This window comes from Drosophila mojavensis, unplaced genomic scaffold (genome assembly GCF_018153725.1).
Source record: "Drosophila mojavensis isolate 15081-1352.22 unplaced genomic scaffold, ASM1815372v1 contig_231, whole genome shotgun sequence".
Classification (NCBI taxonomy): domain Eukaryota; kingdom Metazoa; phylum Arthropoda; class Insecta; order Diptera; family Drosophilidae; genus Drosophila; species Drosophila mojavensis.
The window spans coordinates 8122248-8362347 of record NW_025318772.1 but is presented as its reverse complement, the minus strand read 5'-3'; the positions used below and the strand labels follow the sequence as shown (position 1 = coordinate 8362347).

Sequence of the window (240100 nt, the reverse complement as noted above, 5' to 3'; positions counted from 1 at the left end):
TGTTTTGTTTTGTCTCGATTTCTTTCATTTTTCAGGCTTCATTATAATAATTATTTCATAGCTCAGATTAGTGTAATTCAACACCAGTCTGACTGGAATTATTTTTAGTTTTTTCCAGTGATATTTATAATTTTTGTCAAATCAGTGTGGAGTTTCAATGGGCTGGAGTTGGGAGTGGGGTATGTTTAATTAAGCGGGCCGCCACGGAAATAGCACTTTAAGTGGGCAGTTTCTTCGACGCACTGGGGTGAGGATAGAGTCCGTTAAAATAGCTGGCAATTGGGACGTGACTGGGCTACCAAAATAATCCCTGGGCTGGGTTCTGGCGTGGTCTGGCCTGGCCATCCGCTTTGCGTGTGATTTAAAAATAATTAAACACGTACGGCGAATAACTGTAATTTTCATTCAGGCAACACGCGACGAGGGGCGGGGCAGAATCGAGGGGATGAGGATGGGAGTGGGGAGTGGGGATGGAAATTTAAAATTAACATTTTTATTTATTTGAAAAATAACGCTTGGCATCGGCTCATTGGGCATTGGGCATTGGGCACTGGGCAGTTGTTGCGTGCGCATTGAGCATTGAACATGTCCTGGCGAGTGTTCTGCCGCATGTCCTGGCTGTGGTGTTGGCTGTTGGCCGGATTGACGCTTTGCCACGCCGGCAGCGGCTCAAACATTCTGATGATTACCATGGGCGGCACGAAATCGCACAAAATACCCTTCTGGGCATTGGGACGAGCCCTTGTCAAGCGGTGAGTCTCTTCTTACGCTGCCATTGCCATTGGGGCAGTGCGTGGAGTCCGTGTTCCGTTCGATTCGGATCTGTTCTGTTGTGCTGAGTTGTGTAGCATAGTGTAGTATTGCTAATCCCTGCAGTGGCCATCGGATTACGTTTGTGAATGGCTTTCAAGCGGATTTCCATGTGGATGGACTGGAGGAGGTGACGCCGCAGCGACTCGTTCAATACATAGCCAACTATACGGACTGGGATTTGGTGGGCGCACGCTATTCGGGCCACGCCCCACTCTCAATGGCCGATGCGATGCGTTATCCAATTGAGGTAACTGCCGTGGCGCCACATCAAAGTGGAGTTACAGCAAAGACACGGATACACACATGCACACAGAGGCACACACATGCACACAGAGGCTAACACATGCACACCGCCATAGTAAACGGATAAGCAAGTGGGCGGGTATGATAGACTAGCAGGTACCATCACTTTGAAGTTGTACACTGAGTTTTTCCTTCCCTATTCTTCGATATAATTTCTCTTGATAGATTTAGAAGAAGACCTATTGCATCTAAGTTATTTTGCTGTTTCGAGAGAGGGTGTCTCAAAAAAGATTTTATATTTGTTTGTATATGCTATAGTAGCATGTGCAGACCAAATTTTGCGACTATCGCCCTTATAGTCTTTGAGTTATTCTTATGAAAAAAAGTTTCAAGAGTTTGAGTTTGATCGGGTTTTAAAAAGAAAAAAGTATTTCTATCCCTGAGCTACGCAAGAAATTAAATCTGGGTACAGCTATCCATAAGATCAACTTACAGAGCTATGCTTTAACTTGTCGAATATTTCGATAAATAGACAGATAGAAGGATGACCAGAAAGATGATACTGAATTGTTTAAGTACACATTCGTTCTGGGATAAATCAGAGACAGTTCTAAGCAGATTTTCGATATGCCTAGCCTCTACCGGCCCTGCACTCGCACCCACTCACTCTACCCACTTGAGCACCTGGGCACAGAGGGTATGATAAGCTTGTGGCTGACGTTTATTACTCAATGCTTGGCAGGCGTGCAACAGTTTGCTCAACGATCCTGCCACACAGCGTCTGCTGGGGAATGGAACGTGGCCTGGGCACGCCCAATACCAGTTGGCGATTGTGGACGGGGCATATCCGGAGTGCGCGCTGGGCATTGTGCATCGTTTAAATGTAACGGCATTCATCTACATCAATACGGTGGCCTTCTACACCGGAAGCGTCTCGTTGGCCGGCAATCCGGTTGCGTATGCTGTCACGCCTCACGTCTTTGGCACTTGGACACTGCCCATGGACTTCTTGCAGCGTGTGGCAAATTGTTTAACTCATGTTATTGCCGATTTGCTGCACTGGGTGAGTATCCAGTTCGGTTCGGTTCAGTCTATTCATGTTTACAGACAGCCGATTGGCCTACAACTCCCTCTCCCTGTCCCTCGCCCTATCTCTGTCCCTGACTGTCATGCATCTCTTTCTATCTTTCATTCTTTTGCTTGTCTTTTCGACTATGCCCCAGTGGCATGCACGCCGTCTAGCAAACGCATTAATCCTTGCCTTGATTTAAGACCAATTTTGTATGCTGCCTGCGTACACAGCTAAAAATTCAGTTATTCTTTCAAATTTCATTCCACATAACAGTTTCAATATAATATACCAGTATTACCTAATATTATTTATAGGCACATTTCAATTGTAATTATTGATTTCAAAACAGCCTTCACAATTTTACCGCTACTTATTCTCTCTTACTCTCTTCCATTTCAATAATTTATCAATTGAGCTTTGAAAGCACTCTCAGCACACTCAGCTTAATGGAACCAGGTTCAGATCCAGATATATATAAAATTTTATATACATTTAACAAAAATTATTTTTGTATCAATATTTTTTGGCTCCAAATTTTAAACTTAAATTTTTTTTTATATATCATTAAATAATAATAATTGCAAATTATTTATAAAAATTCAATTTTTCATTTGATTTTTTTATGTAAAATATTTTTTATTTATTTTTATTTAAAAATATAAATTAATTTGTAAATTTTTTTTCTTAAACATTTTTCACGATATGAAATAAATTTTATTTTGGTTTCTCTCTGTGTAGTTGGCACGTCAAGTGGCAACGAGCGTTGCTCGGAATCACCTGACCATGATTGGCTCCTGATTTATCATGCATCAGCCTGATTAAATGATGCTTAGTGGCCAGAGACTGTCTAGCTCTGCCTCTCTTTTCCGCTCTCTCCCGTTCTCTACCATCCCTTCTCCCTCTCCCCCTTTCCATCACTCTGAGTGTGTGGCTTGGACTAAGCCATTGCTGCCTTTCAGCTCTGCATGCAACGTGTGCATCGCCTGCTGCGCCATCATCTCGGCGAGGATGTGCCGCATCCCTATGTGCTGGGCCGTGACGTTTCGTTCATTTTGCAGAATTCACACCCGAGCGTGCGCTACCCGAGCGCCCACTTGCCCAATGTGGCGGAGGTGGCCTGCCTGCACTGCCGCCGCGCCGCTGTCAATCTTAGCCAGCTGGACGTTGAGCTGTCCGGGTTTATGGAGGCGGCGCCCGACGGCGTTATTTACCTCTCGATGGGCTCCTCGGTTCGTTCGGCACGGCTGCCGGCGAAGCTGTGCGAGCTGTTTGTCGCGGTCTTTGCGCGCCTGCCGCAGCAGCACGTGCTGTGGACGTGGGCGGGCAATGCCAGCGAGCAGCTGCCCCAGCTGCCGGCCAACGTGCTCGTCCGCCCCTGGCTGCCCCAGCAGGACATCCTGGGCCATCGGCGACTCCGTCTGTTCATCACACACGGCGGCCTGCTCAGCCAGCACGAGGCCGTCTTTCACGGCGTGCCGCTGCTTGTGCTGCCCGTTTTCTGCGACCACGACGCGAATGCCGCTCAGGCCCAGCGCCACGGCTACGCCAGGCAGCTGCAGCTGGCCCACCTGGACGAGGAGGCGCTCTACTGTGCCATCTACGATGTTCTGCATAATGATGGCTATCGGCGCGCCGTCAGGTATTACAGCTGCCATGTGAATCCCATCCAAGCGCATTTCCTTGTTCAAACAGCCTCCACTTACATTTTAGACAGCGGCGCGCTTTGATCCACGACCAGCTGGCCACGCCCGTGCGGCAGGCCGTCTACTGGACGGAGTATGTGATGCGGCACAAGGGCGCCAAGCATCTACAGCATCCGGGCAGGCATATGAGGTATTTGCCAACGGCTTCTCTTGTTGAATCTCTGACTAAATTAGGAATTGAGCATCAATTTCCTGTAGACTAAATATCATAGAGGGAATGTTTTATCTGGCAGTTTATAGCATAGAGTATATACTTCTATTGCAATTCATTTCCTACTTAATTGTGTAGGACTTGAGCTCTATTTCTGTGCAGATAGATATGGTTATAGATAGATAGACATTTTGGAAATATAAATAGGCTCAGCATTGAAATAGAATGGATAGATAATTATTGAAAACATGTGTAGATGTCATATAAGTATTATGTTTATGAGGTCTGACAAATGGTATACAGTATTAAACCTAAAATCTGAAAATGAGATAGATATTGTTCACTTTATCTACTATTGATAGAGTTTAGCTTAGTCAGAAAAAACAATATGTATATTTATCAGAATATGAATTTATCACTATACCCAAATATGTTTATATTTATGGAATGTATTTGGGCCATTCAGTAGTCAGCTTAACTAAAGATAGAACTTTCACATATACTTCGTATATATATAATAGAATATAGAATAAATATATATTTTGATATTCTATACATATATAGTGTAGATAGTTCATACAGCTTATATTAAATATATAGCTAACAATTTTTTGGTACACAAATTTAAATTAATAATTCCTATATATTTTGCAGTTTTTGTAGCTACCATTCCCTGGATGTGCTATGTCTGCTGGTCGTGATGCTGCTGCTGGTGGTGCAAGCATTGCGAAGGCTGCACAAGTATTTAGCTGGCAGCATTGAAGCTGAGAAGAGAAACAATGGAAAAAACAGCTTAAAAATTTAATGAGATCGACAATTTGGGCAGCGCGTAATTCCATTTCGATGTCGATGTCCTGCTGGGAAAGTTGCAGCTGAACTTGGAGCAGCAGGAGGAGTAGAAGTTGGCGCAGTAGTTGTGCCTGCAATTGTAGCTATCATCGCTGCATCGTTGTCATGTGCTTTTTATGACTTGTCAAAATTTTGCAGAATTGTCATTGTGCAATGAAATATAAATGTCAAGAGATTTTCGAAATTGTGTTTTGCTGTTTCCGCCAAAGCGAGTTGCCGTTGTGCATTGAGTCTTATGCAGCGGAAGCGGAAACGATAATGTTCCACAAAATAACAACAACATGCATGAGCATACATACATACACATAACTACATACACTCACACACACACTCACACATGCAGCCAGTGAGAGGAGTTTCCACTGAGTCGTTGACAGAGTCTTGCGGCCAGGCTGCACCCCGCGGCGAGTCGCCACAAACTGAAAGCGAGGCGAATGCCTGCATGACTGGCAGCTCACATGCTCATACACTTGGCGAAAACAAGCCACAGTTGTCTATTTCAATATAGCATCAGCAATCAGAGGGACTGAGCATGCATAATTTGTGAGTAGTTTCTGATGAAAACTGTCTTAATAGAACAGCATTTGAGGTAAAGTCGACAGGAATGCAAATTGTTCTAAGAAGAACCATTGTAAAGCTGCTCAGGGTCAAATGGCACGGCACGGCATGGCGAAAAGCAAAGCACCTATCTAAAATCTGTATAATGATCGACAAATATATTAATTTATTATAACCTCTATATATAATTTTGAATTTAATAATTGTCTTTGATTGATTGCAATTGAGCTATTAAATAAATACATAGTTAACGAACAAATAAAATATTAAATATTAATTTTTAAGCATAGATAATTTTATAAACTATATTACCAAATATGTTTCATATATTTAATATATTTTGCATTCGTTGGAATTAACAAATATGACTTAAATATAAAAGGATATTCCAAAAAAAAGCTTTAATAAATAAAAAATTGTATAAAAATAATAATAAATACATACATATATTTAATAAGTCAATAAAAATAAACATAAATACAATAAAATAAATTATGCAAAAATAGAAGAATCTAACTCCATAGGAAAGGAAACTCTTCTACAGTTTAATCTAATATTTCATATATACGCCTTCTCTCAGTGTATTGGGCGTGTGCAGGCAGGCATAAAGTATTGCCATTGCCACTGCCATTGCTGTTGTTGTTGTTGTTGTTGTAGTCTCGGTGATTATTTCGAATCAATTGCAAAAGCGTAAGAGATTTGCCGATCGATTTGCCATGGAAAGCTTTTTGCGTGTGGCTGGCAACAAAGCCAAAGCTCGCATAGCACAAAAGCTTTCGAAACCGGTTAGCGGCTCAAAAGCTAACGGCGCATGAGGTAAGCAGCGCGATCGGCGCAAAGCTGGCGCACAGAAATGAGCGTGAAGACATTGTGAACGGTTCACAGCGGACGACAGCATAATAAAAGAGAGAGAAAGCAAGTGCAGAGTTTGAGTGAAAGACAGAGAGGAAAAGAGCGAGAGAGAGCGACCGCGCGAAGCATGTGTGTGTGTGCGTGAAAGAGAGCAACAAGTTTGCAAGTGGAAATTTTAACAATAAAATGCTGTGAAACACAATAAACTCGCCTCAAACTCAAGGCAAAAGCAAAGCGAAAAAAAATCATAAAAAAGCAAATAAAATAAATTAAATAAATAAATAATTAAAAACAAAAAAGAAAATAATTAAATATGCAGCAAGCCAAGCTCAAAGAAATACAACAAAACTATTTCAACAACATTTCACATTAAAAAACGAAAAAAAAAAAAAACAAGTTAAATCAAAACAGTGAAAGAAATAGAGACAGAGAGCGCTTAGCCGTGGCGTGCTAGAGCGAGACAGTGCAAGACTTTCGCACAGATACAAAGCAGAAAAAAAAGAAAAACAAGAAAATAAATTGCAAAAACAAAAGAGATTCAAATCAACAAGTTGTTTCTCACAGTTCTAATTGACATTACACAAATAACAGATAAAACAAAGCTGAAAATATGGAGTATGAGAAAATGCTATACCAGACGAATGCGAGCGAGGTGAGTGCCTTAAAAACTATCTACACAAATAGTATCTGAGAGATGGTCTATAGAGGCAGATGTCAGGCAGACTAAAGAGAGTTGAAGCTACAGATGTATTGAAATCCAGCTGCAGCTGAGAAATTATCTATCTATCTAATATATAGTACCCATAGAGAGCTACAGATGCTTAAGTATCTATCAATTAGGCTTCATAGATAGTTACAGATACAAAAGTATCTAAGGGATAGGCTACATAAAGAGCTGCACCTACAATTACAAATGTGTCTATTAGTTACAGATACAAAAGTATCTATAAAATAGTCTATTTAAATCTTCAGCTATATACACAAAAGTATCTATTAGATGGTATTTCTGAAGGGCCTAGCTACATATGCAAAAGTATCTATTAAATGGCGTCCAAGTGCTCTCGCTACAGATTCTAAAGTATTCATAAAATAGTCCATTTAGAGCTGTAACTACATGTATAATAGCATCTATTAGAAGATCTCTCTAAAGAGTCTAGCCCTATATGCAAAAGTATCTAGTAAATGGTCTACAAGTGCTCTCGCTACAGATACAAAAGTATCGATACGCTGCTGGAGCGTGTGTTCTAGTGCGAGTGGGCGAGCTGCTCGACTGATAACCTATGCACTTGCGCTTATCAACACTGAAAATAGACAAGTGTGTGTCTGAGTATGTATGTGTGTGTGTGTATGTATTTGTGCTTATTTGTGTGTTAAAATAATTTGCGCAATTGCCCCAAAGCATATAGGCTGATAATATTTTTGGCAGTTGCTATTAGCGTTAGGCCTTTGCCTGTTGCCCCCCACATTCATACACACACACACACACACACACACACACACACACACACATAGATCGAAATTTCAGCCATCATCTGACTTTTAATTAGCAAAAGTAGCAAACAAACACACACACACACGCACTCATTTGTGTACTAAAATGTGTAGCTGTGTTTGTGGCTCTGACAGAAGGCACAAATGAGTGTCACTAGGTGAGAGTCTGCACTGCATTGCATTGTCTAGTTGTTGTTGTTGCTGCTGCTGCTACACTTGCCAGTTACATTTTCCATTTGTCTTATGGCATTTCGTTTTAATTACAACAACAGTAGCAACAGCAGCAACAGCAGCAGCAGCAGTAGCAACAGCAGCTAGCAGGAGGCATCAAACGCTGGCAGCAACTTTCAAAAGATGCTTTCATTTTGCAAGAAGTGATTCTAAATGATTGTCAACTATGGCATGGCAGTAGCAGCAGCAGCAGCAGCAACAACAACAACAACAGCAACACCAACTAGCTGCAACAATGTCAAGCTGGCATTTCACTCGGAAAGTGCATTCCAATGCAACAGCAGCAGCAGAAGCAGCAGCAGCAGCAGCATTTGACAGACATACGCACATCAAGAGACGCAGCAGTTAGTTTTGTTGGACCTACTTAAGCTCTATATAAGCTATATATATATAAATGTTTGTATATAGGAAAAAAAAAACTTGTATTTACCATTTTTGATTGATTTGATGGAAATGTGTCTGCTGCTTGGCCAACTTGTTGTTGCTGCTGCTGCTGCTGGTCTCTCGCGCGTTTTAGTGACACAGAAGCTGCGCGACACTCGGCGTCCACATGCCTCATTATATTTATGGACATAATAAAATAAATACTGCAACAATTAAAAATGCAAGCGCTTTCGCAGTGCAGGCAGATAAAAAAAAAAAAAAAAAAAGCAAGAAAAGAAATGGAAAAGCAAGAAAAGCTGACATGACATAAATATTTGCCGCGCACTTGTAAAACTTTTCACAACTGCAGCATCGAATCGAGGCACATTTGCCACAGCTCCTTGACGACCAGCTCTACTTCTCGTTGGCTGCTAAGAGCTGTCCCTTTTGGCCATTTCTGTTGCGGTTGCGGTTGCGGTCTTTACTTCTTCTAATAATACCTGAAAATCAATCAAACTCATTACACAACGTAATCAGCTTTTGGCTTGGCATTTGGCATATTTTGGGGTGTGGCTGCCAGCGACAGCACTATTGCAATTGTTAACCACCATGCGAAATTGTTGTCTCTACACTGAGCGAAAAATGTGTGTGCAACTGTTGCCCTACCATGCATACAAAGCTCTAATAGCACGCTGTTGGGTGTGTGTTGTTTATTTAAATGTATTTGTTTACTTTTTACTTTTCTTTTATGTCAGTTTCGTTAATTATTATTTTATTCTCTATATATTTTAATGGAAGCTAATATATTTTTTATTTCCATTCTAAAATTTTTTGAAACATTTGAAGTTTTCCAAAGTACAGTCTGAGTAAAAGAAATTATTTTTTTTTTTTTAAATTTTATATAATTCTATTTTTTAATATAGTTATATTGAGAGTCTAATAAATAAACGTACGTTTTATTAATTTTTTTGAAATTTTTTATTTTTATTAAGGAACATTCTCATTTCTTCAATTGTTGCTAATAAAATTTTGCAGTAAAAAATATTTTTAATGTTTAATTTATCTATTGTTTGTAGACTCACTTATTTTTCGTTTGAATTTGATATATTAAAAAAAAAAAAAATATATATATATATATATATACATATATATATATATATATATATTTTTTTTTTTTTGTTCCCTAGTTCAGATTCGGTATATATAGAATTCCATTAATGTGTAATAAAAACAAAGAAATACAATCCTTTGTATGTTTTATTTTTTTTATTTTTATCTTACCTATTTGCTTTTTCGATCAGCTTTAAGTAGTTGATATTTTCTGCGAGTGCATTGATTGTGGCTGCCGCTCGATTTGCGATGCAAGCATTCTCAAATCGCGTAAATGTCGCCTGGCTCTTATGCAAATTAAAATGAGTTGCCTGAGTCAACTGAATTGGCTGAGCTGGCGCAGTGTCTTTCCACAGAATAATTGTGAGTGCGTGCATTGCATAATGAGCAGCTGAAGCAGAAGACATCGGCCATCAGCCCATCAGCCCATCAGCCATCAACAGGCCAAGACATCGGGCCAAGAGTCTGACAGAGTTCAGTGCCTAGACATTGGACTGGGCACTTTAGTTTATGGGTGTGTGTGTGAGTGTGGGTGTGTGGTTACAATGCTCTCTGGTTAGGCGTGTTGTGCTATGTGAGCTGTCCAAACAGCTCGGGGAATGTTTAAGGCCTGCTTCAAGTCAGAATTGAATTGTGCCTCATTTTACTTCATTTTCCTAATGTGCCTGATAGTTGAGTCGAGATGCGAGTTACGTTGCTGCCTAACTCTATGGCTGTGGCACATCATTTATGGCTAATTTATGAGCAAATTTAGTTGCATGATTTAACTAAACTATAAGCTTATTTGAGGTACAGAACTTAAGTCAGAGACAAAGTGAATAAGGCTTTCAGTAAAGTTCTGTTGGATGAGTTTTTATTTAATTTAATTTTTATTTTTATTTTATTTTTCAAGAATATTATATTATTCGAATTTTTAGTTATCGATTCTTGATCTGGATTCTTGAAAACTTCAACTTCATTATTCAAATATTCATTATAGAAAATATACTGAATAGTGGAGAAAACATCTCTGTGAAAGACTTAGAAATTAAGATAGATATGCTTACCTATACATTTCAGCTTGAATATTCACAATTGATGATGGCTGGATTGTGATAACATCTAGCCCAAAAACTTTTATCAAAGCCAGAGTCAGAGTCGTGGTCAGACACATAGAGTTCGTGTCATAGTCTGATATTCATAGAGATAGTCTCTCATATGATTCAAAATGTTCTTTAGAGTGTAAAGACCTTTCATAAATATGCCAAATAACAGCTAATCAGAGAATCTATTGAAACACTCTGCTTTCAAACGCCATTCCGTTTCACATTCCTTATCAGCCGCTGGCTCTCCGTCTGGTTGCCTTGTAAGCTGAGGCAGTTGCGGCTAGACAATTCCAGTTAGTAGAAGCTCAAATTTCCGAGCTGGCATTCTAATTGGAAAACTGTAACTGAAAATGAGTAGAAAAAGCGTGCAACCTTTAGCAATAACCCGGAACAATTGACATATTCGCCGGATTGCTACAGTTCTGCATGAATTTGCATTGGGCATTTGCATAAACAGACAGCAAGAGAAGAGACAGACTGCGCTCTGCGCTACATATATATACCAGATATGCATATGTATATATCTATAGAAGTTGGCTTAGATCTGTTTTAGTGCGGTGTCAGAAATATTTCACCTTGCAATTTATTGTGGCATGAAATGTCGACAATTAAATGCAATGCAAACGAACATAAAGACAAAACTGCGCCGTCACGAACTGCGATCTATTCGCAACTGAAAAAAGAAAAAACAATCTTATAACAAATAAAAAATAAAAAAAAAAAAAAAAGAAAAATAATTAACGAGCGATGTAAAAATAAGCAGAAATAAGTCTTGTCGCTGTGACAGCTTAGCCCACGCACACCGGCATCAACGAGAACGTTGTGTATCTGTATCTGTAGTTGTATCTATAGTTGTATCTGTAGCTGTAGCTGTATCTGCAGCTGTGTATCTGAGCGTGTATCCATGTGGATTTGTGCACTTATGCTCTAGCCCCTTGTTGGCTTCCACTCCAGCCATAGCCATAATGCGATTAGAATAGATTACACAGACAATTGTCGCGACTCTGTCAGTCAGTCAGCCAGCCAGCCAGCCAGTCAGCCAGTCAGCCAGAATGTCAGCCAGTTGGTGAGTTGGTCGATTTGAACACCTGAGCACCGTGTGCTGCCATGCATTTGCATAGTTTGTTTTATTTAGTTCAAGCCATACAAAATATAAATTAATTTAAATAACACTTGGCCATAATTCAACATCAACTTGGTCATGGCAGCTAAGTAGCTCTCAAGGCTGTTGCTGCTGCTGCTGCTGCAATTGCAACTGGCTACCCTTCACTTTGCTTTGCCGGGGTGGCACTTGTGGGGGGGTAACCTTTTGTCTCACACACTCACACACACTCGGGCAGTCGCCCCAAGGCTGGCAAAATGGTTTCTTTGTGCTCGGCCTGGGCGCGCCCTGTGTAAAGCCGCGCTTAATTTATTTATGTAGATCGTGCGCTTGCCTTAGGCGTTGTTCATTTCATTTGTTATTAACTTATGCAATAATAAATAATCATAAAAACAGCAAGTGATCGACTAGCAGATATCCTCAGTTGACTTTTGAAGAAATCCTTTATATATTTCATAAATAATGTATTTTGTCATCAATTAGAATCTTATGGCTAGATCAGGGAGTAAATTTTTGAAAATTTAGGAAGAATAGAGGAAAATACAAGAATATGCCTATAAAATCAGATGTCTTATTTTCACAGAGTATGGATTATGGTTAATCAACCTATTATGTATATCGATATATATCGATTTTGAAGAATTTAAAATTTGATATTAATATGAATACGTATGATTTTGTTCTGTTTATAATCTAAGACAAATATATTTTAATTTTTAGTTTTTAACTGTAGAATATAGTTAGATCTTTGAAATATGAAATGCTACTCGTGTATTGTTAAGGAAATAGATAAATGTTGTTTGATGTTTGAAAATAAATCTTCTACTTTTGCAAGGGCAAATGCTTAGGATGACAAAACTTTACAAAATGCTTATCGATTAAATTGAATTGAAAATGGTTAGGTAGATTTGCGAACTTGATATATTTAAATAATATCCATGTATCTGAAAAAGTCTTCGATTTATATCGATATACGCAGCAAATGGAGCTATATCGATATCAATCAACTAGATTAAATCGATTTGAACTGCTCGTCTACTAATAAATATTAATACGAATTATAAAATATCTAATAATATAATAGAATATTAATGTAGCAAACTGAAGTTAGCAGATATAGGCCACTTGTAATTTCTGCAGGGTATTTGAAGCTAAAAAGTAGCTAACGATATATATACACACACACACAAACGTAATAGCACAAGCTGCCTATAAAAGTTGGCTCAGTTGTCTATTCGCAGCTCTTGGCTTTTGGCGGGTTCTTTGGGCCAAAACGTTATCTGATCGTCGCTTTATTAAAGCTTTTGTCGTTCTGCCAAACTTGATTTGATTATTAGACTAGCACACGCACACACACACACTCACACTTACACACACACACGCACATACTTGTGCACCTTTGCCACATTCTTGTCTCGGAATTGTTCTAATGAATTTTAGCTATTTGATTGTATTTTGTTTTTGTTTTTGCTTTTGCTTTTTGCTTTACGTCAAAGAGATTCAGACAAATTGCTCAAACTTGTTTCTCAGCATATTTTGCTATTATTATTGCTCAATATTGTGATTGTTGCTAATTTCGTGGCCATCTATAACTATACATACATACATATAAATTTAGTAAAATATTCTGAAGGTGGCCGAAAATGTAATCTACGAAATTTGAAATTTTATGCTGTGGCAGCTCGTGCGATGCTCTGAATTTCTGGCCTACGCTCACTTCTTCATGATTTACATTTTCATATTGTTTTCTATTGCTCACACATATCTATGTGTATATATGTGTGTGTGTATCTTAACATGAGTCAGTTATGATTTCATTTTGTTTTTGTCAGATTTTTGCTGGTCTGCTTTAAGATTTTAATCAGCTGAACTGAAGCATTTAACTGCAGAAGATTTAAAGCAAACACTTTGAGATAAATATTTCAGCGTCAGCCCGTAAAAGTCTTATAAAAATATGTTTGGCTTTTGATATAAGCCAAGCGTATTCATGTGCCTTCATAAGTGGACTTATCTTTAAGTGATTGTTTTGAATTATTGTCGTAGCCGTCTTTATTCTCTTCCTCAGTGTCCATAGCTTATAAAGTCATATGCATTCAAGATATAATAAAGTAACTTTGAAGTGCCTTAAACCGTTTTCTGTTTGTCATAATTTTCAGCTTATGAAGAGCTTGGCTTTCAACAACATTTTTAGCTAATAGGAGTGGTAAATTTATTGAGATGTTCTAAGAATTTTTACCTCAACAATAGGACAATAGGCATGACTAAACTGAACAGACTGACGTATACCCTAATAACTGTGTAGAGCTATTCTATGCTCTATAGGTATAATCAAACATGCTTACATACGCACGTGCGTCGCTTACTACGCACTTTATAAATAATAAATCAACAGCTATCCAACATGGCAAATAAGTTCTTTAATAACTTCGCTTCTAGTTGAACAATGTTAATGATATTTTTAGCGCTTGAATGTGATTTCGAAATATGCGCAGATTTAATAATTAAATGCGTAATTATTCAAAGTTAAAAACGTTCGCCAAAATGTTCGTAAGAAGGAAATGCATCGGAAATCAATATATTCATTGAATTAATAGCTTCTTAATTCTCTAGCTATAACATAAACCAAGTTTGCCTTATGAAAACTAGAGCAGATGTCGATATGTCGATATGTGAAAAATGCTAATCATGTGTAGTCCAGTATAGCTGTTATATTGTTTAACTTAAAGACAATGAGAGAGAGATATGAACGCTTTGATAGTAAGCAAATGGAATGAGATATTGATACAACATTATTAACATATTTTTAAAGTTCATGAGAATAAATATTTCACATTTATGATTGCTGGATGGCTGGATAGACAGGCGGATAGTTAGATGGACAGGATGAATTCGTTTCGATTGTAGCTGTTGATCTGCCTCAAGCACCCTTTATATGACCGTCATGACTTCTCCTTCTTTAAGCCACATAAAAACTTCATATATATAAACCATACTTACATACTATACAATATCAAAGTCATCATCAACAAATATTTATTCATAATCCATGCCATAAATACCTTTCAATTCTTTAAGAGAGCTTTATCTATATCCCTTCAACAAAGACTATAATTGACTACATTAAATGGATTTTCACTTAAACAGGAAATCCCCTTGAAATCTCAACTTATCCCATTAAATATGCACAAGCCTTGCTTTTTTCAGTTTTAAAATCGATTGAACTATCGCATCAGAGTTTAATTACAACTGACAATTGGTCTACAGATGTTATTTTTCTATATTTTTGTACTTTTTGTGTGTTTATCTTGATGTGGCTCCTTTGTGGATGGCTATAAAAATAGACCTGTCATTTAAATGGATCTATTAAAAAATTTGTGGTCTTTCTAAAAATACTCGCACTGGGCGTTAACTGAAACAACTACCTGATTGTCATTTTGTCAGTTCGATTCGCATTCGCAGCTCAATTGCTGTTGTGGTTAAAGTGTTTGTGCTTTGTGCTGTTTCTATTTTGATACTGGATACACGCTCAGAAAAATGAAACAGGGCATATAGGTGTGATGTTTCCAGAGAGAGTAGAGTTAGCTGCTCATATATGTAGTTGTATCTACAGATGCTGTCCCGTAAAATCGATAGATTACCTAAATAAAGTTTTGTTTCTATAGGGTCATCTTTAACTAATAGTTTAGGGTGACCATATTTGACTGTATTGATGAACATTTATTCCAGTATAAATTATTATCAAATCTCCATTCTTTCCTGTATCTTCATTTAAGTTGATTTCTTTGCTATGGTCGGGTATTAGGCCGTCGGGCATAGCTAGCTGAAAATTGCTTAATTGTTTTGTTGTTTTGTTTAGTTTTGGCCCATTGTTGTGCCAACTTTGACACCCAAGCCGCTGGCTGTTTAGAATTTGTCGGCGCTTTGTGTATTGCTCTCTCGCTCACTCTCGCTGACTCTCTACTGCTCTATGGCTCTCACTATCTCTGTCTCTCGACCGTAGAGCAGGAACAAGAACAAGCATATCATGTTATTTTTCAAATTACCAATTTGTGACGTTTATTGTGGGTGATATACGATATAATACACACACACACACACACATGCACCTCTCTATATGCCAGCATGTGTGTGTGTGAGTGGCTTTATTTAAATCTGAGCCGATGGCTTTATTGACAGCCCTGTCTCATGTCAGAGCTGCCAATGAAATATGGTTCCGAGCAATTGGCTAAATGCGGCACAAAAAAGCCTTTTGTTCGCCGCAGACATTGTAATAAAATTTCGTATTTGTAGGCTATTGGAAACTCCGTCAGAGTTCTGTTCCGAGCTTGTTCACATTGTTGTTACGGTTGCTGCTGCCATTGCACAGATAGATTTAATTAAAAAATTGTACAAAGTCTGTTAGCGCAATACGTTGCCAGCAGGAAATGTGAAACGGAATAACCCAAATGATCTAATTGCTGCTGCTATCCAAGACAATCTCACACCGTCCTTCTCTCTCCCTCTCTCTCTCTGTCACTCTCTGGAGGATGTGGGCATTGTTTCGCCTGCTAATGGATAATGGACGAAGCTTGAATAAATCGATACATTTATTTCAAATGAAATTCATACTCTCTACAAAATGCAAATAAAATGAGTATATTTAGCTAATCAATTTGAAGGAGGTAATAGATGGCGGCAGTTTTCGACAATTGAATTCAGTTCAGAAAGTTTTTCGGATAAGTTAAGTGGGTGAGAATTTGCCTGTTCAATTTCTCATAGAAGCTATTTTAGTGCATTTTTTATGAAATGCATATATTGTAAATCTCTTACTACAAAAATGATTGAAAGTATATACATGACTATGATGGTGCTTAGTTTCGTATTGATCTTTATTCTTCGTAGCCTGGGTTTATATACCCAGACTCATGCACATTTTCAACCCTTAAATCTAGTCTATCGCTGAGTCTGTAAGGCGCAGCACTCGTCTCTTACATATTCTTGTTGCTAGGATTGCAAGGGTCGCAATCCTGTGAGCTAGTGAGCCAGACTTTACACCTACTATATAACTGATATATACAATATTATTTATTTTATTTGATTTTATTCATATCAGTCTCATACCACATAAAAATACAACATATAAAATAATTTTTTGATTTTGAGAGCTGAAGTTGAAGTGAAGAAAAGCTGGAGTTGGTATATATGAAACGCTCATATATTCATACATACAATTGATTATCATATATTTATAGTTTAAGAACCCGATTAAGCTCTCAATCCACTACTGGAGCTCAGCTAAGATGTGTGATATTAGCTGGCAGCAGCTGAGGTCAGAAGTAAAGCAGAGCTTACATTTTATTCTAGTATATTGAATATATATATTGTATTTATACCTCTTTTGAGTTTTGGTAAACTCGTCTCACCATAAGCAATTTTTCAATAAATTCTTGAGCCATTTATCAGAACAGTAAATTTATTGCTTTTAATTGATTGAAGTTGATTTCGCAGCCGCACTGCCACATTTCTCTAATAACCAATTAAGGACTTTTGAAATATGTCTAATTTTATATAATTTATGACATCAGTTCAATGGAAAAGAAAAAAAAGTATTGCTGAGGGCCATAAAGCAGGAGACGAAAAAAAAGTTGGCAGCAGGCTATGCGATGCGGCTGAGTGTTTATGGTCTATAAATAGCTGCGATTGGCTGATATACAATGCCCCACAGGCCCGCCCCGCCCCCGTTCCGCCCTGTCGAAATGCAGTGTGTTTAGCACTGTTAACAGATTTAATGGGTTTTTTATTGAGTCACTTGCGGCTGACGGGTGATGGCTGGAGGCCGCGAGCAGCTGGGAGCCTGTTGAATCACTTCGTGGCTCGTAGTCCAGTTTGAGCAGCCGTGAAATGCCGGGTGAAGCACCCTTCTTAGGCCTAAGCTAAAGGTCGTCGGGGCAGGGGCGCGGAAAACTACCCAGCAGCCAAGTACACAGTGTTTGGGCCAAGTTTTTAGCGCTAACAATTAACAGCTAGTAGTGAAAAGCCAACACTAAAAATCACTCATACGCCCGGTGCGCCAGCAATTAAAACATAAAAATTGTATTAACATCGTGACTGGCTGGCAGGAGGAGAGAAATAAATAAATAACAAAAACGGCGACGTCAATATCGTATTGGCATTGCATGGCTAGAACTAGTCACGCCCCCTCCGCATGCCCCCGCCGCCCCCTGCCAGTTGCCTAACAAACCCAAGCACAAGCACAAACACAAACACCCTCAGCGTGTCGATCTCTTTGGCTCTGAGTTGAAACTGCAAATCGGAAAATCCAGAATGAGTTGTTAAATTAATAATAAGCGCACAACACACACACACACTCACACTCGCACACATACACTCATGTAGGTATTCGCCCCTGTTCCACCCGCCTGGCGCACGGGCCACTGCTGTGAGCTTAATGAAAAACCAGTTTACCAACATTCAGCATTCACTCAGAGGCAAAAATCGTAGATGTTAAAAAAAAGAATGAAAAATAAGAAATAAAATTAAAAAAAAAAAAAAAAAAACTAAATAAAGCGCCGCAGTAAACGCAGCTGCAAAGCAAACGAACAATTTATATTTATTGCAGCACAGCAATTAAAACAGGTAGAGATCGAGATTATATATATATGGAGTATGTGAAGTATGTGTAACTAGCTGGAATGCTCTAGAGAATGCCTGGAGATACAGCAATGTGTATGCCTGAGAGGCAACCTGTACTCCAGTTTACTTGTTACTGGCATCAGAAGCAGGAATTGAATTGATAATGGTAGAGTAGCTGAAGTTAGCTTTGATCTAGATGCATTGGAATAGACTTATTATAGAGTCTACGCCTAGATACTCAGAAAATAACACCCTGTATTCATTATTTGAAGCTTTGGTTTAGCTATAGCAGATGTAAATTGACTTTGATCTAGATACAGCAATGAATTAGAGACAGTGGGTGCATAGGCACCCTGTATACTTTACTTGTCGCTTAAGTAGTTTCTTGAGTATCGTAGGTGTATGGAACTAGTTCAATGGCTATAGATGACGTATGGGAATACGCTTTTCTATGTAAGAGGTACCCTCTGGCTAGTATTAGACACCCTGTATTCAACATATGCCTAGCTTGAAATTAATTACAGTTGACAGTAGTTACAAGTGAGACTATTTGCCATAGAGCATAGGTCACCCTGTATATCATAGTTAAGCGTTACGGCACTAACTTGTTCAAGTGCTTAGTCTGAAGTAATTTCGCTTGAAATCTGTTAGCAATCGCCCACGAATAAACATCCTATATTCTAGCTCTCAATTGCTTATGAGTAAGCAAACGCCTCATACATCTAAATGCTGTAAGAGGAAAATAATGCCTAAGGTATGCGCTCAAATGATTTTATGTGAATGTGACTATATGAATAAGCTCAGCATATAAAGTTTGACCACATAAGTCTAAGGATTTTTTATAATAAGGATCAATTATAATAGAATTTGCAATGTTGGTTAAAAGTCACCCTGTACATTCCAACAAACAGATTTTAGTGAAGTAAAACTAAATTTAAAACATTACTTTATAACATTTTTTTTCTCCTGATCCTTATCAGCGGGTTATTCATGCCATGCCAAAAAGTATTTTCCCTTACGAACGAAAGTAATTAAAATGTAAACTCTAAGAAGGGAATGAACATTGCTCGATCTGAAAATCTACAAAAGCAATTTACAATGCCTGCCGAGACGAGACGAGAGGAGACGATGCGAGGGGGCGCACAACTGAGAAATAGTTTGATTTGGATCTCGCGTCATTGTTTGCTGCTCATACAAGTGAGGAGAAAAATAAAAAAAGCACATGATTCTCATTGTTGTTATTAGTTTAGGTTCAAATGCCCTTCACACCCCTCCGCACCTCTTGGTTCTTAGTCGGCAGTCAGCCAGCCCTCTTCAGGCTGAGAGCAGTTGTTGGCTCATTTGGGCTTTGGGTTTTTTTAAAATAATATTTTGCATTTGTGACGTCACAGCTGGCGTTGAGCTGGAGTCACAGTCCATGGGGTCGCTGACGGCTTTGAATTGATAAATGTGAAAATCGATGCGATTTTGAGCTTAGTACAGATCTTGCTGTTGTCGGAAGAGCGCCGCGAAACGCTTTGGAAACTTGAGGTTAACACAAACAAAGAAAACAAATCGAAAATAAAACAAACTTAGCCGCATTTTTAGGCCAGGTAGGTGTTTGTTGATCCAGCCAGTCAGTTTATAAATTAGAAAGGCAACAAAAAAAAAAAAAAAAAAAAAAAAAACACACACACGAAAAAATTAAAAGCAACTTTAGAGCGCGGCTGTAAATGTGCTAATTAGACAGTGGCTCAATTTGAGCAATATATCATTTTTGATGAAGGCCCAATTAGCGGGCCATTTGGAGTCTGGAGTTTGCCGCCCTAAAACTAATCAAGCTCGTGCTCGCCTGTTCTTTGCCTTTCGCAGATGCCGCACAGCTGTAGCACCCAGTTCAAGTTAGCCGCAGAACAGTTCCCGACGGACTCCTATGCGGCCTACGCCTACGCGGACAACTTTGACCTGTCGCTGCTGCCGGAGGACTCGGGCATACCCACCACAGTTTACCAGTACAACGCGCCGCAGATCAAAATCGAAAGCGCCTGGGAGATACAGGAGCAGCCAGTGAGTGCTTCGTATGCTCCAGCCAACCCCTGCTCCAGTGCCAGCTCCAGCGCCAGCTCAGGCCACCAGCTGATACCACCACCCGCCTATCCGCACAGTGCTTACCCCTCGCCGCAGTCGAGCCCGCAGCAGTCGGAGTTCGCCTCGTTCAAGTACGACTGTCTGAGCAGCCCGTGCCCTTCGCTGGATGCGAGCAGCATCAAGCAGGAGTTGCACATTTTGCCACCCTCGCCCCCCGAGTCCAACTGCGAGACGCCCTCGCCACGCAGCGACACCAGCAGCAGCAGCAGCAGCATCAAGGCTGAGCCACTGGATGCCGAGTTGGAGAGCTACATAGATTTGAATACGCTGCAGCAGCAGCTGCTGGACATCAAGCCCAACCATCAGGCACTGCGCGAGTGCCTCGAGGACACGACATTCCAGCGCAAGCACAATCTGAAGCCCCTGGCGCTGGAGTCCTTCATTGGCGGGCTAGCTGAGGTGCGGGGTGACTTTGAGCCGGTCATTTCTCTGGCGCTGGAGCATGCCAAGCGCGAGGCGGACGCCATTTGTGCAAAACTGCAGATATCGCAGGGTATGTAAAAAGAGTGTGAGAGAGAGAGAGAGAGAGAGAAAGAGAGAGAGGGGGAGAATGGTACAGAGAGATTGTGATTAATCTTGTTTTGTTTGCTTTGGCCTCGCAGATCCGAATGCCTGGACGGCTGCCCAGGTACACGCATGGCTACGATCCACCTTGGCACAGTTCAAGCTGCCGCCGGTTGACAACTTGGAGCTGCAGTTCAGCGAAGACGGTGCTGCTCTGGCATTACTCAGCGAGGAGGAATTCCAGCGACGATTGCCCGAGGTAAGCAGCACGCCCCACTCTCAATTCACTGTCACTGCGACTTACCCAACGACCAAGTATTACAAAATCGAGGGTAGCTAATAAGCATAATACAAGAAGAGCAGACAATGCAAATGCCAAAAGCAAAAGAAAGACAGAGAGATAGAGAGAGAGGCAAATGCCAGAAAGCAAAACGAAGCCAAACAAAATACCAATCAATGCGATTGAATTGAATTTCGCGTACGAACTTGGCTTTTGGGCTGAGAAAACATAGAGTGTGTAAGAGCGAGAGAGAGAGAGAGAGAGAGTAGGAGAGAAACACTTGATATGAAAGACACAAAAACAAAACAAGTTTCGTAACTTGGCGTTGACGTCATGGCCCAGGCTCGACCAAATCGGAAAGCAAACCTGTTGCCAACAATTAGGCAAAAGGCAAAAAATCAAAAACAACAAAAAAAAACTAAATAAATAATAATAATGTGGCTTGCGGCATCCAAAAACTACTCCAAATGCGCTGCCCTAGCCAGCAGAGTTGAGCCCCGCCGTCGAGTGCTCATCAGCTCAGCCATTGCCAAAAATATCTCAATGATTACATTTGCCATATCAAATGATTGCGACGCATCAAAGTTTGTTTTGAGTGCAGTCAAATGAAAACAAAAGACTGAAGCAACGAACGCGACGCACACCGTGTGTGTGTGTGTGAGAGAGAGAGAGAGTGGAAGAGTGGGAGTGAAAAGAGACACATGCAGAGAGAAGGAGAGAGGTGTAGAGCGTTCGAAATTAGTAACCGTGGTCATGGCTGTAAAGGTGAAAGAATGTGTGAAGGTTGTTTGGTGAAACTGCAAAAGCACTCGCTTGATTACGAGCCACCGTCTCGGACTCTGTCCCAGTGCACAGTGGGCCGAATTCAACTAAATGTGGGGTATCGAATTTTCTGTGGAGAAAAGAAAGAAGAAGAAAGAGAGAGGCAGCTTAAGAGAGGGGTTTTCTTTTGTTTGAATGCGCAGAGCGAGGCGTTGTATGATGTGGATTGTATAAAAACCATCTGCTCGGGTTAAAAGAGAATTCAATAAATGGATGTAGCCATTTAAAAAGAAACATTTAGATAGGCCAAGCTGAGGTATTGATAAGACTAAAGATAAAAAGCCTATAGAGACAAAGCTTAAGATCACAATGATCAATGATCAATGAATAATGTATTTTTTTAGAACTTTAATCTTGTGAACTCTATATTTAAAGCTATAAATTTGTAAAATTAAGTTTGCAAAAAATTTAATTATTTGTTATGCGACAGTAAAACGTAGTAAGACTCCTGCAGAGCTGGAAAGTTATTCTATATATTTATACATAAATATATTTATATACTATATCTATATGTGATTGCCCAAATAACTCATGCAACAGTACTGAACTATCTCTAGATTTTTTCTTGTATATTATATTCTTATATTATTCAACAGTAGGTATTATTTAACAATCTTATCAATATGCATGTTAGAGTAATTGATCAAGTTATTTTCAGGATAACAAGAAATTTAGTGAATTTACTATAGGTCTATAGTAGTTTAAACTTTTCCACTTCCAAAATCTGTGCTTGCTAATCCTTATTTGCTCCACTGTGCTCTGTGTCAGCGATAGGTACAGGCACAGCTCAGATGACAGTGGAGACGACGCGACGTCGCGACGGCGACGGCGACGGCAACGGCAACGGCAACGGCAACGGCAACGGCAATAGCAATTGAATTGAGCCAACGACCAGCAACGACATTGTAAGGTGAAAGTAAGTCGAAGCGGTTGCTGTTGTTGTTAGGCCACTTGCTGTGTAGTTGTTGTTGCTATCGTTGCTGTTGCTGCAACTGCAGACAGCGCACAATTTATGCGAGCAGTTAGCAGTTAGAATTTGAATTGATATGCGCCGTCTAGATTGGCCAGCTTTGGTGGGGGAGATATAAAGAGAGCGAGAGAGGGAGAGATTGAGATTTATGTGAGATGTACGCTGGGCCCCATCGATATTCATCCAAGTGGTACGCTTTCTTTCTTTCTTTCTTTCGGCCTTCTAGAGTGGCAGCACGCTGCACGCACAGCTGGAGATATGGAAGATGGCCTATGCAGATCAGTTGGGCAATGAGATGGAGGCCACAGCGCCAGCCGCCAACGATATGCTATGGGGCTATCAGGCGCCCAATGTGGAGCAGGACGAAAGCGAAGGTGAGTTGCCGTAGAAAGTCTGCAGCGATATAAATCTAGCTGAGTCGATCTTCTCCATTGACAGATGATGAGGACATGGAGTCCGCTGTGCCGCTAGCTACAGCCACAGCCCCAGGCACACCCAATTCAGCGCCGGCCAAGCGCTCGGGCGGCGCACGCAACGGCGGCAGTTCGCACATTCACCTGTGGCAGTTCCTCAAGGAGCTGCTCGCGGCGCCGCAAGTGAACGGCACGGCCATACGCTGGATCGACCGCAGCAAGGGCATCTTCAAGATCGAGGACTCGGTGCGCGTGGCCAAGCTGTGGGGCAGGCGCAAGAATCGGCCGGCCATGAACTACGACAAGCTCTCGCGCTCCATACGCCAGTACTACAAGAAGGGCATCATGAAGAAGACGGAGCGTTCGCAGCGCCTGGTCTATCAGTTCTGCCAGCCGTATCATCAGTGAGCCAGTGCGCCAGTGAGCCAGTGGAACCAGTTCCACTTAACTAGTTCTAAGTGTATTTATTTCGGTAGTCGTAGGTCCGTAGCCCCACCAACCCGCACAAACTTTGCCCCGCCACTATGCTCGACTAGGCAACAGAGTCTAGCGAGTGTTAGTGCCTGTACATATATATATCTATCTATATCTCACTCTATATGTATATCTATATCGATATATATATATGCATATATATATACGTCTCTGTAGCACCGTTTAGGCACGAAGGTAAGTTCGTGCAGTTAAGTTGGACTCCTCGTGAGTTCGTCTCTAGTTGTTTAGGCTCAAGCCAAAGGCAGCTGGCGAAGGTAAGTTCGCCCTGTCGCGGCTTTAAGTTAATCAATCTCAATCAATCAATCGATCAATTTTTAATATTGCATGTGGGCGTGGCAGCTAACTGCATGTGTTTGACTTACCGGCGACATCTTTATTCAAATGTTGACTCTGCCTGTGCCTGCGCCCGTCACGATTTCCCCCCGCCTCGAGCTCTGTTTAGAGTTTGTTTTGTTGGCATGTGCCAGTCCGCTTCGGATGCTGCGCACACATAAGACCAGCACAAGCTTGGGCCGAGGCCCAGGGGGCGTGACACCTGGGGGCGGCGAGCACTGGGCGGAGCAGCAGCTGAAGGTGTTGCGGTAATTTTAGGAACCATATATCTATGATATATCAAAAGTAAGTTCTATGAACAACAAAACAAACGAACAATTTGTAACGAATATGAATATGTAATGAATTAGTGAATAAGGGTTATGAATATGAATATAATTTATAAATATAATATATATGAAATATGAGTAAGATTATGAATATTGAATATGAATATCGAATATAGATAAGAATATAAGTGTGAATATGGATATTCATATGTGCATCAATATGTATTCATGTGAAATATGTGTTTTCATATGAATATGAATATGAATATGAATATGAATATGAATATGAATATGAATATGAATATGAATATGAATATGAATATGAATATGAATATGAATATGGATATAAATATGAATATGAATATGAATATGAATATGAATATGAATATGAATATGAATATGAATATGAATATGAATATGAATATGAATATGAATATGAATATGAATATGAATATGAATATGAATATGAATATGAATATGAATATGAATATGAATATGAATATGAATATGAATATGAATATGAATATGAATATGAATATGAATATGAATATGAATATGAATATGAATATGATATGAATATGAATATGAATATGAATATGAATATGAATATGAATATGAAGACAAATACTAATATGAATAGATATACAAACTAAAAAATTAATTAATGATGACCAATAACAAAAACAAATGAATAAGAAATATATGAATAGTGAATAAGATAATTTTTGTTTGCTAAGTTTTAAGATTAATTTTCCAATTTATGTAGGTTTAAAATTCTTGAAAATTTTTTCTCTTCTCCAAACGAAAAGTTAAAAAATTTTCGACCACATTTGCCCAAATTTTTGGACTATTTTCCCTCAATTAATCTTAATTTATTTTTGGTTTATGTGGTGTTGGTTCAATTACTGTTAGTGTGTGCGTGTGCGACAGTGTGTGTGTACGAATGTGCATGGATGTTGGGCAGTTAATTTTATTATTTATTTTCGGTTAATACTTAAACAAAAGTCAATTGTTATGCGTTTTAATTATTTATGTTTCGTATTGCGCAATTTGCTATTGCAATTTGCATAGCTTGCGGCTCGGCTTATTTGTTTTGTTCAATACTTTTTTGTGTGTTTGTAATGTTTGTTGCATTAATATAAACACATTCAATTTATTCACATAGTTTAAATGCAAATTTGCATAGATATAGATAAATATACTTAGCTATAGACACAATTATAATGATATTGTTTTTTTCGCACACGATTTGCGTACATTGTTTCATTGATTAAGATTTTAATTTTTATTATTTTAAGCATACGCAAAACTTATTTATTTATTTATTTAACAAACATATTGTCATGCTCAAATACTATATTTACCGAGAAATAAAAAATAAAAAAATAAAAAAATAAAAAAATAAAAACAGAATAATTTATTGAATTGAAGCAGGACCCAAACCTACAGCTCCTTTAGATATTATCTTGTATCATTTTCAAATTTTTAAATTTTAAATCTATTTATTTTTCCTGGAAATCCTCTCAGGCTTGCATATCAAATTGAAGCTAGAGCAACCCCGATTCTATTTTTTTCCTGTTGTTTGTCCAGGGTATAATAAGGATTTGCACTGTTAATGAATACAAAAATCCTTTAAAGCGCTTGTATAGCACCTTTTTAAATTCAAATGCCTTTTGAAATGGAACATATATGACTGCAATACGAGGGCAGCTTGAGAAGTTTCTAAATGTGTGTAGTAAAGCCATAGTTGGAATTATAACAATTCTAGTTTCAGAAAGTGTACTATATATATAGAGCTAGAGTTATATAGAGTTTTGCTTGAGTTTCTACTATAAATAGGTTTTTCCTTAAAACACTTATATGTAGTACTTGAAACTAAATAGTTATTAAATATAAATATAGTAGAGTTGAAGCTAAAGTCTCTAATATTCTATTCCGTTCCCAGTTTCCTCCCTGGCTTCAACAACTCAGCTCGACAACTCTGCTGGCCACCCTCGCTTACAGTTCATGTGCTGTAAAAGCTTTTTAGATTGCCTTGTCAGTCAGTGCGGGGCATTGCACTCGTGTGTGACCGTTAGCAGAGACGATTTTCATGCAGGCAGCGCATTTTCAATCAACTATTTTCAATGCTATTTGCGCTAACAACGCTTCGATACACAGGGTGGGCGTGGTCGTGGGCCAGCAGCTCAGTGACATGTGTGTGTGCGTGTGTGTGCATAAGGAAGCAGAAAGAATAAATAGAAAACACGATGCGAGCGTCCAATGTGCCAATCCATATGCATTCGGATTGATAGTTTGATCCGAAATGATATCTCCTGCTCATTACAAATTATGCGGCTTAGGCCAGCAAATATTTTGCTCTAGGTATTTGTATATGAATTTGCCTGGCCTTGGCTAAGATTATTTTAATTCGCTCCAATGAGTTTATCGTCTTTGTTGTCCTCGTGCTGAGGCTGAGGCTGTGGCTGTGGCTGTCTCTGCTGCGGATGCGAATGCGGATGCGGATGCCCGGCAGTGTATCGCTGCCGGGAGGGCTGCTTCATTTAAATACTAAATCGCATTAAATGCCATCAAGTGGAAAATTCCCAAAAGCAATAAATTTATTGCTTGCTGCACAAACGTCCACGATCACGCCCAGGACCGAGAGTCCTGCCCACAACCATGTGCCGCCTGTCTGCTCTCACTTTTCCTTTCCTTTGCTTTGCCTTCGGTACGTTCCGGCCTTATATAGTGCTTATACAATATTTGCATTATAGCTTACAGACGCTCTGAGGAGTTGACTGAATGACGGTCTGACGGTGCGACGGGCTGTCGGTCCTGCTGGCAGCCAGGACGTTCTGTTTATCCTTAGACGGGCAGGCTTTGTCTTTGAGCTGTGTTCCTTGTCCTTGTCATACGCTCGTTTGGTTTTTATCTATCTGCTCGCTCGTTTTTTTTATTTTCTTTTCTTTTATTTGGCGGAGGGGGGCACAAACTACAAAGACAAATATTTAATTGAATTAGTGCAGCTAGCGTTAAGCAGACAATGCAAGGCCACACCCACCGTCCACCGCCCACCGCCTATCGTCTGTCGAAAATTTGAATATAGTGTTATGCGAGTCATCAACAGGTTCGTTAAGACGCGACCCCATCGACCCCATCCACGCGCAACCCTTAAGCTTCAAATTCTCATGTTAATTTGTCAATCATCCACCGTCCGATCCAAATATACCCTACGAAAGAGTTATATAATTCTCTTATGATCTATGTATATAGATTGTTGACTCTGTGCTGGGGCATGGAATGACTGTTTGTCTCTGTGCTTAGTCATCTATCGGTGAAAAACATTTGCTGAGTCTTAATTGGGCCGGGTTGCGCTCATTTCGTTGTTTTTCGAACCTTGGCAGTCGCGTTATCAGCTCAGTAATCGCCTGTCTATATAGCTATTCTATATGTGTTTGTATGTGGGTAGAAATGTACAGAAAGTGTGCAGCAATAATTCATTCATGACCAGTTCGAAATGTTGATTAAGTTTATTTCCAGCTGAATTGCAATTAAATGTGTTTTATATTAAATCCCTTCTCTGTAAATCTCAGAAATTAACTATTGGATTGCAGATTATAGTACTTATAGTATAAAGTTATTATTAGATCATAGTATTCAAAGGAATACAATATCAGAGTATAGTATATCACAGAATAGTGCAGCATAGTATCTATTTTATTATAGCTCTTTATAATATCGTAAATTATTATAATATTAATCCATATTGTAGATGGTACAGTATCGTAGACATTATAGTGGAGCATAGCATGTATGGGTACACAATAGAACAGTTTAGCGTAGTATAGAATAATATCACGTTCTTTTATGGTATGTTATATCGTAGAACAGGAAAGTTGAGCATAGAATAATATATCAAAGTATAGCTCATGATAAAATAGTACAGTAGAGGGCAGTTTAATATAGTACAGAATTATAGAATATTCATTTTGGGATATCATTTAGCAGTATGTTTGGTAGAGCATATTATAGTATAGTACAGTATAACATAGTACAGAATATTTTTCTTTGGTGTATTTATATATTATATTTTTTCATAGTGTATTATAGTCGAGTATATTACAGTAGAGTTTAGTACAGTAGAGGACAGTATAGTATAAATAATAATAATAATAAAATAAAATAATAATAATAATAAAAATATATCATGTTTTGGTATGCTATATTATGGCATATTATAGCATATCAGATCAAAGTATAACACATTTTATAGCATCGCTTAACATAGTATGCTTTCATCTCTAAGAGCATTAAATTGTCGATTTGCCTTTTCAGTCCTTCGGTAGCTGCTAAATTCTGATAATTACGCTCGGCTTGTCAATGGCTCACACAATCGTCCTTTTTTTTGTTGTTGTTGGTATATTTTTGGCCTGCCCTTGCTAAGCCTTGGTTACGCCTTCGGCTCGTGTCGCTGGCCTTTTGTTAGCCAATTTGGTTGACTTAAAAATAGCCTCGCATTTTGCGCGCATTGATGAACTTTTTACCTTCCGCCGCTGTTGCTGGTGCTGCCTTTTAATTAGCATAATTGGTGATACGGGTAAAAGCTATTTTCCATCTTCTCAAATTGATGTAGATGAATGCGCTCTTACATGCCTCGTACAGTCGGCTGGCTTTGGGCTCTGTTTTCATATTCGCCTGCTAATTAAATGCGGCGCCTAATCAATTAAGATTCTCCAGCATTCTCAAGCATTCGCATGGCTCGACTTAAATTTTACATTAGGCTAATTCAAGCTACAAATTGCCGGCCAGCTGCGCGGCATACCAAAAATGTGGTAAGTGAAAATTCAATTTAAATTGATGTCGACCGAGCCTGACCAGCAGCAGGAGCAGGAGCAGGAGCAGGAGCAGGAGCGGGAGCGGGAGCAGGAGCAGTAGAAGTCGGTCTAGCACCACCATCAGCAGACCAGGTAAGACGGGAGTATCCAAGTATATGCCATTTAACTTAAGTACCTTGGCCACAGGCTCCATGCCCCAGCTCCTCTGCGGCGGAGGGGTTCGCCATCGTTTTGTGGCCACGTAAAATAGGTAACAAGTGGCCGAGCTAGCATTTGGGTCTACCTGGCCCACACGTTCACGCTCCAGTCCATGACTGCGAAATCAGCGCCGCAGCCGCTAAAGCAGCAACAATTTTAAAAATTCATAAAATTGTTGTTGGCCTCGGCAGGAGTCGGACTGTGGCCAGGACTTGGCTTGACTCCTGGCCAGGATATGTTGGCTATGCTTGGCTACTTCATTTTTCAAGGGTGTTTCAATTTTGTTACCTGCCTGCCTCACCTGATCTGCTCAACTGCCTGTCTGCCTATTTGTCCAGCTCTCTGTCCGTCCCTCTGTCTGCCCGCCTGTCCGGCTGCCTGTTTTCTGGTAATGAAATTACAATTTCTGCCGGCCAAGTCATGAAAAATAAATGAGGCTTAAGCGCATTGCACAGCCACTGCCTGCAATCTCAAACCCACCCAACTCACACACACACATACACACACACACACATGTCATTCAACAAGTTCGTCTGGCCGCCCACTTCAAAAGTCTACGCACAATCATAAATATCATCCAAGAAAAGAGCAACCCAACCGCAAGGACTGCGTCCTAAGCCGCAACTGAAAACCGAAACCGAAACCCAAAGTGAAACCTTTTTCATTTTCCATACACTAGCAAGGAGTATATTGGCTATGCTGTGTGTTTTGTAAGATATTTTGCAATATATGATATAAATACAATATAAATTTATATTAAAAATAGATATTTAAAGTTTTTCAGACTTCACTTGTCTTAGTACAAAATTTCCCCTTAATGCTGTAGTTGGTCTGAAAGCTGGGCTTATATTGTTATCAGAAAATGGGTGGATTGTATAAAAATGAAAACCAAAAAAATCATGTTAAACTAATGAAGCCTTACAGTTTATATTAACTATTCCAATACTCTACTAGTTTATTTTCATTGCTAGCATTTTTCCAATATTGTAGCAGAGCATTGCCTATTAGGTATTTATATATATGTATTGGTATTTTATTTTTTTCATTAAATATATTTGCATACATTTATGGAGTATTTCATAGGAAATAAATGTATGGCATATTACATTTTCAGTTATATCATTAGCATATATTTCATTTATCTTTTTCTTGTAGAGTATTTAGCCCACGTCTTGTCCGTTCATCAACTTCTTTCTTCTTCTTCTTAACCTTTGGCTGCTTTTCAATTAACTTAAAATATATACACAAGATTTGGGAGCGGCGCAAAGGGCGCAGCGCCCTTTTTATTATATTTCTTCTTTCATTTTTTTCCGTTTCTTTCTTTAGAACGATTTGCGTTCAGCTCAATTTTTATACACCGAGCATTTGCTGTTTCACTTGTTTTTGTTGTTGTTGCTGTTGCCGGCATTTGAGCGCAGGCAGCATTTAGTTAAGTGCATTTGATTTTGGCACAGAAAGTAGACCCTCGACACAGGTTAACAGCGCGCAATGCGCATCGATTCAATTGCAATTTATTGGATAAAATATCAAAGCCCCTAACGAGCATATAAGGGGTATATAGTGACCATGTGTGCGTGTGTGTGTGTGTGCGAAATGACAGAGACAATAACCGCATTATGTGGCTTAATCCTAGGAGAGTTGATGTCACACACACACACACACACACACACACACACTGGCACACACTCGCTTCAATTGGTCATTGGCCTGAAATTTGATTAGGATTTGCCACGAAAAAGCTCCCATCGATTTTGTGGTATGGCAGCAGTGGGCGTGGCAGCGTATCGCATTGTTGGGCGTTTTTAATTAGTTGTGTCGCATTGCTTAGGCAGTGCGCATTTAATTTAATCACGTGCCGTAAGCGTCAAATATTTGAGCAGCATTGAAAATTGCGTATACGCCATGTAGCCCAAGTCCAACTCAACAGAGCTGCCAAACCGTACGGAATTCGCTCGGGGCCGGCTGGCTGGATGGCTCTGTGTGCCTTTGGCGTCTGCTGGCAAATGTGTTGACGCATTTTACAATACACAATGGGCCCCGACACACACACACACACACATGCACGCACACACACACACACGCGTTAAGTTGGAGCTGTAATTATGAATTTCATAATCATTTTGTTAATATGCGCAGCACGCGAGGCATTGCCTGGCGTCTGGCATAAATTGCAGCAGCCGAGAGTGTGGGGGGCGTGCCGGGGCGAGGCGGAAGTGGGAGTGGCTGCCGTACAGTCAACAGTCAGCGGAGCCGAGGCTGTTGTATCCTCGCATCTCCTGCTCATTTCGTGTGTGCTTATCCTGCGGGGAATTAAAAATAATTTGGGTCGTTTTGCTATGCGCTCCAGCAGCCAGGTGTTGGCCTCTGTCTCCCCCTCCCTCTCCCCTCCCACTCACTCTGTATGTGTGTGTGCGAAGATTACGGCTTAATTTTTGTAATTATATTAACATGATTAAATTAGTTTTGATTTTGCAACCTCTGCCACATAACGCGTCCTGGCCCTGGCAGTGGCACCTGGAAAGGGCAGCAGCCGGAACACGATTTAGCAGCTGCTTGGCTAAGCTGGCTGTCTCAGTTATTAGGGATAATTTACTTATCGGAATCATAGATTGTGGAAGACACCTGGCAGTTCTCAAGAGATGTTTTTCCTTATCAAAGTCATTCTCATAGTCATCCTCATTTCCTTTCGGTTTCTCTTTATATCTCTTTCTCTTTCTATGTGGGATATGTATGTCTATCTATCTCTATCATCAACCATATTCTTATATTTTAATTTCATGCTAATATTAATTCTCATTTTCATTTTTACTCTTACTCTCATTCTCTTTATCGATATTATTTTCAATCTCATTCCCATTCTTATATAAATTCTTATTATCGATATTATTTTCATTCTCATTCGCATTCGCACTTTTATTCTCTTACCATTCCTTATTCTCATTCTCACTCTCATTCTCATTCTCACTCTCATTCTCATTCTCATTCTCATCTTGATTATCTCTTATTATATTTCTCATTTTATTGCCGTTTTCTTCTCATTCTCTTTCTGGTCCCGTTCTTTTCTCCTTTTCTTTCCCTCTTCATATCTATCTCTCTATCTTTATCAAAGTATTTCTCTTTCTCGTTCTAGTTCTCGCTTTAAGTTCATTTTCTTAAATTCAGTTTTATGAAAATATCAAATTATCATTTTTAATTTGAACGTTAACGATAGGTGTATGGGCGAATGTGTGTGTGTGTGTCCGTATGTGGCAGAAGGTGTGCTTTGGCATTAATTAAAAAAATATCTACACACACATGTGAAACTCATTAAGTGCGTGCAATTTGCAAAATAATTTTTTTTTTATGATTATTTTTATTGACTTGTTCGGCGCGCGTAGCTCTGCTCCAATTTGAGATTTGCGCTCGCTCCATTAATGGGGCATGCAACATCAGCAACAACAGCCAGGGGCTGGCAACTGGATACCAGTTGCATTAATAATAAATCTGAAATTATGCAATTAAATTGCTGCATCCTGCGGGCCAGCTCAAACTGAATTAAAGAAGTTGCAACTACAGCCAAGTGTTTGGGCCACAGTTGCAAAAAAGTTGTTATCTATTTCGTGGCAAGTGGTAAGTGGCAAGCGGCAAGTGGCATGTGTATTAATTCGAACGCAGAACGCAAAGATGCGTGTGAGCACAGCTGCAGCATAAACAACTTGAAGTGCGTCAGTCGAGTGTGCTCGACTGAGAGATGCCCTGTAGATGCTGTATTTGCTTAATGCGAATGTAGACTTCATTTAACTTATCGATACTTATCGATTTTATCTATATAGAAATGTCGATTATCACAGTTTCTTTGTTACATCATCTTGCAAAGTTTCATAAATAATGATACAGAATTACATTTATCGATATTTATCGATTTTCTCTACAATGCCCTGCAAATCAATATAGCATAATTTCCCATTTTATTTCTCTCTTCAAAATCGAATACATGAATTCTTTTATATATTTTATTTGTTCTAACTGCAGGATGCATAGATTTATGAAATATCCATTTCAGCTGTATGTCTGTGGTTACATGAATTCAAATACTCGCCTAGCTTAGCTCCGCTTTCTGCACCTTTATAAGTTTGCACCTATCTGCGCGATAGCTTATGCCCCATGGATACTCTATTTACTAATACCTTTTGATTAGGTGCTTGGCATATAGACACAATGAGCTACGCCAGAGAGGAAGCACTTTTGCAGTTGGAGCTGCTTGGCAAAAGTTTGCTGGGTAAAAGTGGCTACAGCCGGGATACATGTGTCTTTGTGTGCGGGGGTGCTGGAGCAAATAATGGGGGGCAATGGGGAGAGCTAGAGGTTGGAGCCAAGCAACCAATTGTCGCAGTTATTTTTGTAATGCGTTGCGTGCGCCTGGGATCTGCAACTGCTTACGAGATATTTCTCAAATAACATGAAAATACGCAAAAATCGCAGCTGAGGGAGATAGTTGAGCTGTGGGAGGGGGCGAAGGGGGCGAGGGCACGCACGCTGGCGAGTTGAGAGTTGCACGAACTTTGCCCAAAGGACGACGACACGCTGGCTTCGCAACGAATCGAGCAGGACTTTGCGTAGTTTTAAGCATTGTCAATGCTGCGACTGCGAGTGCTGCTGCTGCTGCTGCTGTTGCTGCTGCTGCGAGTGCAGTTCCTTATAACATAAGCAACTCATAAATAACGCGACTGAGGCCAATGCAACTGAGCTGCAGACCAAAAAGGGGCGCCAGGCCACGTACTTACACTTTTCTACTTACTATCTGCGGGTGTGCGTGTGTGTGCGTGTGTGTGTGTGCTTGTGCTTGTGCTTGTGGCACTTCAACTCTAATATAAAGTTTGCGCTCGGAAATGTGCTGTGAGCACTTTTTGGTATTACGCAAAGTTTCACGAGCGCACCAGCCAAATGGGCGGGTGGCTGTGGGGGCGTGGCAGATGCCTTAAATGAAATACGAGAGCGAGGAAAAAGAATAGAAAAGGGAAAATAACTATAGAAAGGGGAGTAAAAATTAAATTGCTCGCAATTTGCACAGTTCAATGCGCTTTAGCGGTGCCAAGAGAGAGAGAGAGAGAGAAAGCGGAAGAGGGGGAGGGAGAGGATGAGAAAGAACGAGACAGAGAGGGATAGAGGTAGGGTGGGGTGGTGGAAAAGCTGCAAGCATTTTCGCACAGATTTTCATAACTTAGATTTACAGATTTTCAGATGTTCGCGCGCTCTGAACAATGCGACCAAAGTTCTGCTGACATATGTGTGTGAGTGTCTCTGTGTGTGTGTGTGTGTGGGCGTGACAGTGTGTGTACCTGTGTGCAGTGTTGTAAACTAATGCAATGACAAACGCAATCACAATAAGAAATTTTACAGTTAGTTAAGTTTGCCTTGTTGCGGGCAGGGGCGGAGCAAAGATTTTTACTCTGCTGTCGTTGCTCTCGTTGTTGTTGTTGTTGTTGTTGTTGTTCTTGGAATCTCGTTTCGCAATTTAGTTGACAGCAGAGAGAGGGGAAGAGGGACAGAGAGAGAGAGAGGGAGAGAGACACACACCTGTCTACCCACCTGGCCACATGTGCTCGTTTCACAAAATATGCATAAATAAAAATGGCGAAGGAAAAGCTGTTGAAATATTTAGAAAAATATTTAAGAATTATGAGCGACAACCAACCCGTCTCCACCCTCAGCCCTCAATCAAATGATAATAAATTGCGCAAGTTAATAAAAAGCAAAAAAGCTCAATAAAAATCGAGAAATCGAGAGAGACAGGAGTGAAGCAAAAAAGGGTGCTGATTGGCAGCGTCAGGGGAACGTTCGATTCCTGCTGCTCGAACCCTCATCATAGTTCATTAAATGCGTAAACGCATAAAAAATGCCCACAGCAGTCCACCCACTCGCACCCACTCCCCCTCTCTCTCTCTCTCCCTGTTTTGGCGAAGGTAGTGTGGCTGGCTCTGGCTACGGCAGCACATAAAAGCATTTATTTTGTCTTTTACTTTGTACTTTGCCTTGTGCCTAATGCATAAAAGCCAAACATAAATAAATTTTGTTTTATGCGCCAATAATGATGAAGTTATTATGATGACTTTATTAGGGCCAGCAGAAGTAGCAGCTCCTGCTCCGCCTTCTGCAAAACTTGAGCCCCAAAAAACCCAAAAACCAAAGCCAAAAAGAAGAATAAAAAAAAAAAAAAAAAAAAAAAAACGTGGCAAATCAGGAAGAACATTTCTGGTCATTTGCATGTCGAATTTTTAATACTCTTGAGGAGCAGTTGAAAGAGCGATAATTTCATAGGAGTATTTACTGACAAGGATTCGTTTTATAACACTTCGATGTTGTCAAATAAAAAATAACAGGTTTTCTAAAGTCGTGTGGCAAACGATTTTAAAGTCTACAGTAATGTATACCACCTTGGCCGATAATATGGAATAATGTCTATATACAATATAGAGCACAAAAGAAAAATAATTAAATAAAATAAATTATACAACAAATTAAAATAAAATAAAATAAATAATAAATAAATACGAAAATATTTAAATAAAAAATAAACTTAATAATAACTACAAAAAAAAAAAAAAAAAAAAAAAAAAAAAAAAAAAAACAGTCGATTTATAAATCATAAAAAACGACCGAATTAAAATTAAAGTATGTGTATATAATTGTAAAAAATAAATAAATAAATAGTTAGACCTCTTTAAGCAAAACTCTGTAGGCAATTTATTTATGCACAGAGACGAGTATAATATAGATTTATATTTCTATAAATAATATTTGTAATTTAAAATTTTATGTGAATAGTTAAGTTTCATAGACATTTGAATTGCTACATTGTATGCTATAGAGAGAGAGCGTTGAAGATATGCAAATACCAAGAGCATGCTTGTCTCTTTTGCTCTCTTCTTCTATATTGCAAGAATATCACTGTGAATTCGAGAGTCGAAGGTTAGTTTACATCGGAATCAGAAGATCGGAAGGAATCCGTAGATTGATGCTCTTAATCAATTATCGTCCATGTACGTACATACATCTGTATTATTATTGAGCTACGCTTAGGAATACTTTACTCTAAATTCCACTAGGACTTTGAAATATCTGTTTACTCTAAGCCCGTTAGGCAATATTATTTATGATCTATGTATTTTTATAGTGTCCCCTTCCTGTGACATTAGGTAGACTCACTTGAAGCTTTACGCTCGCCTCTTATAATTCGCTTTTGCCTCAAATACCCACTCGAGGCTTATATGATCGATTTCAAGTACTTCTCTTTTTGGTATTGCGTTACCAATGCCATGACAAAATTATAAAACACTCAAATTGAGGTTCAAATAAAACAAAAATTGAGAATATTGAGCCGAGAGCACATCATAAAAATGCTGCTGCCCTTGCAGAGCATTAAAAAAGTTTAGCGAGCATATTTATACGCACCTAAATAAGCACATATATATATACTTACTGTATGTATTTATGCATCAATATACATATACATCTATATTATGTGCTTAACCGCAGTCACTCAGCGCTTGGCTTTGCCTCACTCAATCTCTCTCCCTCACTCTCTCCCTCTCCCTCTCTCTCGCTCTGGTCCACTCGAGCGCAGGACGCACTTAAGCGACGTCTGAAACTTTTTTATTAAACTGCGCTAATAGAACCGAGTGCGGAAAGGTCTCGAAGTTGGGTCAATTTCCAAAATGGCCGCCTGGTTGCGCTTAATAAAATTTATGATTTCGACGCTCGGCTTTGACAGTTCAAATTAAAAAATGGGGCGGGGCTTCCTGCAGGTGACCAGGGAGGAGAAAAGAAAAGAAAAGTTGAAGGTGGAAAATGGCAAGTGGAATGTGGAGAGTGGAAAGTGGATGATGCCCAACTTAAATACAAACTTCACAGCGCAAATTGATAACATTTTTGCCAGTGCCTGTGCTTAGGGAGAAGTGGAGCTCGGGACTCCGAACTCGGCCCGCTTTATCCTTGGCTTCGCAACTGTCGCATAATGCAAAAAATGACATGGCATCGGGCGCACAATATGAAAGATTATGTTATGCAGGGCTGGGCGTCAAGAAACAGCGCAAACAGCGCGGAACCAGCTGCCCCCGTCTCCTGCAGCTGCCCCCACCCCCTGCAGCTGCTGCTCAGCTAGAAACGGATGCGCTGCCATCAAATCATTTTGCAGGCGGAAAAAGCGCTTGACAGCCATGCCCAGTTCCAAGACGGAGCATGTGGAAGCGGGCTGCGGCCGGTGCTGGGCCCGGCTCGGCTGCCCGCCATTGGCAGCATTTATGGCGCTATGTAAAGAAAGATTGCAGAATGCAAAAGCAAAAACCAAATAATGCACAACAAACAAAAGCAACCAAAGACACACTACGCTACAACAACAGAGATGCGGGCTAAAAGCAAGAATAAGTAATAGAAAAAAAAAAAAAAAAAAAAAATAGAAAAAACTACATCTTGAATCAATGTCGAATTCTCATTACCCTGAGCTGACAGAAACTGTATCGCAATGTACCGTATGGATTGACCCTGAAGTTGATCAATCATTGTCTGTCAATCATTCGCTGTGTAAGTCATCAAGGGAAGTACTAAATCTATTTCAATATTCTTTATGATTTTCCTTGCCAACTTTGATCATTGATTGATTCCTCTATGGGTAACTCATCAATCAGATAATCAATCATATGCTGAAATCGTACAAACCTTTTTAATTTTAGACGGAATAGATTATATGTTCTCAAATGTGTAGCTTGACTACATCATATATTGATTGATCAGTCAAAGGGAAAATCAATCTATTAATCAGTTTCTGCGCTTATGGAAAAAAATGAAGAATTATATTATTATTATCTCTTAGTTTATATATTATATTATATTTACATGTGCTACCTGCTTTTTTTTACTGTTCAATCACTTAGTCAATCAGTCTATCCCAGAGTAAGGCTGATATATGCAATGTTAAATCTAGAAGGAATCTTGACGATTGTCAGAGTAATCTGATTGATATATAGTCAATGAGTCAGTTAATCAGTGAGTCCATTAATTTGTATATCAATCAGTTCAATCAATCATTTATCTATCAGTCAATCAAGTCTGTCAGTCCACTAGTGAAGTGATCAATCAGAGCTCAATCAATTCATTGTCTTACATATGCCAAGACAATCTGCTGATACTCTCAGTGGATCTACCGTGCGCAGTTAGAGTATGAAAACATAATCAGGGTGGATAGTTGGAGAAGTTGCAAGTGGATGCTAGTTATGGCAGTTGACCAGCGCATCCGCCGGTTCAGCCGCCACGTTTCGTTGCCCAGAGTTATTTTCATCATCATTTTTGCTTTTTTGTTTAATATTTTTCTTTACATATACATATATATAGGTTTATTTTATTTTTTATTATTTTTCGTCCTTGCACGCTCTTCTGTTTGACTTTCATAAAGTTTTAACGACTTTTGCCTCTGCTGTCATAGCTCAAAATGTCTAACATGTTCAGCAGCCGCAGCAAAAAAACACTGAGGCAAAAAAATCTCAAACAAAATCAAATAAAAATAATATAGAAAATAAGAGTAAGAGCAGGAGCAACAGGAAGAGGAAGAGGAGCATGAAAGAGCAAAAACTTGTACAACTTTCGACTCGTGCTCGCTCGTAAGTAATTTTGCAGTCTTCACTGGACATCAACTTGGATCGCCTTTCGCCAGTCAGCGACGCACTTGAGTTCGCTTCATTTCAGCATCAATTTCTGCAGCCCCCGCCTCCTGCCTCTCGCCTGTTGCCCGTCCCCTCTCCAGCTCAGCCAGTTCGGCACACATTGATGCTCTATTGAAAGCCTGGATAAGTTGCACTCTCATCCAAGATCCAGCGCTAAACGCTTCTTAAATGCTTTGCCTGCAACACGGACAACGTTGACAAGCAATTACACGGGCTACACGAATGCAGATTGTAGAGAATGCATGACTCTCTGATACCCTGTCATGGGGGCTGTAGCTACAGCAGTCATAAATTTTGGAATAGAGATCAATGACAAATCAATATAGCAGCAGTACCTAATAGTACCTAGGCTAGGCGAAAATATATATATATGAATTGACATATACAAAGGGTTTAAGTAAAGTTAGTATATCATTACAATTTTGAGTCCTCAAGCCAGTCTAATCAAGTTCATAAGGTATATCTTGCAAAGTTAAAATGCAAATATATATTTGATTAATCGATAGACGCAATTGAATAGGGTAGGTAATTGTAGTTGTAGTTTGGTAAAGTCAGAAGTAGTAAGATTAAGGATAATAGTAGTAGGAGTAGTGTTAGATTTGGTAATGGCTGCAATAGTAATAGAAATGTTAGTACTAGCTGATAATAATAGGAAGTATAAATAATAATGGTAGTGGGAGTAAGAGTAATATGTATTAGTAGAAATGGTAATAGCATTTAGTAGTAGAACAATTTGTGTTACTCGAAGTATTGTAAAATTGATAGAATAGGTAGTAGTAGAAGTAGTTGTATAAAGAGTATTAGAAGAAATTGTAAAAATTGTAAAAAAATTTATTAGAAGTACTTGTAAATGATTTATTATTTAGTAATAGGGTTAGTTTTATTTGTCATGTAGGCAAAAGGAGTAGAAATAGTTGAGCTAGCATTAGTAAAAGTAGTAGTAGTAATGATCTTTTGAGATTCACCTAAACAACCTTTCATGCCTCTCGCTCTAAGTCTATCACGAATATCACATCACAGGAAAGCGAGAGAAATCAATAAGCTCTTTGAACTTGTTTGACAACAGTTATAATTATTCCTCGGCACGTGTTAACTGTTTATCGCCATGAAGTGGCAATTTGTAGGTCGCATAAGTGTGAAGAACACAAGTTGATGGCAAATAAATTGGAGATAAATTGGAGACAAATTTCTTGGCAAACACTGGGAGCCTGTGCCAGATCAAGTATACGCAATGATAGCCCAGAACCAGCATGGGTTAAATTGAAACCAAAATATGTGACAATTTCAACAAGATTTCAAAATTAAATTTGACATAATTTATAGCGTTTAACCACCACACACACACACACCCACACAGATTCTCACACTCACCAACGGACGTGTCGGGCGAGCTGTATAAATATACAAACAGTAAGAGCTACGGATATGCCAGTGCGGTCTCACACATTCATCATCTATTTATATAGCCATATGACAAAGCCCCCTTTCTCCCCTGCCCCACTTCCGTCGCCCTTGTTGCATATTGGTTGACCCCAACCAGAGCTGTGACTGCGTGTGTGAGTGTGTGTGTATGTCCCTGGCTTTGGCTGATTTCCGGCTGGAACCGCTGGTAGCCTACTAACCTCAATATGATCTGGGCATGGCAGCTGGAGGCGGCGACGGCGCAGCTGGCCGGAGGCGTGGCAGGATGCGTTGTCCTGTCGGCCAAGTATTTTGCAATTAGTCAATGCTCGTGGCACAGTTTTGCCGCCTGGCTGCCCTTGGCCACAAATTAAATCATATAAATGGACAATTATTTAATGGCCGGGCAGGAGTAGGGGGGTCGGCAGGCAGCCAGGCAGGCAGCCAGGCAGGCAGCCAGGCAGGCAGGCAGCAGGGCAGCCCGGCAATAAATCAATTGGGAGCCAAATGGCAAATGGCAAATGGAAACTGGAAAATGGAAAATGAGCTGCGCGCTGCGTATCGACTTGAAAGTTGTGTGTAAATAAATGTAAATTAAAATGCATAATTTATGGGCAGACGCAATTTATTTATAAACCGACACATTAAAACGCAAAGATAATGTAAAGAGTGCATGTGTGTGTGTGTGTGTGGGTGTGGGTGTGGGTGTGAGTGGTGGGCGTTGGGCGTGGCAGTCAAGTCAATTGCTCATTTGGTTTTGGCAGCACGCAGCTGCCTGGCCGCATAACAACAATGCGACTGCTCCCAGCTGACCAATGAATGCTTAATGTGTGCCACAGAGTGAAGGAGTGGAGAGGAGAGGAGAGAGAGAGTCGTACTGCTATGGGCATTAGCTGCTGCTAATTGTATGTGTGTGTGTGTGTGTGTGTGCTGTGCTGTGCGTGTGTGGCAGCTGCTTATCAGCGCTGTGTGTGCGCCGCGTCAGGACTTAACTGAAAGTTCGCTTATCGGCCACATTTGAGCCCCTGGCGCGGTCAGCATTCGTAATTATATAATATGAGTACACACACACACACACACACATACACTCATATACACTCACAGATTGACGTTTTGTGGCAACTCGTAATTCAATCGAACAAAAGCTGCAAAATTGTGGCAATGCATAAATAAATAAAAATACATTTTTAAAGCGCCAGGTGTAACGATTGCAATGGAAAACTGTGACTGAGCGCGGTCAAGGGAGGGTCACGTCAGGGGTGGGTGGGTCCAGGGGTCAGGGGTCAGGGGTCCATAGCCAAGTGAGTGTAACTTGAGCTTAGCAGCTCATGAATATTGTGCTCATGCAAACGGGTAACGAGCTGTCAGAGATTAAGTTGCAAGCGTTACTTTTTATTATATTTACCGCGGTGCGAGGCGGTGCGAGGCGCTGGGCAGTGGGCAGTGGGCGGCGGGGGCGTGGTTGCCTTGTCGCTAGCTGCCCAGATAAGGGCGCAAAATATAACATTTTGCATATGCTTACAGCAGGGCACATCAGCGGGGGCTGGGGCCAAGGCAAAATCGTTTTGACCAGCGTGCAAGGCAAACAAACAAAAAGCAAAAAACAAAACAAAAGTAACATAAACACAAAGAAATGGTGGAAAAGGGGGCAGGGAGAGGGACACAAAACGAAAAGGGAACAGTCGAAAGGCAGATGAGAGCTGCGCAGCAAGCCGAAACGAACACTCTGATAGTGGTGCGAAGGGGGTGCTGGCAGGGGCTATGAGCAGGGGGCAAGGGACAGGGGGCAGGGGGCAGGTCAGTGTGCAGCCCCCGAGGACCCAGTTGCAAGCGAATTTATGCGCTTTGTTAAACAGCAACAGCAGCCAAAAAGGAAAATACACAGAAAAAAATATGGCAACAGCACAAGAAAACAACTAACAGGCAGCACGGGTCGAGTTGACACGACTAGGCGGTGCTCTGTAAGAGAGAGCGAAGCAAAAAGTTGACATACTTTGGCGTGAAACTGTTAGCTGATGTACTCAGTAGAGCTATTCTTGAACACTGATTAATTTCTATATTTTTGTGAGTCTATTTATATATGTGCTAAGCAAAATATTCGATAAATACCCTACAAAAGCCCTACCTTTACCTAGGTGAACTCTGAAACATATCGGAAGTTCCCATATTCCAATCGGCAACATATAGCAATGGTAAGTCCCAACTAGGTTTCGATTATCAAAGGTATAAAATTATAGACAATTATCGATTTTAATAATATGGTACTAATAACCTAATACAAGTCTATCAATATTCTCAAATAACTCACTTGTTCTACAGGAATTACAATTTTAACCATTTCGATGAAACGATATTTATCGATTTTACAAAAATATAATATAAATTATATTGCCAAAACTAAATCAAAGGTTAGACCATAGTCTTGACTATGTCTTTTTTAGCTAATTTAACTTTCCTGTTTCACACGCTAATTCAGAGATTTCTCAAATCGATATATATCGACATTTGTCAAAGCAGGAATATTAGCAATGTCATAGATTCAAATTAGCTCAATGCATACTTACTCGTTATTACCCTTTGCTATCTTCTAATCCATTAAACCCATTACCTCACGTACAGGGTATGGAAAAGAGAAACGAAAAGCATAAGCAATGCGCGGCAGCAGCAACAGCAGCAGCAGCTGAAGAAGGCGCTCGATGTGGGCATGCCTGGGCGTGCATAAATAACGCAAACGGGCGGTCTAGCCCCCGTTCCGTCCCCACCCCCTCTGCCCCTCTGCTATGCAATACAAATGAAAATCGTGTTTGCGCCGGGTGTAAAGTGGCATGTGTAGTGGTGCAGCGGTGCAGTGGTGCAGCGGTGCTCTGCAACATTTACGTTTCTTGCCGGTGATTTACAACAAAACAAATATGCAAGGCAACGTCGAAGGGCATGGCAGGAGATGTGGAATGGGGAGGGGGAGAGGGGAGTGGGGAGGGAAAAGCGGGGCAGACAAGAGGGATAGCCCGGACAGCTTACCTTGCCAGCCACGCGACGCAGAGCCCTACCCGCCCCCTCCTGTGGAGCTGCACATGGCACTTCACTTTGGACTGACTGATTTACAAGGCAGCTGGCTGAGATTGGATGGCGCTCTGTAAATAAAATAGGAGACGGCAAATGCAATTTTCGTATTTCGCATTTTTGAAAAATAATTAAACTTAAAGAAGCCTGCAGCAGCAGCAGCGGCAGCAGCAGGAGCAGCTGCAGGGGTGGCAGCAGGAGCAGCAGGAGCAGTCGATGAGGGAGCTGCGGGGCTGCAGTGCGTCTAAGTGCCCTTTGTGGACAAAGTTGCCAGCTGCATTGGTGCAGTTAATTGCAAAGTTTGCTCTTAGCGGCAGGTGTCAAGGCTGCAACAGCAACAACAACAACAACAGCAACAACAACGACAACAACAGCAACAGCTGCTGTGGGGCCAATTCGGCTATGCATATTGGCCCAACGGAAGCGCCGACCATCGTGTTGCATATTTTCGATAAGATTTCGCCTTTTGTTCTCTCTCTCTCTCTCTCTCTCCTTCTCTCTCCCTCCCTGCCATACCCTATATGCATTTGGCAACAGCTGGGGGCTAGGCCACAGCTGAGCGGAAGTAAATTGGGTCGAGTTTTGCCTGGCTTGTTTATTAAACAATATGCGCTGCCGCTGGCTATTGGTTTACAGGGTATATTCCAGACCAACATTGCCTGGCTACTGTATTTACATGTGTTTTTTAATATTTTTTATATAAATACTCCGTGTGTTGGGGCTGTGCACATTTATCAACGGAAATCATAAATAAAATTCGCCGCATATTTTACGAGCTGCCAGTGAAGGCGGCTCAATGGGGTATATTGCATGTGCAGTACTTTGGTGACAGGATCTAAAATTTGTAGTTTATCAGGCTATATCGCAAGTTGGGTATAGAATGAACAATTACATCATAGACACGATTCCAAAACTCAGACAGTCTGTACACAATATGGGAATGTTTGAGTACAACATAGTCGTTGTTTCTCTCTCTTTCTCTCTCTCTCTACACTAATTGCAAGAATATATTAAAAAGACGATTGCTTATAGAGTAAATTTTAAATTTATTTCATTCTCTTTTCATTTGATATGGGTTTGCCATAATCTGTCACTCTTTAACAGTGCAGCCTAGTCTCTCTCTCTCTGTCTACCCCTCTCGCATTCACTCTTTTCCATCAATTCCCAAAGGGAATGCATAGATATCCAAAAGAGAATAAGTTGTGTTACTATACGTAGTTTTTATACTTAGGCATGGGTATTCTATAGTTTGGTATATTTTGTCAATCCTGCCTTCAGCCAACAAGTACATATTTAACATATATAAATTTACAAAAAATTTAGTTTGTATTAATATATTTTCTCATATAGTATATATTGCTTCGTCCTGGGTATTTGATGGTCTGTCATACTCGGACACCTGGTTACTCGAGCTGCCGTTGCAGTCAAAAGGGAAACATACAAATAAGCCGCACGCCCATCTCTCGTATCTATATGTATATTTCTTTTAATCTTTTTAATTTACAATCACGCTCATTGCGAATTTTAATTGTTGCATAAACGAAGCGAACAGCAAAGGACAACAGGGACATCGAGGCAGAGGCCAAAGACAACAATGCAACAACAGCTGCAGCTGCACCGTGGAACAACGAATGCTTCCTTTCATTATCAGTGGAAATCAAAGCGAGGAATCATCCGTTTCTCCTGGCTATTTAAGTTTGACCAAGTATTGCGGAATAGGCTAACGAATTTGTTAATATTCCTATATAAGGACTATATATAATGAGAAAATCATTTCCCTCTTATAATACATCTACCCTAATTAACAATCAATTCATAAAACGAAAGGCTAAATTTAGCAGAGAGCCTAAAAGGCTAAATCAGTTAACTGTTTTAGTCCACTTTGCACTTTCAATGAATTATCTGCCTAATGAAAGTCTTTCTGAGTTTTCTAGCCTTAGACCTATTTAACAACTTTGAATTGTCTCGACAAAATCTCTCGGCCCAAGAGCTGAGACTTAGACTAAGCCTAGCTCACCTGCTTTCATTTGCAGTTTGAACAGATTTTGCTGACGAGTGACATTGACTGCTGTCTATGTGTGTGCGCGTGTGCGTGTGCGTGTCCTTGTATGTGTGCGTGTGCCAGCAGGAAGCCAAAGTAATGAAGTTTTGGTTGCGTTTAGTAGGGATATTTCAATATGTTGCCCAGTTGCCTAGGCAGCATTCAATATGCACTTTGATCGATGAACTGCATACGTGAGCAGCAGCAGCAGCATCAGCAGAGGGAGCTAGCGAGTCAGAGGGGGAGTGGGACGCCACTTGGCTATTGTGCGTCAAATCAAAGCAGTTCATTGTTGGCGTCATCTTTTGGAGAGCTTACGATTCAGGCGACGGCAATATCCTGAATAAATGCAAGCCTGACAGCTGGCCATTACTCATGCGCTCAGCAGCGGGGGGCTGCCGAGTGCAGGAGGCGGAGATGTGCTCCACTTGCCACGCCCCCTTTTCGGTTAGCTTGCCGTCAAATTTATGTTTTCCTGCCATAAGTGGCACCGCGTGGCGACGCATCGCTTCGTCCGCTCCCAGACGCGGGACAGGCTGTGGCCAATGTGCTTGACAAATTGCTTATTGTTATGGCACTCGACTGATATATCACAGCAGCGAGCTGCCAGCCAGCATGGCCCAAGGGCAGAGCTAGCCTCACTTTCCCTCTCACTCTAACTCTTGCTATCGCTCTCTAGCTCTCGCTCGCTGCCCAGCTCTTGAGCTGCGTAGCCTCTTGCCCTGGCGCATTAGGGGCGGTGCAAGGCTTAATAAGTCGCCTCATTATTTCTGATAATATTTTTATTTATTTATTTTTTCGCATTGCCTTCCGTCGGCTTTACGTGCGGGCACTTCACAAAAAACGGAAACGTCGCCCAAATGCGGCCTCGTTAATTGTTTTGATTAATGAACGAGCGACCTGACCTCACGTGCCTGCCGCGGCTTGGAGTGGTGCTGCCTGGCTGGGGGCATGGGGCATGGCGCAGGGTCTTGCCGCTTGGCGTGGCACGCTCTGACATCGTTTCAATTTGCAGTTGCATGCACTTGCACTCGCCCCCTCCCCACCCCCTTCGAGCACCCTCTAGTTGGGGTTTGCTGTTTATTCGATTTTGTCGTGTGCTGCATTTTCTTAATTTGCAGTTTTCGGCCAGGCCACGCCCCTGCTGCGCCACCAAGTACTTTGTAGCACTCTCGAGGAGAGGGCAGAGGGAGTAGCTACGGCTGGCTGTCAAGCTGTCAAGCTGCATGTCTGAGGCAGAATAGAGAGTTGCTTCTACATGCATTTGTATAGTCGTGCATACCCGGTCTGTAAATGAGTGATATATTCAGGTTATAAGCTATAGATTGAATAACTGTCTTTCTCTCTTTCACTCCATGCTGCTTTTGCCATCTTGTAGTACATCTGCGAGTCGCTTACACCCGCTTGGAATTTTCTTAACAATTTTATAAGCTTCTCGGATTTTCTTTATTTATTTTTTAATTAATTTAATGCGCCAGAGGGCCAACAAGAGGCGAAGCAGCTTGCTCGCTTGCGTGCCGAGCAACACTCACGCACACACACACACACACACACACACACTACGAGACTACGCACACACACATGTATACACAGACGACTTTGTAATTAGAAAATTGTTGCACTTTGTTTATATTTATTTGGCATAAGACTGCAATTTTTTGAAAGCCGCTAAATTGAGCCATTTTGCGGGCAAACCTTCTGGCTCGCCTCTGGCAAATTAAAGCCAAGCGCGCTTAACGACGGGTGAATCCTGCATAAAAAACACAAATCATCCAGAGAAGGAGGAGCAACCAAGTCCGGCAGCGAAGCCAAACGATCTTAATGCCACTTCAGCTGGCAGCTGCCTGACAGCGCTCAGATACGGCCACGACAGCCGAGTCAGGACACGGTGAGGAGGCCCTTGCATGCATGTCCTGGCCAAGGCACAGGAGCCGCATGACCTGTGTGGGCGAGGGGATTAAGCCAGCTCCAGCTCCAGCTCCAGCTCCAGCTTCAATGCCAGTGCCAGCGCTGCTGGATGTGCACTAATTGTGGCCAACATGTTAAAATGAAATGGATTTTCATTCAACAATTGGCTTACACACACACACATATACACACACAATCCTAGCACACACCGATTGAGCTGGAAACAAAAGCCCCGTTGTAGCTGGCACAAGGCGCAAATGAGCAACAGAAAAGGGGAAGAGAGAGAGTGAGAGAGAGGGAGAACGCTGACTCAACTTATGATGGATTATGGTTTCGTTATCGTGTTGCTGCTGCTGCTGCTGCTGCTGCTAACTGAGGGCATTGTTAGCCCTCGCTGGACGCACTTCTGAGTTGGCCATAATGCGAGCAATGCGCATAATAATGCGATTGCCAGCTGACAATGCATGCACCGCATGAAGTCGACTGCCTGTTCTCCGGGATCACGACCAGAACGGGGCGCCATTGCCGGTAGCACAAAGCAGCTGCCGCAATCAAAACACACGCATTAACTCATTGAAAATGTGTAAAGTCAGTCGCTCCAGCAGTGGGCCCAACTCGAACTCGAGTTCCAGCTCCAACTCCAGCCCGAGCTCGAGCTGCCAGCAGCCGGAAGGCAAACACATGCTAAGGTGGGCTGGGCTGGCTGTGTGCTGGACTTTTATTTTCGCTCGCATTTATACCCTGTACGCATTTCAAGAATGTATTAGAGAATGAGGCTAATGCAGACGGCATTCATACATAAATTGGAAATATGCATTCAGGGTGCGAGGTCTCCCTCTATTATCATGGAGCAGTTGTTGATCAGTGGGCATTCATTCAAAATTTAACAAAAGAAAAAATCAAATCAAAAGAAATACTTTATCGAATCATTTATTTAAAAAAAATCGATATTTATCGATCTTTTATGTACTTCAATGTCTTGGAAACATAAAAGTTGACAAATTGAATGTCGATTTCTATAAGCAATAGGCTTATAAATAGTTAATACAAAATCGATTTCATATCCTGACCCCTTGCAGTATATCTTAAGATTTTGAAGGATTGCAGAAATCATCCTCTTTGTTAAAGAATAAAATTTTAATAAAGCTGTTCAATAATCAACGCGTGTTTCCCAGCTTACAGTAATTCATGTTTCAACTTGTTATGTTTTTTTCGGAGAGTATAACTTGTTACAGGGTATACGCTTTGCGGCTGCTCTCAACTAAAGCACTCTTAAAATGCTTAAATATTTTTGGATGTGGCTGTAAGTGTGCGTGTGTGTGTGTCTGTGTAAGTGGGTGTCTATGGGAGTGGCACAAGCTGTGGTTATGCTGCGGCTGCCAGCACTTGGCGGCAATGATAACAAGCAACAAGTGAAGTAAGCAACTGCCGGGCAGAGCACAAGCACAATAACAAATGCGGAAAAGAGGTAGTCCAAAAGTGGGCGGGGCCTGGCTGGCCGGGGCTGGGTCTGGTTTCGGGCGAAAGGGCGAGCTGTATCAATTCAAGAGCTGGCCACAAGGATCGGGCGGCATAAGCGTTGTGGGAAATGTTGACATGAGCTACATGAGACAAAATCAAACTGAAGAAGAAGAATTATGTAGATTACATAATTGTACAAGGGAAACTACTGTAAGGCACACACTCACACACACACACAGCTGTAAAACACTAGAGAGTTTAGCGAAAAATGCGCAACAATGTGCAATGAAATCGAACAATTGGCAACTGAAGTGCAGAGTGGGCGATTTTCGCCGTGTGGCATGTGGCATGTAGCATGTAGCATGTGGCATGTGGCATGTGGCATGTAGCATTCGAAAATGACAACTTCGTTGACGCTGGCAACAGCCAACTCGGGGTCAGCAGACAGAGCGATATAAAAAATCAAACAGGACAAACATATAGAGTAAAGGAGAAGATGAAAAAGCGAAAACAACGAAGGCAAAAACAACAGTCATGAAGGACCAGCACTCGAGGACATGAGCCTGGCAGCGGGAGCTGCTCCTGCTTCTGCTCCTGCTGCTGCTTCAATTGCGGACATGCCACAGCTCAGAAGGATGCTTACATGTAAAATCACTGAAAAATTCTGTTGCTAGCAAATGCAGCACCCGCCGGGGCCATTGGCAATGAGTGTGGGCGTGGAAGTGGGTGTGGGCGTGGTAGTGGCATTGGCGCTGGAGAACGGGAGTTTAGGCAGCGCCGAGTGTGAGGTGCAAAATCTAACCAACGAATGAATGAACAGGGAAAACACAATTTACCAGAAACAACAATACACACAAACAAATGCAAAATAAAAGTAATACGAAATAGAAAAGGAAACAGGATGCAAGGCACAATCAATGGAAATTGACTGACTGAAAGATATGCTGTAAGTGTGGGACGATTTGCTGAGCAGAAGTTGAAGGTTTATCTATTGGGTATGTGAAGCAAAAGTCATCTCAAAGGCCAAAATAAGCCATAAAGAAGTCTTACAACTTCAATTTCAAAATCGATAAATATCGATAAATTATAATTCGAAATTTATGTCGACATCTTACTAGCCGAATTTCAACGCCTTCTGAGATAGACACCGATGTTCGACAAGTCTCGAGTAATAACTTCTCTTACTGATCGATGTAGCCGATCTATATTCTATATGTCCTACTTTTAAAAATTGACATTTATCGATCAATTTCAAATACATAGGATACATTACTATCAGATTTCAGTTTCGCTGTGAAAGATGGAGAGGCTTGAGCTGTATCTCATGATCGAGTCCTTATCGCTAATGCATTTCTATGTATGTGCTTATACCCTATGGGTATATACCCTACAGGGTATTTAAATATGGCGAGGGGGCATGCAACAAGAAACAAGCCAAAGCGCAGAACAGAAAACGATGGCAACACTTTTTATTGAGCAGACATTAAGAAAAAACAACAAAGTCAACAACAACAACATCAGCAGGAACTACTACAATAACAACAACAATTTCAATAGTTTGCAGCATAATAGCAACAACATGGACGGCGGCAGCGCGCTAGGATCCAGCGACAACAAAAGAAAACCAACAAATCCATGCAAATCGGATTTTCTGATTTGGCTGCTGTTTGTTATTGTTGATGTTGTTGTTGCAACGAACTTTTTCATAGGGTTCCTTTTTTTTGGTGCACTTCCATTTAGTTTCAGCTGGCCAGATCCTTGCCACACTCTCTGCCCCTGCAGCCATTTCCCTGTGCTGCTATTTGCTTTGGCATTCAGCTTTGCCAACAATTGCAGCCAAGCGGCGGCCTCTCCAAGGCATCGCTCGTTAGCGCCGCTGGCTGTTGGCTGTTGCCTGTTGGCTGTTGGCTGGCATCCTGCTGCTGCTGATGCTCCTGCTGCTGCTGCTGCTCCTGCTGCTGCTGTTGCTGCATTGACTGCTGCCCGGTCATTCTCAGGGGTCGCATTAGCTGCACATCAATACTAGTAGATGTCTGTGTATGCGTGTGTGTGTGTGTGTGAGTGCAGGTTGTTAGGCGTATTTATAAATGTTATTACGTATACGTAACGTTGTTCCAATTTTAAAGGCAAACAATAGATGAAACGAGACCACATGCCACTTGCCTAAGCCAGGGCAACAACAAATGCAGCATTATAAATAATTGGCAACGTCATTTGCTGCTCGTGTTGCAGTTAGGAATGAAATGAAATGGCAATGTACAATGCTGAGATACCCTTTTTTTCTAAGAATTGTTAATTGAGAAAAGAATTAAATTGAAAGCCCAAAAGTTACGATATTCATCGATCTTACAGAAATGACAATAACAACAGTCAAAGATGTGAGAGATCTACCATATATGTATATCTTTCAACCTGTGCTCTTTATTCTATATACTCTATATTACTCTACCAACTATGCTGCCCATTTCTATTAAAACTTTCTACAAAACATGTGCAATAGCTTGAGAGCATTTGAATTAAATGTGCTCAACTTTAAAATACCCTGCCCAGAGTACTGAAAGTTGAAATGCATAGCTCAAAAACATGGAGAGTATATAGAAGTAGGCGTGGCAATTGTAGTATGCACTAGCGCAGTCTGGCAGTCTGGGCGTGGCTATTAAACTTTTCACACTTCTGCCTCGGGAGATGTTTGAGGTTCGGAGGCTTGAACAGTTGCGTGCGAGGCAACTGTCGGAGCACAAACACCCCGACTGATGCCCCCGGGAGTAGGGTATGCTTTTGATGTCCCAGCGCCATTCACTTTGTGCCTTGGTTAATCAGCTTAATTAGTTGTCTTAATTAACATTCGGGCATGCAACGGCTGTGCTTTAAAGACAAAGGCGAGTGCAGTAAATGCACTAATGAAATATGTATGTATATGAAGCGGAAAAGCCCCCATAGTTGAGCCGCATATTGATGGATGATGGGGCCGGCCGAAGCCCTATCAGTTCGCCAGCAGCTGACAGCAGCCGTTGACGACTTTTGCAGGCGACTGTCGCTGCAGTCGGGCATGCATTATGAATTAAAGTAGCTGCTTAGCGCCGGCAGGCGACAAGGGACACTGACGACAGAGGACAGAGGACAGAGGACAAAGGACATTCGCGACATATGAGTATAAATGGCCGACGCTGTGGCAGCACATTAAATGGCTTTCGTCCTCTCGTCCTGGGACGCAGCTTGAGTGGCACTTGTTACGCGCATTTGCTTGTTGCACCAGCACGAACAGTGGGGCGGGGTGGGTGCATGGGCGTGGCGAGCGGAAGTGCCAGTCACTCGTGACGTTCAGCGCCCACCCGCTGAGCGACTGTTTCTGTTTTGCCGTTGCTCTCTTGTGAAACGGATTAAGATGACGCGCATACTGAAGAGAAGCAGAGCAGACGCAGCTACTCCCAGCTCTAGCAGTGGCAAGCCATGCAGCTTATTTGTGCTTGAGAGCGATTGTTGGCTTAATTCGCAAAGGCGAAAATCTTAACTGAGGAAATTGTCGAGCAACAGCTTTGGATATTCGGATCTGGCCATTTAAAGCAATTTTGTGGAAGATTTGAGGTTCTATTAAGAGAGTGTTATCTGCGCCGATAATTTGATTTTGAATATTAAATTAATGAGAACTCTGAAGGTCTAGTGGTGTATATCATTTTTCTCAATTGCAACGAAAATATATGCCTGGATTCCATTCGATTGCACTCGAGCTCAAGCTCAATAAACTTTAAAGCTCTCAAGTTCTGTGGAGTAAAATAATGCCTGATATGCCGCGCTTAGTGCTATCACTTCTATATAATTCAGAATTAATCTGAATCCTACAATCATAGAAAGAATTTCTGACGGGTTTCGAAGCTACAAACAAATTTTCTGTTAGTTGATCTAAAGATTTGAAACGAGAAGTTCTCGCTTGCAATGCCCACAATGACTACAGACTCAAGTCTGGACCATATATATAATATATAAGTTTTTCATTTTGTAAAAGAATATTTTTATAGAGAGAACTGATATTTGTTAACTTCAGCAACATTCAGACATTACTAAGAAAAACTTTTGGATCGTGTCATGATCCAAAATCATTATCTTCCATTGCCTACAAACAAATATTTTTATGAATTTCTGTTGAGATAAAATATTCCAAAAGCCAGCAGGATACTAATCTGTAAATACTTTATCAAATAAAAATAAAATCGAAAAGAAACAAATTGGATTACCTCGCTCCAGCTGTAAGTGGATTTTGCTACATTGATTTGACTCTTACCTGAATTTTCTGAATAAAAAATATCTCAATAATTTTAAGTCCAAGCAGTTGAAGTTTAGCTGCTTATCACTCATATCCTTCTACTCTTACCCACACACAAATCCACTGATTTGCTATAGAAAACTATTTTCAAATCTATTGAAAATAGATTTGATGAAAAAGAGAAAAACTCTGTATATCCAGCATACATAATTTAGCTGCTTTTCGCAGGACTCCTGGCTTATCCCTGGGATTTGCAATCTTTTTAGATTTGCATCTGGGCTGGGCTGGCGCGCCTAAAAGCATGCAAATGTTTCGAGCTTCCGATAAACGCATTACGCGCGTCTTGGCCAAACACTTAACAAGTTGGCAGCTGGCCGGAGAGAGAGAGGGAGAGGGGGAGATCGAGAGAGAGCGCAGGCTTCCTCAAAAGCCGCTTAAAGCTGAAGTTAATTTATACAGAAATTGCGCCGGGGCCACAGAAATATGAGTCGCAAATACAAGGCGAGGCGATTCGAGTGGTGCGGCGGCACTCGAGTGGCACAAATGCTGTGCCCATTCGTTGAGCGCAAAGGCGAGGGGAAGTTGTGGCCGCGGTCTTAATTACAGGCATGCTTGTGCTTTGTCTTCGCCTGCAGTTCAACTGCAGCTGCCTGCATATGTGACCCACTTCCGGCCGCACAAAAGGGTCTCAAATTGCAAGGAAGACGGCGACGGCAACGGCAACGGCAACGGCGACCGAGTCGCTTGCCATGTCACATAAATAGGCTTCAGTTGGTGAGGTGTGAATGCGGCTGATGTGGCTCGCCGGGAGGCGGAGCTGCTGAAGATGTCATGACATTTGTTGCTGCCGCAGCGCCGAGAAGCGCGCGTCTGGCTTCATTATGCAGCCAGCCTCTGGCCCGGCCTGGCCCGGCCCGGACCAGCTAAGTTGGCCTTATTTCGCACTCGCTTTTAAATCTTGGCTTATTTTTAGCATAATAAATTTCATATGCAAATATTTATGTAGTGGTCGCTGTGTGTATGTGTGACACGCACACAGCTGTCGAGTGTTGTTCGTGTTGCCATAATGCATTATGACATATACACACAAGCAGCACTGGATGGAGCCTGGATGTGTGTGTGTGTGTGTGTGTTTGGCTGCGCATGGGGACAACAAGTAGCTCATAACGTAAAAACAGCACAGCTGCTGCTCCTGCTGCTGTTGCTGCCGTTGTTGGCGAAAAACAATGCCCGGAAATGAGCTGAGCACACGCACGCACACACCTGCGCACATCTCAACACACACACACACACACACGATGTTGGCATGTTTTTGCATTCCATGCTCGCCTCACACTCACACTCGCATTCACATACATTCTCGGTCGCATTCGCTTTCAATATACGCGCTGCGGCACGTAGGCATATTTGGGTTCAGGTGCAACTTGTTGTCCGCTTTGTGTTGCCTACTTTTTGGCGCAGGTTATTTTATGCCATTTGCACCTTGCAAAACGGGGCAAAGCGGAACAGCGAACGTGGCGAAACGAGGCGAAACCGATGGTAACCCGTCCGGGCTTTCGACTCAAATTAGCCCGGCAATAATATTATGCCAACAGAATTTGCTGAGGCCATTTTGTTGGTTTTTATGCCGTGTGGGTTTTATTTTTATGTTTGCAACTTGTTCGAGCAACTTTTCAATTTCAACCAGCAGCTGTATTTAGTGAGTGAATGAGTGTGCGTGTGTATGTGTGTGTGTGTGTGTGTGTTTGTTATGCATATATTACACCTGCCTGGCTGTCTAGCCTGGCCTGGCCATTGTCAACAGCTTGTACAAGCACCGTCGGCCCACCTGCCACGCCCCGCCTCGCCTTGCCCTAGTGCTGTCCATACAGTTATGTGCTCCTATTTAAATAAACGTTATATTCGCCTGTCAAATTTTCCATTTAAAGTTTTGCCACGCCCACCGTCCATCGCCCCATCACATGCTCGCTGTTCCCCATCATGCAAAACTTTTCCATTTCCCATTTCCATGAAAGACTCGTCCTTTTTCTCGTGCACGTTTGCTGTCTCACACACACACACGCACACACACATCGCATAGAATAGAGGTGAGCGAGCTACTAAAGAGTTTGTGTAAATAAAGAAAAGTAAGTTTTCATCTCAGCTCCTCAACACGAATGCCATAGAAATCGCAGCGAGATGTATGAATCAGTGAAGCTCTCAGCTCAAAAAAATAAAAGAGGGAGAGATGAAAAAAAAAAACTGTAATTTTTAAGATGAGCCACTTCATAGGTAGTTCGGCTTGAGTTGAGATGCTGCCAGTGAGTGCCACTATGAAAATAACTGTAAGAATAAACCCAGTTTATTTACATTAACTGCAAGCCTTTCGATCGAATCCGTCTGAACGAGAAAATTGGAGCCGTTGTTAAGGGAGCTCAGGAACGTATTACATTATATTATTTATAGAATAATGCGGTGCCCTATCAGATCATAAAGGCATCAACTGTACTAGGAAACTTGCTAACTTTTAGATCTTACGAGGAACCAATGAATAGAGGCATAAAGGAATTACAAATTTCACAGCATTCACTATAATATATTATATATTATACAATATATAGGCATATATACTCACTTTTGTCTTTTTAGAAAATACTTATGATTAACGTCATTGACTACATTGAAATATCTCTTTTGTATACATTTATATGTTAATATAGACTTTATTTATATGTAGTTGTTGTTTGAAAAATGTTTACAAAATAATCAAATATACATATTACATATACATAGGAGTACGTATCTAGTCACATATACATTGAATGCAGAAAATGTTTTCAATTTGTTCTTGTTGTTGTTTTTGTTGTTTGTTGTTGGTGTGGATTATAATTAGATCTGTGGATCTGAGAATCTGTTGATCGGGAAAGTATCTTTCGAATTTTACACATTAAGTTTTTTGGTTTTGGTTTTTGTTTCTGTTTTAGCATTAACTAAAAATACAATTTTATAACTAAATGTATATATTATATATTAAATTACACATATAAACGCACATATACATAGAACATCATTATAGCATATATATATATATACTATATATATATATATGTGTGTGTATATACTCATTGTGGGCACTAAGCAAAAATGGAGTTTTGGGTGGGAATCGGGGCGGGATAAGGGAGAATTTCATATTCGAACAGAAACTGCAAATATATATACATATATGCATATATATATACATACATATATATGTGGTTGTGTGATGCTTTATTTTAATATAATTATAAATACGTTTGCCTTGCCCTTTTTGCTGCATTTTGGCCATGAGTTTGAATTAAACATACACTTTTCTTTTATATTTTCCATTTTAATTTAGTTTTTTTTATTATATTATATTTTCTGATTTTTGTGTTTTTGTTGGCTTCGTCCAGGCGAATGACTTTTTTAATCAAATGTTTTAAAAGCTGTGTTTTGAGTAAATTGTTTATTTATTTTCTTATTTGTAAATCAATTTGCGTGTTTACACTTAATTTTTTTTCATTTTTTTCCATTTTGGTTTTTGTTTGTTTTTTATTTTAATATTTATTTTAAGCAACAGCTGCTTTAAATTTATCATAATTTATGTTCTGTATGTCCTTTGACTATATTTAATATTTTGCCTAGCTTTGAGAAATTTGCTAAAAATTAAAATACAGGGTGCCTGTGACATAAATAAAGAACCTAAACGGGTGCCTATGCAACATGTTTTATTCGCCTTACGTTGCATACATATGTATATATGTATATGTATGTATATACGTATATCTAGATAATTGTATTTATCTTTGGTGCATTTTTATGTACAAAACGAAAAAGTAATTCTGGAAGAGTTGAAAGTAAATCAAACTGGCACGCACCCTGTTTGCATGACAACTTGATGACGTCACAAATTTGCTAATATTTAAATATAAATATATATATTTATTTAATGTATATGCGAATGTATTCGATTTGGATTTGCCTTTGGCCTTGGCCTTGGCGGCTTCAGCTCCAAATTTCCTTTACTAATTTATTTACACTTATGTCATACAAAGCTATTTATGTATCTATGGCTGTGTGCATGTGACTGTCTGTGTGTGTGTGTGTATTTATGTAATTTACATGTAGAAATCAAAGAGCTTAAGTTACTATGTCGCTTGGTATATTTTTTGTTTTGCTTTGCTTTGTCTTCTTCTATTTTTAGGCTACTTACTACTACAGACATCCAAAATGGCAAAAAGCTAGAAAAAACTGCGATACGCATTTAGCATTGTGGGTATTCCAACCAAATGTATTTGGATATATATTTATGCGCAAATAAATACACAAAGTTGTTGTCGATTACGAATAATTGGCTATGCACTGGCATGTTAATTTCATTAACACATACAAGATACTATTTAAGTTTAGTCTAGACGCTAGATAGATGTACTCTATTTGCTAGTTACGCACACACTCAAGCAAAGTTATATGTATGGCTGTGCGTGTGTGTGTCTCTTTGTGTGTATCTTTCAATATTTATAATTCATCAAGTTTGCAATGCTTTTTCAACTTCTTTTGGTGCAGTTTGTCAGTTTTTCCCTACGCCTAAAAGTATGCAATAAAATCTATTTACACTGGAATTTAGAGTGCTGTAATGTAAAGATATATATGCATGAGTATGTGTGTGTGTGTGTCTATATATGTATGTATGTGTGAGAGTATGAACAGTTGCTTATGCTATGACATTGATTGTATCGTATATATATATAATGTATATATATATATATATTTATATGGTTCCATTTTGTTTCTTTGGTTTTTCATTTTGTTTAATGCTTTGAAATGTTCTGAGAAATTGCAAAAATTGAGAGTTTGGAGTTTTGAGAAAAATGTTTTTTTTTTACGTTTTTTTTTTCTGCTTTGACTTAGGCTAAGTTACAACTAGAGCAGCTGTCTTTAATCTGTTTCTGTTTACTTTTTTACTGTTTTCTTACTTATTTTCTGGGGGCACGCCCACTGCCCACTGCCCACTTCCATGCATACCAAACAAATGAAGAGAACCCGTTCCATTTTAGTAATGCTATTGGCGGTGAAATTCGTTACTTAAATCCAAAGTGTGCAAACCAATTGCTCAGCTCAGATCTAGGCGAGAATCAGCTTCAGCATTAGCGTAACGCCGCTCAGTGTGACCAGACTCAGTTGCTGCCGATTCACCGCACCGCTGCCATAGAAGGTCACGCTCAGATCTCGCATCTCGTTATCTGAAAAATCGGGGGGAAATGTGAAAATGTTTAATTGCTGCGCCAAACCAAAATAGAGCGTAAAGCAAAGATATAGAGATAAATATATGCGAAAGCAAATTCAATCATTAGTTCATATATGCAGTTATCTCTATTGCATTTCATGTGCATGTGTGTGTGTGTGGGTGTGGCTGTGCATGTGTGTGTATTAGTTTTTCAATATTGTGCGCTGAAAAAAAATGGCAGGACTCATGCAGGTTGCAACGTTTCAAATGTTGCCGATGGGTTTTCAAAAAATAGCACACACACACATTCACACACACACCCACTGAAATACACACATATATGTAAATATAAATTCTTGTTATCCATTTAAAACGTTTTTAGCTTTTTTCTATGTTTTTTATCAGATTTTATAGACATTTTTTTTGTGCTGTGAAAGCAATGCAAATTGAACAGAAAAGGAAATAAATTTGTAGCCACAAAGTGCTTGGTAAACTGCAAATTCGCACACACACACACACACACATAGAGAGAGGGAGAAAGACACACACATGTATATATATATATTTGCTTTTTATTGAGATTTTTATTTATTTATTTAGATTTTTTTTAGAGAAGCTGTGAGCTTATCGCAAATATTGAGTTTCTTCATGGAGCGCATGCATATGAAAACCAAAAAACTATGGACCATGCAAATATAAATAGGCAAATAAAGGCGAGAAAGAGAGAGAGAGAGAGAAAAAGAGAAAGAGAGAGGAAAGCCAGAGTGACAGAGATAGAGAGAGATAGAGAGAGAGACTGACCTGACTGACCGTGATTTAAGAATGTGGACAAATCGACAAGAACATCTGTAATTGATATGTGTGTGTAGTTGGATCAGTCATAGGAAAAGTAGTTAGCGATAGTTGCGATAGTACACGATAGTCGTAAGTAGGTGCAATTAACCAAACCAAAAATGAAGAAGATAAATGCGATGGCTAAGCTGACTTTCAAATCAAATATTTGACCGCAGGATAAATCATTAACGTGCTCTCGCTGCACTGCGCAATTCGGCCAACTGAGACATTCAGGCTGACTGGCAGCTGAGCTGAGCTGGACAGCTGTCCGGCTGTCCAACTGTCCAACTGTCTGGCTGACTGGGCTGCTGCTCATTTTGTGTAAGCCGCCAATTAAAATGGCAAACGTGCGACATCTGTCAATAATGACAAATGAACATTTTGCCATTAAAGCCTCGAGGAACGTGCTGTGCACTGCTGAGCTCTGCCGCCTGGCGACATCGTTGCCAATTGCAATTGGCTGCTCAGCCGGCCAGAAGTAAAAGAAACCAAGCGCTAAAGCCGCGCGGGGGCGGCGGCGCGGCCGGACCACAGTTGGCTGGCTCTGAACCTGGCCAGGTTAAATGCATGCGCTCAATAGCCAAGGCAACGTTGCCCAATAGCCCAACAGCCCAAGAGACCAACAGCCTGTACTGATCCGGCCAACAGCTGGCTTTTAATGAAACTCCAAGCCGGTTCAGCTCCAATTGGCAGCAGCAACAACAACAACCAGCACTGTGGGACATTTCTAAGCTGCACGCGAGCAAAAAAGAAGGAAGCAAATCTTTTGTGTTCAGCTCAAGAAAAAAAAGGCAGAAAATAGTAACTATATTTATATGTGCAATAATAACAATAATTTAGAGTAGAGCTTTTGACTTGAATTTAATTTGATATTTGCCAAGACCAAGCCCTCAGTCAATTCTTAATTTTAATTTAATTTTCCGTTTTTAGATGAGCTCAAATATCTTGCTCTAATATACTTTAAGCTGATATGTAAAGATATATATAAAGATTACGCTTCAGTAATAGATATTACTTGGGTTCGTCTGAGTCTAGGCTTTTTAGAAGACTTGCAGCATTTTCTTCGAACTTAGCGTGTTTATTTTCAAGCAAGTCATGAATTGATGGGAAAGTGTTGTTTTAGTTGCCTTTAAAATAAATTGATTTTTTGTATTAAATCAAATAAATCGCCTAGTTTTAGTTTTGCAATGCTTCAGCTATCGCTTCGTTTACTTATCGCGACATAAAGAAAAATGCCAACTGGAAGAGTTAAATAATAATTATATAATAATAATAATAATTGCCTAGCTTATTTTTGTTTGCTCTTTTCGCCTTAAACTTAAAAAAACTTAAATAAAACTCAAAATTAGTTTTGCTCTCATAAAATATTTGCCAATGTCAATTTCGCCAATTTGACCCACAGTGCACTGTCGCTGTGCATGTGTATGTGTGTGTGTGTGTGCTTATTGCAAAACTGTTACACGACAGCTGTCAATGAGAGATAGTGTGCGATGAGCGTTCAAAACTTATTCATATTTGATGTGGCTCGCTTTTCTATGAGCCCCCGGCTGAGTTGGAGAACGACTGGTTCGACATTATCTAAAACATACAAATCTCATTGAATGTGTAGCTGTCAGAGACTACGGCGCCGGCCATGCAGCCGGGCAGGCAGCCTCTTTGCAGTCAGCCACCAGGCAGCCAGCAGGCAGGCAGGCAGGCAGGCAGGCAGGCAGCTGGCAGTCCTTAGCACCGGCAGCCACTGACATCCTTGACGTGTTCTCATTTGCTGCGGCGCACATGTTCAAGTCATTTGCTGACACTTTTAATAGACGAACAACAACACGGACGGACAGCCGGACAGTCGGATATGTAAGTGAATGTGTATGTGTGTGTGTGTGTGTTGCATGCTGTTGCAGCATAGTGCTTGCTAACAGAACAGCTAATCTATTGAGGCATCTGGGCTGCTGCCTCCTCCTTCTCCTCCTCCTGCTGCTGCTCCTGCTGCCTCAAAACATGACACGTTCAATTTAGAAATGCTGTTGCAACAGAACTATAAATTCAGCCTACTTGCCACCGGCAACCCCTGCCAGCCAGCGCCCTTAAAAGCCTCAATTTAGAGAGTTCGCGAAAAAAAAAAGAAAAGCTGGGCAAAAGCCCGTCAAACGCATCAAATTAGCATATAAATTTGCGTGCTCCACGCATAAACTACGGCCAAATTGTCAATTGTGGCGCCAGTCAAATGCCAACGAATTTTCTAATGAAAACAGGTGCGTGTGTGTGTGTTGGTGTGTCGGTGTGTGTGTGTGCATCCAGTGGGGCTAATGCTGGAGCTGTCGCTCCGTCACTGGATGTCATTGGCATCGACTGTCATTGCGTCTTTTATTGCCTGCGGTTTGGTGGCACAGACCATAACGTCACTTGTGATTTGGTGTGTTGCACGTTGCACGTTGCACGATGCACGTTGTGCGTTGCGCGTTGCATGATGCAGGTTTCGCGTTGCGCTAAACAAGCAACATGCCCACGTTGCATTTGCCACAGCGGCCGCATTTCAGCACCTGCCCCAGAAATGCTACGGCCGGGGGGGTCCTGAAATAGGTTTTTGTGCTCGAGCGGGCGAGCGCGCTATTCACGTAATAGCATTGTGGTCGAGCGACAAATACATAGACAGGCAGACACATTCACACACTCACACATACACACACACACACACCTACAGACAGTTTACAGTTGTGTGCTGATAGGTGCATCAGCTAAATCCGATTTTTAAGCGCTACATTTTGGAGCACAAATATTTTGTTTTTTCTGTGCGCTGCTGCGCGATTTGTTTCTCTTTTTTTGAGTGGATCGAGTGGCCTATGGCAGAGAGAGGCGAGGCGAGCGACAGAGGTGCTACGCATTTGCATTCCCAACAATAAAAACAACAACAACAGCAACAACAAGTAGCTGGCAACACGCACTGCCTGAATACAGAAGGTGCTCAGCTGGCCCAAGGCAATGCACATCAGTCAGTCACGGTGGATATCCGCCTACACTGAGAGAAACGAGGGTTGTGTGTGGCAAAGCTGATGGATAAATTTATTTTTGTTGGGTATTTTTTAATAATTTTAATCAAACTCAGCATAAAGAAGAGGTTTTGGGTTTAGTTGATGAACAGCTAATGATATATAAAGGAGATAGTAGTTCGGGCATAAGTGTCTCTTAACTGTTTACATTGGGTAAAAGTTGAGTGTATAGCATGAATTAATTAAATATTATTTTCTATATATTAAATTGAAAAATGTTTTATGCAATAATACAAATAATAAATACTTGAAAAAATAAAACAAGAAAGAAAATTCTTTAAAAAATATATTTATATATGAGATATACGATATAACTGATAATGTAATGAAATTAAATTAAATTATTTGTATTAATTTTATTTTGCTTAACATAAATAAATATAATAATAAATTAGTAATCGAAATTCTTATTGCCTATCATGTGTATATAAAGAAGAAGTGCAGGGTATTTGCTAGTGGAGTACTCTCAATTAGTCGGCTTTCATTCGCTTGTTATTTATTTTTGTTTAACATAAATATTAATATTATCATATTATATAATATGTTTAGCTAAAAAAATATATATATATGTATATGAAAGCTATATATATTTTTTGATCATTTTCTTTAGTATCTCTCGCAGTGTATTTCGGTTAGATTTTTGGCTGGATTTTGAGCAATAAATACAGAGCACTCATACACAGGAGCAGTGACAGAGCCAGAGCTAGGACAGAGAGAGATAGCGTATTCCAATTGGGTTTGAAAAGTTGTTGAAATTTCTGTGGTGCGGCGGTGCTGTGGTTCAGGATTTGGCGCGTTTCTGGCTGCGCTGCTAAATTGCGGATTTGCAGTGAATTGTTGGCCGTTTTATTCTATTTTTTTACTTGTAGCCGAATCGTAGTTAACTTGGCTAGCAAATAGCTCAAGGCAATGACCGGCTGACCAGAGTTAAAGTTGAGCTTAAAGCAGCCACAGCTGCTTATGCGTGTGTGTGTGTGTGTGCGTGTGTGTGTTGTACTTATTATAATGCAGTCTGATCTCCTTTGTGTTATGCGAGCAGCACTTGCGGCAAACTTCAGCAACAGCTTCTCGGCCCCCTCGAGCCAGCAGCACTTTACATAAACATAACATTCACGTCGAGAATTCGCATTACACATCTAGCCAGCGCATATATATGCATTGTATATAGCAATGTATACATAGTACATGTTTTTATATAGTTGTGTGTGTGTGGCAAACTTTTGCAACTTACATGCAACAGCCAAAGAAAAAGGAATGAAAGTTGTTGTTGTTGTTGTTGTTGCTGCTGTTGCTGCAGTTTGTTTGGGGCCTTTGCTAAAGCATTCCCCGCGGCAACACAAAAGCAGCCAAAGCGGGACAGAGAGAGAGAGAGAGAGAGAGAGAGAGAGAGTGAGAGAGGGAGAGAGGTGTGTGACAGAGATAGCCAGACATTGGACAAGTAAATTGAAAATTTGAGCTGCGCTGAGCAGACGACGTCGCGTCCTGCTGCCAGTGTAAGGGTCCACTTTGTCATCCTTTTGAATGCGTCGCCTGCTATAGCTACCACTACTTCTTCTTCTTATTATTTGCTGATGTTGTTGTTGTTGCTTTGGGTATTGCCATTGCCATTGCTATTGCCATCGCTGACTGGTCCTCAGTTGGCAGTTTCAGCAAGTTTTTTACGCAACTTTCAACGAGTCTTTCATTTTTGGATATTTCTTCTAGCATTCGCTAGCTGCTTGCCACACACACACACACACACACACACACAGAGCAACAACAACAACAACAGCACAAATACACACACATACCAACACTCTCTACTTTATGTGTAATTTTATTTAACTTCGCTTTTTCTTTTACTGCTTCAACTTTTCTTCTTTTTTTTTTTTTTTTTGCTTTATGTCGAGTATTTTTTCGCGTGCACAAAATGCATTATTTTTTATGTCTCCATGTGCTGTGCAGAGTGTTGACCCCACAGCCCAACACTCTGACCCCAACACACACACACGCGCGCACACACACATATATATATGGAGCTATAGCTAAGCCACACTAAGCGTGAGTATCTAACGTTAACTACTTGCCTCTATACCTTCTCTATCTCTGGGTATGAGTGTGTATGAGTGTGTGTGTGTGTGTGTGTCTATGATGTAAATAGTTGCATACCTCAGTTGACTCAATTGTTGTCTCTTTTATACGCAGCAAAATGACAACATCAACAGCAACAACAACAACAACAACAGCGTACAGTTATTGCCATGAAAATAGTTCAGTTCTCTGCGCGTACATTAAAAAAGTGTCATAAAAATTAAATGCCCTTAAAGGGCGTGCCAACGGTGTCTGCGGCAAATCGAAGTGAATATGCCCTCTGGGAGTTTGTATTATTGCACGCATACACACATATAAGCACACACACACATGTATACTCTATACAGATGTATAAATTTCTGCTGCCGTCTACAATTATTTCTACAGTCAACGCGCTTGAAGAGGACATTAAGAAATGCTTGGGCATCCATATAGTAGACTATAACTATGCGCGATACACCATAACTGTGTGATATGTATATATGTGTATAGCCAGCTATCTGAACTATAAAATCAACTACCGTTATTTCCATTAAGTGTGCTTGGCTATTATGGAGAATGTCCAAGGGATTCGAGCAGACTAATAAGAAATATGAGTTGAAGTGACTTAGACTAGCTGACTAAGAGTTAGGGCTGATCAGCACCCTTAGCTCATATCCTGAATTCGAGTATGTATAAACCTCATTTGTGCTAAATATTTTATTGTGTTTAAATTTTGATGAAAATTGAGAAGTTAGCTAATCAAAATATTATGAATGGATTTTAAATTGTGTACATATTTTGTATGGATTGTAATCTGTGTGTAGCACTCGCATTTGTCTAACGTTAACTAATGAACGGTTATTATTTTATTATTATATTATTCATTTTACATATAATTTCATTTTATTTCTTTTATACCTATGTCAGATATGTTAAATTCAATAAATTCTATTTATGAATCTAGTACTGTGCGGTTATTCGAACTAATCAACACTGATATTATACACACGTATGCAGTGCACACACACACACATAAACACGCGCTTCGCTTGTTGCTCTCTTTTCGCATCAGCTGATCTTGGGCTGCACTTAGCGGCTTTACTATGGCCAATTGATCGTTGCGTTTATATGGCTGAACATATATGGACATGGCTAAACTCAGATGAGCCACAGCATAAAACATTAAAATGGAACTTTTTATGGTCGAATTGCTGTCATTTAAGGCTGACAAAATTGTTATTCAAAAATTGCAGTGCAATTTGAGAGTAATCCATTGAAAACTGGACCGGGACAATTGTAATGGCAATGTAAATAATTTGTATATTTTCTTATAGATAAATAATCTTAAATTAAGTGTGAATGATATATAGCCTTATATCTATCATATTATAGACGTTAACTGAACCTATACATCATTTTAATATCATTATAGAGTGGATACTTCTTGAAGATCATATGATAATTGATATAGCAATATGAACTTTTTAAACTTCTGTAATCGTTCAGCTTCAACTTGACTCATTTTTATCTACTCAACCCATTGCATCAAAAAAAAAAAAAAAAAAAAAAAAAAAAAAAAAGACACATTCCACAAAATACTCGACCTTTTGACTTCATTTCTTTTCATTGCTGCCCAGCTAATTTGCTTTGGCCAAAATGTTGAGCTGTAATGCACCGCAATTCTATTTGGGATTGCGAAAAATGTAATTCGTAATTGCTACATGGCCAAGAGGTAGTCACACACACACACATACGCAGCCGGACACACCTGTTCGGACTCGGCTGGCTCACTCTCGCTTAGATACTATGTAAATAAGTGTGTTTGACTTCACTCGAGCGCATATGTGAGCTGCTTGCTGTTGTTGTTTTTGTGGGCCACGACACTCAATTGGCGTTTTCTTTTAGTGGCATGGCCAGCCGAAGTGGCAGGAGCTGGGGGCAGCCCTAGCAGGGGCAGCGGCAGCAGCAGCAACAGCTGAAGCGCCAGCAATTGCTGCTGTTGTCCAAGCTTCGTCGACTTGCAGAGCACGTCGTCCAGGTAAATGAACTGCTAATATCTGTTGGAGTGTGTGTGTGAGTATGTGTGTGCGTGTATGTGTGTGTGAGTGTGTTGGCTGTGCGCGCGTGCAAGTCCTTGCTACAGTTTGGCTCGAGTGTGCTTGTTGTGCTTAGGTGTTGTCGCTGTTGCTGCTGCTGCTGCTGCTGCTGCTGCTGCTGCTGTTGTTGTTGCTGTCCGCATTGGCTGCCATTGTTGTTGACATTGTGGTATAACCGTGCTGGCTGGCTGCTCTTGTTACTCTTGTTGCCGTAGTTATGACACTCTAGGCTCATTAGTTGGCGCTTGCCACGATTGCCAGCATTGCTCTAGCCCTTGCTGCTGCTGCTGTTGCTGCTGCTGGCATTGCTGTTGCATGACCTGCCGCTAATTGCGTAAATTGTTTATGTTTCGAAAATATAATGAAGTCATTTCCATCAGCACAATGCACGCCAATGACTTGCCACAAAACGCTGCAAACGTTGCAATGCAGCAGTTGCAAGAACTATGCGCCTTACAATGCCGCTTAATGAAGTCGTTTGCCAACCTGTGTGTCTGTCTCTCTCTGTGTGAGTGTGTGTGTGTGTGTGTGTGTGTGTGCACTTGTCAAAGCTGAAAGACGCTTTGCACAAGTGACATCGATACTGCAGCTGTGTGTGCGTGTGTGTGTGAGTGTGTGGCATGCACGTTTTACTTGATTTAATTTCGCCGTATCGCTTTGTGCACAGTCTATAGCCATCTCTGTTACGCTAACTACCTCTCCCTCTCTCGCTCTCTCTTTCGCTTTCGCTTGCTCTGTGTATGTGTGTGTGCGTGTTTATTGCGCATTTCTCTTGGCCTGTCTGCATATTTATTCGTTTGTTTGTCGAGTCGTCGGCATTCAATGCCGTTCGCTGCGTTCGCATTTGCATGCATTTCGCAGTCAAAAGATCTTGAGGGAGATGGAAGGAGCGTGAGTGAAAGAGACCGAGTGAGAGAGAGATGGGGCGAGAGCTGCGGCTTGCGGGTAGCTGTGGCAAATATGCGTCATTTGCATGGGTTAAAACGGTTAGCCAAGCGCGCGCGCTACATTTTGTGCGGCTGCCACACACAGCCAGCGCCCGTTGCCTGACTACCTGGCGGAGTACCTGGTCGACTACCTGGCTGGTTGGCTGCCGTGGCACCTTGCCACTGCGGCATTCACTCAGTATGCAATGCAACAATAGTTTTGCATATAAATGGTTTTCGTTTGCGCATTTAAATGCGATCCACCTGCAGCCCAAACGCAAAACCCAATCGACGCCCCGCATCTTTGTTTATTTATAACCGCAGCGACAACTCTTAAGGGATGTGCAGCTGTGTGGGTGTGCGTGTGTGCGTGTGTGGGTGTATGTGTGTGGGTGTACATGCAATTAGTGCTCTGTAGTGTGTGTGCTTATTTGATTTTTCACGCTCATTATGCTAAGCTCAAGCTAGCAGCAATTAGTCGTGCTGCATCGAAGTGGAGACTCCACGGCGTATACGCAATTTCACTTATATTCACTTCATTCTGGGAAATATTTATTTTCGGTTTGATGCGGCGCAATGCATTAAACTGCAACGATTTGCACTATTTGCATTGCGGCATGTGGCATGTGGCATGTAAAGCGATTTTCATGATGCGGCATGGCGATTTTGCAGGATTATCAGCGCAAGTAGCGCTTAATACCAAATTATTATGCATGCGGACAGCAACAAAACAACAACAAAAACATAAGCACAAAGAAACGAACACAAACAACTGAAGCTTGAAAATTTAATAAAATAAAGTGTTGCATAAGCGCCAGACGCATGCAAGAACATGTCTCTCTCCCTCTCTCTATGTGGGTGTGTGTGGCATAAGCTGTACCACACACACAAAGAGTGAAAGAGAGAGAGAGAGAGAGAGAGATCTGGGAGCATGTCATACGCCTGGCTTAAAATATGATATGCTATTTATACACATTTATGCTATATTTATGTTTGGATAGAGATAGATAGAGCCAGTCTGGGAGTGTGAAAGAGAGCGAGGTTTATGAACCAAGAACTTACCATTTGATGATGTGGAGAAGAAGAAGCTGTTGGTCAAGTCACTCCAGCCGTAGCGATTCCTGTGAATGGATATGCAACAAGAATTTGTGGCACATATTAATGCTTTTGTTGCAAGAATTAACATTGTGCAACATATATCGAAATGCATAGGTTGCACATACAGATATTATATAATCAGAGTGAGAGAGAAAGAGAGAGAGAGAGTGTGTGTGTGTGTGTAACCTTATTAACTGACTGACTGACTGAATGATTGTCTGATTGTTGCATAGCTTCAGCGGAGCTGTACAGAGGGCAGGCACTGTAAAGTCTCGCAAAAGCCTCTTAGCTTATTGAAATATGAGTCTTGAATACATATGAGCTGTGTACAATCATTGAATTATCCTTGCAAAGTGTATTGCTCTCAGCTTTCCTGTATTTGAAGTGCTTTTGTTTGCAGCAGTAACTAAATTTGTTTTCTATTAAGCTCGGCCTAAGCTCAAGTAAATAATGTATGCTTGAAGACAGGGTATCTATGGTAGGTCAATTGAGAATGGAACTATCGGTACTCAGCTGCAGTCCAATCGATACTCATCTAGAATGTGATGATGGGAAAGCAAAGAGAATTCAATCCAAGCCCAGCAGAGCTGACAAAAGAGAACCAAAGCCTCTTAAATATGAATAGTATAAAGTTATTCCAATTATGATATGCATAAACAGAGTAATCTTCTGTTCGCTTTTGTAATACGAAAAAGAGTTCTTTCTTTCTTTATTAGGCAGCACCAAAGCTTTTATTTGGAGTAGTTTAAGAGTTCTCTATACACTCATTTATATCTATATACCCATACATATCCATATCTATGTACTCATCTAAATATTTATCTATATACTCACTGTCTCTATATCTCTATATATTTAAATGAAAATCTTCGTATTGCGTAATAATCATTTCAAGGGCATTCTCTGCCTATTTTGCTTTTCGATTTCGGTCCAAGTCTTAGCGCATAGCTGAGCTTGGCTTTTACTTACCGGGACTGCACTGTGGCCTCGTACTGCTGATCGGGATCCAGGCCGCGCACCATGTAGCTCATGCCCTGGGAGTAGTGGTGCGACAGGGGGAAGGCGGGCAGCACCACATCGCGCCAATCGTTGTGGCCCCAGCGCATCAGATTGCCATAGCCGCCGTAGTTGGCCAAGTTGTTGGCGATGCGATGGTTGTGGCTGCTGCTGCCGTAAGACGAGGACGAAGACATCGACGACGAGGAGGAGGACGAGGACAATGACGATGAGGATTGCGAGTCAATGGCATTGTCAACGACCTCATGTCCTTGTGGCAGCTTGCGGAAGGACAACTTGTACTCCTCGATGGGTGTGTGGGAGTCGACTGTCCACGAGATGTTGTATCTAAGCAGAGAGAGAGAGAGGGAGAGAGAGAGAGGGATAGAGAGAGAGAGAGTTAGTTGGTTGCGTGCAACAGTTGGCGCCAGATTTATTTTTAAGACTCGACTCAATCAATATGTAATTGTTAAATTTGATATAAAGCCATGTTGCTGCAGTCAGCACGCAACAGCAGCAACTGTTGTTGCTGCGTCAACAGCAACATAATCAATGCTGACAATGGCTGGGGTTAAGATATCGCACATAAAGCAATTGTTGTTGTTGTCCCTGCTGCTGCTGCTGCTACCACTGCTCCTGCTGCTCCTGCTCTTGCTGCTCCTGCTGCTGCTGCTTTGCTACTCTCTGCTTTTGTTATTGGCCCTTTGTTTGTCCTTCGTCGTGCGCACAATGCGTTTCGTTCATTCAACCGAAAGGCTAACAGCCGGCCATGCCCAGCTGCAGTTTTGGCCATTGGCCTCAGTCTTAAAGACTCGCTTTAAGCAACAGCAGCCTCGCACCAACAATTGCCAACAGCTTTGGCAGTATTTATGACGGTAATCGAGAGAGAGAGAGAGAGAGAGAGCGGGAGAGAGAATGAGTTGAAACTATTCAAGCTGCGTTCGAGTAAACAACTAATTACAAGCAAAGCGCTTGTGTGTCCTTGTTGTCCTTCGACCCCCAATCCTACGCCCACTCTCACTGCCACTCCCACTGCCATTTCCACTCAGAGTTCGCCTTCGCATTACAAAGGCGCTAGTTCATTGCTTTGCGATAAACTCGGCACACAATTTGAATGCTAATCAGCTGAGAGAGCGAGAGAGAGGAGGAGCACGCGCCCGCACTCTGAGGAGTCGCGGGGTCCAAAGGCCATAAACAAGCCAACTTATACAAATGCCAAAGGATCTGTGTGCCATTGCTGCTTGTGTTTGGCATTTATTTCGGTTTCAATGTGCGTAATTTCATTCATTCCATTCCATTCCGTTCCACTTTTTTTTTTACTCTACATTTCTCCTGTTGTTTTTGTTTTGCATGCTTATTGAGCCATATGAACTAATAACCTGAAGTCCTGCGCACAATAAAAACATAAAACGCCAATCAGGGCCAACTTTTCGCATATAGCATCAAAGTAAGGCTGGCAATAAAAATGATTATGAACAATTGAAGACTCAACGACTGGCGCCAGCCTGTGGCCTACATTCCCCCCACCCCCCGTATGCTGCTACTATATCTCTGGCTCCATGGGCCACCAATTTGGCAGCCTTAATTGCCGGCAGCAGTTTCCGGGCCGGGCCGGTTCGAGCCGGGCAGAGCAGCAAATGAAATCAGCGTTGCGTTGACAAAACCCGAATCTCGTTCAGCATCAACCAGAAAAAAAAATAAAATACAGTTCCGTTAGCACACACACAAACCCACAGAGAGAGAGAGAGAGAGGGAGAGTGTGGGAGAGAGGGAGACACATTGCCCATTGCCCATTGCCCATTGCCCTCGCTCGTGTTTGTCTAGAGAAACTTTGTTATGCGTGGCGTATACGCAACGTGCTAACAGTAGTAGCTCGTTAACTGGCATAAATAATACTGTATTTTCATTATGAATTCATTATTAATTAATATGTCTCATCTTAATTAAATTAAAATCAATTTTACGTAAATAAATAAGCGACAAAGTGCAATAAGTGAAAATATTTAATAAATTTCGAATTATTGATTTTTTTTTTAAAATTAAAATAAAAAGCATAAGTAAATAAATTAATTTGTTTTTTTTTTAATATAAAATATTAATATTTTTTAATTGAAATATATTTCTGGGTGCCTATACATAAAAAAATATATATAGATAAAAGCACAATGTATTTCAGGTCGTTATTCACTTTACACTATTTAAATTGGGATGAATTTACATGAATTACACTATTATGCGCTACATTACATTATGAAATGTTAATTTGATAAAAGTTTATGAGTTTAAAACTTTAAACAGCTTAAGAGTAAACAAGAATTTAGGAAAGGTTGCAGAGTTTTCGCTTTAATACACACTGAAATTTCATATACATGTATATATTTTTTGTTATTTTGATATAGTTTTTAAATATATGTGAAAATGAACATGAATTCGTAATCTTTTGTTCGTTTTAGGAAAATGCCTGAGCTCATGTATCAAGCAGCACCAGCAGCAGCATTTGTTGAGCAAATTGGTTTTGGAATTTCATTTTGTTTATATCTGAGTTATTTGATACGCTCGACCTTTTTTGGCTACGCATTTTCAATTTTACACATTTCCAATGGCAATTTCTATATGTTTCTCTCAGCAGTTTTTCTTCTTTTTTCTAGTTTATTGAACTTAATTTAAGTTGAATTATTGAAAGGTGCCAATGCCACTCGCTGGCAGCTTGTTAGGTCTATAGCAATGTCGTTGTCTGTCTACCTCTCCCACTGCCCACTCTACCCCCAGTCTCCTTCTCTCTCTCTCCCACTCTCCTTCTCTCTCTCTCACACACTCTGTGTGTCTGACAGTGAGATGTGAGCTTGTTTGTCGCTTGGCTGCTTGTCCTCTCAGCCATGTGTGGGTTTCAGTGTCTGTCTGCTCCGTCTGATTGTATGTGTGTGTGTGTGTGCTCGTCTGATGACAGCTAATCCAATTAAAAGTTTTATTTGTTACGTATACGAGCAGTTGGCCCACTGTCCCTACAGTCCATGGTGTGTCATTCAACGAAATGAAACTAATAAAGCCACCGTCTCAATATACACTGCACAAAAAATTGACATTTCTTAAATCATTGTTTGTTATGTTCCCTCATTTTCAGCTTTTTTTTTTGTATACGTCGTATACGTCGTGTCGTATTACGGATACGCCGCCGTGTAAATCTGAGCTGCGCTAATTAGGCTCTCTCAATTCAACAAAAAGTTAACTTGGCTCAACTGAAGTCAAGCACTTATCTAACAGTGTATGTGTGCGCGCGTGTGTGTATGTGTGTGTGTGTGTGGCACGTAGCCACGTGAACGCGCACGTGTCTGGACGTCTCCCGCTGTCTGTCTGTCCGTCTGTCCGTCTGGCTGTCTGACATGGTGAATTCTTACCTGTCCTTGTACTGACTGATTGCCGGTGAATTAAAAACGGCAACATTCGGTTTTCCGCTCAGCTGCAGAGTTTTGCGTGACTTGCCAAGCTGATTCTCGGCCACGCAGGAATAGTTGCCAAAGTCCTGCGGATGCACTTTGCGTATAATCAGCGTGTGACGTGAGCCGCGATTCTCCATGATGTGCCGCTCGGTGGTGTCCAATTGCATGGTGTCTTTGAACCAAATTACCTGTAAATAATTGAAAACTTGGTCAATCGTAACGTAACGCAACGTAACTTAACGTAACTCGAACACGAGCACGAGCTGAAATTCAAAGAGCGTTAACTCTCAACATTGAAATAGAGCCGCAATGAGTAAATGATCTGAGTGTAGGTGTGTGTGTGTGTGTGAGTCTTTTTTGTGTGTGTGCGATGAGCTGTGCGCGACAAGGTGTGAGAAAGTTCAAGTGATTTGCTGCAAATGCCTTCACGTCTATCGCCTTACAGGCAATTGCAGAGGCTTCGCTGCCGTTCAAGCACTCGAGCATTGAATGGGATTCGCTTAAATAGCGAATAGCTCGATTATGCAGACGATATCATTAATCTCAATAGATCACATGCCACTGCCTGATGGGCTCTTAAAGTATATGACTGAATCGTCAGCAGTGGAGACAGTATAATGAGTCAGTATAGCATGTACTTGAAATTTAACTGAAGTGTGCTCAAAATGTAATAATAATAAATTTAAATATTTTTTATAAGTTATATTATAAAGCAGAATAATATTTGCAATTGTTATATTAATTTGAATGGATGCTTAATAAGATTTAACTTTTATATATAAGAATTTAGCAAGTTTGAGGTGAGATTAAATTAAGTTCTATTTAGTAGCCATTTGGTTGGTGCTTCTTCAGACAATTACATTCTATATATACATACATTTACTATATGTTTATAATTATGGACTAACCGTGATTCAATTTACTGAAAACTTTTGCCTATCTCTTTTAATTACTTCCACTATATCTATATTACATTCATTCTGTATTGTAATTATAATTATACACTTCTCTTCCCATATCATTTCTTTTATGTGCCTCTACCCACCATTTCATCAGGTTCTCTACTTTATTTCCTTAGCTCACTTGTCACCTGCATGCGAAAGAGTTAATTATTTCGCACTTCAATTAATGTTTTTGTTAATAAATTCTCATAAATCTTGAACAGAGGCTGTCTGGCGGAAATGAATGATATGTAAACCTGCCCAGGCCCCGCTTTCCCTTCGCTGGCTTCTTAATTTTTGTGAATATTTTGACAACTGAAGCTATATATACGCATAACTTATATGTGTATATATTTCAGAAACCTGTTTCGTATGTCAAGTGCGCTCGCATCCCGAGCAAACACCGAGCCGCAGCCCAGGACTAACTAGTAGAGGCAGCAGGCAGACAGGAGATATCCTGGCAGCCGATAGGCCCCGCAACGGGGGATCCTTCTTGTGCGTGTTCTGGCAACGAATCGTGCTCTAGGCCCTGGATATTCGCCGACTCTGCTGGTTGCTGTTTGTTCACATGTGTGCGATACATACATGGGCGCTTTGACAGGGCTCCGACAGGCCAGCGCTGGGTAGATGCCGCGTTTTGGGGCACAACGCACGAATTAACACGGAAACCGGGTAGGCAGCAGGTGCTCCACGCATGACTCACATGCCAACAAGAAGGTCGACGCCAAAAAATACCAAAAACATAGGAGAAAGAGTCCCAACAACATAAAACCTTCAGCTGAAAGTTCATTCCTAACTGAGTACAAACATATATCTATTTTTATATAGAAATTTATACGTATAGAAAACAAATGAGAGTAAAGCAAATACGAAGAAAAAATCGACGCGTGTGAACGTGCGTGGTGCACAGTGGCTTAGATAAGTTTGTGTGCGTCACAAAAGCAGATGTGGTACGCATTTGAGGGAAGCTAAACTTAAATAATAATACATTTTTTAAGAATAAAAAATTTGAGAAAAAAAAAACGTTAATGAAGTCTAGTTAATATAAAAATTAACTTTAGTTTTATTTTTGCAATAAATAATATTTTGCATATAAATTTGGAGTACTTCAGTTTCTGGGCAATTAAACAATAAATATATAAAAAAGTGAAAACACTTTCAAATTAAATTTATTTCTGAGATTAAAAACATTTAGAATAAATAAAAAATTAATTTAAATTATTATATATAAAAAGAAACTTGAGTATTACTCAATCAAATTTTCTTTTTCAATAAAATAAAATCAAATTATTTTAATATTTTAACTAATACCAACTTTGTATTGTTTTAGAGGACATCTCAAAATCTTGCCGTATATGAAGAAATATATTATTATTAAAGTGTTAATTTTCTTGTATATAAGGGCTATTTATCTAAGCCCCAACTTAGTTTCCCTCACATCTCTGGCAACACTTCAAAATGGCCTTGTGGGACTGGAGCTCTTGACAATAATATTATATAAAATATTTGCAATTGTACTTGAGGCACATTTTTTATGCTATAAATGGCCATAACTGTTGTCTCTATGTGTGTGTATGTATACATATGTGTGTATGCTTTTTTGTTGTCATTCGGGCATTATATATTTGCTGTCCAACCATGTGGCAAACACATTTGCTGCTTGTCTCTCTGACCATGCCGAGTTTTGGCGCTGTTTTGGCGCATATTCCATTAAAATGGCTGTCAACGTTGCACATGTGTTGTCATATATATATCAGGCGCACACAGGCACACATCCAGATATTGGCGTACGTGTGTGTAGTTACAGTTATGCCATCATGCCATAAATGTTTGTTATTATTTGTGGAAAATGTTGATGTTTGCGTTTTCCATGCCTTTTGTTGGCCTCGCCGCAGCCGTTGCTGTTGCTGTTGCTGTTGCTGTTGCTATTGCTGCTGCTATTGCCGTGGCCCGTTGTTGATTTTACGCTTTTGCCTTTATTTGAGCTACGCTCATCAGCCACGGCCAACATCATCAGCAGCCGCCCTGTCGCTCAGCCGTGCGTAACGAGCCGTAAGTGTTGACACGGCACTAAACAGTTCCAAATTTCATATTTTTCGCTCACTCCCTATCCTTGCCCTGGCTCCCCCTCTCCCCCTGCCACTGTCTAAATGCATTAATTACTTTTGCTTTATTAAATTCCGCACATTGAGTCAAATGCGTGTAGCTGTGAGGCAGCCTGTTGGACAGCCAATTGATTGGGCACTTCATCAGTATCAACGCCAGGGCAAAATGTTACGCCAATCAATCTTTGGCATCTTGCGCTCCCATTTGCAAGCTGCCTTTGTTGCAGCAACAACGGCACAGCAGAAAAGAAAACCAAAGTAGAAGAATAAGCAGCAACGAAAATTAGCATTGATGAGCAGCAAAGCGAGAAATGCCAATCAACACTAATCAGGCACACGAAATGGAAGCTTCGCTTCAGCTGCGACTTTGCTGTTCTTTCCTTTGACTTGGCGCTCAATGCTGCAATTCCCACTTGGGTGCCAAAGCGGAAATTGTTAACGGAAAAGTGTTGTTAGGTGTGTGTGTGTGTGTGTGTGTGTAGCAGCTGCGTGTCGAGTGCTGCTTCAGTTGGGGTCTCAGCCTGTCCGTTAGGCACAAAGCAAATAATTACGCATACGCAACGTGGAACGCCAAGCACGCACACAACTGTTTGTATATATCTCACTCTTTCTCACTCTTTCTTTTTCTCTCTCCCTCGCTCTCTCTTTTCATTCTTCGCTTTGCTAGTGTCGCCCTGAATAGTTAACAATTGACTTAAGCTGGCTGATTGCCATCCAAACAACCCAAACTTCAGCCTTCTCTCTCTCTCTGTCTCTTTCTCTCTCAGTCTCTGTCTCTTTCGGTTGGCAAACTCTCATAGAAATTGGTTAATAAATAATTTGTCGCAATTAATTACACGTCAGCAATTTGCAATTGTACTCGAATCATTTCGAAATCACTGTTAATTTCCGCATTGCACAGGCAAACAGGCCAAAGTGTCAAGGCTCTAATTAAAAATCAAATGAGCGCAGCGAGTGAAGCATTCGCTTCATTTCACTTCAAAAGCGACTCTTCATATTCGGATTAATGCGTCGCGTCAACATCATTATCGAGCGCTGCGATAATAAAGCATTAATAATGCCGTATTAATCGACATATTTTCACTGCATAGTCAATCAAATAAAATGCGAATCATTAAATGCGCAGCTGAAGTTCAATCAAACTTAATATTTACGTCAACAGATTTTCAGTTTGATTTAATTATGAAATAACTTTTAGACAAATCAATAATGAGTTTAATGTTTAATGAATTTATGAATTTATGAATGTGGGGTAAAGTGGGCTAAGGGAGGCGATTGACTGGGTGACTGATTGAGTGATTGACAAAGAATTATTGATTGATTGACTGACTTTTTAAGAAATTGATGCAGAAGCAGATGCACTTGGTTGTTTATCGACTGGTTGAATGACTGAATGGATAACTAGGCGATTGACCTACGAAGTGATTGACTAGAATACGGAGTATTTGTCTTATTATTGATTGATTAAAAATTATACATTTATGGCAAGTTATTTTACTAACTGATAGATAAAGATATATTAATTGACCTACTAACAAAATGACAAAATAAATGATTAATGAATGAAATGGGCTTGATTGATGGAGTGAATGACTCATTGACTACAGGAAACCTGAATAGCTGATTGATCGCAATTAAAAAATTGATGAGCAGCTTTAAAACTGACTGATTGATGCGATAACTCCAATTTTTGATTGATTGACTATGGATTGCTTGATTGACTGATTGCAATCATAGTTAGTTAGTTTAATCAGACTGATTTGATACAGACTGAAGAACGTACAGTCCATTGCATGTATATATCCCCGTAGGAGATATATTTTCTATAGCAACTGCTAGTTGTTCACAATACTTTACCCAAAATCGAAGGGCTCAATAGAAACTTAGCCTCAGCAACATCGAATCACGATTATGCTCAAAAGTATTTATGATTGCACTCTGGGCAAACACAAGCTACACAAATTCTAGTCAATCATTGTTAGTTCGGGCTAATTCAAATTTGAAATTGATTTCAAATTGAGCGCAATCGAATGCATAGTTAAACCTAATAAAATCAGGATAATTAAGTGCTCGACATCGGCACTCGAAATACGCCCAATTCCGGATGACAATATGCGAGTGAGCAGACGCCGAGGGCGCAACTGTTTTACAACTAGGCAAAACTTGCAGTCAATTACTGTGTCAGACACACACACATACACACACACACACACGCTGACAGCATAAAAACTCATTAGGCCTGAAAAGAAGGAGACAGAGAGAGAGAGATCGCAGCTCTATCAAAATGTGATATGCATGTGCATGTGTGTGCGTGCGTGTGTGTGTCAAATGGGAAGAAAATTACCAATTTGAAAATTAATTTGGAAAATAATTAAAAGCAATGACAACGACCATGGCCGGGACTAGCGCGATTAAGCTGCATGGCGCCCTGAAGCTGCAGCTAGAGCTGGCGAGTGGAGTGTGGAGAGTGGAGCTGCTATGGGGGTAGGTCGGCCTGTACAGGCAACACCCATTAATGGTTGTTAGCTGTTGATAGCTGTGTCAAATGCGGCTGCATGTTTAATGCGCCTGCCAACGACATCGATGACAACGATGACAACGGCAATGCGCTCGCCTCTCGCAATGATAATGATGTTGTCTCATTGCTGTCGCTCATCATGTTAATGACAATTGCTCTAATGACAATGTTGCCTCGCCAGCTGCCACTCAGCGGGGGGGCGGGGTCGGCGGCTGCCTGTTTATGGTATTCATTATGCAAAAAATCAACAATATATATATCAATGGATTATGAATCTGCCACAGCCTGCGCCGCAGTTCCTAATTAATATGCAAATATGCACACATGTAAGTGCCACTCACACTCACACTCTCACTCACACACTCATATTGCAGGTGTGTTTGTCCTTTAAAGCTTAATTATTAATAGCTCTCAATGGCAGCGGCATTAGCATGCATGCAGCACCTCGGCAACTTTGCCGCAGTTGGCTTATTGTTGCGGCGAGCCATTGTCAAAAGCATAATTAAAAATGCGCCACGCAGCATCAATCAATATCAATCAGGGCATATTCGTTCGCCCAACAATGCAGCAATTCATCAATTCATCAGGCACATCTGCATTCTTTGAATTTAGTATCTGATTCGATCAGCTGCTGCATTAGAGTCGACTCCTTTATTAGCCACAAATATTGTGGCACTCACAAATTTTCCGAATTAATTAGAAATGAAATGCAAGACAAATGATGAGCTCAATATAAATAAGATTTCTCATTGTGCTGCACAATTTGCATGCAAATTATCTAACTCTATATAGATGAGATGCTAGTGAACCGAATATACCTTTTACATATTTGCATAATATAGAGTATTTGTTGTTAAGCCAATTTTCAGGCCTTGCATTCTCTTTGATCTATATCCATACACACACAAACACACACACGCACACACACACACACACACACACCTGTTAGGCTTCTTTTCCTCTTAGTTAGGAATAAGCACAGATTATTTATTTTATTACAAATATTAATAATCTCTATATGCTTATTGACGGCCGTACAGACCAACAAAATTTAACCAAAAGCATTTGGAATTTGATAATCAAGAATAAAGAATAAATGCACTAAAAACATTTATGCCGAAGTCTTGATTTATACTATAAATATATAGGCAACCCTAGAGCATGCTGCAGTCTCCATTTTATTTTATATTATTCAATTTTCTCTTGACTCTTCTCATTCTGTATTCCAATAGAACTTCTGGAACAAGACCAAATATCTAACCAGCCTCTTTAATCTTAAAACAGTTTTCAAAAGAAATAAAAAAATAAATAAATAAAATACAATAAAATAAAATAAAAAATTTCATATGTCTATTTTAAGCAACCCCTTATTATTTCATTATTTTACATACCTTAAACAATTGCTCATATACAAACTACAAATGAAAGGTTAATTAATTCTTATTCACCTCAGATGTGCCCGAGTTTAAGAACTTTTCGATGCGCACTGTTTAGCTGCGAGGCAACAGAATACCATGAGGGCAGCAGGGCGGAGGGCATTTCGGGCTGCGTTTTTGAAATGCAGACACACGCTGTGAGCTGTTGCAAGTTGCAAGTTGCAAGTTTCTCCGTGGAAGGGGCCTCGTTAGCGTGTGGCATGAACGAAGCGTTAAATTCTATACATTCAACTGGAGTCATAAAACAGGCAAACAATGTGAGAGAGAGAGAGAGAGAGGGGAGAAAGGCGGACTGGGGGCGTGGCAGCTAGTAAAAATTGCATGCGGAAATGCCATTCCCAAAGACTACAAATGCCATGTCCATCTGCAAATCGAGCCGGACGGCAGGCAACTTGTCGTTGTATAATGAAATGTGTCCAGCAGCACCAACAAAGGACGGCAACAGCAAAAAAGAAAGAAGAATAGGGAGAGAGAGACAGAGGCAGACAAAGAGAGGGGGAAAAGTAAATAAGTAGTTGGCGCTTTTACTGGGAAAGCGCGAAGTCAACTCTTTTGTGGCTACAGAAACAAAACAAAAATTGTGAAAAATTAAATAGCATAAAAACGTAATGCAACGCCCCCAAAATTCCTAGAACAACGGCCGGATGAAGGCAGGCGCTGGTTCTAGCCCCATGGACTGGGCAGTTCATAGAGCTTGGTCAGTCATTCGCTCTGCAATGTGAGGCGAACCGAGGCTGTATAATTTTAAGCATTGACATTTGCGGTCTTCAGTCATTATATAGCCCACTCTTTCTCGCTCTCTCGCTCTCTAGCCCTCTCTCTTCCTCACTCACTGTGATGGCATTTTTTTACATGCTCAGCTTGGCATTTTTTGCGTCTTCTTCTTGTTGGCATTCTCTCCCTTCACACTTCCGTTTTGGCAACTTCCGCAATTTTACTTTGAATTATAGCCAAGCGCATTAATTTAAATGTCGGCAAAGGCGAACAGCACAAAAAATATAAATACTTCTCTATAAAAAAAATATAAAAAGGAAGCATTGGCCAGCAGCGTAAATATTCATACATACACATACATATGTATATATATAATCTTATATGTGTATGTTAACATATCCAGACAAGCGTATTTCTGTTGCTTTATAATACCCTTTTAGAGGGTATTATAAGTCCCTTTGACGAAATGTGCCGCAGATTAAAATAAAAACAAGTAAGAACGTTGCAGTCGGACGTTACCGACTGCGGAATACTCATTCACATCCCATCAACAATTTAGTAGTTAAGTTTCGCTCTAATACTGTAGAATATACAGGCTTTTCAGATTTGCCACGCCCCTACTGGGCGTAGACACCTCATTTTTGGTCAGTTTCTAGAACGAGATAACAGTACCCTAACTGCAAAGTTTGAATGCTTACTCTCAAAAAAAGTGAAAATTACAGGGTATTTTTCGATATGCCACGCCCCTAAAGAGGCGTAAAAATTATTTTTTGGGGAATCGATAGAGGAGGCTACCAGTAACTCAACTATCTAAATTTGAAGCTTCTAGCTATTATACTTTAGGAGATATACATTTTTGCGGTTTGCCACGCCCCCTGTGGGCGGACATATATCCGACAAAGCTTTTTGGTCTTGGGTGATCAGCCCGAGTATATATACAAAATTTGAGATCTCTGGCATCAATAGTGTCCAAAAAATAGCAGAATTTGAAAAATCACTATATCTTCAGGTCCGATTTGCCACGCCCCTAATGGGTGTAGACTTCTAATTTTATTTTTAGACTTTATAGAATCATAACATTAGCTGACATGCAAAATGTCAGCATTCTAGGTTTAGAACTTTAGGAGATACAGTTTTATCCGATTTGCCACGCCCCCAATGGGCGGAGATATATCCGCCATATCTTGTGATCTTGGGTTGTCGACGCGGACCTACATACCAAATTTCAGCTTTCTAGCTCTTCAACTTATATGATTTCTGGTATATCGGAAAATGCATTTTCCGATTTGCCACGCCCCTAGTGGGCAGATCGGGAACATTTTAACACTTTATAAATCGGAGATATACACGAGTATGTGCTCCAAATTTCAAGTCTCTAGCTTCAATAGCGCCGAAATAGATTGCGTTCATACGGACAGACGGACAGACGGACAGACGGACGGACGGACAGACGGACAGACGGACAGACGGACGGACAGCAAGACGGACATTGCACAAAACCAATATACTGATTCACTTTCGTGAATGAGTATAAAAAATGGACGCATTTCGAGCATGCCATAGAGTGCAGATGTGTGAAATGTTTCAGATGTCTCTGGGTTCTTATGCAAGTTTTTTTTGTTTTCATTAGGTTTGGCATACCCATGTGTCATTGTGAATGGCTTTTTTTTTTCGATGTAGAAGTTTTTTAGTTTTTATATATTTTAATTTTATAAATAGCATTTAATTTCCTTTTAGTTTGCTGAAAAGTGCAAAAAAAAAAAAAAAAAAAAAAAAATCTATAAAGTATTTTAAAATATATTTAAGGTATTGCCAAAGACATGTTTTGGTAAGCTCTACTTCAGCTTGGCTAGGAATTCAGTTGAAATGCCATGTCCTGACGATATGGATGCGTTCGCATATGGGAAGGAGAGAAAAGGGAGTCAGAAACATAGGCAGACGCATAGAAAGGGGCAAATATTAGGGCAAAGACGTAGACTATATAAACTATAGACAATTGACAATAGACTATAAGCTACAGACAATATAGGCAGTAGACATGATAATAGATTATAAGCCATCGAACATACTAGATACTACATATTGAAGGTAGAAGGTAGAAAGAAGTAAAAACAGAGAGCCAAATACTTAGATAAACAGATGACTGACAGGCGATAGTTAGACCAACAGACAGACAAATGAGCAAATAGGCAGATAGACAAACTACAAAACGAGAGCTTATAGAACATAGACAGATATACGATAAGCGATAGACGAAATGTGACAAGTGCGAGAGAATACAGTTAGCCCATATGACAGCTGAAATCACATATAGATGGACATAGATGACAGACAGATAGTCAGATGACAGCCAGATAGAATAGGTTCTGCTTACAATTTTCATAAGACTCATAGCTGCATTTGCATTTGCAACAAAATTATCTTCGATTATATGAAATTGAGTTTACATAGTAAAACATTTATGACTATGCTTTCATATCTAATTTCAACTTCAGCTGCAGTCAATACTCTCTTTAAGCATCAGTTGTATTTGATATTTAATCAAATTAATTTTTAATTATGTATACATAAGATTACAATAATTACTGAGTTCATGTGCTACTTTAATATCTATAATGGTTCATATCTGAGCACAGCTTCAACTCTTCAACTTCAATCAACATTCCTCTGCAGAATATTCTCTTTAATCTACTGCCAAAAATGCAGTAAATCGAATATATTTCTCAGCTAAAGAGTATTTCCACTTTCACATTTCCACACAATTTGACAAGTGTTATTTTTTTCGCTCGCTCTCTGTCTGCCTCATTTCTTTCTCTCTGCTGTCTCTATTTTTGGCACTGTCACTTTTTTGTGGGTATTGTGTGTGATGAGGTGCATGCGTTGCATGTTTGATTAAAATTATGCTTTGTGCGGCACTTCAATTTGCCTTTTGCAGACTTTTAATTAATGTGCTGGCAACTGTCGTTGCTGTTGTTGTTGTTGTTGTCGGTTTTCCATTTCGTCGGTCACCCGAACAAAAGCAAAATTGAGATACAATTGCTGCGGCGCTTGAAGATTAAAGCTACATATAAGACAGATGCCCCAAAAAGTATGCTACGCTCTAGAATATTTTTCAATTTTGCGGCTTTGCTTCGATTGTTCAGCTGGCAACACAGTGCTGCAAATTAGTATATGCACGCGTGGGCGTGTATACATATATATATGTATATGTATATATATATATATATATTAATGGGTTTTGTGGTAAATTGTGCTGTTTTATGTCCAAGTGAGCGCCAGCGCGTAAATGAAAATTTATGCGGCAAATTTAATTAAAACATACCTCAGGCTGTGTTTCGCCATGCACGATGCAGACCAGCATCGCCTCGTGCCCCTCGCCCGAGAAGACAACGGGGCGCTCCACGGAGATTTCTGGCGGATCTGCAAATATATATATAGATATATGTAGATATATCTGCTTATATATATGTATGTATGTTTATTTATTGTAAGAAAATTAGTAAACAACATGAACGAAAAACAAAGCGAAATAAAAATAGAAATCGCAATGAGGGCGCCTGGGGCGTGGCTTCGTATAATTAGCTGCCTGGCTCGCATTGCTCCAATGACCTTTGCCATTCGGCTTTCAGCACAAATTGCATATAAATTTTTAAGCAAGTGTCAGTCGGAGCGAGGCACTTCCATAATTGGCAACTCGGCCACGCCCCTCGCCTCTTGTCTCTGGCCAATAACCATTTGAAATCAGTTCACAAATAAATTGAAGTGTCTAGCGATTGGAGCTGAAATTAATTTGTTGTGCAGCGGCGCTTGTGGCGGCCGTGTGTGTGTGTGTGTGTGTGTGTGTGCGTGAGTGTGTGATACTTACAAAGTACGTGCAGGACGACCTGGCTGGATGCGGGCTGGCCAACGCCATTGTTTGCGGTGCATATGTAGACGCCGCCCTTATGACGATCCACATTCTCAATGGACAGGACGTGCGAGTGTAGCTTCTCCTCGCCTGCAAAAAAAGGTCGATAAAGAAATGCGCACATCGATGTGAAATGACACGAGGCAATTACAAGGATCCAGGGACCAATGGACCACAGACCAGAGGCCAGCCAGCCGCCACACACAGCACACAGAGAGACACTTCAGCTGTCTCCTGACTTTTCATTTTTATGGAAATTGTTCAAGTTCTTTATATTCATTTACTTTTGCACTTTTTGTTTCTCTGTTAAACTTGATGCTATTAATTTGCGCCGTTGTCCTGGCTGGCTGGCTGGTTGGCTGGGATCCTTTTGGCCTACTTATGCAAAAATCTTACCATTGGGCAAAATATTATTCTTGCGGCTCCAAGTCACATTTGGCGTCGGATTACCAGAGGCCGAGCACTCAATGCGCACTGATGAACCTTTTTTGACTTGCAAATGTCCGCCGGTGCTAATGTGATGAATCCTCGGTGGCACTGCACACAGACCAAAATAAACAGAAACAGAAGCAGGAAAAATAGAAAGTAGAAAGTGGAAAGTGGAAAGTGGAAAGCAGAGAAAAACACATTAGAAATGGGCAGTTGTATCTGGTTGGCTGTTGTTTCTCTTTTGTGTGGGGCTGGAAAACAATGAGTGCCCAGCGTCCAGCTGTATGGCAAATGTATGCAAAGCCCAGCTGCCCTGGCCAAGGATCAAGGACCAAAAACGGACGCCAAACAATTTGAATAAATATGCGCACAAATGCAAATTGAATGAGTGCAAAATGGCGGTTACGCATGTGGAGCTAGTCCACCCCCTCCCTCACACACACACACACACAAATGCGAATGAGCATGAGAATAAGACGGAGATATAGCCAGCTGCCAATTGTTGGCTTTGGCCTGCACAGCTTTGGGGCCATTTTATTTAATTTGAGTCTCGCATTTATTTATATTTTTGTGGCCAAATTATTTTACAGCTGTTTTCACAAAAAAAAAAAAAAAAAAAAAAAACAACAAAAAAAAAAAAGAGAAAAACAAGAGAAAGCCAACAAAAATAAACTAAAAATTACGACTATGTCTGCTTTGGCCTGCTGTCGCATTCAAGGACATTCGACAAGCCCCCTAGGGCAATAGGCATACAAATATATTTATATACACTGGGCAACTGGGGGTCGAAGTTAAGCCTGGTTTATGCATGAATTTTATTTGATTTTCAGCTTTTGATGCGTTTTGGCTAAAAACACCCTATAAACATTTGAGAAAGCAAGTGGGTTATGATCGACGTGAGTAGGACCGGCTAAATTGTTATTCATGAAATTTATTTATTACAGAGTAAAACACATGAAAGTATATTTGAGATACAAATATATAAGTAATAATTTAATTAAGTTTTTTTTTTTTTAATTATTAGGAAGCCATAGGCATTCTATACAGGGTAGCTGCTAGTCGAAAATTCACAAATGACGTCTCCTACCTGTCGAGCTATAATATTCGCTGAACAATTTCAAGCCAGGGTATTATTTAGTCACGCACGCACACACGCATGCATAATTTATTTGGAAAATACATTTTCGCCCGGAATTATATTACACATGTCTGAATTAAGAGTGGGGTTGCTGCATTCCGACAGAATTCAGTGACAAAATGCATTTGATTGATGCAATTTGTGGCTGAAATAGTATCGAATTTGCAAAATATAACAGAGAGCGATGCGATGCGATAAGATTTATTGTTGGCCAAAAAAAAACAAAAAAAGAAAAAATATAAATATGCGGGAGACAAAGCAGACTATATTTGCATTTGAAAGAAAATTACAATTGATCACAAAGAGAGCTACATAGAGAGATACACATACATATTTCTGTACGTATATGTAGATATGTCTATGATGTGCTGGCAAATCTGCATGCGACTCTAATAAATCATGGCACTGTGGCGCACAGCCAAAACTAAACCACAAAAAGAAACGAAAAGAACGAGGACGAGAAGAAGAAGGAAATGCAAAAATATAAAAAAGGACATGCTCTGGGACCGAGCGCTCGCAATGAAGTCGTCTTCTGTTTGCTCAGCAAGGGATGCGCTGCCTAACTCTGGCTCTGCCTGTATCTATGTCTCTATCTGCACTCGTATCTGTATCTATAACTATGTATATGTATGTGGCCCCTGGCTGCTGTCTCGCTCTCTTCCCCATCTCTTTCTCTCCGTCTCTCTGCCTAGATATATATATTTTCAATAATTTCACGCTTTGGTGAGACTTTATGCCCGACAGCCGTCAGCGCATATTGAATTCAATAAATACGAGCACTCGCTTGAGTACCCGGCTACCATGGTCATAACTGTAAGGCAGTTGACGACTTATAGAGCAGTTCATTTTCAATGTGTGTGTGTGTGCGTGTGCGTGTGTGTGTGTGTGGCATGTAATACGTGGATTGCGGCATGTAATGTCATGCAGATGACGACTAATGCGATGCCAATCGCCGTCCCGCTCTATGCCAGCTGCCGAGGCTTGCGGCTGCCTGCCTTTGGAACTGGAACTGGAGCTGGAACTGGTAATGGGCGAACTGAAAACGGCAGCGGCATTGGAACAGAGACTGGGGCTAGCAGTCCACAATTTTAATAAGCGAGCTCTTTCATGGCAAACGATGCCGCAGTAGCCACAATATCCGCAGCAGCAGCAGCAGCAGCAGCAACGACGGCGACGGCAACGTCGACGGCGGCAGCTTTTGAAGGAACTTTCGGCCATTTACAAGCTCACCGATACATGCTTACACACTTATATCACGCATATATATAATACTCATATATATGCATTGATTTGTTTGCTATACACGCAGCGAAAATCAAAGAGTGAGTTGAGCTTTATTAAATTTTAGTTTAAAGTTGAAAGCAGCTGATATATCTTTATGTATATTTTAGTTTTATATTTATTATTGGAAATAATTAATAGATTTAAGCAACTAAAACGTGTTTAATAAAATGAATATGCTTGAGACAGCTATAATAAACTTATGAAATAAATATGCTTGAGAGACTTGCCATAAATTCAAATAGAGTCGCAATGCATTGAAATTTGTATCATGGAAATTTGTTGATTGTATTTACAGCCAGTGCAATAGATGCTTCGTTGAGAAATTATTTATGATGCAAGTGAACAAGATGTAAAAGAGAAGCATAAATTTAGATGAGTTTGGAATACAGTCGAATTCGGTTATAACGACGCTGAAGGGACCGTCGCAACGGTATAGCCGGAAGACATTTTAACCGTATAAGTTTACTTATATAAGTTCGTCAATAGCCGTACGAATGCTATAAACTGAGTCTTTATAGCCGGATTCTACGGTCTTTTGCTCTAATGCGAGTTGTCTATATGATACAGATTTTCATTTAAGCTATTTGTATTTCAGCAGATATTTTTGGGTTTCCTTCAATTGATTTAAAACAACACAATTAGTTCAGCTTTGACTTTGAACGAATTTCTTTATTTTGCTGATTTGCATTACAAAAATTTATAGATTGACTTTTTTTTAGAAAAATGAAGAAAATGAGATTCTTTAAAGTTCTTTTTACCATAGAAATGATTCTCGCTTCAATTTAAAGTATGTAAAATATATATAAATTGATTTCAAGTAAATTCTCAAATTATTGCTAAGATTGTATCGACTTGATAAATACTCTCCACCATTAATCTCGAATACCTGGGAAATTCGAGAGCCTAACAAGCTGTTCTCGAAAATATAACGAGCTCAAGCTCTGAAATATCAAGTTACAATTAATGCCCAACGTGAAATAAGGATATATGAGATGAAATACAAAGCGAAAGCTCATTAAGGAAAGTCAAATCGTATTATGCATTTAGTTTTCCGACATAAACATTTCTTTGCCTCTGTAAATAACTTCAATAATTTCAATTTAATTTGAAACGAATTTAAATTCCACTCCATTATTTCTCGCAGTGCATTTTGTATTGATTTTATGCCTTATTTGGCCGAGCTGCAGTAACTTCAGCTTTTAGGTTTTTGCGGCTTGCAAAACTTGCATAGTTCGATAGGGACTGGGCGCATGCAACAAGCCAAGTTTTTAAAGGAGGCGTGGCAGTTGCAACTGCCAGTGCGACTGGGAGTGTAAGAGGAGGCGAGTTTGCTTAGCCATCTGCTAAGTAATTTAAATCCTTAGTTGGCTGGCAAAGTTGAGTGCTAAAACTTAAACGGCATCCCAAGTGCTTGTGAAGTGTATTTGGCTTCGCATTTTAATTGTTGGTATGCTGGGCGCATCCTGCCACATCCTGCCACATCCCGGCATATCTCTTTTCGCATATCCTTGCAATTTGCTTGCCTATTGTGTTGGTAATTTGTCTCAAGTATCCAAGGCAACTTGGGCCAACTACCTACGACTCTTTTTTATTGTGCATATTGTATGGCAGCTCTCTCCTCTTCCTCTCTGCTCACCCTCTTACACTCACTCCCTCTCTTTTTGCTTCCCTTTGTCTTGTCTCTATTGTTATTGTATTGCACGGTTATTATTACTATTATTATTATTATTTCTGTTTCTGTTGTTATTCATGCTGCTGCACATAATTAAATCCTACCCAACCCAGCTGGGGCTGCTCTCTCTCTCCCTCTCCCTCTCCCTCTCTCTATCTCTCTCTCTCTCTCGTGTGTGAATTTGCGCACAATTGTTTTTGCATATTGGCCTTATAATTTACAATTGTGTGGTTTTTATTTTCCAGCTATTTCCAGCCAACCAGCTAGCTAATGGTAATTAGTCTTTCCAATCGATTGGGCCGCCGATCGGGCTGCTAATTAGGCGCATGTCACTGACTTTAAGCTGCTTACATACGTCCAGCGCTGTCAGCCATATGAATTGAGGTAGCATTCGCATGAGGATGACGTCACTGGGCAGCTACATCAATATATTACATCGATGACAACAATAAAGTTGAGTAGATGACGAGCTGCATGAATGACCGCAATAGCTGCCCACATGCCAACCGCATAACTTAATGTTCTGCGGCACGTTTGCGGTTGAGCGCCAGGTGGGGGTGCGGCGTGGAGCATGGGGCGTGGCGCAGTCGAGCTAATGGACATTTGGCTGACAGATGTCAAATTGGTTTTATTACACGCAATCCGTAATTGAAATAATGTCAACAGCAAACGCACATTAAACTCAAAAAGTCGACAGCTTAAAGCCGCAGCTGATGCAACTGATTTCTGAAGCAAATTGCAACGCATTCGGACAGCACACAAAGGCGTTAATAGCTCGATGCAATTGGCTGCGAAAGCAAGCAGAGTAAATAGTCGAGAGCTGGCATTGACACGCGCTTGATATAAAGTGGGAGCTGTAGATGAATCATACGCCCTTAAGCAAAACGCACTGTGGATAAAGCTTTCGAATGTGTTAAGGCATTCTTCAATGACTGGCAAATCAGAAGATCAAGCTGAGGGTTTAGTTGTGAGTCTGTTAGAGCACCGTCTTCAAATCGCTTCATGAATGCCACAAAGTAATTGCAATAACAAGACTTTATAATGCAACCAGAGACGATCGGTTTTACCTACAATTTACCCAGAGAGAAGACGCTGCGAATTGAACTGCAGAGACTCTGCATCAATTGCATTATAATTCGCTCTCTGGATTGAGTACAAAAATATCAACATTTTTTGTATCTCTGTATTTAGTCAGCCATGGCAGATTTGATTGCGAATATCGGCTTTAAAATAAACTTACCTAATCATCATTGGAATTACTCTAGCAAGTTTTAATGCCAATAATTCAATGAAAATGTATTAATCTCAAACGATATGACTATCGTTTCACTGAATCCCACTCATGTAAACTTCTAAAACTTTTTTAATACCAAACTGGCTTTCATTATTTAAATTATTTTCAGCATGCTCCTCATGCTTTGTTTTCTCTGTATAGATTTGACATTTACATAAGTCAATAATCATGGAACCACCCTGACATCATTCTTAGAGAAAACAAGTGAAGAATGCTCGACTGGGAGATACCTGTACGGAGTTGCTATGCCAATAAATCTAGGCTTCAAATTATAGTGATTAGAGGGAACAGCACTAGGGCTAACTTTGAATAGATATACACCTATTGAAACTTAATCAAATCGATGGCTAAGAGGTTGTCGATAGTTGAGTCGGAAGAATAAAAACGAGAGCGTAACTTTTAATAAAGCCAGGAATCCATCCGCTTTTAATATAGATTTTACTATTTCCATTTACAATAAGTTTCTGGTCAGCCAGTTCTTGATTTATTAACGAATAGACTTGGTCATTAATCAATCAGCTCCTCTTTTTAGCTCCCTCTATTAGGCTCTGCTGCCTTCTGCGTATTCCAACATAGATAATGTAATGAATAAGTAATTTAAATAGCATCAACTTCGTCATATGCCACAATTTGTGCTGCCACAACACACGTGCAACAGCAGCAGCAGCAGCAGCAGGAGCAGCAGGAGCCGCATGTGGTAAATGAATGTGTGCCAGGCCAGAAATATATTCAGGATATGTTTTTGTGTGTTTTTCTGCTCGTTTTGCTGTTTTCGGCTGTATTAAAAGATTTGTCAACTGGCAAAGTTTGCAGTCTTGGGGCAGTGGGGCAGTGGGGCAGCTATGGTTAGTGAGGTCCGGTTGCCTCATAGAGAGAATGGCCAGGCTGGGCCATTCTCTTTGGCTAATGTCTTTGTAAGTGCGCTGATGTTGAGGCCGCTGTCGCCGTCGCTGCTGGCGGCGCTGCTGGCGTCGCTGTCGAGCAGTCAGGACAAGTGCAAAAGTTTGGCAGGCGCACATTATTTTTTCATCTTTAGTGTGGAGGCCAGGCCGAAAGTAATTTACGCTCGTAAAAGCTGGCGAGCCAAAATGCCAGAGCGAGGCAAACTTTATGAAATTTATATTCGCGCACATATTGAGGGCGGGGCGGGGGCTGGCCTTCACTGGGCTGGTGCTCCTGGTTTTTAGGGGTGTCTGCTGCTGCTGCTGAGCCTATAAAAACTTCGCCAGGGCATTATTTTTGCTTGTTTCTCCTTTGACAACAATGCGGCAATTGGTAGTGGGGCAGTTCCTTTTGAGAACGGGAGGAGCTGGGAGGGACAGACGGGCGACGGTAGACGGGGATCACAATTTACGTGCGCTGCCAAAGTTCAATAAACGAAATATTTCTGGCCATGATCATTATTTGGCAAACGGAGCGCATAATAAACACATAAAATAAACAAAACTTTTCAATAATCGACTTTTTTTTTGCGGCTCGTCGGGCAGGCAGCTCGTGGTGCTTGTTTAATGTTTGTTTGTGGCGATGCTATGCCAGGACAGGCCAGGACAGGCAGGCAGCGGCAGGATCAGCGCCAGGACCAAGTTTCAATGACAAATGAAAAAAGTTGGCTGCGGCGATTCTTTTTTTTTTTTTTTTGGTTCCTCGGTTCAAATAAATACGCATTTTTTATAGGCCAGCAAAATTGGAGTATAATGTTCTCGCTCCTTGTTTTTAAAGGACATCTTTAAGGACAACTGCAGCCAGGCAACTACGAACTACTCGCTGGCTGCGAATCCTGCCGAATCGTGGCTCTACACTTTGGAGATTTTGGGAATTGTATCGCAATTTGCATGCGCCGCACACACGCCCAAAAGTTGCCAAAAGTGTTAACACTGCCAGCTGTGCGTTGGCGTGTGGGCGCGTAGGGGCGTAGGGGCGTGGGGGCGTGGCCAAGCGTATGCAAATAAAAAGGCAACATTGTAATTGTATGGAGCCCAAATATATGCAAATTATTCATCATTGCTGATTAGAAGACGCAGCAAAGAGCAGCCGCAGCAAGGACCAGGAACTAGACAAAGCCAAGAGACGGCCAGACAGACAGACAGACAGACAGAGAGCTAGTGGAATTGAGAGAAATTGTTAGGCAGAATGCGTAGTTGGGCCAGGAAGTAGTTAAGAGCCTTAGGGAGCGGCTGCTTGGGGCGAATTTGCATCCGCTGCCCGAAAAAGGGAATCTGTTGAAACTGCAGCGGAATGGGAGCAAATGGCAGATTAGTTTTGATTTTTCCCTCATTTTTGCTTTTTGGCCATCCAATGCTGGCCTGCCTATTGAATCTGTGGCCATAAAGCCGCCAAATTGCAGCTCAGCTACTTAGCATATTTGAGTGGGCCAGGCGCAGGATCTAAGGATATGTTAATTTGAGCCGCACACACACACACACGCACCCGCTGAGTAGAGGTGTCCAAATGATGTGCACAATGGACCCAAGTGATTTGTGAGCCGCATAAATTTGGCCATAAAAATATAAAACTATCCCAAAAATTCAAAAACTTCCCCTCTTCCTCTTGCCATCTCTTTCTCTATGGCCCTCTCTATCGCTCGGCTGCTTTGCATAACAATAACAAGGGCAGAGCCTTAAAATATGAGCTGCAAAAATGTGGGTTGATTGGCTTTTTTCGGGGCCCTTGCCACTTACCCAATATCTCGACGGTGTGCGTAATTTCGCGTGGCTCCATCGTTGCAATTTGGCAAATGTAATCGCCGGCGTCCTGTGGCACGGCGTCCCGGATCTGGAGATTGAAGCCGCTGACGAGGCGAACGCGCGGATCGGGCGTCACTTTAACAGATCCAGCCGTCAGGATGGCAATCCCACGCTTCCAGGCAACCACATACGGCTCTGCAATACAAAGAAATCAGTTTCGATTGTGCATAATAATCGCATCTGACGACTTAATTGGTAAATGCGGCGGGGCAATCACTTAAATTAAGTTGAAAAGATTGAATCACGCACACACACACACACTCACACACACACATGCAGAAGCACAATTTCGCTGTATAAATTGAAAAGTCAGAATTCAAATGACTCAATTACAAGGCATTTGAAAAGATCTAAAAGGCTAGAAATTCAATTTGGCATGGACTCGCGCACAGCGCGCACATCAGATTCAACAACAACAACAACAACAACAACCACCCACACACACACACAGGCTCTCTTTATCTGTGTGTGGGTGTGCGGCGACACATACACTCGGTAACACCCACTTGATATCCGCTAATGTGCGGCATTTGCAATCATATGCCAGGCACTCGATATGCCAAAGCGGCAAAGGGGAAGGGCGCAAAGGGAATGAAAAGCGGCTTTCAACAGTCAGCCAGCCCCTGGCAGGAAGAGACAGCACGGAAGAACTCCGAGACGGACGGACAGACAGAGAGACAGACAGGCAGGCGGAAGGACGGACGGACAGACAGACACCCGAGCGCATTCATCGAACTCATTAATTGTGATTCCTTTTTATACCCTGTACCCATGTAACGTGGTCTAAAAAACGCATGTTCAGGCTAAAGACTTTTGTGAGTGTGAGCAGAAAGCATAAACAGAATATACATATTTATATGCGAGTTTATATAAAATGTTTATATATTTATAAGATTATATTTGAAATTTATAGAAATTTGTAGTACTAAGGCTTTATATGACATTGTATGGCTAAAATGATATGCCATTAATTGGCCAAATTTATCAGTTTATTTGCAGAATGAAAAAATGGTTACTTTTTGGAGATACATATAGCATATTAGAGACTTTTATGAATGGGGAAGAATATTAGGGAATCGATCAAATTCACATTGCTGATAGCTATATCATTGTATAAATAAAAGATCTGTAAATATTTATCAATGTTTAGGAGTATTATTGTTGAAAAAAGGATATCAATTGCATGAAGTCGATAAATATCGAATTCTTCCATTGATTTTAATTCCTGAACTGATTCAATTTTAAGCTACATAGAACTAGCACCATGTTATCCATTCACAAGATATACGAGAGAATAAATCATACCATAAAATGAAGAAAAATAAACAATTTAAGTAAATATTTAAGAAAATATTAGATATAAAATAAAATACAAAAAGGTTTTAAAATTTTAAGTCTGAATTACAAGCAATTTTCGAGTTAGACTATAGGCTAAGTGTTATAATATAAGCTACAATTTATATGATTTTTACAGCATAGCTGCTAGTCGATCAAGTGTGCCTAGAGCAGGTCGGACTTGAAATTTATGTATTTTCTGTGTTTTGTGTCTGTGCGCGCCTCGTCAAGCATCACGTGCCACTGCAGCATGGTTTCACTCTGTGTGTGTGTGCGTGTGTGTGTGTGTGTGACAGGGAGGCTCGTATATTGAAATTGAAATTGAAGTTGTCCGGATTTGCTACTAATGATGTATGACTTCCGCGCATGGTGCTCATTAAAAATTAAAACAACAATTTCGATATGCGGGTATCGAGTATTTTAGTCAAGAGCGAAAACCGTGCTGAAAATGAAGGCGAAATAGCGCTCATTATTGATGGCCTATGCCAGGGCAAAGATGGTGCGAGACAGAGAAAGACAGAGAGAGGTAGATGTTGAGAGAAATTGATTTCAGTACACACACAAGCCTCTCTCTCTCTCTCTCTCTTGCTCCATCTCTTTCTCGTGAGCAGACACTCGCTGAAACTTAGTGGTAATAAAATGCTTATGAAGTCATTTACATGCGCATTCAAAAAGCGTATTTATTTGCAATGAGTTCAACAACATCAACACGCCAAGCAGCAGTGAAAGGCTGTGGCAGACGACGCAGCAGGCAAAGCAGAGAGTGTGTTATGCAACACACACACACACACACCCAGACACCCAGACACATACAACACATACAATCAGAATCGCATTCACATTCGCCAAGGCATATAAATAAACTAGCGCCACCTGCTGGCCTTAGCGTGCACTACGAAGCGTAGCCGAGAACCAAAGCAACGGAAACATAATTCGTGGTCTGTGTGTGAGTGTTTCACTGTGAGTGTGCATGACTAGCTGTGTGTGTGTGTGTGTGCAAGCAAGTTATGTGTAGCTTGGCTTCTTTTGGTCTGCGAGTTACTTAAAGGCAGCCAGAAAATGGCAGCCAGCCCGAATTTTGGTCTTTCGAATGCAGCTGCAGCATTCCAAACTTTATATATAAGCTCATATTAAAATCATTGTCTATTCAAATTCAAATTGTGTAAAATTGTTTAACCAACTTGGTTTTTGCAGCAATAGAGATTGCAAGAAGTCAATGCATTATGTACTTATATATCTTGAGTAAATATTTGTGCTATGAAAACACATTATTATGCCTAAAATATTTTGGTTTATTAAAATTACAATTAAGCAGTTTGAATTAAAATTATTGATTTAATTATTATTGTTTAACAGTTAAAAATTAAATATTTAACAATCAATATTTAATGGTTTACATTAAAGTTATTTATTTAATTACTGTTATTCAATTATTTATTTAAAATGAATAATAATAACCATTATTACTATTTTATTTATTGCTATAAAATACAGCTAATATTAAATTTTCAGTTTGCATACTAAAAAGAAATCTCAAGTTATTTGAATTCATTTCACTAGAACTGCAAGCCAGCCAACATAACGATAACTAATCGATATTTATCTATTAAAATTGAGTTTACTTAACCATATTATCAAGTGGAGCAACCCACATATTTATTTGGTTAAAGTGAAAACCCCAAATGATGATACAAAATTAAGCTCGTAGCCACAGAGTCTGAAAACTTGAGGCGTGGCAACGTTTAGAAAGTATTTATATTATAATAGCTAACCACATGAAACCACATGAAAATGATGCGCTTGGCTAAAAGATTTCTGACTCAGAGCAGGAAATTAATAAGGCTTAGGCGAGGGGGAGATGGGGAACTGGAGAGGAGACGAGCAGCAGCAGCACCGGCTGAGGTTTTCGTTGGTGTTGCTAAAGGTATTCCCTATGTGCTGGCTGCAGTTGCGTTTAAAGTGTGGCCATCCACTTGAACAATGCAACATGCAACACAAATAACTCACAAGATCATATAAATTGTTGCAGTGTGTGTACGTGTGTGTGCGCGTGTGTGTGTCTGTGTGTGATTGTGCTGTAACTAAATAAATTGTTAACTAAAATAACAACAATCTAACAAAAACAAGCAAAACACAAAACGCCTCAATTTCCGGTTTAGTTCTAAGCTAAATAGAAACACGCTCACACACACACACACAGACACAGGCACAGACACACATACAGACTCAAGCACACGCACACACATGCAGTGCTATCTGTTAGGGCGGAAACAGAGTAAAAGCATTTCGGCTTTTGTATGTCAGCTTCACATGAACATTGCCTTGCGTTTAGCCTCCTGCTGGAACTGGACAAATTGTTGGCCATGGCCAGCCACATGTTGTGCCTGTGTCTGTGTGTGTGTGTGTGTGTGCCTTATTTAGAGCCCGAGCTAAATTTTAGTTTTCTACACTTCAGACCAAGGCAGACAGACAGATGGACAGACAGATGGACAGACAGACAGAGAGACAGAGAGACAGAGAGGCTCGCACACAGAGGCTATTCAAATATGGCCGACATTCGCTTTTGTTGTCGAGCTCTGTTTGTTTGCACTGGCCGCACGGTGCGTATGCGCAATTTGCCGTTAAGCCAAGGCATGCCACTTGCAACAAGGAGCTGCTGGCCGTTAGACCGTTAGACCGACCGACATGTTGTTTGCCAGAGCGCAATTTATTGCATGTCGGAAAGGCCAATATTATAAGATGATGACCCCCGAAGATAAACGATGTTGCGGCTAAGCCCAAACACACACACACACATACACACACACATACACACAGGCAAGTGGGCGTTGGGCGTGGCCGGGCCAGCTGCCTCCATATGGCATTATTCTGCAACTTCTTGCACAACTTTTCACGCTCTCTCTCTCTCTCACTCGCTTTGAGCATGTGTGTGTGTGTGTGAGTGTGTTAAGTGTTGTGCGCGTACGTAAAAAGCGAAATTAGAACTGTAAATGGCATTAATATTGAAACTTTGTTGCCGCTGCCGCAAGCCACGTCCCGGCCGCAGGCCCTGGCCTCACGCTGTGCTTAGCTGCTGTCCTGCTGTTTGCACAACTTCAACTTTTGCAACACGATTCCATTTCCGTTACTCTGTAATAGTTTCAAGCGTTATAGCCAGCTCCCTCCCTGCCCCTCAACAACATCTTTGACTCCAACTCGAACGGCGACTACTATGGCGCTCCATCAAAGCGTAATGAGCGTTTTCTCTGTGGCCACCGTAGCTGAGGTTTCATATTGTTGTTGCTGTCGTTGTTGTTGTTGTTGTTGCGTCTTTTTGCATTTTATTGCATTTGGAGTTTGCCAGTTGGCAGTTTTTGTTGCAGCCACACTTTGTTTTGCCATTGTGCTGCAGCTAAAAACCATCAACAGGAAAAGGTCTTATGCGTGCTGACAAGTTAAGCACCGGCCTCAGCTACCGCAACAGCAAACGGCAAACAGCAAACGGCCAACAGCAGCAGCAACAATTAATTATTTGAATCCATTTTGGCTAAGGAACAAAAACGAAACAAATTGAAAATTAAACCGAAACCAATTCAATGCATTACAATGAACATATATCATATATATGTATGTATGTATACGTATATATGTATGTATAGAAATATTCATTAATAATTGAAAATTGCTTTTTGAGCTACAGCACGAAAGTTTTCTGAAATTAAGGGTTCAAGCATTTTTAGTGTGTGGACTTGACAAGAAAGTTATAAAAAAAAAAAAAATAAAGTTATTATAAAATTAATATTCAGATAAGCTCAGATAAGCCCCGAAGCTATTCAAATATTAAAAAACAAAACCAAATTTATATATAATATTATAGATGAAACCAAAAAAGGTTTTTTTTTTTTTTTTTTTAATATTGAATATAGCTATCAGAATAAATATTCTTTTAGTATTTTCTATAAATAAATCATTAATAAATGTTCTTTTGTAAAAATCTTGACTAAACAAATATTTTGAAAATATTTTAGATGCATTTTGTATATGTTTACATAAAAAAAATTTTGTTAAATAAAAATCATTTTTAATAAATTTTTTTACAATCTATCATATGACTCCCTAATAAAAATAATAATTTTCAACTAATTTATTAGTAAATCAGATTTGCAAATGAAAATACACAGCTGCCTGTCTTATACATATACCCTTCTGAGACTCTCCTCAAGTCTAGAGTATTCATAATATATTACACGCAGAGCCATCATCAAGCACTTGTCAAGTCTTTCAAGAGCAGCACTTTCCATTTATATTTGATAAAATTTGATGAGTGCGCAAATATTCAAATATGCCTCAGGAATTGTGGGTGTGCATGTGAATGTGTATATGCGTGTGTGTGTGTGCTCGTGTTTGTGTATGAAATCAAACGCAGTACAAGTTGATTAAAAGTCTTTCAGTAAACGTACGAGTATTTTATAAATTCATTACAAAAATAATAATTAAAGAAAACAACAACATGACGAAGAAATTTGCCTAAGCAAATGTCAAAGCCACAGCTGAGTTTTATCATTTTCGAGTGAAACTCCTGAAAACAAAATTTTATGAAGCAATTAGGGAAGACTTTTTAAGCAGCTACAATACGTGAAGCTTTATAAATATATTAAATAACATTAGGCAAGCAGGAACCTTGCTCGAGTAATGTAATTCTCAATGAGTCTTTTTTTTACTGTTTTTGAATCAATTAAAAAAAAAAAAAATAAATAAATAAATAAATAAAATATTTATTTAAAGTAAAAAATTTTGGCAGAAAACAAATTCTTGAAAATTCTGATAAAATTAAATGATGTCAGTAAAACAATCAATCAGAAAAAATACAATCAGATAAACATTACAAAAATTAAATATTTACAGAAAAAAAAAAAAATATATATATTAGAAATATGCTGTACACAACAACTCAAATAATATTTATAAAAAACATTTGTAAATTTATATTCCTTGATTCATACTGCTGAATAACAAGGAAAACAAAATTTTCAACTGATATCAATTCTACTTACTGACAATTGATTATATTTCTATAAAAAGAACCAAGGGGATATATACCAGCATTTCGCCCGCTTTTCCCACACTACAGGGTATCTGAAGTATACTGCTCTATGAGCGCACTCAAACCGAACGTCAATGGTTGTGTTTGTGTTGGCGGAATTACTTTTATGTTGCATGGCCGTAGGCGCGAGTACCGACTAGTCTATAGACAAAGGCAGAGAGAGTGGGGCGAGGGGTGGCTGGGTGGTGGAACAGAAGGTTACAGAAGCTGAGGAGGTTACCAAAGCCTAGCCATAGCCTTGCACATATGTGAAAAGGGGCACAAAAAGGAAAAAATTCAAATAACATGATAAAATGATAATGATGAAATGCTTCAATGTTTATTTAGACAAACTCTGGCGCGCACTCGAGAGCTTTGCATATGCGAGTGTGTATGAGTGTGTGCGTGTGAGTATGTATGATTATGTGTGTGTGTGCGCGCTTTGAGTGTGTTAAGATGTGCTTATATTTCTTATTTGCCAAGACATAAGATTACTTTTGTAAAAGTGCGAAGCACCGCAATAAGTATTTAAAGGAATTTTCATATAATATGCAAATGAGCAGTGCCACAAAGAGTGAGAGGGCGAGAAAGACATAGAGGGAGGAGAGAGAGCGAGAGCGCGCGACAAGCTCATCATTTGGGCTCATTTTCATGTGATTTTCTTTCGAATTTTATGGGCGTTCGTCATAAAATAAAATGAAAATGTGCATAAATTTGGAATTTGTGCGAACGGCAACGGGCTTCACGGCGGATTCATTCATTGCCTTTTGTTAAGTGTAGCGTTTTAAAAATTCTATCAATTACATTTTTAACTTTATGGCCGACACATAAAAAGCGAGAAAAAGAATCGAAAAGGAAGAGAACTGAAACGAACCAACCAGCTGCCAACTGCCAGCTGCCAGCCGGTCTTAACATATTTTTCCAAAGATCCATAAAGTTCGCATTATGAACACGGCCCAAAGACGTCACGAGCTTTGATTTTAATTATTGTATTTGGGATCCTAAAGCCTGAGCCACGCCAAAGCCTGCCATGGCTGAGAAATGTCTCTAATTAAACTGTCGTATGGTGGGCCCCACTTTATTAGCATAGACTCCGTGCACACAGGAAGGAGGGTGGAAAGGAGAATGAAAAACTCTGGAAGCATTGGATCTATAATTTTCCTTTATTTAGCTTGGGCGGCTTCCTCATCGCTTTTCTCTGTTTAAGCTTCCCTTTAGCTTCCTTTTTATTATTACCCAAAATGCTTGTGGCTATAATACTCTGCTTGGCAGGCAGGAATGTTCTATGTATCGTCCATGTCTTGGCTCTTCTTCTTCTTGTTGGTCTTGTTGTGATTGTCTTGTTTCCGCTTCTTTTAGTTTTTCTCTTTTTTCCACCACTTCTTCATTTTGGTTCGTTGGGGCAATGAAGTGCATGAGATATGCCAAAGGAAAATGCCATGTTCCTTTGTTCTATATGCTGGTTCTAATAAACGGTTGATATGACCACAACCACTTACTCAAACACCCACACACCACAGTCGTCTATGTATATTTATATATAAGATATACACTTGAAGAAAACTGTATAAAATGATAATCATATAGGTTAATACAATTAACATGCTAATGAAAATGAAAATTATGTGGAGTAAAAATGAACAATGAACGATGAACAATGACCAATGACCAATGAACAATGAACAATGAACAATGAACAATGAACAATGAACAATGAACAACGAACAACGAACAATGAACAATGAACAATGAACAATGAACAATGAACAATGAACAATGAACAATGAACAATTAACAATGAACATTGACCAATGAACAATGAACAATGAACAATGAACAATGAACAATGAACAATGAATCTAATGAAGAACAGAGATAATAATAGCAGATGATTTCCTGATTATAATGCAGATTAATTCTGTTCATCTCTACATGATTAAATCAGACCACCTGTCTATACGGGCCTATTGAATGGTATTCACAATTTCTTTCAGTGTAGATATCTATGTGGAGGCCATGACAGTCGCCTACATCAGTCCACACATACGTATAATGAATGCCAAGTGTATGGGTCCAAGTTTTTTATGTAGCATTTTGTATACAAACTTGGCCGAGATGACCAGACGAGGACGACGATGTCGAACGAGGACGTGGACGAGGACGAAGTCGAACAGCTCCGGGTCTTAGCCTTAGTGAATGCCTGCATGTATGTATGAATGGATAGATGCTCCTACAAGTTGTCTACTCACACTCGGAGTGACCACTGCTGCTTACGCTAAATCCTTGTTATGTACAAATAATCTCGCACACACGACCGCATTTAAATTGAAAAACGTACATGGCACATGCCAGCGGTGCGACCATTGCCATCGCATTTGAATGGGTCCGAAACCGAAACCGAAACCGAAACTGAAACGGAAGCCGAAACTGAAACCGAAACTGAAACCGTAAACCGAAAACAAAAACAAAAACGTGTTTGGCCACACCCAATGGGCGAATGGCCAAATCTTGGGACAGATGCTCGTCAAGTGCTCATCCTTTGTGGGGCTGGTGCCTTGGATTAATGCATAGTTGCGGTCAACTGGCAGGCATCACATGGTGTAGGGTTAATTATGCACATATGTATGTCCTGCATATGCAGACCGCAACATTTGAATGACAACTGTGTTAAGAATACGCACACTCACACAAACACGCACGCACTCCCACACTCACACTCACTCCGGTCTACTCACCCGTATTGGCCACCTCACAGGGCAAAACTATTATATCTCCGGCTATGAATTTGAATGTCTCGGAACGTGATATGAACATCGGCTCGTGCTTGGCCATCAGACCCTGGGCGCTGGCTGCAAAAAGGGGTGAAAACAATTCAAATATTAAATATCATATATGTACGTATGTATGTATGTATGTACGTATGTATGTAATCTTATATATGTGCACATTTTGGTATAAGATATCAACTAAATTACAGTAAATATTATTAGCCTAACGAACGCACGTCACGCAGCAAAGACCATCATCATGTGTATGTATATATGTGTGTGTGTGTGTGGCTAATTGGTTTAGGCCATTTTGTAGAAAATTTGTCAAATGTCGCAAAGTTCATAAAGTGCATTTTATTATGCTCAGGCTAATGAAAGTTGTCAAATTGCTTTCAGACAGCTGACAGACGAGCAGCTGGATAGATAGCTCGCATATCCGTATGCACGTCGTGACACACCCACACACACATACACACACACACACGCACGCATACAGCTTAAGAAATAATTTAGTGCTTTTGCTGTTGATTTGCCAATCAATTTTAAATGTCAATATGCATGTGCATGTGCATGTGTATGCATGTGTGTGTGTGTGTGTGTCTGTGTGTGTGTCTGAAATACTTGAGCTTTGCAAAGTGTTAAAATGCACTTAAATATTAAAACTTTGTCATCGTGCTCTCCATCGGGATTTGCATTAATTCAATTGCTTAGTTTTATGAGATTAAATACGCACACACACACACACACACACACAGATACATGCATACACATAAAAAGTTCTGGCTACTTTCGTTCAGGATTCATGAAATATGCAAACTCTAAGGGCGCTTATTATTATTAGTTTCTGTGTGAGCATCTGAATAGTTTTGATATGGGGAGTGTGCATATATGTGCATACATATATACTACAAACATGTAAATAAACTCGTATGTGTAGTATATAGTATAGTACCATACTCTGTAAATATATGTTCAGATATTCAATTATATTTGAAGCTTAGAAACGTTTGGAGAGGCAGAAAAATTAAGAGTTGGGTGAGAGATAGAGATTAAAATTTTCAAACCACTTGTTGAATATATTATATGATATCTTCCCAGAGGCTGCCTTGAGCCTATACGGCGTATTATGCCCACTTCTGTCAAAGGATTTAGAGTTGCCAGATGGCCTGTAGCTAAAGCTTCGAAGAACTGTCCCAGTAGAATTTGCAAATATTCTCATAGGTAATCCAAATTAGCTTTACACACTATTGAGCGATGACTTAGAGACTTTTTGCTTCTTCTGGTTTACACAAGGCTCCACTTCCAAGCTCATTCCATAAGACAAGGCCAATCAGCTTAATCAACAAACAGCTGTTGAGCAGCGCAAGCTTCCTCCCCTCAATAGAGTCCTCTCTGTCCGTCTCTCTCTCACACCTGCTCGCCTGCTCACCTGCGCTGTCATTGCGATTTGTAATTAGTCCGCCATTACTAACGAAAATAAGGGGAGCTCCCCGCTAGCCGCTGCCCGCTGGCGCGACAATTATGTGGCGCTTGCAACGTTTGCGGCGTCAAATGTCAAACGGAAGCGGACATATCCGGTTACAGGCCCCACGCCGTAATCGATTACTTTAAGTGTGACAGTGCAAAAATAAAAAAAGAGGGAATATAAAAAAGTCGCATGAAAAAGCGCAAAATAAATATAAAAAAAAGTACAAAAAAGCGAACTGGTCGCACTTCCGCACGCAAACAAATGCACAAATAAAAAAAAAAAAAAAGGGAAAAAAAGCCATCAACCATCGGACGGTGGCATCAGGTTCTCGAGCGGCAAACAGCAGCAGCAGCCAGGGCAGGACAACAATAATGCGTATAAACAAAATGCCGGACTTTGCTTGGCCCAGGCCAGGCCCGGCCAGGAGCAGCAGGAGCAGCAGGAGCAGAGGCAGCAACAAAAGCGCTGGCAAACAATTTAATACGTTTAAGCGAATGTGTCAACAGGCCAAGCTGGCTTGAGCCTTGGGCCACGAACCCAAGCATCAAGGACGACGAATGGCCAAGCACTTTTGACATCGGGACAGTGGGCGTGGAGCGTCTGGATGGAGCTGGCGCTGGAATTGATTCGATTACGCTGCGGGCACAATAATGAAGTGTCAAATGCTGTATTTATCTGCTGCGAAAACATTCGTGAATACTGTGAACACTCGTCTCTACACAGTGACCGAGTGCGTGTCCGCACAAACAAGAGCAACAAGAAGGAGAAGAGGAAGAAAGAATGAAAAGAAGCAGGAAGACGTTAGCGAGGGACGGCAGAGGCGGGAACGAGCAAATAGGTAAGCAAAAGTCGCCAAGGCTCAATGCTATTGGGCCCCTGACATGACTTGGCAGCACTTGGGCACTCGATGCCATGTTTCCGGCATTTTATTTGATTTCGCCCAGCCGTGCCCCACTTGGCCACACTTGCCGCACTCGCCCCACCTTGATTTCTTTCTCTTGCCTATTTTTGTGTATGTTTTGTTTTCGTTCGCCTCGGCACCCATCCCCGCCCCCCACACCCACGAAGTAAATATAATTTCTTTTGTATCTGCAGCGGCTCGGTGCGGCTGTTGTCAGTTGTTGTCCTGCCGCTGCTGTGTATTCCGGCAATATTTTCGCAAGGATAAAGGCGTTGGCAGCACGTGCCTGTGCCTGTGCCTGGTTCACTGCTGTCTGCCTGTCAATCGAATCCTTGATGCGGATAATAACGAAATAATGTCAGCAGTAGAAACTTATTTCTCATGGCGTTTTCCTTTTGAAGTTCGTCTTAGAAGGGTTTCCGGACAGTTAGTACCCACGTGCCGCCGTCTCCCACTATCTCTCTCACTCTCCCTCTCTCTCTCTCTCTCTCTCTCTCACGCCTTTTTGGGCAACACACTCGCCTGCTAATAACCCAAATGACTTTTTGTCACTTGGGCACTGATACACGACACGGATCTGCGCAGCAGCAGGGAAAAGGGTCCATCGTCAAGAGCCACTCGCTAATTGGACAGAGCCGCGCAAGGACTTTGGCCAGGGTCTTTCTATTCTTTTCGCATAATAGAGTCAGTTAGGCAAAAGGAGGCGGCACCCCAACTGGAATCTCTCCCTATATATATATAAATATATGTATATATATATATATATTGATCTATTCAAAGTTGCTAGAGCAGTTATTAAGCTGAATTGTCTTGGTTTCTGCGAAAATTGTATTTAAAGTAAGTGGAGCAAGTTCAGGCAAATGAAGCGTATTCTTATGCTCGATTGCTTTGAGCCTTGCAAAATATAATTGGTATTTATAAATAAAATATATTCTTTATATTTATGTATTTTATAGCCCTTTCGATCTCAAAAGATGCAAACAATTTAATTTGCAATTTTCGGGTTCATTGTTCATGAAATCACCCATTTAAAAAACGTATAAAAATGCCTTTATTCTTTATATGCTGAGCTGCTGCAGGGTAAGCGAGCATGGGGAGAGTTATTCCTCTTTACAGATGGGAGAATATGTTAATATAACCTAATGAAAACTATTCTCTTTTGTTTCCGAGAGAAATACCAATAGAGATTTTTATAAATTGTGAACAGCTCTACCTAAATTGTGGTCAATTGTTTCAATCGTTCAATCGTTTCATGAGTGCAGATCATCATTCGCTGATAGCTCTATAAGATGTCTATATTGACCATATAGAATCGAGCTAGAGAACTATTGTAAGGCTAATACATTGTAATTTTAGTTACTTGAATATTCTGCTCACCTTGCCATTTCATTTAAAAGAATTCAGACTTTGTTTCCAAACACTAGGAGTTTTTCAATTAAGGGTAATAAGAGAGGGAGCTGGTCTATAAATATATATATAAATATAACTATAAATATAGACATGTAAAAACAATTCACAGATTAAGTTGATTTTATAATTTCAAACTGTTTTGCACTCTGTAGAGCAACCTCAAGTCTGCATCTGTGTATGTGTGTGTGCGTGTCACACTGTGTGGAGCAACTATTCAATTTTAATTTTCAATTCGAGTGCCTGGCAGCAGCTCGGACTGGACCTGGGCAAGGTTTTTTGCGGTTTGATATTCAAAGTTTTTCCATTAAAGTTATTCGCAGAGAATAAGAAAAGTTTGCTTCACTTACTCATGCACAAACACACACACACACATACAGAGAGAGAAAGACACGAATACTAATACACACATTTGCAAATATTCAATTTGAGTAGAAAATTATCAAACAAGTTTTTTGTTTTTTTTTTTTTTTCGTTTTTACTCTCTGTTTTTCTGACCTTCGACTGGAATGGCAATTCGGATGGCAGCGGGGCCTTTTTTGGCCACGAGTGAATTGTCGGTAAATTGAAACATTTTTAAGCACGCAAAGTACATAAAATATGAAAATGGTTGCAATTGCAGTTGCAGCTGCAACTTCGGCTCATCGCTGCCACCTGCCAGGGCCATAAATGGGGAAACGAGCAACGAGAAACGAAAACAACTACAGTGAAGCTCAGCTGGCTGAACGTTTGCCTCACAGCGCCATGCAAGTGAAGCTCATTTCATATTTTTTCTGTTTTTACTTTGAGGCGCTGCAAGGCAGCAGAAAAAATTTCATTAAACACCGCACAGAGTTGAGCACAGAAAAAAGGGCAAAAATGGGAGGAAAAAACAGAAATTGAGTATAAGAAGCGGAGCTAACTAAATGCATGGCAAACTTTAATGCACGCACATTTGCAAAAGACGCGCTCGGGGCGACCCGAAGTAACGGCCCGAAAAAGTATGCTACGAAAAAAGCAAATAAAGAGCGAGAGTGAGAGAGAGAGAGACGGATAGAGAGGTAGAGCTGGAGTGAGCGGGTAAACGAGAAAAAATGCAGCTGTAAGTTTATCTCATGCCACTTGCAAAACCAACACGTAATTTCCTTTGAGTGGCCACTTATCTCGCCCTCTCTCTCTCTCTCTCTCTCTCTTTCACATTCTTGACTAGTTGGCTGCATAAATCTCCCATAACTTGGCCAGTTGAAACTAAAGCAGGCAATGGCAGCGTGCTGAACGACAGCAAAATGAGCCACCAAATGCAGCGGAATCAAGGATTACCTATAGTCTACACTCTCTCTTTCTTTTTCGCTCTCTGTCTCCCTTTCCCTCACGCCTGGCCTGGCAAACTGCTTTTTCCGGCCAGCGAAATTGAGTGAAAGCCAAAAGTTGCCGGCTGCAAGTTTACGTGTGGCAGCTGCAGCACTAGCCGCAAAACCCGACAACTTTGCCACGCCCACACGCCCATTTCCGCCACATGCTAAAACAATCTTAAAAGTTAGCGGGAAAAACAATGTGATTGCTAGTGAAATATTCATGAGGTGTAGTAGTACTTCAGACTTGCAACGCGCAACGCGCTCAGCTTGCAACTTGCCAAGCCATAGACAATGCCAATGCAACAACAACAACAACAACAACTACAACTACAGTAATGGCCAACTCAAAGGTGTTTTCGGCTGCTAACTAAAGTCAGCTGAAACGTAGCGAGCAATGGGCCACGGACCAGAGCCAGCAGCAGTTGCAGCAGTTGTTGCCGCTGCTTCGCCTGCTGCTCCCCATGCCAGCGAATCGCTAATTTTAACGCGCGACCAGCAACAACAGCAGCAACCATCCTAAATTGATAGTAAACTGAATTGTGTAGCAGGAGGCGCCACGCCCGCCCACATGTGGCCCATAAAATCTAAAGTTATGTCGAAAATTGTTGCCCAGCAGCTGTCGGAAATTTGTTTGCAAGCTGCGTTTTTGGCTGCGGCTTTTCCGCCGCTGCCCAGGCTTTCGAAAATGTGGAAAATGGCGAAAATCCGCACAAGTGAATAACCAAAGAAGAGAGAGAGCGAAAGAGAGAGAGAGAAAATCAACTATACAGTTTCAGGTTTTTCCTAGCCAAGTGCAGCGAATCGAAGTTCATGTTCGGGTCGACTAACTGACTAATTGATACGCAGTTTGATTGACTCTGTGACTGACAGACTGACGTTTGATAAATGCGCAGCTGGAGCCAAAGGAACTAAGAGCATGCATTTATTATTAACCGCTGGCTACTCTATTATCTTGAAAGTCAAATCCACAAATTACAAAAAAAAGCAAAGTCGAAAGTTTTAAAATATTTGTCCGAAAAATGTTTGACAATTGCAGAACGTCGCTTGGCACATAAAGTTGGCTTGTTTTAGAGAAAACTGAGATTGTATTTATATTTGGTTTTATAAAACTTTTCTCACAGCTATAATAATAAATAAAATATATAACTCTAGGTGAATAAAAATGTTATCGTTTAGCTTAACAGAGAGCAAAGTGCTAATAAGAGTAGAGCTCGACTTGTTATGTTGCATTTGTATTTGTAATTCTCATAATGAAAAGATATCTCGATATCTCTCCTAAAACTAGTTTCAACTTGAGTAGTTCAGTGATATTTCAAGCTAAGAAACAAAATGTTTCTAGGATATATGAACATTATATATTTGTAGAGTAGAGTATCTAGCGTTCAATTCACTTCCTTAAAAAGTTCTCTTAAGCTTGTTCAAACTAGGGAAGCTCAACATAAAAGATAGCAGGATACTGGGATAGCTTATTCCAATCAACGCCTTCTTTTATAAACAAAAATCCGTATTCATTCACGCCTAAAAATATCTCGCCAATTCAATGTAATTCACCTCAACTTGCGACTTCTTTGTTGGCCTGTCAAGAGCTTTCCTCAAATTTCAGCTAACTCAGTTCGTTAACCTTTGAAATAAATCTGTGGGGTTTTTTTTTTCATATATAGTTTCTCCTGCATAATTAATCAACATTTCTATATTTATGCTTGAATTACAAAATAACAAATTCTCATATTTATAATTTAATATGCAAGCATATGAAGGTTTATTTACAAGCTGAACCCATTGAAAATGGGAATTTATTTTGTTCATTTCTTTTGTTTGTTGCGTGACTCGCGTTTAACATGTTACGCATACGCACTGATGAGCAGGCCAAACAAGCACACTTATGCACATGTGTGTGTGAAACGAGGAAATGTCCAAGCACACACTCGCACACATACACACACACACACACACACACATACAGACATAGACGTATGCAATGTGTCACCTTTATGGCGACAGGAAAATGAAATCACGTTGTCCCTCACGTGACAAATGTAATGATAGATGTACGACTGTGCCTGTATGTGTGTGTGTGTGTGTGTGACTGTTAGTGTGCCTGTGTGTGTGTGTGTGCGTCATGTGTGGCAGCCAGAGCCTGGGCAACAAGCACGTTTCAGCTACGGCGTGGACGCCAAGCGACGACAACACGTAGCGAGATGCGCATTAAATTGTGAAAAATGGAATTTGGTGCAAATCAAAAGCGTATTACATACAGTCAGCCCCCAATAAGTGAGACGCAAGATTTCTTGCCCAAGTCGCTTTGTTGTTTTCGGCTAGAGACGTGCCAAACAAATCAATGGCCATGTGCCTGACCTGGTAGGAGTGGCCCTTAGCTGTCGCCATGTGATTTTCAGTTTTGTTTTATTTTTTATTTTTGTATTTTCCTTTTGACAACTGTCCCAAGGCCATGCCCCCTGCTTCCCCTGTCCACTGAGGGCGCTGCCAGGGCACATGAATATCTTAGAGTAGCATATTTATTGACTTGTCGTCGCCCTTTGCTCTGCCCTTTGACCCGACTCATATGCCGCCAACAGAGCAACCACCCGCACCACTCAGCCACCCACCCGGCCGTGCCAGTCGGGCCGTGCGGCCACACCGTTTGACTGCCTGCTCGTGCATTAGCCAAAGGTTATGTCGGCTGACTTTAGGCGCGCGATACTTATGAACGCGAACGCGACTTCCTGCCCCACCGGCGCACGCCCACCAACACATTTTTCACACTCAATTGCCTGGCAACCTTTTTGCACGGGATCACGCGCCACAGCGCCCGCCAAAGCCGAAGCCGAAGCCAGCCACCCGCCACCCGCCAGCTACTTAGCGTATGTGTTGCATACAACACGGCGCGGCAGCCGCTCGAGTGTGCCCTTTTTCCCTGCTATATCTGTGTGTGTGTGTGTGTGCCTCAAGTGCTTTTAGGCAGCGTTTTTAGTTTCCTTTTTCGCCAGCCTTTTGTGCAGCGTCTTGTGTATAAATTGTACTTCTCTCTCTTTTTTCACATTTTTGTATTTGATTGTTGTTGCTGCTTTTTGGTGACATTTTTATACACTCGGGCATTCATGCTATATATGCGTATGTGTGTGTGTGCATATCAGATTAGCGCATATATCATATATAATGGTTACCAAATGACGGCAATGATTTCAATTTGGCGATAAAAGCAAAACAAACAGCGCACAAAGAAACAAGTTAACTCGAAGCGCAGGCCGAACAAAAGGCGAGCCTCAAGATTCTCTATAGCGCATTTTAACCGTTCCATCTTACTCTGCGATACTCTGTTCGGTGAGTGTAAGTGAAGTATATTGATTGGCAAGTGGCCAATGGAGATGAATATAAACCGGGGCTGCCCTAACTAAAACCCTGAGTAGAGAGTAAGTCTAGAACATTTATAGCTAGACGAAAGAACTAGGAATATAGAAGAGTCTGCGTGCTAGTAAAGCTATAGATCAAAATGGTGAGCAGGTTTAAAGCGGAATAAATGACAGATACGAATAGCAGTAACACGTCTAACTTTTGCTTTTTTCAGCCAGTGAAGGGTACTATACGATAAAACTTTTCCTACTACTTTTTATGTGCTCTATAGAGTTAGAAAATAGTGGAGCTTATGGGATTTGCACGTTTGCTTTTCCTTTTTGATTCGTTGTTATTCAAGCAAAGTGAAATTACGATAATAATAATACGAGTATAACAATTTTCTCTATTCGGATAGGGCAGAATAATATAAGAGAAGAGCTTGAATCAGAATCAGAAAGCTAGATCTCTAATAAAACAAAGTCTTTACCTACTTTTTTTCTCTCTCTACCTTTATCTTACACTCTCTCAATGTATGATTCTGTCTCTTTCTAATAACAAATGTGATATTGACACATACAATTTCCTAAATTTCTTTCATTGACTCTCTATTCTTCTCTGTCTCTCCCTCCTTTTCTCTATATAGAAAAATACATTTATTTCCCTACCCAGTCTTATTTCCGTTGCTTCCTCTCTCATTCTCGCTCATCTTCCCTTGTCCTGACCCTCTATCCAATCAGTGAGTACTACAAGAAAATATCTGCAGCACCGCTTGGCTGCTCAAGCAGAGTATTATTCAGTCGTCACACGCTGCAATCCGAGCATCATCTTTTATTTATAATGTTTTTGAGCAATTGAGTCGTAAAAAGTGAGCAAAATATGTTTGGGGCTTGGGTTTATTTAGTTTTGCTGCATTATTAAGCGCTCAGCTTGTTGGCTAGGTGCGAAGCAACGATGCGACGGTGTGACGGTGCGTATGAGTAATGCGCGCACGTTTTATATTTGTGACAGCAATTTATGCAAGTCAGCAAAGGAAACGAAACAGAGAGTAATAGAGAGGCAGAGAGAGAGGGGGAGAGTGGGGGAAAGTGAAGGTGACACAGTGTTAGCTACAACAAAATGCTGTCCAGTGATTGACGATAATTGAGTGTCGCCAGCATGCGGCATCAATCATGATGTCAGAATGGACAGCAGCATGTAAATTGCATGCGATCAAAAAAAGCGAAATTGAATTCGTCTAACAAAATGAATAAAATCCCGTTGATAATTTATGCAAAGGCAGACGACGCAGCACAAACAGCCAACCAAAAAAAAAAAAAAACAAAAAGTAAAAATAAATCTATATAGAAATAAAATTCTGCTCTTTACAACATTGTATCTCTCTGTCTCCCTCTCTCTCTCTCTCTCTCCCTCTCTCTCTCTTTCTCTGTGTACATAAAATATTTGTGCGTTTGAAATGAATTTCTTTTTTTTTTTTTTTTTTTTTTCCAGCGTCAAATGTTATTTGCGCCAGCTCCGAGTGTCAAACGGAAAATCAGGTTAAAAAATTCAGCTACAAACTAATTTGCGAGGCCAAGCAGAATTTCCTTACATTTTCCACTCACTCACTCGCTCTCTGCCCATCTCACTGTCTCGCTCGCTCTCCATTCGTGCCGTCGTCTGGGGCATTGCAAAATAAATGTTGTAGAAAAAATGTTGAAAAAACTGGCTGGCAGCCGCTGCATAAATGCTGCAGCTCGGACTCCGTGGCACACAATTTTCCGGCGCAGTTCCCAGTGCGAGCCGGAAAATGCGTGCATGCAAATTTCCAAGCAGTCCTGAGGTAGCTGCACACACACACACATACATATGTATTCATGCACACAAAAAAGCGGAGGGGCGGAACTGGTTGGCCCAGTTTGCGAGCGGAATGTCTGCAGTGTCCAAAACATGTTTGACTGGGGACCAAAGGGTCGAAGCCAAGCCAAGCCAAGCCAAGCCTTCCGAATGACAGATACATACACGCAAGTGTCGTTTGTCGAAGAGGGGAGCCCAGTGAAATGGAGTGCAGATAAAGGCAATGCCAGCAGCAGTGTGCGTTATGTGGCATGTTAATTAGGCGGCTTTGTGTGCAGCTGAATGCCTCTTGCGGCTGCGTCTAACCTACATCTGCCGCCACGCACGCACAGCTCTCTCACTCTCCCTCCTCCTCTCTAACAGTTGCATGCATCAAGTGTGAATCCGGCACAAAAGGCAAATAAATCCGATTAACAAAATCGAAATTGCACACAAAATGTTTTACATGTTGCAGGACATTTAAGCTGCATGCCACACACACACACACTCACACACACACACACACATAAGCACACATGCATAATTGAATGGCTGGCATTGCTATCTTGTATTGTCAATTAGTTGTTTATTATAATTACAAATTGCACTGATATCATTTGCAGCGCCATCCACACTCGATATGAATATAAAATATGTCTCTTTGCATTGGCTTTGGCCGCAAACACAATTCAATTATGCGCTGCAGTGACGGCAAAGATCCTTTGTTGCAAAGTCGTTTTTATTAGTTATTCATCAGCAGCTGACCGAAAGTCTAAATAAATGTCAATTAAATAATTTAATCAATGACTAAAAGCTTGACTCGTTCGGTTTGCCTAGCCTCAAGTTCAATTGCTTTGAGCAAGACATTTCATTAAATTTCCAAATCAAATCAGATTCTGATGGACATATTTTGCAATTAACTTTGAGAGCTTAATTAAATTATTTTGAAAATTATTTTTATTAAAAACAAAATTGATATAAATTGATATTACCTTTGTTTAGATCGAATTATTAAAGAAATATATTTATATTCGTATCCTTACATTAATTTTTGGAAGTTTTTTTCATTCGTTCTTTTATTGTTTTTTTTTTTTTTTTTTTTTATTTGATTTCTATTATCGTTATTGCTTCATAGTATTTTTATTTTATTTTTTAATTATTATTATTTTATTTATTTTTTTTTATTTATTTATTTATTATTATTATTACTTTATTTTATTTTATTTATTTATTTATTTATTTTTTGAATCATTCAATTCTTGCTAAGATTTTTTAATTTTTGATATTTTTAATTTTTTTTAATATTTAAGAAGTTAGCTACAAATGTTAAAATATTATGTATTTTAAATGTAATTTTAACACCTTGAAGAAATTTACTTTTAAACTCAATATCAGAATGCCTTTTAAATATATTTGTAGAAAACCTAGCTAAGATATGAGTAAGCAGCGAACGCAAAGTTTAAATCAATATTCGAGTCCTTGAAGGCAGCGCATCCTGCATTGCATTATACAACGCGATGGGACAAACAATTAAGTGATTAAAGGAAGGGACAGCTCTAGAGAAGAATTGGCAAAGGCATAAAGGAATGCAGAAAAATAAAGAGAAAGAGAGGGACAGAGAAAAACAACACATTTTGCAACTGTAATGCCTAGACGGTGATACAAGTGCCCGCATAACTAAGGCACCTGCTGACATTAAGCTGAAATTAACCTTGTAATGCGACAGCGCACAGAAAAAACGAAAGAAAGAAAGAAAGAACTAGCGAGAGATAGAGAGGGAGAAACAGGTATGGGTGCAAGTGACAGAGACAATCCATGTGTGTGTGTGTGTGTGTGTGTGCGAAACTAGAAATGTTTTTGCGTTTTGCTCCGTTCAGCTGTGGGCGATGAGATGAGATGCAAAATGAGATAAGCAAACAAACAGCCTTGGTGTTAAATTTTAAGTGTTACAAGGACAACAAGTGCACACACACACGCACACACACATGCACAGATACAATAACACACGCGTATACTGTAGAGTGGAAATGGTAATGTCTGCGACGGAAGCCGCAAAACCCTGCGGCGGTCGCATTTTCCACTCTCTGTCACTAGCTCTGCCTGTGTGTGTGTGTGTGTGTTTGTGTGTGCGGGTGTGCCTGCCTGCATGTGTGTGCTTGTCTGTATGTGTGTAATTGTTTACTATTAAGTTAACGGCAGCCGCAGCCGCAGTCGCGGCAGCAATCGACGACGCTTAACTCAGCCACAGTCGCAACAGTAGCAGCAGGAGCAGGAGCAGCAGCAGGAGCAGTAGCAGGAGGAGCAGAAACTCGCTGAAAATGCTTGCGAAAGACCTTTCACTGCCTTTGCCTTTGACACTAATACCCTTAACCCATGTACACACACACACACACACACACACACACACACACACACATGCACGCATCTCATTATAGTTGTCATGGCAATACGCAGGCTCAGGTATTTGACTTTGCCTCGGTTTATTGGTCGATTTTAATTGATAGTGCTCACAGTGCATGCCATAAGTAAACGCCACCCCAGCACAGTCGCTGACTGGCTGCCTCGCTGGCTGTAATTAATGTCAGCAGGCTCGTTGACGATTTAATTAAATGCAATCTGAAAAGTGAGCTTTAAGGCGCGTGCACCAAAAAGAACACAGAAATAGTAAGCATACGCCGCGTGTGCCGCACATTAACATGCCGACACACGACACGCACAACAACAACAACAACAACAGCAACAGTGGCTGCAACATTCGCTGTTTACATATTTAATTTTTGGGACAACACACCTTGAACCCAACCCAGATTCCCAAAAAAGGGTCAACTTGCTCTGATGACCGCCTTGGCACTGATTTCTTTCTATTAAAATTTTAGCTTACGACATGCCTATGCGTGTAAAGGAGCCGCCTCCCCTTCCACACTCCCCCTAGAAGAAAAAACTGATAAAAATGTCAACACACAATTGATTCCGCCCCCTTGCGAGCCATATCTTGACTTGGTGCCCGGCCGCCCTCAGCAGTGTTCGCATCACGTTTGCTGTTTGATTTTATTGAGCCACATTTTTTGTTTCAGCTTTAGGCCTAGCTACGATTTCTTCAGCTTCCTCTTCAGCTTTTTTTAATGCCCTGTTTTATGGCTGAGCGTGGGGTGTTTAAGAGCCTATCCAATGGCTGAATGAAAGGATGAAGCGAAAGGGTTAAAAGAGCTGCGAGTGGCATATAGATTAAGAAACTTGAGACTCCAAGTCTAAGGCGGCCTGGATATAGTCTCATTTTGCAAAGGATTCTGAGAAAGAGCAACACAGTAGCAAAAAACGAAGTTTCTTGTGAGAAAGTTTCAAAATTCTAAGCTATAGTCACAAATTATCATCTAAGCCCATAGTTACATATTTACGGTTTCGATGTAAAAAAATAAATAAAAATAAATAAATTATATAATTATAAATAAATAAAAATAATTTAAGCTATCTATTTATTCAAAACTTTCTTTTGCCTTTATTATAAATTTGAATTAAAATTAAAAAAAAAAAGAAAAAAGAAAAACAACTGGGTTTGTAAAAATATATAATAATAATAAAATTTTTATTTTCATTTTTATATTTTTGTTTAATTCTTATTTACTTTTACATTTTTTATATGTTATATAACGTATAAAAAAAATGAAGTATATAAAGAATTAAAAAAAAAAAATATTTATATATATTTAGTCAACGAATTCGTAAGGTTTCATATATGAATTATTATTATTATTAATTAAATTATAAAACTGCTTCGTTATATACGAAATCAACAATATTTAAAAAAGAAAGTTTCTTTCAATTTATAACTTTTTGAGAGCTTCTCAGCAAGGAAGGCGTCCTTTGCTTATTATACTCAGTATTTATAATTTTGTATTCTAGACAACTCTTTCAAGTTGCACGCAGAAATAAAATATTAAAAAAAAAAAGTTTATTCAAGCAAATTTGTAGAAACTTCTGTATTTTTGATTCGTTAATCAAATAGAACTTCTATAGGAGCTATCAAACTTCACAGAATCAAAAGTGCATAGTCATCAAAATGGCTTAACGAGGTATCTATACGTGTAACTAGCTCAACTATAAACGGTTTGACCTGATATTCGGCTGCTGTTGGTCCTTTTTCGCCAGCTCCCTCTCTCTCCCGCCCTCTCTCGCCCCCTCTCTCATTCACTCTCTCTCTTTCTGTGTGCGAATGTAGATGACCCAGGCAATTGTTTACAGCTCTTGGGCTTGATAGGACATTGGGTACATGCTTTGCATGAAATCACGTCGTCATCAGGCAGACATTACGAGTATGTTCCTGGGATTAAAGCAGCATCGAATTGGCACTTTGAATTTATAGCTGCCCGAGCTGTACGAGTTGCGTGTGATTTTTATTGATGCTTCAGTTTTGTTTTTAGGACTGCTGACGGCCGACCCGAGACTGGGAATACTGCCTAGCCCTAGCCACTTTCGAACACTTTTCAGCAACTGTTTAACGGCCAGAACTGTTGTGCAAAACTTCGTTGAGCTGCTGGGCCCCGGGCGGGCCGTGCGGCAAATGTATGCAAATACATTAGGCAAAGCGTCTGCACTTTTCATTATCTCTTAGCCGGCGGAAACTGGGACAGGCTTAAGCAGTCTGTATTTGCATAAGCCTGCAAAATAATATCAAATATTTTGCATTCAATTATCGCATCTAAGCAGCTGCGCCTGCAGCCCAGCCTGGCCAAGTGGGCGTGCCAGTCGTGTGGCAGGTGCGAGCGCAGGCTACGTGAGTTTGTCGCAACGTCGGCTGGGGTAGGGGCCAGGGCAGGGGGAGGCGCTAAGGGCCAGGCCTGTGCTGCAGGCACGACAAACTTAATTGCAACGTAAAACGTGTACAAGTGTGTTATATATATGTATGTATATAATGTAAATATATATGTATGTAATTGCGTTTATATATATATTTTTGCGTTCATTTAGTTGCAGCTCTCAGATAATGAAGTTGTGCGCAATTTTACCCAGCATTTATTGGTCCGAGGCAGAAGGGCTATAATGTTGAACCGATGTAGGGTAATGAATGGCATAGGCCTAATTAAGTATGTAGAAGATAAAAACTATTTATATATAAAGCCTTTACACTTAAGTAATCAACTAAAGTATTTTCATACATGGCATCGATACTTTTTTTTTATATATTCTTTAAGCTCCTTCCAAGTATGCGCTAGAACTAGAAAGCACTTATGTATGTATATATAAAGACTTCCAATGATCTAGTTATCCACGTACAAAGACTACCACAAAAGTGTAAGTATATTTTGTATTTTTCGATTTTTTTTTCTGAAATCTCTTAATCTGTTTCGTAACTTTCTTCTGCAGACGGACACTTTCGGTACAGAATAAAGAATCTTTCTAAGTTCTGTTATGCATTATAGGAAAACAATCAAGCTTTGTGGAATCTGCCATATTTCAACTTGGACTTCACATAGTTCGCTCTTCACTCTTCTTCTGTCCACTTCTCCTTTTTATAATCATTAGCTAAGACGGTCATCATTTCCTTTCTATATGCCGCACTCGCCCCCCACACCCTTCAGTTCATTATGTATGCATGTGCATGATTGATTCGCATTTGTGTGAGTGTATTTACCAAGCAGCTCCACGCCTGGCTAGAGCTGAGCGTATCTGCTCGTAGTTCATTCCCTACTCTAACTTCTTGTTGTTTTAGTTTTACTGAAGTCTTTGTTGTTCTTTTTGTTGCTGTTGTTGTTGCTGTTGCTGTTGCTGGCGTCTGCCGCTGTCGCAAGTTTTTAAAGCAGATTCTCATTACGCGATTGTAAAACTTTTAATGCTGTTCTTTTGTAAGTTTTTGGCCTTGCCGCCCACACACACACACACACCGACACACACCGACACACACCCATACACACATACAGAGGCACCCTCCACGCTCTGTCCATGGCTCTGGCCCTGACAGCTCATTGTTTTTCTTTAGCTGTTGCCTGTTGCCGCTCGATGTTGCTTTTCCTTTTGTTGCTGCTGTTGTTGTTGCCTGATTTATGTGATAATTTCAGTTGGAGTCTCTTCGACTCATATGCGTTCTGGGCTGCCGGATGCGTGCAGGATATGAGCCACTTTTACAGCCATACTTCGTAGTGATTGTTGTTGTTGTTGCTGCTGTTGTTGCCTTTGTTGCTGTTTATTTTGCGTGCGTCTTTTTGGAGCTGCAACTTATTTTTATGTTTGCGCTACATGGCAGGAAGTAATCATCTTGATGGCTGTTCAAAATTTATAGCGCATATTGTCTCATGTCCTCGCAGCCGCACACGCTTTCTCCGTCTGCCTCTCTGTCTTATTGTCTTCTTTTTTTTTTTTTTTTGGTTTTTGTAATGAACTACACGATTTTAACATTTAAGCTGATGGCTGGCAGCTCGAGCCTAGCAAATAGCTAAGCGAAAACAATGCTGCGGGGCGAGCGACAAAAACCGAATCGCATGTGGGCGTTTGTTATTCAATGTGGGCGTGGCGCACTTGCAAATCTGAACCACATATGTGCATGTATGCGTGCGTGTGTCGCAGACAGCTTAACACGGCCTTAATGCTGTTTAACTCAACTGTCGCTAACGCTTTTAACCTGAGGTTAAATTTTCAATTTGCTTTCATGCTTCGCCCCGCACAGACACACAGCAAGCCCCATGACCAAAAACCCCAACCAGACGAGCAGCTCACATCGACCAAAGCAGACGACAACAACGGGGCTTTTATCTACACCCACACACACACACACACACACACACACACACAGTGGCACACACTCATGTGTCTATGGTTGGGTAGATTGCATACATATGTACATATGTATTATCTATGCATGCCTCTGTTTCGCCAAACGCCCGAAGCTTTCTGTGTGCCACAGCAAATTATTCACCAAGTTGCGGCAATACCCTAGCCAGCCAAAGCCTCATAACTTGAGCAGAAACTTTGTCCAGCCAATAACTCGACACAGCTGCAGCTGTAGCTGAGACCAATTAGACGTACATACTTAATTCTGAGTGTTTCCAACACTTTTACAGATAGTTTGCCAAACTATTATTATTATTATTTGTACCTCTCACTGACTCAAAAAATTTAAATATATTTTCTTTCTCTAATTTTAAAGTAGTATTAAAATACTTATTAATTTCATAGCATTTTCTTTGTTAACTTAATTCCAAATTAATTTTCATTTCATTTTCAAAGTATTCACAATTTCGACTTGATGACTTGACACAAATTCCCTTTAGAATACATGAATATATGTATATGTGTATGTGTATGTGTATGTGCCCACTCGGTGTGTGGCTCTGTTTTGCTTTAAGAGTCAAGACACAAAAATACTTGTCTAAAAAGCACGTAGTCGTGCACTTGACTTTGGCTGGCCAAAAACGAAAAAACAAGCAGAAAGAAAAATTGAAAATGAAATTAATGCTCAAGGATTTTATTAGGTTTTTTTTTTTTTTATTTTTTCCCTCAGCCCAAGCAACAACGACAAGGACGCACAATTTTCCCAAATTCCAACATATTTCAGGCACTAAACTTTTAGCCAGCTTTGCGCTTTGATAATAATCTAATTTGCGAACTAAAAAGTTGAGTCCTTTGTTATGCAGTTGCATACTTATATATATGCATAAATATGTATGTACATCGCTGTTGCTGGCCAATTAATATAATCCTAACGCTCAATATGCAAACATTTTGGAAATTTTCAAATTTAAATTACTACGAAAGTGACAAAACAACACAGCGAAACGACGCTTCAACAATTTGGGCAAAAAGCGGTTAACGTTTGTGGTTTCAGTTCGTTTAGTTTTTTGGGTTTTGTATCTTTTTTGTTGCATACTTTTTAGCGCGCATGCAAATACTTCCACATCCGCTTCCGCTCGAAGGCGTCACGGACGAATTAGCAGCTACGTGTATTAGTGAGTGTATGTGTGTGCGTCTGTGTGTGTGTGTGTGTGTGTGCAGGTAGTTGACAATTGAAAAATATTGCATAAACTGTTGGCATTTGAGCTGTTAGCTAATCCTCTTAATCATATGGCACACGCCCGATGCGCAATGAATACAAATTATTATATTACATAATTTAATTAATTAAAATTATTGTTTGCACTGCTTCAACTTTCGCTCTTTCTCTCTCTCTCATTTTTTGTGTCGGCCAGCATCTAATTAAAGCTGTTTAAGCTTTTAAGCTGTTAAGCTGCTTCACATTACATGTCATCGTCTGACTCTCTCTCATTATTTCTATCTCTCTCTCTCTCTCACTCTGTCTATATATTTAATATTTTTTGTCTGTTTTTTTCGTTTCAGAGGTTCAATGGCTGCCGGCATTGTACAACACTGGCTTTGCTGCCATGTTAAATGCTGTAAATGACACGAAGTCACGTGTTAGAATTTGCGACTTTGGCGCTTGTTAGCGCCTGTTTGCCTGTTTGCCTGTTAGCCAATGCCTAAAACGTATTTGCTGTTTGCTGTAAAATGGCATTTAAGTCGTTGTCCAAGATTCTGAGCAGCCGCCCGCAGCATGTGCAACAGCCAATACGAAAGTCACTAAATCTCAAAAAGGAAAACCAATTACGGCCATTACCACATGTGGCAATTACAACGAAACTTACGCCAACCTAACAGCAGCTCTCCCTCTCCCCCTCTCTCTCTCTCTCTATCGCTCTGTGTGTGTGTGTGTGTGTGTGCACGCGCCGTAACAGCAAAGTCTCATTAGTTGTTCGCCAAAACGAATGATGAGAGCGCAGCGCAGCGACAGCCCAGAGGCGGCTCCCTTGCACTATGGGTCAAAAGCCCGATTTTTTGGAAAAAAGTCTTATTTTCAAGTTGAAAAAATTTACAAAATTTTAATGCCAATCCATTAAGAATACCCTATATGTAAATGTTACATACTCAGAATTTTAACAGAGGCGCGATCTGCTAACTAAACTGCTGTTAAACAGAGCTGTTATGCATGACACGCACATTATCATTTTGTAAAAAACTTTCTATGAATTTCAATCGCCAATTGAAATCAAAATAATGACAATTAATTTAAAATTGTTGGTGGAAAATACGGAATTGGGCTTGTTCTTTATGTTTACGTGTTTGTGTTGTCCAAAATCTGTATGTGATGTGAAGTTTTATGTAAGTCAAAAAACTGTCTTTGACATCATTAAAAAAAAATAATTGTCTTTGATAAGAGAAAACTTGCGTTTGTAGCACTTTGTAGCAATGAAACTACGCTCATTTTATAGAGTATTCAATTCTGAACTAACACCTATAAGTTCAACATGCACTTTTGCGCACTTTTTACGCAATTTAATTTTTCAGCAACTAACCACGTCGCAGACGAGGAAGAGGAAAAAGGCATTTCCGAAAGGCAGGACTTTTAAAATTTTGAGGTGTATGGCATGCTAGCTTCAGATAATGAAGAATACGATGATTAACAATAAAAGAGATATATTTTAATGTTATTTGTGCTTAAAATCATAAAATATAACCTTTTATTCCTTGAAAAATTTTTTTGTCAACTTCTACATACAAAAACTATATGATATAGTTAACCGATTTTGATAATTTTTTTACAGGATCTTTAAAACATGAAAACACATCTAATATGTGAATTTGGTGTAAATATTTTAAAAAGCAAAAAAGTTATGACAGCTAATAATATGAAAGAGAGGCGGTACCACACCCATTTTTTCACCAAAAACGAGTGATGCGAACGAAAGTCAAATGCAAAAAAACAAATTGAATTATCTTGACTAGTTCAAAAGTTATTAATTAATTCCAAAAAAACGGGCTTTTGACCCATAGTGCCTTGGGGCTGTGCTGAATCCTGTATGGATATGGCCACGCTTGGCTCGGCGTCAATGGTAATGACGCTTAGTATTATGGCCAAGATGATGGCCAGCAGCGGCTTAATGGATGCCAGGCCGAGCTCCACCTTGCAGCTGCAGCTAATGGAAGCTGCAACAGCAGCTGCCTCACACACCCATACACACACACACAGCCAACCTGCCCCACTGCGCCACTGTCCCCACTGCCGTTCAATCAATTTGCGGCATTCGCTATTTTTGCCATGTAGTTTCAATATTTTCATTTGCCACAACAGAATCGTTTTAAAAGCAAATATTATATGTCATATACATATACAAACACACACATACATATACATATATGTACATATGTATATGCAGTATTTCTTTTGCCTTTTAATATGTTGGCGCTTTCATTCCACCCGAAAATCATTTCGCCTCAATTTCTAGCGAGGCGCAAAGAATAATTTAAAGCAAAAAAAAAAAAAAAAAAAAAAAAAAGAATATGCATAAATTACAACAACAGCTGGCAGAATATGTATACCCTGCAGGCATCAATTTAGTATCAATTGGGTATGATATTAATGGTGGGTGGAGGTCCGATGAGCAATGTGGGCGAGACAAAGAAACAAATTTAACGATTTTCAGTTTGCAATAAAAATTAGAAAAAAATATTTAAAAATATGTGAATACGAATTAACAGTTGAACCTTAACTGGGGAAGAAAGTAGAGGGGGGAAAACCAGAGTTTAGATGTTATAAGAGAGAAGCAGTAAAAAGAGATGTGAGTGAGATGTGAAAAAAATGAAACAAATAAGCTTGAGTTGGAAAAGTTTTTAGATGTTACCACTACTTATAGATACTATATGAATATATTGATATATAGAGTTAAATATATATAAATACATATGTTACATTTGCTGTATACATAAGTATATGTATATATATATAACATTCAGGCAGCTGATATATACCACATCAATTACTACAGCTGATCAATATTTTTACAGGGTATCGAAAATGCCTGCATGCTCAACATGTGACAATAGTTTCCTTTGTTTATTTTTGAATGCATGCAGCATGTGGTTTCTTCTTCTCTTTTTTAGCATTCGGTATTTTATTTTTTTAAAGTATTTCTCCTTTGTTTTTTGTTTTCCTTTTTTATTTTTTTTTTTTTTTTTTTAAATTTCATTTAGCGAATTGTTTGGCGGGCAGGGCCGTAAATTTGCGCTGGTAAAAAAATTTAGTTGCGCAAGGACATGTGTGCGTGTTTACAGGAGCAACATGAAAAATCAACATGCGACATATAAATTTCATGATATTTCATAGTTTATGCGCGCGCCGAGATGATCTATCATGCATATATACATATATATATAGCGTAGCATAGCATACTATATATAGGATATATATTTATGTATATATATTTGCAGCACTGGTATTTCAGCACATGCAAAAAGCCATTAACAATAACACGGTACGTGGCGCAGTGCAGGACTTGGCATGAGATAGAGGGGCGGGGGCGTGGTACATTGTCTCATTAGCATATTGCGTGGCGGACGCCTATTTGGGAATATCGATAAAGTTCGTTAAAAAGATTGAAATGTGCGATTTGAAGCGATTTACCCAATGTGCCAACAAGGCTGCCAACTAGGGGAAAGCCGGGGCTGCTGCTCTTGTCGCATGAGAATTGAAAACAAGGGTTGCTGCTGCTGCCAGAGAGAGAGAGAGAGAGACAGAGAGAGAGGGAGAGTATGGGTTGGGGTAGACTTTTGGAGTGGGGAACGCTGTTTTGACACTTGTCACCATTAAGCTAAGCAGCTAGGGGTGTAAGCTGTATGTGCATGTGTATGTGTGTCTCTGTGTGTGTGTTTGTGTGTGTGTATTGCTGGCAATTTTTAGCTGGCTTTAAACTGCTGCCAAGCGGTTTCACATCGTTCGTTGTCGCCGGCTTTTATGCTTTTTAAGTCAGTTTAAGATTTTGACAGCCAACGACAACGAACGAAAGCTCTATACACTAAGCTTTCAGCTGATATAAATATATGCTGCATTATGTAACCCAGAGAGAAGAAGACGAAAATATATATTTGATTTGATCTTTATAAGTTTAGTTGGTTTATGTCAAAGTTGCATGCAAATGTTGTCGGAGTGGATAAAAATAAAAAAATTTGCTGCTTCTCTTGAATACCCCTATTAGGAGCTTAATTAATCCAAATCCAATTGGCTGCTATGGCATATTTCAGCTTTTGTTTCATGTTTTCTCTTCAAGTCTCTTGAATTTGCAGCAGATCAAAATTAAACCAGTAATAAGATAATTTATTTTCTTTCTATATTGATAGCTGTAAGAGTATTTGAAATTCTGCGTGACGAGAATCTTTTTTTATATTTTTATTTGGTGTTTTTGTTCCTTGTTGTATTGGCTGCACATGTCCTGCCAAGCCCCCAAACGGCAGCAGTGCTGCTCCTCTTACTGCTCCTGCTCCTGCTCCAGCTTCACCTCCTGCCACTGCTGCTGTTCTTGTTCCCGCTCCTGCCACTGCCACTCCTCCTGTTACTGCTCCTACTCCTGCCACACCTCCTGCTTCTGTTACTGCTGCTGCTCCTGCTCCAACCTCACCTCCCGCCGCAGCTCCTTCTGCTGCTGCTGCTGTTTGACAACTGCTCGTTCGTTTCTCTTAGTCATTTGGGTAGCAGAGCGCGGATTACGTTTTTATCCCTGTGTCCTGGAAACACTTTCACAGCCAATTTTATTATACGCGCGCGTTTCGCTGCCTTTTGTTGATATTATTGTTGCTGTTGTAGTTGATGCTGCTGCTCCTGTTACTGCTGTTTCTACTCCTGCTCCTACTTCTACTCCTCCTGCTGCTGCTACTGCTGTTGTGCATTTTTATGCCGCATATAAATAAATCTGTTAGTTGTGCATGTTTACGACTTTTTAAGCCAGGTCCGCCGGGCCGCCAGGGGCGTGGCAGCTAGAGGCAGCCCGGCAACTTGTGCATAAGCGTCAATTTTATGCACACTTCGCTGTGTAAATAGCGTAAAATGTTGTCACCAAATGCATGTTAAAGCCCAGCGACTCGCGCTTGCGCGACAATTTATGCTAATCTTATGAGCAAGTCGAGCAGGTACCCTACACACTATACCCTGCAATTGCAGCGACACTGGTGTCAATTGGTCAGCAATTCAAAGTTAAGCAACGGTCAAACTATAACCGAGAATTCAGACTGGGCCAAGGGCAAGGGCCGGGGGCGTGTCAGCTAAAAGAATGTGTATTTTATGCTCTGCACTTGAGTGCGTAATTTTATGAGGCGCTTTTCGCTTTTATTAGCAGCGCCCGACAATAAACTGTTTATGTTTATTATTTGCTGATGACCTACGTGCGAAAGGGCCACCCAAAGCAAAGCAAAGCAAAGCAAAGCAAAAGCAGAAGCAAGAGAAACAGAAACAGAAAGAGAGTGAAAGTGGATGTAGAAGAAGTAGGAACAACAAACACTCTCAACGAGCGTCTAAATAGTGGCCAAGCAGCAAAATGAATCACTTACGGCCATTTGCCAGCAACAACAACAACAACAACAACAACAACTACGGCGGCGGCAGTTGGCTGGAAAAGTCTGTGCAATGCTTTTTGGAGTAGTAAAACCGGAAAAAGCGCCCGTGGGTCGACTGCGTAAATTACAAATTAGCAATCACACTAAAACTGCGGGGCACTCAGCCGCCAGAAGGTATAGAGTGTGCGTGTGTATGTCAGTGTGTGTGTGTGTGAGGACGATCGTGTGCTATAAATCGAGCCGAAAGCGCAAAACTTTTCATATTCAAAGCGTCAACTCATTAAACGACTAACTCAAACTACGGCGCAGCTCCCACTCGCATCAAATGAAGCACGAAAAACAAATCAAAATGGCAGTACACAGACACACACACACACACGCACAGACACACTCAGACAGAGACAGCATGAGGTATACGAGCTAACGGAAACGGATGCGTGTGCGTTGAGCAATTCGAAAACGGAAATCAAAAATTGACCCAAAGCTGAAAGAGCTTGAGGTATAAATAGACAGAACAGCGAGAGTGAGAGAGAGAGAGAGAGAGAGAGAGAGAGAGATGGAGTGAGAGATGGAGGCAGCTGTAGCTAAGGGCAGACCCCCATTAAATCGACACCTAGTGCGATAGCAAATGCCAAATGATGTATAAAAGTAGCAGAATAATAAAAATTTATTGAGAAATAAAAAACAATTTAATTTATTAGTATTTAGTGTGGCAAAGGAAATAATCGATGTTATAAATTTTTGATACCGAAAGGAGCGAGGCAAGGGCAGCCATACGAGAGTATATGCCAAGTGGCTGGCCAAGTGACTGAGTGTGTGCGGTTGTGTGTGTGGGTGTGTGGGTGTGGGTGTGAGTGTGTGGGTTGAAAGGCACATCGAAAACAAATGAATTGGAATACGTTGGCAGCCCAAATAAAGCGGATATGCTGCCGGATACGTGTACGTGTGCCTCGCTCTATCTCTCTCCCTCTCACTCTCACTCTCTCTGCGTGTGTGCGTGAGCGTGTACGTGTCTATTTGTGAGTTAGTGTTTTAGAAATTCGACTCGGATGTGAAGTTCAAACGCTTATCAAGTGTGTAGATCTTACTTATGAGTTTAACGGCCAGGCCAAAAAGCCGGAAAGCAAGCAGGCCAAAGCCAAAGCCAAAGCCGACTTCGATGCCAACGTCGTGGCCAAAGGAAGGGCCAAATTTGTTGTAGGTCCGGATAATTTAATTTATTGTTTTCTCTGTTAAATGATGCTCAAGAGTATAATTTCGGGCACAGCACACAGAACGCGACTAATGTGCGCACAAATTGCCACAAAGGCTGGGCAGGCGGCGGGTAGCGGGCAGCGGGCAGCGGGCAGCGGGCAGCGACGCGTCGCTGGCATATCGATCCGACTCTCTGACCTTTGATGCGTGCAGAGCGGATGCCAGCAGCAACTAGCTGGGGTCTGGAGCCTGGATCGTTGACAGCAAGTGGTTGCATAAAGTGCTCAAAGGCTTTAAGCAAACACACACATACACACATACATACTCGCACGCACGCACACACGCTCAAAATATGCAAATGCTGTTTTCGAAACTCTGGGCGCAAAACAATGCACATTTTAATTTTAGCCCAGTTTGTTGCCTCTAAACACGGCAGCAGCCAACAACAGGCAACACAAACAGGCAACACCAGCAAGAGCAGCAGCAGCAGTAGCAGCAGGAGCAGGAGCAGGGCTGCAGGATATGTGCCAATAAAAAGTTTGGCAAACAAAGTTGGCGTCACAAAACTGTAACTGCAGCACGCTGCGGCATCACAGGCTCGACCCAAAAAATTAGTCTGGCCTACTCTGCAGCCCCGCACCGTGGAACGTTTTCAGCACTTTTTGCGACACTTTTTTCCGAGCTGAGTTCGAGAGTGCAAGTTTTTCTTGAGGCTACTTAAGTTCCTTTATAAAACTTCCTTTTCAAGTAAACCTGAAAAAAGTGTTTAATTTTAAGCCAACATCTGCCAGCATAACATATGCTAACTTACAGTAATTTAGTTAGAGCAGCGTAGCATTTAGTTTAACAGAAAAAAATTAAAAGCTGTTAACATTCAAGCTATTAGCAAAACAGGCTTAATAACAGCTAGCAAGATATATAAATGTACTGAAGCCAGCAATTATAGCTAGCAACAGAAGTTAACAGACACAGTTAACAGCTGAAGCTAACATATAAAGTTAACAGCTGAAATTAACAACTAAAGTTCATATTCAAAGATAACAGCTGAAATCAACATTTGGAGAAACATGTGTAAGCTGCACAGATGCTGTTAGCGTTCATGTCAAGCTTAACAGCAGTTCGCTTAACATATCTGTAGGTTTTGCAGCCGCAGTTTATATTATAGCTATACAGATGACTTCTGCTAGCTCGAAGTAAGTAAGCTAAAACAACAATAAATCAGTTAAAAGTTGTACAGCCGCAGTTTACAGCAGTGCGATTAGCATAGGCAAGTTTACAGTTTGAGTTTACAGCTGTTAACTCCTCAAGAGCAGCCCATCATTGCTACTTCAGCTTTTCCTACTTAAAAATCCACCTCAAAAGCTCCCATTTCCTTTAGCAATGAAACAGTTCAAGTATTCCACAGTACAAAAGCCGTGATACACACACCGAAGCACACACACACACACATACAAACAGAGGAAAGTTAAGTAAACCCGATTTCGACTAGCCGACTTAATTAAACTGCATTTGCGTAGACAACTTGCGCTAAGTTTTTCCGAAAAATTCAACCGCTGAATTGGCCAAAATTGTGTGTGTGTGTGTGTTCAGCTGTCGCAGACAGTTGGCGAGCAGTGTAAGAGAGGGGTATAGGGGGATTGGTGGGCTAAGCAGGAGCAAGGGTGGAGGGTTGCCACATAAACGTTGTATAAATAATGCAATTTATGTGCAGCGCATAAAGAAATGTGCTGTAGCCAGACACTAAGGCACTTGTATTATGCATGTCGCTTTTTCTACCCGTGCACAGGCTGCGCCAAGGACTCGCTGGCACACACATACTTGAGTTTGCCATGGGCGATATGGCAACGCTGGCTGCACTTTTGCTCTCTGCCATAAACGAAATCTCTGCCTCCCCAAGCGAACTTAAAGACCTAAAATTGTTGCCAAGCGACAAGTTTGAATTAGAGCAGCCAAAATGTTGGGCAACTTCCTTCTTATGCTTACGTTCTCATCAGCCGAGTGTCGACACGTGCGCTGCTTCTCCTACTTTATATTTGCGGCAATTCAATCAACAACAACCAGAGTTGCCCAATGGTCAGAAAGCCAAAAGCCAAAAGCCGAAAGCCGAAAGCCGAAAGCCATGGGATAGCTGCGTTAAGCTTATGGCAGTCAGACGAGGAGAGATTATGATAATGTGTGAGTTTTTCCGTAAATTCGTTTAAGCGAGAGCAATAAGATTTAAATGATGTCATTCCAGTTGAAGCCTAAAGAGTTGAAGAGCCATAAATGACATGCCGCATGATGCTGAGCACGATTGAGCGTGTCTTTTAGCAGTGGATGCTGAGTGTCAAGTTGTTGATATAACTTATATGCAAAGGATCAGAGGAAGCTTATATGAAACATAGCAGTTGAGAAAATTTTTGTCTTATGAGCTTGTTGTATCGCTAACATAATATGCAGTGATGTTCTAAAGTTAACAGCAGTGTCTAATAGTAGAGTACAGAGCCAGAGTATAGAAGGAGAGTCTAACAGCAGAATCTAATAGCAGAATCTAGCTGCAGATTCTAATAGCAAAGCTTAACAGCAAAGTCTAACAGCGGAGTCTAGCAGCTGAGTATAGCAGCAGAGCCTAACAGCAGAGTCAACAGAAAAGTATAGCAGCAGAGTCATACAGCAGAATTTAACAGCGGAGTCTAGCAGCGAAATCTTATAGCCGACTATAGCAGCAGAGCCTAACAGCAGAGTCTAATTACAGAGTCTAGCAGTAGACTTTAGCAGCAGATTCTAACCACAGAGTCTTGCAGTAGAGTTTAGCAGCAGAGTCTAACAGCAGAGTCTAATAACAGAGTGTAGCGGCAGAATATTACAGCCGAGCCTAACAGCAGAGTCTAGTAGCAGAGTCTAACAACAGTGTCTAACAACAGTGTCTAACAGCAGCCTGCTACTGTGACAGTAGTGTAGGTGTGAAGCTGAGTTGAGGTAATACTATCCAAGTATCTTTGCGTGTCAGCAGCACACTTCTAACTATAGCTCAAGCTCTCCCCCTCTCTCTCTCCCCCTCTCTCTCTCCCTTTCCCTCTCTCTCTTTCTTTCTCTCTTTAAATTGCATTAAAATCATTTTGAATTTGAATGTCTATTTACTTGCGATGCATTGACTATGCTTTAGCAGCTCAACATTAAGCAGCTATACACGTACATATATATACATATATATCCTAGAGTATTCAAACGTTCTCATTTAAGTTGTGTTATTTTTCCCGTTAATTTTCATTTCATATTTTTCAGGATTTTTGTTTTTTTGTTCGCCGTTTTCTTGCGCCTTTGATGATGTTAAAGAAGCAAGCCGTTTGGTTTGCTTGGCTCTGCTTGGCTTGACGGAGTTGGGCGGGGCGGGGCTGGGCTGGGCTTGGCCAGTCGTTGGATTTTATGCCGACATGCCCGCGCATTTTAATTAAGAAATTAAATTAAATACAAACTGATGCGTAACAGATTCCTCGTTACTAATTAAAATTCAATTTCTTGCCATTAAAATGAGCAGCACCAGAAGCAGCAGCAGCAGCAGAGGCGACGGCGGCAACAACAGCGTCAATTACAAGCGCAAAACCCTTCGCACCGGAAACCAGCAACTTGCCATGCCGTGCGGCAAATGGGGCATGGCCACACCACTCCCACCGCCCATCGCCCAATTGTGTGGCACACACACTCACAGAGAGAGAGAGAGAGCATGGAGAGTCGGCAAATTAAGCACGCAAAATTAATACGCAATAAAAAAGCAATAATAAAAGCCAAAGTCGAGCCAGACCGAACGCCCGAACGCCCTGCAGCCCAGCAGCCCTAGAGATAACTGAAAACAATTTGTAGTCCTCGCTGAAACACTCAACTTTTATGTGTTTCTTCTATTCGAAATTGAAAACAGCAAAATAAGAAAATACAACAACAGCAACAACAACGAATAATAAGAATAAGTAAATGAAAATTAAGAAAATTATTTTGCTAATGGCGTAAAAACTTTGTGTAGTTGCTGCTACGACTCCTGTTGCTGCGTCTCCTGCTGCTGCTGCTGCTGTTGCTGCTCTTCCTCTTCGCTGGTTTAATTAAAAAATTTTGGGATATTGCAGCAGACGTTTGATTGATTCACTTCAAAATTAAATGCTCAAGCGCGTTGCGTGGGCGGCCGTACGGGTTGCGGTTAAGTGCGGGGCGTGGCATGACACACACATACGCATATTCGCACAAAGGAAGAGAGCGAGACAATGGACAAGGCACAGCCACGGCCGGCAGCCTGAAAGCCAAACAAAAGCTACAAAATACTTGAAGCAACTATCCCGAGCATTTTGCTGCGAGCCACGCCCATTTAGTAGACCTCCTCCTCCGTCGGCTGCTCGTGCTGCCAGTGGGGCAGCATTGTTTGCCATTTGCCAGACTAAACGCCATAACAAAGCGAAGCAACAGCAGGCAACGAGCTTGGCTTCAAAAAGGGGTAGCAAATTACTTAAGAAAACTGTTGTTGGCTTATTGGATTAGGTAAAGGCTACAAAGAAAGCGGGCGGGTGCTGGCCAAGAGAGGGAGAGAGAGAGGGGGGCGCTGCGTTTTAGATCTTTCAACGCACAATTACCAGCGGCTCTTTTATAATTTCTTTAGCAAGCGGCCTGCGGGGCCTCAGCAAACCATCAGCAAATGTCTTTAAAGCTGAAGACCGCTTCAACTTTTTCGCTTTTTCCCCTTTTTTTTCGCTCAAATATTTACCCAGCTCAACTTTGCAGTTTCCCCATTTCCCTTTGCAATCGGTGGGTTTTCATACACTAGCTAAAGGTATTTCAAATATGTCATAAATGCTTGCTCCGACATACCTGACAGGCATGCTGAAATAGCTAGAGAGTGAAGACACTCAGGCTCACATTTGAAAATATCTCGACTCTGAGTTGAGATAATATAATGAAAGTTTGCATGTTGGCATTTTCCAGTTTTGGCATATATCACATCGATGGTTATCTATATGAAAATGTGTCTCACATATTACGGAGACAGTCAGCGATTCAGCATAGCTTGATTAAGCTCACATACTTACAAAAAAATAAAAATAGAAATAAAACTCTGAAATTATATATGAATTAATCAAATTTGAATAGATTAAGTATATAACAAACTTTTGTTAGTTTAACAGCCTTTCTTACTTTAATCAATTATAGATTTTTCATACCTAGATTGCTTTCTCTTATAAATCAATATTTTATATATTAAATAGATAACAAATTAATTATTATGTATTAATTGTAAATAAATATTAATATCTATATATATATTTTTTTCAATTTTATATTATATTTTCATATTTTTATTTTTATATTATATATTTATATTTTTATTATATTGGTATTCGATTAATATTTCTTCATTTATTATTATAAAATTTAAATTGCACATAGTATATACAAAATAAAAATGATTTATTTTTATGCATGATTTAAAGAGTTGAGAAAGAGATAAAGAGAGAGAGAGTATGTATCATAAATAGCAGATTCCAATACATACAATATATATACTCTCTATCAACTCATTTATGAAGTATGAACATTTCGCATATTTGTATTTATATATATATTTGTAAAAATACAATTTAATTGAATAATTAATAACATTTTTTTTCTTACACATTTCCCATATATTTTCCATACAACTCTCCATCAGCTCAGCTCACATAGAATTGAGCTACTCTGCTCCATCTAGATGCTCGTTCGCTAGGGTATTTCACGCTGCGCTACTCTCTGCACATAAATATTCCCCTACGCTCTGGTATTGTTATGACCATGTCAAGTTGCGAGTACTATTTGTTTTTCAGCTGCTTGGGTCCATTGGCAAAAAGAAAGAGCGAAAAGCAGGGAGAGAGGAAAGTATAGAGAAAGGAATATAAAACGGTCGTATTTACCCCTGAGGCCTGTTTTGGCGTATTGTTACACAATTTTGTTGAAATTTATTTACAGAGTTTATGCCACACAGAATCAACATTGAAGTTGGCAAGCGGCAAGCGGCAAGTGGCATGTGGCAACAAGCAACAACAACAGCACGGGAAACAAAATTGAGAGCCAAAGCCAAGACCAATATCGAGCCAAAACATTGCGCCAAGTTCTGCTACTAAATTTCTATTCCCAGTGCATGGAAAGTTGCCTCGTGCCTCGTGCCACATGCCGCGTGCTGTGCATGCTAAGCAGCAGCTGCGCAGAGGTCAGAGAGGTAGGCAGAGATCTATTGTTGGGTAGGGGGGAGCGACGGGGCGGTGGCCGAAGCGGGCCACACAAACAAGATAATAAGTTCATAAGTATTATTTGCAACATAATCTAGCTGCCCCGCCACGCCCCCATTGCGACCCTCCCTCTCTCTCACGCCATCTCCTAACGATTTTAAAATCCGCTGCGAAAAGTTGAAATCGTGTCAGGGCCTTTTTTTTTTTTTTCCTCTCATTGCCGCCATTGGCACAGGATATTGGCACAGGCAAGGGACATGCATAGATCTGTGGGGAGGCGGGGGGGAGTGCCACTGGAGACGCGACTGCATCCGGCCCTGCCCCAAGCGCGAGCGCCCTGATTGCATCTTCATAATTCAGAGTTCAAGCGACAGGCGCCCCGGTTCATTATGAACTATTGAACGATTCCCCTTGGCCAATTAATCACAGTGCGTTAAGTAAACAGCAGCTGCCTGTTTAGTGGCAACTCCAGCTAATAGCATTTTCAGTCTGCCTAGCGAACGGAAACTTTCGACTAAGTGCAATTTATGAGTGCAGTGCGCAACGCGGCGGCAACTCGGCAAAATTTGTTTACAACTTGGGCGTTAATTGACATCAACCAGAGCCGCACCAAAGCAGCAGCAGCAGGAGTAGCAGCAGCAGCCCAGCCAAGCACAACAAGGTCAACAACAAACCAAACCAAGCCAAACCAAAGTTGGTTACACAATTGGCTACACAAAATGCTGCCAACGCTTTTTCATCTGTTCGTTTTTCTGTTTTATTCTCAACCTCCGCAGCAAAGTTTTCGAATGTTATTCAACACCTTTCGACCCTGAAGGTTGCCTTTTCACTGACTTTTTAAATACTTCTCATAAGCCACGAAACACGATGAACTTCGCATCGAGCTGACAATTAGAGCTGAATGCGAGTCCCCGCACAAAATCGATGAAAATAGTTTCAGTTACTGATTCGGCTTAAAGTTTGCAGTTGGCTGAATAGAATTCACAGAGTAATGGCACGTCAACTTATTAAGCAACTGTCTGATGAAATTGAGATTAGCTGAAGTAAGCTAGTAGCTTAGATAATGCCATACCTAGTCCATACTCTAGTCTAATATACTTGGATTTGGCTTGAGCAGAGCTGAGACAAAGTCTGCTTATATACAATATATAAAGTTTGAGCGTTGCATATGCAAAGCATCAGAGCTATAGTTCTAGTCAGCTTCTTTCACATATCTAGATATACAATGAGAGCAGCTGATGAGAAGATTCAGACGTAGAGTCCAAGAGCCACTCGCATTTCAAGTGTAATGAATCTAAATACAGCTAGAGAATAGCTGATTTAAACTATATACATATAATTATATACAGATGGAGTATAGCTGAAAGTATATGGGATACAGTTGCTCACATACACATATCTACATACAGTTTGAGAATGGCTGATAAGAAGTATAGATACAGTTTGAGAGTGGCTAGCAGGAATGATCAGGAATACAGTTTTAAAGTCATTCGCTTACATGTATGGAGCTAGATGGACTTTGAGAATAACTGGTAGATAGGATCACAAATATATGTACATATGTTTAGAGTCGACTACTACATAGTACATACATACATAGCATAAAAATTGCAAATAAGCAGTATTAAACAGTTCTACACTAGCAGTTTTACAATGGGTAATGCACATTTCTACATACAGTTTGAGAGCAGCTGCTAATCTCAAAGTGCATCTAGTTGCATATATGATTAATCAATCACTGCACTTTGAGAATAGCTGGTAGTCAGAATCAAAAATACAGCCAATGAATGTAATTTATTAACATTATGCTTATAATTTATTCCATTGAAGCTCAGAGACTTAACTTTTAATTTAAATTACATTTGCAGATATTTCGAGTTGCTTAAAAGTTGTATTGCAATATTTTAGAAACTTCATCAACAGGATTTATGAAATCGCCAACTCTTTTTCCGCAACCGCATCGCTTGTCATGACCTTAACTAACCTCTACAACACGAAGCTCCAAGAGTTACCCCGATTGGAGCAGCTATTGCAGCTAAGTTGCTATGAAGTTTTCACCAGCAATTAGTTTGGCACGGCAGCAACATCAACTGCAGCTGCACGAGCCACGCACAACACAAACGCACACACACGCGAAAAAAAAGCGTCAAAAACCGGAAAAAAAAATTAATAAAATAGCAAAGTAAAAGTAAATCCTCAGAGCATAGTAAATCAATGTCGCCTTAATCCTCGCATAAGGCACTTTATCAATCAATGCAGAAAGGATTTCGCATGAGTTTGCCTTTATGTCAACGCCCGAGTAAGCGCAGAGGGGCAGGACTCGAAGGAGGAAGGTTGGCGATGACAAAGCACACACTCGTAAAGAGGGAGAGGGCGAGGGAGAGGGAAATAGAACGCGACGTAAAGTAATAAGCGGTAAAGCAAAGTAAGACTAAATAATACAGTAAATCACAAGCTAATGCCATACTCACAGACACACACACACACACGCTTACATTGGCAGGCATTGAAGCAATCAAATTAAATCCCAATCGCACACTTAGACAGACATAGGCTAGGGTACTTGGGTAACGGCAAAACGGCGATAAAGCGTTATGGTTCATTAGGCGCAACGAGTGCGAGGCTGCTTACATAACAACCGTACCTACAACAACAACAACAGCAACACCATTTAGCCGAGTTTACAATCAATGCGTAGCATATCGTGGCTCATGGCTCAGGCTTCACCTTCACACACACACTCACACACACACACATACACTTACTGAGGGTAGATTCTGGCTTAGGGGTTGCTGGTGCAGCAGCAGAAGCAACAGCACTTAATGTCAATATCATTAAGTGTGCGCCCATATGGCAGACTGAGTGACTGACCCACCCCAACCAGCACCACCTAAGCCACTCGAACCCACTGCAATTGGCACCCAATCCTGCACGCTGCGACACTTGGCCAATATTTGCTGCAACAAATTGTTAAGCCAAACAGGGCTTACGAAGGTACTCGAGCGTGGGCTTAGCTCGCGACAGGCACTGAGCACATGAATACAGAACTCACGATATTCGTCGCCTGCAGCCCAAGCCTAAGCCGGAATGGACAGGCGGCGGCAGATCGCTGAGAACTTGGACCTTGATTTGATTGAAGCAAGTTTGCTTAACGATTTATGCTGTCAGATTTGGCATCGAAATGAACTTAACTGAATTATGGGGAAATATTTGGCAAGTAAATAAATTAATTAATAAATATTATAAAAAAAAGAATAAAAATTATAGTAATTCAAAAATTTATTTTTTATAATACAAAAAAATATTTGACAAATAAATGAACTAATTAAAAAAAAAAAAAAACATTTAAAAAATAGATAAAAAACGATACTATTAAAAGAACTACATTTATGTATACATATCTTTTGTTATGACTTTTTTAATAATTAGAAAAAAAAAAATAATAAAAAATATAGAAAATATTTAAGACCTAACTATACACATATATTTTGTTATGACTTTTTCAATAGCTAAAAAATGAAATATTAAAGGCCTAATTTTATGAATTCACAATTTTATTGCTCTATTGTAACATTTTTATTATAATTTCATAAATGCATAAAAATTCAAACTCCCATTGTTAAATTTGCAATGGATTGCGATTTGATTTGTGCAAGCAGTTTGGAGTATATTAAATAATTAATAATTATTTAATAATTCATAAATTATTTTGAAATATATTCTATACAATTCAATAAAGAGCATCAATGAATATTTAATATTCTGGCTTTGATTAAGCTAAGGCTTTAGGTGGAAAGAATAAAATTGTTTAACGATTCAAAAAGTTAGATTTTAACTGACACTATTTGAAATTTTCAGAATAGGTCGACCATATATACGAATATATTTAAAGGATAAATGATTTAAAAAATGCCTTTTCAGCTTTATCTTTTAAGCATTGTATCTAACAATTTTCATATTTTGAGCGACTTTTGCAATTCATATAAAGTTCCAGCTGCAAGCTCCAATCAGATGGATTAAGTGAACCTTGAGCTGGCCCTTGCTCCACAATCTGACCGCGAAGTGCCCCAAGATGTCTCATTAAACTTGCAACAGGCGACACGCTCCTCACTTCATTAGGACAGCTCGGAAAATGGACACCTGCGCATCGTCTTAATGCAATGGAAAATTTTTGAGCGAAACTTTTATGAACGAGTTAAAGACAAGTTAACAAGAAGGCAGAGAGCCAGCCAGCAGGAGGCAGCAGGCGCCCGGAAAAAACTAATAATGAGCTTTCAATGTTAATAAGCCGAGGGTAAAACTTCGAGACGCTGACAACAGCTGCAGTCGAGGCGACTCAAGTCGAGTCGAGCTTGGAGTTGGACGCTGCTCGAAATCCCTTTTGTAAGTAATTTCATTTTCGACGCTTTTGCCCACTCAAGAAGTAATTTAAAAACTTTGTTAGGCATTTTTAAAGTCATTTATGGTGACAAAACTCACGCACAAAAAATACGATAAGAAACAACAACAAATATGAGACAGCAGAAAGAAAAAGGCAGCAATTTTAAACGCTCGCGTTGATGAGCTACTGATGAGCTGATGTCAGTTGGGCGGCCGCAGCAGCAGACGTTTAGGGCGTGGCAGGGGGTACAACGCCAAAAGTGAATACAAAACTTTGCACTTGGCTTTTGTTTTGCGAGATTAAAAAAAGTACAGAAAAAAAAAAAATAAATAAATAAAATAAACAAAAAAATGAAAATTCAAACTGAACGATTATCAAATACCCAGTATTTGTAAGAAAATATGTTGGGAAAATGCAGCTTAACAAATTTGGAGGCCTCAATTGGATATTAAATACATACTAAACGGGTAGCAGATACCCTGTACTTTAATTGAACATCAAATGACAAGTTTAAAGACGCAAACCACAGTCAAAAGGTATACAGGGTATTTACAGGGTGATTACAGGTTCTTTACAGTATATTAAAAATACAATCTCGTGACTTTAATTATTAAATGAACTTCTAGTCTCACATACCCCTTTCATTTATAGCCAGCAAATTACAGGGTATAGGCAAATATTTTGGTATTGCATTTCCCAAACTTTGGCGCTTACTGTAAAACACTTGATACACATTGAGCCCAATCAATGTTTCATCTAGCCAAAAGCGAAATTCATGGTTCAAAGCCCGCTTGGCCTTAAGCCAGCGCATTAAGGGCTCGCTGTAAATAAATCCTCATTATTTCATGTGCTTTTCGACTTCATTCAGCTCAGGAACTGCCCAACAGCTTACAAATCAGCAAACAAATCTATCCATAAATATGAAAAGAATACCTAAATGATTTCTTGCCATAGACTTTTACGGCGCATGAAGAAAACATAAAACAACAACAACAACAACAACTGCTGAATATGAAATGAGGCAGCTGGACAAATGCTAAAGGACTCTTCCCTTTCTTCCTATCTCTCTCTTTCTCTGACTCACTCTCTATATATCTCTCGCCCTCTCTCTGCCTCCCTCTCTTTGTGCCTGGTCCATTGGCACTTTTGCGCCGAGGATAATAATAATAAAGTCGCCGCGCCTTAACGGCAACAGCTGTGAGCCAGCAACTTCATTGGCTGCTGGCCACGCCCACCCAGCATTTGCGCCCACTGTGCGACAGCTGGCGTTGAACTTAAATTAGCCTGTACACACAATCCGCTTTTCAGGCTCGCGCGCAAAAAAAAAAAAAAAAAAAAACAGAAAAGTTCTTATCGGCGAGAATTTATCTTTCATATGGCAAAGCGACAACCTCTGAGTGGCAAGCGACAGGCGGGGGTGGCAAGGGGCAGGCGGGGCTGTTGGCATGTGGCAGCAAGTGTCGGTGGGCACGCAATGCTTAGCTATTGGCAATTTATATTGCAGCCACAAACAGGCGGCCCGAATAAACATTTTATCATAAAGAGATTAAACGCCGATAAGCAGCCGAACAATTTGTGCCTTGATTTACGTTCTGTTTGCTGCTGCTGCTGCTGCTGCTGCCACTCGACAAAATAAAAGGGAAAACAATGCCACACATGCGGTAAAATTAATTTTCAGCATTTTGTGTGCTGCTTGCCCTTTGCCCCTCCCTGCCACACTGCCTCCCCTGGCATTCGGCTGCCTGGGGGCACAAACTGAGCTCTGGCTGATCAAGTAGCTGGGTATCTGTGTGCATTGTCTCCCTTCGGCTGCCTTCAACTGCAAACTTTGGGGCTGCCCGCAAAATGGCCACATCCCAGGGGCTGTACTCTCGAGTCCAGGTTGCAAAAATGAAGGTAATCTATTTGGCTGCCCAGTGGGCCCAGAACCAACGCCCAACGCCCAACACCCATTGCCCACCCACTGGCCAGCTAGCCAGCTAGCTCTCAATGTCAGTTAAATCCCGAGGCTGCTTTACGACAAAACCCCAATCCGTTCGCCCTGCTCGCTCACTCGGCCAACGGACTCATCTCACCTTGTCCAAAGATAAAGCTGCAAAAATATTTTAACATCCTTTGGCAACATGCCGGCACATCGCCCACATCTACAACCCACATTCAATCCCAGCAGCAGCTGCAGCCCCAGCAGCAGCAGCAGCGGCAGCGGCAGCATCGCACAGATGCAGTGCGTCCCATCGGTAAGTGGGTCTGGCAGCCGCAGCTCGACCTGCACTAAACAAAGTCTTTTGTGTGAGAAATTTTCATATTTTATGTACGAAACGGAGAGCTGTATGCAAAATGCAAGCAAAAAAGGCATAAAGACAGCATAATGGACACAATGCCAGTGGATGACAAGCAGATACCCTAGATATCATCTAATTAGTGAACCACAAATGAAACTACTTCTACTTTTGATACTAGTTTTCCATTCAATTTTGGCACAACCTGTATAAAAACTTTCTGGCTTTAAAGAAAACTCTCAAATGGTTTTATGTTCACAGTTTCGTGAAACTTTTTTATATATCTAATTTTTTCTTTTTTCTTTTTATATTTATTTTTTTATAAATCTCTAAATACTTAAATTTCAAGCATGTAAAAATGTGTTTATGAAAAATGAGCGAATTTTTATGGCTAAGCTGAAAATTGTATTTGATGACGTCCTGAAGCACGGAGGAAATGAAACTGAGAGTGAGAAGGCAAGAGTAGATGGGAGGGAGAAAACTAGAGAGAGAGAGGCATAGTGTGATGATAAGTGGGAGAGAGAAAGAGCTAATGGAGAGAAATAGAGCGAGTCGGACTGATAAAAAGAAAGAGACAGAGAGAGAGAGAGAGAGAGAGAGAGAGAGTTTGTGTGCTGTTGTTAAGATATGCTATGTTATATACCGGATGTTGGTAAACTTTAACTTTTAATCTATATATATTTCCGAATTTTTTTTTCATATTTTTTTTTTTTTTTTTTTAGGTTAAAAAATATATTTGAAAGTTGTAGGAATAATATTAATAATAAGTTATTAGTTTAGAAAAAAAAACATCGTTATTCGGAGTGAAAATCAGTTAGGCATATATCGCTGTAGCTCACTCACAATTGACTATAGCATGAATCATTTTTGTAAATACTATAATATAACTAATAGTCCATATATGTATATGTATATTCTCGTATTACATATTTCGACTCCAGAAGTAGCTTAGCCTTTGTCCTTTCACACTGAAAATTTTCTATTTCCATGCCGGCGCTAATCTACCCCAATTTGTAAGTAAATTGTCAATGAATGCAAAGCATAAAAATTAGCCGCAAAATTGCAGCAGTTGTTGCTTCTAGTTTGTTGTCTTCCGTTGTCGCTGTTGTGTTTGTCAATTTGAGGCTATGGCTGGGGGAGGGGCTGGGGCTGTGGCTTGTGGACGGACGCACTTGAGGCTGTGTGAAGAGCTGACAAATCCAAATGCTAATACGCTGCAAATGAAAATTACGATGCCTTTGGCCCGGCATTAAGAGTCATTCGAGTTACTTAGTTAGGGCCGCATTGAAGCCGAGATCCGACAGCCGAGCCGAGCGCAGCCGTAAGCCAAAAGCAACGGCTCCTAATGAAATGGCTTTTTCAAAATGAAAGTGCCTCGACGCACAAAAATTCGAATGAAGTGCAGTCTGTCCCTGTCTCTCTCTCTCTCACTCTCTCACTCTCTCTCTCTATACATCTGTCTGTTTCTCTTTCTGTCTGCCAGACATCTAAATGAGTCTGAGAGTCACTTTATTTTATTACCAAACTTGTTTGTGCAGCCTTTTGTGCAGGAAATCTAAATATGACGGCTTCTCTTTAGCATTTGGCTGCAGCTGCTGACTGACTGACTGATGACTGCAAATTCAATTAGCCCAGTTAACAGGCAGCGTATTGCCCTGGCTCTTGGCCGTTAGCCCGTAGCCCACGTTAATCGGACTAACACAATTTGCCCGTTTGTGGCCCCAAATTATGCAATCAACAGCGCATTGAACTAAGCCCAATTCTATTTACTCTATCTATGATTTGTGCAAGCAAAAACGGAAAGAAACGTTAAGCTTAGCAAGCGTTTACATGGATTTCTGCCAGAGTAAGCTCCACAAATGAGGGGGATAGCTATAGATAAGAGATGGAGATAGCAAATGCTGTGAGAGTTTTCTATGCTAAATGATGAGCTATGTGTGTGTGAGTAAGAAGCTAAGCTCAGCTTGCATGTATATGTGTATATGTGGAATGGAAGACAAACGATAGCTAAGACTCCATAATAAGATGCTGCAACGGATATAACTGTTATCTTATATATAGATATTACACTGATAGCTGTCATCTTATGCACAGATTTTTCATTTAAGAAAAGAAAAAGATAAATCGATATATACATTCATAAATTCGCTTTGTAGTTGATAGATAGATAGATAGGGACATGAATAGATTACTAGAGTAAAGGTTTACTGAAACACAAAGAGAACGATAGGATTTGTATTATTTGCGTTATCTGGGATACAAATAAACGAAAAAACATGAATAATATAAATTATTTCTGGAATCTGGATAGACGGATGGCAAAAGGTATTTCCATAAATGAAAATATGCGACAATTAATTATCTAAGCTAAGCTTATGGTATCTATATATGCTATATATAAAGTAAAGCTCAAACAAATCGTACTAAATATATAAAAAGTTATGGCCAAACAAATCAAGCCGAGAAAAAAATAAAAGTCCACATGGTCTGGTGCGGAGAATCTAATAAGGAATACACATACTTATTCCCTAAAAGCTTTAACTGCGTCTACACGCATGTCATGTTCTCTGTCTAACTGTCAATCCGGCTGTTTGACAGTTTATCGATGAATAAACCAGAACATATGTACGAATGGTACGAAGTTAGCTTTGGGGTATCTAATACTTTTTTATTTGCAACATTTTCATGCACAAACTCAAAGTTTGCCCAGATTGTTGCTAAAAAAACATGGCACAAAGTTTTGCATACAAAAAAGTTTCTTTTTTGGCCGATTGTTCCTTTGGGAGCAATAGCATATAGTTAGCTGGGGCTTAATAAGCTCAATGCTTGTCACTTGGAATAACGAAGTCTGTTGAAAAGGAAACCAAATAAACAGAAACTGAATAATATGAAATTTAATATGGATCCCTGAACACAGATCTAAAGATACTATATCAGAGACTCCAAGAATTCAATTTCACAGATCCAATTGCAGCTATAAACGAAGGAAGCATCTCATAGATACCCAAAATATGAGCACTAAAATTGTCGATAAATCCAGCAACGATTGTTATCGATCAACATGAAGTTTTTAATAGTCGTTAAATGATCGATGTAAAGACTCTGGGCCAAACAAAGAAATCAAATGAAACGAAACGATGCTCGGTGAATTGAAGTGTCCATCAATCTAATCAACGAACGAGCTCGATGGACATGGCTCGTCATTAAGGCTGAAAGGATTTGCCCCTAACATGAAAGGGAGGGCTGATAGAGACGGAGCTGCTAGAGCAGAGGGAGATGGCGGACGGGCGAGGAGGCAACTAGAGTGGACACATCAAAGCTGTGGTCGGCACCAAGGACCAAAAAGGACTACTTAGCTCAAGTCTGCAGTCTGGCATCTGGCGTCTGTCGTCCGGCGTTGCCAGGCAGCCGCAAAGCAGCTTTCATCAAGTTGCAAATAACGCATGAGTTTACTGCTTTCCCCCATTTTTCAGTGCCAGTGCAAGGCCAATAAGCAAAAAGTGAGACAGAAAGACAAAAAGAAAGAGAGAGAGGGTCAGAGAGGAGCCACAGCATTGTCTGCTGCCAAGTGCGGCCATAAACTTGAATTGCCGACAGAATTCAGGCAGCAGCAGCAGCAGCAGCAGCAGCAGGCATCGAGTTAGACACTCAGAGGCAGCGCAGAGTTAATGTCAAGTCTTTACATTCATAGCAATAAAAATTTTACTTCTTACGGCGTGTCGAATTGTCGCCGCCCCACAGCCCGGCACGTCGCACGCAACGTCTTCTAGTAGATTTGCGTGTGGCTTTATTTTATGCTCATCTTTTAATTGTCAATAAAATAATCATCACATGCAACCGCAGCACGTGCCAAAATACAAAATACCATGGCAAATTTTTTATCAATAAGCGAGGGCGGAGTTCCGGCAGGCGGGAGGCGTGACAGCAGCAACAGCAACAGCAACAGCAGCAGCATCTCACAAGCCGTTGAGCTGGCAGAGCGGCTGCCTCTGGGCCTGAAGGGCCGCTCTTCAAGTTATTGACGAGATAAAGTTGAAGATTTTTGTGTGCAGAGTTTTCTCTCTGAAGTGGCAGACGGCAACCCATAATGATTGAAGTCCTAGAAGTCGCCTAGCATAGTCCCTCCACCACCACCACCACCAGTAGCATCAGCAGCAGCAGCATCATCTAGTAGGTATTAGGTAGTTGTGGAAGCAGAGCATCAGAAGTTGATGTCGTTGAGTTGTTGACGCTGAGCATGGCACTGTCGACGATGTTGAGAGTTTTGATGGCAACGTTGAAGGCAAACCGCAGGATGCCAAGAGCTTAAGATTTTCCTATACCCATTGTTGTGCACCCGTGTGTGTGTGTATGGCTGTGCACACGCGTGAGTGTGTGTGTGTATGTGTGTTGGCAGGTCTAGTTTATTTGCTCAAATGCTGCTCGTTTGCTCATGACACCAGCAACCGGCAGCAGCAGCAGCAGCAGGAGGAGCAGCAGCAGGAGGAGGAGTAAAAAAAATGCCAGAGAAAAGCAATAAAAAGCCATGCGAAGCGGAAAAAAAGAAAACATTGTGGCCAAACAACAATGCCAACAGCGTAACGCACACTTCACACACACACACACATGTGCACACACGCACACACACCTCATCGATTTTCACTTGAACGCGAAACGCCGTCAAGCAATTCTCTGGAGTCGTACAAACAAATGCGCGTAAATTTTGCTTAGCGCAAGTGCAAATACTTGACACAGCCGCACCTACAACAAGTGACTGCATAAGCCAAGTCAATGATCGACTCAAATATACCCTGCACATGGAGCTAAGCCATTAAATTCAGCTCCAATTGTTGCTAGAGTTGGCCATTTATAGCAAGCTTCGAGGCTTAATGCAACACGTCTATAGGCCATACTAAAATATAATTGATGGACTACACATACCCTGTAGACACTGTACTTTTTTACACGTTTTTACACTGTGAGCCTAATATATAAAGTCATATGTTATGGCCAACTTTCACTCAGATTTTTAGCATATTAACATTTCAGTTAGACTGAAAGATACCCTGTAAGTAATAATTCATGAAAATATAAGCATTGCTCAATCAATCAAGTGAGAAGTACATTACTGGCAATGGTTTGCGGTGTAATTTCCGTGCTTTACATAGTCTGTTTGAACTATATTAAGCTTAAGAATACCCTGTAGATACTTTTAGAGCCAATTTTAAGTTACTTTAAGTCTTGTGAGCTAAACGACCTACGATGAAACTGAATGAAATGACTTGCCGAAATGTTTTATGTACACATTCAAATAAGGTAGACTAAATGATACCCTGTAAACTGTTTTTCTATAAAATTAAGGAGCTTTCTAACCACGATGTGGTTTTATGGCGACTCGACTTTTCTGTCTTTGCAATTAATTTTCGGATAATCAATAAATACCCTGTAAGTTTGATAAAGGATATATACAAAACCGACCAATTCACACTACGTATCGAGAACAAATCAGATTTGATCTGCTTTTACAACTGCTCACAATCCACACATACACTCTCAATACCCTAGAAATGGAAGAGTGTGACAAGAGTTTGTAAGTTACTCCGTCACGCCTCGCCCGCTCACACCTCGTGTGCTCGAAAGCTTTTTGCATTTACATTTGTTGGCATTTTAGTCATATGTCAATATCCTCTTTGAGGTTTATTGTGGGCGTAACTTTAACGCTTGACTTGGCTTATCGCAGTCCCAGCTCAGGACCGCCACCCTTACCACCTCACAAACTTTCGAGTTTATCATTTATTTTATTATTTTTATTTTTATTTATACATACATAAGATTTTTTGTTTTCTTGCTGATTTATTTGCATGTGCTCGCACAGCAGTTAATAAATTTCAGTTACATTGAACTCTTATCTGGGACAGCAGTGCAAAGTTTACGAAAATCGAAAGTTTTTGGCAAAGTTTGTGCAAGTTGGCTCGCAGGTAAACCTATGTCAATTTGATTAGTTGGGGGTATGGATAACTAAACCAGAACCGAAACCAGATCTCCAACCCCAACGCCAGCCCCAACACCAACCCTAATCTAATCCCAATTCCCAGTCCCATTTCATGTGGACTGTAGATAAACCACAGCGTGTGATTTTTTTGAGACAAATATTTCAAATGAAATGATATACATGCGCTTTGCAGGCTCCACTATCAGTTGGCATTCATAAAACGATTTGCACTTCATCAGCAGGCCAAAATGATAAGCTTGAATTGTTGGCTCTGCTGGAAGTTGGGGAGGGGGATGTGAGGGGCTGTGAGGTTGGGTTTGAGTACTGCAGCCGCTAATGCAAATATTTAAAGCAAAAAGCAAGCGAATAAAAGAGTACTAAAAGTGGAGCTACAACATTTTGAATTTATAAATGCGAAAGCTTCAATGCACTTAAAATGTGGATAGATTATGAAATAATATGTAGCGATCAGAATGTAACGAGGTATTTTAATAGATTAATACAAATCTTTATTGATAATACCTAAATATACTTCAGCTCTTCTTCATCTATGTTCTATCATTTTCGTTTGAAACTGACTACTTCTAAGCACTTTAATTTATAAATTTTGTGAGACCTCAAACATTTTTCTACGCAAAACTTAAAACACTCTGAGCTGTTTGCTATGACAGCTCACTAATAGAGTAGTTAAAGACTGACGCAGATTTTAAAAAAAACTTTTTAGCTACCCCGTGGATGTCTCAGTCTGGATACCTCAAAGCCAACTTTATTTTGGAGCCGATATTAAACTTTTTCATAAAGTTTCAATGCTTAGAATCTTAGTTGTAAAGAGTATATTTTGAGAACTGACTGCTTGAGAATATAAAAGTTTTTTCAGCAAAATGCCGCTTAATATAATTAGCTACTCACCTGTTGAAATACTTCGAAGAAATTTATTACAATATTTTAATTGCAATGTATTTAAATGATAATATGTGAGATGTATGCAGAAATACATTTCATTTATGTATTTATCTCTAACAGTATAAGAAATGTTATTGTAAAGTTAACAGTCGAATCTAGCAGCAGAGTTTAACAGATATCTTTAAGCAGAGTTTAACGGCAGAGTCTAGCAGCAGAATCTAACAGCAAAGTCTAACAGCAAAGTCTAACAGCAGAGTCTAGCAGCTGCTACTCTATTACAGTAGTATTGGTGCAAGGTTGAGAGTTAGTACAATTGTGGAAGCATTCACCGAGTGAATTTACGTCTTAGCAGAACGAAACTCGGTTGGAGCTTTCTAATGCTCGCCCTATTGGAGCGAGAGAGAGAGTGAAAATATATAACAGTAGCTGATGTAGCCCTGGGTATTGATCGCTTCGGCCATTTGGACAGTATGATGAAGTCTCTTGTTTTGACTAGGAATATTTTTACATTTGATATATAAAAGATCATTATTTCATCATCATCATTTTCATGACAAAATCATTTTCATATCAAGCAAAAACAATATCTCACTAGCTAAGCAACAGCATTGAAAAAGCCAAGTGATGCTGCTCCTAGCATGAGGCTGTGTATATTGCGTTACAAGATGTCTGGGAGAATTAGTCAGCTCGCTGCTAGAGTATAGAGAACTCAGAAAAAAAGAGGAACGAAACCTAACCAAAACCAAACCAAATTTAACTCAGCTCAACTAACTACAAACCGAAATAATTGTTACCGACACTGACACAACTTCTGCAGTTGTAGCAGAGGCAACAGCAGCAGCAGTTGCTGTTGCGAGTTGCTGTTGCTGTAGCTGTTGCTGCTGGCTGATAGCGCAGACAAACGTCCCGCAGCAATTGAAACAACAGCGTGAATGGCGGCATGTTGGATTTGGTTAGAAACGGATGCAATTCAAATGGCGAATGACGGCTACTGGCTGCTGGCGGATGAGTGGTGCGGGGTGGTGCGGGGTGGTGCCGGAGGGGTGGTGCTGTGCAAACTTGGCTGCACAAAGTAAAGTTATTTGCGGTTCATTATTCACTTTTGGATTTTATTTCCTTTGCTGGCTGCAACACGATCGAAGCCAAACCTGATGGACAGCAGATTGAAGCGGCGAGCGTTGTGAACTGACGTCGAAGCACGTCAACGTTTGTTAACTTGGCCAAAATCGCAATTGCATGCAAAATGATTTGACTGCCAAAGGGAGAGTGGGAGAGGGAGTGGAAGTGGAAGTGGGAACGGTACTTTTAGGGCAAGCGCAGCGACATTTAAATAGAAAATTTTTGGTCGACTGCAGTCGTGTTGAGGAGGAGGAGCAGGAGGAGGCACAGAGCGTAGTCAGTCGTGGTACATTTTTGCTCTTTGCTTATTCATCTTGCAAGTTGGAAAAATAAATTAATAATGCCTTCTTGCCACTGACAGCAGCTGCAACCACAAGGCGAAAGAGACAGGCAGAGAGCGAGAGAGAGGGAGGCAGATTGAGAGACAGAGTGAGATAGTAGCTACACTCGAATATTCTATGCGCAGCTTGACACCCCGTGTCCTAAAATTTAATTGCATCTTTTTCAGCAATTCCAGCACAAAATGAAAATGCATGCAAAACGCTCACAGAGCGAGTGAAAGAGTGAGCGAGAGAGAGAGAGAGGAGGAGAGAGGGAGGTCGACAATCCTACCTCCGCTCCCCGACTGTGCAGCAGTTTAAGCTTTCCGTTAAGTTCAGTCAAGATATGAATACTAATAGCCACTGGAATGTTTGAGTAGCCAAAGGACATTGCACTGTCTATGTGAACGTCCCAAGACGCTGCTGCTGCTGCTGCTTCCTTTCCTGATTCTTGCTCCTGGTTCTCTGGCTCGTTCGGGCTGGGCGGGGCAGCTGGCTGAGTGTTCCCAGCAATGTCATTACTCTTATTTGATACCGTGGACATTCGCATAAATGTCAGATTGAGTTTTGTGCGGCGCCAAAGTTGAGTCCTTGAAATGCATTTGAATGCAAAACTCAACGCAGCCAGTCGCCTCGACCCGCCCCACTCCGTCTCGCCCACCGTCATCCAATCGCCCCGTTCGCAACTCGAAACAAAAACGTTGCGAAGAAAAGCAATTAGCGAAATTAATTGCTTAAGTTTCGCCCTTTGAAATATTTATCTGCTCGACTGACATTAATTCAACAAGGATATTGCCCAACCACAATTGCCCGAGCTCTGCCAATCGAAGCACAGCAGCTTGGCAGCTGCCGATTTCAATGGAAAAACTCTTTGTTGATTGACTCCGAATCAGTTGCTTAAGCTAAGGCATTTATGCCTTTTCAATTTGTTGCATCTTCTCATTTTAAAAACCAATTGAATTCATTGCATTTTGTTTATATTCATTCAGCTTTCTTGTTGTTGTACTCAAATTTCATTCATGATAGCACATGCAACTTACTTTATGTTTCTTTCAAATAATTTTGCAAACAAATTTGTAAATAAATCTGGCTTTTATTTGGGCATTTTGCCAATTTTTTTTAATGGAAAACTGAGTTTAAGACAAGTGCAAATAAATAAATAAAATATCCAGAGCTATTTTGTTGGAAGTTTAAATAACAATTATTATTGAATTTATGTTTTGCACTAAGCACTTTCATATTCTAATTCATATATATAAAAAACAAATTTCTGTCAATTATTTTATGAGAACAATAAGACAGAGTGCTATAGTTAGGAGTATCGAACTTGGCTGCGAGCTATTGTATATGACAGTGCGTAAATCAGCTCTAGCCAAGGCCTTGCCAGGTATAAGTTTCTTATTCCAGTTTGATATGTTTTGAATGCACGAGAGTGGAGAGCAGCTATTCTTTAATACATACATACATATATGACATATGCAGAATAAATGCACACACAGAAATAATGCACACACATATTTCGTTAGACAGACAGAGCAGGCGCGGTTAAGCTATCTGCCTTGATTAGCTATGTATGGACTTTACTGGGTTTGCCACGCCCTCTTCTGTCTGTTATTTACATTTTATCAAAATTCCCATTGTCAATGGGTTTAAGAGAATAATTATAATGAATATCGATTCGAGCCACATAATCATAATATCAGCTTATATATATATATTATTTTAAGCACGCTCTAAAATTGTTTAATATTATTTTCATATTTTAGCACAAAAAGAATTATAAAGTTTTGCCTTAGGCTCATAAATTCAGGTGAATAAATATTTATTTAATTGTTTCATATTTCAATTAAATGTTAAATTTTATATCCAAATCAGACTATCTTAATTCTAATTCGAATTACACAGAATCAGTCGGGTCAGTCAATCAGTCCATCAGACAATCACTCAAGCTTATAGACTAATCTTTCTCTGAATGTACATCTCTCGCATTATTAGATAACAAGGTTAAGAACTCCTATTTGTTGCAAAGCCTTGCTTCGTATTTCGATCTTTCCATAATATGATCCTCAGTCAGTCAATCATTCAGTGTATGATCTGAATATTTCCGTATTAATCCGGACGTTTCTTCATTTCTGTAGGCATTTAATATTTCCTCAGTGAATCAATCTCTCAATCAGTGAGCGAAATATTTCAATGCTTTCTCAGTTTTCTTTTTCTTTCTTTCTAAACTTTTCTTTTACGTCTCCTTAAGGAACGTAACTCTATTCTAAGCTACGATCATCTCTCAGTCTATTAATCAGAGCTATGCATATTCCGCATTCTTTATTGTGCAGTTTCACCTTGCACAAATTGAATGTCCCAACGCGAGCCTGTCACACGCCACGCCCACTCGCCCCCCAGTCGCAATCTATGCGCGCTGATATTTCAACGCTCGTTGACAGCTGTGCCCCGAGAGCAGCGGACAGATTGCATTACGGGCAACTAGGGGCGACTGGGCTACTTAAGCACTACCATGGCCAACAACAATAGACCAGCTACTTACCGCTCTCCCAGTGCTGTGTGAGCAGCAGGGCGACGATGATGCCAATGGGCAGAGTGCGGCGCAGGACCTCAGCCAGATGTGTCCTGTTGCGGATGTGTCTTCGCTTGTCTTTGCATTGGCTAATTGCGGCCATTTTAAAGCTGTCTCAAGTTGTTGTTGTTGTTGCTGTTGTTGCTCTGCTTCTACTGTAGGCTGCTGTTGCTCTGCTTGTGGTTGTTGGTTGTTGGTTGTTGGTTGTTGCTCTTGCGGCTCTTGCACTCAATTGGATTTGAAAGAGTTTCGTTTGTAAGCTGCCGTATTCAGGTGCATTGAATTAATTATATCATTGTTGTTGTTGTTGTTGTTGTTGCAAAAGTTGCAACTGCTGCAACAGCAGCAGCAACACTTACACAATTTTAATTATTCAAAATAGGTTTTTAGCACACAGCGTTCAGGGACAGGTCCAAGCAGTCGACACTTGCCCAGTGCACTTTCTCTCTCTCTCTCCCTCTCTCTCACACTTTGTGTATGTATATCTATCTCTGCTGCACCTTCTTCTCAGCTGCCGTCTCTGTCTCAGCTCAGTTGCGTTCACTGTTTTAATTGCTTGTTCTGCAGCAATGCATTTTCCTGTTGCCCGTTTTGCAAAATTTATAGCTGCAAATAGAAACAGAAACACAATTTATATATTATATATGGAGAGACTGAGTTTTTCAACATAACCACAATATGCCCACAGCCGTGTGTGTATGTGTGTGTGTGTGTTTGTGTTTGTGTTGTTTAATGCTGCTAAGCCATTGTGCCCAAATACATAATTCCTATGCAAATAAGCGTCGAGCAAAACCCTAAAATTTATGTGCATTCGCTGCATTTTGCATATCTATATGTTGGTGCGAGGGGCGCCACTGCAGTTTATGTCAGTTTATCATTGTTGTTGTTGTTGGTGTAGGGACTGAAGCGTGCAAAAAAATCTAAACGCTGGCAAAAAAAAAAAAAAAGTAGACAGCGCACGCTGCCAAATTAACAGAAATTTTTGGTTGGGTACCAAATTCTTGTTCATTTTGTTTCCTGTGTCACCAAAGGTTCTCTCCGTGACCCTCTCCCTCTCTGTGTCTCTTTCGCTCTCACGTACACTATCTCTGTTTCAGTCTGTGCACTCAACAGCAAGCCAACTGAAATAATCCTGAAAAATATTGTTGGCTTTGATTTGGCGCGGCTTTTCCTATGGTATTTGCTTTGCATTTTCCCTCGTTTTTTTTCCACGTTTTTCCACATTTTTTCCCCCACTTTTTCTTTCCTTCTTTTTTTTTTCTGCGGCGCAGCATCTACATTTAATATGACATGGCAGTTCAGCATGCATGACACACAGAAAACACACGCAGGGAGCGTGAGCGAGAGAATGGAAAACATAAACTAACTGCGCATCATTTACTCCAGCCCCGGCCACGCCCACTTTCCCCATAAACAATTCTATTAAAATTAATGTTGCATATTTTTAAGGGCGAGCGCAGTCCGAAAGAAACTTAAATGCTTAACAAATTGTTGCGTATTTGTTAGCCGCTACCTACGCCGGGCATACACGACTGTCTAGATACCCTGCAAATGAATGAACATAAATCTGAGCGAGCGCAGGAAAACAAACTGAAAGCAAAGACAAACGAAGCAACAAATTGGGGCACAAGTAAACAAAACAAAAAGACAAAGCGTGAAAGAAAAGAGAGGGAGAGAGAGGCGAAAGGTGTGAGACCGAAAGAGAGAGAGCGAGAGGGTAGCAAATATGGCCAGCAAATATGATTGATTTTATGTGTTTGAGCTGTGCGAGAAAGTGGGCGACGACGTCGTGCCAATGACAAGCCAGGCCTAAAGGATATAGACGGAAATATGTAGGAATACACAGGAATATTACTTACGCACACACAGACAGAGGCTCATATGGACCCATGCAGAGTTTTTTATGTGTGTAGGCAAATATGCAAAGAGCAAAGAGAAAAGGGATGCGGGGAGCGCAGGGAGCTAACCCAAAAGGAAAATCGAAAACCAAACCACAACAACAAGAAAAAGCCACACACACGCACACATACACACTCATGCATGTTGGCCATGCGTATGAGAAAATTTGTGTATTTGCCATAAAATAATTTATCAATTGGTAAAATTTTTAGACAGGACTCGAAGCTTAGGAGGAGGCGAGAACCCAAACTGAGAAGAAAATGCTGCACGAGGCGAAGAAAAATGCCCAAGCACTTTATATAAGCGGATGAATGTGTGTGGCTGAGTGTGCGTGTGTGTGTGTGTGTGTGTGTGCTATGTGTGTGTGTGTGTGATTTGAGGGTAAAATTATGACAGGCGGAAATAAAAAAGCATAAATTTATTACTGGGCAAACGATGACTACTAAAACTTGGCCACAGGCCCGCTGGGACGTGCGGCGCGAGCGGCGGCTGCAAGCGAGCATCATAAATAATCGAAGGGGCGACAATATTGAACTGGGCTGGACCGGGCCGGGTCGGGCTGCTTGGGGCCAGGACAATGAACAAGGACGCCAAGGATACAGATCCATACGGCAAAAGCAGCGTCGAGTGCACTGACGGCTTTTACCCAGCAGCATAAATAAACATAAATACAATTCGATTGCCGACAGGGACAGAGAAAGAGAGAGCGAGGGAATGAGAGAGAGAGAGAGAGTAAGAGAGAGTGAGAGAGAGAGTGAGAGAGAGTGAGAGCTTGCACGCAACGCCACAGCGCGGACGACGCGTCGTCAGGCAGCGAAAATAATTGTACAAGTACATACAACAATTTGCCATAACAAGGATATCAAATTTGCGCACTGCCAACAGGCGGAGCGGGCCAAAAAAAAGGATAACGAGCCACAATAAAAGAAATGAAATCGTAACCCAAACTGTTACTAATTGGACAAAGCAGCCGAAAAAAAGAAAATGCGAGAGAAAGAACGAACGAAAGCAAGACCAAATAAAAGCGAGAAGAGCAGCGAAAACCAAGGGAAGCAACAACAGCATACCCAGTGTATGTGTATGTGTATGTGTGTGTGGGTGTGTGTGTGTGTGTATGTTGAGTGTGACCCACGACTAAGCATTCGCTGACTGCTAGTCAAATTTCAACAGCGTCCACAAAATGCCCCACAAAGCATAAGCAGTCAGTATGGAGCATAGCTCGAGCTGTTGAACTATCCGATACCCTGTAGTGGTATAGGGTATAGGCTAGAGTAGGGTTCTACATAGATAAAATATACAAATATCACCATATAGAATCCATAGATCAAACTGCTGAGCCAGCATATTCCCTGTAGATATTTGGACTAGAGTACTTTCATATCAATTCTAATAATTTTTTTTTAACACTTCCTCATATATGATATATTGATTGACATATAGACAATTTGCTTAAATTATTTTATTTCATTTATTTATTTCATTTTTTTCTGTATCTATTTTTTTCTGAGTTTAATTAAAATAATTTGAGTTTCATTTCAACAAGAAATTTTTGGATCCTCTTAACATAAGAAAAAAATAAAAAAATAAAAAAAAGAAAGAAAATAATAAAAAATGTTAACTTTACTATGAAAATAAAAATAGTAATTAAAAAAAATAAATACAATATAGCAATGAAAGTTTAATATAAATTAAATTTTGTTTGAATAAAAAATTTGAATATATTAAAATCTATTCAAATTTGAGATATGAAATTACAAATATTTTTAGGATAAACGAACCGAAGCCACATGTCCCAATGAACGTTCTTTATACAAAATATATTGCATCTCATCCCATATATCAATCTATGTAACAATAATCCACGACATGTAAAGCAGATCAATAATCAATAAGAACATATAAATAAATAATACCATATAAACTATTCAGACTAGAAGAAAATACTTGACAAAGCCCGCTACTTTAACTAGATTAAACTTCACTCTACTCCACACAGGGTATAGACAGAAAAAAAGGAAAAAAAAATTAAAAGGGAACGCCCAAAAAAAAAAAAAAAAAAAAAAAAAAAAAAGAAGCTAAAAAAATGGAATTGGCTTTGTTAAGTCTAATTTTGCTGGGAGACAAAGTGCTTAAAAAATAATTACGCGCTGGCAATCAAGGAGGCGTCGTTATCGTTGTCGCTACCGGAAACCGGATACGGATGTGCATGTGCGCGAGCGATGTCAGCATCCGTTAGACATGCAAGTGGGTGTGCCATGGCAACTGACCGACCATGGCATAGTGTGGGATCAAATTGAATTTGGTTTGACTGCAGCACACAGGCGCCTTGCCACAAATTCGCCAAACTTACAAGTAATTAGGCAACACTGCTCGTGCCTCCGCTTCCTCCTGCGTCCTCTCGCCCTTTGCTCTGTCTATAGCCAAAGGACACAAAGGACACATGCACGCGTCGTCATTCGCTCGCCTTTTGGTTGATTGTCAGTGCGACTGTTCGGCTAATTGCAGCCACAGCAGCAGCCGCAGCAGCAGTTGCACTAGTTGATGCTGTTGCTGCTGCGGCTGCTGCTGCTGTTGCTGCTGCAGTTGCTGCGTAGCTCGTTTTCTTTTACGTGTTTGAGTTGCACTTCGGCCCTTGGTAATTACCAATTTGAGGCGCCAATTTGGCTCTTTGCTGCTGGCCAGCAAAAATTTAATTAGTTTGACAAGCAAATGTCAACGGGGCGTATGCTGTTTGCATAGCTCACACACAGAGAGAGAGAGAGAGAGAGAGAGAGAGAGAGAGAGGGAGAGAGAAAGACACTAGTGGTTACATGCACACACTCAAAAAAAAATATTGAGTGCATTGCGGCGTCACTGAGAGCATTATACTCGTTCACAGTTCAATAACACTTAAATATATTCAAAAATCGAATGGATCACATAATTCATAAAATATTTTTGAGGGCTCAACTGAAATACTCTACTCTGCCTTAACAATATTAAAAAATCAATATAGAGTGTCAACAAATTTTCAGCCTCAACTTTCAAGAATTACAATCGATAAATATTTGACACTCATACAGACAGACATATAGATTGACCACACAACATTAAACCAAACCAATATACTCACTTTCAGCTTGTGAACAAGTATTTAAGCATTGATGGGCAGGGAGAGATATTTTTTGGGCAGGCCGCAGGCGCCGGGCCAAAGCTATTATGAGCAATCGCAGCCAACCCTTTGACCTTTCGTAATCTCTTTAATGACGCCAACAGCAGCACAGCCAGTTCGTCCGTCCGTCAGTTCGTCCTTCAGTCAGTCGGTCAATCAGTCGGGCAATTTTAATTTACTTTACAAGTGTTCACCAATTAATTTAATTTAAGCCCTTTGCTCCCGGCTGGCTTACACTTTGACACTTTGACAACGGCGAACTTAAAGGCCGCAAGGATATCTAACGAAAAGGCTCAGCTAGATTCGTTTAGCGCACCCAATAAAGATTTGAGGCGAGTCTTGGAGTGTTTGGTATCTAAATGAAGATATCTCTATAGTAGTAATGTAAATGTATGTATATGGATAGACATATATATAATATATGAAATATACAAGATATAATTCTTATCCATAACAATTCATTCAGTTTGATTAATTAATATTAACACTCGAATCAGCAATTGAAGAATTTATGCTATCATTATAGATCTAAACCTATGTTATATGAAATATCCAACAGATTGGAAGCTTTATGTAAAAAAAATACTATAAGAAACTTTATATAATAAAGGGATATCTTTCAGTTAAAATATCATGATCTTATTGTAAATTAGAATTTCTTTGAACAAAAAAATGCAAATACAAATATTTCGAACATCCAATAGAATGCTTGGATCACTTCAAATCTATCGTTCTCTTTAGCTACCCATAACTCCCAATGCATTTACTAGATGATTAGGCCTATCGATTTCAACTATCGATAAACTGTCATGAAATCGATTAAAGTTCGTACTCAAATTTCGACTATTTGAACATTAGATTAAAATTTTATTTGAAGACTTTGGGGCTTTAGCCGTATGCTTGACATACGTGAGTGTATTAAATATTTGGCTATTCATCAGTCGCGAATACAACTTAATTAAATGATTAAAAGCAGCTGTTTCTGGTCTGTTGAGTGCGACTAATTAAAATCTATGCATATTGCATAGAATTTCAGATAAACCAATAAATGTCCATGGTTTGGTCTGAGTTGAATTATTCACACGCTATGCCAGCTGCAAAGAAATGGCAGGCAGGGTTGGCAGAGCTGGCTGGAGTGGATAAACGCTGTGGACACACATACAAAGTGTGTGGGAGTAAGAGAAGGGGAGATAGGGGGCGAGGCAGGACTAGCAGCTGTAGTCAATTTCAAGGACACTCGATGGGGCAGCTGCCTCAGACGTAGCTGCCTGCAGCCGGAAGAGCACTTCACAGTTTATAGCTTTAAGTGGCAGTTGGCAAGTGCCGAGTGGAAAATTCCATAGCAAGCAGTTTGTTTTCTATGCAAGCACACACACACATACACACAGAGTCACATCCACACACACACACACGCACACAACATAGTTGCTGGCATTGAGCACAATTGATTAAGTTGACACTGACACTCATCTATGGGCAGGCATAGAGAGTGTGAGCGAGAGAGGAAGAGAGGGACAAAGAACGGAAGCGAGTCAATTTAATTGTTCTGCATCTTAGTTAATCAATGTTTGATTTAAATTAAGTGCATAGTGTCCTTGAATTTTTGCTACAATTCAGTTCATTCACGACATCGAGAAAGTCATGCGAAGAGGCTCTTGGGCATTTTTAATTTGATTAAACCCGAGCAGCAGCAGCAGCAGCAGCAGCTGCTACGTCGCCAGCTAATTAAGCTCAACAACTAACGGGAAGCCATTCAATGGACATGCCAAGCACTAATTAAGATTTTTGTCAATTACTTATGGCAAGTGCCACGCCTCTGCTCCAAAAGAGACTAGCGAAGGACAATCGCTGACGCAGCGCAAAGTGCACGCCTTACCTAGTCGTACACTGAAAGAAAATGCTTACTCACTAGCAAAGCGAGGAGACTGTTAAATACATTAAAGAATTTTTCAAGAATTTTTAAGCTTTGTTTAAGCGAGTTCGACTTAGTTTAAGCAAAAGTGACCAGCATTTTCTCCGAGTGTATGCCGTGAGGGCATGTGGGCTGCTGTCCGCTGTGCTTGTGTGTGTGTGCAATCATTAAAATTAATGTATTGGCTGCGATTAATTTAGCCGGGTCGCCTGCAACAGCGGCGAGTGAAATAATCTCCGTTGTCGCAGCTTGTTTCCCGCATTTGTTCTTGCTGCATTTCCTCTCCATGTGTCGATTGCCGAATGACAACTGGGCGACAGTTTATAGACTGAAATATTGAAAAACAGCAGCTAAGAGCTGAGCTAAAGCTAAAGTCAGAGTCACAGACAGAGCCAGAGACAGTCGCACAGTCGGAGCCATTTCGCTTGGCTGCCCAACAATGAAAATGTAATGTTGTCCCGGCTTGTAGCGGTGGGGCAATTTAGGGCGTGGCATGGTCAAAAACAAAGGAGTAGCTCCTAATGGGAATAGACTAGAAATAATCATCATTAGTCGTGAACTCGAGCCAGTGGCTTCGGCAAGGCACACGGAACGCAAGCGGGTGGTAGAATGAAAGAGACAGACAGAGAAAGAGAGAGAGAAAGAGAGAGATAGAGTATAAGAATCGTGAGTATTTACTCTCTCTCTCTCTCTCTATCTCTCACTTTGTGTCTGCAATTATGCTCTTATGGTGTTTCCCCTTTCCACACTCGAACCTATAAGAGAGTTGCAAAAGTTTTTCTTGTTTTTCCTTTTCTTTTTTTTTTTTTTTTTTTTTTTTTTTGCCAACTAAAAGAACTTATTTAATAAAATGTCAAGGAAATTGTAACATATGCGAATATTTTTTATTTCTCATATTTGTAAAACTGTTCGTAAATATGTACAAATGCTGCACAGAGAGCGGAGAATAAAAGTCGTGATTTATTTGTTGTCAAGCCAAGAATGAAATTTTAGATGATAGAACTATCGCAGCTATCGCAACTGTATTCTCTCTTTAAAGTTATGCTAAACTTAATGTGAATGCTATGTGACTGAGTTTTAATATCTACGTAGAGAAGTTTTAATAATATGGACATGACTATATCGACTCAACTCCTTCCCCTCTGTCTTTATCTCTTCTTCTGCCTCTCAGCTGCCTTTCCAGCTTCAATGGATATTTAAATTGTTCTCTTCTATTTTATTTTATTCCCAATTATTTTATAAATAGAAAATTCTGAAATTGATTTCAACAGAAAATCTTAAATATTTACTACACTTTCTTTTGCGTTTATTTGCAGATATTTTGCATTGTTTTTAAAAAGCTAACTGGAACGTAAATTCGACTTTAACTATTTTAATTTATTTTACAATTTTTGCCTTTCGCTCTGATAAAGAATATCACAGTCGGGTATAGCCAACTGCCATAATACTCGCTTGAGTTTATAAGTTTCTTAAAATCTAAATTTTACTCAGTTTGTCTTAATATTCTTCACTTCTCTCCAACTGTCATGCCTCTAAGTATTTATTAGGCAACTATACGAAGCTCATATGCCTGCTCTTATCTTCAATTAATTCTGTTTTACAATCTCTATCAATTCTATTTATAATTTACTTTTATATACTACTGCTACACTTATTGAGCGAGCATGACAAATTTTGATAGACACTTCATATATTTCACTGCATTGGTGGCATATATGTATATTTGCTTAAGCTATTATAGTTGCTTAACAAAATAAATAACAATTGACAGTAACACCTTCTCTAGCCTTAGGATAGAAAGGCTTGTCTCTCAATCTCTCTCTCTCTCTCTGTCTGCTTTTGTTGTTGATTAGCTGTCGTTGCTTGACTTTAATGCATGGCCTCTTACAGTTGTCATATATATATGTATATATATATATCTATATAGTTTTCCTGCCTGTCTATATTTAAGCACTCACATAGACGCACACACACACACACACACACACACACACATTTCTACATATATAAAGCGAATGCCACCCGTTTGATGCATTGCTTTGCACTTTGCCGCATCGCTGCCGACGTAGGCGTCAACGTCGCCGTCGCCGTCAACTGAAGTGCATTTGGCAAATAAGAAAAATTGCATAAATTTCATTAAATTCGAAATGTCAAGCAACTGTCGCGCACCCGCGACCTGCAGCAGCAACCAATGCACTGTATGCATATTTGCTCTCTATCTATCTATCTCTCAGTCTCTGTCACCCTCTCTCTCTCTCACTCTCTCAGTCTCTATCTGTCTCTGTTATACTCACTGTGTGTGTGTGTGTGTGTGTGTGGGGCTTTACATCAGCAGCCATGACGTCGTCTGGGCTGTAAACATTGGCGTGGCTCGCTTTGCCGTGTTCCGTTTGCAGCAATATTAAAAATTGTGCACCAAAATCCCCAAAGTAATTTATTAAGATGCCTCATGACTGTTTTACGCGCCGTTGACTTCACGCCATTAAAAGCCAAAGCACAACCAGCACACACACATACAAAGGGAGAGAGAGAGAGTGAGAGAGAGAGAGAGAGAGAGAATGTAAAAAGTTGCATAAATTTTCAACACAACAACAAGAACAACAAAGGAAAGGAAAACTGCGACACTCTTTGTTGGCTGGGCTGGCTCATTGGAGTTGCGGCTTGTTTAGCAGCAACAATTGCTAATGCAACAGCAACTGCTGCTGCTGCTGCTGGTGCTGGTGCTGGCATCTTGAGAGCTGCTGCAGAGCTAATGCAACTGCCGCTGCTCAAGGCATCTATCGTTAGATTCTTGACATTTATATGGGATTTTCTTTGGCTTTGGCCTGAGCTTTGATTGCAGCAAACCAAGTTTTTGCGGCTAGCACATTGTCATAAATTTCTAACTGTATATACTAACATATACATACATACATACGATCTGGAAATCGTAAATCAACGTGCCACACATTTAGCTAGCTGTGAGTTTGCCTGCCTTATGTTCGCCCTGTAACACACTGCGTATGTGTGATATTTCATAGCACGTGTCATGAATTCTAATTACCATTTTTTCCCCTCTGCTGTGCCAACATAAATTCATAAATTTGAAAAAAAAAATGCAACAACAAAAACAAAAATACCACAATTTAAATTCCATCGGCAAAGTTTTCAAGCACATTAAATTTTTTAGTCGCCCATTGCAAAAAAAAGAACAGAAATAAATTGAAATTTAATAACAAAATCAAATAAATCCATCAAAAATTAGTGCATATTGTTAATAATTAATCGAATTGCTCATAAATATGAATCAATGCACGTATATATAGCAAAATACCTTTAGAATGTGCTTTGAATGCACAAATTATTTAGCATACATATAAGACTACCCTGTACGCATTTAATACAGGCAAATGGGGTAGGCTGGCAATATGAGGAGCTTTGGCAACTACATGCAAATGTTAAACTACACACTACCTATATTACTGCGGGGTATTTAAAGAGTCAAGCATCATTTCTTAAGAATTTATATAACAAATTTAAAGTCAATATTTTTAAATTGACTTAATCATATATCATTAAAAGCATATTAATATATTTGCTTATATTATTCAACTATTTTTTTTTTTTTTCATTTATTTTTTTTTTTTCTAGTTCATCAGATGTTCATAAAATCATTTAATTAATATCACAAATCTCATATAAAAATAAAATATATATATAATAAATTTTTCATATAGACAGTTGATTTTCGCGATTAAAAGCATACTACAGCGTATGTTGTAGTCAATCAATTAACATGCATCCATACAAACTGCCTCTAATAATGCAATATTTCTGTATTATTGTAAAATTTCAGTTATTTAACCATTTTTACAGAGTATTTGCTAGCCCAGCATACACATGCCTTGTTTTTTAAATTCATGTATGCATCCAAATAAATGAAATAATCAGCGTTATGCAGTTTAGCGTATCAATTACGACGCCATTTAGCCGCATGCTGCAAAAACCATATAAATAAATTATTATGCCACATATTTCGAGCGAAATCAAAAGCAGAAATTAAATGCTATGCAAACATTTCAACAATTTTCTCAGCAATGGCATTCATCAAATGGGGAAAAACAGTTTTTTATATATATGAATATAAAAGGATACATATAAATACACGCGTATCGAGCAAATCAAAAATTGATTTGAATGGAAATGCGGTAAGCAAAGTTGAGAATTGAATTATTTAAAACTGCAGCCAAAAACAGTTCCGGCACCAAATGACGTGGACATGAAAAATTCATTAAATGTGTCCAGCCACACCAAAAAAATATAAAACAGGTGTATAGCTGTGTGTGTGTGTGTATGTGTATTTGTGTTTGTGTTTGTGTTTTGTGTGCAGCGTGTCAAGCAAGAAATTACATTTCCACAAAATTTTAGTTAATATTTACCAATGATTTTTTTTAATATAATTAGAATAAAAGCATTTTATCTAGCACACACAAATTCGCACTTTCACACACACACACACACACTCGAATCACATTAGCTGTAAATTTTTTAGGCACACTTTGAGCTGATTTGTATACCTTACTGGCGCTGATCAAATATTTGTGCTGCTGTGTGTGTGCTCACACATTGTGTTTGGTTTAGTTAGTTAATAAATTAGTAAAATTACGTGCCGATGGGCCATCACAGTGTGGAGTCAGACTACAGCCCGGCGTGACAGCAACTATAATATTATAATTTTCGAATGCATTTCCACACACTTTTCGGCGGCTGTTAGCGACAGCTGAAACAACGCACAAACAACCGAACAACAACAGCCAACTGCACTGACAACAAAATTATGTTATGGACCCATTAAAATTACCAAAAGCATTTGTTAAATATGCCTACAAAATGTAAGTGAGGGTGTGTGTGACTGTGTGTGTGTGTGTGTGTATTTTTGCGTGCCTAACGGTATATGTTTATGGTTTTCATTCTAAATATTTTGCATGAGGCGCATCATGCAGCACACATATACATATATAGATATACATATATATTTTTAAATTTATGTATGTATGTATATACCCACACCTATGTGTGGGTATGTAAGCAGACCTATGTACTTACTCACACATTGAACAAAAATTGTCTAAATAGCTTGGCATAATTATTTTTTGTTCTCAATAAAGCTTTAGACAAAAAAAAAAAAAAAAAAAATTAAAGAAATAATATAAAATATAATAAACAAAATTGAAATTCTATAAAGACAATCAGACAGTACTTAATTTACACAGCTCGTCGCCCTGCTCAAGAATATATATACTTTATGGGGCTTGCCACACCTACTTCTGCCCGTTACATACATTTTAACAAAACCAATAAACCCTGAAAATTTATTTTACTTTTACTTTAATTTGCAATATATTTGCTCTATGCTAAATGAGGTAAGAATTTGCCCAACAATTTTCTTTCCAGTGCATGAACAGCATGATTCTCTCTATTTCTATTTCTGCTGTAATTTCAGCAAAAATATATTTACCTAACAAATATGCTCCTAATTATGAATTGTATTTCAGTCAGAGAATGCAGTGAGAGCAGCTTGCTTCAATTTATTAAGCTCATGTCTGAGTAAACTGTTTCCTTCCATTTAACAGGCAATTAAAGACCTGCACAAATATTTAGAAAGTTAAGGTCTTATTGAAACTTATATTGCACACTGGATAGTGACAGTGATTTTCCATGCAATTATTTCTCTGCGTGTATGGCTGTATACTAAACAGCCAGCATATGTAGGGGCGCCCACGCACGCAATCAAGAGGAATTTTCGCGCTTGGACACGAATGCTTGGGCCCGTTTCTGGTCGTTGTTGTCGCTCGTTGACGTTGCAATAAATTTCCACGTATATTTATTATTTTGCGGCACGTCACAGATAATTAAAAATAAATCAATTTTTAATGGCGCTGGCGAGTGCCAGAGCCGCGAAGCCCGCAGAAATGCCTCATGCGTCGGCGATTTGTATTCATATATATATATATACATTTGTATGTGTGTACATATCCAAACAAATTCTTTTTTATTCAAGCTCGGTTATTTGGCTTTGTGTGGGCTGGGAGGCTTAAAGCAATTAGCGCACAAATTAGTCGGCGTCAAAATGTTGCGTGCCGTTGTCGGTGGACCGAAAATTCAATAAGGTGACCGACGAGTCGCTCCAAAATTCAATAACCGAACTCGCCGACTTGCATGCAAAACACGTCAACACAATTGGCAAGTGCCAGACGCGCCTTTACGGCTAAGCAAATCAGTTTATGATTCATAAACAATACTTCATCAAGCTGCCATAGCATACAAAAACGCGCATACCCACCCACCCACACGCACACACACACGAACAGACATACGCACACATATGCGCAACACACATGTTTGCCAAACGGCCAACAATAAAGATCAGCACAAATGCAATACCCAAAAACAATTTCGGGTCTATCCAAAATAGAAAAAAAGAAAGAAAAGAGAGAAGAAGCGTAGACCAAATCGGTTGTTAGCTTTAAGAGTTAACTAGACTAAGACATACTCTGTTACAAAGGTATAACGATCTAATTTACATATGTAGGTGTAGGCTATGCTTGACTGATTTATTGATTGGCAAACTAACAGATGTGTCAATCAATAAATCTAATTCTGATTGAAACAAATTGTAAAACTTGTTTATGCTGGAATGGACAGACGGATGGTCTGATGGATTGGCTGACTGATTGAATAAATGATTGTCTGATTGATTGATGGACAAAATTATACACTGATGGCTTGATCGATTTACTGATTGATTCATTGACTGATTGATTGATTGACAGAATTATGGATTGATGGCTTGTTCGATTACCTGACTAACTAAATTAAATGATTGATTACATAAATGATTGACTGATTGACTGACTGAATCACAGAGCGCTGAAATCATTGCTTGACCGACTGATTAACTGACTGATTAGGTAAATGATTGACAGATTGACCAGCCGACTGATGAACTAGTTGGCTGATTAATAACTTGATTGATTAGTTTAGCGATTGCAAGACTGATAACTTACTGATTGACTGACTGATTCAGTCTGATTAAATGACTGATTAAGATTGAGAGACTGCTTGGTTAAGTGACTCATTGACTTCCCGCAAGACTATTAAATCTAGTGACTGATGGAATTACTGAATTGCCTTAATCTCTGATTGATTGATTGACTGACTGGGTCTAAAACTCTGATTATTTATGTAGCGGAACAACTGATTTTAATTATCATATTTTAAGCAGTAAATGATGCAAATTTTTTACAATGAAGAAGCTTTTAAAAATTCTACAAAACCAAGTTGATAACTGTATGAAATCCTCTATTCCAATTTATCACAGTTTGCAGATCTTTCATAACCTTTTGATTCCGCCCAAATTGCACAGGGTATACAAATTCTCATGCGTCACGTTGTTGCAATCATTAGGCAAAGAAAGAAAGAAAGGCAAACAGATAGGCGTACCGAAAGACTTGATGTGCGTGTGTATGTGTGCGTGTGTGAGTGTGTGTTTGGAATCATCAAATACAATTCTGATGCTCGTACATCTGCCACAGATTGAGCGCGCGTGCAATTGGCAGACGTGGACTGTGGTATATAAATATCTGTGTCTATATACATATGTATTCCTCATAGATGGCCAGATAGAGGGCAAAGGCAACACGAAATTGATGCGGCTAGCAAATCGCCAGCAATTGTCCCGGCCAATTGTTAGAACTTGGCCCACTGTTGCCAACTTTATGACGGACGCGTGCTATCAACATTTTTTTCTCTTTTTCTCTTTTTCGTTTTGCTACTTTTGCCGCTTGATGGCAATCATGATTGAAGGTCGCTGGCGATGCGTCCGAGCGACGACTTCAATTATGCAGTCAACTCTTTGTGGCTGGCTGGTTATTTAAATATTTCGACATGTGGCAGCATGTTTATAGGGCAGCATCAACGTAAATCTAATAATATAAACCCGCATGCAGAAGCCATGTTATTTATACGCACGCATAAATATCAACAACAACAACAGCAGCAACAACAACAACAACAGTAACAACAGCAACATGTCTGACCACAGTTAGCTTCGTAACCGCAGCAAATGGCATAAAAGTCAACATGTTGAACGTTCGCTGGAAAAAATATTGCTTCAGCTATAATGCGACTGAATATGTATGCGAGTGGGTGTGCGAGCGTGTGTGTGTGGGTGTGCGTGTGTATATTTACTGTGTGACTTTTCATATCTCGGTAGGCTATAAAGTATAAATTACGGCAAATATGTTACGTCGCAGCGCCGCCGAGAAAAGACACAAGCAGCAAAAGAAGTTGCAAAGCCGCACGCACAACTAACTAACAACTATTAAGCCTCTGGCAAACGCACACACACACACACACACACACCAAGCCTCTCTCTCTCTCTCACACACACTCGCCAGTTTCTGTCAGTGTAATCAACATGCGTGGCACTGGCCTTTGGTATATGGCTCGTAATACTCTCTCTGCAATTTTACACACAGGCGCCAGGCCATTTTTCCGGTGATTAAGTGTTGATAAGTCTATAAATTAACTAGCAGACAGACTCGCAATGTCTGCATAGGGTGTATACACAAACACACACACACATTGATATCGTTGTAGTAGTTGCTGCGCAAGCATATTAATCATGCTGCAAAGCATTTACGAGTGTGTAGAACAATTGCCTACTTATTGGCGCAGCGACAACATGTGCTCCCTAGCTAATGAGAGGCTGAACAAGTTCCGGGACCAGAAATTCATGGGCACAATATGCTTCAGAATCGATTAAGTACTATATCATCAAGTCGTTGAAATGATATATGATTATCATTAATATTGAATGCGGTCTACAAATAAAATTCTTATGCTTGACAGTTCTAGTTTGAGAGAGCTAAACAAGGAAGGATGTTACTGTTCTTGAAAATACCCGATATTTCAAGCATTTATAGCGAATCAGTTGCGCGGAAATATGGACTATACGAATGGGAGTCTATTTGTTGAATGGCTTTTCTTTCAGATGCACTTTCTTAGCCATTTTTTATAGGTTATCTAATTGAATAAAATTTATTCAAAAGAAAAAATTGAATTAATATTCAGAATTGGTCTGTGTATTCCCGAATCAAATACCATCAATTTCAAATCTTCAGCAACGACTTCTTCTTCACATGCTACAAAGAAAGAACCTTATGAAGGACAGTCGAACAAGGTTATATAGGCCATACCATACCTCCTGCTAGTGCCATTCCTTTTCCCAAACTACTTTTACCCTGAATTGTCTTTCCAGCCCATTCCCTTTCCCACCAATAAACTCCCCAAATCAAATGTTTCATGTCCCTCATAGTAATTGTTTTCATAACGCATATCAATGTCTAATAATAATTTGTTGACATTTCATTATTTATTCAATTTATCAACCTTAGCTGGAATTCCCCGAGTTACCAAAATTAAGTGAGCTGCCAGCGTGTTATAAACGTTCGGCTAGTTCATAAATTTTATATATCATAATAGATGTCCTCAGATATGCCAGCAGAATGCGTTAAATAACCTTTTTAAATATGTATAACGGGATATCTATATATGTATGTGTATAAATGTCATATAAAGGTCAAATGAATAATATAAATCAAAGCTAAATTCAAATTTGTGAAAGTGTTTATATGCATTCGCTATGTGAAAGGAGTATATTAGTTGGTATAGAGGATGTGAACCTCGTGAAATATGTATATACATCGTACTATGGAAAAAGGGTATATTAGCTAGGGTAGGCAGACATCAGAAGTGGGAATGGAAATGAGGAAATTGATTTCTTAGCAGACCTCGGCATTTTTCACGAATATTTTTCAGTTGGTTACGTTTGACTTCCACATTCTTGTCTGTTTTCTTTTATTAAAATTAAGATATGCCTACGATTTGGCAGTCTAACCTAATTTAATATTCACTTAACCTATCTATTTTTAGTTAGGGTCTATGACTTTCCTATGTGTAAAATTCCATTTTCTCAAATAATATAAAATCTAGCTTAGAGAAAGAAGGAAGGAGAGCCCTAAGATTCCTTAAAAAAAATTTACTTTAAAGTATGCCATTGACTTGGGCAAGACCCAAAATGATTATCCAAACTTAACAGTTTCTTAGCATTAGCTTTAAATTATTCTCAATCAAGAGAGCTAGTAAATTCACCTGTAGAAAGTCACAAGTGGCTGAGCGTTGCAGGCAGGGAATCCAATTTAAATGCGGATAAATTAATTGCTTAAACTACGCATACAATTGATTTACACAAATTTACGAAAGACAACATCAACATCAACAAGAAATCTGTTTTAATTGCGGTTAAGCCAAGAGCAAAGACAAGACTCAGACAAGAAGGCGCAAGTTCAAAGCAGTTGCCGCCGGCACTAAATTTGCCTTGGCTTTGATCTGGCCCAGCTGCAAGGCGAGGCGTGGCGAGGCGAGGCGAGGCGAGGCCAACCCAGGCGAGGTAGGCAAGCAGGCAGGCAAAGAACTCAAATAGAGCCGGAATAAAATTAGCATTAAAGACAAGCCAACGCAGCAGCAGCACCAACAACAACAGCAACAACAACAGCTTATAAATTAGCATGTAAATGCTCGACTTATAGATAGTCTATATCCGGTTTAAAAAGGAATTTGTTTAACTATATTATATATGCTGGGATATCTAATAAATTTATTCCCTAAAGAAAGTTTTTTAATTTCTCTCAGATACCCTGCACATGCTTGTAATATGATAAGCTATGTAAGCTGCTCTTATATACTTATACCGATACTTATTATTAAACAATCTCAAGTTTATAAACAGGCTTGACTGGCAAATGCTCCGTATACTAGATTATACTAGCCTATCAGAATATCAGAGAGACAAACTAAGATATAGACTCATATTAATCTCATGGCATTCATGGATATTTTTCATTTATAGCCTCTGAGATTCTTCACCCGATAACAGCATTCCCGTCCATTAATAATTTCCACAGAGTAGTTGACAAGAAATTATTTTAAATTCTTGGCCAAGCCAGCAGGAAGACCACACTTGGAAAAAAAAAAGAAAAAAAGGTAAAACAACAAAGCGACTTTCCAGTTTCAGCCACAAGTTGTCGCTGGGGAAAAGGGTTGCCTACTTTTGAGCGCTGCAGAATTTAATTCACACAAATGGAAACAAAAATGTGCGAGAGAGAGAGAGATAGGGAAAGAGAAGGGAGGAAACCCGGCAAACACGTTTGTTACATTTACGCAACAATCGAGGCAGACACAGAGACACATGAGCAAAACGAGTTGCGGCGCGTGATGAGTGCGAGCGAGATGGCAAATAGTAGATGCTGATCCGCGGCGCGTAGACACATTAAATCAAATTAAAAGTGTGCTAAGTGCTGAGAGTGCGAGGCGTGAAAACCCCAGGTAAATCCCATTTTAAATACTAATAGCAAAGAGAGCCGCACCACCCCACGCCTTTCGAATGCTGTGCGGTTAGGGGCGTGGCTTGGGGAGCTGCGGCTAGCACCTTTGCGCGACTCTGGCACACATTTTGCCAGAGCTTAGCGTCGGCGCTCGTGTAATCTAAGTTTAAGTTGATTGTAGCACACTCAGACAGGCCCGAAAAAAAGCTGTGAACGAATCTGAGCAGCGAAATACAACGAGGCGACTATGAGATACCCTACAAAAAGGGCAGCTCAGTTAAACTAAATTTATAAATATATAAAATAAAGTTTAGATAAATATTAAAACATTTTATGGTACACATTTCATTTCATTCATTTGGAACAGAAATACAAGTGAACGACTGAGCATTACCCTATTTTCACGATTTTTTCTTGATTCATGGCAAAAAAAAACCTCTGAAACTTAAGGCAATAAAAAAAATTTATTGGCATAAACAAATTACCTATTCTGAGTATACCCTGTAATTTAAAATATTCGAGATGACGCTTTACCATGCACCCCCTTATGGCAAAAATTATTAAGCAATCACTGACGACCCATGCTTTATATTGAAGTTTCCATTCAATTTAGCCCATTACAATACCCTGTAAAGAGCGCGGCGTATTATTTGCAATATAATCCACTAAATTGTAACAAAATGAAAGCCACAAAATGGCATTTCATGACTAACCTCAAAGCTCTTACGGCTTGTACTAAATGCATATATATTTCTTTGGGGACTAACGCGGAAAAGAATACCCTTTGTTTGGTTAAGTATACGTGTGTGTGCCTGTGTGCCTGTGTGTGTGTGTGTGTGTGTGTGTGTGTGTGTGTGTGTGTGTGTGTGTGTGTGGCTGACTATACCGGCAGCTCTTTGTGTTAAAGCGAAGACAGTCTGACTCAGTGCTTGCTTCTTTTTTTTTTCGTGGTTGTTGGCCTGTTTGCTCGACTTTATTTTATTTTCTCAATTGCTTTTAGCGTAATTGCTAAAATTCCCACAGGTAGGCCAAATACAGGTAGCGCGCATCGGTAACGCGTTTGCTTTTTTTTTTTCCTTTCTTTTTTTTTAGTATTTTTTTAGGCCTAACCACAGCAATATTTGCCTCTGCTGCCTCTTTCAATTAAGTTGCGCTGCATTTTGATTAGTTTTTAACATTTTGGCCTGCAGCAGCAGCCGAAACTAAACACACACATACACACACACACACAGAGCACATAGAGCTCATGCCTATGCACACTTGAACTCCATCAATCAATTAATCAATAAAAAAAATTTCAATCAACTTCAATTGCTGGCAGTTAGCTAACATAAAGATAAACTGGAGAGTGCAAAAACTACCTCTGCTAAAGGGTATGACTAAGCCAGGACAAACAGCTTCAATTCATTAACTCAAACGTTTTGCCAAAGCTGCAAATTGTAAAACCAGCAAAAGCAACGCCTCGTTACACTGCAAGAATTGGGTACGGAAAATTATATTTCGTGAGATATATGAGGATAAACAAAATTAGTTTGTATATATAATAAAAACAAAGCTCAGTAGGCAATTAGGCGAAAGAGCAAGGCATTTATTATGGCATTATTTAAAAAAATAAAAATCTTAGCACACCCAAATCCACTGGCTACTGACCTGGCAGTAAACAACAGTAGGCGAAGGCTTAAAAGATCTCATCCCTTAGACCACAGACCTTAAATGTTGTTAAGAATTGTAAATATGTAAATACTGGCTTCTAGCCCATAATCTAAGTTAAGGTTTAAGTCAATAATGCGCTAAATAGTCTCAGACAATAAGCTGCAATAAATGAATTTAAAAAAAAAAAAAAAAAAAAAAAAAAAAAAAAAAAAAAAAAAAAAAAAAAATTAAAAACCTATTTATAATACAGATATTTATTTATATTTAATAAATATTAGATGATCATCAAAAATAAAATATACACATATATATAAGTAAATACGTACTTTAATGAAATGTATTTAGAGTCCAATATCTCCAATTTCTGTTCCCGTTTAGAGAGAAGGAAATAAGTAGAAGCTGAAATGAAAGAAAATACAATTTAATATAATTAAATATATACAAATATAATTTCATTGTTAAGTTACATTTAGGCTCACTTTTCATGGCAAGTTCTAGTGTCTGCTTTCTTGCTGTGTATTGCCAAATTGAATAGCTGTACGTATATCGAACTGAAAGGTAAAAGCTGACAGCCAAACGCTTTTCTATCGAGGCATAAAAATTGTTTTGCTCTGCTTTGCTTTGTGCGTACTTTACGATCTGTGCTACGAGCTGCTGTAGCTCACTCTGCCCCTTTCTCTCACACCCTCTCTCTCTCTCTCTCATTCTCACTCTTCCTCTCTTTCTTTCTCTTGTGAAAGTGTCGACGGTTTTCTGTCCGTTTATTTTGATGTGTACGCGCGTGTTAAAATCACTTTTTAAAGCAGATTCTCTCTCTCTCTCTCTCTTCCTCTCTCTTTCTTTTTCTCCTTCTCTCTTTCTGTCATTCAGTTTTTGGGCAGACCAGCAACGACATGGCCAGGCATTGAGGCGTGGGCCATTCAGCCAAACAAACCAAGCGACCAACCAGTTGGACAGACCGACAGACAGCTGAACGGACAGACGAACGGCGAGCACATTTATTTTATTTCAGTTTTGTACTGGCAGTGCATAAAACTGTTTTTAACATGCTGTTTGCTGTTCTTGTTGCTGTTGTTGTTGTTGGCCTTTATTTTTATTTTTTTATGTATAAATACATATATATGTACGCTGCGAGTCCTTTTTATGCCAAATGTAAGCTATCTGCGCAGGCTGGCACAGGCAAATAGCCAGCCAAAGAGACTAGGGCAGACGGCTTGGACAAGGAGATTTAAAGCGTTTCGGTTTACCTGACACCAGCCATACATACATATATACATACATGTATATACGTAAGGATATCTGTGTGTGTGTATTTATTTACGAACATGTGTTTAAATAAAATGTTCTTGCACCAAACGGAACAGGACGAACAGGACATCACCGCACTTTGCGAAATCACAGACGGCAGTTGGGCAGCTGGGTAGCTGGGCAGCAGAGCAACAGCAAAGGGGTAGCAAGGGTATGGCTTAACATGGGGCTTGATTCTAGGGGTAGTTGAGGCTAGCGACTCAACGCAGCTCACATTGATTTCAACAGACAGCGTCTGTAGAAAAATGCGCATAAAAACTGTTCCGGCAAAAAGCTTAAAATTATAAAGGATGCTGAGGAAAAAAATAAATAAAAAAGGAGTCAACAAACAAACAAACAGAAGAACCAACAGAAAATATCGAAGATAGAAGAAGACGACAGCTGAATGCACTCTCTCTCACACAAAACAACGTTGGGCATAAATCATAATTTCAAATTTCAAATTTGTATAATATATAATAATAATTAAGTGAATAAAAAATAAATAAATAAAAAATTCAAAAATATATTTAAAAAAATATATATATAATAAAATATACAAATATAAATTAACTTAATGTTAAAAACATGAAAATTAAAAAAAAAAAATAAATAAAAAATAAAATAAAAAAAAAAATAAATAAAACACAAAATTAAAATACAAAAAAATTTTGATATTATTTTTTATAGTAAAGTTTAATCCTTAATTATTGAATAAACGAGGAAATATTTGTATATTTATATTAAATATATTTTAAATTAATTATTGTTTTATATATTTATGTATTTACCAGCAATTGCTAATAATTGTAAGCCAACTGCTTTCAACCATATTAAAACATAGAAAATATGTTATGAATTTTACAAAATTAAGTTTCATCAATATGCAAATATGCATATCCATGGCAACTTGCGCCAGAAACCTAATGGACTTTGCTGTATGAAAAAAAAAAAAAAAAAGTCACTTCAAAGGCCGAAATTACTAGGTAAGTTACATAAAATGCTTTTTGCATTCAGCGCAAATGGCAGAGCTTTGCATTTTATTTACATGGAGGGTACAACGAATCTAAGCGACAAAAAAAAAAAAAAACAAGTAAGAAAGCTCTAGTCGAGACTACTCGACTACGAGATCCCCTGAACCCTTGGAGTAATAGCTATTTCAATAATTTTTCGCGTCTTTCAGCTTACACAAGAAACACGCACACACACACACACGCACGCACGACACACAGGCATACATACACACACATACATACACACATACACACACACAGACACACACACACACACACACACAAACAAACAATTACATACATATACACACACAGGCATAAACACGCATGGGCGGCAGTGAGCGCTTACTATCGGAACTTAATTGCTTAATAACTTTTTTGTGGACGTACGATCTTCATGAAACTTTCAGATTATGATTATGACATGGATATGCATGTAGTTGCCAAAGCACAAGTCTCTAGTATTTGAAATACGCTTTTTACAAAAGTGAGGGGTGAGGGGGGTGAATTTAAGGGTGGGGGGTAAATTTTAACAAAAACCGAAATTGTATAAATTGCATATAGGCATACATTAAAAATTTGGAGACTCTAGCAATAAAGGTGTAGAAGATATAATGTTATAACTGGTTTTCGATAAGGTTTTTTATCGATAAAAAAGATCGGGATGAGTTATCGATTTTTAATGATAAACTTGATATGCGCGCTGTAATTACGAACATTTAAAAAAAAATTTGAAGTCTCTAGCTCTTATATCTTCTGAAATCGACGCGTTCATACATACGGACAGACGGACAGACGGACAGACGGACGGACGGACAGACGGACAGACGGACAGACAGACGGACAGGGCCAAATCAACTCAGCTCGTCGCCCTGATCAAGAATATATATACTTTGTGGGGTCTGCCACGCCTCCTTCTGCCTGTTACATACATTTCAACAAAACCATTATACCCTGATTTCCCATTGAAAATGGGTTCAGGGTATAAAAAGAGAGAGAATAAAAAAGGAAGAAGCATTAAGGAATTGCATAGCAATTGAAAAGCGGCCACAAGCAAAGCTGTGCGTGCAGAGAGAGGGGCTGTTGGAGTGAGAGAGAGGGGGGAGTGGCATGTCATACATTTAATTAAAATCGAGTGCAGCTTTGATGTCAACCGCTGTCCACAATCTGAGCAATGAATGCAGATAGATAGATATAAATTCGACAGAGCCGGTCGGCCACCGCGAATCCGACATTGATTTATGTCACGGCTATAATGAAAAAGTGGTGGCTGGAGTAAGTGGGTGGGCGTGGCCGTCGTATCAGCCAACTGGCAGGTAACAGCGTGGGCCGGAGTTAAGTTCGATTAAGCTAAGCGAATATAAATTACACAATATTACGGCTAAATGCCGACCAAAAGTGTGTGCGCCACAAATTGTAGCAAGAGGAAGATACACAGACACACACACACACACCCATTAACACCCACTCGCAAACACACACACACAATCACTAAGTTGTTTCGTGATTCTCAAGAGGGAGAGAGAGAGAGAACCGCGCGCAAAAGTTGTGTTGCCGTAATCAATCATCAATTACGATTAAATCCATCAGGAATTATGCGTTAAATTGATTGAAAGTCAGTTCGCACATTTTAGCCCAAAACGCGTCCGCCTTGAATTATGGCACCAAATCAATTTCAAGCACAAAATCAATAAAACTGTTGCACGAACAGCGTCGGGAAAGGGATTCAGCCTGTGCCTGTGCCTGTGCCCAGGCTGAGCATTAGTCAAAGTCAGGCAATCGGTTGAACGCGGCGCCATGCTAATGCCAGCGACCTGTACTTAAACCCTCCGAAAGCGGCTCAATACACAGCCCACACACACACACACACACACACACACATAAAGTTGAAGGGCCAAGCACCGTATCCAATGGCTCCTGGAGCCGCTGCCTGATTCAACCAAGTTTCCATTTGCACAAACGACTTTCGGACTCGGTCTCGGACTCAACTCAACTCAGCTCGACCCGAGTCGAGTCGATATTTACGCCGCTTGCTAAGAAATACAAATATTTTCTAAAGCTCTGAGGCAAATTGCAATAAGAGAGAAAATGGAATGCAAAAAAAAAAAGTCGACTTCAGATAGGCGAATATTTGATGCGCTAACTGTAATTTGGAGTATGAAGGTTATGTAGATATAAAGGTTTTAATTATGTATATACATTTATAAATAATCTAATCTGATCGATATATCAAATTAAACTCATGTTTTTTTTATCAATTTTAAATTATTAAATTACAATTATTTCACAATACTACAGAAATGTAAGTGAAATTTATTTTCAATCGATGTTTTATATATATTAAAAAATTAATTCGTGAGAAATAATTTGTTTTTTGCATTCCTAATATCTGGAAAAACTAACTAAACACAAATATTTCATAATACAATTTTTATAGCTTTACTAAAAGTTCACACTTTACACAAAATTTAATAAATCACAGTTCAAATTTTCCGCTAAAATTTTAGCTATGTATGTCACTCCCAGATATCTTTAGTTAGGCCTTACACATTCTGTGGCAAAAACTAAAGCAGCCTAGTTTTTTTCGAGTGTATAACAACTACAAATAGCAATTTTTATCCAGCAGCTAACTTAGTCCTACCTCTTGCTCACCCTTCGACTACTTTTTCTGCTGCTCTCTCCAGCCATTCCCGTTCGCTTGGCTTGCACAGCTCGTCCAGAGCTTCAATTGACTGCAATAATTCTAAGAATAGTGTAAAGTGCAAGTGCGAAGTCTGCTGCTGCTGCTGCTGCTGGCGCTGCCTGCTGTCTGTCCATCTGTGCGTCTGTCCTTCGTTTCGACTGTCCGCTGGCTATAGCGTGAAGCCTCCTTGCCGCTGCCACTGCCGTCCGGCCATCTGTCTGTCAGGCTGGCAAGTAATTTATTTATCAAGTTTCAAGCTGCAGCTTGAAAACTTAATACCAGAACCAAATTGAATGCAATGCCGAGGCAGGTCTTAAGATAGCAGCAGCAGTAGCAGCAGCGACAGCAGCAGGCAACGGTAAATGCAACTAGCACCAGACCCTAGCAAATAAGCACAAGGCTCAAGGATATATGGCTAAGGTAACTGCAATCAAGCCCGGGCGATCGGCTTTGGTTTCAAATCTAACAAAGCTGTGATTAGGCGCAGTTTTTTCTATAAAGAATTTCAGATTTTTGCCAGTCAAATAAAAGCAAATACAAAATTTGCTCAACATTTTTTGTTAAAGAAATATTGTAATATGCTGGGAAAAAATATATCTACACTTATTTTATATTTATATATATACACATATATGAAAATTTTTTTTTCGCTTTGTTTTTGTTTACGAAACTTTTTTGCTCGCCTGAGCTTCCAGTTGTATGTCTGAATGTGTGTGTGTACATAAGATTGGATTGTCTTATAAGCAGTAAATAATTTATAAGCCTTTTGTTTTGGAGCAAATATAAGCACAAAAGTTGAGCCAGGTGTGCCAGGTGCGACAGTTGATCAGATACCATGAAAAGTACATTTTGTTGCAAATTCAGGTTGTTTTCCTTTTTATTTTCCCTTTTGCATCTCTTAAAGAAAAGAGCTTAATGTATTTTAAAAAATTGCTGCTTACTTTCACGAAAGTTTTAAAAGACGAGAAAAATTATGTTATTTATTTATTATTTAATTAATTTATATTATATTATTATTAGCTCGTATTTTACTTTAAGATTTGTCACGTATTTGGCTTAAATTTTTTTTTTTTTTTTTTTTTTTAATTTTACAATGATTATTTTATTTAATTTAAGATAATTTTGTGCTTGTTAAATTAAGAAAGTTAAAACATTGTATTTCAATTCATTTTAATTTTTTAGAAAATATTTAAAATATACAATTTTGTTTTATTTAATTTTCGATCATATTTTATATTATACGTTTTAATTAATATTGTTTTTTCTAGAATTTATTTAAATTACTTATCAAATGAGTTGCTTTAAGCATAATCGTACAAAAGGCTGTCTATAAAACTCATTTTAAGGTTGAATATCTTTTAAAGTTTATAAGCCATGATGAAAGAAAGCTTTTGTATTTTAACACCAAAGCAACTGACATGCATAAATGGAAAACATTTATGTATATACATACACATATATATAATTATATCTATGTTTATACATATATAATATATTATAAATATATGCTGCTATGATTGCATATCAAGCGACGCTTTAACCGCAAAATGCAATTTCGCAGCGATTATGCAAAAGAGAGAGTGAAAGAGAGAGTGGGAGAGTGAGTGAGGTAGTTGCTGTTGCAATATCTTGCCAACACACAAGTAGCAGCTCACGCGTGAAGCTGACAAGGCTTTGGCAGCAGCCAGGACAAAGGATACTCACACACAAACACACACACGCACACACACACGAGCTTACATTTATGCAAAATATTGTAAAATCTTTTCATGCAGCAACTGAACAACTTTGTCGATGCCACCTTTATTTTTGTCGCTGCGCTGCGGAATTTAATTGCCTGGCGACAACAGACAACGGCGAGCTCACAGTCAATGCCAGGCATTCATTCTGTTGCTGTTATTCATTCATTCACTGAATCATTGATTCATTTCCATTTCTAGCGGGCAAGCACAAGGGCTTATGAATGCCAGATTTGAGTGGTCTAATCGAAAACAACAAATTGAATATAAATAATTGATGCGCACTAGCTGAAGTAATAGCAGAGCAGCAGCAGAAATAACAACAACAAAAGTGTGACAATAATAGTTGCACTCTGTATGTGTGTGTGTGTGTGTGCCTGAGTGAGCGTGTGTGAGCAACCGCTCACTGATTGATATGTACTTTTTCTGCTGCTGTTGCTCGCTTGCTTTTGAGTTTTCAAGGTTGTTGCAGCTGCAGCAGCAAAGTACAAAACAACAAAAAAGCATTGCCTACTTTTGAGGGCACAAGCTCAATTAAAATTTTACGCCCTTTTGCATTTGCACATGCACACACACACACACATAAAACATATACATATATATATATATACATATATGCATATGTGTGTGTGCACTTAGAGGCTGACTAGCACTTAACAAGCAGTTGTTGTTGCCGGCGGCTGCCAGGCTCGAGTTGAGCTCTGCCTGCTGCTTTTGTTGAACAACTTTAAGCGATTAAGTGCCTTGGCCTGGGGCCATAAGTGTGCATGTGTGTATATGTGTGCTGTGTGCTTTCTGTGTGTATTGCGGTGTCCGTTGCATGTGCGGCAAAGCAGATTTAATGAAACGGAACCTATTGCATAATTGAGTTAATGCTGCCAAAGAAAACCTTAGCTAAAGCTTAAATGCTCCTAAGTTAAGTTGAGCGAAAGTCTTTAATTAAAATATGTATGTAACTAAATTAAACTCGTTATTCTGCTGCATAGCACAGCAAGCTAGCACTATTTAGTCTCCAGTTATATACCTCTTAACAACCGACTCGCTTATATGATATTTTTATTATAAATAAATTTATATGAGCATCTCTTATATGTTCTCCTTTGTTGAATTCCTAGAAGAAAATCTCTGGAATTCGTGAGAATTAAATGAAGCATCAAAACAGTTTTACAGTTATTTTACGCTCACCTAATTTTACCTTAGTCATCCTCAGTTGCACAAGCTACATATTTATGAAATAGAATTATTGATCAGATGAAAAGTGTTTATTGGTTTGCTACCCTTTGCCAAATATGTACACCGTATAACAGATGCCATAAACAGTATATCGCATATCACATATCACATATCGTATATTGAATATTGTATATTGAATATCTATATCGTATATCGTAAGTCAAATATCATATATGTTTATGTATGGAATATTATATATCGTATATCAGATATCTTAAATCGAATATCGTATATCGTACACAGTATATTGTATATCGTATATACATATATCAGGCATGCATATATGCATGCCGTATATCCTAAATTCAAAATTGTGAATCGTATGCAAATAGAATCATCTACAAAATTGTATACAGGATATTGTATATCGTATACATATATGCATGCCGTGTATCGTAAATCGTAATATCTATATCGTGAATTAAATACAAATCGAATATCGTCTAGCGAATACAGTATATTTTATATCGTATAAAAATATACATGCCTATATCTTAAATCGTAAATTATCGTACGGTAGTTAGGATATGGTATACGGTATATCGTATATATATTGTAAGCCGATCACCATATATTATATATCGTATATCATATACCGTATACTGACTATCGTTTATCGTATACCGTTTATCGTATGCCGCATACCGTATTCTATTGTATATTGTATGCAAAAAAAAGCTGCAGCCCCGCATTTTTCACACTTTAAGGTCAAATATTTTAAAGGCTTTTTCAGTTTACACAATGGTGTAGTTATAAATGTATTGCAGATTATAATGGCTATATGTAGAGATTGCTTTTGAGTAAAAGTGGCATATATAGATAAATTTGGGATATCTAGCAAAAAAAACTCTTAAATGCCGCATGCTTAAAACAGTGTCAGCAACTGTTATTACATTTTTTATTTATTTCCCTTTTCTAGCTGCTTTGTTGTGCCTGATGGGTATACGAGTGTGTGTGTCTCTCTCTGTGTGTGTGTATGTGTGTTTGTGTTATGCTCGCCCGCATGTGCAATTTATTTTTTATTAGCGCTTTTGTTGCCGCTTTTCCACGCAAAAAACAAACAAAATCAGCATGCAAAATATGTTGCATATTTTACAGAGTGCCAAAAACAATTGTAACAGCAGCAGCAGCAGCAACAACAATCGTTGCAACAATGGCAATAACTAAAAGGCGCAAAATGAAATATGCAACAAAACAGCGTAAAACATGAAAATAAATTTAAAAAAAAAAATTTCGTTCGCCTTTTCAAAAACAATATATGTTAAAAACAAAAGAAAAGAAAACAGAATATTTTAAAATATACTCGGTTAACAAATTGCAGCAGATATTAGAAGCGAAGTCTAATGCAACAGCTACAGAGGACGAGAGAAAAACGAGTAGACAGAGACAGACGAAGAGCGGGCCAACTGAAGTGAGAGCGAGCGAGAGAGTGAGCGAAGAGAGAAAGAGAGGGAAACAGAGTTGGACAGCCAAAGACAGCCAGACAATAGTCGCGTATTTCTGACAACGAATTAAACAAAATCTACACACACATACACAATCACAGATACATATATGTATATGTCTGTATATGTGTATACATATGCTTATATATACATATGTCTGCCACTCTGCTTACTGCAAATGCAATGAAGCGCAACTAAAGCCAACAAAAGATAGAAAAACAAGCTGAAGAAGAAAATCAAGTTCCAAGGCAGCATTACCTTAGTAGATATCCTGTAAGGCCATAATAATACGGACTTGGATTTTTATTTTTATTTATTTATTTATTTTTTTTTTTTTTGCTTTTAATGTGAAAATAGTATAAGACTTTACTGTACAAAAAAAATAAAATAAAATAAAATAAATAAAATAAAAATAAAGCAGTTTATGATTTTTGCTTTAAGAAAACTTAAACAGAATCTTAAAAGATATATTCACTTAAATATATATAAATAAATCATACTTCAAACTTTACATACTTATATCAGAAAACATAACAATTATTACCATAAATCTTACATGCAAGACTAATACATTTTATTTACTTGTATTATTCAAACTATAACACCATCATACATAAATTGTAATACGTCAGTAATTTTGGCTTCTCAACAACTTAAGAAATTGTTGAGCTACAAGTTTTAGCTTGCGGTAAGATATTTCGCACAAAGTTCATAGTTTCGCTCTTAATTAATTGCAAAATGTTACAGACTTCAACTTTAAACTTTAATTACAAGCGAGCTGTGAGCAATAGACGCATTCAAGGCGCTGCAAATTCCAGAACTACTGCATTTTGTAGGGTATCCAGGGCAAGGACACTCGCAATGTGCATCGATTTTGTACAGTGCCGAAAGGAAGATGTTGTTGATGATGTGCGCTAGCCAAAGAAACTGTAAATTTGTAGATATGTGTGTGTTTGTGTGTGTGTGTGTGAGTGTATAAGTGAATGTGTTTATAGTGCAGCAAAACGTAGTGGAGCGTATTGCCGTATTGCAAAGAGGTTGGCCGCCCCACTGCTGGAGCTTTCATATTTCCGGCTGCCTCCCGAGCTGGGACAATTTTTAAAAATTCAATTTTGTTCAACATCGAAGCGATTGACTGTGTGTGTCTGTGTGTGTATAAGTTGTCTAATATGGAAGATGCAACTACGAAAATTGCCTTTTTGCAACGCTTGCTTGTAAAGGGTTCAAGAGACACGACATAAAACAAAAATAAACCCAAGAAAATATTTACTTTATACACAAATATAGTATAAATATATACTCTATATAGATATTCTACATATATATAATATATATAAACCAATTGAATTCAATGACGGAGCCTAAGTGCAGAGCCTTTAAAGCTCGGAAAAATTGTGCGGCGAATGCAATTCAAAGGCGATGAAAATTTTTGGCTTGAGCTGGGCAAACTATGAAGCATAGCTCACACACACACACACAATCACACACTCGGACAGATTCATCCTGTCACGCCCCTTGATGCTCGCCCACACAAGAGGAAGGGAACAATAAAGATGCGCAGCTGTGTTGATTTCTAATCCTTAATATCAAAATCTATACAATCAATTTGTGAGCCACGAAACATGGGGCGAGGCTGTGAGTGTGGGTAGGCGGGGCAGGGTTCAGGAGTAAGGGGCTGGACACGGCACGTGACAACGCATTATTATGGCGTACGCTGACAATGGCAAGCACTGTGCACACTACGAAAAGGGAAAAAAAAGTCTACAGGATATCGCACCTCTATATATGGCATTCAATTTTCTGCATAGATAAGTCTGACACATGGCAAACTGCAGCGGCAAATAAAATGAAAGTCACCTTTTGGGCCACTCTCATACATCATTGTGAGCGAGTGTGCGTGCGTGAGTATGTGTAGGTCTGTGTGTGTGCGCCGTCATATCAAATGAAATGCATAGTCATCCAAACAGAATGAGTCCCAACAAACAGCATACAGAATCCAGTTAACAACAACCCAAAAGGCAAATGCTACACTGACAGAAATGAATGCAAAGAAGGTAATATTGAAATAATCGAATTTAATCAAATTAATAATTAATTTGGTATTCAGAAGAAAATATTGTTGAGAGGTTTATATTGAAATAATTGAATCCAATAAAATTAATAATAATTAATTTAGTAAATATATTTAGATACATTGTTATAAATATATATTAACTTAACTTATACAGAATCACAAAGCTTTCAATATTCAATAACTTCATTTCAATTAAATTCATTTAAAATGAATCGAAATTCATTAAACATTTCAACAACAATTTCCACCTCTAGCCAAACCTTGTAGTTTGCCTAATTCAAACTCAGTAGTTCGTACTCTTTTCTCCCAGTGTTGTTGGGTCCAAGTTGAGCCGGCGGGCAGCTAAACAAATAACGCAGTATTTTTGACATCAACGCCATGTCCTGACTGTAATCTGTGTAGACACACATACACACACACACACACATACAGGCAGAGAGAAAGGGCGACGCATATGCTAAGAGAGCTCGTCCAGCTGGCGACTGATGTATGGGCCAGCTCAAATAGTCGGGGGCTTGGCTAGCAAAATGAGCGTACAAAACGCTTGGCCATATGTCAGAGACACGGCAGGACGCACAAATAACGTGAATTGCAGCTAGCCAAATGACGAGAACGGCGATACAGGGTATCGATACAGGGTATCGCTATTCGAACATATTCGCTGCGCTTTCACCAACGGCAATTTAAATATGAAGACACGCAACGGCATTTGGGGCCAGATTTAACGATTCGGCGAGTGAACGTTAAAAAGGATTTACGCCATGTCTGAAGAAAGGAAGCGGCAGATAATGTCAATATTAGTCGCCTGCATAATGTACAATAAATGGCAAAATAATACAAAAGGGAAGCCGAACCAACGAACGAACGAACGCGCGCACGCAGTTAAAGACCAGAAAGAGGAATCCAAAGGCAGGCAAAGGACAATGGCAAAAGAAATCAATAGCATTCAAGCCAAAAGGCAAGCAGCACAATGAGAAGCGTATCCTCACACACACACACGCATACGCACACATACATAGAGAAGCTGCTCCTTATAAAGTGTAAAGCGAAATATTTCGACATTAAGCCGGATGTCAAATAAAATATAAATTTGTCAGTTATGGCTTCTACACAGCCTCAGCTGTGCACGTGTTTGTGTATGTGTGTGTGTGTGCGTGCGTGTGCCTGATTGCGTTGTATTCGTGATTATGTGTATTCAAAAATAACCTGCGAGTCAATGCCATGCCAGCAGTTACAGTCCGCCGATCGCTGCAGCAATAACTTGGCAGATTTCCCTTTAACGTTTCGTAATGAAAAATTTCAAGCAATTCCGCTGAAATGTATGATGAAAGAACCTGACTGATATGATGAAATGTTATACCTGAAGAATTTAGCTTTTTTAAGAATATAAATGGAAAAATAATTAATAAATTTTCGCTTGATTGAGAGATTAAAAGGCTGACAAAATATTTGACTGACTTGTATATAAAGTATATAATAGAGTATATTGAATATATGTATGTCTGATTGACTGAGTTTTAAATATAAAGTAAGTATATATAGTAGAGAGTAAGTAAGATTGACTCACAATTCATATGACGATTGAAAAGCTGACTGATTGAAGCTAGCTTATATCTCAGGTATGGCGGAAATAAACATTTTAGGCATTCAAATGCCAAATGATTGAAATACAGTAGAATCCGATTAGGATGACGCTCAAGGGATTGTCGTTATAGTCGGAAGTCGCTATAGACATATAAGTTTGTCTATGGCTAAAAATTTCGTCGCTATAACCGTACGGACGCTATAAGCGGAGTCGTTATATCTAGATTCTACTGTATTCATATTTTGATTGATGGACTGACAGATTGAGGAATCTTAACTGCCCGATTTAGAAACTAAGTAAATGACTGAATGATTGATAGGCATGACTAATATGAATATTACAATATCTTTCGACATTGAACACAATAGATTCAAAGAAATTGATTAAGATTGACAGATTGATAGCATAAAGAGCTGAGCGATTGACTCAATGAGAGATTGATTGAATCAGGAATTAAAGTATGGCAGATTTGGCTCACGCCAAATTAGCATAAATAAATGCATGAAGTATTGATTGATTGAATGACAGCATGACTGATGAATTTACCATTAAATAAATGATCTAGGTACAATGATTTCCATTCAAATTGTGTTCTGCCCAACACGACTTCAATATGGAAATTAGAGTTTATATTTTGGCTTTACTTTTGACATACAGAGGAGCCACGAAAGCCACGAAATAATGAAATGTCATATGTTTCACTCTGCTTAGGCTCTGCCCTGCTCACTCGCAATTTGCGAGAAAATCAATATACCCTCATCAACGGCGTATGACAAAGCGCATTTTTTCGGACACATATTAATCAGTTTTATTTAGCTGCCGCTCATTGTGTTTTATGAAAATTAAAAAGGCAACGCCGCAAAGCAGCAGCAGAAGCAGAAGCGAGGGCATTACATTTAAAAATGTAACAAAATGTGCGCACATCATAAATTTCGGTAAAAGCGCAATAAATAAAATGAAATAATAACATTTTTATTGCACTCCACGACTCGAATGTGAGGTGTACGCGTCGAGCCTTCAATACTTTCTTTCCAATGGCAGAAGTTTCCATTCCATTTCGGGGCTGCTTTAATGGATGCCATCATAAATTATTAGATTGCTATTTGGTTTTTGGCCCGTTCCCTTTTATATGCATGCAGGTTTTCCTTTTCTTTTTATTGTTTCACTCACGATTGAGCAGCAGGGTGAGCGAGCCAAAGGAGCCTAAACGCAATTATTATTACTTTTAAAGCATTTCTCTTTCGGCTCCTTTTATATGCGCACTTATTTCCCGGCCACACGATTTTGCTATTAACAAGCCCGGCAATCCAACAAAACCGAGTCCCATTGCCGAGCTTTGCATTTCCCTCTTCCATTTTCACTTTTTCTTTTTTTTTTTTTTTTTTTTGGTCTCTCTGTTATGATTTTTATGAATATTACATAGAGACGACACCCAGCTGCCAGGTGGTGACGGTGGTGGCACGTGCTGCTCCTGCTGCTGCTGCTGCTGCTGCTACTGCTGCTAGGGGCAGCTTTAACCGCAGCTGAAGTCGCCAAACACCTGAACGGCTGCTGGCTCAGCATGTTTTTGGCTGGCCACGGACTTGGGCGGAAATTGTTAAAACTGTAATTGCTAAACGAATTTTAATGAGCTCATTAATTTGATAAAGGGATTTACAGCGTGTTCGCGGTTCTCTGACCAAATGTTCGCGCTGCAGTCTCCCGTCTTCTGTCTCCCGTTTCCTGTCCGTTGCCTGTTGGCAGCGGTCGCATTAATTAAAATTTGCTTTCAAATAATTTTCAAGCAGCCGCTGGTGCCAGCTGCTCGGCTGGTTAATCAAATTGTTCGAAGCTTTTCACAGTTGCTCCCACAACGAGCAACAAGCAGCAACAACAGCAACAACTACAACAGCAACAACAAACATGATAACACGGAAAGCGGATTGCAAAACACAACAAACCATGGAGCATAAAAAACGGTGTGTGCGCGTGCAAAAAAATATGCGCAAAATTAAATAAACGAAGCGAAAGAGATATGCAACAGGATGCAGGAAGCGGACTGAACTGACTGGTCACACTCACAGCCAGGCGGCAGGCAGTTGCAGATACGGTCACACTGATATGCCAGCACATAAACAATGAACATAACAAAAAACACACACTCACACACGCACACACACACACACACACACTGGGGCAAACACACTCGTCTGTAAACTGAGCATGATACCACAAGTTTTTCCCCTTTCCACTTTTGTTGCCATTTGCCATTTTTCCCCCGTTTTGCCATGGAGCTCTGACAGACACGTTTACATTTCGAGTGGCCTCTCGAACTCGACACGAACTTCGTTCTGCTTTTTTTTTTTTTTTTTTTGTTTTTTTTTTTTTTTTTTCTGATTCGTTGTTTTTTAGCTCAGTTCATCACGTGTTGGACAGTTGGCAAGGAGTAAACAAAAAAAGTAAAAACAATGGGAATAAATCGCTTTTGCAGCAAGACAATCAAATGTCAGCTAGCATTTCGGCAATTCAGCTTGTTGTTGTTCGTGCCGCTTGCCATGCCCTTTGCAACTGTAAACGCGTTGATAAGCGCACAAAAAGCTAATTGGATTTCACTGAGCCGCAGGCTCAGTTCTGTTCTGCTATATCTCTCTATATATGTGTATATATATATATATATATATACATAGCATGCACTCATGTGGCAGAGATTGTAGCGCCAAGGGGCTTAGGCAATCAGCACATCATTTTACACAATTTCTAAAGAAATAAATATGGAGTGTGCTTAAAATAAGACGAGCAAAACTCCCACGGAGTTTATGCAGCTATAAATACATATACATATATATTGAGTTATATTAATATTTAAATGAGCAATTAAAGTATGTCTTAAAGAGACTCACGAGCACTTCAAAGACATTTAAAAATAGATTAGGACGGAAGTAAAGACTGAACAGGAAATTTCAAATACCTATATATAGCTAGAATACTCTGCGTGAACTCCGGGTGTATTCTAGTCAGGCACTGCCAAAGACAGTTTTAGTATTTCTTACAGATTTCCAACAAGTTCTACTTTCATTTGAATCCAAAACTAGCTTCAAGAAAACTCCTTACATTATATAATATTGATATATTTATACCCTTCCATAGCATCTTCCTTCTCTACTCCACATTCAGTTAGCTCATAAGCTAACTTTACACGAATTATAATATAATTATTTAATAATATTTATACAAATTTTCATCTGCTCCTCTTTAACAATTTTCAGCAATTTTTGCAACATTTTAAAAGTATTTCTTCATGGCACTGCCTTTATTTTCCATGTGACGCAACAGGACTGGGGCAGTTACAAGACAATGCGAGCCGTTGCTCGAGCGGGTTATCGGGCCACAAGACGAGCACAATTCGCACTCGACGGTGTCGTAAAACCATTTAAATTCATACAGCTGCAGATAGAAGATACTTTTATCAGTGTGTCTCTGTATGTGTGTGTGGGTCGACGGGGGCGATGTGGGGCAAACATGCCCAATAAACGGACGTCGTTCGGTGCGACAATAGTGTGCAAATTGCTGGCGCTGTTTAAGCAAATATTGTGAGGAAAATAAAATGCATAATAATCCCACAAAAAAAAAAAAAGGAGGTGGATAAAATGGAAATGAGACAACAATTGTGGAAATGTAAAACTTTTGCACAGGTGCGACAACAACAAAAACAATGCAAAAAAAAATATAAAAAGAAAACAAAAACAAAACATTTAAATAAAAAAAAAACATAAAGATAATATTTAGAGTGGGCACAGTTGTTGTCTTTCGGTTAATGAATGAACTCGAGCAGCACAAAAACAAAGCGCGAAAGAAAATACGGTGGAAATTGCATCAACAATATTACAATATTACATATAAATTGCATTTTCCCTGAATTTGCCCAACTACTACCTACAGCAATTTTCCATAATTTTAATGAGCAACAACTGTACCTGCTACACCGAGCAAATGATGAAAAAGGATTTTCGGTGCAAATTACGTAGCCAAATGTTGCCCAGGCGCCAAGTCAAACGATAAAATATTCAACAAGCAGCAGCTACAGCAACAACAGCAACAACAACAACAATGGAAAACATTAGTAACATTTGTTTGAATTAAAATGAAAACGTTGACAATCCTTGTGACTTTGAAACCCAAAAAGGCAGCAGCTTGCTTACGTATCTACACTGAGCGAAATCACTTGGCATGAAGCGGTCCTAGCCCTACATCTTAAGCTCTTTTTCTTTGAACGAACGAGTATTCAAGCAGAGAGCATTTACGAAGTTTCAAAAAGGAAATACGTAAAAGTAAAAGAAATGCAAAATAAAAATATTACTAAAACTTATATAACTAAACTATGATAATTTTGAATTAAAAATCTCTTAAGTTTTGTATCAAGTTCATGTTTCGCAATTTTTATGCATATGCACAATTTCTTTGTATTTAATTAAAAATTTCAATAATTACAAAAAAGATTTCATTCTAGAGCTTTCTGGAAATTTGGAGTACAAACAAATATGTGAATAATTTTCTTAATTTGCATAGCAATACTTTTCTTAGAGTGTATTCAACTGTCTGTGTGCGTGTGCGTGTGCTTGTTTAAATAGAATTAACATTCGTCTTGCCAGCAGCAGCGGCAACACAACTGGAAACTCGTGTAACCCCGCAGCGAGCGAGTCCTGTGAACCTTTTGCTTGCCAGCAACAAATACATGACAGCAGATTTGCTTGGCAGCTCATTCATTTTGCGCTAGCTGACTGTCAGGATGCTGCTGCTCCTGCTGATGCTGCCACTGCTGCTGTCAGCCTCGCCTTGGCCACGCCCTGCCAGGGCATTTCATTTGTATTCGAAACATTGTGTCCTGCTGAACATTCTTAATTAGGTTAAATCTACTGTGTCGCACACAAAAAAGGATGCATAACCCAACTTCTTCTAGGTACACTGTGTGTGTGTGTGTGTGTGTGTGTGTGTGCGTGTCGCCCATTTGGCATAATTTAGTTGCGACTCATATTTGCAATTTAAATCCCGGAAATGAAACAATTACAAAACTTTATCGGCTGCAATCAGGCGCAGAGCATCCTGGCGCCCGCATATCCTTGTTGACTGCTCGACAAGAATCGAGGCCAACAAAGGGCACACTTTACAGCACATGTGCGACCAATGGGTTTTGATTATGCTACGAGGCTGCAACAAGTTTCAAGGCCCGAGCAACGCACAGAATTAATAGTGTGGGAGCCAGGCTGGCAGCCCAGCCTCCATTAGAGTTGAGCGGATGAGAGGGAGAGACGAGTGAGAGAGGCTTTTCAGCAAGCCGGAGAGACGGGAGCTAGGTAATGAGGCAAGACAGAATGTATTAGTAAGATTATCTGGAGAGAATGAAATCTATTGCAGAGCAAATAATGTGCAAGAGCCTTCCCTGGCTATATGAGAGCAGCTCAACTTCTGCCTAGATGGCAACGCCAGTGAAAGGACAAGCAGGGCTTTTTAAAGGGAAATTTGTCTTTGGCACAAACTGCATGTACTTGGACACTTGACAGACCTCTATGAAAAGAGCTTGTTAAAGAGAGACAGAGACAAAGAGCTTGATGCATCAAGACAAAGCGTTCGACCAACAATCCTCTTATAAAATGCACAAAGTGCAAGGGGGAGTCGAAATTGGGCGTCTTTGGAAATTTTGTAGAGGCAAAAGGTAAGCTGAAAATGCAAAGTACAATGAAATGCTAAGGTAATAAAGCGCATCATATGAGAAAAGAATGAAGGAACTATCGAGTGAGGATCCTTGGCAATGTGGTACAGCTGATGAATAAATTGTAAGGCATATTCATATTAGAATATATCAGTGGTACCACACAGTATACGATATCTATCGCATATGGCACGCGCCCATCGCTAGCTGCTGCTGTTGCTGTAGACATCAAATATTTCGTTATGTCTCGAAACCTGCTTTATAAATGAACTAAAATTTAATTAAGCGACCCACTCATATTTCATGCTGGGCCCGAAAACAAACTTCAGACTGTCCACGCACACGTCCCAAACTCAACGTCCTCGCCATCGCCATCGCCATCGCCATCATCATCATCATCATCATCATCATGGCTTGTAGTCATTATCATTATCTTCAACACGCGCCATTCTGCGCCACATCACGAACAACATTAACGTCACGACTGACGCCGCCTCATTTTCCAGACTTTGTAGAGGCAGCAACAGCAACAGCAGCAACAACATTTTGTAAACTAAACTTTTTACGCATACACAGGGATACACAAGGCTACACAGGATATACAGGATGATAGACCATAGACCAGGCTCGGTGCCGCACGAAAACTTCTTCTTCGGTTTGACGGACCAAGCCACAATAAGTGGCACTTGTGGCATAAACAAGCAGCGACTCACGCGATGCTGTTGCCGAAAAAAAAAAAAAAAAAAAAACGACAAATTCTGCATCCCCCTATTCTGCACAACCCCCATTTAGCGTTCTCTAAAAAAAAAACGCGATATCCCGCCCATAAGCTAACAGAGCTCATTTTGCCTGTCGTCGCATCAGTCCTTTATTATGTCGCTCTTGTTCAATAAGCAAATGGGGATATTCGGCCTGAGTGCATGGAGGATGTACGAAAATGAACAAGTTTCTAGGTTCGAAGAATTACACTTTAATATCTGATGATTATGAAATAATTAGACTCAGGTCAAGACTAGAATTATGTAAAGAACGACAAAAAAAAATATTTATATATAAATATATGATTTGAACTCTCAATTTGTAAACTCATAAGACTAAGATTGAGTCTGGAATTATGTTTAGTGGGAAAAATAATGAGCTTTCAATTTCTAAATTTAAATTTCCGGAAACATTTATATTGCAAATTATTTTCTGTAACTTTATTTCAAAAATATCTAATAAGAATAATAGGGTAAGCACTATGGTCAGTTATCGATAGGTAAATATAATGATATATAATGGATAGCGATAGTCAAGAAGTCAAGGTAGGCAATGCGAAGGCGAGAGCAGCTGAATTGCTTAGATAATTTAAACTAAAAAGAAAAGTCTTTCATATACCTATACCTATATACCTATAGCTGTATAGGTTAATGTCTCTATCTCTTTTTAACTTTCAGCTTCTCTTACAGAGCATCCCGCAGTCATTACCCTTACATATTTTATGCTTGGCATCATTTTTGAAAATTTTCTCTGGGCTAAAATTGAATTTCATATTTGGTCGTTCGTTTTTTGGGACAACATTTTGGCTATGGCATTCGGCACTCAGCTGATAAGCTCAAGAACTCAAACAGCAGCGATCCAAAAAGTGGGAAAAAAAAAAAAGAAATGAAAGCCGAAAACTGAACTGTGTCTGTGTGTGTGTGTGTATAAGAAGTTTTTTCGTAACGGCTACTCGGCAGTTCAAATATCAATTTTTTTTTGTTTTTGTTTTATTGTCAACACCAGCTTCTCATATTGCAGCAGACAGTTGAAAATATTGGCTTGACAAACATTGAGAGGCGTCTAACTTGAAATTTCCTTTTGCTTAAATCGAATTAAAAACTCATTCTGCTTCAATTTGGCTTAGGTGGAAGTTGTTTTTGTCGCTGTTGTTGTTATTGTTGCTGCTGCTGCTGAGTTCCTGTGATCCAGTTAAAGTTCAGCTACGGCCAGTCAATTTTTTCTTTATTGCTTTACTAGCAGAAAATCTGTTTTATTCGTTCTATTTTATTGTTGTTGGCACAAGTAATTTAATGTCCATTGCATTTAAGCTAATATTTGAGTTGTTGTTGTTGTTGGCTTTGTTGTTGTTGCTTCCTTCGTTCGTCTGTTTTAATGCCATTTCTGTATGGCTTTTACGAGCAATTTTATTGCCTTTTTTAATGCCGAACAGCGGCTGGTCACTTGGTAGGACTACATTCGGAAAGCAGTCCAAAAGTAAACACTAAACGCCATCCGCAACCCCCTACCCCCCTAGCCAACTGCCTTGGTAATTGTTGGCCCTTTTGCGTTGCCAATTTCGTGTTTAGTTTACTGCACTAATTTTCAGCCATTAAAGCACGCGGCGTATACGCAACGCCGCTATTTTAAGTATTTTGTACAGCATTACTTAGGGCGGGGACGAGGGCGGCTGACTGAGGGTCCTAAATTACCTTATGTGCATTAACAGGCAAACATCCACACGCATATATACTATACATATCTCTACTCACACACACACACACAGTTTGCCTGCTGTTTATATTAACTCTTTGAGTCACTTTTGTGCATTAGTCACACTTGGCCGCTTGCTTTGTGCCTTTTGCTTTTGCTTATTTGTTATTTGTTATTTGTTATTGGTTTGTTTTCTCTCTTTCTCTTGTTTTTGTTTTTTGTTACGGTTTTTCGTTTCTTTCTGATTGATTTTGGTAAGCTTAAAAGTTATTAACGTACACATCAAAGCCAAAGTCCTTCAAATGTTATGTTAAGTTATTTCAATCGAAACTTGACAGCATTCGTGACATTTTAATGCCCTGTGATGTGTGAGCAATGTGGGTATACTGGCGTGTAGGAAATCGAAGTTTAGATATTACATTTCATATAACGTGAAACTCAGCTGTATGCCTATTATTTATCATTATCATTTTCTTCAATAAAATTTCCGTTAAATTAAATCAATTTTCCTATTTTTTACAGGGTATACCAGCAAACAAAACACTTCTGAAGTTAACCCCTTTTTTCAGGATAGAATGCAGGATTTTTAATCAAATGTTTGCGCATCAAAGCTTACCAACAGCAGCAAAAGGTCAAACCGAACAAATCTTCGCTGGGGCAGTGGGTCAAGCAGCGCCAAACTAATTTGACACTGAACGTTGGCCGCAAACTGTTGGCGCAGGACTGTGCATAATGCTTATTATCCTCGACCAAACAGGCAAAGGCGTTTCAAGCTGCTCTTTCATTTTGTTGCATGCAATTTGCAATCAGCAACAGCAGCTGCAGCAGTAGCAGCAGTAGCAGCAGTAGCAGCAGCATGAGCAGCAAATGCACATTAGAGCCAGTGTTGGAAAATAAACAAAGTGAACTTTGTGTGAGTGACAGACAGACAGGCAGAGAGGCAAAGAGGCAGAGTGGCAGGCAGACAGTTAGTCAAAGAGTCGCAGCAGGATGCTTTGGCCTGCGTTAAGTATGCAACAGTCTTCACACACACACACACACACACCATAAATAGTTAACACTCGCTAAGTGTGTGCGTGTGCGAGTGTGTGTTAGTGTCATGTTGCCTATTATGAATTGTGCAATTGTCGTCAACGCCAACGCGCTTCTACTCAGCTTCTCTGTTGTCCAACTGACTGCACTCACTGTGCTGCTCTCTCTCCCATTCTCTCTCTCTCTCTCTCTCTCTGTCTCTAACCCTCTCTCTATCTCTCTGTCCCTCTGACTTTGACTCTGACTGACTGACTGGCAGCTGCAGTCGTCGCCGTCGCCGCCTGCATTTATCTCTTTCGCTGCTGCCACTCCCACAGCGTCAACGCCCACGCAGCATCATCAGCATCCACATTGTGATCATCGTGCGCTTTGTTTGCACCGCTGACGTACGCTGTCTGCTGTGTTTGCGAGCATTATATGCCATTTTTTTTTTGTCCTTTCACTTGACTTTGCCAAGACCCCTCAACAACAGTTGCTGCTGTTGTTGTTGTTGCAATTGCTGTTGCACTTCTTGTAAATGACTCTTCAACGTTTGTCGTATTTGTCTGGCAGCACTTTAAGTGCCAAATATTTTTACATTTGTTTACTGGCATTGCCGTTGCTATGGCAGTTGCTGCTGCTGCTGCTGCTGCTATTGCCATTTGCATGCAGTGCACACATTTTGACAAATGACGCATGTTGCTTTCTGCTTTCAGTTTTCGGCTTTCAGCTTTCGGCTTTCTGCTAGCTGCCTGCCTTCTGGCAACTGCCTACTATCAAATTTATGACATGGCACTGGCACTAATTAGACCAAGTGCCCAAATCAGAAATCGTCCAGTTAATCAAGCGCACAAGTATTTAATTAAGTGTCCAAAAAATTGCCCACAAACACACTAACTTCTTTCTCATTAACAACATGCCTAGAGATGGGCGAGTATTTGGGTTTCAAAAAAGAAAAAAAAAAATCCAATAAAATTATAGTGTTGTTAAATGCTTAAATGTGCCTTGAATGACATCGTGCAGTGCTTAAAAGTATATCAAAAATTTATTATAAAGATGACTCAAATCTAAGAATGTAGAAACTTAGTCTGAATAAATCACGAGTTTTCAGACTAGTTCCGTTATCAACCTATTCGATATTGGATGCGATAGTTTTGCGACACGATAATTGCACAGCTCTATTCAGTAGTTTCTGTAGACATTTCACAGCTTTGGGCGAGCGCTACAATTTAATATTTATGCGCTTTGTTGGCATCGCATGTCAAGTCATCAAATTGAGAAATGTGAAAAAGCCAAAGAGAGGGAGGGGAAGGGGGAGAGGGAGAGCGAGAGGGAGTAAAACAGAAACTAAAATCTAAAATACGGGCGCTAGTTGAGCTGGCCTAGGGAAAGTATATGTGCTGTCTGTTTGCATTTATCATCAGCGATGGCAATTGACTGACAGCAGCAGCAACAATTGCAGCTGCAGCTGCAACAGCAGCGGCAACAGATTTACATGAACTCATTCGCATTCATTTCATGCGCTCGCATCCGATTGCATATATTAGCAACTGGCTGTGTCTGTCTATATATGACTGTCAGTCAGTCAGTCAATCAGTCAGTCAGTCAGTGAGTCAGTGAGTCAGTCGATTGTCTGTTTGATTGTCAGCTATTCTGAGCTGCGCTCTTTAGCAAGTCCTTTATGCTTATGAATATGCGCAGGCATTTAGAATTGAATCGCCTGATTGTCAATCTTGTGCATTTGATTGAAGGCCTGCCATTTCTGCGCGTGACAACTTGACGAAGCATGCATATCTAATGCGTATATCAATCACGCACTCTTGCCATGGAGAGGCACATCAAAATTTTGAATATTAACTAGAATAGATAAATAATCTCAGAAAGCTGCATTGATTTGTAAGGGAATTAAAATACAAAGATTAAATCCATAATACAAGCTGGATAAATAGGTAAAGGAGAATTTGAGATGTGCAAAATATTATTTTGATTAAGCTGACATATATTTAATATATTGTATCTATATAATAAAATTCACTATATTTTTATTTATATCTTAAAATAATATTATATTATATATATTTTATTAAATTAATTTTATAATTTTATTAAAATTTATGCTCATCAAAAAAACAAAAAAAATAATTAAAAAAAAAAGTATATACATTCTCTGTTAAGATAAAATATTGATATTAGCGAGTATTATGTAGTGGGTAATGCCCAACTGTAATATTTTGAATACTTGCCTTTTGAACCCCCAACTATTTAGCCAAATTCTTACACAATTCCCTGCTTAGAATTTTGCTTAAATTTTATACATCTTTGCCCACTGTGCCTTGCCGTTCGAACTCTAATGCCAACTGACAATTTAATGAAAATACCAAACAATTATGACGCACACTGCGTTAAGTTCCCGAGACTCGTTTCATGCAATGATGATTGGCGAAAAGCAATTTATTGATTGGCAGCTGAGTAAATAATACACGATTAGAGCTTTCCACAACGCTTGAGCTTAGTTAAGTTCGCCTCCATTCAGTTGAGCTGTCGACAATATTTTGTGGGTTCCCATATTCCACTTTAGCTTCCCTTTCTTACTTTTTTGCCATTCCAGCGATTAAGCAACACGCAAAGGTCGCCAAAATACAAAATATTGATTATTGCCCCCGGCTAGACGCTCGAGCAATAATAATAACAAATAACAACAATAACAAGAGCGACCCACACAACTAGTTGGGCTCGGCCGCCCTTCCAAGCAGTTCAATAAAGTGGAACACCGAAAAGGGTTCATAGGAAGTATTCAAGTGAAATTGATTGAAGCTGCTGGCTAAGGCAACTGAACTGGGAACTAGAAAATAAAATGGGAAAAAAAAGAAAAAAAACTGAAACAAAACAAACGAAATTTAATCAATTCGCTTAACTTTAATTTAATCAGTTTAAGTGAAGCAAATATGGAATGAAACCAAAAGTTTTTCTTTGATCAAAGACAAGTTGCTGGCAAAGCTTTACGTGCACATTCAACACCTCATTGGAAAATGCTTTTAATTTTGAGTCCTGAACTTGATGGGCAGATGGGATTACTAAAACATATATATTCTTGATCAGATTGAGTCCAGCTATAACAGTCAGTTATAACATTTATATATTTATCTCACTCTCGTCTCAGCGTCTTAGCTCTACAAGCTAATCTCTTGCCATTCCAGATATATACATATGCGCGCCCTGTCGCCGTCATATCTTCAAGTCATACGTATCACATTCCATTTTCACAAGCTAGACTATGGAAGTTAAAAAGACTTTATTAGAATAATGAATTCCAAAAGGGGAACGACAAATTAATATGTTATCTGAAATTATTACAGCGTTCTACTCGGCACATGATTATCAATTTTCTGCTCTTCACTTTGCCAATTTTCTGAGGATAAGAAATCGATGAGCAGAAGTGAGGGAAATTGTATTTGGAGAGTAGTGGAAAATACGTACAATTCGAATAGTGGTATAAAAAATAGGCACATAATGCCGTTACATATATGGCAAACACCCGCCAATAATCCAAAAACACCTGCTATATAGAAATAATTTGCCGTTGCACTGCCACAGTGATCCTTCATAGCGTAGAGCAATATGCTAGCAGCAATTAACAGCAAAGTTCCGCAGGTCAAGTTGAATATTATGGACTGCAATGGATACAATATTGATTTTAAAGAATGTGTATCAATTGCATAGGAATACTCACGCACAATTGGGTCCAGGCCCAGACTGCTACAGAATATTCGATATATTGCCAAAAATATCGTATGTAGGGTAATGCCTGGTAAAAAATATATGAGGAACCATATTGAGACACTATACTCGCCGCCCAGGACACAGTGCGACTGAAGCAGCTTGACAATAAAATAGATTGCGAACAGTTCGAATAGCTGTTTGAATATACATATTGATTGATGGATTGATTGTCATGCAGGAGTAAACTTTGGATCAACTATTTTATTGATTAAGTGGATTTCTGGTGCGATCTTTGCCTAGCTTACCGCTGAGATAATTGTTAATGTCCAATTTGCGACACGAAAAACTGTCATACTGTGAATTTTGTAATCATTGATGCGACCGCCCACACAACTGGGGATAACAACGACAGGCCCCCTTCAGATCCTGCTGAAAAATACAAACAAAAAACAAAAAATGAAATAAAATAAACATAAATAAGCCAAACGAAAACGAAAAGGGTTCCATTGCCGACACCGTTATTGCCCCAGGACTGACCTCGTTTGGCTGGGGGGTAAGTCGTATCGCTAATTTCATTAGTTGCGGAATGCGATGCGATGATTTCATGCAATTTAAAGCCACATTTTTCAGTCGCCTGGCATTTAGCATACTCGTAATTGTAGACGTGGCCCATACCTGGGCCCAGCGCGTCCAGAGACCCGGCCGAGAGCCGAGAGCCGGGCCCAGCCCAGCCTAGCCAGAGAACTCAACCCTCAGGCTTTTATAATAATTGCCTGTTGACACGGGATGGCAATGGGGTCCAGTTAGCAGACGGGTCAGGTGGGAGGTGCCGTGGTAACGTTTTATGGCCCTGATAAATGAAATTTCAAAACGAAGCCAAAACAAACCAATGGAAAGTGTTTTAGTTGGGCATGTGCAACTAGAAGATATCCTGTGCCAAGCGACGCAGCCTAAAGCTGGTTCAAAACTTCTTTTGGTACATATCCAGGAAAATATTTTTGCTATAGCTAAAATAACTAAAGCAGCACGAACACAGCAAATTTGATGATTGTAGCTCTTATAGTTCTCGAGTAATGCCTGAAAATAACTTATCGTCTTATCCAAAAGTGTATAAAGCTACTACTGGATCCTAGAGCAATACATATTCTCAGTGAACGAGCCGTACCTCTTAAATTTCCCAAGCAATGCTCAAGAAATCGATTTTTTGGTGGATTTAGAGCAAAATTTGGAAAATAATTGAACATGTCTAAAATATTATTTACAGAAATTATTATCATGGCTTACCTTATAGTCGTAACACATAGTTCTCGAGATAATTTTGAAAAAATAAGATTTTTGGATTTTCAATGAAGTCACAGCAGAAAAGGTGTGTAACTGTTTCAAAATATGTTTTACTGATGGAGATAGAAAAGTAGTTTTCGACTTAAATAAAAAATAGAGTACTTCTTCAACAAACACATGATACCCAAATACATATACCCATGCCTCCGATGTATAACAATGAAAGGCAATATATAACAAGGAAAGTGGCCGAAACATAACTTGAATCAACTATAAGCCCAATTCTACCCTCAACCCAGCCACGACTTTACTAGCTGTTCTTGCTACTTCTATACCTTTTTCTCTCTCTTTAATTTTGCTACTATTCGATGACAGCTCGACACTTTGCTCATTAAATAGCCAATTTCGTATCGATTTTTATTAAAAACAAGATATTCTGCTGTGGCCTAGAAAATTTAAAGCCACGACAATTGCAGATTGGACCGCAGGGCAGTCAAAACTAGTACGTCAGGATATTGTAAGAGACTTGGGCAAATTTATGGGCAAATTTTCAAGCAGCAACTTTTACAGGCTTATATATACGCCGGGAGAGCTCGTGGAAAAGTATGTGCAATCCCAGGCGCATCCAAAGTGGAATGAAAGAGAATGAAAATAAAAAGCAAAAACTAAAGAAAAATACCAAAGAAAATGCGTCAAGTTATGAGATGACGAAGTGTAAATACGCTTTCATAAAAGTATAGAGATATTTGTTTACTGTGCACTTCAGAGAAGTTTGAGAAGATGCTGACTGAAGAGTTCTGATAAGTTTTTATTAATTGTTTCATATAAATCCGAGGAAAGGAATTTAAGACTGTAATTTATTCAAAGCTTTGACATGTTTTTCAAAATTAAAAAGTGTAGCATAGCAAATGGAATATGGAACTATGATAAAGCTGGAGTCGATCTTTCAGCTGCTTGCAATTATAATATATACTATAGATCTATCCAAAAATCCTCAAATCGATATCTTATGCAAAAATCCCAAAATTTGTCATCGATAAAAATCGATGCATCCCTACGAACTAAAACCATCTCTTCCTCTTCCAGAATTTTATTTGTCAAGCAAAATCTCTACCTCTTACCGTTGCATATTCGATGGCAAATTGATCATGGCTGAATGCAAGTGCATGGCAAAAAGGAAAGTCGACGCATTTGCCTTGTTAAAACAACAACGGAAATGTAGGCTATGATTTGCTTACTTGCCAGGACATTTGCTCTGTAAAAGTGCTGAAATATGCACAAACAACTATGTATAGGTATACATATGTGTATGCGAATGTGTGTGTTTGTATGCTTGTGTTTATATTGGAACTTCATGACCGTTACACACACACACACATAGTCACACACACAATGAAAGCTTACATTGGTGTTGCTTGAGAGTTGAGAGCGCACATAAATCAAATACATGTAAAATTTTGTGCTTTCCGCACACATATCCTGCGCCAGAGCATTGGCCATACACGCAGGACATCATACGCTTACTTTCTCTGTATATGTGTGGTTTTCTGTGTCTCTCTGTGTGTGTGTGTGTGTGCTTGACTCTGTGTGCACTGTGTTTTGTGCGCATCCGTTAACTTTGTCATTTTTGCTCATTTCCTTCCGGTATGTGCAAGAAAAGTGCAACAAAGCCAATGACAACAACAACAAAAACAAAGTACAAGCCAAACGATATAATTCCCAGCACTGCAGCGCTGCACCACTGCATCACTGCACCACTGAGCCGCTGAGCCACTGACAGGCCGTAAGAAAGCAAACAACAAGAGATGAAAGCAAGCTAACAAAACAACAACAACAGCAACAACAACAACAACAACAAGACTATGCACAGCGGGAACAGCAGCAATAAGCTGGGGGCATAACTTGCTGTAACATACACACACACACGATAACCACCCCGCCCCCCCCCCCCCCACACACACACACACAGTCGCACTCAGTCAAGAAATTACTAAGACATTGGGCTTGCTATAAACTTTGCAGCTGGAATTTAATTATTTTGCAGTTGCAGCTGGAGCTTGGGCTCAATTTTTTGCACATTAAACACAATATATGTAATACACAATAGCTGCCAACAGATAGCAGACCACGCCCCCTTACAACTGTAAAAGCTGCCAAAATAGCAGCATTTGCATGTGATTTCGCTGGCATTTATTTCAGTCACACGCTGAGCTTTCTTTATGCAAAGTCAAAATCGTAAATTAGTAAACAAAAAGAAACTAATGGAAAGAAAGCGGGTCTTATAGACAAGATAGTACTCTGTTAGGAACATTTATTACATGAAACACATCAACATGAAACACATCATGTGAAACCTTAACTTGCCCTTGGAATTGAACAAAATGCTCTAAGACCCATCGTATCGGTTCTAACAGACTGAAGCATACTCTGTTAAGATCACTTATCAAATGAAACATATTATATAAGACCAAGAATTAGACAAAAGACCACCTCGTAAGTGGATAAAACAGACTGAAGCATACCCAACACTTGTTTGCTGAAAAGGTTTATATAATACCTTGGTATTCATGTTGCACTAAAGAAGTTACTTAGAAATATTTAAATTGAATTGATGAGAAAACTATTAAATAACAGTTCCTAAAATAATGAAAGTTCAGTATGCCTATCTAATACGTTGGTTTCCTAATGAATTGGAGAGTCTTCTCTATGCTGCATTTAGAAAACACTTTCACAGAAAAGACAAAAACATCCCTATTTATTTTGTAAACTTATATCAAGCTTGAAACCAGAAATTAGAGCTCATATCATTATGATCGCTGCCACATTTCACAAAACCAATATACTCTATATTTCATTCGATAAGCGAGACTCAATCAACAATCCAACAAACAATCTTTGTCAAGCAAAAATAGTTCTATTATAACTTTACTTTTATTTATTTTGCTTAAGAATTCGGCAAGAGCTTAAAATATTTATTTCATTTGGTACAATTGCTTATATGCTTAAAAAGTTGCTATGGGTTAAGTCATTTACAAAAATAAAGCTCTCTAAATACATATATATAAAGTGAAGTTTATTGGAGCTGTTGCATAGCAGCTTTGCTGCGCACTCAAAGCCAGCCGCGTTGACTGAAGGCAAAGCTACTACATGCAACTAATTAGCATGGCTTGTTGAACTTTTTCAAAAAACCAATTAAATCTCTAGAACACACACACACAATCACACAGAGACACACAACTTGGTAATGAAAAACACATGTGTGTGTGTGTGTGTGTGTATGTGCGAGCCTTTGATCAGAAAAAGTTTCGCGTCTAAAGAGCAACGAATACCGTCAAACGCGTCAAACAACTTTTGGAAAAAAAAAGTATTTTTTAATAAAAAATACATACATATGTAATAAATATATAAGTATGTGTGCATGTGTAGGTGCAATGACCGCCTCTTAACTTTGTCGCATGGGGAAAAGAAATTAATATCAAAATAAAAATTACAAACGACAAATAACATTATTAACGTGAAATTAAACTTTGCAAATTTGTTTGCCAACGCCGTCAGACATGGCATAAAAAAAAAATAAAATAAAACATACTTGACAGAAAGCTGAAAAATAAAATTTAAAAAAAATTAACAGAAGGTGACATTTGAAAACATTTTCTTATAAGCGGAAAATTAGCTTATGAGGCGAGAGCTGCCAAAGGGTTTAGGAAGACATATAAGCAGAATGTTAAACTGAATGTTATATAAATGTTGGATCTCAAACGAATAATATAAATATTGAATTACGCATGTCCTCATAGTGTAATAGATTATGAAAACATGATTTTAGAATTCAAGCATAATATAACAAAATATTGTGTATTTAGATAAGAGAGATTTTGAATTGCTTAACTCTCCAACTGTCTGAAAATACCAAAAATATGTTTGAAAACATTAGAAACTGCCCATGAAATATGAAACGAAGGCCAGCCAGACTTCAAAGCAATGGCTCAAAGACATAATAGGCTACCCTCGCAGATGCTCAAACATATAACATATAATAAAGTGAAATGCGTGTGGCATGGGACAGCCGGGCAGAGGGGCATCGGCTGCAACTCTACCTATGCAACTTTCCAATGATGCAACTTTTTCCTTCCATTTTTTTGCTGCTGATGCTGCTGCAGCTATTTGTCAAGTGGGTAAAAGTTGAAACGTATGCGTAACACGTACTATATGGAATGCTCAACTATGTAGCAGAGTGTAGAATAGTGGTAGAATAGTCGAGTCTTGTGGGGGGCTTAGTGTCAGCTTTAAAGTGCAACCTTGTTGAAATGGAGTACAAGTGCAGCTAAATTAAAGTTTCACATTTTTCTTCGTCGTCTAACCAAACACTTTTTAACAAGTGTGCGGGTGAGTCAATGTGTGTATATGTGTGTGTGTGTTTGTTTGTGTGTGTTTGTGTCTAAATGTGTTTACTTTTGCAATTTCCTCTTATTTGTTTTAAGTTTTTGGGCAAACAGTGCGCACAGTGCGCCCTGTTAGCTGTTAGCTGTTGACGTTAAGTTCTCAGACCCAAAGTTTTCAGAAGTAATCTTTTAATTAAGTGCCCGAAAAACGAAAAAAATGTGAGTAGCAGGGCAGCAGACAGTGAAAATTATGAGGGATATGCAACAGGAACAATATATGTATATATAGAGAGAGAGAGAGCGCTTAAGCGAGCTCCTTGCTAAACGGCCACAGACAGTGGGCAAAATGTAATTTGATTAATGGGAAAATGTTGTGCTTAATTAGCAAAGCAAGAACAGACGCAAATAGCAAATAAACAGGCAACAACAGCCCCTAAAGAATAAATAAGGCACATTAAACAAATACAAACAAATAAATAAAATAGAAACATAGACAAGCACGAAAAGAAAATATAATAAAGATCCGTTATCTTTAAGATGACAAAGACTAAATGCGCTGTTAAGCACACAAACTCTAATTGCTGCTCGATCAAGTATATATAGCTTCGTTTGCCAAATTGATGACCAAAGCGTTATACCCGACTGCCAGAGCATCGAAATATATTTAGGAGCTAATTGCGCGCCAAACGGGCGCAAAATGAAAATTGCCAATGAAATGGAAACAGGCAGCAGACGGAAGGGGGGGAGGCCGCGTGACAGAGTAAATGGAAACAATGGAACTACAACAACAACAACAATAGCAACAACTAAATAGCAAAAGGCAACAGAGAAGAGTCCTGCAAGGCAGTGAGTCCTGCAAATATTTTACAACTAATAAAAACATTGCAGCAGTCGAGTAAATCAAGTGAAAAACTACAAAAGGCAACAAGAGGAAAGCAGTTGAGAGCGAATGAGCGAAAAAACACGAGTTAAAAAAAAGATGTAAAAGAAATGAGGTAAGAGAATAAATACGACTGCATTCATTGTGTAGGCAGTGTGAAAGGAGTCCAGAGAATGGTGGAAGACGGAGGGCGGGGGAGGAGAGAAAGAGCTAATAGGAAGCAAAAGTGCAAAGGAAAATTCATAAAAAGCTGACAAATGGCATTTTTCCGCAAGCAACTTAATTATTGTTGACATAAAAATAGTTGATGTGTTTTTGAATGAGCTATAAGTAATTTAAATATTTAAGGAGATATTAAAGAAATAAGAAAAAGAAGTAAGAATGCTTTAGTCAAGGCTGCTCCCATAAACTATGCAAAAGGTTGATATTTATTATATTATATATGTACACATGCATGCACACATACGCATGCGCTCTGCTAACTGCGCAGTTGACGCAGTCACTGCACTTTGGCTAAAATGTAAGCTATATTAGGGGAACTTATTTATCATAGAGGATGTGACAGTAATTTAGGACGAAATCTATACATTTCGAAACCTTAAATCTTAGAGCTACATAGTTAAATATACATATACATATGTATGTACAATACATACTTACATATTTAAATTGAGCTAAAGTTAATCTATCGATTATTATCAACTTTAAGGAATCGGGATGAGTTATTGGAATTAAGCAAATTTGATAAACTCTCACTGCATACGATATATACTAGCAAGTAGAATTCAAATCTCTAGTATTAGCAGCTTACGAGATCCCTGCGTTCTTACGTGTTCTTCTCTCTCTACTCCTGCTTGTTACATAAATTATTACATAAATTTTAAACCCAGATTTCCCAGGGCTTTCATGGTATTTAATACTCCAAGTAAATATGTAAATTATTGAATTCTCCATTAAGAATAACAAAAGCACTTTAAGCACTCTATATTTAGTAAAACTATTCTTATCTCCTAAGCATCTGTAATAGAATTACTTTATTGTTTACTTGCTGCACTTGATGCCCACTTTAATTACTTATTGATTGCTTTGACAAATTATTATTAATATTGATTGATGGCTGGATTGTTCTAATAGATTGGAGCACACATAAATGGATGTTAAATGAGTGTCAAAGCACTCGAATTGTCAAATATTGAGATTGAATCAAGTCTGAGCCAAGTGCATTTGACTAATCAAATATTTATTTTAGTCAATTTTCCTATTTTTCTCAACTGTTAACAATGAACGTGACAAAATGCTTAAAATTTAACTAAAAGAAAAGACAATTGAAGGAGATGACAAAGCAGGAGCAGAGCATCTTTTATAGCAAACAAAAACAGCACACACACACAAGTCGAGCCCATCCGAACGAAGGCTGACAATAAAGTTTTATTATAAACGTTTCAATTAGCCAAGATGACAAGAGCTACTGAGCGCCAGCTTCCTCTTAGTTTCATTTGATTTGAGTTGCCTTTGGTCAAAGTTCAAGCATTGCCAAGGCAACAGCAGCTGCGACTAATTAAATGCGCACCCTTCGGCCATGTCCTGCACAATGTCGAAAGGACACTTTTGTTCAAATTTTATTTGATCTGGTTGAAAAGTAACCCTTTGTCAGGCGGACAGACAAAAAGACAGAGGGAGACCGACACAGGCAAGCACCTATCCAATCCATTGGCAATGCCCTTGCCTCCATTGGCCCCAATGTAAACATGGCTTAGACCCGAACATTTGGTCGACTTTGGCAAAAAAAAAAAAAAAAAAGACGTTTGTGGGCAACTTTTGTGGCTAACTAATTGAGTTAATTGCCAAATGATTGAGGCTAAGCTGATGAACGATAACGATTAGCATCGGCATGACGATAACGATAGCGGAACCATAGCCAAAAACTGTGCTATAATTCAAATATTACCCCTCTAGGGTGCAAATGGAAATATCAGGTTGCTCTCAACTAAGCTTAAAGGGTGTTTATTTCAAAGTGATAAACGAAATGAAAAATCTTCTAGGCGCACATTAGTTATAAGCTGCTATGCAGAATATTTAATCTTTATTTCTTTAAGATTTATGGAAAACAAAAAGGCCACAAATATTTATGTAATGAAAACATTTGTCGATACTTTTCACTCTATCGATTCATCAAAGCTCTACTTTCATCACCATTATTTCATTATATATATTTGGTATTATAAGCCTTCATCTATTTATATGTCCTTCAAATTAATTTCAGCATCACCAATGTTCATTGTCAATTACATCTTCAAATCACCCAAAAAAAAAAAAGAAATCAAATCAAATCAATTCGATTCAATAAAATATTCATTTTATTCACTTACATTCCACTCATTTCCTCTAATTCTCAACCCAATTAATCAGTCAATCGCTGCTCTAAATGATACTTTCTTGTTAGCTGTCATCGAGTGGATGAGCGATATGTGAGCTGAAAGTGATGTCAAAATACCGAAAAGACACTTAAGGACACAGATTTGCATTTACGAATATCCTTCAGTGTCAACTGTCACTTTAATCAACCACTTCATGACACAGAATCGTAATTAATACAGCTCCCAGACGATTCAATTGATATATGCATCTACATGTATTTGACATGTATATGATGTGTGTCGTTTTTTGCTTCAGCTCGCTGACAATTGCTATTGAGATATAATTTAATTACCTGTTGTTTAATCAAGTGGCATCCACGTGGAGAGCGTTCGATGTGATGCTGCCTAAAAATGACAGAGAACAAATCAAATTCATTAATTCATCATTAATTGCAACTCGGAATTTCTTTAATAAGAGTTATTTAAGAAAGTATTTTTATGAGTGTGTACACTCAGAGAATATCTTCATTTTAATAATGAGAGCAGAACTCTATTCAAATTATTGAACTAATATAAATTAGTTTTGCAAGTTTAAATAGTAAATTTCTTGTGAATAAAAATAAATAAAAAATGCAGAAATAGGAAAATAAATACATGAATTAAATATGAAATTACTTAACATTAAAAGTATTCTATTTAAAATTAAAAAAAAAAAAAAAAAAAAATGATGTATACAAAAATACACGTGAAATAATTAAAATAAACAATTTTTAAAAAAGAAACATATTCAAAAAAATAAAATATTTTTCATTAAATTAAAGTATATTAAATGAACATTTTTTCCATAGCTCCAAGTTTTCAGTGGGTTTAATTAAATTTGTATTTATAACTCTCAGCTTAATTCAGATTCTAAATAATTCTACACATTACTCAAGCATTCATTGTTCAAGCTAGACCTGACTGAACAAAAGCTTCCATTAAATGAATGAAATGTAAACTTCTTTTCTCTCAATGCATGCAAATTCGAGCATTTTTAACCATATGCTGGCCGTAAGAATTTACAATTCAATTGCGGTCTTAACCATATGCGGTGTTAAACCACCGCCGACGCGACGCCGATGACCAAGCGGTTCAAAAATTATGCGTTTGGTTAACGCGTAGCGGCTGTCTGAAATGGGCGTGGCAGGCAGATTGAACCGCATCCGCAATCACTAAAAATTAATTTCAATTTTATTGCATGAACTGCAAACGGCTGTGGCCAGGGGCATGGAGGACGAGTCTGGATATAAAATAAAACTCAAGGCACGACTCGAGTACAACAGAGGCTAAATTATGTAGTCCGACAAAATGGGGCCAGCTCTGTGTGTCTGTGTGTGTAAGTGTGTGTGTGTGTGGGTCGATTTCAGTGGGCAAAGCCGAAAAATTTATGAAAATGCAAAAGCGCTTTTCAGGTTTACCCCAGGTAAGCGGCTGCAGCCCGCAGCCGCTGTTGCAACCAATTTTAATATGAATAGCAGCAAGCGCCAAAAAGCAAAACTGGCAGCAGTTACCAAACTCGACCAAACCCGACCAAAAACGTAAAAAAGAAGCAGAAAATATATATGTATGTACATATATAAAAGACGAACATGAATTGCGGTTTAAACATTGAATTATGAATATTTGCACCCAAGCAGGAGTCGGAGCGCTAGCCGGAGCCGGAGTTGGTTTGGGCAGACAAGCAAAACATTTATCATCATGGCGTTCAGATTTTTGATTAAAAGCATAAAATGTTATGTAATAATCATGCTCGACTAAATAGGTAAACAAAGTGTAAATCAAAGTGAAGCGCAAATGGAGCTCTTCGAGCTGCGCAACAACTGGAAAATATCCTGTCTTGTATAATAAATGTGAGACTAAACTTTTGGATATATGCAAAAGTAGATTAAGTTAGTTTTTTGTTTATACAGGAATAGAGATTGGAATAGAGATCAAATTTGTTAAGAGAAAAGTTGGCATAATGAAGACAGCAAACTCATCTAACTAGAGGTTATGAAACTGAATAAGTGTAGACTCTCCAATTTGAATACATCAAATGAAACTCTAGTAAATCATTCTCTAAACATGATTTGAGCTCTGCTCTGCTTCAAACTTATTTGATTAACATAAATTATACTTCAAGCAGAACTCAGGAAAGTATAAAGCTGAGCTGCACTTTAAAGTAAATATTTTCACAACTGCCCTCTCTTTCTGCAAACCTCAAAGGTGCTGAGCATCATTCAAAGCAAATACCATCAGTTGGTAACCCTAGAAATATTTGCAGAATACCAAAAATTAAATGAAAATTATGCTGACCATCGTCATTGAATGCTGAATGCAAGTTCGGTAGCTTTATAAATAAAATGCCTTAAATGAGAGCAATTATGGACATAAAGGAAAATTCTGTTTCAATGGGCTTGGTACAGTCGCTCGCTCTCTCTGTCTATATTTATCTTCTTCTCTCGCCCATCCTGGCTTTTTGTCTAATGCAGTTGTTTAGCCTAATTGGAGCCGCTTTGCAGCACGCAAAACATTCTTTCATTCACTCACAAAAACTCGGCCCAAATCGGGACTAAGTATTATGCCAATTAGCTTGGCTAAGCTGTCAGCCAGTGGCAAGCCTTCAATTCGTGTGGTTCCACTAATTACTAACTTTTCCATCCAATATTGACGTATTCATGCTGAATGTGGGACTAAAATAGAATTTTTGCGTTATTTTAAACCAAAATTGCAACAGGAAAAATAAATTTAGGTGAGGTAGAATAAAGACAGAAGTAAAATTATTTATTTAAAATATACAAAAAAAAAAAAAATAATAATAATAATATATATGAAAGCTAAACAAATTTAGTTCTCAATATCTCATCCACTAAAACAAGCAGAATTTGTATAGAAAGTCTGAGCAGTATCAAATCTAAAGATAAAAAAACTACTTTCAGATGAATTTTTATGTCGTAATGTTGTGAGTGTGGAATACCTCCGCTTCTGGATATGAAACACCTCCCGCTCTTTCCCCTCGCAATCAGTAAGGACTGCTGGTAAATAATTTTTTGCGTTCTAAAAGTTTAATTATGCAAATGCATACCATAAAATAAAAAAAGAAAACCTTTTTCAATAACCAATTTCAAATAGTTACAGCCACATTGCAGCCCCAGGCAACAGCTACGTAATGTAAGCAGTAAGCATAGTGTCTGCTTATGTGTATGCGTATAAATGAGTTTGCATGTGTATGTGTGTATACATACATGTGGTTGTATTAAATAAAACACCAAAAATGTTTTTAAAAATCCGGAGTTTAGGGTATTTTGTAGTCGAGCCCTCTTACATATTAGAAATGTAATTAATGAATACAGCAATGAAAAATATGAAATCCATGCCTTGATCAACAATATTATTCAATATGATTTGCTAAAATATGTTCGAAAATCTAATCAAAATTATATGTCTATAAATATTATATAGCTTCTATTTCCAAAATAAATGGCATTTAAATTAAATAAAAATCATATCATTTTCATACCGTCATGAAAACTATTGAACTGATGGCACATTAAGAATTACATAAAAATTGTAACAATTTCGACCACAAAAAAATATTATTCGCTCTAATTACAAAAGAATTCGAATGGAATGAAACAAAAACTTTATACAATTTGCAGAGTTATGGCAAACTAAAACAAGTAAGAACGTTGCAGTCGGGCGTTACCGACTGCGGAATACTCATTCACATCCCATCAACAATTTAGTAGTTAAGTTTCGCTCTAATACTGTAGAATATACAGGTTTTTCCGACGCCCCAACTGGGCGTAGACACCTCATTTTTGGTCAGTTTTTAGAAAGAGATAACGGTACCCTAACTGCAAGGTTTGAATGCTTACCCTCAAAAAATGTGAAAATTACAGGGTATTTTTCGATATGCCACGCCCCTAAAGAGGCGTAAAAATTATTTTTGGGGAATCGATAGAGGAGGCTACCAGTAACTCAACTATCCAAATTTGAAGCTTCTAGCTATTATACTTTAGGAGATATAAACTTTTGCGGTTTGCCACGCCCCCTGTGGGTGGACATATATCCGATAAAACTTTTTGGTCTTGGGTGATCAGTCCGAGTATATATACAAAATTTGAGGTCTCTGCCATCAATAGTGTCCAAAATATAGCAGACTTTATAGAATCATACCATTAGCTGACGTGCAAAATTTCAGCATTCTAGGTTTACAACTTTAGGAGATACAGTTTTATCCGATTTGCCACGCCCCCAATGGGCGTAGATATATCCGCTATAGCTCGTGATCTTGGGTGGTCAACGCGGACCTACATACCAAATTTCAGCTTTCTAGCTCTTCAACAAACATGATTTCTGGTATATCGGAAAATGCATTTTCCGATTTGCCACGCCCCTAGTGGGCGGATCGGGAAAATTTTAACACTTTATAAATGGGAGATATACACGAGTATGTGTTCCAAATTTCAAGTCTCTAGCTTCAATAGCGCCGAAATAGATTGCGTTCATACGGACAGACGGACAGACGGACAGACGGACGAACGGACAGACGGACAGACGGACGGACAGCAAGACGGACATTGCACAAAACCAATATACTGGTTCACTTTCGTGAATGAGTATAATTATGCAAAGCTATTGATTTTTTTTTTTATTGTAACAAATTCCTTTTTGCTGACAAAACTCATTTGGCTCACAAATTAGTGGCAGGTTATTAATTCTGTTTATGGCCAAAAAATGCCACGAAAAACGAAAATTTATTTATATATGTATACATGTATATATATATTTTGCTTTTGTTTTTTGCTTTTGGGTTTGCTTTTGTTTTAGTTAGCTTCAATTTGTTGGGTATGTTTTGTCATTTAATTAGGGAAACAGACTGGATAATAATTTCAGGAATTTATGCGCGACACTAATTTGCATAATGCAGCACAATAAATCAGGGCATACAAAATGTTTATTAATGCCAACTCTAATGAAAATCTATAACAAAATGCCGAAAAAGGCACAGCAAAACAACAACAAAATGCTTCACTGGACTCTGCAGCCGTATCCATAAATTATGTGCAACAACTCAATCAAAATTCAAAATACGTATGCAAATGACCCTGTCTGGCCCCGAAAGAGATAGCCAATGGCAAATTAGTAACAGAACAAGAGAGGGAGAGCGAGGCAGAGAGACTGTGTGTAAAACAAATGAATTAGCCATATCTAAGCTCATGAGAGACTAAACTACGGCGTGATAACGCATTATTATACTATAAAAATCATTAATATACCAGCTATAAAGCCGCAAATATGCAAATTTTTGGGCATTGTCTTGCTTATGCCAAGTGCACTGAGCGAAAATGTATAGTAACCTAGCTGGGTGTAAAATTTTTGAAGGAAAGTGCGGAGAGGCGTGTTACTAAGAAATCAAGTGGAATTTAGCTGTTAAGTGTGTTGGGGTGAAATCCTTTTGAGATTCTATAAAAACAAGTCCTTAAAACACATTTAAGTAAATGATGTGTTCACAGATTAATTTTGTGCTTTGTAGATCTCTGGATATTCTAGCACTATCCATATAGTATATACTTATATAAAGACTTTTGATCTACTGACAGCCCGCTGTAGCTCACAAAAATGAAACATCTCTATAACTTGGGCCGTTTCTGTATCATAAATTAAAATTTTACTATTTTCTCAATATAATAAAATAGATACCAATTTATAATGTAAAGTAGAATCGGAAAAATCGGAAATTATTTTAATTATTTAATAATTAATTGTTTTAGTCAAATGTTTCATATTTTAAACATTTTTTATGCTCGATGTAAATATTTCATTGAATAAATAAAATATATTTTTTTCACATAAAATATTTTTTATATATTGAATTTTTTTCAGCATTTGGTTGTCATAAGATTTGACTTTCACTCAAATGCATTTTTAACAGATTTTAGCACAGATTTTTCTGAGTGTAAACTTCCAGACAGACAATCACACACACACACAGAACACATGTATACACTCCCACTCCCACACACAAACACTTTGATGGGTTGCCATGCGTATTAGGCTGAGTGTGTCACGCAAACCGCGTATGAAGCGCGAAATTGCGGCATTAGAGCCAGAACCCAGCTGGTTGGTAGCTAACTTAGCAAGTTGAGCTTTCGCATGGAGTCGCGTCCTTTGACAACGCCTACAATTTTCAAGTGGAAGGAGTACGGTGGCCATTACCAAACACTTTGCGCGCAACACATTCGCGAGCGAGACACACTGAGACAGCATAGGCAGTCAGGCAACAAATTCTATTAGTTTGTCAAGCCTTCACACAGACATTTTCGTAAATTTGATATGCGCAATTTGTTGTCAAACGACGTCAAGCACGATCTATAAATGTGGCCCGGCAACAGGTTGCCCATCCGCAGCCCACACGCACATTCCCGGGCGGCGCCTGCTGTGCGTTGCCAGGACTACGGATGATAAAGATGGCATAGACGACATTGAAGCTTCATAACACTTAGAACGAGCTCACCTGACAACTGGGCCACGTTAAGGCACTCGCTGCTGCCGCTTATATAAAATAATGGCCAGGTATGCATACCATTCATATTCCCACTAACTAGTAAATTCCTGTGCATATACGCCTGAATACATACGCAATTACTTATGTATATATGTAAACCTGAACTTATTGGAAGCTTGAACATCGCGCAGCGACGCGAAGAGTGAACACGTATTGGATTTCTTGATTACAAAATGGGAATAGGTATATATTATAGAATCAATTGTTTATATAATATTATTGGAATCATTGGGTGTGTTCTTGTATTCTTACGATTTCTAAGAATATTGTAAGTTCATGAAATGGGAAGCTCTTGAATAAAAGAACAGATTTTACTTATATGATTTTATTTTGAGAGGTCATATTATGGTCATCGATATTGCCATTGTCATCAATTAGACTATCAGCTATTATAATTATCTTTATCATAGTCATATATCATCGTCTTCTATGAAATTATCCATTCTCTTTATCGTAACTAATCCTCATTCCTCATTACTCATTACTCATTACTCATTACTCATTACTCATTACTCATTACTCATTACTCATTACTCATTACTCATTACTCATTACTCATTACTCATTACTCATTACTCATTACTCATTACTCATTACTCATTACTCATTACTCATTACTAATTACTCATAACTCATTTCTCATTACTCATTACTCATTACTGATTACTCATCACTCATTAAACATTACTCATCAGTCAAGTTATGAATGGTGAGAGCTTATATATCATAACTCATAAATAATAATTCATAACTCATAAATCACAGCTCATAACTTATTATTCATCACTCATCAATCATCAGTCATCACGGATCACTCATCACTACTTACTTATCCCTCATCACTTACCCTTCTCACTCATCCCTCATCACTTATAACTCACATATCAGCGCTCATCACTCATCATTATTATAATCACAATAATATCAATCATCATAGTCATTATTACAGTCAATATCACTCTCATTATCTCTAGTATCACTATTATTATGATTAACATTGTTATGATCACATTAATCCAATTTCATTATGCATGATTGACTTAATACCTTTTTTCTTATAGCCTATATATGTCTGTATTTCGAGCATAGCCATTTTCATGTCTAGCTTAAATCATGTCAGTTCGAGCTCAACATTACCCATACTAATTTGCATGTAGTGCTGCAATGTGCTGCCCTGGTGGTGTGGTGTTGCACCACGAGCTAAGAAACTAACGCAACTGATAGTAAAACTCGATGCAGTGCACAATCTCGGCGTAAGACAAAAGAACCTACTCAACTTTGAAGCTAAACTTTCTTGGCATTTTCCCGATTTTTTGCCTTTACTTACTTTTTCTCTTACTTGTTTTTTTTTTTTTTTTTTTTTTTGCTTTCTAGACCATTGCACTGGCGCATTAAGCCAACTACAGCAACAACAACTAACACAGAAGCAATTGAATTTTATAACAAACAATTTTACGCTTTAAGCACGCAACGGCCACGAGACTTGACTTTTGTGCTCATTGTTGCTTTCCTTGTTGTTGTCGCTGTTGTTATTGTTGTTGTTGTTGTTGTTTCTGGCAGTACTGCAGTGAAGTGGTCCAAACATCATTGACTTTGCCTTTGGCCAAGCAATTTTCAAACCAACTTTTTCCTATTTATCGTTATTTACCATTTGCCCTGGTTCAGCCCTTCAAATCCCACCCGTCCGCAATGTTAGCTCCACCATAAGCATTCAAACCAAGAGGGACTTCTTCTTCTTCTTTTTTTTTGACTACCTTCTGGTCGCATTAAGTGAAACGCTTCAGAACCAAAAAAAAAAAAAAAAAAAAAAAAAAAAAAAAAACGGATCAAAATCAATTTACCTACTCCAAACAATTGAAATTGAGCTCGTTGCATAAGCCGCAACTTTTCAAGCCGCATAGCTCTTAATTACGTTCAAAGTTTGGCAAGAGCTCTTAAGTTTGCGAGTCATTGGATCTTTCCCCTTTCCTTTTTGTTTTTTTTTTTTTTTTTGCTTAAATTATTTAGATGTTTGAATTGCAGCACATATCATCAGACAGCAATTATTGAATAAAAATCTATCAATCATATGAAATTATCGATTCATTCTTTTTAATTCTAAATACATTTTCTTATCAAGCTATTCTATAAATGAGTACAATTTCCACAATATATTTGGCCATACTCTCTCTTGCATCCATTGACACGTCTATGAACTTCTAAATCCTTTTTCTCGTTACTTTAGCATTTTAAGATATCAGTGAGCTTAAATCATGTTTGTATTACATGCACAGACCTTCATCACAAATAATGTTCTTACCCATTACATCCCATTTATATCTAGATTATGCTCATGTCTCAGTCGAACCTCATTTGGCCTTGTTCAGTGCAATCTTTTGTGGCAAGTACAATGTTGCCCTCCCGTGGGTGTAATTATTCAATCTGTCGCTTATGCATACACATAAGCCAAACAGCTATGCACTTTCGCTCTGTACGTGCGTGTGTCTAACTGTGTGTGAGTATCTGTGTGTCTGTTTGTATCTTATGTATTCATATGCTGAGCCATAAATACGTATGGGTTTCTATGGCCCCCGACACATCGACTGGTTGCTTCATTAGCAACTTTCTGCGTATTCATTAGGCAAGGAATACGGCAAACTCCTGGAGAGTCCCAGCTGTGGCTGGTAGATAAAAGATTTATGCCATGCCGTTGATAAACCGACCAAACGCCCACCGCACACACATGAGCTGCACATAGATACAGATAACCCAAAGTAAAGAAAACTCTGAGTGGAAAAAGCACAGGCAAGAAAAAAACTCGAGCAGCTCAACTTAGAGGCTGAAGCTGAAACCTGCCCAAAAAACAAAAAAAAAATGTGGCGAAAAAATACAAAAATTAAAATACAGCAAAGCCTTGAAAAGACAAAGTTTGCATGACTACCTCATGCTCGCCAAAAAGCTATACAAATATACAAAAGAAATACTTTTAAGAGAGTCTTTAAGAAGATTCAGGAAATATAGCTATAAATTAAAGTTTAAAAATCTACAAAATTCTAAAAAGTTATCTATTCCTAGATTTTCCCGATTGTTCATGCTGCTCTCACTATCTAACGATTTCCGCTATATATGTATATGTGCAATACCTCATTCCTTTGCTTCTGTATCTCATCTCATGCAAGCCCCAAACTTATATGCCCCCTTTTGCACCTGAGCGAGTGTGCAAATTGTAGGTGGAGCAGCTGCTTGATTTGGCATTCAGCACAAAAGCAACTCCGACAGCTGCGACTCAAGCATTGCCTTGGCTTGGTATAGCGGGACAAGTTGATGAGCCGCCTACACAGTCAAAACAGTTCATAAATTAAAATGCCGCAAATCAAATTCGCATTCAGTTTAAAAAACACTCACATGCTCGCTCACTCTCACTTACTATCTGTCTCCCTCACTCTTGCTCTGCCTCTCACTGTTTCACTCATTTGGCCAAAACACTTGAACGCTGTCTAAAGAGCTTGAGCCAAGCGGCAGCATGTTAAATTATGTTCACACTTTTTGGGCCACAGCCGGACCAGAGCAAAGCAGAGCCGCACCATGTGTCTGGTCGGTTGGGTGGTTCGCTGGCTGGGTGGCTGGCTGGTTTGGGTGGTTGCCTGGGCGGCGTTTGCATGTGCGGTTTTATGCTGTGGGTAGCACTTAATCTCTTACGGTCTGTGCCCGCTGCCTTTCTTCGTTTTTCAACTTAAATTTATTATATTTTAATCACTCCCCGGGGCGTTATTGTTATTGTTGCTGCTGGCAAGTCGCTGGCGTGGGCGTGGCTGGCGGCAGACGGCAGACGGCAGACGACAGGAGGAGCAAACAGTTAAAGCGTATTTTTAAGATGAACACCAAAAAAAAATCTGCTTACACACACACACACTCGTGCAGTTTAAATTGTTTTAAGCGACGCAACGGTCATATTTCTTAGCGAGCCGCGTCCAGCACTTTGTGTGTTTATTGCGCAAGGACACGCCACGTTGCGTATACGCAATGATAGCTTTCTCTTTCATTCTCACACGCTCTCTCTCTCTCTCTCTCTCTCTCTCTCTCTCTCTGTTTACCCTTGCACAGGGTATTGCGAATTTGTACTCAAGTGAGGTTTGCTTTGATATAGATAAATGACACGACATTATGTATCGATGGCACAGTCCAGGGAGTCTCTCAATTTGACAGCAGTCTGAATTCAAGTATTGCTAAGGGAATTACCTATTTACCCCATTTACATAATAAGCCAGCATATTAAGCCAGCATAGAGCTGAAATTATTGCTATGAATATGTTTTATAACCTTTGTGTTGGTATACAATTTTATTTTATTTTTTTATTTCTTATAGTTTTTTGTTTATTATATATTCATATTTATATTATTTATATATTGCATATCATCAAATGACTTTAATAATTAAAATACAAAAAATATATACATATATAGCCAACTGACTAAAGCTGCTAAAAGACTTTCTCCATCTCTTGGCAAGTGTATTAAACCTTCGGCAAGCACAAGAAAACAACTATTCAGCTCTGTTTTCTTTTTTGTTTTTTCGTCTCTTTTTGTTTCATTTTTATTTTTGCTTCGTATCGGAGGCACTTAATCATTTTGATTGTCGCAAATGGCGTTTTTTTAGTGCTTTTTTTGTGGTTCGCTCTTTTTGGCAAAACTGTTTCAGCTCATTAATTTATACAATTTGCTAAATATATATAATTTAGTCGAAATATTGTCGCACCCATTAGCTGCGCGGGCAGTCAGTCCATAAAGAATTCTCCAGCAAATTGATAAAGTTCAGTTAGTTCGACCTGCTTTAAGGCTACTCAAAATGCAATTTGGACACAAGCTGTGCCACATCAGGGGGAGAGAGAGAGAGAGAAAAAAAAAATCGCTTGACTTTGGCACGTCCAAAGGCAAGAGCTCGAGTGTCAAGTGTTTGAACATCGATTGACTTGGACATCTATTAGACATAATCATGACTTTCACACACACACACGCGCACGCACGCAGACATGGACCCACACACACACATATGTGTGTGAGTTTGTGCATTGCATGCCTAAGCAAGCAGACAGTCAACTTCCGTTAGTCGCCTGCTATCAAAGTCGAGGATAGATGTATTGATTTCGTCTAGCCCCGCTTCGGCCCACACCTACTCGGAGCACGTCAAGGACGACAATAAAGCGCAGGACACAAACCGAATCGGAGGCACATGCAAAACGCATCCACTTGAGCTATTTTTTTCTCAGCTCGCTTCTGTTTCCCTTTTCTTTTTTTTTTTTTTTGCAAGGTTGTGGGCGATGGGCTCAAAATTCTGCGCTAACGAGCAAAAGAAATGCCCAAAGACGAAACGAAAAAAAAAGGAAAAACTGAAAAGGGCAGCCAGCAGAGGCAACATTTTCACTTTGCATGGCATTTCGTCGGCTGTTGACCACAATTGGGCCCATTTGAAAGGCTGCGTCGGAGCCAAAGCGCAACGTTTTAAATTATTGCCAAAATATTTTGCGTTGACTTCAATGTGAAGCCAGCCGACGTATCCATACATCAACGACACTTGTTGGCAACGCAGTTTGCTACCTTTTTGGTGCAGCATACCCTGTCAAAGGTAAATGAGAAGCCAGAGGGTATTATAGATGCGGCAGAGGGTAACTAGCTGGATTTATATAGAACTCCCTAGAAAGAGTTGACGTATCATATGTACAGAGCGTTGCCCTTTATAACTAGGTAGAGATAGCTGATAAACTGAAGTTTGGTAAAGAGCAATATTTTTGTATATTCATTTTTATATTTTCATTAATTTCTTTATTATTAAACAGTTTATTCTTGCTCTGTATAACCTGCCTCAAGTCAGGGTATTTACTAGTCGAGCATTGCCCTCGCACAAGCATTCGCTTTTCCTTTTGCAGCTAGTTTTTCCGTTGCGCCATGCAAATGTTACCACGCCAAAGCGCAGTCACAAAGCGAAAAATAACATTGCAGCACTTTAGGCGCACGCCACGTGATGCACGTTAACTTTGACGTTGCACGTGGCCACGCCTATCCTACCATGCAAACCACATCCGCCCACATGGGCCACGCCCCCGCGAGTGCGCTCACATGCCACGCAGGGCACGCAAAAAAAACCGCACACACACACACACACACACAATTCTATTGATTGACAGTTTGGCAAAACGCATAAAACAGGCTCATGGAGCTCGCAACGGCAGGAAGAGTTGAGCATCAGGAAGAGGTACATCAGCAGACAGCAGCTCAGCCGTGTAGAGCCGCAGGCGTTACTGCTGCGGATGTGTGCATCAGCTCGACAAAAAATAAAAAGGGAAAAATGAATGGTACAAAAAAGCTAAAAAAAAAATTTAAAAAAAAAAACAATTGCTTGCCGCAAAGGGCACAGAAAATGTGCCGCAACGCTAAGCGTGCAAAAAAAAATTGCTTGCAACGTTCATTTGTAATGCAGAAAGGTGCAAGCGTTGCCTGCGGTGCTGACAGTTCTGTGCAGAGGAGGCAAGGCAGGTGCCAGGGGGTGCAGGAGCAGTGTTGCTGGCATACCCGACACCGGGACATCCGAATCCTGAGCAGTTTGGCAGCTCCGGCAGCTGATAGCGTGGCCCCTAACTATGCCATCGACGAGTTCGAGGCAGAAAACTAATTGGCTTGATTGGGTTCGACCGTGATTCTTAAACACTATCAGCAATGGGAAGCACAAAGCAAGAGAGAGAGAGAGAGAGAGAGATAGATAGAGAGTGAATGTGGAAATTCCTTCAAAGTGCGCTGCCAAGAGCATCATATTGTAAAGCTCTCAGAGAAACGAGAATTTAAGGAAACAAATTATATAAGATACGAAAATAGACGAATGAGAGGGAGTGAAAGAAGTGGAAGAAAGCGCGATTAAGCGAAGCAGATAAGAGAGTGATAAGACAACCTAAGTAGTAATATGAAATAAGGTATGAAAGCTTAGAATTCGAAAGAAGCAGGACGAAAATAGAAAAGTCCGTATGAGAGGGAGTGAAGGCAGATTGAGATAGATAGACAGCGAGAGCGATTCAGTCAGAAAGAGAGTGAGAATGTGTGAATGAGTGAGGTATGATGAAGTATGAAGTAAGAGCAGAAACTAATAAATAAAAAAAATAAAAATCAAAGTAAAAAATGTAAAGTCGAAAGATATAGATAAAAGAGAGATAAAGACAGCAAAACACAAAATTAAAAATAAAGACTAAGAAATAAGGACAAAGATATAGAAGTAGAACGAAACAGAATGAAGAAGAACGAGTATGATCTAAGGACTAAGATGTAGAGGTAAAACGAAACATAAAATCATGAAGAATGACTATAGAAAAATATAGAAGTAGGAGAAAGAGTAAGATGTAAGCAAGAAATAGGCTACACAAGAGAGATAAAGAGTCAAATAGCGAAAACTTACGAGTGAAGAAAATATTGTGTAATTGATAAAGACAATGCAGACAGAAAAGGGACAAAGGGAAAGCGAGTCATAGATATTGAATTAAAGTATTATTAAGATATCAGAATGGAGTAAGCTATCAGCCTCCCAAAATTATCATATTGCTGCATATCTCTCCTCCTTGATCAATCTATATATTGCCGACAATAAATCCAACCAAATTCACAAGTCTCGCCAAATGGGGAAACCCCATTTGTATGTCGGGAATTAACATATGCCAGCCATATATCCGTAAGTAAATGTTTACTTAACCTACTTGGATAAGCCTCTGACATCGAATGTGTCAACTGGCCTTCAATTTATCTCAATTAATCATGGTCAGAGTGACAGCTTATAAGCTGCCCCCCACAAGAGAAATGGCCGGCCGAGTGCGATGACTCTATCACCGAGCGGCAACGACTGCTGCCCAGCTAATTCATTTTTTATTATGTAAATTAATTTCAACAATTTGTAACAAGTGGGCAAAAGCAAACACATACGGACGTCCGCACAACTAGCCACACAATTGGCATGAGTGTCCGAGTGGTTGCTGGGGCATGGCTTGGGGATCCTTGGGCACCAGCAAACACCACAAATTATCTGTGCTGGCCAGTTGGGGGCTCTGTTTTGGAAAAAATAAGTGCGTTTGGACAATAACTTATGTTAGTCAAGCGTAAATTGCTTTATTAAATAAAACGCAGCCAAAGCAAAGCATGGAATATGCCCAAAAGGACACAGCCAATGAAACAGTCCCCAGGCGGTCGCCAGCAACAACAACAACAATAGAAGCAGCAGCAACAGCAACAGAACACAAACATGAAATAGAAAAAAAATACATATATATATGGGGAGAATCACAGTCCAAGTAAATTGTACAATGTGTGCGATGTCACTATGGTCAGAGGCATTCAGTCCTAATCATTGTGCACACACTCCAGCAGCGGCGCCCAAGCACCGGACAAACAGAACGGAACAGGGACGAACAGGACACAAAAGGAAACAGTAGAGTGCGAGCAGACAGTAGGTACATATGCCACACACACACACACACACACAGACCCACACTCAAGCACATACACCCAGCATAAGCTCAAGGACTAAAAGTATTTTTAGCTAATATCAATTTTTCATAGTTCAAAGATTTTCAGTTGAAACACAAAAAAAAGAAGACAGAGAGAGAGAGAGAGGGAAAAATAGACAGAGACACGTGGACAGCATTGGGTGTAAGCTACATGTAAGCCGTGGCTACTTTTCATACCAAGAAACCTTTGAAAATGGATATACGAGCCATAATGCTATAACACAAAGAACCAAACAATTTGGACAAAAAAGAGGTATATGAGAGATGTGAATGGTTGATCAACTGCACTAGTCATTCTATGAAATATATGAATATTTAAAAAATAAAGCCAATCAAATGATATATTAAGAACAGGGTATACAAAGTTTCAAAATGGCATATAACATGTTTTTTTTTTATTCGATCTCTATAAAGATTTAGTTAACTCATTTGACCGATAAAAATATATAAAGGGTTACCTAACAGATTTGACCGATAGAAATTAAATACTATACAATTCTTCCATTTGAGCGATAAGAATCGAATTTGAAATTTTATTTCTCAAACATAAAATTGAATACGGTAGAATTCCGATAATTCGAAAAGGCAAGGAGATTTTTTTTTCGATTCACACAGATATTAAAATGATCGAGAAATATTAAGAACGAATTTCTTTCAAGGGGATAGCTTTTTTTCAATTTATCGCGACTTTCGACTTAGCAGGGTACGAATTATTGAGACTTGACATGTATATAGTCGAATATAGCATATAAAGATAATGAATATCTCTTTTTGGAATTTATATATATAGAAGATTGAATATAGCCATGATAACGTCTAATAAGCTCCAAGAACTATATATATAATCTGATATATGGTAGATTCCTAACTGCTCTAATATTTGTATCTCTAACAGTTGGCTATTGGGCACAGGGCATTGTCTAAGCGAGCACAGCTTACACACAAACTGTATTACGTTTTCTTTTTTTGAGGGCAGCCAGCTACATGAAATTTTCTGGTTTTCTGATTATAAACGATTGTCTGCAGTGTGCTGGCACATACACAGAAAACGAGAAAAGAAAGAGAGATAGAAAGAGAGAGAGAGAGGGAGTGCGAATGGGAGAGCGCATGAGAAGGAAAAGTAGAGACAGTCTATACACACAGGCTGAAAATTTATGTTGGCATTTAAAATGTGGCCCCGGCAGGCAATGCTCCGCTGGCTCTTAACCCCTTTGCCTTTTATTTGTACATACGCACACAGGCACAAACACACACATATGTGCATATATTTATATATATTACGTATACGGCGAGTGCGCCAGTATATTGACAATGCCAAGATTTCGCAGTTGTAAGTGAAAATTTATAGTCAATACAAGAAGGCAGCCAACACCCGGCACCCGGCAGTCGGCACCCGGCAGTCGGCAGTCAACATTCGGCATTCAATTTTCCTCCTGCCAGCCAGTGCCGCCTGCAGCCAATCTTAATCCATTGCAATTGGATGTGCTGCAACCAGATGCAGTTGCAGGTGCAATTTTATTATCTCTCTCTCTGTGTGTGTATGTGTGTGTATGTGTGCTCCCATCGTAAATTCTTGCTACTCTGGTAACAATTTTGCCAACAGGCTTGAATGTCACTCAGCTGCTAACTCGGCTAACTGGCAGCATTGCATTGTTTATGCGACGCCTAGACCCACAAAGGTGTCCGCACATCTCCCCACACGCAGCCGATGTCGAATTTATTTGCCACCCCATTGCAAGATATCATTTCGATTAGGGGTTTCAGTTACGACATTGATTTCGCCTCAGTTGCGGACTCGAACATCTCTCGCATTGTTTTCTTGCCCCTGGCCAATAGATGCAGCATAGTTAGCTCCAGTTAGGCCATAGCTAGGCAGAGCACAGAATTCAATTTCATCCATTTAACAAATTTAACCGAATTTCCATTTATCCCATCGAGTCTGAGCTTAAAACACTGTTTAACAAGTTTACCGATAAATTGCGCTGCAGCGAAATTCTTTGGTTTTAGTTCTAGATCAAAAACCCAAAGCTTAATTTTATAAATTTTTTATTTATTAAAATTTATATAAATATAGCTCTCTTTTTAAATTTATATTCATATTTTCATTCTCTAAATCACTTTGTAGGATTCTTAAATGAAATTTAAAAAACATCTATATAGTTATGAGCTTAACTCTTCTACATGTCAACAAAATCATTAACCAGGAACTAATAAGGCAACGTAACACCTGTTTAATGCTTGTGGCCCAAGAGCTCCACAATTGCCTCAGTGTTTCAGTCAATATTTGATTGGCGCACAGCAGTTGTGTTGATCAGTGTAATGAAGTTTGCTGCCAAAGCGAAAAATACTCATTCACTTCACATTGAACTAACCAACTAAACAGCCGACTGAAATGCCTCTCCTCTCTCTCTCTCTCTCGCTCGCTCGCTCTCTGAAACACAGCAGCTGCAGCAGACAGTTGTTAACTGTTGTTTTGTTTTCTTTGTTGCTGTTGTTGCTGGTGTTTGACTGCTGCCAGTATATAGGGTTTTTGGTTTATTAAATTTGTGTGCGCTCCTTGTTTTCTGTATAATTGCGCACAGCCATTACGTATACGCTCTGTGGAGCATTTTGCATTGTTTGCAAATGAAATTGTAGCTGCAAAAAATAAGGCGAGCAACAACAACAAGAGCAAGAACAACAAATTTAATTTTTTTCTCTTAGCCGCAAAATTGAAACCGAACGCCGAGCGCGTGGCAAATTTACACACCATTAAGTAGTTTACACACAGAGAGACAGAGCAAGAGAGAGAGAGAGAGAGAGAGAGAGAGAGAGAGAGAGAGAGTGTGTGTGAGTAGGGGGGAGAGATATATAAACAGACAAGGTGTGCCACAGCAAGTGGAGCAATAAAAGTGTGCCACACACACACGCACATACACATGCACACACACTCACTCTCAGACACATCGCTGTAATTTGATATTTTGCTGCTGCAAATGGCGGCATGTGCTGCTTGATGGCGCGCATAACAATGGCATAAAATGCAAAAGCAACTTCTAATATAATAAAAAGCAAAGTGTGCAAGTGTGCGCGTGTCCTTGTTTGTACATATTGAGCCGACAAAGGCAAACTATTCAATCCGCTCATTTCATTAAGTTACGCACAGCACTTGACGCCGGCATGCAACATGGCGTATGCGCAATGTGTCGCCCGATGCGCAGCATAATGAAGTGACACTCGCTCCTGTGTGCGTGTGCGTATGTGTGAGCGTGTGTGTTTGTATTGATATGCTAATCGAGCAACGTGTTGGCCAGGCCATGTCCAACAGCCGTGGCAACACGTGACTGCTGGCTGCTGCTGCTGCTGTTGCTGCTGCTGTTGCTGCCTTTTTGCCTAATGGCCAAGACAAAGCACAGCAAATGGCAAAAACGCGCTCGAAATGTTGTTGTCATTGTTCTTGTTGTTGTTGCTGTTGCTGTTGTTGCTGTAGGTGGGCTGCACTATTAAGCGCATTATTTAGTTACGCCCCTAACACCAACAGCAACAACGACATCGTGAACCGCACAGATAAGCATGCCGTATGGAGCAACGGACCCGTCAGAGCTGACCAAGGCCTGTCTATGCCAGCGCCTGTCTACGCTGGCTCTGGCTCTGCGTATATATATATGTGTGTGTGTGCGTGTATGTTTAGCACACGTCTAAAGTGCCCTTAAGTGCCCGGGGATCTGTGTGGCATTACATGCTGCGGCGGCAGTGGCATTGACAAAGCCACATAAACGCCAACACCTACGAAACACGCAAACAACAACAGGGCAAGCGACCGAATGAGAGGGCATTGTTTGTACCCTATGCTCATTGAAATGCCTTCAAGATGGGGTATATTGACTCTGACCAGAGCACATGCAACAATCTGAAGAAAATTATGCCACTGTATGCAGAATTGACAAAATTCAGACTGTCAACTCGCAGTTATCATACAGAACTCTATTTATCGATAACTTTTATCGATTTGCAAAAGTTTGCTTCAAATCTTAACATAGCCATGTTATTGTATGATTTGATAAATGAAGAACAAATCTAGTCATCTGTAGGCATCTGATCGGAAAGCAATTCAAATTATCGATAATTCATTCGATTTCGGGCAATCGCATTTTTAATGTGTCACTTAACATAGATAGTAATATTATGATCATATTGTTTAGAATTGTGTTAATTGACTATTTTATAGACAGCTTAATTAAATCTTCTGTAATATCGATAATTTTAGATAACTTTTCGCCATTTGCAACTATAAGACAGAGGCTTAGAGACTCAGCTTCACCTCCTTAGTATTTCTCTACCTTACTTTGCCCTACTACTATGCTTATTTCAAATGTTCAATAATATTTTTTCTTTATATCGATATATATCGATAACCATGAAACTGTTTTATAACATTTTACATTAAATAAAGTTATTAGAGTAATTAGAGAGTAGAGCATCTACAAGTCGGTGCCACTTGCCTCTCCTAGCCATCCGCACCGTTTGTTACCTGTGCTAGCTGGACATTAGCGTGTGCCTCCACAACAATCGATTAACAGACAAACGTTGCGTTGAGCTTGCTCTACCGCTCTTAAGCTAATTTTTGTATTCATTTCTTTTCTTGCTCATCCATGTTGTGGTTTGTTTGTTAATGCTTCAAAAAAGTCACATGAAATAAAAGGTAAGCCAGCCACGCCCCGCTGAGCTACAATGTTTGCATGTGCGATTGACAATGCGACATCTTTATGGTGAGTTCAGAATATATGTAATATTATTATATAGCTAACATATACATATATTGCCTTTGCATATCCGAGCATCTAATTAATTTGTGGGACGCGCAGCAAGTTATGGCTTTTAATAAACATGACCGCTAAGCCCTGGGGCCGGGAGTGAGCATAGATTTAATGGGCGATGGGCAATGGGCAATGGGCGATGGTGGAAGGGATATAAAAATAAAAGGAAATGACGCAGCGAATGCAATTTTGTCCTGACTGTGGCAAGGACACGCGTATTACTCAAAAAGGAATTAACTGCGAAACCCCGACCCAAACGCCCCATCCCCGACGAAACACAAGCTTCAAGCAATGGTCCAGCCAAATCAAAAAGTAGCCCAGGACTTATGGCATTTGTTGTCGTTGTTGTAGTTGTTGTTGTTGTTGGTGGTGGTGGTGGTGGTGGCGCTCGTTATTGGGCCGTGCACGTTAATCCTTAAATCTGCCCAAGTGCTGGCAATGGCATACTAACAAAAAAAAAGAAGAAGAAGAAACGAAGTCGAAGCGAATTGTTTGCCTGCGAGGGGACGCGGCCGGGCTCGCACACACACGCCACGCAGCCATTGAATGGCATTGCGTATACGCCACATTGTACGTACTTTGTACGTATACGCAATATGGCTCCACTTTCGTTTTAATATGAATGCTAATAGGCTAAGTCTGGATTTCAGCACAGCACCCACTCCACTCTCCGCTGCTTCAGCCTTAAGCCTAGACGCATAGCTCGAAATGTAATTTCCCACAATTTTTCCTCACTTTGCGTACACAACAGCAGCAGCAGCAGCCAGACAAAAGGACCAGTTGGAGGGCTGGATGCTCGGGGGGCATGCCGGCAGGCTAGGTGGCAACAGGATGCGACTCTGGACAATATGGCACTGAAGGCTACAACAGCACAACGCACAATGCCCGGACCCATTTTTATCGCTTTTCATGAATGCTGTGCTGTGACCGGCTTATGTTTTGCAGTTAACCAAAAGTTGATGCCAAGGCAGGCAGCAGGCAGCAGGCAGCAGGCAGAGCAGCCAGGCAGAGCAGTCAGCCTGAAGTGCCTGCTGCTTCTCAGTGCCACTGCCTTGCTCCCAATACTCATTCCTCCATCTGCCTCACCCAGTTTGCCTCTTATACGTTTTTCGACAGCAGAAGTATTCCCATTGCCATTACTTGTATCGCTTGGCCCTCTACTTGCATGCTGGCCATTTAATATGACCTTACTTGTCCAGCCATATTTAAGGATGGCCATGTGTCAGCGGCAGACACGAAACGAGGCACGATTTCTAATTAAAAACACGACACAAGCTTTGTACATTCAAATATGTTTATTATGTTCATATTCACATATATATGTATATGAGTGCGAGTCTTTAAGTCTATCTAATATTATTTTCGTATAGTAAACTGGATCGTTTAAGTTTCTTGTTTCCTTTATGTTCACCTTGATTAAGACGTATTAATCGGAAACTTGAGTTACTTATATATGTATTTGGGGTTACACTTGGAAAGTCGTGCTGAAATCGTCTTTGATCGTATGTAAGCTTATTTAATGTTAAGTTTTCGAGCATCATCATGTTTTTATGTAAACTGAATGTCAAGTCCTAATACTATGTAAATCGAATATTAAATCTTGTTAAGTGCTGTTAACTCGTGTAAGCTTGTTATAAATTATATTTAATTGCATTAAATTAGATGATAACATGTTCTAAGAAATATTTAACGACTTCAGTCATGTTAAGTCCTATAAATTCCTGTTAATCTCATGAGATCATATATAAAATGCCTTTGACATGCTCTTAGTTAAGCCAATTCGCGCTGAGCTGACTCTACACGTCTACGCAACAGATCATAATAAATCGTCTTGAATTATATTAAATCGTATATTGTCATTTGAAAGGCGTTACAGGTCGTGCTAAGTCGTGTCTAGACATGAAATGTTGTTCAAAGCTAATCCAATGGTGTGATATGTTGCGTTAACTTCCACAGAAGCCTCTTAGGCCGTGTTTATGTCATGGTTACGTCTACATTCTCGTCTAGACATAAAATATTCCATAGATATTCCCATCTTCTTCTTCTAAGATTGCTTTTCCCAAAAGAAAGTCTCTTGCTGCAAGTCTAGTACTAAATCGTGTTAAATAATTGGCGAGGAAGATGTTTGTAGTGTTGAATCATTAATCAATTAGGCAGCGCAGATTCTGTTGGTGTTAATTGAATTGTCAAGTCGTAATAAGTCAGTTAATCCCATGGCGATATTCAGCCAAGTCATGCTTGGTGTTCGTGTCAGCTTTATTTATTTATTTGCAAAAGGAAACCGAACTTTAAAGCCTATATAGTGAGAGATTCCCATCTATGTGGCACAGTTTGTTATCGCAACACGAACAACTCGTGTTAGGGCAACACGACACGAACACAGCTCCAAGCACCCAAAATTCACCTAGAGAACAGCCACACCGAGGCATGCTTTTGTTACATAATGCAAGCACAACTGACCCACATATATATATATACTTATATATATAGATGTACATTTATATGGGATGAGAGTCAGATCTTTGTTTGAGTTATCTCTGGACGTTAACAAGCTTGCACTCTAATATAACACATTGTTGTTGCAGCCATATACAGTGATGTCTATCAGTGTATTTACGCCGTGTCGAATCCGGGTCGTGCTATAATTGGCTGCTCACAGTGCGTTTTGAGATTGTTTTGTGCCTCAATTTCAATTTGAGATAAGTGACATTTCGTTGCATTTTAATGAGGCTCATTTCATTAATGTTTCAGCTCTTAGCTGTTCGCTGTTCACTCTTCGGTGTTCGGTGTTCGGTATTCGTTGTTCGTTGTTGGCTTTTTGGCCTTGGCCCCAGCTTCAACTTATCTGTGCGTCGTAATTGAGTGCTAAATTTTGCGCTGCGTCGGCAGAAAAGTGAGCGCTGGGCAAAGACAAAGGACATCAATGTCCTGGCAAGCACACAAAATGTGTCTAAACAGCGTATTTTACGAATGAATAATTCGGCAAGCAACATGAAAATATATACATATAAATATATAGGAGAGAGCCTACTTAAATAATTCGAGTGTTTGCGCTCGCTCAGGTCACCAAGCCAAAGGGGCGTAAAACTTTTAGCATTAAAACCAGCCACAACAACAACAATAACAACAACAACAACAAAGCAAAAGACCGCATAAATGCTACATGGCATTTCTTTACTTTTTTTTTTTTTTTTTTGTTCACAAACAACTTTAAATAAAAATCTCTTTTCAGGGTAATGAAACTGCAAAAAGGCAAGCAAGGACAGGCCGAAAAAAAAATCAGGAAAGCAGGCAAGCAGCAAACAGCGTGGGTGTCGACAGACAGGGTGAGAGAGAGGCGTGTGGTTGGGTGGGTGCTAGCAACTGCCACCTACATGGACTACACCTGCTGACAAAGACATTTACTCAAAAAGTTTTTCCACGCAAAATAGAAGGCAGCAACAGTGCCAACAACAATAACAACAACAGTTAAAAAATAAACGCAATTTATGAAAAATATTAGGAACTCGTAGTTACCCTGTAAATTAGATTGGAATAGATATAGAATTAATTAAAAAATATACAAATACAAAAATATGAGTTGAATAACACAATTTTGATTAAAAGATATTTGAGATAAATAAAATAAAAAATAGTTGTAGTAAAAAAAATTAGTTAAATAGTTTTTGCATCGCTCAACATATTTTTGATAAATGTACAACAAAAGAAAAATAATGTTATTTTAAAATTCATTTTCAAATATTTGTTTCTTCTGAAAAAAAAAAAAAAAAAAAACGTTCAACAAATTTAGATTCATAAATTTATGTTAAATACGCTGAGCTCTCGGAAATATTATTAAAGATTCAACTATAAATCAAAATGGCTCGCCCAACTATTACTCAAAAGAGATTGTAAGATCCGAATATTTTAATGTATTAAAGCCAATTTTAAATTGACTGGTGTAAACAGTCATTAGATGCTTCAAAAACACTTAGTTGCTGTTAATTGAGAAGAAGCAAAAGAAGCGCGACACAAAAGTTTTAATCAAGTCCTGCTATGAAGGAACTAAAGTTAAAATCAAGTTTTGTGTAGAGAAGTTTCCAGTTAACTAATGAAAAGCCTTAAGAAACGCTAAAAGAATATAGATATAGATACAAGCCATATATATATGAACATTATGTAGAGCAATTTAAGCTAACTGACTCCAGCAAAGAGAAGTCATTGCCCCACTCCGAGCGAGCAGCAACAACTACAAAATTTGTGCTATGTTAAAAGCTACGAAACTGCCAGGAATTTTGTATTTATTATAATAGTTGATGGTATTACATTGACCCAGTTTGCAAGGCTACAGGGTATGCGAATAGCAACAATGGCAGCAAGTACCGTGATACGATGGCATGACAAACATTTTGGGCGCAACGCCCGCGTTTATTTTGCCCCATTAGAACGAGCGAGAGAGAGAGAGAGAGAGAGAGAGAGAGAGAAGTGGGAGGAAGCGCGCACAAAGGACGTCTTTTTCATTACCAAGTCTGTCTTTAAAACATAAAGTGAAAAAGTAAGGAAAGTCAAGGATACGCCATCAAAAGACGCCTCGGTGCCACTCGCTCTCACTTTTCATTTCACGTTTGCCGTTGGTCGTTTTTTGGTTGATTTTGGCAGCAGGTGAAACAGGTGAAAGTGTTGCCACATTAATTTGTTGATTTTGGTTTGATTTGATTTTATTTATTTTATTTGATTTTTTTTCCTTTCAGTATTAAATGTCATAAATTTGTATATTTGATATTAATTGTTTAAACTCATTTCAAGTGCGAACCGCAATTGCCGAGCCTAAGCAAATAATTAGCTCTGCTGCCAAATGCACAAAAATAATAAAGCACTTTAAATGATATATAACTAAATATATGTATCAATTCGAATATACAATATATATTTACATATATACATATCAAATGTGAAATTGAAACAGCATTCCTCATTTTGAATTAAAATACTGCTAACTAATAGCCAGTTGAATTGAATTGAATATTTAAAGAGCTGTATCATTTGCTCAATAATTCATATGCAAATCCAATAAAATTATTCATAATTTTCCTCATATTTGTTTTGCCTTTTGACAAACTCTCATGCGGAAAAGCACAAAATTAATTTGCAACATAGTTTTCAGCAAATACAAATTTGTAATTAGTCGCTGTATAATTTTACAATTCGATTCAAGGCAGAGAGAGAATGGGGTAAAGAGAGGAAGGCAGTGAGAGGACGATACACTAACAAAGAGGCAGAGAAAAAGAGAGGGAGATACATGGAGAGAAGGAATAAGGTAAAGGAATAAGAAAGGACCGAGAGAGAGAGAGACAAACAGAGACACAGAGAGGCAGAGAGTGAAAGACAGAGAACCAGACAGAGAGAGAGGGAGACAGAGAGTGAGAGAGCTAGAGCGAGAGAGACAAACAGAGAGAGAGGGAGACAGAGACGCAGAGAAAGAGAGACAGAGAGATAGAGAGACAGAAAATGAGAGAGAGAGAGAGAGAGAGAGAGAGAGAAATAAATGCGGATGAAATGAAAAAGACAGACATAGAGAAAAGGTTAAGAGGTTATAAGAGGTAAGGTTAGGGAAAGTGGGAGAAATAGCCAAAGAGATAGAGAAAGACACAGACAATGTGTAACATAGAACTGTAGCTCGGTATCAATACTGTCTAAATTAATCATTTCTTGTAAAAAATGAAGGAACGAAAAAATAATAATTATTATTATATGTGAACTGAAATTTTAACTGACAAACTTTTGAAGAATTTCTTTATAAAATATATATTTATACTAGCTTATTATCAATAGACAATTTTTAGAGCACATCAAGTTTATCATGTTATTATTGTATCAAACTAAGAGAGAACACTAAATAGAGTCAAAATCGAAACAGGAAGTTTACTATCCTTCGAAAGAGAAGAAAGCTACCGATAATCCACTATTATTATTATAAACTAATATTATTTGTCTACAATTAATAATTGCGTTTATTTTGAATCATAATCCAAATATATTTTAATAAAACAATGAACTATTTCCCTAATTTAAATGCTAAATCATAGTAAAGCCTGCACTAATGAGAGCTTTGCATTTTTTACAAATTTAATACAAATAGTTTCAAATGCAAAAAATTTGTGGGCACAACTGGAAAAACATTTAGCTCACACAAATATTTGATATTTGATCTGACAATATGTTCAAATATATAGATTATAAAAAGCTGTGAGAGTTAATAAAAAAAATTGAAATAGTTCTCAACACGTGAAACCTAAAACAAATATTTGCACACCCACACAGACTGAGAGTGAAAGGTATGTATGTGTGTTTGTATCTGTGTAGGTATGCATGTGTGATTGTGCATGTATGTGTGGTCATTAGCCATGGACACCATCGTAATGAGACGAATGAAATTCTATAACAGGAGCTTACAACTTAAGCTAATTACGTGGTACACGTGAGGCTCTGATTTAGCGTTTAGCATCGCAATTAAAGGGGCTCTGCGTGTGGAGCCTCAATGGGGAATGAACGGGCACGGTGGGGACCGGTATGTGCTTTAGGGTATTTGGCTAAAGCGAAAGGCTTATCATATCAAGAGCAGCACGCAACCAACCAGCAAAGTAAGCCATATATGAATGGCGACAAAAAGCTAAACAAAAAGCTAAAAAAACTGCTGGGTATGCATGGCACGCAGATGCTCTATACATAGTTAAATGTGTAATGGTTAAATGAATTTTATTTAAGCGTTCGATATGGAAGAAATATTGATATTAATGAGTTGTATAAAATTAAGTTATTAAATTAAGTATATTAGTTTTGTGCATGTCCGTCTTGTTGTCCGTCCGTATGTCCGTATGAGCACTATTTATTTTAGCGCTATTAAAGCTAGAGAAAATTCTACTATAGCTACCTGCGCTTTCAAACTTACAGAGTATTAAAAGCAAAATAATAGAACTTACACTAAAAGCAATAAAAAGATATAACACAGCGTAGCTTGTATTCGACTAAGAGATACTGTGTCTATTTAAATTACATAGCGCTTTAATTCGTGAAGGGTAATCACATTTTGTTGGATGAGACTTTCTCAGTTTTAAACAGCAATAAACACTTAATTTGTATTAAGAATTACTTCACTTCAATTCACATATGCAAAAGTTTAAATAAATGGATATGGAATAAATATATATTCTCTTCCAAATAAAGTCCACTTTTTTCTCTGTTACGGGGCATTAAATGCAACAACAGTTTATGCAGCCGAGGTGGCAATAGTTGCTGCGTGCAATAGCAGCAACAGCAGCAGCATTTGAACCAGAGAGTGGGTTCACTGAGGTTTTAGCGCCCCAGCCGCAGCCACAGCCTAACGAAGCGCTCGTGTTCCAAAAGTGCAACAATTAAATTTAATTACGAGTGTCATAAATATGCCAGACCATACCACAAACACACACACATGCACATACACATGCACACACGCATTCACACACATGCAAAGCGAGAATTGCAACGACAAAATAATCAAATAACATGCAGCAGAAGGAAATTGCAGGCACAGTAGGCGCAGCAGGCATGGGTTAGGGCATAGGTAGGCGGAAAGCGGGTGTGGCTGGCTAAAGAAGCAGTAGCAGCGACAGTGGCTGCGACGGTGGCAGCAGCTGCAATAGATCCAATTGCCAGTGAAAGCCTCTCGGCCGAAACTCTAACCAAAAAGCCAGTGGAAACAGCGTGTAAATTAGCAGGGCACAAATTAATTATTCAAAATGTGCGGCACTTGAATGAGAAAGGCAAATGCAAATAGAGTGAGGCAGGCAGAAGAGAGAGAGAGAGGAGTGAGTGTGAAAGAGAGAGGAGTGGAAGAGAAGAGCACGTACGTGCTATCTGTAGATGTGTGTGTGCGCGTGTATGTGTATGTATGTGTGTGTGTGTTTGTGCAACTGCAACTGCAACTGGTACGCCTAATTAGGCATAATTAAACGGCTAAGCATAGATTTTGGAGCTGAAAATGTTGGCCAGATTTGCATTCACTTCAGTGTGCCACAAATGTGCCTGGAGCCACAGCATAGATATCAGCAAATTGACTAACAGAAGGAATAAAATATGTGACATAAACCATGTATATGATATATTATAAGGAACGATGATGAAAGAGTTTAAGAATGGGGAAAATGAGGTCACATCTATTGAAGTAGTTGTACATTAATTTACTACTAAAAGCTGAAGATAATTGCTGAAAACAGAACATAATTTAGACTCATTCTCTCTCTCTCTCTCTCTCTCTCTCTCTCTCTCTCTCTCTCTCTCTCTCTCTCTCTCTCTCTCTCTCTCCATCCACTCGCAAAAAGTTAGTTTGTAAATAAACAAGTCTAAAAACAAGATAATATATACAAGTATATAATAATATTATAAAAATGATATAATATCACGTTCAGTCATATGTAGCAAGAGGCATCCAGGAGTCATCCAAAGACCTGCCACACTCTATTTGCTACACTTAGCCGAAATAGTATAAAATAATAATTATAATAACAAATATACAATAATAATATTAATACGATTATTAAATAACGTTCAGTCCTATATAGCACAAGTTGAGCAGTTATCCAACTCCTGCCCCGTTGCCACTACCGACTTTTATTGCTTTCGGCTAAGGACTCGAGATTTTGCTGAACTTGGGCACTTAATTTCTTACGCTGAAATTGGGTAGATTCTTGAGACAGATTTCTTTTCATGAAAGCTGCGTAGCCTGCCTTAAATATAGACACAAAGCATACCAATAATATAATAAAATATATTGCTCAAATTATGCTGAATAAAATTTCAAGGTTGACATAAATCTAATATTATCATGCTTCAATTTATCTCTAACATTTTTCTAAAAATTAAAGAAATTTCGGAAGAAATTCAATTAACTTTTAAAAAGATTTCCCCTAGAGATGAAAAAGAATGAATATTGCTGAATCTAATATCTTAACTCATTAGTAGATATTTGTACCCATATCAAAGTTCTGTTGTATTTGTATTTTCCTCTCTATTGTATTATTCTCCTATACATATTCAAGAGCTAAAACGCACACACAAATAATCAAAAATAATTCCAAGAAATTTGGCATTAATGCTGAATCAACAATTCCCATTCTCATTAGAAAATTATAATGCGATTTCAGCTGGAGTCGTGTAACTATATTTAGTTAAAGAAAGCCAACGGGGCGCAAATCAAGATTTCATATTTTTCTTCCTTTTCTTCGTTGCTCACAGTGTTTTTGCTCAGGTTTTTTCCGTAGGAGGTTTTCATATTTGCACTACATAAGTATTTTCACGCTCATTATGCGCTGGCCAGCTCTCAATGGCGCTTAGCGCAATTACCTGGCAGTTAGTAGAGCTGGAGCAGGAGCAGGAGCAGGAACCGGAGCAGTAACAGGAACAGGATACAGAAAAAAGGGCAGGTAGGTAAGGGAAGGGCGCTGGTTGGGTTTTTATTTGTGCTACGATTTGAGAAACATTTATTTTACTTTCTTGCTGCTGGAGCAGGTCCTTGCTTGCTTTATTCAGCTGGCCGCAAACAAAACGTTCGTGGCTCAGCGTCATAATGAGTGCAAATTTATTGGGTCATTTGGAAAATACGAGTAAAAATCTACTAGAGCTCTATCCGCTCTCTCTTTCCCTATAGTCTTTCCTCTATACATATATATGAAACTGTAGCAAAAATAAAAATAAAGAAAAACTGAAGCAGCAGTTGCTTATTATGCCATCCAGCCAACGGGATTCTTGCTGGTTTTTTAATTAGTCAATAGCCGAAAAGAAAAGCGCCGATAAGAAACTGCCAAGTAGTTGGCAAAGACACAGCAAGAGCAAGAAAGAGACGTAGACAGAGACAGAGACAGCGATATGGAAGAAGAGAGACAGCTGAAATGAAAATGAGCTGCGGAAGTGAAAAGTGCACGCGTCCCAATGAATTGCTATGGCAATGGCAATGGCCAACAGTCACTTATAAAAGTACCCTCACACTCCAGCTCACACAGTCAAATAAAATGGCTCAAATGGACTTTATGGAAAAGGCGCCAGCTGCCGGCGCTGTTGCCGTTACGTATTCGGCTAGCTCACATTACGTGCTTGTTGAATTATTTATTATTAACGCCGAATGTTAAATCGCAATTAACCATTGCGTCCATTTTGCCTTTGTTATGCCAATCGCTTATTAATTGCCTGGCAACGCATTTCACATAATGCACCAATTTTCACAATTGCCAATGGCCAAATAGTTAGCCCGCCCATTTGGTTAGTATATGACTAACAATAACAATACCCTGGAATTAGTTTGATTCATACTAGATTATATTGAATCAGTTCCTTCATTATTAAAGTACAATCTGTTAATCATGGCTTGAACAAAAGTTAGAGTATTGTTAAATACTTCTTGAATCCTCTTTTTATCCATCAATTTTTCATATTTAGTAATTTGGAAGTCACCATCAAATTTATAAGGCGTTCATTCCGTCAATTTCACATCAATTAGAGAATATTTTTAGCTAGCCCATACAAATAGTTAATGAATTTATGAATTTATTTATATATTCAGCCTGTGGAATTATGGTTTAAAAAAAGAAACAACTCTAGTTACCTTAAGTGATTGATAGAGGGTTATTATTATTATTATTATTATTATTATTATTATTGTATAAGTAAATTGTAGGCATTCACAAATAGCCCAATTATATTACAGCTTATTCAGATACTGTTTGATTGATTGATATCGCATTATATGGGAACGGGGTATATTGGTTTTAGAGTTGCTTGCTGTAAGTACTCAGATTCTAGTGGTCCAGTATTTCAGTATTCTAGTAGTTCAGTATTCTTTTGAGTTATAGCATTTCATTATTTTAATATTTGTGCACTAAAGATTTTTAGTATATTCTGGTACTTTTATATGTTTGTGGTATACTAGTATACTTGTATTGTAGCATTCTAGTATTTTCTAGTATACTCTAAGTAATTATCTGTTATAAAATTTTATTTATTTCGTATATCATATAGTATTCTTATATTGTAGTATTCTAGTATATTCTAAGTACGATTCTACTAGAAGAATATATATTTACATATATCAGGGTAACTCTTGGTCTTGTTTCTAGCACTTATGTCATTAATTGTGCCATTATTATTGATTGCATTAGGCAAAGCAAGTGCCCAGCGTATGCGTGTGCATGCGTGTGTGTGTGTGTGTATGCGTGTGTGTGCCTGGTTAGTATTTTGGGTTATTTGCTGGCCAATTGGTCGCCGGCCACAGTTGCCATTTGACTGCAATTATTTACATTTTGTCATTATTTTGCAACCAAATTATTTGTGGGCATGTTTAATTAGCAAAATTCATGTTTGAATGCTTTAAAACAATTATCCCCAATCGCATACGCGCTTGTACACACACATACACACGCACCCACACGGCCACATGCTAGTAAATTAAAGTGTATGCCGAGCCGTTATTGACTTTTGGCCAACTAATGAAGGCTCTGTTCTGTTAGCCAAGAGCTATTTGGTTCAATAAAATATAAATGATGGCAAACTGCATATGTGGGTATGTTTATGTGTGTGTATTTGCATGAGTGTAAATATGCCACGCCCACGCGTGCAATATTTATTTATAGGGCTTTGACTTTCAGTTAAAAACGAACGCAACCGCAGCATTTCGACGGAAATTAAAGGCTGCATAAGGATTTATAGAGTCACAGACAGAGAGGGAGAGCGAGACAGAGAGAGAGAGAGAGAGAGAGAGAGAGAGAGAAAGCGAGAGCAAATTATGATCATTTAATGTCGCTTGTGGACTGCGCATTTCTGACTTGGATTTACGTATGTATATATTATTTGCTCGCTAACAGATTTATATTTAACTGAAATATCAGTTTAATTTCGGGTATTTAAAGAACATTAAAATGTAGAAAAATCTAAAAGATTGTCTTGAATGAATGTCCATATAAAAGAAACTTGAGCCGAATGAAATGTTTTCACTTGCACAAATTAATTAAAGTCTCTTAAATGGAACCTTGGAGTCATCAGCTTGACCACTGCAATTGCTCATGATACTCAATTATTATATGCAACTGCAATTGATGCAAATAAATGCGGCTCATTAAGCAGCCTGCTGCAAAGAAGTTGCTTCAATTAAGCGGAATGCAAAGTCTTAAAGAACAAACAATTTGCCAATTAAGTTTCTTCATATTGAATGCAATAAAACTTGCAAAGTTTTCGAAATAATGGCAATGAGCTACGATAAATTATGAATAATTGAAAAGTTTGCATCATTGTAAACAAGTGTTTAAAAAAAATTAAAAATCAAATAAAACTAATTGCAGATGATAAATAGTCTATAAGCTATGCTATATTTATATACTTGTATATATACTGCAGCATAGTACAATCTTTAGTAAAGTACACTCCACTTATAAAATTTATTAAAATAATATCCATGGACATTCCTCTGCTGATATCGTCTAAATATAAATGATAAGCATTTTAAATATTAATACTGAATCCTTTAAACTTGCAGTATAAACGAAATCCCTTTAAGTTCATCCCATTGCGCAGCATCGAGATAAATTCCAGTTTAATAATAATGTTTTACATCACTGCAAAGGCTTCACATTATTTTACATATTTGTATTTTTGATTGATTGCTCGTTGCCGCTGGCCAATAAAATTTAATAAATCATAAAAGTGCAGTCATTAAAATCAAATAAGATTCTTGCAGGCGCTCCATATCAACTGCATAATACTCGCTCACCAGCTCAGTTTATTAAGAAAACTTGTCTATTTTCAGTTCATTTTGCAAGTAAGCTTACAACACATATTGAGTTCAAAACTCTTGAAGATAGAATTGAATTTGGTAAGTATTCACTTTAGGGAAGAGTATATTAGTTGTAAGCCATCTCTCTCCAATCTCACGAATCTTGACAGTAAATCAGACGAGAATATACATAAGTTATTACTTCAATTTTAAACAAAAGCCCATATACTCCAGTAGCTACCCAAGCGAGTATTAACAAAAAAGAAAAGAATTTCAAATGAATTTAATTACAATTTGAAGCCCTTTGAAAACTCAAAAATGTTTTTCCAATATCCATACTTCTGTTGACACTGAGCCAGGGCCAATGCGGGCTAGAATTAAATACTTAAATAAAGCGAACATTTATGCGGACTTGCAGGCTTAACACTTTTTATTCGACTATTTATAGATATTACAGCTATAATATACATACATATATATATATATAAATAAGTAATAAAATAATTTTTTCATTTACCGGAAAATCTGCTCAATAAATGGTAACGAAAAAAAATTGATAAAATGATGCGGAAAATTCATATCTATTTATAATTAATTGTTGAGCAAAAAAGTTAATGAAAAAAATAACAAGTGAAATATATATAAGCGAAGCCAAAAACAATGCATAAAAACTGAGCTGAAATGATTTTAAAAATCTGTGGGTCTTAATTCATATTAATTGTGCAGGCTGAACGATTGCAATTCATGCATGGATGACAAAAAAAAAAAAAAAAAAAAAAAAAAACAATGAAAAAGAAAAAAGAAAAAATTTCAAATTCGTAACGAACAACAAAAATCGAGGCACAAATGAACCGTACAGTGTATACCCTAATTGCTGTAATTCATTCATCTTGGTAACAATGAGATCTTACTTACAGTTATTTATTTATTGAATAGTAATTTATATGAATCGTTATCTAATATAGTCCAAGCTTAAGTAAAACTGAGCTGATTATATACTATTTTTCTTTTTTTTTTTTTTTATTCTTATATAAAAAAAAAAGTGAGTAAGCCAGAAGAATCATTTTTAGGTTTAGTTTTATATAAAATCGTAATAACTTTTAATAAATGGTTTTTAAGGAGTAAAACATAATAAAGTTATGTGTTGTACTGAAAATGAAAGAAAATAAAAGGACGAACAACGTGAGTAAGTAAATTTCCAATCGTTACTATTGTTATGTATATTTTTAAATACTTTATTATAAATCATAGTTAGATTGAAGTAAAAATCTGAAAGTAAGCAAAGCGAAAGTAATATTTAATAATAATATTTATTAAATATATATAAAACAAACCTGGTGAAAGTTATAAATATATTGTTTACCGTCTATTTATATATGTATACTAAATATTTATTAAAGCCAGCCAAACAAAAAGATCGCTTTCATTCAAACGAAATCTTAGCGAAAACCTCACAAAGTCAGCACGCTCAGATTGTACATAGACGAACTTCCTATTTTAGCAAGAATTTCACAAGAATAATGGATTTATTCCTGAGAACAATTGCGTACATGCTCATGAGGCTTTTATTGGGCTTTTATTTGTATGTATGTGTGTAAATACATATAAGTACATAGAAATATGAATCAATATAAATAA

At 39.3% G+C, this 240100-nt stretch overlaps 4 protein-coding genes, 1 long non-coding RNA gene and 1 pseudogene across 9 annotated transcripts; 4 read left to right on the top strand and 2 right to left on the bottom strand.

Moving 5' to 3' along the window:
- Nucleotides 1-585: 585 nt before the first annotated feature.
- Nucleotides 586-2926, top strand: LOC116803668. Its single transcript, XM_032728245.1, has 4 exons — nt 586-752; nt 877-1060; nt 1799-2119; nt 2867-2926. Exons 1-4 carry the CDS (start codon nt 586-588, stop codon nt 2924-2926), a joined length of 732 nt encoding a protein of 243 aa, XP_032584136.1.
- Nucleotides 2859-5537, top strand: LOC6575331 (annotated as a pseudogene).
- A 684-nt stretch (nt 5538-6221) lies between these two features.
- On the top strand, nt 6222-24437 carry LOC6575330 (DNA-binding protein D-ETS-4). 2 transcript variants are annotated; one of them, XM_002001307.4, is made up of 5 exons: nt 6222-6893; nt 20087-20855; nt 20965-21125; nt 23165-23312; nt 23377-24437. In XM_002001307.4, the coding sequence occupies exons 1-5, from the start codon at nt 6852-6854 to the stop codon at nt 23757-23759; spliced, it is 1503 nt and encodes a 500-aa protein (XP_002001343.1). In that variant the 5' UTR covers nt 6222-6851; the 3' UTR covers nt 23760-24437. The 2 variants fall into 2 exon arrangements, with proteins under 2 accessions (XP_002001343.1, XP_015023415.1); XM_015167929.3 differs by lacking the exon at nt 6222-6893 and adding an exon at nt 19207-19827.
- A 14233-nt stretch (nt 24438-38670) lies between these two features.
- LOC122756983 lies at nt 38671-41170 on the top strand. The gene is made up of 2 exons (XR_006356868.1): nt 38671-40568; nt 40625-41170. It is a non-coding gene; the product is annotated as an uncharacterized LOC122756983 (long non-coding RNA).
- Nucleotides 41171-58139: 16969 nt separating this feature from the next.
- LOC6575325 (lachesin) lies at nt 58140-206214 on the bottom strand. 3 transcript variants are annotated; one of them, XM_044007932.1, is made up of 14 exons: nt 197195-197278; nt 171289-171361; nt 151281-151527; nt 150892-151181; nt 102309-102422; nt 93111-93311; nt 85012-85152; nt 84574-84705; nt 84031-84128; nt 72953-73182; nt 69531-69905; nt 68526-68584; nt 59316-59360; nt 58140-58530 (listed from the first exon to the last, which is right to left on the bottom strand). In XM_044007932.1, the coding sequence occupies exons 4-14, from the start codon at nt 151022-151024 to the stop codon at nt 58412-58414; spliced, it is 1647 nt and encodes a 548-aa protein (XP_043863867.1). In that variant the 5' UTR covers nt 151025-151181; nt 151281-151527; nt 171289-171361; nt 197195-197278; the 3' UTR covers nt 58140-58411. The 3 variants fall into 3 exon arrangements, with proteins under 3 accessions (XP_043863867.1, XP_015023407.1, XP_043863868.1); XM_015167921.3 differs by lacking the exon at nt 197195-197278 and adding an exon at nt 206143-206214 and having other exon boundaries at nt 150892-151527; XM_044007933.1 differs by lacking the exon at nt 59316-59360 and having other exon boundaries at nt 150892-151527.
- LOC6575324 lies at nt 196066-197281 on the bottom strand. Of its 2 annotated transcripts, XR_004364817.2 has the most exons (6): nt 197195-197281; nt 196904-197083; nt 196647-196840; nt 196524-196578; nt 196319-196441; nt 196066-196243 (listed from the first exon to the last, which is right to left on the bottom strand). XR_004364817.2 is itself a non-coding variant. In XM_032733469.2 (5 exons), the coding sequence occupies exons 1-4, from the start codon at nt 197240-197242 to the stop codon at nt 196563-196565; spliced, it is 438 nt and encodes a 145-aa protein (XP_032589360.1). In that variant the 5' UTR covers nt 197243-197281; the 3' UTR covers nt 196066-196441; nt 196524-196562. The 2 variants fall into 2 exon arrangements, 1 of the variants encoding a protein (XP_032589360.1); XM_032733469.2 differs by having other exon boundaries at nt 196066-196441.
- Nucleotides 206215-240100: the final 33886 nt, after the last annotated feature.

Coding starts and splice junctions, on each gene's coding strand:
- LOC116803668 (XM_032728245.1), top strand. CDS start 586: ATGTCCTGGCGAGTGTTCTGCCGCATGTCCTGGCTGTGGTGTTGGCTG. Junction 753..876: donor GGACGAGCCCTTGTCAAGCG/GTGAGTCTCTTC, acceptor TAATCCCTGCAG/TGGCCATCGGATTACGTTTG. Junction 1,061..1,798: donor CGATGCGTTATCCAATTGAG/GTAACTGCCGTG, acceptor AATGCTTGGCAG/GCGTGCAACAGTTTGCTCAA.
- LOC6575325 (XM_015167921.3), bottom strand. CDS start 151,024: ATGGCCGCAATTAGCCAATGCAAAGACAAGCGAAGACACATCCGCAAC. Junction 102,423..150,891: donor CACACAGCACTGGGAGAGCG/GTAAGTAGCTGG, acceptor CCCTTTTTGCAG/CCAGCGCCCAGGGTCTGATG. Junction 69,906..72,952: donor ATCAGTCAGTACAAGGACAG/GTAAGAATTCAC, acceptor CTCTCTGCTTAG/ATACAACATCTCGTGGACAG.
- LOC6575330 (XM_002001307.4), top strand. CDS start 6,852: ATGGAGTATGAGAAAATGCTATACCAGACGAATGCGAGCGAG. Junction 6,894..20,086: donor ACCAGACGAATGCGAGCGAG/GTGAGTGCCTTA, acceptor TGCCTTTCGCAG/ATGCCGCACAGCTGTAGCAC. Junction 20,856..20,964: donor AAAACTGCAGATATCGCAGG/GTATGTAAAAAG, acceptor TTGGCCTCGCAG/ATCCGAATGCCTGGACGGCT.
- LOC6575324 (XM_032733469.2), bottom strand. CDS start 197,242: ATGACAGTTTTTCGTGTCGCAAATTGGACATTAACAATTATCTCAGCG. Junction 197,084..197,194: donor CATTAACAATTATCTCAGCG/GTAAGCTAGGCA, acceptor ATATTCAAACAG/CTATTCGAACTGTTCGCAAT. Junction 196,841..196,903: donor GTCTGGGCCTGGACCCAATT/GTGCGTGAGTAT, acceptor TATCCATTGCAG/TCCATAATATTCAACTTGAC.